The sequence below is a fragment of the Grampus griseus genome, assembly GCF_964374135.1.
Source record: "Grampus griseus genome assembly, chromosome: 6".
NCBI lineage: Eukaryota > Metazoa > Chordata > Mammalia > Artiodactyla > Delphinidae > Grampus > Grampus griseus.
Genome location: NC_139000.1, coordinates 19442980 through 19697609, shown reverse-complemented (window position 1 = coordinate 19697609; position 254630 = coordinate 19442980). Strand labels below are relative to the sequence as shown.

General features: G+C 53.1%; 3 protein-coding genes across 3 annotated transcripts; 2 read left to right on the top strand and 1 right to left on the bottom strand.

Moving 5' to 3' along the window:
• Nucleotides 1–33528: 33528 nt before the first annotated feature.
• COL27A1 (collagen type XXVII alpha 1 chain) lies at nt 33529–176437 on the top strand (the record flags this gene model as incomplete). The annotated part of the gene is made up of 61 exons (XM_082656534.1): nt 33529–33593; nt 39999–40069; nt 44248–45980; nt 53799–53852; nt 58119–58172; nt 68260–68313; nt 69819–69872; nt 79440–79484; nt 80105–80158; nt 80592–80636; nt 83591–83644; nt 84510–84554; nt 92497–92550; nt 94991–95035; nt 102775–102828; nt 103495–103539; nt 106786–106839; nt 108108–108161; nt 108798–108851; nt 111660–111713; nt 111864–111917; nt 113528–113572; nt 114758–114811; nt 116488–116532; nt 120954–121007; nt 122872–122925; nt 123148–123201; nt 126705–126758; nt 132041–132094; nt 132628–132672; nt 132758–132802; nt 133096–133149; nt 134264–134317; nt 135179–135232; nt 136408–136461; nt 138308–138361; nt 142395–142502; nt 146076–146129; nt 146241–146348; nt 147791–147844; nt 148835–148888; nt 152465–152521; nt 152711–152764; nt 153325–153378; nt 153661–153714; nt 154526–154579; nt 154662–154769; nt 155531–155638; nt 156468–156575; nt 160235–160288; nt 160778–160840; nt 161229–161282; nt 161425–161460; nt 161582–161599; nt 161832–161867; nt 162128–162154; nt 164877–164942; nt 165815–165983; nt 166997–167106; nt 173462–173680; nt 174500–176437. The coding sequence occupies 61 exons, from the start codon at nt 33529–33531 to the stop codon at nt 174644–174646; spliced, it is 5544 nt and encodes a 1847-aa protein (XP_082512660.1). The 3' UTR covers nt 174647–176437.
• A 13277-nt stretch (nt 176438–189714) lies between these two features.
• ORM1 (orosomucoid 1) lies at nt 189715–193371 on the top strand. The gene is made up of 6 exons (XM_082657507.1): nt 189715–189852; nt 190247–190389; nt 190644–190714; nt 191550–191657; nt 191802–191905; nt 193205–193371. Exons 1-6 carry the CDS (start codon nt 189736–189738, stop codon nt 193268–193270), a joined length of 609 nt encoding a protein of 202 aa, XP_082513633.1. The 5' UTR covers nt 189715–189735; the 3' UTR covers nt 193271–193371.
• A 3390-nt stretch (nt 193372–196761) lies between these two features.
• Nucleotides 196762–235060, bottom strand: AKNA (AT-hook transcription factor; the record flags this gene model as incomplete). Its single annotated transcript, XM_082657171.1, has 22 exons — nt 196762–197828; nt 201756–201948; nt 202217–202333; nt 203911–204006; nt 205454–205600; nt 206260–206375; nt 207037–207213; nt 210193–210355; nt 212196–212407; nt 213038–213144; nt 214002–214248; nt 215082–215258; nt 215359–215513; nt 216795–217002; nt 217476–217603; nt 219623–219682; nt 222600–222754; nt 223089–223157; nt 223429–223585; nt 229015–229089; nt 230807–231846; nt 234784–235060. The coding sequence occupies 22 exons, from the start codon at nt 235058–235060 to the stop codon at nt 197585–197587; spliced, it is 4320 nt and encodes a 1439-aa protein (XP_082513297.1). The 3' UTR covers nt 196762–197584.
• Between the last annotated feature and the right edge of the window lie 19570 nt (nt 235061–254630).

Genomic DNA, 254630 nt, shown 5'->3' with positions numbered 1-254630 from the left:
AGGGACTGAGGAGGGAGCGTCCGGCTCCCCCAGCCAGGGCTCTGGAATTCACGGTGCAGGCTGGACTCAGTGTGTCTTTGTGAGACGCGGCATACCTGGACTCACCCAGGCTGCCCGCCCCTGCCCATGAATAGTGGGCCTCTTTCCTTCCTGCACCAGGCTGGCGGGCGCACGCCCACAGACGCCCCCTCCCCTGCACACATACTCACACACACTCATACACCCTGGCCAGCCCGGCTGCCCTCCCTATTTGGGGAAAGTCAACAAGAGCATTTGAAAAGTCTTTCTGTGTGGAGAATCTGTTTGTATAGGGGGAGGAAATGGAGAGCTGGCCAATAGGTAGAAATATTAATGAAGCTTGTTATAAAGGGCCCATTCACGGCTCTCCGAGTAAATAGGGCTCTTGTCGGGCTGCCACGTTATCTGCCAAGTTCAAGAATGTGGTTTGAAAAAATAGAATTTAAAGGGGTGAGGTGGAGCCTTAAATGGCCAGCCTGCTGGAACTGGAGCCAACGACAGGAGGAGCCTCTGCTGAGGGGCTGGGGGCAGCGGGGCGATGTGTCTTGGGGTGAGGGGTGAGGGGCTGTCCAGGAGAAGGGCGGGGCAGGAGCCGCTGGTGTGCGGAGCTCAGAGAGCATCCCACCCACCGTCCACCACCCACCGTCCACTGGCGTGGAAGGCCTGGTGCCGTCCCTGCTTCCCGTTGGTATCTGGCCCGGGGCTTGCTGTTCTTCTGTTCGGCCCCCCACATGGTGATGCGGGTCAGGAATGGGGTGTTTTAATCCCAGCTACCTTAACTCCTCTGGGAATTTTGCCCCTTGGGGTGTTGGTAATGGGGTCTCTGAGTGGCAGGAAGAGAGCTTTTTAGTAACTTTCAGCCGTACTGCAGCACTGCTCCACAAAGCACAGCCATCTTCCCCGCCCCCTAAATTCTACCTTGCAAATTGGTACCCAAACAACATATGAGAAAGAGTATAAAAGACTCAGACCCTCAATCCACTCAGCTCACACAGGGCAAATGCTGGGCTCAGAGAAGGAGAGTGACCCACTCAAGGTCACGTGGCAAGTCTTTAGCAGAACTGGGGCTTTCTTCCACCAGTTCCCTGTTGCACCAGGTCCCCAGGACTGCGGTTGGTGCCTGGCCCAGAGGAGGTACCTTGTCATTTCAAGTGCACAATGTTTTATTTTTAGCCCCTGACTTAAAGCAACTTATAAACAAGGGTCCTGTCTTATGCCCAATTTGCCCCTGGCCAGCTGTGCGGCCTTGGGCAGATGACTTTGCCTCTCTGAGCCTCAGCTTCCCTTTCCATTGTAAAATGGGGTTATTGAGACCAACCCCTCCTGCTGAGAAGACACAAAGAGAGGATGTTGGTGCGTTGCCCGGTGCTGTGCCGGGCCCTCGGTGGGTGGCCCAGGACAGTGGCTGTGTTTCTTTTTCTGTCCCAGCCTGCGGTACACGAGTAGAGTCTCCAGGAAGACTGTTCCCTGGCCTCTAGGTTTCAGGGCATGGTTTCTTCTTGGGTCCTAGAAGGCTGCCCCGTGCTGAGGGTCATAGGAAGCTGGTAAATTGGGAGTCAGGGGCTTCTGCCACGGGCGATGTCAGGCAGCACAGCCACACTTGAGTGTGAACTATCGCGAGGGTCTGAGAAAAGGCCCTGCAGGAAGCCCTGGCAAGAGGCTGACCTTCCATCCCCTCTCCGAAATGGCTACCCAGAATCCACCTCTGTCAGACAAGGGTTAACCTATGTGTGGGAGAACATTTACATTGGCTTTTCTTTACAAATAAAAGGGGGGAAATTCCTATAAAGCAAAAAGGAAATAATCAATGCAAAAACTGAATGGAAACATTTTTTAAAAGACTCTGCCAGGAGCTTGCTCTGTGACCTTGAACAGTGGGGAACTTAAGGATATTTGGAACGCAGGGAGGCAGCAACATCCCTTTAAAGGGAGGTGGTGTGGGCGACCGTCACAAGCACAAGTTTTGGGGCTCACAGCCTCAGGTTCAAACCTGGACTCTGCTCCTCACCGGCCGTGTGACCTTACACAAATGACAGACCTCTCTGGGCTTCCATTTCTTTGATCTGTACAAGAAAAGAGAAGAGAGGGTTAAAGTGTGTGAAGCCCTGGCACATCGCGGATGCTCGTTAAATGTCAATTTCCTTTCCTTTCTGGGCCTCTTGGCAGACCAAGGGGAAGCGTCTGACAGGGCTCACCAGCCAGATCTGAGGGAGACCCAGCTCTGCAGGCCTCGGCGCCCGCACAGCAGCTCAACAGCCTGATGCTATGTCTTCACAGCCCTTTACAGTTTGCAAAGCACTTGTCTACTCACCATTAGAGCCTCGCAAGAATCCTGTGAGGTGAGTAGGGCAGTGTTCACTACCCACTGGGCTGGACTGAGAGAGGGTAAAGGACTGGAGCCCAGAGCTCTTGGGCATGGCCCCAATCTGTCTTCATCTCTTCAGCAAATATTGGTTGAGAATTATGTGCCAGGCACTGTGCTGAGCATGAGGGATACCGTAGTGAGTAAAAATCGATACAGATGGATGGATGACAGCTGGATGGGTGGATGATAGATTGATGGTGGATGGGTGATATTTGGATGATGGATGGGCGGTGGATGGGTGATGGATGGGTGATGGATGGATGAGTGAATGAAGAAAGAGTGGCAAGTTCCTTGAGGACAGGATCCTTGTCTCTTCTTTCCACCACTGTGTCCCCAATACTGAAGATGGTGCCTAGCACCGAGGAGGAGCTAAAACTTGTCACGTGATATCTTCTTTGGTGGTGTGGACTCAAGAAACAGGCTACACAGATTTCTAGCTGTGTGACCAAGGGGAAGTTACTTAACCTCAGTGTGCCTCAGCTTCTTTATCTGTAAAATGGGACTGACAATACTTTATAGGTTGTTGTGAGGATCAAATGAGTTAACACATGAAAAGTCCTTAGAACAGAACTGTCTGGTGCAGAGTCAGTACCATGTAAGCATTGGTCATTATTATTTTTCTGGTTTTACTCCTGAATTCCCTTCTGTCTCCTTAGGAAGATGATAAATTCTTTGAAGGCAGGGCTCTGGGTGCCCCACCTGGGAGGCCTCCTAGTAGAAGCGTCTGTTGATGCTGTGCTTCAAAGAGGGGAAGCTGTTGAGTCCAAATCAAGGTCAGAGAAGTCCAGGGTCCACACTCCACCGGGGCCAAGGGTAGAGCCGGCCCCTGGCTGAGGGGGGCAGGACGGCAGGATGGTCAGAGCTCTGGGCTGGGAGATAAAAGGTCACATGTCCATTCTGGCCTTGCCATGGCCCTCCCTCCTGGGGCCCAGCCTTCTTTGAGCCTGGGTTTCCTCTGTTAGACATCCAGGGAGATAATCTGCTGTGAACCAGCTGAGTCTCAGACTGAGGAAACACGAATCAAGCTATCTTCAGTTCCTCATCCTCAATTTTCCTTCCTTTGAACGGATTTTTCCGAATCGGAAGAATTGAGCCTTTGCTGGCCTTGGAACACACACGCACTCTCTCGCGCAGCCGAAATTCTGTGTCAGCATCAGCTAGTGGTTGACGATGGTACCAGATGGAGGGCTCGTTAATGCCACCGAGCAGGGCCCAGGGTCCCCCCGGGTCAGCTCCCCGGAGCACACAGGCTGAGTTTTCTCTCTGAGGGCCGCCGACAATCCCACCTTGTCCTAGCCCTGCGATTTACAGGAGCCAGTGGTTGACACAAGTTCCCGCCCGGCGTGGGCTCGTGGGACCGTGGGCTCCACCAGACGCCAAGAGCCACAGAGAGCGCTCCCGCCCGCCTGCCCCTCACTCTGTAAGTGAGTCACTGGGGTTTGGAGTGGGCCACCCTTGGGGTGGCTCCTTGTTGGAATAAGACAGTCACCTTTGAACAGAGCAGGCAAACATGACATGCCAAACCCTTAGCTTGGCAAAGCTTCTGCCCAGAGGGCACCGAGGTACCTCCTTCTAGCCAAGGAATGGCAGGCACTGGGCTGGCATGGCCCTCTGGGAGCCGTGATCCCAGCTCCTCCAGATTGAGAGGGGGAGACAGAGGCTCAGCCCGAGAGGGGAGTCAATGAGGCCATGACACATAGCTCTGTCAATGGCAGAGCTAGAACCCTGGAGACCAGGTTCACGGGCATCTCCTGCTCCCCTGTGGTTCTTCTGCTAAAGGAAAGGGAGCAGCTGAGGGCCTCCCTGGCTGCTAAAGTTGACTCCTGGCTGGTCTTCTGGGAGCCAGGAGGGTGCCTGGACCTCTGGTTTTAGGGACAGATTCCTGGGTCTCCCAAGTTTCTAGGGAAGCCAAATTGATGCCCCTTTTGTATGACAGGAAGAGAAAGGGATACGGCATGGAAGAAAGGCCTGGGCTTTGCAGCTGGGCACACCTGGGTCCTGATCTCGGCTCTGTCAGGTACTAGCAGGATAAGCACAGGCCACTTACTCACCTCCTCTGAGCCTCAGCTTCCTCATCTACACAACGTGGTAACTTGTCACCTACACGGTGGGTCATGATGTCAAGCGTCTGGCACATCGTAGGCACTTAATAAATGGTAGCTATGGCAATAGCTTAATAAATGGTAGCTATGGCAATAGCAATGAGTTCCACTCCAAGTGGCTCAGGCAGCCTCAGTGGAGGGCATAACTGGGACAGGACCTGGGCTTTTTAGGTGATGGGGCACTAAGGTGATGTGCAGGCACGGGAGGACTGGAGGACTGTCCTTTCAGCACAGGCAGGAGAGCCCTGGGGCTGAAAGCCTGGGGGCCTGCCTAGGTCACCAGCCTGCAGGAGAATGAGTGGCAAATCTCAGCGCTCTCTTGGACTCAGGCTCCCTATCTGTGCAGCGGTTGTTGGAACAGCAAACTGAGATCGCTGCTGAAAACTCCAGGTTGGCCCAGATGGCAGGGTGAGGACGACACCCACACTGGGCCCGCTTCCTGCCTCAATGGATGTTGTCTGAGGAGGTAGAGACTCAACCCAGGGCATCCAAGACAGGAGGCAGGTGAGCGGGCGGGTAGGAAGGGACCGGACTAGGCTGAGCCTGGCAGAGCAGGGCTACTGTGGGTAGCTGTGAGGGCCCCGTCTTCCTGGGCCAGGCCCAGGCACTGAGGACCAAGGGTTCTTGGCAGCAGTGTGGAGAGGGCCTCAGCCCCTCCCTCTGACGCTTAGCGTCCTGGGCTGCAGCCACCCTGGCTCAGGGCTTGGACCCACTCCCCTGTGTTAGGTCCAAGCAGCCTGCAGGGTCTCCAGGAAGCAGGGGACACTCTGGGAGACCCTAGGCCTAGTGGGCCAGGCTGCCAGAGGCCTCTCTGCTGCACAGTTAAGGCCACACTGCTGCAGTCACCTTCCTACAGTGCAGCTCCATGTCTGCCATCTCCTCAGCTCAAAAACCCTCAATGGCTCCCCAGTGCCTGGAACCAGCTTCATATTCTGGGGTCTCTGTGGCTCATGGAAGAACTTCAAAGTGTCCCAGAAGCCTTGACTTGGGTGCCAGACATCGGGCATATACATTTGTGAGGGGTGAGTTCTGGAGTTTCATCAGATTCACATAAAAAGCCACCGCCCCAAGGGCTGAAGCCCAGGCTCTTGGTCAGCATTCAAAGCTCTCTCCAAGCTGGCCTCAGGTCTCAACATCTGCCCCTTCTTGTCCCTCCACTCCACTCCCCGCCCTCCCTTCCTCGTCTCCCCTCCTGGAAGTTTTCCCGGCTACTGGCCCTTCTCCCAGGCCCCACAGCATCATCGAGGCCCCCTCCCTTACAGCGGTTCTCAGAACCGTCCTCTCCTCCACCCATGGCTTTCACGGGGCTTAGACTTGGCCCCTGCCTGCCCGGACCTTTGCAGTAGCCTCTTGTGTGCTTGCCCTGCCCTCCCCTCCTCCAGCCTACCTGCCAGCCCTGCTGTGTCACTCTCCTACCCAGATCCGTTCTCTGTCCCAGATGAGTTGGATGACAGGGCAGAGGGGAAATGGAGAAGGAGGAAGGGGAGGAGGGAGAGGAAGAGGAGGGAGAGGAGAAATGAGAGAGAAACAGGCAGGGAGAGAGAGAGGCCTTGCACAGGAGAGAGACATGCAGGAGAGGCAGAAACAGGGGGAGATACATGGGAAGAGACTGACAAGAGAAGAAAGGGAAGGAAACAGGATATAGAGACACAGGGAGCTATGTAGTGAGAAACAGAAAGAGACAGAGAGATGCAAAGCAAGGCCAGCAGAGACAGGGATAGAGAAATACAGAGACCGCAGCCAGAGAGGGCTGGAGCCAGGAGCCAGGCAGAGAGAAAAGGAGATTGAGCCCGGAGGTGCCCTCGGCCGGCGCTAGAGAAGTGGCTTTCCAGTGCCTTCCATCCCTGGAGTCCTGCTTCTCCTCCCCGGCTCAGAGCAACTGACCCTCACTGGGGAGCAAAGGAGCGGGGCCTGGTACCCGATCCTGCCGCCTGGTGGCTCCCCACCCTCCCCACACTGGAGGCTCTGGCCTGGCTCCTTAAGGCACATGTAAAGGACTCCCCCATCATCACCCTCCAACTCTCTGTCCCTTAAGAAGTGACCGTGGGCTGGGCTGGGGGTATCACAGCGTTTTAGAATTTAGGGACCTCCAGGTTCAGAAAGTCCAACTGGCTGCCAGATAAGCTGTGTGATACTGGCCCAGGACCTTAACCTCTCTGGGCCTCTGGGGGAGTCAAAGGGCAGATTCAGTGTTGTCTGTGAGGGACATTGAGAGGGCTTGTGTTACACCCTCTCAACCCACCTGCTCCCAACTCCCTCCCAACCCCAGTCCCACTTGAGGCTGATCTTGTTTCACCGTATCTATGACCACTGCTCTGGAAGGCGGGAGAAGAAAGAGTTGGGGTGAAAGCTCTGGCCGTTTCCCTGGGGAGCACGCGGCCCCGGGCTGATCTCACATTCCAGCTTCACCTCTGCGTTGGTCTCCGCCTCAGCATCTGAGATGGGAATTAAGTTACCTGTCGCCAGAAAGAGCCTGGTTAACTGTTCTTTGCCCAGGAGGATGGCCTGGTCCTTGCAAAGCCAGGGTCCTGTTGGGAAACTTGGCAGGAGTATGGAAGAACAACAAAAATAATTGTAACAATAGCTAGCATCCACTGAGCTCTCACCTGCTATTCTGATTAGCATTGTCCATCCTGGTCTCAGTCACAAGACCATGCGACATGGGTGCTCAGATTCTCCCTGCTGAGAGTTAGGGAGATTGAGGCTTGGGGCCAGTAAATGGTGGTGACATTCAACTCCAGACAGCCAGACTTCAGAGCACTCTTGTCCCTTTAAAGGGCATGAAAAGAGTGATGCCCAAGCAACACTGCTATGGGCCCAGCCCAGGGCTGGGGACCAGGAGGCAGTCCCACCTTTAAGTGCTCACCACCCAATGAGAGCACAGACAGTTACCCAATGGGCAGAGGACTTGCCCCTTAATGAGCACCTACTACATGCCAGCCTCTGTGGAACGCAGCTCAAGTAGAGGCTCGGCACATTGCCTGGGTTTGGATTCGTGATATACGACTTATCAGCTGTGTGACCTTTGGCAAGTTACCTAACCTCTCTGTGCCTCGGTTTCCTCATCTGTAAAATGTTTCCTTGAGTTGTTGTGAGGATGAAACATACTGATTCTTAGAGGGGTCTCAGAGCCGTACCTGGCATGTGCTGAGGGCTTAGGCCTGTTACCCACCATCTTCTTCATCACCATCATCATCTTCTCTATCAGCACTTTTTGGAGACCATCCTGTTTAATCATCCCAGTCATTCTGTAAGGTTGGCATGATTATCCCCATCTTATAGATGAGGAAACTGAGGCCCAGAAAGGTAAAGTGACTTGCAGTAAATTAGTAAAAGGCTGAACTAAGATTTGAACCCAAGACCGTAGAAACATGGCCTGTGTTTTTAACCATCTTGTGTATCAAAGAAAAAACGCTTCCTCTCTTTTTCTCTTTTCCTCCCTTCCGTCCTTCCTTCCTTCCTTCCTCCGTCCCTCCCTCCCTCCCTTTCTTTTCTCTCCCTCTCCCTCTCTCTCTTTCTTTCTTTCCTTTATTCAAGGAATATTTATTGAGCATCTTCTACATGCCAAGTCCTGTGCTGGGGCTGGAATTCCTGTGCTGACCCCGGAGACCAGAGAAATGTTTTCTGCTCCATTCTGACTGGCTGGACCTGGGCCTCCTCCCACCTCCCTGGCTGCAGCTGCAAAGGGAAGAAAGCTTTGATTGGGCCCTGAAAGGTGGGCGGGGGACAGGCATGGGAGGTATCGGTTGGGAGGCAGGCTCCCTGCCTGTGACACACAGCCTCCCTCTGTGTCCCACCGGCTGTGTTTACCTTCATGAGAAAGTGCACTTGTCCAGCCCTGGGTTAATGAGGTAAGACTTCATCTAGTGGATCCTGTGGAAGGATGTCTGGGAGGAAAGGGATGGGCAACAGGGGGCACGGAAAGAGAAGACTCAAGGCCCAGGAAGCAGACGCCTTTACCAAGGTCTGCTTGTGCCTGTGGGGGTCCCTGGGGGGCCGGAGTGAGAGGAGCCTGGACCAGTCCTCAGTCCTCTGCAAGGTGGGGTGGGAGCATGTAAGAGGGGTTGCCAAGTCCTCCAACGTGGGTTGTCTCAGCCCCAATCATCAGCCCTCTGCTCACATATCCCTTCCTTCTAGAACCTTCTCAGACTGGTTCCAGGGCCCTCAACTGGGTTCCCACAGCCCCTTGAGCCCCTACTGATCGCTTGTCACACGGACCAGAACTGCCCGGTTATTTCCCTGCCCCATTCTCACCTCTGGGCTTTAGTGCTTCTGTTTCCTCTCCTTGGAACTCCCTGTTTAGCTCCCTCACCTCATCCAGGCTCTCTTCAAATGTCACCTCCTCAGAAGGGCCTTCCCTGACCACCCTATCTAAACTAGGCTTGTGGTGATTTTAAAAACATGGCTGCAAATTTTCTGACCCTCTTCCTAGCAAGAGGTGGGGTCTCTGTCCCTTCTCTTTGATTCTGGGTGGGCTTGGGACTGCTTTGACCCATAGTGTACGGTGGAAGTGACACAATGGGACTTCAGAGACTAGGCTGTGACAGGCCATGGGGCTTCTGCCTTCTTGCTGGAACGCTTGTTCTTAGAGCCTTGAACCACCCTGGGAAGCACCACCACTCTGAGGCCGCCATGCTGTGAGGAAAGCCACGCCGCGTGGAGAGGCCATACGGGGGTGATCTGGTCAACTGTCCTGGCCGAGCCCACTTTCCAGTTACCTAAAGCCAAGACACCAGACATGTTATATTAGCTTCTAATTGCTACTGTGTTTTCAAATTACCTCCAACTCAGTGGCTGACGATAATGCAAATTTGTTCTCTTAACACTTCTGGAGGTCAGGTCTCAAATGGATCTCACTGGGCTAAAATCAACCTGCTGGCTGGGCTGCGTTCCTTCTGGAGGCTCTGGGGGAAATCCTTGCCTTTTTTCAGCTTCTAGAGGCCGCCTGCATTCCTTGACTCATGGCCCCTCTTCCACCTTCAAAGCTGACAGAGTAGCACCTTCTAACCTCTCTGACTATGGCCGGTGCTTCCCTTGTCACATTTCTTTCTCTGACTTTCTTGCCTCCCTCTTTCCCTTATAAAGACTCTTACTATTCCGTTGGCCCTGTCTGAGTAACCAAGGATACCCTCACCCCTTCAAAATCCTGAATTTAATCACATCTTCAGAGCCTTTTTACCACATAAGGTAGCATACTCACTGGCTCCAGGCATTAGGACATGCCACATCTTTGGTTGGGGGCAACGGGCACTCTTGTGCCTACCACACGCATGAGTGGAGATGCTTCCAGATGAGTCCAGCCCCCACCTGCTCACCCCCCCCCACGGCCATTTGAGTCTTCCCAGCCGAGGCCCCAGACCTCAAGGAGCTGAGACAAGCCCTCCCCGCTGTGCTCGGCCCAAATTCCTGACCCACAGAATCTGTGAGCATAAAAATGGTGGTTGTGTGAACCACCGAGCTTGCGATTGTCTTTTACACAGCAACGGGGAACTTTAACAATCCTCATTGTTCTCATCGTGTTCAAACCACTTAGCCTGCTTTGGTTGTTTTCATAGTACTTATAAAATTAGCTTACACGTTCATGGGTTTCCTGATCTATTTTCTGTCTCCCCTAACTGGAACATAAGAGCAGGGGAATTAATACTTGTTGCTATGTCCCCAACACCCAACCATGCCTACCAGATGCTTGTTCAACAAATTCACGTCACCCCCATCAGACTGTAAGATCCCTGAGGTTAAAAACCAGTCTGTCTTGACAAACACTGGTTTCCCAGAACCCCAGCTGGGTCCCAACACAGTGGAGGGGCTCAGTACACGTTGAACAAGTGACTCTCTTCTCCATCTAACTCCTTCCTCCTCGAGAATCGTGAAGTCAGAGGGAGTTTGGAAGGCACCTCTGAGTTCCTCTTCCTGGGACTCACAGAATCAATTGCCTACAGCGGCCAGGTGGGAACATATATAAACTGGGCCAGTTGAACTGTAAGGCAGTTGGGAGTGCTGAGGCCTGTGGCCGTCTGGAAATTGCCCTACCACCCAAGGCATTTTTCTAAGAGATGGACACATGAACAACCAATCAAAACATGTCTCATCTTGTTATTTCCTCCCCCTCTCTGGTCCTCCCTCCACTCCCTGCCCTGCCCTGCCCTGTGCCCCAGGAGGCTCACCTCTACATGCTGCACAGCCTCACCTTGGCTCCCTTGCCCCCTAACTTCTGAATGGGTTTGCTTTGTGGGGACACCGCTCTCAGAGGGCAGGAGGGGAGAGAGGCTGGGGTATCTGCAACCTCTCTGCCCTGAGCTACTGTAGCTTTGCGATGGCTGCGTTCCTAAGGCTGCACCTCCTGCCCGGCTCCCCTAACCCATTCCCTCCCGTTGCCCCTTCAGGCTGGGATGGCAAGAGCTTCTCACTGCCCCCCGGCTCTTCACCAGCCCCGCCGATTCCCGCAACCCTGCCCAGTCCTCTGTGGATGCCTTGTTTTGAGTATTTCCAAGGAGGAGTTCCATTCTATTTTTTTTTTTTTTATCACTGTCACTAGCAGTAGTATCACTAGTTATCAGCTAGTCTTTTTGCCTGGAGGGTTGAATGCTGTCTCAGTTGACCCCTTTAGCAGTGTGTGCTGCCTCCTGCCAGGATCCTGAGTGTGACAACATCTGTAGACCTCACTTGGCCCTGGATGCTGATCCAGTCTCCCAACCGGGCCAGAAGTTTCCCCTCAAGCCCCTGCCAAAGAGTCATTGATTTCTGCTTGCGCTGCCCCTCACCTCCGCCAGGCCTGGCTGATTACCGCCCCCCCCATTTTTATCCGTACGTAGTTTGAAACTCAAGTTCCTTTTCCATGTGGGGTGAAATCTCCCTCTGGAGCTTTTCCAAGGCCACCCAGACCACGTGGACTGTTGTACAGGACAGCCCTTCAAGGGGCTGTCCCCCCACTGAGATGACTCTGCTTCAGGTCAAACTCCCTGGTACTTCTCCTGGGCCTCAGAGGACCTCCCGTCTCTCCCCTGTCCCCATTCCCACCTATGCCCCAACCAAACATACAACATAGAAATCTGTTGATTTTGTTCCTGGATGTTGGAGGCCAATAAGAGGATGAAACATGTCCCCCGCCCCTTGGGCTGGATTGGAATTTTTGGTAACAGTAACTGAGTCACATTTCCATTAACAGAAGACAATTTTCTCATACACTTGGCTTTCATCGATGGTGGTCAGTAAAGTTCCCCATATCCTGATCTTCTTTACATATTCCCCCAAGGTCAAGGGCAAGGCTGCCAGGATTCTATCGTTGTTCATGTCGTTCTGTCATGGCCCAGCCAAAGTTGGGGGGAGTACAGCTCTGGACGCTGGTACCCTTTCTGGGTACCCAGAAGTCTCTATCCCTCTCTGGGCCTCTTTTTCTTCTTTTGAAATATCAGGCATTTAGATTGGGTGGTTTGAAAAGAAAACCAAAGTCTGGCATCCTCCGTATCTGGGCCTTCTTTCCCACAGCACTTTATCCCAGTGGCGAGGGCCCCTTCGCATGTGCAATGAGCTGACTAATGCCATCTCCCTAGTAGGCTGTGGGCTCCACCAGAGTAGATACCTTTGTGTATCGCCTGACAATAGTAGGTACTCAGTAAATGTTGGTTAAATGAATGACTGCCTGGTTAAATTTTAAAATACCATCTTCAGTTCAGCGTGTGGAGAGTGGAGCTCAGCTCCACAGATCACCTGGGAACTCCATGGTGGCCCCCAGCCCCAAAGGAAACACTGAAGAGCTTCCTTGAAAAATTTAAAAAAAAAAAAAAAAAGAAGTATTCCTTTTTCCTTGCGGCTCACCTGGCTGCCAGGCCCCCTGAAATGCCCCAGGAATATTCCCCCGAGGCTGCCCTGCTGGAAGAGCCCAGCACTCTGTGAGCAGCTGCGTCGGGTTGCCTTTTCTTCCTGCTGCCTCCTAATATTAACCTGGCGCTGGGTCTCCAGCCCCCACGCAGTGATGGGAGGCCCTGGATGGAGCCAGAAAACAGATCCATCTGGAAATAGAAAAATAATGCCAACACTAGCGGTTTTGTCTGGCCTCCCCAGTGGGGTGTGGAGCAGGCCCATGAAAGGGGCTTTGAGGGCCGGTGGGCGGGGGAGGGCCGTGGAAGGGAGCGCCTGTGTACCCAGCATCAGCTGGGTACCTGTGCCCAGGCCCCCAGGGCAAGGGACAAGTCCGCAGGGATCAGGGGCTGTGTCACAGCTGACTCTGGGACCAGCCAGGACTCCACAGTGTTCCGGCCCGACCTTGAGTCTGCGTGACCTTGAGTGAATTGCTCGGCCTTTCTAGGCCACATTGCCCCAGTGTTTCAAGTGGGGATAATAAGATCTATACCTAGGAATTGATCCCATGGCCAGAGCGCCCAGCCCAGTGCCTGGAGGAGAGAAAGGGCTGAATAAATAGCTCCAGCGGTGACTGTAATTTCTGACTTCAGACCTTGGGTGAGCCCACTGTGCCTCTGTCTTCCCATCTGGGCAGTGAGCCGTGGCCCAGGGTCCTGCGGCCCTGGAAGCCAGTGAGGCAAGGTGCAGCAGCCGTCTGCCCCACGACAGAAGGGGGCATCTCCCTCCTGCAGGGAGCCCACCTGTGTGCACAGCGCCTGCGCACACAACTCAGGAGTGGCCGGAAGCTCCCCACAGCCCGTCGCCAGCTTCCTGGGAGAGCCCGTGAGCATCCCTGGGCCTCTGCTTGCACTGCTTGCTCTTTCCATGATTCGGGAGACTGGACATTGGCAGCAAGGTGCTGCTCTCAGAGACTCAAAGGGCCTGGGATGGGGGCAGAGAGAGCCCCAGGCTGGTCCCCAGCAGCTCCTGCTGCTGGTTTAACCTGTAGGGGGCTGTGAGACCAGGAGCCCCAGGTCTGGGTTTATTTTCCCATGCTTGGTGTGTTCTTAGGCAAGTTATGTCTTTCCTTGTTGATGTTTCCCCTTCACTCACTCACTCACTCACTCACTCACTCACTCATTCATTCACTCAGCAAACATGTATGAAGCATCACCTCTATTCCAGGCTCTGTTCTTGTCATTAGAAAGATCAGTAAATGACAAAGTATCTGTCCTTCTTGGGGGCAGGAGGAGGGGAGGACAGCACTGGAGGGGAAGCAAGCTGGGGTATGAGGAGGAGGTGACAGTGTAGTTTTGGACAGACTGAGTTTGCAGTATCCATGGGACCTCCAGGGAGTTGGCTATATGGACATGAAGCTCACGGGAGCCAACTGTGCTAGAAACAGAGCACTGAAGAGAGGAAGGAGCTGCCTGGCCTCAGTCTCCCCACTTACCCACAGTCCTCTGTGCTGGTGATGATGATGGTGGTGATGACGAGCATTTATTAAGGGCTGACTCCGTGCCAGGCAGGCCGCATATCAAGTAATTTGTGTATTGCCTTTCATTTCATTATCAGAACAACTCTGAGGGGTGAATCTGATTATCTCTATTTTCAGAAAGAATTGAAGCTGAGAGGTGAGTGTCTTTGGCAAGGTTCCCTAGAAACAGAGCCTGAGACAGAGAGACCAGATGTGTGGTTTAGTGATAAAACCTGGAAGGCAGGGAGGGCAACCAGGGGGAGCGGGATGGGGAAGGGAAGGAGTGAGGATGTGGGTTCTGCAGTGCAGACAGCACGACGGGCACCGGCGGGCTTTTGTACCAGCATCTCGAGGAGGCCACTGACGCGCGTTACTTGGGCTGGGTGCATAGCAGGCAGAGGGAGCAGCCTGTAGTGACGTCATCTGAGCTCACCAGGCTGCAGCATCTGGGGGCTTCTGAGGGGCTTCTGGGGCTCACCAGGGGTCTGGCTGAGTGGGAAGGGCCCTCCTGGCTAGAGGCTGAGCCTGTGTCTTCCATCTCCTCTCCTGGCCTGTCCTTGGTGTGTGTGCTGTGTGTGACCATGTGTGTGCACGTGTGTGTTCTCTTGTCTCTCCTTGGCCCATTTCTCCTTCAGTTTCTCTGCCTGTATCTCAGAATCTCGGACCCCTCTCTTGCTCTCTTCCTGTGATGTTTCTTTCCTCCTTTTTTTTTTTTCGGCTGTGCCGTGCATCACGCGGGATCTTGGTTCCCTGACCAGTGATTGAACCCGTGTCCCCTGCATTGGGAGCTTGGAGTCTTAGTCACGGGGCCACCAGGGAAGTCTCTCTCCTCCATTTAAGACATATATTTCTCCCGGTGCCGTCTGTCCTGCTCTTTTTCTGTCCTCTCTCTTCTTGTACATGGCTCTGTCTTCTCTCTCCCCACTTCTCTTTATGTTTCCAGTTTCCTTTCTGTCTGCCTCTCTGCATTCTGTCTCTCTTTGTCTTTTCCTGCCTCCATCTCTGTCTCTCTGCCTCTTTCTCTCCTGTCCCTGCCCATGGCTGGGCCTGACACTGAGGGGCTGAGAACTAGGGACACCTGCATCACTTCTCCATCGGGTTTTCTCTTTTCTTTTCTTTGGTTTTTTCTCCTTTCTTCTGTTTCTTTTTCTCTTTTTTCTTCTTTCTTTCTCTTTTCTTTCTGTGAGTTTGGTTTTTAAGATCCCACATAAACGTGAGATCATACAGTATTTGTCTTTCTCTGTCTAACTTATTTCACTTACCATAATGCCCTCAAGGTTTATCCATGTTGTCGCCAATGGCAGGATTTCCTTCTTTTTTATGACTGAATAATATTCCACGGTACATATAGAGATGCAACCACTTCTGATTGGCTTGTGTTCCACCCCATCCCCAGCCGTCCTTGAGCTGTGATTCCGGACCAGAGCCCACACAGACAGCAGCCTTTGGCCAGCTCTGTTCAAGATGGTGGGAGGGGCTCCATGGAGAACAAAGACAAGGATGATGCTAGACCCCCAGTTGGAGATATGTGGTCATCAGGACCTGGCTCTATAGGAGGGGAAGCCATGCTTGTATTTTCAGATCGAGAACCAAGGCCTGGAGGAGGTGGGTGGAGGGCTTCGGGGGACTGGTGGACAGACTTGTTCAAGGTCTCATAGTGAATTTGGCAGGTTCAAGGCCAGAAAGGGCTCTGGGACTCCAAGCCCGGTGCTTTTTGCACAGCTGCCAGAGGCCTCCTCATAAGTGTGGCTGTTCTCTCTCCCTAGCAGCTCTCAAGACCCTTCCCAGGGCTGCAGGCAGGGCCAGGGAAGCATTGAGCCAATCAGGCCTCTCCCAAATACCCCACCCCTTTCCAAACCCCTCCCTCTCAACATAGCCACTCCAGCCAGCTTTAATTTCCAAGACCTCACCTCCTTGCCAACCCCACAAACCATACCCGTGCCGTGACCCATTCCTCTGGGGTTCTGCTCTTATCTTTGTTAGCAAGGAGCCAGCCAGCTGCTCCAATAAATCTTCTAAGGTCAAGTGCGAATAAGTGTGCATGGGACGATGAGCTTGTGAGGTACTAATTGGTGCTGTGATCTGTGTGCTTCTTCCTTCATCCCCGGTTCAAGCAGCCGGTCAGCCCTCAAGATGCTCTGGCGGCTGGAGTTTTGGGAGAGCCGAACGCTGGGGCTGCTTGATGTAAAGTCTTGTGTGAGCTCAGAGAGGAGATAAGGGTCCCAGAGGGGTAGGGAAGAGGCGAGGAGGAGGAGAAAGTTGGCATTGGTGGGTTCTCGGGTTGGTGGGAAACAGATAAAGCCTCAGAGGGGTTGCTCCACGGTGTCCCTAGGAAGACTGGATGCAACACATTGGTTTCTTAGCTTCCTATGTCCAGAACCCGCCACCAGGTCACTGGACGTAAAGGGACATCTGGCACAGACAGTGTGTGCCTCAGTGGCCACAGATGGGAGCAGAAGGACAGAGAGATCTCCCAAAATGTATTACTCTGCATAAGACCCCAGGACCTTTGCATGACCAGAACCAGGATAGGGGGATGTAAAGGAGCCCAGTAATGACCAACACTGAATTTCCTGCCAGCACGGTGATGCACGGACTCAAAGTTGGAATTTAGTTTATTCAAAGAAAATAAAGGAAGGCCATATTTCTTGTACCCTGTGTTGTGGATGAGATTTAGCCTTTGTGAAAGAAGAATGAAGGATCCCTCTCTCCCCTCCAGCTAACACAGTCTATCCAGAGACCTCTGTCTAAAGGAGCATCTCCTACAGATGGGGTTTCCAACAAGGGTAGGCCACGGAAGGGCGTATTTTGAGGCTGACAGAGTCTCTGAATCACCCAGATATGGATGAAGCAAGCTATGACTGGGTCCAGGGACAAGCCCACCTTCTCTGGTTTCTGAGTCATTGGGGAGCACACTGCCTGAGGAAACAGCTACTGCCTCTCTTTCTCTCTGTCCTGTGGGAATGGATGCTGATGGAGGAGACCAGGGCATTGGCTACCACAGCAGCTTCCTTGTCCACACCTGGTGATGTGGGCTGGGTGGGGCTGGGTGGGATTAAGTAGGGGCCAAGTGGGGAGTTGGCTAGGAGAAGGTCAGAAGGCAGGCCAGGCTCTGGAAGCCTCGGGGCCAGGAATGCTGCCCATCACAGAAAGAGGAGAGGTCAGGCAGCCACACAGGTTGCCTTTGCGCATAATCCGGGCTGGGACTGAATGCCCCCTTGTGTGAGGTCCTTTTCTACGCCGAAGTAGGTCACAGAGTTGAAGAATCACAGAAATCTTAGCCTCAGAAGCATGGAATCATAGAAGCCAAAAGGCAGTGCCAAGTAGGATTCCAGGAGTTTAGAGCCTCAGAGCCCTGGCATCGAAAGGCATGAGAAGTCTAACGCTTTGGGCATGAAATTTTATGGCTCAAGTGATCTAGGAACCACAGAACCTCGCACTTGGATGACCCTTGGAGGTTCTCATGTCTGATATACTCCCCGGTGCAGCGTTCCCTTCTAGAAAGTTCTAGAAGGTAGCAGTCTTCTTCAGATAGGCAAGGAGGTGACAGCAAGGCAGGACGGGACACAGGAGGTTTCCGTGTGGGATGGTTTTAGGAGTTCTGGGTTGGAATTCCTGACCCAGAATGTCTGTGGCAGTGGCCATCGCAGAGTCTGAAACTGCACCATTATCCATTCTTTCTCTGGATCTAGAAAGTCCTTTGGACTCCAAGGATCTGTTTTGCTGTAAACCACTTCTCGGATCAGAACTGCCTCTCAGGACCTCCTCTACATGGGTTCTGATGAGCGAGGCAACTCTAGATCCAGATGGGACCCTCCCCCCAACCCAGCACCACCTCTGGGTCCTCCTTTTCTTTACATTGACCACCCAGCTCCCAGCAGGAAGCCAGCTGGCTGGGAGAGGCGATTCCAGCAGTCCTGAGGCTGGCCACGGTGTACAGTGTGGTCCCGCCTCTAATCCCACCACCTCCTGGGGGCAGGCGACGTGGGCAGCAGCCTATAATTTGGGGGTGGGAGATGGGACGCCCAGGTCAGCTTCGACCAGGGGGTCCCCAGAGGAAGGGAGTGGTCCAGGGGTTTGGAGAATCAAAGCCTTCCTCTCAGCTCCCTTGGTGACCATGAAGATAAAAATATTTATGGACAATTTTCCCCTCTCTGGGGACGGCCGGGCACAGAACAAGGCTGTTTTTTTCCCTGGCTGTGGCTGACCTCTCAGGATGGAGGGAGCTCAGACAAACACAGGTTGTTTACGGGGTCTGCAGCAGCCCCAGAGACGCATGCTGCACACAGTTTCCCCTTTTCAGCTTCTGGCAAGTTGCACAGAGGAACAAGGGTGGGTTTCTGTCTTCTGTTAGCTTAGTTCTTGGTGGGGCTGGAGGGACTTTTTTTTTTTCCCCTGAGAGATGGGGTGAGTGCGTTATGGTGAATAACATGTTTCCCATAATTTGCCTTTTGAAAACACAAGGAAATTTGCATATGTGGCTGCAACTGCCTGGACAGAGAGCCTTCTGGTCCTTCCTTTCCCCACCGTGTCAGGCTGCTCAAACTCAATAAACACTTGTTGACTGAATGAATGAGTCATAGAAATGGCAAGCCAGAGCTGGAAGGAAGGCCCCCTGGAGATCCTCTGGGCCAAACTGCTCAGGTTTCAAGCAGGGAAACTGAGGCCCAAAGAGGGGGAAGGGATGGAGGCTGCGTACAGTGGTAGATTTCACAGCTTATGATGATGACAATAATAACAATAATAATTATTATTATTATAAATCTTTTCTGGGCGTTGGATGTTTTCCAATTTACCAAAAGCTTTTCCATTGGCCAGACTCCCAGCAAGACTGTGGAGGAGGCAAGAAAAAGATTAGAATTCTCTGTGTCATGGACCAGAGAAAAGAAGTTCAAAGCTATCAAGCAACTCACCCACTCATCCAGAAAGGGGTGAGGTGGAGTTCAGGAACAATTTCAGGCTTTTTTTTCCATTTGGGTGTGAAATCCACCCCAGACCCAGCCTGACATTAAATCCCAGCTCTGCCACACGTGAGCTGTTGAAACAGCTCACTGCACCCATCCAAGCCTCAGTTTCCCCATCTGTAATTTGGGGCTTGCACTCTCGAGAATGGCACCAGAGAATGGATACAAAGCCACCTTGGAAATTGTTAAGCAAACGGGAGGTCCCATTGCTAGAATTATGATGTGTCAGTGGCTCCTTCCATCCATCCAAGGGAGACAGCATTCTGATTCCAGCTCTTGAGATAAAAATAGCTTTAAGGGGAGGGGAGCAGCTCCCCAGGATATCTGGGCAGGATAAAAATAACCCTCAAGAACAGCTGGCTGCTTTTCTTCACTTTGGTATTCACCCACAGTCTTCTGATCTCTTATTCGGTTTCCCAAGTCGACCTACCATCCTAGGCAAACAATCCTCCTTGTTCTGGGGCCAGGCGGTGGCAAATAGAGTCCAGGCTCTGGGAGTAGAGGCTTTGGAAGCAAGAAATGTGGGTCCCATCCCACTTCTGTTTACAACTCTCTGTGTGGTTCCAAGCAAGTCGTTCTCAGAGTCCTATTCTTCCTCCATACAGTGCTGTCCAATAGAACTTAACTCCAAGGATGGAAATATTCTATGTCTGCACTGTCCAATACAGTAGCCACTAGCTGCATATGGCTTTTGAACCCTTGCATTACTGTCAATTTTCCCCTTTATGTCTGTTAGTATTTGTTTTATCTATTTAGGTGCTCTTATATAGGGTACGTACATGTTAATGAGTGTAATATTCTCTTCTTAAATTGATCCCATCATCATTATATAGTTTCCTTCTTTGTCTTTCTTTACAGACTTTGTTTAAAAGTCTATTTTGTCTGATGTGAGTATTGCTACCCCCACTTTCTTGTCATTTCCATTTGCATGAAATATCTCTTTCCATCCCCTCACTTTCAATCTATGTGTGTTTTTCGCCCTAAAGTGAGTCCCTTGTAGGCAGCATATTGTATAGATTCTTGTTTTTTTATCCAATCTGCCACTCTATGTCTTTTGATTGGAGCACTTGCCTGATGAACCCTTGAAATGTGGCTAGCATGACTAAGAAACTTAACTTTTATTTTATTCTTTAATTTTAAGGAATTTAAATTTAAATAGCCACATGTGGCTAGTGAGTACGATATTGGCCAACGCAGGCTTTTAAATGGAGATAGGATGAGCACCTGCCCCGAGTCCTGTGGTAAGGATTGATAGCCTGTACGTAGAGCCTGGCACGGAAGAGATGCTCACTGCTTGTTTACACCTCCCTCTCCCACACCCCCTTGAAATGTGGATTTTTACAAGTGTCTTGGAGCTGAAGAATCCCCCTTTGGGAACATGCAGCTCCTCTTTGAAGACTGGTGGAGAGGTGAATGGAATGGTGGGAGGAAAGGGGCTTCTGTGCTGGGTGGGCTGGGAGAGCAGGAAGCATGTCCAAAGCGGATGACAAGGCCAGGTCAGAGTTAAGGACAAAAATGACTGCACCTGCCCATTTCTACCTCCACTTTTTTACTTTCATGGGCACCAGTACTCAAAAGGGGTCTATCTTAGAAATTCCTTTTCTTTGCATAGACGTGATTCAGCTCATGGACTCTAGAATCAGATGGTTCCTAGGTTAGAATTTCAGCTCTATCAGTTACTAGCTGTGTGACCTTGGGCAAGTTGCCAGCCTCTCTGTTTCCCATCTGTAAAATGAGTAGAATAATTCCTACCTCTGAGGGTTTTGTGAGCAGTCAGTGAGCTAATGTGTGCAAAGCTCTGTGCAGTGGGTCCAGCACATAACAAGTGCTTAAGAAACAGAAGCCATGGCCAATTTTGTAGAACTAAAGCCCTTTAACTCCCACCCCAACTGGAGTCCAGTGAGATGCCTGAGAAGCCAATGATGGGGTATCTCCAGAAGACCTCTTTTTGGGTGGTCGTCATGGTGAAGAAGGGACCAGGCACAGGAACAAGTCCTTGTACCCTCAGATGGCAGGTAACCCATCACACGGAGCTGGAAGCCATCCTGAAGCATCTAGCATTTCTGTCGATCCTGCCAAATGGCAGTGTCCTGGGACCCAACCAGAGATGGGAACTCTGCTACCTCTCGAGGTAGGTGATACAAACTGATAGAAAGTCTTTCCTGGGATCCAAGGGACGCCTGTCTTTCTGTGATGTCCTGCCCTTGGTTTTCGTACAGTCACCACTTTCCAAATTCAACTTCCTTCCATTGCTGCCTCAGGTGGGAAGTGTCTGCTGATTGGTCCTAGTGAAAATACCCAGCGCAGGGGCTGGCTCACCCGGATCAAGGACAGGCTTAATCTTTGTTGAGCTGGAGGAGCTGAAACTCAAAAGCTCCAAACCTGCCCCCAGTTAAGAGCAGAGGATGTCTTTCATCAGCGTGTCTTATTTTGTGGACAAAGGAGCCGAGGGGCTGTTGTTTTATCCATCTGTTCATCCACTCCCTTGCTGAAAAATAATTATTGAGCACCTACTGTGTGCGAAGGAACACAGAAATAAATTCCTGTCCCCTAGGTTTATAAGCTGGAAGGGAGACAACTGTATCAACGGTGATTATAACGGTGTGGTATGGGCTATCATGTCAGGGATGGAACCAGGGTGAGGTGAGTAGAGCACTTATCTGAGGAACAAAATTTAATGCAATGCCAAAAACTCAGTCATCAAGATAAATAATATTTTACTGTAATATTTTATTTTATTATTATTATTTTTTTGGCCTTGCCGTGAGGCTCACGGGATCTTAGTTCCCCGACCAGGGATTGAACCCAGGCCACGGCAGTGAAAGGGCCGAGTCCTAACCACTGGACCACCAGTGAATTCCCTGTAATTTTTTTTTTTTTTTTTTGCGGTATGTGGGCCTCTCACTGTTGTGGCCTCTCCCGTTGCGGAGCACAGGCTCCGGACCTGCAGGCTCAGCGGCCGTGGCTCACGGGCCCAGCTGCCCCGCGGCTTATGGGATCTTCCCGGACTGGGGCACGAACCCGCGTCCCCTGCATCAGCAGGCGGACTCTCAACCACTGCGCCACCAGGGAAGCCCCCCTGTAATATTTTAAAAAATCAAAATGCATGCAAAAAGATCATGATGAACAAAAGATAAAACTTTTAAATGAAGGCAGGATCAAAATGACTGATTTTTCCTTTTGCCTCAGGCTGTAATATGGCTTGGCTCAGCACTGAATTATGGGGGATGTCGGAGGGCTGCTGTGGGACAGAAAAGGCAGGCCGGTGATCCATGCACTGGAATGAACTCATATCGGCTTCCCAACCCTGCACTCAGAATCTGGCAGATGCTGAGGATCCGGGTTTTCCCCTCCCTTTCTGGAGAGCCGATTGTTAACTGTCTGCCAGCAACCCACTATATCCAGCCTGCATTGGGGTGGGGGTGGGCCTTTAAGAAAATTTTCCCAGAAAAGGAGATACCTTCCAAATTTTGCAGGATAAGAATCTAGAAAGGGAGAGAAAGAACATCCCTCTAAAGAAGGAACTCCATATGTAAAGCACCAGAGGAGCGGGGGAGAATGTGTATTGTTTTTAGGAAACCGCAAGGAGCACAGTGTAGTTGGAAGAGGTGATGCTGCAGAAGAAGGAAATTTCAAGAAGGCAGAGAAGGTCACAGCACCAAGTGATGCCCCAGGATTGAGCAAGACCTGGGATTGTGCTGGGGGAGGAGACTGCAGATCAAGGGGAAGAGGAGGATGCTTCCTACTTCTGCAGTGTCCAGACTACCAGCCCAAGCAGGAGACCTCAGGGGTGAGCTAATAAATAACAAGATCTCTGGGGGAAAAAAGCCCTGATTTATTACATTGGCCAGTTTCAGAGGTATAAGTACTCCCACCCTGGCCAATTTCAAGCTGCCAGTGTATGTCACTGAATGTCCAGTTAAGCAGAGATGTTCCGTAGCACATCATTATGTAGTATGTCCACCCTCCGCTTACAACAGATGTCAGTAATTTCAAGAACACAGATAAGAGTAAAATGCACTAATGTAACTAGAAAGAGATGAGTTTTGAGTGTTAGTTACTTTGTTTTTAATATAATTTGCTTTTAAAATTTTAAGTTTATGCAATTTACTTCTTAATAAGAGCTTGACAGCAGCTCACAAACTTCCTGAAAATTTAACCAGCTGCTGTCCTGAGCCAGTCTGAGTAGGCATGAGCCGGCTCCAGCGCACCAGTGGGAGAAGAGATTTTGGTCCTTACTTGCGGCGTGTCCATGGCGGGGTGGTGCTTTCTGACTCCCTGGGCTTCATTTTCCCCACTTGAGAGATTGGATCGGCTGTATCATGAAGTGCTCCTTGCCCTGACCCTCTGTGCACAGCGACATGGATGCACGCCTCTGGGTGGCTTCCCGGGATGAAGCTGCAGTCCCTGGGACATCAGAGAGTCCAAAGCAATCAAGATTCTCAGATTTAAAAAAAAAAAAGATTCTCAGATTTTTCACCCAGGAAAAAGGACAGCCCGGGGCCAGTTTTGGCCCCAAGGTTTCATGTCTTCACCACTTCGAGAACTACTGTTTTATTCTGAAGGATTGGCACCTAAACCATCTGAGAATATCACAAAAATAATGATAGTAATAAATACAACCTATATTTGTTATACTTTTACCATGTGCCAGACACTGTTCTAAGTGCTTTATATATATTAACTCACTGAGTCCTCATTATGGGCACAAGGTTGGTAATGTTATTATACCAACTTAAGAGATGAGGATGCTCAATAAAAATAAATAGATAAATAAATAAGGACTTTGGGATTAGCAGATACTACTATATAAAAAATAGATAAACAACAAGGTTCTACTGTATAGCACAGGGAACTATATTCAGTATCTTGCAACAACCTATAATGGAAAAAAATCTGAAAACTAATATATATATATATTCTTTTTTTTTTCGCCAAGGAGCCAACACTTTATTTGGGACTGAAGCACTTTAATGTACACCTGAAACTAACACAACATTGTAAATCAACTATACTTCAATAAACTTTTTAAAAAGTTGAGGATGCTACTGCTATCACAATTCAAAAGATGGAGAAATGTACAAAAGAGGTTACCAAGAAGTTAAATGGCATGCCCAAGACCACACAGCTAGGGATTTGAACTGAGATATGATGTTAGCCATTACCGAAGTGTTCAACAAGGGCAGCCAGTGAGAAGAAGCATGCTTTTGCAACTCAACACAACAAGCAGAGACCCATTCCCTTGGGGGGAACATCCAGCCAAGGCCAGCTGTATTTGATCACAGGGACTGATGAAGTGGGAGAAAGGAAGAGTCACCACGGAGACGCACATTAATAACCCTAAGTTCACAGAAGAGGAAACAGGCTCAGGGAGGAAAAGAGGGTTGCCGAGGTCCCATAGTGCTAGTACAGAGTGGAGCTGTAACGTGGGCCCAGGGGTGTCAACTTGGCCACAGGCTGCAGCCGACCTCAGGTGCTGGGCAGGCATGGGGTTCATAAAAAATCACAACCATTCCCAGATATCCAGATAGGTGAGATTCCAGATAAGAACCTGGTTGAAAAACTGCAGGGACTTGCCTGGTGGCACAGTGGTTAAAAATCCGCCTGCCAATGCAGGGGACCTGGGTTCGAGCCCTGGTCCAGGAAGATCCCACATACAGTGGAGCAGCTAAGCCCTTGCACCACAACTACTGAGCCTGTGCTCTAGAGCCCACGAGCCACAACCACTGAGCCCGTGTGCCACAACTACTGAAGCCCGCGCGCCTAGAGCCCGTGCTCCGCAACAAGAGAAGCCACCGCAATGAGAAGCCCGCACACTGCAACGAAGAGTAGCCCCCGCTTGTCTCAACTAGAGAAAGCCTGCGTGCAGCAACAAAGACCCAACGTAGCCAAAAATAAATTAATTTAAAAAAAAAAAAGAAAAACTGCAGAAAATAAGGAGAAAATACCCCTCAGTGAATAAATTGCCCAGCCCCGGGAAAGAGGAGTGGTAATCACCCACCTCTGATTATCACCATTTTTTTTTTTTACCCTTGCAAATGCGTGTGTGCGGGTATTAGTACATAGGGTCCTACACTAATGACAGCAGTTAGACAGGGTTCAAGGGCTGACAAAGTCTCACAGGGCTCAAAACAACAATGCTCACATACCTGCAGTGCCTTGCAGGAGAACAGTGCAATCTAGCAACTGCACTAGGGTGAGAATATTCTTCACAGCCGAAGGCTGCCTCACAGCAAGGGCTCTGGAGAGGTCAGGTGTGAGCCCCAATTGTCCTCCCTTTGAAGGGCCAGACCAGGGTGCACTTTTTCTCTCAGATCAGTGACCACTAACTTGTACATGGAACGCCCCCAAACCAGGGAACCCCGAAATGTAGTGTCAGCTGGGGTTTCTTATCCCCAGCCGGTCGTGTAGGCATATTCTTGCTAGCAAACCAGCCCCAAGGGCAGAGGCTTCGGGGATCTCACCAAGACCGGGTACAATGCATTAGTCTCACTGTTATCAATCAACAACACTGAAACGTGAAATGCCTCCAACTCGTGGGGACAAAGTAACACTATTCATCAGTATGGTCATCAGTATGACCAGTGGTCAATGTCCTATAGTCACGGGTCCTTAAGCAAGGATGAGAGAAGCATATTTAACAAACAACAATTCAGATAAGCTGAAAGGATGGACCATGCTTAGAAAAGGCTCCACTTAGGAGGACAAAACTTTACTGCCCCAGAGGAGGCACATAAGAAAAACTTAGGGGTTCTCAATGGTCATCAGCTTAGTGTGAATGCTGTGGTGCGTTACCAAAAAAGCTAATAGGCACTCGGGTCACATTAATAGAAGCATAGAATATATATCGGGGGAGGTGATAGTCGTGCTCAACTCCATGCTCGTCAGATGCCACCTGGACTTTTGAGCTTTGCTGTGGTCACTTGGCAGTAGTTGGAGGAGATGATGCTGGAAGATATGACACTGGTGCCAGATGAATCGTGCCAGATGAGGCAACGAGAATGCTGGGCCTGGAGAAAGGATGCCTTAGGGGGTGGGGTTGTTACTTTCAGAGTGATTTCCTCCATGGAGTCAGGCTTTAGTTGACTTCGGAGCTGCTCTTCTCAACAGCCATTGTATAGGGGCTCTGGCTTGATGGCACGCGTCTGAAGAGCTCTTTGCAGAATTGGTTTCTCGGGTGGAAGGCAGAGTAGCGTGTGTGTGTCTCCTCTGTCTTCACTTTATGATGAGGAGAAGAATCCAGAGGCATTTGCGTCGGTCATCTTTTCCTGGAACTACCCACAAGCAGGAATGTATCACATCGCGTGGTCTGGACATGGGGTGAAGAGGTCGCCAAACTCTTGGAGTGCAGGTTTCAGCTGGTGCAGGGGATGACGACTCCCTAACACAGCTGTCTCTCCAGTGTGTTTGACAGCACATCTGCCACTTAGGAGTTTGCTGAGGACATTGTGGAACTGTGGACTGGACGCATTTTCAACTCTTTCAAATTCACTCAGTGGGCCCCTCCCCAGCAGGCTCTGATTGACTACTCCTTGGGCTGTGAAGAGACCCCCCCCCCACCCCGACCTCACCACACACACAGGTCCTGGTATATTGTAATGAGCACTTGGGACCACAGTTCTAGCCCCATTTCTGTCACCTCGCTGCGGGGTGAACTTGGGCAGGACCCTTCCCTTTTGGCGTTTGGTTCCTTGTCTCTAAACTGGAGATGCAGCTATCTGTGCTGTTTCATGGGGTTGTTGTGTGGAAACTTGAGATGCTGGCAATGAAGTTGTTCTGTGCTATTATTGTCGTTGTTGTCATTGTAATCCCCTGGCCTGTCTGGTACAGACCAAAGTTCCTGTTCCCCTGCTACATCAGCTAGGATGCTTTCAGCTGGCAGTGAGAGAAAACCCTACTAAAAGTGTTTTAGACATGAGGGACACCATTGTTTTGAGAAAGGGCAGTCCAGGCGTGTGTGCCTGATTCAGCATCTCAATAATGTCCCGAAGGACCTCGTTTCTTTCTGCCTATAACTCCTCTCACATCTCAGTGGCTGGTTTGTGGCTTATGTCTACACCCAAGCCACTCACTGGCTTAGTAGAAGCGGGAGTCAACCCTTACAGCCTGAGAGGGATGCAGTCTCCACTGAAGGATGAGGCAGCTTAGAAGTGGGCAGATGAAGATGGAATTCTCTTAGCGAATATGAACCAAACAGTGTCCGCCCCAGTCATGGGAATGTCCTAGCATGATGGTCAACCAGTCTCCAGCCCTGCTTCTGCTCCCTCCATTATTCCCTCCCTCCCTCCCTCCGTTACCTCTCCCTTCCTCCATTCCATCCTTGTGCATCCAGCATTTACTGAGAGCTGATTGTGGGCTGCCACTGAGTGAGCCCTGGGGATTCTAGGGAGATAAGGCGTAGCCATGGCCTTGAGGAGGTCCAGCTGAGTAGGCGCATGAGATAAATATACACCTGATGTGAGATGGCGGGATAGGGGCAGGGCAGGGCACGGCTGTGGGAATCCAGGGGGGGACCCCGTGAAGAAGCACATTCCAGCAGAATGGGTGACGGGTGAAGGCCTGAAGAGTCTCAGCGCTCATCAGCTGCTTGGTCTTCACTCCTGGCTGCAACGATGGCCCAGAACTCATCACAAACTCCCTGTTCGGTACAGCCAGTGGTTCCAGACAGATAGTCAGAGAGAGTCCAGAGACCTTAACTTGCCACAGCTCTCACACCTGGAAAGCGGGTCTAATTCTTCCAACGCTGACTGAATGGATGGAAGGATGAGGAGGTAGGTTTGACTGTCCACAGTTAGACATCAGTGTAGGAGGCCTGGCTTCTCACCCCAGCCCCCCCCCCCATTGATTCTGTGTGACCTTGAGAGCATCAGGCACCCTGTCTCTGAGCCTCAGCTTCCCCACCTGTAAAATGAGGAAATTAAGTTAGGTGGCACTAGGGGCTCTTCCAGGACTGAATTTCTTTGGGGATCCCATATTTGGGTCAATATCAACCCCCGCAAAATTATCTTTGGACATCTCCCAACCCTCTGCCACGTGGCCCAGTCCTGAGGAAATAAAGCCAGACTGGGGAGCAGGGCGAAGGCCCCGGGGAGATGGTCTGGGATGCCCAGACAATGGGATCACGTGCCCAGAGGATGTGCTGTCTCTTGGACAGTGGCCCAGGAGCTTCCCTGGCTTCAGCCCTCATTCCTCTTGGTGGAATGATTGTTTCTGGGGTCTTGGCAGCCGACAGGCCAGAGTGACGTGGCCCTAAATGCAGAACCCAAGCCCTGGGAGACAGGCGGGCAGTGGTGACAGCCAATACCAGCTCCGGTTCCTCCCCTGGGGAGGAGGACTAGACTGGCATTGCCTGGAGGGGACAAAGGGAGGGGACACTCTTGCAGGCTGCCTCTTTCTCCAGCTTGGAGTTCAGGTCAGTTTACTGAAATGCTTTATCCTGGGTGCCGGGAACACGGCAAGGAACAGGATGGAGTATGACTGGTGTATCTGCAGCCCCTGAAATTGGGCCTGCCGCATGGCACGTGACCAACGAATCACTGTTGATGAGGGAGGATCCTGATGTAGGAGAGAGAGCAGGTGGCTAATCTAGCAAATTTTACTCTCACGCATGTATCCCTCCCTCCCTCCCTCCCTCCTTTCCTTCCTTCCGTCACTCACTCAGCATTTATGGAGTACTTCCTATGTACCAGGCACCGTGTTTCGTGCCGGTGTCAGAAACTCAGCAGGGCAACTGCTCATAGCAGGGACCACAACTTGTATTTACCTGTTACCAGTGCCCAGCTCTGGGCCTGATGCACGCCAGCGTCTCCTGATTGGCTGAGCGACCAGGGAACGAATGACTCTGTTATTAGATGTGCACACGTCCTATGGGACATGCAAGCCCGATGTGAAAGGAAGGCCCATCCCGGCGTGCCCAGCCGTGTCAGGCATTGGAAAATTGGGGACTAATACGTGGCATCCAAGTTCTGCTCCCAGTTCTGCGGTACCAGTGAAACAAGAATGAGTTGAGGCAGGACTTCCTGACCTGCGTCATCTGCCTGTCTCCTTGCTCATCTCCTCCTGCAAACACTGGAGAACAGGAAGCACAGCCTGGCGCACAGTGGGTCCTCCGGAAAAGCTTGGTGGATGCATCAGTGAAGACTGATACCAGGGCAGTGTACAACCCTCTTTTTGCAGGCAGACTTCATCTAGTGATTTAGTCAAACATTTATTGAGCCCCTACTAAGTGTCCATCGCGGAGGCTATTGAGATCAACAGTTTCTCTCAAGGCAGATGCGCCCCGGAGAGCAATGGGTCCATGGCTGCTCCGCTTGGGCAGAAAGTAAACTATGTGCCTTGGAAAGTCCTCACCAGGCCGGGAATTCCTATCCTTCTGCCTCGTCCCCAAAACATCTCCATGGGCCTGCAGGCAGTGTCCACCCAGGTCCCAGGCTCATCGCCTTCTGCCCCTTTCTGGCTGTCTGGTGAGCACCCCATCCCTTTCACAGGGTGGGTAATTGCTCAGTCAGTGTCTTCTGGATCCAACTTTCATGAAGACTGTTTGTGCCCAGTCGCTGGTGCTGTGCCAGGAACCTACTTGGCAGGAAGACTGGGTGTGAAGAGGCAGTGGAGGCAGGAAACAAGGTCCTTTCCCTAGAGTTCTTAACAGTGTCCATATCTGCTCTTTTCAGCTGACCACGAACTCCTGGAAGGCCATGAGCCTCGTTTCTCTTCCAACCTAGGGAAACGCAGGTAACCCTCAATAATTAGTTACTGCATTGGATTGGATATTTACAGCAGTCTCCTACTCCCGAGCTCAAAGGGCCCATGCTGAGGAGCATGTTCAATGCACCTATTTTACAGATGAGGAGAGTGAGGCTCAAAGGGGACACCATCAATCTTTGTGGGCTTTGGGGGGTTTCCCATGGGTCTTTTGGGCTTCTCTCATTAAAGCAAGGCTCCCTGGGGCTCACCATTGCATACTCAGATTTGGGAGTGAGATTTGGAAAGAGCTTAGAATTCAGCCACTGACGTACTGCCGGATCTTTGAGGAAATGCATCCCCTTGCCTGGAAATGTCTTTCTGGCCGGTAAGTTGCACATCATCACCCACACGGTGCAGTGGGGAGAACTGGATGGTTTCTTCACTGGGCTCCCCTCACTCCTCCTCCAAAACCAGCCTGAAATCTGCTCCCACCATCTGGGCCCTTTTGTGACTCTTTCACTTGAGCTGTCTTCCCCAGTGGCTGCATGTTTATCCAACATACACTTCGGGACCCAAAGGCCACCTCCTCCTGGGAGCCTTCCTTGGTTTCTCTCCATCCGTTAGTCTGCTTGACAATTCAATTCATCTGTATCTCTCTGATAGCATCTATCACATTCTTCTTGTGTTATCTTTATGTGATTGCAGGGGATTCTCTGTGACATGGCAGTGTCTGATGTCTCCTATCCAGGCCCCCTTCCTTGACCCAAGTTGCTGACCACATTACAAATATGTGTGCCCAGAAAGCAGGACTATGTACAAATTTCTTTGTTTTCACTCCATAGTGGCAGACCCTCTTCCTCCAGCTTTGTACAGGGGTTTGCACACTGTAAGAGTTAAAGAAATTCATTTAAATTATTAATGGTTTGAGCATCTATTGTATCCCAGGCTCCATGCTGGGTGTGGGGACACAGTTAGATCTGACCATGACAATACCATGTGACGTGTGCTACAGTACGGGTGTGGAGCAGAGCTTTGAGCTGCACCTAAAAGGACAGAGAGTCTGTGAACAGGCAGAAAGGGGGTTTCGGGGAGAGAACAGCCTGGGAGGAGGCAGCATGGACAAGACCTTGAAATACGCCAGCTTGTCCAGAGCCTGGGTCCAGGCATCAGAGAGAGTGGAGCTCACTGCGAAGAACATGAAGTTGGAGAGGCTGGCAAGGATCTGCTCAGAACCCTCTAGCGGCTAAGATTTAAATCATCATGCTCAGCTGCAAAGACAGGAATCAGACTACCTGGGTTCGAATCCCACCTCCACTACCTAACAGCTTAGCGATCTCAGGCAAATTCCTTAACCTTTCAGAATCTCAGTTTTCTCATTTGTAAATGGAGATAACAGGCCTCCCATAGGCGGTGGCACTTAGAACAGTGCCACACCTGGCTCAGGGGAGGCACGTGAGCTGCAAAATACTGGGGGCTGCCAAAAACCCTTAGTAATGGAGCTTTACATTTAAGGGGGGGGCAAAAAACCTCTAAGTGATCAAGATACATAATATTTTAATGCAATACTTTAAAAATGTCAAAAACATATCCCCCAAAATCCACGATGAACAAAATACCAAAATTGTAAATAAACGCAGGATCTCCCTAGTGCAAGGGATGCAGCTCAAAGTACATCAACGATTATCGGACTGGGAGTTCGCAGCCTTCAAGAGCCGTGGCCTTCTGAAAACCTGAAGAGAACCGGTGGCCCCTCTCCCCCAGAAGAACGCACAAACAGGCACAATTTGTGCAGATTTTCGGGTGTTCCTGCACTTCTGGGGCTCGGCCAGGTGGAGGTTAAGAGCGCAGCTTCAACGTGGACGTGCCGGGGTGGTTCCATGCGCCGTCCAGCCGCCTGCGGGTTCCCCAGCACCGCGCTGGGCCTCCCTCCTGGCAGTCACCGGTGCTCTGCCCCCTGCAGGAAGCAGCGCGCGGCTACGCGGCTTCTTTTTCTGGCTTGCTTGGCTCGCGCGTCGGCCCTCCCACCCCCTTCGGCTTGGGACTTTTCCTAAAGTTGCTGAAACCAGACACCTTGCTCGACCGAGCCCGCGTGCAGCTACGGTTTAAAAGGCCGCCTTCAGCGCCCCCTCCCCGCCCCCAGCGAAGACTTCAAAAGGCCCGGCGGGCGCCGCGGCCCCTGCACCTATGAACCGCCCCCCGCGCCCGGAGCCCGTGCCAGAGTCCGAGGACGCAGAGCGGCTGAAGTTCGAGCGCAGGCGGACCGGGCGGGTGGCGCAGCCCGGCGCGCCCATGCCCCTCCCGGTGCCGCTGCGCTCCGAGCGCCCGCGCCCGGTTTAGGGAAGGGGACCCCGCCCCCCCGCCCCCGCTCCCGCGCCCGCGCCCGGGGCTGCGGGGACCCATGAATACAAATGCCGTTAGGCGCCCGAGGAAGGACCGACCGTCCAGCCTCGCATCTAGGGACCCAGTAAGTGGCCCGGGGCTCCTGGAGCGCTGGGGGTACGGGTGTGTGTATGCGTAAAGGTGCGCGCGTGTGGGGAGGGGGTGCACGTGCGAGGAGTGAGTGTGTTTGTGCCCGCGTGCGATGGGCACTAGCGGAAACCTGTGTGCAAGTGGGGGGTAGCGCGCGTGAGTGTGTGCGCTTGGGCTGTTACGTGTGCACGTGAAGATATGTATGAGAGGTGTGCACGCGGGTGTGTGCGTTGGGAGGATCTGGCTAGGCTAGGCTAGTATGCATTTGTGCGCGTGTAAGCACTCATGTGCATGCGTCTGCGTGTGTGGAGTCCGGGTGTGCGCCAGAGTCCAGACACCCCAGGGTGTGTTTGTGTGAGCCCAGGAGGAGTGCGTGGCTGTGCCTGCATGTGAGTGAGTGTGAGTGTGTGTCTGAGTTTGGAGCAAGTGTAGATATGTGTGGGAATGTGTGTATGCACCAGGGAACAAGTCGTGGAAGTGGAGGCGGAGGGGGATTCTGATGCCAGGGCTCGAACTGGGGTTGTGGGTGTGCGAATTTGCCAGGTGTTTGTGGCGGCATCAAGGTGTGCAGTTCTGCGCTCCCTAGTGGGATCTGAGGGAGCCTTTGGTCTACTCTGGGGTGAGGAGGTAGGTTAAGCTCCCATTTCTTACTGCGTGGAGAGGAGAGAGAGAGGTGACCAACATTGAACAGACGCACCCACTACGTGCCCAGGAAAGTCTGTCCTCCAGGGCGCCCTGAATCTGGGAGGAAAATAGGTGTGTGTATGTGTGTGGTAGAACACTGGTTGTTGTTTTCATGAGAGTCTGGACACTGAGTCCTAGTCCCAGATCTGTCCCTGGAACTCCGGGTTCCTTTCAGCAATAGTATCTGTCCCCTTTCCCCCTCTATCTTTGCCCCCAACTCGGGGACCCCCAGTCTCACGATCTAGAGGTCCCGAATCTCCGAACTGTGATCATCCCGCTGTACAGTCTTGGCCAACTCTTTCCTCTCTGTGAATCTCAGTTTCCCCGTCTTTACAGGGGGGCTGGGGGCGTGGAGTGTCTCAGCGGGACAGTCGTGGGCCCGCGGAGGCTGTGTCCCCGGCTGCAGCCGGCAGGGGGCAGCAGGGGGCAGCAGAGGGCGGCCCGGCGCGGGGAGGAGAGAAGGTGGAGAGCCACCGCGGGCCGAGACTTTAAATCGCCTTCATTTCCCCCAAATCCTTCCTTTTCCTCTCCTCCCCCAGGCCGGCGGGGAGGCAGCTTCCACTGCCCTCCGCGCGCCCTCGCCCGGCCTTGCTCTGCCTCCGGGGACCGCCAGCAGCCCGCCTCCAAAAGTTTGAATTTTGTTTTTTTTCCCCTGCTTCTTCTTCCTTTTCGGTGGAAGCAGAGAAGAGCGAGGCAGGGGCGAGCGCGGCGCCGGGACTCCTGGGACCATGGGCCTGGCGCGGGCGCCCGCGGAGCCCCGGCCGCGCTGCCTGCCTGCTCGGGCGCCCCTGGGAGCGGGGCTGCGCTGGGGGCGTGGGGGCCGAGCGCTCTGAGCCCGCCTGGCGCGGCGGGGCGGGGGGCTGGCGGCCCCATGGGGCGCGCCCACACTTGCCCCCCGGGCTCGGGAGCATGAAGTAGGGGCCCGCCATGGGAGCGGGATCGGCGCGGGGGGCCCGAGGCACAGCGGCGGCGGCGGCGGCGGCGCGCGGGAGGTGAGTACCGGCTCGGGGACGCCCCCTCCCCAGCTTCTTGCGGCTCCGGAGGCGGGGGTTCCCCGCCGCGCGGGACGCTTCCAGCGGAACGTCAGCTTCCTGCTCCTTCCTTCACCCCTGCGAGGCGGGCCGCCAAGAGTTAAAGCGGGCAGCGCCCCCGGCCCGGCGAGGGTTGGCGAGAGCGCTGCCCGCCCTTCCCTGCCTGGCGCGGCTGCCCGATCGCCTTGGGGTGGGGGCCGAGCTGGGGAGGGTCCCATGCAGAGCCAGCCCCGGGAATCGGGATTGGGGGGTAGGGGTGGCGCCTGGAGCGGCGGGCGGGCGCAGGGGGGGGGGCGGAAGGGGGCTTTTTGGATGCTTGGGGGAGGGGGGATCTCCATTTCTGACTGTCTCGGTGTGTTCCAGTGTCCGTGTCCACAGGTCCCGAGCCTGTAAGTCTCCGTTTCTGTCGGTTCTCGGGAAACTTGTCTGCAAATTTCTAGGACTGCGGGTCTCGGCTTCTGCTGCTGTCTCAGTGTCTGTGTGTCTTTGCACGTCCCCTGTTTCTGGAAATCTCCGCATGTGTGTCAGTCTGTTTGGGTCTGTGTGTCTCAGTGCTTCCCTGCTTGGGGAGGGGCGGGGGGTGGTCCTCAATGCCTGTCCTGCGTGTGAGAGAGGAAAAAGTGAGAGCCAGCATGTCAGGGCATAAAGGGCCCTGGGAGATGACTAATTCGAACCCCTCGTTGCACAGATGTGAGACTCAGGGCCAGAGAGGGGCAGGGAATCTCCAGGGAGGGGCTGGGACCCAGAGGCTCTGATTCCCAGCCTGTGGAGTAGGAGTTGTAAAAGAGTGAGCATGTGCCGGAGGGAGTCACCGCGTGTGGGTGTGGGTGGCAGTGGGCAGGATGGGAGCAGCCCCTCAGGGCCCTGTGGACTCGTGCTTACGGCCCAGAGAAGCGCAGAACTTGCTCCCTGTCCGTCCTGCCCCCAGGACCGGAGGACATTCCCAAGACGCTGGTCAGGGCTGTAGCTCCGCCCTTGGCCACCATGCCCTGCCCACTCTGCGCTGGAATCAGGGGGGTGATGCCTCCCCCTCTCTTTCCCATGTCTTGGAAAAAGTGGGCTGGCTGAGATTCCCCCGCCCCTCACCGCCACACACACACACACACACACACACACACACACACACACACACACAGCACCAGTAAGCACACTGCTGACTCATTTTCTCCAGAAGACCCTGTGCCAGGGCAGATGCCAGCGGTTGGGTAGAAAAGTGGTACCAGGCAAGCGCCCCACAGTGGGGCCCAAGCTTTAGGTAAGTGGGCAGTGACACTGCGGCCCAGCCCCTGCCTCCCCATCCACTGCAGTGCCCCAAACCCTGCGCCCTCTGGCCCGCTGCGTGCCTCCTAGCTTTGCTCCCAGCCCAGCTTCCATGACACCGTTAGGGAGCATCCCTGGCCTCTCTTTCCTTCCCCTTCCTCCCTGTACTCAGAACACCCCTCCTCCCTCGTGCTTCCATAAGCCTGCCATCCGCAAGGCTCAGCTCAACAGCCGTCAGCACCCCTGATGCCGCACTGGAGGGGACTTGCCTTCCAAATGTGACCCACGGTCTGTCCCTCCCCTGAGCACACTCCACCCATTACTTTATTGGCATAGGCTCTTCCTCCCTCTCTGTGTTCAGGGACCCTCTGGATACCCCACAACCTGCCTGGCACACGAAAATGCCATTTCAGTTGATGGCGGAAATGGAAGCAAAACATAAACTCACACCCACGGGCAGAGAGGGTACTTCAGTCAAGCCGTGCAAATCCTGCCTCTGCCCTGTGAGCTGGGGCAGGCACCTTGTCTTTCTGCTTCTCCTTTTTCTCATCCCCCCAAACGGGCATCCTCATTCCCAGCCAGAAGGGTGTTTGTGAGTATTAGTGGGCCTGTGCTTGTAAAAGGCTTTTAGGACGGGGCCTGGCATGTAGTAAGTGCTCAATAAATGGCAGCTGTTACTTATATATCATTATTCACTTCATCTTGAATGGATGTGTGAAACAACTGGAAAATTCTGGGCCGCATCCTATCCAGACAGATGCCCTGTCTGTGTTCCCATGGACGAGGTGTAAGGTGTGAAGAAAGCCTGGGCGTGGCTGTCTGGGCACGTGGGGCCTGGCCAATCCATGGAGGCAGGTGGGACAGGTTCGTCCCCCTTCTGTTTCCTGTGGTCCTCTGGCTGCATCCTTCCCAGCTTACTCCATGGGATAACAGCTAAGCCCAGAGACCACGGGGCTGCTTTCCTTGTGTTTCTGTGCCCTGGGTCTCAGCTCTGAGCTCACAGTGGATGTTCAAATTGTGTGGGTCTCTGAGCGCCTGTATGTTCTCAGGTAACAAGGAAAGAGGAAAAACCACGCACACCAGCTGCAGGCTCTGGCCGGCCTCGTGGTCCAGGAGTAACCACGCTAGGTGCATTGGCAGAGGGCTTTTTGCAGGAGAAAGGAACACCTGGGTTCCCTTCTTGGAGGGCCGTGTGACCAGGCTGTGTCTTCAAGGTCAGGCTCCCTAACTCGTGGCTCCCGTTTCGGCCGCCTTCTGCCGTCTCTGGCCGCTGAGCTCTGGTCTTCCCGACATTCTGGAGCCCTGGCTTCGCCCAGCCAAGGCCCACGAGTCAGCGGTGAAAACAGAAGTCTGGAAGAACAAAGCTCTGAGCCAGTGCAGGCACTAAACGTTATTAGCAGTAGCCTAAACAGGATTGGAACGGGAGCAAATGAATCGGCAGGGCCTCCCTCTGGGAGCCAACTTTCCAGGCCTGGAGCTTACTTAGATGGCTGTTGGCTCCCCAGGCTGCATCTCTGTTCCTGTTGGTGAAGGCTGGGACTCTGGTGTCTGGCAAGTAGGAAGTCCCTGTAAGTCTCCGATTTCTTCTCCACGGGAGACGAGTCAAGCGAAAAGGACTGTCTTCTAGGTGGTGGAGTCAGATGATGTGGGTCGCTGACATTGCTGTGTGGCTTTGGGCAAGTCACTTCCCCTCTCTGGGCCTCAGTGGCCCATCTCTATAAAGAGGGGCTGGGACTAGAGTCTGGCCTCTATACTCTCGTGCTATACTTCGGCAGTTTCTGGGTCAAGTGCACACAGAATCCAGGTCTGAGAGGGTCAGTTGCATTTGTTGAGGTGAATGAAAGGGAGACAAATATTTTTGTAACAGGCCTTTTCAGGGCCGAAATTCTCGAGTCAGAAACCACGGTGTTAGGAAGCTTAATTGAAGAGAAGATTCCGATCCCATCTCCCCTGTGAGTCTTCTTTCTCCTGACCTTTAGGGATGACAGATATTGCCCCCAATACGTCCTCTTATTCTCTAGAGGGTGGTCACCTTGGCATAACCCCAGCAGGAAAAACTGACCGAGAAGGATGTGCGTCGTTCTTGCACCTTCTCCTCTCCACCTGGCCTCTCTTTATCAGCTTGGGGAGCGTCCTAAGAAGGGTGGATGTGACGACACAGGGAGAGACTCAAGGAGTGAGAGCTGGTGCCTGGAAAGGGCTGGGAAGAGAGGAGACCGGAAGGAAATGGAACAGAGACTAGTAACGTTGCAGGAACACTGGAGAGCTAGGGGCGGTGTCTTCTGAGGAGGCGTTCTCAGGAAAAATGAGTTCCCTGGTCCTCAAGTTCAGGCACTGCTGACCGACGGAAAGTGCAGTGAATTTCCTTATCGCAGACTTCTCCGAGCCTTTGCTATGCAGCTGTGCTTTGGAACTACCAAGACTGGGATGTAGGAGATGGCTCTTCCCCACTACATCTGGCCCCAGTTTCCTGAGTAGCTACTTGGCGGGTGTGGGAAATAGTACTGAAGAGCTGTGTCCCCAGAGTCTTCCCATGGTGACCTTGAGGAAGCATCTACCGTCCCTAGGCCTCAGTTTTTGTCAAATCAAACAAAGCTGCCTATTACTGTTCATCACAGCTGATGTGTCTGCCAATTTGCTTCAAGCGGGCAGGTCATGCCAGAAGGGTCAGCCTCTACCCTTCTCCCGAGACAAGACCAGGGCCGCTAGGCACTGACCTTTAGTGATTGCTAGTGATGCGCTGGAGGTGAGGCCCATGGAGGCAGGGAGGACAGGCCTTGTGTAAAAGGCATTCTCACAGCAGTGGCAGCAGATTGGAGAGGATGAGGAGGGAGCAAGGATTATCTAGAAGCATCCCTGGAAAATGTCAGAGGTGGGGTGGGCCTGCTGGAGTTAAAGCTTTGGGAAGATACTTTGTGAAGTCCAGAGTCCTGTAATACCAGGTAACATTCATTCCTTCTGCAAAAATACTCTGAACACTTACTACATGCCTGCCAGGTGCTGGGAAAACAAGAGTGAACAAGACAGATGTGGTCCCTGCCCTGCAGGGACTTGGGCTAGAAAGGGAAACAGAGAAATAGACAATGACCATACATGGGATACCTGGTGACGTATGTGCGGCAGGCTCTGGGAAATGACACCAAGGCTAGAATCTAACACATGAGTGGAAACTGACCAGGCAAAAGAGTAGTGTCTAGAGCACTTCAGATTAGCATGTGCAAAGGCCCAGAAGCGGGAGAAGGCTTTCAAGGGACCGTCAGCGTCTGAGTGCTGTTTGAGCTAGTTCACCTTACGCTCTAACTCTCAATTGAACAATGCTTAAACAATGAGGGGAGTTATTACCTCCCATATCAAGAGGCCCAAAGGAAAAGCAGTAATAGGGTTGGCCAATTCAGCATCTCAAGTGTCATCAGACACCCACTGTTTTTCCATGCTGCCGTCCTCACATGCTTGTGCGCCTTGTTACCTCATGTGCACAAAATGGCTGCAGCAGCAGGTCCTCACTCAACAACATGCACAGGCCAGAGGAAAACCTTTTCCATGTCCCTTTGAAATTCTTTCTTAGAGGCCCTGACAGGCATCCCTCACACCTCATTGGCCACATTTGGGTCACATATGCACGCCTAAGCCAGTCATTAGCATGGCAGATTCCCAGAGTGGGCTTAGACGTATCCAGATTCATCCAGTATCCTCTGAAGTTCAGGTCTCCCTGACCTAGCAGAAAGGGGGGTGGCTGTGGGTAGGTAACCATCAGTGTCTTCCACAGTGTCCAGGTCAGGATTACCATCGATCCTAATTGCAATTAAATTGGAGTACTTGGTATTAAATCAGAGGGTGTTTTCCAAGGCTCCCAGGGAGCTGGGAAGAACCCGGGACTCCAGACATCCACCCTGGCAGATGGGTTTCCTGGATTACGTGATTCCCCAGAAGCACATCATCCTAGGCTTTCTCTTGAAAATGGATCCTGGGCCCACGTGTCCCAGCCTTTGCCCTCACCACCCGCCTGTCGGGGCTCTCTCTGCCTGCATCCTAGCTGGCCGACTCTGGCCACGTGCCGCCCTCCCCTTTGCCTGCCTCGGGATCAGATGCCCTGGTGGCTTCGGGTGTCGCCAGTGGCTGCTCCCACAGGAAGGTGAGATCGGATCACTGCCTCTGCCCATCTTGGCAGGATCCCCTGAGCAGAGCATTAACCCTTCCGGGCCCCAGAGTGCAGGGACAGCAGGGTTGGTCTAAGAATAAGAAGCACTTTGGTGGCTGGCAACAGGCCGAGCCCTTGACATGCATGAGCTCATTTAATCCTCACGCCTGACTTGCGAGATAGGGAGTGTCAGCCGAGTTGCAGAGGAGGAGACAGACTCAGGGAGGCGGAGGGACTCATCCAGGGTCATACAGCTGGTAAGCAATGGGGCCAGGTCTGCACCCGTGGGGGCCTGACTCCCCGTCGTCTCCCCTTCTCTCCTTCGCTCTCTCCCATTTCCTATCAGCATGAAGCCAGGAGGCAGATTCCTTAGCACACACTGGTCCTGGCTAAGGGGTCTTCTCCCGCCCTCCGCCGTGAGTCTGGAGATTGACTTCTCATCTTTCCTGCCCTTTGCAAAGTTTACCCGTCATCTAAGCAGAGCAGCCTGGTCTTCCCACTGACCTTTCAGCCCTGGCTCTGCTGCCCGCTGGGCCTCAAGATCTCAAGGCCACAGGACAGATGGAGAGACTGAGGCCCAGAGACGGGGAGCGGCAGGGGCTGTTCCCTCGTTGCCCAGTGAGTCGCGGCAGACTTTGAGCTGGACCCTGGGTCTCCTGACGGCCCAGGGCAGGGCTTCCTGCCTACTAGTTCCCGCCCGGTGACCTTGGTTTATTGATCTGTGAAAAGCGAGGTTGTATTTGTACTGTGTAAGCGGGTCCTACCCCAAGAGGCTGTGCCTGGACCCCCGGGAGCGTGGGCTGGTCCGACGGAGCCCTGGAGCCTGTGCCTCGCTTCCTGCCTCCCCTGGGCGGGACTGGGGTGGGACTGGGGCTGGGTGATCCACTCCCAACTCCCTGGCTGGACCTGGACCTGGACGTGAGAGGTGGAAGCTGATGTCACATCTGCTTGTGTCTCCTGGTCTCTAGGGGGTTTCTCTTCACCTGGATCTTAGTCTCCCTTGCCTGTCACCTGGCTTCCACCCAAGGAGCTCCTGAAGGTAAATCTCTCTTCTCTTTGTCCAGGGGGAGACAGAGGAGGACAGAAGGGATCTGAGAATGCAGGGGTAGGAGACATCAGTTCCCCTAATTGGAGCTCAGTGCCTCGACTTTCTCATCAGTAGAATGGAGCCAGTCATTGGCAAATTTCTCTCTGGGCTTGAGAGAATCATGTTTGATGTTTTGTGAAGGGTAGAAAGGGCTCAGTGCAGAAATGTGGAAAGGTGATGCTTTTGTTCCTCTCCAGGGCAGAATGTAAGTTACTTTGGGTCAGTAAGCTGCAGTTGTCCCTCTGTCCAATGGGTACCCCCAAGAAGTGCTAACAAGAGGCACAAAGGCCACCGCCATCACTGCCCACGCCTGTGACCCGCCCTCCCCTTCCTGTGAGATGCCGCTCTTTCCGGCTATCCCTGAGGAGCTGTCCAGAGGGCCCAGGCAGCGGGAGGCTGGCTACACCACTGCCCACGGAAACTGAAACGTCTCCCACATCTGTTTGTCAAGCGGCCACAATGCCACTTAAAATAGCAGCCCCTCCCCCTCCTCCACGCCCGCCCAGCACGGGCAGGCGGCCGGGCACTCCCAGAGCCCCTGTGGCCTGACCTGGCCACCGGGCAGGGATTGGGCTCCTGGAAGGGGAGGGCTGTGCCCGGAAGAGACTCCTGCTGCCCAGCAACATTTTGTGCAAATGTCATATTTTCCGAGCTTGCTCTTTCCGCCACAGAGTAGGTGAACAGCTGTCCAGAGTCCTGAGTCAGGCACTAGGGGGGTGGTGAGGAGAGGCTGGAGCAGTGTGGAGCCCGGTTTATGTAATAAAGGGATCTTGCTGTGGCCAGCTGGCCGGGTCCCTCCATCTTGGTTTTGGGCTGAATTCATTCCCCTGTCCCCCAACTCCTCTCCCCTGATGGGATTCTGGATGTGTCTCCACCCTGCCTTCCAACCAGTCTAGGGGCTCCAGCGCAGGATAGGATAGCATAGTGACGAAGGAAGGACAAAGACCCGGGGGCCAGCTGGGCCTTTTATTATAAGCTGTGTGACCTTGGGCAAGTTACTATCGCTCAGTTTTCTGACCCTCCTCTGTAAAATGGGGATAATAAACAGTACCCGCTGTATAAATGATTGAGAGAATAGAGAGAGATAACCCATGTAAAGCACATAGTAAGTGCTCAATAAATGTTAGTTCTTCTTCTTATTGTTAATTATATACTACCTGACAAGTTTGGGCAAGAGCGGCCCTTCTCTATCCCCGTGGAGCCCACAGTGGTCAGAGGCTCCCGGAAGCTTAGCAGTGACCACCTGTGTCAGTTCCAGGTAGCAGAGTTGGGGACTTGGCCCCTGAGCTGCAGGTAGTGTGCAGGGGAGGCCTGGAGACTGCCTGGTGTCAGCTTAAAAACCCACGTGGAGGGCTTCCCTGGTGGCGCAGTGGTTAAGAATCCTCCTGCCAATGCAGGGGACACGGGTTCGAGCCCTGGTCCGGGAAGATCCCACATGCCGCGGAGCGACTAAGCCCTTGCGCCACAGCTACTGAGCCTGCGCTCTAGAGCCCGTGAGCCACAACTACTGAGCCCATGCGCCACAGCTACTGAAGCCCGCGTGCCCTAGAGCCCATGCTCCGCAGCAAGAGAAGCCACCGCAATGAGAAGCCCGCGCACCACAACTAAGAGTAGCCCCCGCTCGCCACAACTAGAGAAAGCCCGTGTGCAGCAATGAAGACCCAATGCAGCAAAACAAAAACAAAAACAAAAACAAAACCCATCTGGAGAGGATGATAAGGGAAACCTCCTCGGTGCCACCTGGCCCGGCCGGTTGTCATCTTCCCTGAGGGAGTGCAAGCGGCTGTAAGTTGCAGGGTGCAGGGAGAGATGTGTGCAGGCCTGAGAGCCTCTCAGGGGCTGCCGAGGTGGGACAGGGAGCAGTGACTTTCTGTCATTACAAGTGGCTCCTACCTTTTAAGTTGTTTATAGTGAGAAGTATCTTACGATAGTAAGAGGCTTTCAGTGATTAAACGTATAAAGTATGCTACTACTCACAGTCCTTAAACAGTGTGGTTTATTTTACCTTAGGACTTGGGGACAGACAGGTGGGAGAAAGGAGAAATTTGAAGGGAAGTGAAGGCCCTCGGGTCCTAGGGAAGAATAAGAGTCTTCAATCCAAGCCAACGTGAAACAGCAGCCTACAGCTACAGAGTTCTTAGAACATTCTTAGCACTTTGTGGCCACCTCCAGGTCTGGTTTCCCTTGTCTTTCAGGCAGGGGAACTGAGGCCTGGGGGACAGGAATAGACTTGGCCAGAGGTACCTGATGCAGGGGTGGGTGAGGATAGATAATAAGGAAGACCTCCGTTTCATCTCCCAACACCTCGATGAGGTAGGCACTCTTTGCAGCCTCGTTTTACAGCAGAGAGAACTGAGGCTCAGGGTCTGGACTCACAGGTGGTCTTGTCTGGCTCTGAAGTCCAGCCTTCTGACTCCAGAGCCCGCTATGGAACCATTATGCTGCTATGTTACCAGCACTCAGGTTCTCAGCTTTTTCCAGCCCATTTATCTCTCTGTCCATCCACCTGTCCATCTCACAGTGGTTGACCTAGGGTCTACTAAGAGCTGGTTGCATTCAGCCCCGTGCACCCCCCTCTTGCTCCAGGCGATGAGGGAGAGAGCATTCCACACTCAGGGGTTAGGATGCTGAGCTCAGAGGAGGGGGCCTGAGGACCTTTCCCAGAACCCAGTTCCGGAGGCAGCCTCTCCTTTCCTGCTGAGATGGAGCTCCTGAGCAGGCTTCTGCAGACACTGGCAGCTCAGCCAACTGGGGGAGGTCGAATGACCCGACGAGAGGCAAGGTCAGGAAACCTTTCCATAAACACCCTGGAAGCCCTCCTTTTGCTCTGGCAAGCCCAGTCGGCATAATTACCAGGCGGATGTGACCTGGCCAGACCACGGTCCCATGTCCAGACGCTTCGCCAGAGGACAGAGGTTGCAGGGATGCCTCGATTACTTCCTCTGCTCTGTCCAAGGCCACACAGGGAGGAAGGGAGTCATTGGAAATGTCCTCTGCCTTCTGTGTAGACAGCAGCTCCCCCAGTCTGCTCCAGCCTGAGAGAGACTTCGGGGGTGGGAAGGAGACTGGGTGAAAACGATGGTGAAACTAGTCAGGTCCCCTGGACAGCCTTCCCAAGCTCTGGTGACATGAACATTCCTGTCGTTCCCTCACTTATGGGCCAGCTTCCTGGAGGATATGGCTTTCAAGGAAGAGAGAAGGGGAAACAAACCATGGTGGGCAGGCTCTTATACCCTTAGTTCTAGCATTTGGTGATTATCATGATGTTTAATATTAATAGCTCTCCTTCAAAAGTGCTTATTTTGTGCCAGGCATTTTTTTCCAAGTGCATTCTCATTTAATCTTCACAAGGTCCTTCTGAGTTTGGTATTACTATTACCCCATTTAAAAGATGGGAAAACCGAGGCACTGAAGTCACAAGGCTAGTAAGTCGTGGGATTTGAACTCAGGAAGTTTGGCTCCAGAGTCTGTGTTTTTAGCCGCTACAGATGGTCCCTAACTTACGATGTTTCGATTTTATGATTTTTTGAGTTGATGATGGTGCAAAAGTGAAACCGTACTTCGAGTTTTTGATTTTGATCCTTCCCCAGGCCAGCAATATGCAGTATGATACTCTCTCGTGATGCTGGGCAGCGGCAGCCACAGCTCGCAATCAGCCACGAGACCATGAGGGGAAACAACCAATACACTTAAACCATTCTGAACCAGTACAACCATTCTGTTTCTCACTTATAGTATTCAATAAATTACGTGAGATATTCAGCACTTTGTTATAAAGTAGGCTTTGTGTGAGATGATTTAGCCCAACCGTAGGCTAACGTAAGTGTTCCGAGCCTGTTTAAGGTAGGCTAGGCTAAGCCGTGATGTTCCGTAGGTTAGGTGTATTAAATGCATTTTTGACTTAGGATGTTTTCAACTTACCTTGGCTTTATCGGGATGTAACTGTATCATAAGTGGAGGACGGTCTGCATATGCAGGATCACGTAGCCAGACGAGGGATTGGTTCCATCTCTGTGCTATCAGCCACAGCCATGGGGCAGCAGGTAGCAGCGGGTGGACTGTCCTCACCGTCTGTGCAGCCGGAAGCAGGCCCTGACTGTGTCCTCTCCCCCTCTGCCCTCCCTCTCCAGATGTGGACGTCCTCCAAAAGCTGGGCCTCAGCTGGACGAAGGCAGCGGGCGGCCGGAGCCCCCCGCCCCCAGGGGTCATTCCGTTCCAGTCAGGATTCATCTTTACGCAGCGGGCCCGGCTCCAGGCCCCCACGGCTGCCGTCGTCCCTGCCGCCCTGGGCACAGAGTTGGCACTGGTGCTGAGCCTCTGCTCCCACCGGGTGAACCATGCCTTCCTCTTCGCCGTCCGCAACCGGAAGCACAAGCTGCAGCTGGGCCTGCAGTTCCTCCCCGGCAAGACAGTCGTCCACCTGGGGCCCCGGCGCTCTGTGGCCTTTGACCTCGACGTGCACGACGGGCACTGGCATCACCTGGCCCTGGAGCTCCGCGGCCGCACCGTCACCCTGGTGACGGCCTGCGGGCAGCACCGGGTGCCTGTCCCGCTGCCGTTCCACAGGGACCCAGCACTTGACCCTGAGGGCGTGTTCCTTTTTGGGAAGATGAGCCCACACGCAGTCCAGTTTGAAGGTGCCCTGTGTCAGTTCAGTATCTACCCCGTGACGCAGGTCGCTCACAATTACTGTACCCACCTGAGAAAGCAGTGTGGACAGGCTGACACGTACCGGCCCCAGCTGGGACCCTTCCTCCCCCGAGGCTCTGGCACACCCCTCACCTTCCAGACCGACCTTGCCCTGCTGGGCCTGGAGAACCTGACCACTGCCACGCCAGCCCGGGCGTCACGGCCAGCAGGCAGGGGGCCCAGGGTGACTGTGATGCCTGCCGTGCCCGCCAAGCCCCTAAGGACTAGCAGCACAGGCCCGCACCAGCCCTTCACGGGTGGAGGCCCAGCCCGGACCCTCCTGCCACCTGCCAGGCTGTCAGCCAGTGAAGGGCTGCCTCCCGTGCCCCCAGCCTCTCCCGCCAGCTCCACCAGGCCTGTCCAGCCACTGCAGAAGAGCACAGCCACCAAAATCCCCAAAAGTCACCCCACCAAGCCTTCGGGCCCTTCTCCTTCGATGGCCCCTGTCAAAAGTCCCCGCCCCACCCGGAAGGCAGCTCCGCCTTCCTTCACAAAGGCAGCCCCCCCAACCAAGAAGCCGGTGCTACCCACCTCCCACCCAGCTCCTGACAGAGTCTCCTGTCCCACAGTGAAGCCTATCCAGAGGAACCCTGTGACACCCAGACAGCCAGCACCCAGCACCCGGCCCCTACCTCCTGCTGCCAGCTCCTCTAAGAGGTCTTTTCCCCCAGTGGCCCAGGCGGAGGCCAAGACGAGCAGTCATGTCAGTGAGCTAGCCCCTGCCCGCACCAACACGCACACACCTCCCCGACCCGCCGGCCTGCCCCCCTCACCTGCCCCCAGTCCTAGAGCTTCCAGGACTGCTCGGCCCCAGGCCACAGCGATGCCTCCCACCCTCGCTCCTGGTTCAGCCCCCACTGGAAGCAAGAAACCCACTGGACCAGAAGCCGCAAAGAAAATCAGATCCAAGAGCAGCCCTTGGAAGGCCGTCCCTCTCAGACCTGGGAAGGCAGCCAGGGATGTCCCAGTTAACCATCCGACAACTGGGCCGAGCCCCAGGCAGCTGCGGCCCAGCCAGCAGACCACCCCGGCCTCGGTGCTGGCTCCGGCGCCATTCCTGTCCTCCAGCCCCCAGCCCATGAGCACTGGCTCTTCGTTCTTCCACCTGGTGGGACCCACACCTTTCCTGCTGCTGATGGGACCTCCGGGGCCCAAGGGAGACTGTGGTTTACCGGTAAGACTGGGTGGGGTGTGCCTGCTGCCTGGAGCTTGAGCGGGTGACTGGGGCAGGTAGGCAGTTGCTCCTGGTCGGGGCAGAGGAAGTGAAGCAGCTTAGAGCAGGGAGCTGCTTACAGGCAGGGCCTTGACTCCAACCCGGGTCCCCCATGCCTCCACCTCGGCTGTATTCATGACTGCACATCCTGCCCCAGATGTGTGATCCCCTGGGGTGGGCTTGGGTCGGGTGGCCCTCTCCAGGTAAGAGCAAACCCTGGGCTTTGGTTAACCCAGGCCCCAAGTCCCTCTTTGCTAGCCTCACTGTAAAGGTTGAGCGGCTTAAGGAAAACCACGAACTGACTGGCCCCAGGTTACGCAGTGCCCAAAGGCCTGAGCCCTGGAACAGGGTTCCTCCAGCTCACCAGCTTGTCTGCGAGTTTCAGGCGAAGGTCGCACACGGGTAGGGCTGAGTGTGTTTTCTTTTGCACGTGCAGCATTGTTTAAAAATGTTTAATAAGTTATTAATATTTTTTTAAATGTGAGAGATTTCTTCTAGAAGACTGGGTGACCTCTTTCTTGGAAGAGGGAGAGATGCAGTGGCCCGTGGGCTGCGGCTGTGTCAGGGCTGCTGCCTTAGACAGGACAGGCCCCCTCCTGTGTGTGCCTGTCCACACGTCTCCCGCTTGGCCTTCAAACCCAGTCCTTTCATCTTGTTTCTGTTACCTGCCTGGCTCCTGTAGACATTTGATGTGTGGCCCCTGGTAGAGGAGTTCGGGGTGAGGAGGGTCAAGGAAGAGAGAAAGAACCTTCCACGTGCAGGAAACGGTCTCAGGGTCGATGCCTCCGGCATGCCTGGGACGGTCTCCAGGGGCAGCGACCTTTCTGCAGCTGGAGGCCAATTCCTCCGGGTGGGGAATGATAAGATGGAGTTTCCAGAAAGCTCGGGCCTCTGCTCTGTTCTCCTTCCTTGGAGATGACCACCGTGTGGGTTCCTCCTTCCCGGCGCCGGATCGCCCACCAGGCTCCGTGCTTGGGGTTAGGCTCCCCACAATGTGGAGACAGTGGCAGATACTGGGAATTCCCAGGCCTTACAAACACACTTAATGAGTTTTAATAATCATTAGGAATAATATTTATTCAGCCTGTCTCCAAGGGGACCGAGAGCCCGTTTTTATTATAACCATATTGTAGAACTTACGGAAATTGTATGCATTGCTTTGCAATTATGTCAACATTCTGCTCAAGTCCCGTGCTCTGAACTTGGCAGGGTATGGAGTGGGGAGCTGAGCGAAGCAGGAGAAACCCTTTTCACCCCTCCAGGCTACCCAGTCGTACTCGGGCACCAGGTACCTTTGGCCTGTGATAGCTCAGCTTCCCAAGCTGTGGAGGGGTTGGCCTCACTGGCTGTGAGGTCAAAGGGGGTGAAAGGTCCCCCCGCCGAGTGGAGGAGGCCAATCCTGTCCCCCAAGGCTGTGTGTGACGTGGAATGAGGGAGGCCGTGTCCAAGCCAGCAGAACTGGAGCAGCAGCAGGCTTTCAGGGTGTAGACTCTGCCGCTGGGCCTTTCGGGTGCCTGAGCCTCCTGGGCTTTGGTGATGTGGGTCAGCAGGAGGTGAGGCCTCCCGCCAGATCTGGTCTTGAACTTCCCCCTTATCAAAGAAGGTGCTGGAGTTGACCTGTTCAGGGGATGGGTGCTCAGGGACCATTCAGTTCACCCTCATCATTGGGCGGGTAAGGAGCCTAGACACTGTGTCCAGAAAGGGCCAGGATTCGCTCAGAAGCCACACAGCACGTGGGAGGCAGAGCTGAAGTGTACGCCCCAGCTCCAGACTCCAAGATCAGCACATTCCAGTCCCCGCCGCCCCCCCCACCCCGAGTGTCTGCTCTGAGACCCTAGGACTCAGGGCTGAGAGGCTGAGGGCTTCAGCGCTGTGTCAGGCCCTGTCCTTGGTCTCAAGTGAAGAGTTCAATGTCTAAAAAATCTTCTGTTTCTGTACCTATCACGTTCATGAGTTACTTCCACACACGTGGCATCTCCCTTTAGGACCTTGTAGAAACTGATCCAGGCGGGTAGGATGTGTGCACTAACCCCTCCTCTACAGATGAGAGGACCAGGGTTGGGGAGACAAAAGACTTGGCCAAGGGCACGCAGCATGTTCTTGCAGGAGGAGCTGGGATGCAGCTTCAGTGAGGACCATGGCTCTTCCTCCTTCTCCAGCCCAGAACAGATGAGGGCAAGAGGGAAGACATCAGTGTGCCCGGGTGCCATGCTGCCTCATGTCCCGTGCTGTCCCCTAATCCCACCCTCCCCCCGGCTCGGAACCTAGTCTCACTCCAGTAGGAACCAAGAAGCTTCTAGAAGCTTTGTCCAGTCCGCTGTGGCAAACTGGTGGCGAACTGGTCATTTATATTTCACCAGATATCAGAAATTATTCATTGAGGTGGCATCTTTGAACAGCAGTGACAAGAACTCGTGTTTCTTCTGTTTTCTCTTATCCCCGCCCCAAACCCTCAGGTACATTCAGGATCTAACCCCAGCAGAGCAGAAGCTGTGCTGCCCGGGACATGGGGCTTAATTGTCCCCAGTCTGGGCACGCGCAGACCTGGGTTTAAATCCTGGCTCCACTCCTTACTAGCTCTGCAGTCCCGACCCACTCTAAGCTTTGGTTTCTGCAGACGGTAATAGCTCCCACCTCCTGTGAGGAAGCCGGTTGAGGAATCTCCAGGGCTGCCTTGGAGTTTTCGACTTGCTGGGTGATTTGGGGAACTTCTTTCCTCTCCCTGGGGCTGTCTCCCCGCTATGACCCAGTGTTGGGAGAGCTCCCTTCTTAGAAATGACTGCAGGACCTTTCAGAGCCTGAGAGGGTGTTCAAGGCTGTGTCTGGCCAGTTCTGCATGGTTCTCGAGGGGCACGGGACAGACTGGCAGAGGCTGAGCCAGAGCTGTGGGCCCAGGCCTGCCAGGAGTTGTAGCACTGCGGGAGGGAGCTCTGTGGGAGCCCCAGGAGCAGGGGGAACATGGAAAAGCTGAGCTTGGCCCCGGGTGACTAGGGGCGGGGAAGCTGTGGTTCACAGAGGCTGCACAGAAGCTGCACAGAAGCCCCACGCCCAGGAGGAGGCGAGTCAAGGCCTTATTTATTCACGATCAGGCTGCTGGCATTTGCACACCCTTGCACTTTTTCCAAGCGTTACCTCGGGGAGACCCGGCCGAGCGCCTGGCCCACAGCAGATGCTCCATGACTATCTGGGAGATGAATGAAGGAATTTGATCCTTACGGAAAACAGGTTGTCCTGACACGCAGGCCAGGCTCTTTGAGGTTACACAGATCTTTGCTGCCGGTGCAGTAAGGAGGCGCTTGTAGTGCAAGAGCACACAGACTTTGGATTTGGAATGACCTGGGTTTGAACCATTCCCTTATCCAGCCATCTTTTCATTCTTTCAACAAATGTTGAATGAGTGCCTTCTAGGTGCTAGGTGCTGTGTGACCTTTGGCAAGTCACTTAACCTCTCTGAACCTCAGTTTTTGGCCTCTGTAAAACAAGGGTATGGTACCACCTACCTTTCCAAAGTTATGTGGGTTGTCTGAGATGAGAGGCGTAAAGCACCCAGCTTTAGAATATGGGTTCCAGTGGATGTGTGTGGCTGATTGTTGATGTGTAAATGGTTGAGGTAGGGGCATTGTTGCCCTAAGAGAACCAAGAGGTTCTGGCACAGGAGGGCCTTCACGCCGTTGGCAGTTAGGAATCAGGGCTAGATCTTGAGCAATTCACCCCTTACACTGGTATCATCTAGAATCCAAGAGAACGGAGGGGCATTTTGCTTTGTCTTTGCATATGATTTTTGAGCTCCTGCTGCGTGCCAGGCTCTGTGCTAAGCAGTTTGTGTGACCCCAGGCAGAGAACAGGGTAATCGAGGAGAGTTTAAGGAAGGCATTATTTACAGAGGTGTTGGCATCATCAAAGGAATCAACAGGGGCTGGAGAAGCACATGGGGTCCAACGTGAATTACAAGGGGAGGGGAAGGTGTTGCTAGAAGCCAGTGAGAGTTAAAGCATGAACAGGGGTCTCGGACAGGAGCTGGGACCAAACTATAGCACAGCAAGGAGGGAGCAGGGAGAGAAATACCCCACCCGCCCTCTCCTTCTACTGGAAGGAGAAGCTTCTTGCTGGGGTCTCCCATTGACCAAACTCAGCCAGAAGCAGAGAGCGGGGAAGCCTGGCAGTGCAGCCTGTAGAGGTCAGCTTCCCAGGGCACAGAATGGATCTGGGGAGCAAATGGAGAATAACCAGCACGCGTATACATTATCTTGGGGAAAAAAAAGGGGGGGTATTGTAGTCCTATTTTACAGCTGGGAAAACTGAGACCCAGAGGCACAGGGAGATGAAGTGATCTGCTCAAGGCCTGTCCCAGTAGGCCCTTCCCTCGGACAGAGACTGAGGAAAGCTCGGTGCCCTTTGGGCTAACCTTGGGAATAATCGTGAGCTCAGATGGTTAGAGATGGGAGGGCCTTTTGAGATCTCCTGCCTTCCCTACCAGGCAGCAGGCACTGAGCAGAAACCCAGAGAATGAAAGGTCATTGCTCAGGGTCACCTGGCTGTTAGCAGCTCACTCAGGACTGGACTCAGGTCTCCCAGATCCCAGGCCTGCGAAACCTCTCCTTGCCTGCTGCCAGGGGCCATGCCAGCCAGGACTTACTTCCTTCTGCAAGGCTTGGCAGGCGGGCTATTGCAGCTGGACACAAGGGTGGACTTGTTCCGGGGGATGGGGTTCCCCTAGGCCTGACTGTTGGAGGCCAGGACCCTTGGGGGAAGCCCAGAGCGGCTGCCTGGTTGTTTCCATGGCTCTGTTTGCGTGAGCCCCGAGCCCAGGCCTCGTCCACCTCCCCCAGACAGGCCTGCAGCCCCCGCTCCCCTCCCCCTCAGCTCCAGGCCCTCTCAGAGGCCCCGTTGTTTGCAGCGTGGAGTGGAAAAATCCCACCCTGGCCTTGTGAATCATCCCGGAGTCACCCGCTCAGGCTTCGGGCCCTGGAAAGAAATGGCAGCGTTTTTCCACTGCACGGTGAGCAGGCAGGGTCTCGGATCAAGCGAGAAGGGCAGGGGGCACCCAGCCTCACTGCGTGTGGGAGGGTCAGGCCTGCCTGGGGCCGCAGCTGGGCTGCTGGGCTGCCATGTCAAGGAGTCCAGCTGTGAACTGACATCACCAGGCGGGGCCGTGGGTCCTGCCTGGCACTTAGAGTCTGTTTTGCAGATGTCAAGGATGAGGTCAGACTCCAGGCTGGATGCCAAGAGGGTGTGTCCAGGCCACTGCAGTGGTGGCTGTCCCAGGGCCCACCGGGGAGCTACACCCACGGAGACTGCCTCTCCCTGAAGCCCTGCACCATCTTTCACCCCTCCGGGCCTTGGCCACCTTCTCTGGGAGATGGACGTGATCTCACCGTTTCTCTCCCATTGGAAAACCTAGAGGAGGACATCACCACAGAAATTCAGGGAACGCCAGTGTTGGGAAGGTTCTGGGATAGTCATTTCACAGATGCCCACACAGGGGAAGGGACTTACCCGAGTTTACGCACCTAGTCACGACGCACCTGACCGAGATTGCCTGTGAGGAAGCTGCCCAGGATAAGAGAACAAGTCAAATGATCCTTGGTTGAATCCAGGCCCTACCTGTTAGCTGTGTGGCCTTGAGCAGATCACTTTGCCTCTCCGAGCCTCTCTGTGGTTTCTCATCCGTGAAGAGGGTTCAGTCATGATAAAGGTACTGCAGTAACGCTTGGCCTCAGCACCCCGCACTTCCCCTTGATTCTGGGTCACCTGGAAGAATAGGGCCGAGGAGGACCTTCTAGGAGGGGAAACCTTTGCTCTCCCCCAAACAGATGCTGGGGAAGGTGACTTAAAATTTTGAGTTGGGGAGTTTCCAGCAGCTTGCTTAACAGAAACAGCACTAACTTGCTGGGCGTTAACTGTGTACCAGGCACTAGGATTTGCACTTTTTACAGATTACCTGTCAGCTAGGTGCTGGTACAGCCTCATTTTACAGTTAAGGAATGAAGCCTTGGAGGCTGGAGGGAGCTGGCCCAAAGCCACACAGCTAGTAAGTGAGGGCGCCCAGTGTGGACCCAGGCCCCTGTCTTATACTGTATTCTACTACTTCCCAGGGAGGAGCAGAGAGTAGGCTGACCCTGAATCTGCAACCCCCAGAGGTAGATAAAAGACTAGAAACTGTCCACCCCGCCCCTGGGCTCTGGATGGAAGGAATGCTGCCTGCTGCCAGTTTGGCCAGAGGTACCTGGAGGCTCAGATGGCCAGGACTTGCACTAGGTCACGCAGAGCCTCCCTCCCTCCGGCCGGGGCTCTTTCCAGTGACCCTGGGGCCTTGGTACCCATGTCTGCCTGTCTGGATCTCTCTTCTGATTTTTATTTATGGACGAGCAAGCACGTGGTGTTCACAGACCAGAACTGTGAATCAAGGCTGCCCAGCGTGAGATCTGGATTAATTACCAGCCAAATCATACTGGGATTTCAACACCGATTTTAACTCTGGGCAGGAAACCTGGAATCTCGTTGATGGTTATTTGAAACAAATGAATTCCCCAGGCCTCACACATCCTTGAAAGCCTGGCTTCCTTTGAAGGCTGTGTTCAGTTCTTTACATCAGGCACTTAGTTAATCCTCATTCACTCCTTTGGGGTAGACAGGGCAGTAGCTGTGGTAAAGGAGAACTGTGGAGACTCAGGCTGAAGGCCTTGCACCAAGTCTCCAGCTATTAAGTGGCAAGACCAGGATTTGAACAAAGGTCAGACTGCGGTTTTGTAAGTCTGCTGGGCTGACTTGCTTCCTATGGGAAGGGAAGAGAGGTGAGGCCAGACAGGTGCTCCCTGAATGCCATGATGCGGGGTTAGGCCCGTCTTATGTGGGAAATGGGGAGCCATTGAATGTTGTTGAGCAGGGGGAATGCCTTGGGAAGGTGAACCAGGCTGTGTGGAGGAAGACTGGAGGGGGGAGAGGGGGGAGGCAGGGAGACAAGTGAGCGGGCTGTTGCACGTTCTCAGGGCGTGGTGATGAAGGTTGGACCCGGCTGTGACCGCTGGAATAGGTGCAACATTTGAGTGACGATTGCATACTAGGCATTGTGTTATATGTTTACCATCTCATTTTATCCTCGCGATAATCCAATGAGGAGGGCATTATTACTCCATTTTATTGGCACAGTCTGGTTAAGGAGCTTGCCCAAACCCAGCTGGTAGGTGGCAGCACTGGGATTTGAACCCAGGCCTGTCTGATGCAGCAGTCTTTGCTTACACCCTTGATGCTACACTGCCGCTCCGTGGTGCAGAGATGCTGGTGTGACCTTGGACAAGTCCCTTCTCTGCTGAGGCTCCGCAGATAACTTGGCTGAACTCTGAGATCTCTTGCTGAGCCTTGGGGTGAGAGAGATGACTCATATCCCACTAGTTCCTTTGAGGAGACCATGGTCTAGTGGGAGCAACGGGCTTCTAAGCAGATAATTCCCCAAATATAATACAGTGGCCTTTAAAGCAGAGGGAAAGAAAGGGCTTGGCCCAACTTAGGGGAGGGATCAGGGAAGGCTTCCTGGAGGAGGCGACACCCTAAGTTAGTTGAGTGATAAAAGATGAGCGCTTCAAAGACCAAGAAACAGCAGCTGCAATGGCCTGAAAACCCCAAAGAGCATGCATTCCTCAGGTAGGTACCTCAAGGGATCCCTCTTCTCAACCATAGGGTTTCCATGCCCAGAGCTCTGGATAGGTTTGTTGAATGACTACATGATTCCATTCTCTTCTGCCACTGGGCACTGATGCTGTCTTCTTGCTTTTTATTCAGGGTCCCCCTGGGCTGCCTGGGCTCCCTGGACCTCCTGGTGCACGGGGTCCTCGGGTAAGTGATCACGCGCTGTCCTTTTGCGTTCTGGTAGGCTCTGTGTCCTGTACCCCATCGCCCCTGAAGTCTCAGCTTTGCTGTGTGTCCTCATGCTGCCTGGCACCCATTTTCCACTTTGTCCATTGGAGTGGACGTAGGGCTCTTAGGGGGCACTGTGTGGCCAGACGTGGCATGGGACCGTGAGAACCTCTTGAAGAGTCTATGCTGTCTATTGTGGGTATCACCCTTGGCAGCCTGGAGTGGAGAAGGGGTTTCTGCCCATCCCCTCAGCTGATGGGCTTTAGTGTTTGTCCAGGAAAAAAGCTGACTTGGGAGAGGATGACACTTGCATCCATCTTCCTGTCTCTGCTGGGACAACCTGGGGTAGCGATGCTGACATAGGCAACCAGATGGGCCGTGCCAGGGATGGGGTGAGCTTCCCATGCTGAGAGGTTCAACCAGAGTCTGGAGAATGGCTTGGCAGGGCTTTGGTGGCTGGTAGGAGCTAGCCGGAACCTCGGAGTGAAAAACAGCTCTGGTCTGTTATGCCTGGCATGTCACTTAATGCTGTCTTATTTTGATCCTCTCTCCTTCCAGGACCCCCATGGGCCAGTGTGACCACTCTCATTTTAGGGATGAGAAAACCAAATTACTAGGAAATGGAAGAGCTAGGACTGGAACCCAGGCTCTTAATCATATAATACTGGGACTCTTAGGGGTCCTCTTGGAGAGAAATCTGTCGTTTTCCCAAGAGGGCTCAGACCCATGGCGCCTGGCATCTGTGCCCAGGCTGAATCAGCCTTTCCCACGCTGGGGGCCTGGCGAGGCCCTGGCAGAGATAGCTGCCTGGGGCATATTTTTAGCTCTGAGCCCAGAGGATGGTTCTGGTTATGCAATTACTCGAGCCCTAGTTCCCTCCAGACCTGGCCCTGTGCTCCCTGGGCCCAGGGCTCTGGAATCTGCTGTCTGAAGTGGCATTTCCTCCTGGCTTTGGAGTCTCCATGGGGCACTTGCCCAGAGCTGGGGACCACAGAGGTATCATGGACAATGCTGGCCAAGGGACCTTGTAGCCTGGGACCAGGATGAGGCCCCTGGACGTAGCAGTCTGCCTGGGCCTCCAAACTCCTCCTGAGCCCCTAGCCTCTGTGCCTTTGTTTGGACTGTCCTCTTGACCCGGCATGTCCTCCTTGGCAAATTCCTCCTCCATCCATAGCTCAGATCAAATGCCGCCTCCTTTTCTGATGATCACCTCCTTCCTGGCGCTCCTGCGGCACTTCACTGCCCCTCTGGCTGGCATGGGTCCCTTTGTCAAAGCTCACACTGACCGCTGAACTCTGTCACCTGGGTGGCGTATGCAGGATCTCATCCCGTCTTCCCAGGCTTCCCGATAAGTAAGTTCCAATACTATCCCCATTTTACAAGTGAGGAAACTGAGGCTCAGAAGTGTTCAGTTGCTTTCGATAAGTTCAAACACAGAGTAAATGCCAGAGCCAGGATGGAACCCGGACAGTCTGACTCCAGAGCAGCAGACAGTCTGACTCTTAAACTACCTGTTGCGCTAATTTTTCCATCAACTCAACTGAGCCTCTCTGGGCCAGAGACAGGCGCTGTTGACTTTTCTTTTTCACCCAATGCCTAGCAGAGTACCCTGTGTGCAGAAGGTGCTGAGCAAATGGTTGCCGATGGGTTCTAGTCTGGGAGTCAAGAGCATTTCCCCCAAGAAGCTGTGTGACCTTAGGCAAGTCCCTTCCCTATTCTGGGCCTCAGTTTCCACATCTATAAAACACTGGATCATGGTAAGGCATTTCCATCCAAAGTTCCTACCAGCTCTGAAATTCCACAAGTGAGGGAATGACTCTCCTGACATCCCTCTCAGGCTTTCGGAGTACTCCCCACTCCCTGCTGCCCATCACCCTGTTTCTAGACTGGAAATTCCATAGATCATAAAATGCCAAAGATAATAGAATGCGGGGATTAAACAATCCCAGTTCCTCTGTACAGATGGTGGTTCTGGGGCTCAGGGAGGGTCAGGGCTTTATCTGAGGTCATCCAAAGCTCTGTGGCTGGCCCCTTTCCACCTCTGCATACTCCCTCGACCCATCGAGGGATGCTGGGGAATCCCTAGGCCCTCCCTCCACTCGGCTTTCTGGGCTGCAGCATTTGTAGAGTCGGTCTGCTTGGCTCTCAGTCAACTATGTGATTCATTTCTCTGCAAGGCAGTGGCTGGAGAGGAGTGGAGGAGTGGGGATGGGAAAGCAGGAAGCCCTCACCTTCACAAGCTGCAGATGGGGTAGCCGAGCGCTCTATCCCTCCATCTTTAGGGCAGCTGGGGGCACAACTGGGGAGAGGTAGTCAATCTTGGACATTGCCTGGCACAGCCCATGCCTGGTTCTAGGATGCTAGATGTGAAGGTCCCCTCCTCAAACACCCCCGTCCAACCTTTTCCCAATTCAGGCTGAGCTCTAAAGTTAGAGCCCAGGAGCCCAGGCTGGGGTGAAGCTCTGAGGTCTTCCAGATTCCTTAGACACCATGAGTCCCTGTCATTCATGGAACTGATGGGGAGACTGAGGCTGGGGAGGGGGAAGGCTCAGAACTGGGACCATATTGCATCTAGGTGCCAGGAGACAGCGTTTGGTGAAATATTGGGAAGGGGCTGGAGGGCTGATTATTTTGGAGGTCACCCATGACACCGTTATAAATTCCCCAGACTGAGTGAGCCTCTCAACTCTGTTCCTCCTCCACATGGATGGAGGAGGGGAGGGTCCCAGCTCAGGCATGGAGGAAGAGGGAGGTGCCTTGGGCAGAATGTGACAGGCTGCAGCTGGGAAGTTGGCCTTGAAGAGAGAGGAAGGAAGCAAATTCATACACAGCCAGATGAGTCAAGAGGGGGCAGGGACAAGGGCAGTGTATCTAGAGGCTGTTGTAGTAGGGGGCACCCCTCGAGGTGCCTGTCTCCATCCCCAATGCCTCAGATTATTCCTGTTGGACAAAAGACCTCCAGAAAGTACTCAACTCTTAGGACTCTGTTTATATTACTGGGCTGCAGGACGCTAGCCCAGGGCCTTTGCAGAGAAAGTGGACATAAGGCCGCAGCTGTTGTAAGGGAGATTCAAATATGGCCTGGGAAAATCCAGTGCCACGAATAAGCCTTGGACTTGAAGCCAAAAAAACTGGGTCCCGGCCCTCTCTTGGACGCTACTCTGCTGTGTGACCTTGGCCAAGACTCTGACTCTCTGAGTTCAGTCTTCCCAGCTGCTTCGTGGTCCCTGGGGGGCCCTGTAAGCTCAGAGCATGTAGGAATCTAAGGGAGAGCTCTGACTACGTGTTGGGGCCACAGGAGGGATGCCCCTTTGTTCAGAGCGGCCAAGTGCTCCCTTGGCTGGGCTCGCAACTCCAGAGGCTCATACAGAGTCCAGTTGGAGTCTGAAGTCTGGAGAGGTTCCCTTTAGCAGGAAGAGTCCCAGAAGGTTCCTTGGAGGAGGTGGCATTAAAGCCAGGCCTTGAAGAATGGGTTGGGTTTCAGCTGGAGGGGATGGGTGGGAAAGGCATGCCAGATGATGGGACAGCATGACAAAATGATACACAGGGCTTCCCTGGTGGCGCAGTGGTTGAGAGTCCGCCTCCCGATGCAGGGGATGCGGGTTCGTGCCCCGGTCCGGGAAGATCCCACGTGCCGCAGAGCAGCTGGGCCCGTGAGCCATGGCCGCTGAGCCTGCGCGTCTGGAGCCTGTGCTCCGCAGCAGGAGAGGCCACAACAGTGAGAGGCCTGCATACCGCAAAAAAAAAAAAAAAAAAAAAAAGTGTTACAGAGAGGAAGTATCCATACCAGGCGTGGTCAGGGCAGCAAACAGCTAAGTGTGCTCTGAGCCTGAGGAAGCGAGTGTGGGAGGGGCTCATGGGGCCAGGTGGAGAGCGCACAGAAAGGTGGTCACATTCAGGGGTTAAGGGCTTGTGCTCTGAAGCCACGCATCTGAGGTTGAGATCTAGCTTTGCCCCTTAGCAGCTGGGTGACCTGAGAAAGTTATAAACCTCTCTGAGCAACAGCTTCCTCATCTTGAAAATAGGAATCGTGGTAGCACCTACCTTGTGGGTTAATAGGTTAAAGTGAGATAATGCGCGGAAAGTGCTTAGCACGGGGCCGGGCATCAGGGGAGCCTCTCTGCAAGCAGCTGCTATGGCCAGACTGCTGAGACTTGACTAGGGAAGACCCAGCAGATGGGTGGGCGGAAGTGCCAGGCCCTGACCCCTATTTTCCCCTCATCTCTTTTTTCTTTTCCCTTTCAGGGTCCTCCTGGGCCTTATGGAAATCCAGGCCTCCCCGGCCCTCCTGGAGCCAAAGTGAGTGTTTGCTGTGGGGTCTGGAGGGAGAGCCGTGGGACGGATGCTGAGGTTAGGGCTGCATTGGGGGAGCTTCTCTTCTTAGAGGCTCCTGGTGGTTGGGCCTCAGGGTCACTGTGGAGGCCTCAAGCACTCCCTGGAGCCTCCCAGGTGCCAGGCCCTGTACCAGGCTGGAGACACAGTGAGGAGTTAAGAGTTTAGCTTCTGGTGGGGAGGGGTTGAGGGGGAGAAGGGCAGCTGGAACCTAAGGTCCTCAGAGGGAGTGGAAAGAAAGGTCATTTGCTGCTAAATAGGGAGGGCTGTGAAGGTCCAGCTCGAATGTACGTGTTACTGGGTCATAAGACACACCCTGGGGAGGCATGTCAAGTTTTGAGCTCGGGAGGGACGTGGAAAGATCATGTTTGAGAAAGACCCCGGATGCCATGTGGAAGATGGACTGGGGGGTGTGGAACCAGAGCAGAGGCAGGGAGACCTGGGGTGATACAGGCCAGCGTAGGGGTGTGGGAGGAGGGGAGTGGGCACCTTGACAATGTGGAGGTGAGGTAGGGAGGACTCGGTGATGGGTGAGAGGAGAGAGATGGTGACTCCCTGGTGTTAGCCTAGGTGACCAAATTGAGGAGCCGGAAGAAGGAATGTTGCATCTGGGAATCTGTAGACCGGCCCGGTGGAGATGATTCGCAGACATTCTGAAACTCAGGAGACTCTGAGCTGCAGATAGAGCCCTGGGGGGTGGCCAGCACAGAGAGGCCACCTCTGGACTTTAGATGGGACCAGAAACCCACGTGACTGGCGCTCTGATGAGTGTCGGGGGCTCCAGCCCCGGGGTGCCTTGGTGCCTTCCAGGAGCACCGGCAGAGAACAGAGCTGTCCAGGGTGGCGCGTGGAGTGAGAAGCACGAGGAAAAGTACGGGGCCAGCATTATTTAGGTTACAGGGAGAAGGCTCGAGTGATGGCTGGAGAAATAGGAGGAGAGGAAGGAAGACACAGGCTCGGGGAAGCCAAGAGCACAGCAACCGTGCCGAGAGAGTGTGGGGCAGGCCAGGACAGGCAGAGGGTCTGCCCTGCTGTCAGCTGTGGGGTGGCCAGGTGAAGAGCACCCGTGGGCCCTGGTTGGCCTGGGCTCAGGGTCCTTCTTTGCTAACGCATTACAAAGGGCTAGTGGCTTGAGGAAGGCCATTAACCGACTGGCCCCAGCTCATGCAGCGATTGATGGTTGAACATCCTCCAAAGGCCAGGCTTGACTCCTAGGGCAGAGTTCCTCTGCCCACCTTGTCCAGAAGTTTGGGACAAATGTACACAAGTGGCCCTGGATGTATGACGCTGTGGCACCAGAGCGCCAGCGCACAGCCCTTGCACACGGCGGCGGGAGCCCCTGCCTCCCCCCTGTAGGTGTGTGACTTCGGCCAGGGCTGGACTGGGGTCCTAACTTGGAAGGCGAGCACAGAGGCCTCAGCTGCTTAGGGGCCAGCAGCTGCCTGGAGGTGCTCTGGGTTTTAACAAGGCAAACACTGATGGTAGTAAGCACCGTATATTGGACCCTTACTGTGGGCTAGGCACTCTGCATGCACTTCATGTAGCCTGTCTCATTTGATCCCCACAAAGACCTAATGACCTCATTATCATTGGGTGATAGGTGGAGATATTGCACCCATTGACAGATGGGGAAACTGAGGCTCAGGTGGATTAAGACACTGTGTAAGAAACGGCAGTGGCACCTGCCCCCATGGGTCAGGCAGAGAGGGGGGAGCTCCTTGGAAGACTTCTACTTTGCAGAGGCCTCCGGTCTCCAAGGCCGTGGCGTACATCGAGATGCTGAGGATTGGCCGCTGTTTTGATTGCCAGGTTTGCTCAGGAACACGCCTTTCTTGGCCTGCCCCGGGCCTGTCTGGTCCTCCCTCCCTGCCGCCCCCAAATGTGACCCCCTGCTTCTGTGGCAGATGCTCCGTCAGCTTCTCCCCGGTCCAGGCTGCCCCACACTGCAGCGCCTCAGCTCCAGTCTGGCCTGCAGCCCACCCCCATCCTGCCAGCAGATGTGCAGAGGCCGGAGGAGGACCCACCAGCTGCTGTTCTCGCCACCTTCAGAGCAGCTCTGGGTGTGGTGCGTGAGGTTCAGTAGTCCTGACACTCCTGCTGCCACATGGAGCTGGGACCTGTGGACTCAGGGCCTCACGGATAGGCTTCCAGCTTGCTTCTGTGTAAACGAGTAAGGGTGAGGGTTCCAGAAAACACACTGGAATGGGAGTCTTCTTCTCCCATTAGAACTTGCATAACATGCCAAGGGGAAAAGTCATGCCCTTTACCTGGACACTTGGTTGTGAGTCTAAGGAGTGAGCAGAGGTGGATCCAGGACAGATCAGTTGGATGGGAGGCCCAGTCTGCTGGGCTTTGGCCCTGGGCTGCTCTCAATCTGTGGCTTGACCAGGACAGGGTTAAAGAGAGGCTCTTCCCGGATGGAATTCCTGACTTATCCAAGATTGGAAGGGAATGTCGTGGATCTGCAGGAATAGATGTGATTCTGGGGAGAGGGTCCTCGCTGTTTACCAGATCCTTTCTGGGTCTGGGAGGAGACCCGGTGGGATTGTAGGGCTGGCCTCCTCCAGGCTCTGTGCTGGTTCCTCCTCTTCCGCACGGTGTTGGCTTTGGGAGCTGCCTCTGGGGCCCCCATCCATTCATCTTCCTTCAATCAACAAACATTTATCGAGCACCTACTATGTGCTTTTGTTGGAAAAATCAGCCAAACAGGCAGGGTCTGCGTGGTGGCAGGGAGCCTGCCCTTCGTCCGCTGGGTCGCTGTGTGGTCGTTCCTGTGCTGTATTTATTGAGCCCTTGGGAGCTTATGGCCTTGTGGGTTAAAGATCCCCCTGCCAGACTAAGGATGGCAGAGATTGGTGGATTGAGGAATCAAAAAGGGGAGACAGAGCACTTCATCCCTCTTGAGGTCACAGAGGAGCAAAGACCCAAAGGGCCAATGCCTTACTGGGGTCACTTGCAGTGACCAGCAGTGGCGGGGCTGTATTTCGGGTCCTTGGGTTTGCCAGTCGGAAGACACTTGTCAGGGCTGCACAGCTGGTACAGGCCAGAGCCAGGCTTCAACCCCACATGCCTGCTCCAGAGCCCAAGGCTTTCCCCATGTACCACATACCCATATGCCCCACGTTCAAATCAAGAAGAGGGTTTGTCAGGTCCCGCAGGGAGTCAAGATCAAGGACTTTGAGAATGAGGCAGAGAAGCCAGAACCCTGGGTGGATGGCATTAGCTGACCTTGGAGGCCCAGGGTTGAGTCGTGTGTCCAACCGACCCGTAGTTATTGCTGCAGGAAAGCACGGTGGTTAAGAGCACAGACTCTGGAGCCAGACGGTCGAAGTTCCCGTCCCAGCTCTGTCACCTTTTAGTTGTGTGACTGTGAGCAAATTATTTGAACTTCTCATGCCTCAGTTTCCTTATCTGGAAAATGGGGTAATAAGAGTAGCTGCCCCCTTGGGTTGTCATGAGGTATAACTGAGTTAAGAGCAGTGCTGGCCTGTGGTAAGTGGTCAGCTGTCAGCACGTTCAAGGTGCCCGGCCTACAATGGGGCACAGACAGGGACGGTCGCTGCCGTTGTGGAAATAAGCTGACCACTCCCTGAAAAGGGCTCCACGTGAGAGGCACTGGGTGCTCAGAGACCCCACAGAATGGCGATTAACCTGGTCTGGGAGGTGAAGCCTGCCTTCCCAGAGGGTGGGAAGGTTGAACCAAGGTCTGAAGAGCAGCAGGCGACCAGGCAAAGGGGCAGGAGGAGGCTGGGGAGGGCAGCAGGCCTGGTGGGTGTGCTAAGACTTTTGGACTTTATCCAAAGAGCAGCAGGAAGGCATGAGGTTTTTAGCAGACGTGACACGATCAGATGGGGTTTGTGAAGGCCACTCAGGCAGCTTGAGAATCTTGGTCGGTGGCCAGCAAGTTGAAGGGTGACCAATGGGGAGGCCTGGAGCTGCCCCGATGGTGATGCTGATGCTGAACCAGGTGAAGTCAGATGGGATGCAGGGCCCAGGTGGGGTAAGAAGCTCTGGACCAGAGTCGGGCAGGGCTCCAGCTGTGCCTGTGCTGGGCGACGAGGCACCTGGCCCCACTCTCCCTGGCAGCCGGCCTCCTCTGGCCTGCTCGGTTTGCAGTGAATTACCCAGGATTACTAGGGGCCCTTGGGCACCCAGGGAGAATAGGTGGGCAAGAGGGGCCATGCTCAGTAACCCAAGTGACTGTTAGCAGAGCTGCTAGAAGCTGAGGTGGAGCCAGCCCTTACAGGATTCTTGGGCCTCAGGCCCCAGCCTCCCTTTCCTCTTCCTCTGATGACTGAGGTAGGGCATACTCATTAAAGAAAATGTGGAAAAGTCTAGAAAGTATCAAGAGGGAAGCAGGCCTCTTGCAGTGGCCTTGCCCAGTGATAGGCACTGACTGCATTTTGAACAGCCTGTGGGCCAGGGACTGGCCAACAGCTTTACCTGCTTTGCAGGGTGGATGTTATTACCCCCATTTTACAGATGAGAAAACTAAGGTCCAAAGTGGCTAAGTAACTAGCCTGTTTCTGATAAGTGTCAGAGACAAGATTTGAACCCTCTACTGTCTGACTCCAAAGTCCATAGTTTCAGCTACAAGTCTATTCGCTCCATAGCTCTTTAGCACTGTTGGTTAAGCAATATCTATCTATCTATCTATCTATATATAGAGAGAGAGATATATCTATATATTTATCTATATATCAGTATATATACACACACATATATACACGCATACATATATATACGAATAATTTAAAATATGCCTTGCCCGTAAGTGCTATATAGTGTTTAGCTGTAATTTTATTAACAATTGCCTTCTAGAAAGATTGAACCAATCCATGCCACCGCTAGCATTAGAGGAGGTGGTTTGAAAAAGATAATTCATTATTGTTTTCAATTCACTTCACTGCATTGATCACCTTTGAGAAGAATGTTTTTCTTACATTTGTTTTTCATTTGCATTTCACCATTTATGGATTTGTTTATTTTTGGGGTTGGGATGTTATCTTTTTCCTAAAGATTAATTAATTAATTAAATTTATTTTTGGCCGTGTTGGGTCTTCGTTGCTGCCCACGGACCTTCTCTAGTTGCAGCGAGTGGGGCCTACTCTTTGTTGCGGTGCGTGGGCTTCTCATTGCAGTGGTTTCTCTTGTTGCGGAGCACAGGCTCTAGGCACGCGGGCTCCAGTAGTTGTGGTGCGCGGGCTCAGTAGTTGTGGCTCACGGGCTAAGTTGTTCCGTGGCATGTGGGATCTTCCCAGACCAGGGCTCGAACCCATGTCCCCTGCCTTGGCAGGCAGATTCTTAACCACTGCACCACCAGGGAAGTCCCAGGATGTTATCTTTTGTTATTGACTTGTAAAAATTATTTGTGTTTATATATGAAGGCTTATTAAGCCTTCATCTACCTTACAAGTATTTTCAAATTTATTGTTTGCCTGTTAAGACTATTCATGATGATTTTCACAAGTGAGAGTGTTACCTATTTTTTTTTTTTTGGACTAACAATAATAACTAACACTTATTAGGAACTTACAATATGTCAGGTAGTATGGAGAGAGCTCTACCATATGTAGAGTGTATGGTTCTTTACTTTAATACTTAGACATTTCTTTCCCATAGTAAGACCAGAGAGGTATTCACTTATATTCCTAGTCATTTTATAATATCATTTGTACTCTTAAAATCTTAAACCATCTGGAATTAATCTTCATGGGAGTGGGTATGAGGTATAACTTTATTTTTCCCCCAGTAGTTCATCATTTATTAAATAACTTATCCTGCACTAACTATTATATGATAGACCAGGGTCTCTTCCAGGCCATTCAGATATGTTTCATTAGTGCGTTTGTATATTGCTAGTAAAATACTGTTTTATGACATTTATTAGCTTTATGCTGTGCGTCTCCCTCGTCCACTTTGAAAAAATTGTTCTGGCTATTTAATATGTCAGATAAAATTTATGCCCATCTTAATAATCTCCTTAAAAAACTCCCTTGGGGTTTTTCTTGGAATTGTATTAAATGCGTTTATTAATTTGTGAAGAATTATCATTTTTAAAATATTAACTTTTCCTATCTAAAACCATGGCATATCTTCCCATTTGGCTGAGTTTTTAAAACATCTCATAATAAACTTCTATAGTTTTTATTGCATAAATCCTGCACCTTTCTTCCTAAGTTTGTTCTTAGAAATTTTATATTTTTCTTGCTGTTATGAATGGAATATTTCCCCCATTATATTTTCTAGCTGGCTCTCAGCTATTGAAAAGAACTATTGACTTTGTATATTTGGACTTTTGTGTTTATTTTATAACCATGCCCTTTACTGAATTATTTTATTAGTTCTAACAGTATTTCAGTTAGTTCTCCTGGGTTTTCTAGACAGGCACTCATATTACTTGCAAAAAAAGACATATTTTTGTCTCTTTTTCCTCAAATCTTAGTAATCTTATTTGTTTTTCTTGCCTTATTGCCATGGCCAGAACTTATAAACACATGAAATGGTAGTAGTGTTGGTGAAAGAAAGACCTAGTGAATCTTCAGAGGACCTTCCAGGGCTGGGGACAGATCTGACCCAATCCCAACCCTAGAGTTGTCTCTTGAGACTCCATTCATTCATTTTCTCACTTGAGAAATATTTTTATGATGCCTCCCCTGGGCTATGTACTTGGGATCTTGTGTCTTGCAAAAGACGACTTGCACAGAGGACTTCTGGCCCAGAATTTTCCAGTCCTTCATGATTTGTTCCTTCTTTGTCTCAGCCCCTCTCGAGGCCTCATCTACCCAAAGCCTTCTATTCTCTCCACCTTCTCAACCCTACCTGCAGGAAAGGAGCTCATAGTTTCTATCCCTGCTATATTTTGTAGCATTTACGGTTTAGGATATACCTTCCCCACCATCTTCTAGTTCCTCAAGTCTCTGTTAACTACTCCAGGCAGAGTCTACTCTTCTGTACACAGAGAGGGAAAGGGGCTTGTCCAAGATCACACAGGCTCGTTGGCTGGAGAGCTGGGTCTGGCACCCAGGTTCTCATCCTCACCAATGTGTAAACAATTAATTAGACCTTATTATTCCTTATATCTCTTACTGGAGAATTTGAAGGAGTCTGGCTGGGAAGATGGATAGTCTTCTCCATCCCAGAAGTCACATCTTCACTTGACCAAGGGTGCCTTGAGCATTTCTGGAGCCCAGACTTCATCTGGCTCCCTCCTTGTCTTCCTCCAGCCTTAGCGTGTCTGATTTACCCTCAGTCTGGGTCCAGTGCCCCCCTACTTCCTCCTGTACTCCACTTACCACTGGATCATAGTTGTTCATCTGCAGTGTATTGAAATGTAAAGCTCTTAGGCTCTGGAAGCTAAAGCTCTGAGTCTAAATCCCACTTACAAATTGTGTGACCTTGGACCAATCACTTACCCTCTCTGTGCCTTAGTTTCCTCATCTGTGAAATGGGGAGAGTGATCACTGCTACGTCATAGATTTATGTGTTGAAGGCTTAGAAGAGCACTCAGGAAATGCTAGTGCAGATTATCATTACTGGTCTCTGGTTTCTCCCTTGATTGGTCCCCACAGGCATGAGCTGTGTCTTGATCCCCACCGTGGTATTCCTTGTGTGCACTGAAGATGGGACTCATCGTAGATGTTCAGTAAATACCTGTGTTTGTTGATGTTGTACTCGGGCAGGGATTGTGTCCCAAGCACTGTGCTGGCTGCCGAGAATGCAGAGAGCAGTGCATAGTAACTAAAATGCCTGGATACGGACTCTGAGCAAGAGAGCCACTCTGGCATCCCTTTGGGTCTCAGTTTCCCCTTTTGTAAAATGACAGAACAGGATGTAGACCGAGGTGGGCAAGGTCGGGGTGGGGAGAAGCTGCTGTCCTTTTTTAGCCATTGGAATCCTGGGTAGCCCTGGGCCTGACCTTGCACATGGACATAAAAGACATCGGAACCGGGTTTGTGAACAGCCGAGGGTGGGAGAGTGTCAGCAAGGGGCAGCTGTAGCATGAGGCAGTAGATCACAGAGGCGAGTCCTGCAGAAGTGACCTGGAGGGACCCAGGTGGACAGAGTTGGGGTTCTAGCAAGGAGGGGCTGGCCTGCAGCCTGGGGCAGTGGGAGAGCGTATGGGAGAAGTATCTAGGCTCCCCATTTGTAAACGAGGACTCTGGAGTCAGATAGACCGGGAACCTAGTCAGACCTAGTGAGACCTTGCCTCTTATCTGCACGTCACCCCGGGCTTTGACTGAGCCTCCCTGAACCCCGGTCTTGGTCCTGCAGTTCAGTAAGTGGGTGTAAGAGGACTGGTGAGGTGCTGCATTGAGTGGGCCTGGCACAGTGTTGGGTGCATGTTAGGTGAGCAGTGGAAGGCCGCCCTCCCTTTTTAAGGCTCTGTCCAGTTTGGAACGCAGTGATTTCTCATGGAGAGTGACTGAGTCAGGATTTGGAAGGTGTGGGTCCTGACGCAGAAAAGAAACAAATGGGAACTAAAGTTGGCCAAAACAGCCTGCCTGCGTGTCACGTCCATGATCCCACTGGCTCCTTGCCAAGGAACCTGGATGCCAGCGGGTATGTGTGCTCGTGCCTGTGTGTGTGTGTGTGTGTGTGTGTGCATGCGTGTGCATGTGTGCATGTATGAACATGCAGCCGTGTGCATGCCTGTGTGTGTGTGAGGCACGTGTGTGTGTGTGAGCATGTACCCATGTGCATGTGTGTGCGTGCGTATGTGTGTGCGTGCTGTGCAGCCCACATTTTAATGGTGAGGAAACAGAGGCTCAGAGAAGTGAAGTCACTTGCCTGAGGTCCTACTGTGAGTCCGTGGCTTCACCCCAGGACTTCTGACTCAGGACCCAGACTGGGGAGGGAGCTTGGGAGTGAGGGTGAGGGGCAGGGATCAGGGGCTCGTGGAAGTTGACGGCAGGGGAGACTGACTTTCCAAGGGGCTGTCTCCTGAGTAATTTAATCAGATTGGTTCAAACGAGTGGGCCCACAGCCAGGAACCCTCTTCAGCCCTGTATGAGATGTGGTTGTTGGGCCCTTTCCTGAGCACGTGCTCTTAGGAGCCAGGATCCTTGTGATGGGGACGCCTCCCATAGGCTTGGCACAAAGAATGCTTATCTCTGACTGGGGACACCCTGCTTGTCGGTGTCTTCCCTACTCACTGCCTATTCTAACTTGTCAGGTCCCGGGACGTCCTGGAACGCAGAGCTGGGAGTCACAAATTCAGGGTCTTAGCTCTCGTCTTAGCTCTGCCAGTGCCTCAGCTTGGGGCCCTGGGCAGTCCCTTTCCTTCTCCCGGCCTCAGTTTCCCCGAATGTGTTCACGGGGTAATAACACTTCCGTTGCTCACTTCATCGGGCTCTTCCGGGAACCTGGTGAAGTGAGGGTTATTGCAAACTGTGAAGGCCTGTACACAGATTAAACGGCTGCTGATGCACTGGTCCTAGGTAATTAGAGATGGTGAGGTGAGCATCAGGGGACAGGAAAATCAGAAAGAATCAAGCTTGCCTCTGGGACACATCTCTCAGAAGGTCTCTGAGAGCCCCAGGGGAACACGTCACCTGTACGTTGGGCCCAGGGATCTACAGGTTGGTTGGGGGGGACGCAGTCAAGCTGTATCTTGAGAATGCTTATGGTTTGGCTAATGATGATTGAGAAGTGGTTTTCTAGTTGAGAGTGACTGCTTGAGCAAGGACCCGGCGGTAGGGATGTGCAAGGTCTGGTGAAGGAAGGACTGTGGTCTGGGGATGGGGCAGAGGGACCCCGTCTGTGGGTTGGGCTGGTGGAAGGAGAGCAAAGTCTGGACAGGATGGCTGGGACCAGATGACGGAAGACTTGGGACACCCAAGGAGGAGTTTGGACTTTGTCAGTAGGCATGGTGGGGAGCTATGGGAGGTGCTGGAGCAGGGAAGGGATGGGATTGGAGAGGACCCTGTGGAGGAATGTGAGTGGGGTAGGCGGGGAGGGCATGTAAGCAGGGGACAGGGAGTTGAGCAGAGTTGGTGGGGAGACACCCTCTTTAGACAACATGGCGGCCAAAGTAGAATTGTTTTTGTTTCAGGGACAGAAAGGGGACCCCGGGCTCTCACCAGGAAAGGCTCACGACGGGGCAAAGGTAGGTTTCCAGGGACCCCAGTGCTCAGGGAAGTGGGGGAGTGGACAGCAGGAAAATCACTGTGCTCTGGGGCGCACCCTCCCGACAGAGGTCACTGCGTGACAAACGCTGGAGGTGGGAAGTAGAAAAGGATGGGGTCTGTTTTTTCCTCAAAGCCCTTCAGCTCTCCCTACACCAAACCCAAAACCATTCCCTTCTGCCTTCTTCCGGTGTGCAACCAATAAAACCGACAAAAAATGTTGCCTGTGGACATACCTTTGGTGAATGTCCTTTTGCCTAACGCCCTGAGTGGGTTTTCTGTAGGGCCTGTTAGGTGACCCTCGACATCCAGAAGCTTCTTGGTAGCACATGCCCAGGAAGCTTCCAACAGACATTCGAAGGCCCCTCTGAGGTTGTTAGTACGAGCAGACAGGTCTTGAACTTCCGGGACGTGGGAAGGCAACGGACTGGAGACTCAGGGCTCCCTAACTCTGAAAGGCTGAGACCAGAAGGATCTCCCATGGAAGAGAGAACGCTTAGGCCAAAGGACTTCATCCATCCCTGAAGCGTCCACCCTGTAAATTAAACAAGGGGCCTGGAGGGAGTGCAGGACCGGCCGGAGCAGGGGAACCCGAAACTCCAAGTAAGCTCATCCAATGTCCCGGACATCCATACGCTGGAAGGAATCCTCGAGTCTGTCTGGCTTCCTTCTGGACGCAATCCAAGAGCCCTCCTGACAGCAGAACACTGCTTCTCAGCCCAGCCTCCAGTGCGTGGGTCCTTAGAGGTGGCAGCTCCGGCTGATTCCTCTGAGGCACAGGTGGCTCGTTCACTCACATCTTCATGGGAAGTTCTTTCACTCAGCAAAGTCTTACTGGGCGTAAACATCCACATGCACCCCCATCGGATCCTCACTGGAAGCTTCTAGGCCAGGCAGCTAGGCCTAGCTTGCCCAGGAGAAAGCAGAAGCTTCAGCTGCGGGCGGCTTGCTGGAGGCCACGCAGCTGTTCCGAGGCAGAGCAGGCTCTGCAGCCGGGCCTGACGACATGCAGGGCCCGGGCTTCTCTCTTGCTCCTACGCTGTCTGCTTCCGGGTCTCACAGTGGTGGCAGAAATGCCCCCTACTGGGTAGCCGCCATGCCCAGCAAGGGTGGGAAGGAGGGTGTCAGGAATGCAGAGACGGATTTCTCATTGGAACGGGTTGCATGTCCTTCAGGGCTGCATGTCCTTCAGGGCGATGGTTTTCAAACATGGTTTTAACAGCGGAACCCATTCCCCAAATGGTACCTTTTGCCAAAGTCCAACATATAAGACAGATTAAATGGAGTGACTGAGTTAAGTGGGGAGGGGCTGGGTACCCTGCCCGCCCAACTGCCCTCAGCCCGCTCAGAGGCCCTGAGTCTCCTCTGAGGCCTCTAAGCCTCCGTGAATGCTGTTTGCAAACAACTGGCCGTGGGAGCCACACTTTCAATTTAATGAGTGTCCGCTCCCGTTCCCCCACCTCACCCCCTTGTCTGTGTTTTTCAGGGCGACGAGGGCTTGCCTGGGCTCTCTGGGAATCCAGGACCTCTTGGACGAAAGGTATACCTTGGTGTCGATGCTTTGCCTTGCCTGGTGGGCTTCCTAGCAAGCGGGGTCTTCATGCAGGAGTGCTGTGTGCCGCCCGCCTGCCCACCTGCCTCTCCCCAGCTCCCTCAGCAGGGGGCCGGTGGCCGGAGGGGAGAGAGGTTTCCGAGGGTCCGTGCTTGCCAGAGGGTGGGAAGCACCTTGGCTTGGAGGAGGTCCCGCCACCATAGTTAAGGAGGTGTGACAAGAAGTGACCCTTCCTCTCAGGGCCCAGCTGCTCCAGGGAGGCCATCCTAGGGGTGCTCATGCTGGTGGAGGGAATATTGTCAGAGCCGGGAGCCCCCACTGGCCCAGCTCCTCCTCCCATGGGCGGAATGGCGGGGGCCCGACGCATCCCCTCTCTGAACCTGAGCCTCCTCCCATCTGGAATGACCATGAGCCCCCGGGGCTGTAAACCAGGAGCAAGGCCTGGAGCATGGACGTTCAGAGAGTGGGCTCTGGGGTCGGTTGAATCTGGAGTCTACCCGCGGCTCCACCATTTCCTCGCTGTGTGACCTGAGGCAAGCCTGACCTCTCTGGGTCTAATATCATCCCTCTGATATACCGCAGGCCAGTGTTCTATAGAGGCAGTGAGTTCTCTGTACGTTCTGAGCTGTTGTCATCTGCCCCCACCCCATCACTGCTTCAGTCAGGCAGGGGGAGTTACCTCTAGTTGCCTTTGGGGGAAGGTCTGCCATTTTCCTAGGTGGTGGGTCTCTGGCTTGTAGTGCCCCTAGATTCCTCTCTGGCTTCCCAGCCAGGGTGTTCCATCCTTCAGACTCAACTCTAGTTGTGTCCAGGAAGCCCTCTTGGAACCCTGACCTTCGGTCTAGGAGACCCTACTCTGCTCAAGGACCCATAGGCTATCTTAGCTGAGTTATTTCAGCCCCAAGACCAGCTTCACCAACAAGGATGTGTGAATCTGGTTCATCGCTCTCCCTACAGAGCCTAGCACAGGGCTTGCGCATAGTAGGTGTTCAGGAAACGGGGGAGGACAGTGCAGGGCCAGGGTCAATTGCTTTTTGCAGGAAATACCCCATTGCTGATGGGTTTTCCGTAGATACATTGGCCTAGGGCCACGTCTTAAGCTTCTACCCTGACTCCCAGCTGTGGCCACAGCTGCCGTCTTTCTTGGCCATCTGGTCCTCATCTGGGCAGCTGTGGCTTCTCCTGGCTCCATCCTGCTTGTGCTCTGAGGGTCCCTGTGGCACAAGGGGACTTGGAACATCACTCCCCCCCTCCCCTTCCGCTTCTCCTCCACCCTCCGTGGCCAGAGCAGGCCACACTGCAGACCTGAAGAAGCGGGACCCAGACAGGAGTCCGTGGCTGTCTGAGCTGGGGAAATGTGGTCTCTTCTGCCTCAGAGAACGCAGAGGGACTCCCTCTCCCCACTCACTTCCCCTCTGGGCTCCAGCATTTTCTGATGGATGAGGTGTGGAGGTGTGAGTGGAAAAGTCTCCTTCCAGTCATGGCTCATAAAGCAGCCAGTGGTGGTCTCGCTGTGTACGGGGGTAGCAGTCCAGCAGAGGAGGCGGGAGATGCAAAAACAGACTGGACCGGCTCCTGCCTGGGGTTCCAGGCCTTCCTGCTCTCAGCAAATGTCCAGGGAGGCCGAGATCCCCCAACTCAGGGGAACCAGCTCACCTGAACAGGGAGAGACATCTTTTCTAAATTAAGGAAGAGCTTCCACGTGATAGGAAAGCTATCTGGCAAAGCCATTTCCACCAAGGCCCTCTGGCCCCGGCCTAGGCAAACATGGAGGAGTTTGGTGTGCGGCAGGCCAGTGTCACCTGCTCACAGAGGATGGTGGGCAGAGCATGGGGTGCTCAGGTCCTAAGGCAGGGACCCCTGACTAGAGGTGGGGGTCAGGGAGGAGGACCAATGGGGCGGCAGCCGGGCCTGGAATTGTCACTGTTGTGTCTTTGGTGACAACAGTAGCCACTTTGCCCTGATCCTGTTGGGTGGTTTTTCTGCCTCATCTCATGTGGGGGGGCCTTGAGCGAGAAGGAACATTGGTGGGTGAGAGGCGAGGTCTGTGTCCCCTTTGCTCATCAGCACATTGAATTTTGGTGTCACCTCAGAGTGACACCAGTAACCCTAGTCATTCATTTATTCAACATAACGGATTGAGTGACTATTGTGTGTCAGGCACTGTGCAGACCTCTGAGCTGACACATAGACGAAAATCCCTGTTTCCTCAGAGCTTGCAGTCTTGTGTGGGGAGACAGACAATAAAAACAGTAAAAATACGAGGTGTGTTAGAAGATGAAAAGGGCCATGGAGAAAAGTAGGCAGAAGAAAGGGAGTTTGGGTTGGGAGTTTCCCATACTGACCAGCGTGATAGGAAGGTTTACTGTCCCTCATCACATTGTTTCCTAACAGTAACCTCTGGGAGTTAGGCAGTATTATGCCCATCTTACAGCTGAGAAAACTGAGGCCCAAATAGGTCTCATTCATTCATTCACTCTTCCAGTCATTTCACAAAGATATACCCAGGTACCTGGCCGTGTGCTGACACTGGTGTTAAACGCCAGTGAGATCACTGGGGGCTCACGGAGAGTGAAGTCTACAGCCCCAGTTCACAGCCCCGCTGTGCGTGAGAATCAGCGGGGGAGCTTGCCCACCTCCCCACAGGGGTTCTGGTTCAGTTGGTCTGAGTGGGACCCAGGCAGTAGATTCTCACATGCAGCCACGGCTGAGAGCCACTGGATTAACAGAAATAGCTGTCGGGGTCACTAAATGGCAGAGCTGGGATTTGAACTCAGGTCTCCTGACCCTTAGTCCCTTTCCCTTTCCCCAACACTGATTGAAACAGCTTCTTAAATAAAGTGGGCCCATCAAGTGGAAAAGAGCCTCCCCGCCTGAGAAGGCTTCTTTCTCTGCATCTGCCTGCGATGCTTGCTAAGGGACTTTGCTGAGCTGATTCCAGGTGGGGGAGCAGGTGCACAGACCGTGTCAGACACGCCTGGATGGAATCCCAGCTGTGTCCCTCTCCTGCTGTGTGAGCTTGGGCAAGTGGCCTCAGTTGCTTCATGCAGTGGTTGGGAGGGTTAAATAAGATGCTCTGTCCTCAGCACCCAGCACAGGGCTGGCACAGGTAGATGCATACGTATTTGTTGAATGAATGAATGAATGTGTGATCACGGTGAACATGAAGAAGCAGTGCTGCAGAAGGTCTTGCCCACCTGGTCCCATCACTCATCTTGCTTAGTTACCAGTTAACCACCCTCCACTAACCAGAAGGCTACCAGAACCCTATTTGTACCTTGTGAGGGCAGAATCCCATGCTGCCCCTAATCTAACCCTCCTGCCTTCTCTCCTATAGAGCAGCGCTTCTCAGCTGCCCCCCAGGGAACAGTTAACAATGTCTGGACACATTTTTGGTCATCACAAATGAGAGGGGGCGCTACTAGCTTCTAATGGGTAAAAGCTAGAGATGTTGTTAAAGACCTTACAATGCATGGGACAGATGCTCCACCCGGAGCAGAACCTTATCCAGCCCAAGGTGTCAGCGGTGCCGAGGCCAAGAAACTCTGCTGTATAGAAACCCTCACTCCATCCAATCCTGTGTGCCCTGGGCCTTCTGCCTCCCTGCATTTGCTTCCGCTGGGCCCTCTCCTGGCATGCTCAGACCAGTCATCTTCATGGATCTGTCCCTTGATTCCATTCTCGAAGGCCATCTTCTCCAAGAGCATCTCCCCAGCACCTCCAGGCAGAATTCATACCTCCCTCCTCACACCAGCCCATTTTCTCAGCCTCTTTAGGACTCTGCACTTTCTGGCCAGCAGGCAACTCACTGGTGTCCTTGGCACATTTGTCAGACGAGAGCAAGTGCACAGAGGAGGACCTCTTCTTTATTTCCTCATGCGGGGCTTAGCACAGTGCTGGCCACAGACATCTGCTCCGTCGTCCCTCACCTCCCTGCTTCCTCTGCCTCCTCAGACATCACTAATCGCTCTTTCTTGCCAAGCCTAATTCAGTCTCAGAATCTTTCTTAACACATTCTTAACACATAACACATTAGACATGACTAATGGAATGAAGTTGGTACTCAAGTTGAAACTTCCTCCTGGCTCCCTCCTGCAACCCTCACCCTGCCCACGAGCCCTCCACATGCCATCTGAGTTGGCCACTGTCTGTGAGATCTGTGCTAAAATGGGAGGGCAGAGGGGGTCATCTGAGAATTTTTGCAGGGAGTGTGATTGACGCTGCCTGAAATGATCTCCTGCCTTTCTGCAGAACTGCCAGTTCTACCTGGATGTAGCGCCCCTACTGAGAACCTTCTCTGGGCTCCTCTGCTGAGCTGCTCTGGGTTTCTGGGGTCCATACCCTCTCCATTTCTGAGCTCCTCTGCCCCTCTGCTCTCCAACGTGGCTTCTCCTTCAAGCCTCAGCTCACCGTGCCGCCTCCCCTGCTTGGCTGTCTGCTCTCTCCTAGCACTCAGTACTTCTTTGTTCCACTTCATATGTGTTTAATGCCCACATCCCGTTCTAGAAGGTAGGGAGTGAGTTTGCTTTGTTTATCAGTGTATTCTCAGTGCTCATATAGGGTCTGGCTCATTGGTGGGGGCTCAGCAAACCTTTGAATGCATGAATAACCAGATGAATGAATGAGCCCTACCGAAACTGTACCTTCCTGCCCTGACCTGCCTCAGGTACCCACTAAGTAGAGTTTGGCGTCAGATGCCTAGCTATACTGTGAAGGACCGTGCTTCTGGATAAGCCACACATCACATTTCAGAATCCTATAATTTTTGAGCCAACAGGATGCTTTGAGCGGCCAGCTGGGGAAACTGAGGTCCAGAGAGGAGCAGGGACTTGGCGAGTATGCTGTCGTGCCTCACTCTGTTTCTTGGCGTGTGTTTCTTCCTCCTGACCCTTTCTGTTGAATGGGGCTCTCGGTCCTGCTGACTGCCCAGTGTGGCTAGGGGCTGCCAGGGTGGTAGAGAAGTCCAGTGGGAAGCCTCACGGAGTGCTGAGCGAGTCTGGTGAGCTCCATTCTGCTGCGAGAGAAGCCGGGACCTCGTGCAGGCCGAGGTGGAGCCTGCAAGAGCAGCTTGCAGGGGGGATCAGCTGAGGTCTAGGTGTACGTTGATCCTCAGGACCCCCAGGCAAGGACGGACCCCCCTCCTCTCCCTGCCCAAGGCCCAAATAGCATCTCAGCCGATGGGGAGACTGTCTGCAGCAACAGTGAGGTGATGTCTGGTTTCGCCTTGTGCGTTGTAAGCAGTGATTAATCTGGCTCTCAAACCAAAATACAGCCCGAGTTCTATTATAAACATGGGTGCTGTGGGGACCCGCCTGCCCGGCAGCCAGAGGCCCCTTGCCGATTACGTGGTCCCTGGAGCTCCCCTGAAGCATCTGCTCTCCCCTAGTCCCAGTCAGGCACTTATCACCCACGGGGATATCACTGCCCGTGGGTCTGTCTACCTTGTGGTCAGTGTCCGCCCCGTAATTACCCAGGGCCCTGTAGAAGGTGATGGTTTAGATTCTTCCAAGTCCTGTCATTTGAAGCTATTTGGCTAGCCCCAGCTTGGTAAACACTGTTAAGGTGCCTCCAGGGAACATATGAACCTCCCTCCGCCGCCCCATGCCTTGGCTGTGCTCAGTCTCAGCGGCTCCCAGTCTGCTAAGAGGAACAGGGGTTCAAGGCAGTGTTCAAGGCCCTTCAGGGTTCATGGTTTGGGAAGGACCTAGGAATCGTGGCCTTCTAGACAAAGCACAGCCCAATGGGTCTGGAGTCGTGCGGGACGGTCTGGGCTTGGCCATAACTCGCTAAGTAGCCTTGGGTAAGTCCCTTCCCTTCTCTGAGCCGCAGTTTCTCATTCTATCCAATGAGAAAGGAGGTCGTCAAATTGACAGCTTAGGTTCCTTCCAAGTCAGGTAGTTACTCCGGAGTTCACGATGCTGCTGTCATCCATAAGCTGAGACCTGGTGGCGTGTGGTCTGTAAGGTGGTCCTCGCCTAGTGGCCCTGTGGCTCTTCTAGGGGGGCCTTGGGCCTCAGCAGTGTGTCTCATCCATGAGTTGGTGGTTGAGGACACGAGGATTCACAGCCGGCTTCCTCTGGGAAGCTGTGTGGCCTCAGGGGAGTCTCCACCTCTCTGAGCCTCAGTTTCCTCATCTGGCAAATGGGCATGGCAATTCCTACCTCTCGGGTGATTGCAAGTTGCTGACGAGTTGATGTATTTAAGGCTTTAGTGCCGGGCCAGGCATAGGGCAGGTCACTGTCCATGTCCCCGAAGGTCATTTGTTTCCTTTTAGCTATATCCTGAGTAAAAGATTTACTTGAAATCTCCTTCTGGATTTCACTGGCTAAAGCGCTGGTTTCTAGCAGGCTTCTTTGTGGCTGCACAGGAAGCCAAAGGAGCAGGTGATGCTCAAGGGCTCCCCGGACCCCTTTCACGCTTCTCTTGGGATCCTTGCTCCATTATTGCATTGGCTCCATTATGGCACTGAGGCAGGCAGAGGATGGCAGAGAGAGGCTCAGAGAGGGCAGTCACCTGGGCTGAGTCACACAGCCTAGAGCTCAAGGCTCCGCCCAGCTCTTCATGGGAAAAGGCTTTGCTTGTTCTTCCTCATCTGCAGGCTTCAAGTGGAGAAAGGATGGTGATGGCCATTATATGTGTCCTGTCCATGACACATCCCTGCTCAAAACCCTCCTGTGCTTTCCTATCATCTTACTGCCTGGCATGCTCTGGCTTCCTGCTTCTTCTCTGACCACACCGCCCCTCTGCCCCTTACCGCTCACTCGTTCTGCTCTCGTCACACGGGTCTCATTATTCCTTGAGAGCATTCTTGCCTCAGGGCTTCTGCACCTGCTGTTCCCTCTGCCTGGAATGCTTTTCCCCGGAGAGTCCGCCCTGTGTCCAGCTTCCTCACACAGAGTAGCCTCCCCTGCCTGACCGCCTGCAGTCACCACCCTCCCCAACACTGTCATCCTCTGTCCTCCAACTCTGCTCACTTTTCTTTGTAGAGCTAGTCGTTGCCACACATTATCTCTTTTTAAAATTTTATTTTCAGTGATGGTAAAAAAATACATCACATACAATGTACTATCTGAACCGTGTTCGTGTGTGCAGTTCATTAGTGTTAAGTATATTCACATTGTTGTGCAATCCATCTCCAGAACTTTTTCATCTTGCAAAACTGAAACTCTACACCCATGTAAGCAAACCTCTGAGACATTACCCTTTTATATTTATTTGTCTTTATATCTACTCAATTAGACTGTAAATTCTGTTAAGGCAAAGGATGTTGTCTTCTTGTTCATCCAATGCCCAGAATGGTGCTGGAGCATAAAATTGCAGTAAATGTTTGTTGAATGAATGAATGAAATATAAAGATCACGGTACTAACAGCAGCTAGCCTTTACGGGGCCTTGAATTCATTGCCAGATACGGTGCTAAGTGCTTCACACATTATACCATGTAATCTGTACACCGACCCTTAGAGCCCCATTTTACAAGAAGAAACCAAAGCTCAAAGAGGTGACATCAGTGGCCCCAGGTATCCAGCCAGCCAGTAGTGAAGCAGGATAGGGATCCAGATTAATTTGAAACAAGAGATCTTAACCACTCTGCATGCTGGCTGCTGGCTGTGGCCTGTGCCTCCATTTGCCCATTGGGGAAAAGAACACACGCCCCCGGGTAGGAGAATCTCAGCCAGCCGTAATGCGTCAATCTCATGGGCCCCAGGTTTGAGATGCAGTCATAATGCTGGGCTGTCTCGAGGCGTGAATAGGTGCAGAAAGAATGCTTGTAAATTCCCCAAACCTCTTGGATCAGACCAGCGCTGCTGTTTATGATTAAGAGCGCTGCTTTCTGGGGGTTTGCGGGGGTGCCGAGTGTGTGTGCCTGTGGGTATCTGTGGACATGCATGAACTGTACATGCCTGGGGGCGGGGAACTGCAAGGCTCTCCATGTGGCCTCAGGTGTCAGAAGGACCCAATGGTGGGCGTAAGCCTGCTGCTCCTTAGCAATGGGATTTGGAGCAAGTGGCTTCCATTCTCCGAGACTCAGTTTTCTCCTCTGTAAAATGGAGATGATAACCCTTAACCCCCTTTCCCCACACCTCATCTGGCTGTTGTAAGGGCTAGAGGACTTCATAAAGGTGTAATCCCATGTTATTTATTTATTTGTTTATTTATTTTTGGCTGCATTGGGTCTTCATTGCTGCGTGCGGGCTTTCTGTAGTTGGGGTGAGCGGGGGCTACTCTTCATTGTGATGCGCAGGCTTCTCATCGTGGTGGCTTCTCTTGTTGCGGAGCACCGGCTCTAGGCATGCAGGCTTCAGTAGTTGTGGCTCACGGGCTTAGCTGCTCTGCGGCATGTGGGATCTTCCCAGACCAGGGATCGAACCCGAGTCCCCTGTATTGGCAGGCGGATTCTTAACCGCTTAACCACCAGGGAAGTCCCTGGTGTAATCCCATGTAAACAGCAGTGCGTAGAGGGGGTCCACAGGCATCGTGTGTGTGTGTGTGTGTGTGTGTGTGTGTGTGTGTGTGTGTGTAGTCTAGAGTCTCATTTATCAACTCCTGGGGGAGCCCTAGAACTCTTGAGTTCCAGAACACCAGAGCTGAAGGGGACTTGGAGTTCTAACTCCCTCATCTGAGGTCCAGAGAAGGACAGTAACCCATCCAGAGTTGCACAGTAAGTCAGAGACCGTGTCTAGGTCAAGTGTAGGGCTCCCCTTGAGAGGGGGTCTAACGGAGATCACCCCGTCTCCTCCACCCTGTCTGAAATGGAAGCCCCTGCTCCATCTTATTTCATAACAGCCCTAAGCTGATGGAAGCTTGAAGTCCAGTGTTTCCCTTCAGAGAGCTCCTAACGCCTATGAAATGGCTCAGGTGGTCACCCCAGCACCACCTGAAGGCACACACTCGTTCTGACTCTCTTGATCTGGAGACCTGGCTTTGGGGACCATGGGAATTGGACCAGGGTGACAGAGGGTCACGGTCGGTACTGGAATGTTGCCAGAGTCTTTCTCAACCATTGAGTGGCCTCTTTGCCCCTGGAATACTTGCTGGGACCAGTGGGAAGAAGGAAGGCAGCTATTTTCGTTCATACATTTGGTCAATGTGTGGGAGATCATTTCCGTTAGGGGGTTAATGAGAAGGTCCCGACAGAAGGTCCCAGCATCGTGGTGGTTGAGCATAACCCAGACCTTAAGGTCCTGATCAGTCTACCCATCCACTAAGACATCCCTCCACCCCTGCTTCAGACGTTCCCACCTTCGCTCTGGATTTGGAAAGAATGGTTTGATACAGCATCACCCTCTCGCAGTTGCCGTATCCTAATTTAGCTCCCAAACCCTGCCCAAGGAGTGATCAACCCCCAACGTCTTCTGGTCTAAGAACCATTGGTGGCGGAGAGGGAACCACAGGAACCCCGATGTGCATATATCCGTTCTGGGAGTATTTATTGAACACGTCCCCGCCACGGTGCATGCAGTGCTGAAAAGGCAGGCGGGGAGGCTGGGCCTCTGCGATCCATGGGCCCAGATGTGTCTTCCCAGCCTGATTCAGTCTCTTCCCCCCACAACAGGGACACAAGGGCTATCCTGGACCGGCGGGGCACCCCGGAGAACAGGTGAGGGCTGCAGCCTCTGCCCCACCCTGCTTGCCCTCCCTCACTCCAGCCCCTGCCTGTCCCTGGCCTCCTCCCTGGGCCCAGCTCCATGAGTGAGCTCCAGAGCCAGGAGGTTCTGCCTCCCATCCTGCTGGGGCCCCCACTCTACCCCACCTCTCAGCCAGCCACATCTGCCGCCTGAAAGGGCTGGAGTCCATGCCGGCCCGGTGTTGGCATGAGCCACTCGACTCCAGTTAGAGCCATGAATAGCTGGCCTGTTCCGGGCGATGTTAGGGGATATTATACACGCCGCCACGGGGTTTGCAGGAATTTTGGCTGCCCCGGCCCAAGTCAAGCAGCAGCCGCTGCCAGCATGGGAGAGCCAGCCAGCCAGGCCTCCTCTGGGCCTTATTCCTGGGCTTCGAGCACAGAAGGTTTTGTCCCTCCAAGCTGGTCTGACCGGTTTCTCAGAGGGGTGGGCTTGGGGGCCCAGCAGGCCGATGGCCTCCCCTTCCTCCCATTTCATCTCACATTCCTGCCCTTCTCTTTGTCCATTGTAAGCCCTGGTCCCCCCCCCACCCCCCAGATCTGGAGCTGGGCAGGGTCTCTCCTTTCCTTACGTTTCTCTTGTTCCTTTGCAGGGGCAGCCGGGACCCGAGGGCAGCCCAGGGGCCAAAGGTTACCCTGGCAGGCAGGTGCAGTATATGGCTTCTGGAAGCTCTGTGGCCGTGGTGGTGTGGAGCTGGCCACGGGTGCCCCCAGGCAGAGGGAGGTGGCAGGCTGGGGGCCAAGCAGCTACACCTGCTGGGTGGGCCCTGAAGAAAGGGCTGTTCAAGGGGGCTGTACCGAGGAACCTTCTCTGAAGGCAACAGGGCAAGGATGCCAGGAAGAAACAGAAGAAAGAGGAGTTCCGGGGCTCTGGGGGTGGGGCTCCAGAGGCTCCCCCTGAGCCACCTCCCTGGGACCCCAGGGTAGCTGGGGGCTCAGTTTGAAGACCACGAATGTAACCCCACTCCCATTCTACAGAAGGGGCAGCTGAGGACCAAAGGAGACAGGACTTACCCTGGGTTGTTGGCAGCAGGTAGCACGTCTCCATATGTCCTTGCCCCTCTGTCTTTTGTGTTTCAGGGGTTACCTGGACCTGTAGGAAACCCTGGCCCCAAAGGCAGCCGGGTAAGTGGGACTTGGCAAGCGCTACCCGGCTGGAGCCTGGTGGGCATTAGCTGTCCCTCCAGTGGGCCTGGTGGGAGATCAGGGTTGCAAAGCCTCCACCCAGGGTCTGCTGGGGGCGTTGGGGTCGAGGCCTCCCACCTGAGCACTCCCTGGACCGCAGAGGGGCAGCAGGATGGCCATGTGGTAGGGAACCTTTAAGCCAGCTTGGTCCCCATGGCCAAGTAATTGGGCAGCAAAGGTCTGCTGGGGGCTCAGCCATGGTCTAGCTGCTATAATCAGGCATTTGCTTGCCGTGTCCCCCAGCACATCCCAAGCGCTAGGGAACTAAAGCCTGGGCCAGTTTGTCCGTCACTGGAATCCTCCCTCTCCTGCTCTCACCTGAGGACGGGGTGGACCACCCTTTTGGGAGGGCAGTGCTGCCCGATGGGTGAACGTTGCCTGGGCCTGGAGGCTGAAGGAACATCTGCTCTCCCCCTCCATCAAGGCCCCTGGAACAAACCCTGAGTAGCTAGCAGCCTCAGTTTGCCCATCTTTTCAATGGGAGTGATGTCCATTCCTACCTCTGGCATGGTTATGGGGATACCAGGAATTTGGAAGCAAATAGTGCTGAGGAGGGGCCACCCGATGGGGCCTCCTTGGTGGGCTGTGGGGCAGCAGAGAAGGTTTGGGCGAAATGAATGGGGGTAAATGGAGTTTGGAAGACTAAGAAATGATGTGCTGGAATTCTCTCTTCTATATACAAGGAAACTGGGTTCATGGTGGGGATCCGACAGCCCCAGTTCCCACAGCACGCCTAAGGTGGGGATGGGATGAGGACCCAGGTATTTTGAGGGCTGGGCTCTCTGCCTCTCAAAGAACGCTCAGCAAGTGGGTCACACAGTCCTGCGTCAGGCCAGGTCAAGTGTGACGCGTCCTCCGCGCCTGAGCCAAAGCTATTTATGGCTGCAGTCTCCGCCCGAATCCCTGGAACTGATGGGCGGCTGTTAGGAGACCGACTGGGAGGTGGGGAAGTTCCCCAGGACATCATGATGGTGACGTTGATGTTGATGATGTTGATGTTGATGATGATGATGATGATGATGATGGGGTGGGGTGGGGTAGGGGTGGTGAAAGGCAGCACCCGAGGAGGCTCCTGTCCTAGGATGCTGGGCCTGCCTCCTTTCCTTTATCCAGCTGTTCCCACAAGCTATGGCCCCAGAGGGGCCTCCTGAGCCCAGGGAGAAGGTCTTCCCAGTTCAGCCCCAGGTCTCTGATCTGCCAGGAGGACAGGAGGAGCGAGACAGGCTAATGACATCTGGGGCTTGCAATATGCCATGCTGTGGCATCCTGAGGCCACATGTGGGGAGATTGCTGGTCTGGCCCCAGCACACCCGTCTCCAGGGTCACAGGGTCCTGAGCAGCCTGGGTGAGCCGGGGCCACTCAGACTGCCCTCCCAACTCTGCCACCACCGGCCTCATGTTTATGAAGCAGGCAGAGCACAGACTTGGGGGCAGGGTGACTGCCTTTGAGACCTGCTCTGCCATTAACCCGTCATGGGAGCTTGGGCACATCACTGGACCTCTCCAAGTCTGTCACCTGCAAATCTGGGATATAAACCCTTCTTGGAAGGATCGGTAAATGTCACTTGTTAAGATGATGCTGAGAAGGAGGCCCTATGACCTCTTGAACTTCTAGAGAAGGAGAAATGGTTGTGAGCCTGCGATGGTTGCTTGTTTGCGGGAGATAATGTAGCAAAGTGGTTAGGAGCCGGACTGGGAGTCAGATCACTTGGATTCAAATACCACATTCTGCTACATTCCAGCTGTGTGACCCTGGGCACATCACTTCACCTCTCTGGGCCTAAATGGTCTCACCTCTACAGGAGGCTAATAGTTCCTACCTCCTGAGGGTGTGATGAGGGCGCAGTAAATGCACTAATGCTTGCAGAGCACTGAGAAGTGGGCCTGGCACATAGTTTGTGCTCACTCAATGTTAGCTTTTGTTATAGCTCTGAGTAAGTCATTTCACAAACATCTAGAGAGTACGGTTAGGGATAGGCACCCTGGGCTAGGCCCCTGCTCTTGAGAAGCTCCCAGGCTAATGAGGCCATGAAATGTGGACACCACTAATGAAGATACAGAACAGGAAGTGGTACATCTGTTAACTGAGGTGCGAATATGGCGCTGGGGTGGAGGGAGGAGGTGACTTCTGGTTTGGGGCGTCAGGGATGCTGGCCAGAGGAGAGAGCCTCAGAGCTGGGCTTGAAAGCGTTGGCTGTGCAGTCGTGGGGCTGAGAAGGGCCTGCCTGGCGGAGGGCACCGGGTGGATAAGGGCTGGAGGCGGAAAAGCTGGACTCCACCCCTCACTAGTTGTGCCGCTTTCTCTCCAAAGCCGTAGTTTCCCTTGCTTAGTGGGGGGAGGGTGGGCAGTCAGCAGGGTCCTCAGGAGGGTTGAATACAGTGGCACACATGCTTGCGGGATGCCAGCACGCCTGGGTGACAGCTGCTGTCACCACCGGACGCACTCAGGGGCCCAAGGGTGGATTCGAGCCCCGCGTCCATGGGGGGCCTTCGAGGCCTAGAAGGAGGCACTGCAGAAGCCGAGAGCGCCCGCCAGCGTCCCTGGGGGTGGGTAGGGCTTGGCGCCACCCTAGCATCTAACCCGGCAGAGAGCTTCCTTCCCGCAGGTCCCAGAGCCCCCGGCGCGGGGCGGGCCTCCCCCTGCGAGCGCCCGCGCCCTTCCCTGGCGTGAGGGTATGTGCCTTTGGACTACATCGTGGAAGCCAGCACCATGCAGTCCATGGGCATATACACTTGCCTCAAGGCCTATGTCATCGAGGAGCTGCCGGAGCCGCCAATGCCTCCAGCGAGGAAGAGGAGCCGGGTGCCAGAGGGCAGCGAGGGGGGCTGGGCCGGGCCGGGCCCGCCATATCCCGCCACTCGGCCCCTCTGACCTCCCCTCTGCTCTTTCCTAGGGCTACATTGGACTCCCAGGGCTCTTCGGCCTGCCAGGGTCCGATGGAGAGCGAGTGAGTATGCTTTCTTTGTTTACCTCCCACCCGGCCACCCCGTCTGCCAGGTGCCAGTCTGGAAAAGTCACAGAATGCCTCCTGGAGGAGGTGCCCCGGAGTTGGATAAAGGGACAAGTCAAGGCAAACGCCTTCCTGACACAGGGAACAGCATGTGCAAAGTCCAGGACATATGCTGACTTGGCGAGTTTAACAGCACAGTCAAAGCGCTGAGTGTGAGGCAGGAATGGGGCGAGACAGGCTGCGGGGGGCACCTGGGAGCAGTTATACGGCACTCAGGGGCCAAGGTCAGGAGAGGGACTCTGTTCTGAGACCGTGGGGAGCTACTGAAGGGCTTTCAGAAAGTGAGAAACGGGCTCATTTCCTATTTCCGATCAAGTGCCTACAAGCTACGGCCCGTGGGCCAGATCCCGCCAGGCACCAGTTTTGTAGAGCTTTCCGGAACACACCACGCTCATCTGTTTATGTGTGTCTGTGGCTGCCTTTGCTCCCACAGGCCTCTGGACCTTCCTCTCTGTTCCCTCCCCGCCTGAGCCCGTATTTGGGAACTCAATAATCTCATCAACAAGCTGGGTAAAGAGGATCTTAGGGAAACAGGAGCATTTATTGAGTGTCTGCTGAATACCAGGGCACTGGCTGCTTTCCTTAGGAATCTCCCCAGCTCACGTCCACGCGGGCCCCGACTCTATAGCCTCTGAGGACCGCCCATCTGGTGTGCAGATAGCTGGAGCCTGCTGTGTTTGTGGACCAGACGCCAGGCCCTCTGTGACGTCCTCTTGTGGGTGAAAGAGGGGCTGGTTTGGGGCAACACTGCTTGTCTCCTGCTGGAATCCTGTCTTGACTTCTTCCCTGTTTCCCCCTACAGGGTCTACCCGGCGTTCCTGGCAAGAGGGGCAAGATGGGTAGGCCGGTAAAGATTTTCCGTGTCTATTATGCAGATTCTATGGGTGAACCTGACCTCCCACTGGCCACGCGGCCCCGTCCACCCGCGGCCTGGGCATTCTTCGCTTCTCTCTGCTCTGCCCTTGCTCTGCTTTGAGTGTGTGGGTGTGCGTGGGGGGCTGTCTGGGCCTTGTGTCCTGCTGCCAGAACACTGACTGGGGCTGGGGCCTCCCGTGGACGCTGGGCCCCTCTGGGATGCAGCCTCTCTGTGCATCCAGCAATTGCCCTGCAATGTAGTTCTGTGTCTGGGGGCGGGGCTTGTCTGGGTCATGAGTGTCCTCGCTGGGGGGCCTGTTCTAGACTGGGTCTAGACTGGGTATCTGCGCTCCTGTGTCAGAGAACGCTCAGTCTCCGTGCTGTCCTGGTGTCACCTGTTTTACTCGTGTACACGCAAGGTCAGAGAGCAGTGGGGTGTTGGGTAGGCCCACAGGAGGCATGACCACAAGAGGGGCTGAGCAGGACCCCCGATCCACCAGGTCAGGCTGAAGGAGACCCAGGACTGTGACTGAGGCATCTTTCTTTCTGGCCCGGCCCATGCTGGTGGCTTAAGGCTCTCTGCTTCCGCCCTGCAGTTCAACTCCTAGGCTTAGAACCATCCTCAGCTCCGGGTCTAGGCGTCCCTTTGCTTGTGGTTGATGGAGAAGGGATGGCGGGGGAGGAGGTTAGACGGTGAGAGGCAGCTGGGAGGGAGCCAGGAGCACCCAGGGTGGCCCAGAGGGGGTTGTCTGTGATTCTAGGGTTGGCATGCGTGTTCATGGGCACCTTACCTGTTGTAGTCTAGGGATCTGGGTCCTCTGGGGGCCAAGTGGGGGATTCAAAGAAAAGCAAGATCCAGGTCCTGGCCTCAAGGAGCTGACAGAGGGGGTACCTAGGACAGTCCGTGGCTGACAGCCCCCCTGTGCCTGAGGGCTGATATCTGACACTTAGATGTAGACAAGGAGCAGTACCTGATGCTTCTGGCTTCAAGGCAAGGACTTGCCCAAGGTCACACAGCAAATTGTGAGGGCTGGCTTGGCCTCTGGATCTCTTCCTCAAGCCAGGAGACCTTTGGCAAGGAAACTCATTCATTCATTCACTGAAGTTGAGTGTGTGCCATGGACCAGGCACCGTGCTTGGCGCTGAGCAGTGAACAAGACGAAATTCCCCTTCTCAGGGGCAGACAGACAAACAGACAGTGACTGAATGGGGGAATGGAGGGTGAGTGGTTGAACGTCAGGTGGTGCTGTGTGTTAAGATGGAGTAGGGTAGGGGGACCGTGAGTACTTGGGGTATGGGATGTTGGATAAGTTGGCCCAGGAAGTCCTCCTCTCTTCTTGAGAAACCTGAAAAAGGTGAGAATGGGAGCCATGTGGCTCTCTGGGGAAGAGCATTCCAGGTTGAGGGAACAGTGGGTGCAAAGGCCCTGGGGTAGGAGCGTTGCTGGCTCTGAACTGCAGTTTTCCCATATGAAAAATGAGGATAATAGCTTCTAGCTCGTGGGGTCATTGTGCTTGGTAAGTAGTAAGAACTCAATATAATAGTGGCATTCACTGTTTCCATTCGTAGTTGTTTGGGTGGCCGAGGATCTCTCTGGTCTGTGTGACTTTGAGCCAGTGGCTTTACCTCTCTGGATCTGTTTTTCCAAAGTTTAAGTTGCAGAGTGGGAGCAGTTGACTTACTTAGAATATCTCAGTGGGGCCCTGTCCCATCACCCAGGCCTGCCTCCAATGCTACCCATGGGGGATTTGCTCAGACTCCATTCTGGCAGCCCCACAGAGAGCCTGGTATTGCCACTTTACAGATGAGGAGACTGAGGGTCAGGGGATGAATGACTTGGCCAAGGCCTTGTGCTTCTGAGAGTCAGAGCTGGGTTAGAATGTAGCAGCCCGAGCTTCTACCTCTTGTCCCAGGGTGTGGCACTAGGGACAGCACTACAGCCAAAACAGACCAGAAAAAAAAAAGGCAACACTTACTGAGGCCCTTTTACCTTCATGGTATTTGAACCACATGTGGTTCTCCCATTGATTCTTTGAGGTAAGATGGATTATACCTATTTTCCACACGAGGAAACCGAGGCTTCAAAGCCATTTGCCCAGAGACCCTCTGAGGACTTGCCAGACTTCAACCCCCCTAACTTACAGCTCATTTCTGCTTCTTTGCTCCGTGCCTTGTGTCTTTAACTTCCTAAGATTCCACCCTGCCCTCCATGATGGGTGTTCCCTGGCAATGGGGTGTCAGGCGTGAGCGCGAGAAACCGACCCCGTTCTGCCAAACAGCCCCATGGCCACGCAATACCCCTGAGGGCTGTGAAAGTCTCCTTGACTCTGGTCCAGCCGACATGGCCAGCAAATGGGCAAGGTCTGCGTCGGATGTGATTTAATTTGTATGGAATATACTTCATATCACTGAGTCCCTAGGGCTTCGTCTGTGCCTTTGCCTGGCCGCCTAGTCTGCTGTGCCCTTGGCCCACACGCTGCTTGAGCAGACTTTAGGGTCATCCCCCTGTTATGTGCTCCTGAGCCCTTGATCTGCCTGATGGGGTTGGGGGCTCCTTGTGAATGGGTTTTCCTGTTGTCAAAGCTTTGGGCCAGGCGATTTCTAGGCACTTACTAACAAGAGGAAATGACAGGAGAATGAGCTGAATTCCCTCATGCCAGATCCCAGCTGGCCTCATTTCTGGCAGGCCTGGTGATGATTTTGCTGGAGTCCATTTCTCTCCAGCAAGCAAAACCTTAGGCCCATGCACACGGCCTGCTGTGTCAGGCTGGGGAGGAAGGTGTGTGGGAGTCTTTTGCTGATGGGAGCTGAGAAAGACAGCAGAGGTCAGAGCACATCAGAGCTGCAGGAACATTCGTGATGATGTGGCCCAACTTCCTCATCAGACAGAGAAGCAGCCGTATCTTGGAGAGGCCAGTAACTTGCCCAAGGTCACACAGCACATGGGTGGCAGAATCAGGACTTGAGCCGAGGACCCTTGCTTGTTCGTGCAGGGCGCTCTCCCCATCACCCGTCTCCTCTCTGTGCTCACATCTTCAGCCTCTGAAGGAGAGCTTAGACCGCAGCTCTCATCTCACATCACCCGCTGGAAAGTGAAGTGTGTTGTGGTTTCCTGAGGAGGGGACCAGATACAAGATGTTACACAGTTGGCTGGAGTTGAAGGGGTTTCTCCCGGGCTATCCCAGCTCGTCTGGGGCACAGTGCGTGACACGCACAGCTGGGGACCGAGCCATGTCTTTCAGCCAAGGGTCTCTCATGGGGCCTAGGAAGACGCCGCAGCAAATCCTCTTGTCCGGCACCCTGTGGCTTCACTATCAAGCCCGCTGGAATGCCTGGCAAGACCAACCCCTGCTCACAGCTTCTCTCATGGCCTCTGGCCAGGCCTGCCAAGGCTGGTCTTGTGTAGTGAGTCAGGCGGGCAGACCCTAAAGCTTAGAGCTGGAAAGGTCCAGCCTTGGCTCCAGCTCCCTCGGTGTGTGGCTTCGGGATAACTGGGACTTGTCCGAGGCCACATGCCCATCCGGGTTGGGACAGGGCTTCTCACATGGTTCAGTTTTGACCTCAGGCTCTTTCCACTTCTCAGCCTATGGGGAACAGGGAGCAAAGTGGTTTTCAAATGGGGAAACTGAGGACAAAGCAGATGAAGGTTCTTCTTGGTGGTGATGCTGTGAGCTAGGGCTGTGATCCCCACGGTCCCAGACTTGAGCCGGAGCTGCCCCAGGTCTGCCGGCAACCCTGGAATCCTGCTCTCCCTGCCTCCGTCCTCCTTGCCCGCCGAGGTGACTATTTGTGGGTGGATTCCCAGGTGAATATCAGAAGGCAGGGTGAGAAGATGCTCAGCCTCATGAGAAGAGGGTGTTGGATCTCAAGGGGTCTTTCCCTGTTGGCACACTCCGAGAGCACGCATCTTCTAGAAAAGAATACAGGCTGTTGTCAAATGCAGTAGGAAGGATGCAGGTCAAACCTGTGCAGGAACCTCCTGACTTTGGAGAAGGTAAACCCTGTAAAGAGGCCTCCAAGGTCCTTCTGCAGACTCTTCCTAGAGGTTGTTACGGATTCCCACTGTTGGTACCGAACCAGCGTGTGATGACGCATTCGAGTTTACCAGAGGCTGGATTACAAATACCTCACCTCTTCCTCAGCCCAGGGGGAGCTGGGCAGGTGGGTTGTCAGGTGGGTGGGACAGGGCTGACCATCTTGCAGGCCGGGGGGCTGAGTCTTCAAGATGTAGCAGGACTTCTGATCCTGGAGGCTGCATGCATCCCTGCCCCTACATCCCACCTTCCGGAGCAGACCGTTGGGTAGACATTGGCTGCAGGCAGGGGTTAGATGAGAGGGCTCTCAGAGGCCCACTCAGCCTCTGGCATCCTGCTGCAGATGTGGTTATGAGGACCATTCCTTTTTTCCTCGTCTATTCCTCTGAATTGCTGTAGCCAAGAGAGAATGTGGAGTCTCGCCCTGGATCCTGGTTCTGTCTCCTCCTGGGCCTTGTTCTGCTCAAAGTACGAGGCATTCAGTTCCCCAGGGGGGCCCGACCTGGCAAAGTGGAGAAACCACGTGGCTGGGGCCCGGCAGGACGCCGAGCCCGTTCCTTGGGCCTCGGGCCAGCCTGCTGCAGCCAGGAGCTCAGGCCTGCACAGGAAGGTCCTGCTGCCGGCTGGGCCGGGAGTACACGCCATGCACAGGCGGGCACGGCCAGACAGAGAGAAGCAGGCCGGGTGGAAGTGGTGGTGCATGTTCATCTCGGCGGCTGCCTCTCTGGGATCCAGAGGAGCAAGCGTCAGGGCCGAGAGCAAGTGTCAGAACTGGGATGTGTTGCTCAGGGGTGGAAGGATGCAGCAAGCTAGCAGCCTGATGGGGCCTTGGGCAGGTTCTGCGCCTCCAGAAGGAGGTGCTGAATGTCAGGAACACCTAGGGTCTTTCCATCCTAGACCACCTATGATTATTCCAATCATAGATCTGTTCCAGCTCTTTTAAAGCCCTTTTTTCCAACTATTGTGTTCTTAATTACCCTAGAGGTCATCTGCTTGGCTTCTTCGAAGGAAGGGAGACAAGGTGGAGACGGGGATGAGGCCACTGAGCACGTACAAGCAGAACCAGTCCTGAGCCTCAGTAATGCCGTTCCCTCGAGAGACCACAAGCTTGCTCTAGTCTGGTTGTGTATTCATGGTCCATTCATAGCTAAGAGATTGGGCTCTGGAGTCAGACTGCCTGGGTTCAGATCCCAGTTCTGCTATTCCATAGCTGTGTGACTTCAGACAAGTTCCCTAACGTCTCTGGACCTCAGTTTCCTCATCTCTAAGATGGGACCAATAATAAGCCCTCTCTCATTGGGCTGTTAGAGTTTGCAGTTTCTGTCATTGCTGTCGCCCCCCACCCCCACCCCGTCGTCACCCACTGGCTATACTCAGGCTGCATTTTGTCCACATAAGTGCCTCTCTTGGGGGTTTTGACCATTCTGATGGTCTCTCCCTTGCTTATGCCTCAGAGATGTGCCCTCACCTTGCTGCTGCCTCCACGTGCTGCCAGGGACTTGCCCGGCATCCAGCATCTTGGTTCATTGTCTCAGTACCCCAGTTGTACAGCAGAGAAAACCGAGGCTTGGAGAGGCCTGTGGGTGGTAGAGCCAGGATTGTCACTGGGTTGCACTGGTTCTAAAGCCTCACAGGGGAAGCTGGGCCGGCAACTGAGTCTGAGAGGAGTCCTTGAGCCAACCTGGAGTGGCCCTGACTGCAGACCTGTGCGTTTGAACCTGCCTGGTGGCTGCTAGGTATGATTATATTGGGCATCGCAGCCAGGATTGGTGCCTGGGGGAATGCCGTCAGGATCTCTCTCTTCCTGGTGGCAGCGGGGCCGGGGGGCGGGCATTCCTGCACCTCAGGGAGCAGGCTCCTCCCTCCCAGGCCTTGTCCAGGGATTGGGCCAAGCTGAAGGATTCTTAGAGATCACACCCCCCCAGCCTGAGCAGGACAGAGGCCCAAGTGAGGGTCTGCCCGCAGTCACACAGTCAACCTGGAGGCGAGCCCGGGAGAGTCTCCAGACATTGAACTTGGAGAGCAGAGCATGGACTCCCCAAATTCTGCCCCTTGTAGGCCACGTGGAGTCAGCCAGGTGCCCGGCTAGAGAGCATCCCCCTTGTCCCCTGAGGGATTGTCCTCTCGTGCCAAGCCCCCAAAGGCAGAGGCAGTAGCTCAATGCCTTCAGAAGCCTTCCCTGCCCACTGCTCACCCAGCTGATGTCTCCTGCCCCAGGAGGTGAGAGGGCTCTCTACCTTACAGTATGCCTGAGAGGGGCTGGATTGGAATTTGCCAGGGGGACTCCAAGGATGTGGGAAGAGGCATCTTAGATACGGTCAGATGTGGCCCCACAAAAACTTGATCTGAAGGTGCATGCAATTGCACACGCACGCGCACACACACACACACACCCCTACCTCTGCCACTCTCTAAAACCAGTCAGGCACACACTGGAGCAGCTTCTGCATGCCAGGATTTGCCCATGCTCAGCTCTGCCACAGACTTGCTTTTTGTCCTTGGTCAAGTGACATTTCTCTCTGTGAGCCTCAATTTCCCCATCTGTGAAATGGGACCAATAAATAACCTTTCCCTCAAGGGTGAATGTCAAAGGCAAGTAAAGTTTTGCATACAAAGTCACTGGCTTGGCCCAAATCTCTTTAATATGTCCTCGTTTCCTCCTTTGGGTGTCTGAATGAAGCCACGCCTCCTATACGGTCCATATCAATGCCTGCCCTTCCGGTCCGTGAGGGCTTCCTGGCAGAGGTGGGCTTTGAGGGGAATAGTATTCTGGCCAGGGCAAGACAAAGGCCTAGATGCGCACACAGTTCAAGGTCTCTTTGCTCAGCCAATGTAGACTTTGTAATTGGTTTGGGTTTTGTTTTTAACTTTGGTCTTTTTAGTTTAATCTACTTACTGGATTCCCCCAGTAGCGGTAGCGTTAGAAACCAGAAACAAATTATGCTCCATGAAGAATCTTTTCTGTTTGAACAGCTCAGGCATCCACTTGGTCAGAAAAACATGTGCTTTGTTTTTCATTAAATTTCCCTGGGAGAACAGTGATTTGGATTCAAGGAGGGGAGAACAGATTTCCCTGGATTCCAAGCTCGAGGACTTGCTTTTCCTTTTGAAGTAGAATGGAGTTGTTCCCCCTCCTCGGCCACCAGAAGCTTCCCCACAGCTGATGTTTTTCCAGCTGCCTGTGTCCCCAGAGAGCGTGGAGTGGGGTCACGGAGGGGGCGAGAGGGCCAGATCTGTCCGGGCCAGGCCTCCGGGCTTCTCTCAGCTGCCGAACCTCACCTGTGGCCGCGGTGCTGATGTCCCCCATCCGTGTGACTCTGTATGACCTCGACACATACCCTTTCAGAGCCTCATCTTCTTTATCTGTAAAATGAGGATTGTGGGTCCACAGGGTAGCTTTTAAAGAGCACGTCACAAAAATGGCAGAAGGTCTGAGCTGGGAAATGCTGCAGAGGGCTTTCCTGCTTCGACCAATGGGGAAACTGAGGCCCACAGGGGAAGGAGTGACTCTTAAAACTCTCAGCAAGTCAGTGACTGGTCCAGGCCTAGACCCAGCTTCCTGACCCCAGACTCCATCAGGACGGGGTCTCAGCATGGGCGCTGGCATTTCCATGCCGGAGAGCTGGGTACTGTTTTCTTTTCTGAGACTCTGAGGCCATGGGAAGAGGGCTCCCTGGCCATGGGCTCCTCCACAGTAGCTGGTCCTTGGGATGTTCTTTATGGGGAAAGTTTGTTGAGGGCCCGAGGTGACTCGGGACTCCACAGCCTGCCCAGATCCTGGAACCAGGGAGTGAGGTGAGACTGCATGGATGTGTCCTGTGTCCCCTGGGAGTCTGGATCAAAGCCACCCGCTGGTATAAACACTAATCTGCAGATGTTTGCTCTCTCTCATGCCCTCAGGGGTTTCCTGGAGACTTTGGGGAAAGAGGCCCTCCGGGACTGGATGGAAACCCCGTAAGTATTTCATGTCTTTGGGTACAGGAGAGAGATTTGGAGCAAACACATAGCAGGTTTTAGGAACCTAAGCTTTTAGGTCAGCCAGCCGGGCCACCCATGAGCCCATGAGCTGGGCGCTCCTGGACAAACTGCGTGATTTCTCTGAACCCCAGGGTCCTGTCTGCCATGGATGCCCTGTGTACCCCCTGCCACCAGGAGAGCCTTCCAGCCCACTGAGCCCCGGGTCCCAAAGTCCTGGGCTATGTCCCATCCTCAGGGACTCAGGAAGGTTCATGGGTCACTCTCCACTGGGGAAGCCAGAGCTGCTGCCATCTTACAAAGCACCAGAAATGTTTATGGGATGGGGCCTGGGAAGCAGATGGTTTGCAGGCCCTGTATGCAGGGAAGAGCCTAGTTCTAAAGAAATCTCCAGCATAGGCATGTTTATAGCGTTTGTAAATAATCGAGGCCCATGAAGGAACCAGGTCAGCCTGCCCTGGGGAGCTGAGCCCGCCTCTCCCTTCCCGTCCCAGGCTCCAGCTCCTGCGGGGGGAAGATTGTTCTCTGCCTCGGGGTGCAGACCATGTCCAGAGCTCTTTGGAACACCTGCCATGTCCCCCCGATTCTCCTGGGGTTTCCAGCCTGCACAGCTGTGCCCGGAGGTGGCTGCTAGATCCATACACAGCACGTGATTATGTGCCCGTGTCAATTCCACACATGCTCCCTGAGCCCCACCCAGCTGGGGCTGACCTCTGGACTCCCTGCGGGGCTGAAGCCCTGGCCTCGGAGCCACATGGACCTGGGTTTGAATCCTGCTGCACCGCTTGCCAGGCGTGGAAGCTTGGACAAATCAGTTCACCCATCTGGATCTCGGTTTCCTTATCTGTAAATCACGGGGTCCGATGCCGGCCTCAGAGGACTGTTGCGAGAATGAAATGAGAGAGGGCAGGGAGGTGTTGGGCCTATGAAAAGCGTTCACTGGATGGAGGGGTTGTAAATATTAGGTAATAATGGGGCACGTCTCCTGCCCTGGAGGAGCTCATGGCCATCTCCCTAGTCCATTGCACGAGGTGAATTGAGATGGGTGGGATCAAAGAGGTCCCAGGTGCTAAGGAGGAGGGAGAGAGAAGCAGGGAAGACTCCTGGAGAAGATGGCGTTGGAATTGGGATGAGGAAAGAGGTGGGAGGACACTCCAGGTGGAGGAAAGAGCACTGGCAATGGTACCGGGGTGAGAAACCAGAGTCTTTCCCTCAGTGTATCAGTTACTGGATTAACCACTATAACATGTGACGTCATCCTGGAAGTGCCCTTGGGGAGGGGCAGGGATGTCTTTGTTCTCCTGGCCCAGGGGAGCAGAAAGAGGACCTGATGAGTGACCTTGAACAGGTCCCTTCCCTTTCCTGAGCCTCGGGTCCTTCATTTTAAAGCCAAGGCTGCTTCCCCTCCTCCTCTTCTCGTGGCTGTAGTAATGACCTCCCGTCTGGGATTGCACCAATGAAGGAAGACAAACGCTCTGGAGGATGTTGGTTATTACTAATCACCATTTCTAGAGACACCTTTGCATTTTGAGCTTGCTCTAGACCCCTCTACCTGTCTTTACTGGTGCAAGCCATTGAAGGTCCACTTTTTCTTTTTTTTTTGCGGTACGCGGGCCTCTCACTGTTGTGGCCTCTCCCATTGCGGAGTACAGGCTCCGGACGCGCAGGCTCAGCGGCCATGGCTCACGAGCCCAGCCGCTCCGCGGCATGTGGGATCTTCCCGGACCGGGGCACGAACCCGCGTCCCCTGCATCGGCAGGCGGACTGTCAACCACTGCGCCACCAGGGAAGCCCTGAATGTCCATTTTTAGAGATTTGAGAAACAGAAACTTGCACACTGCCACACACGGCCACATCTCCTGACTCCCAGGCAAGAGCTGTGCAGCCTCTCAGAGGCCCTGGGAGGTGGGAACCGGAGAGCCTCCTTCTGGTGGGAGGTTGGGGTGGGGAGGTTCTCTGAGGGCCCCCAGCACCTCCTGGCTGAGAGAGAGGGAGGCCAGCCTGGTGGCTCTCAGCTTGGTGCCCTCACCACTGTGTTACTTCCTTGAACTTGACCTTGGGAAATTGCTTAACCTTTGGCGCCTCAGTTTTGCCGTCTGTAAAGTGAGAGCGAAGTGAGATCTGGGTCAGGCATCCCGCGCGTCTTTATCGCCACGATCAGGATTCTGCCCATTCTCACACCTACGATTGGAAGGTATTGGATTTGGAAATCCAACCTCCCCATTTTACAGATGTGGAAAGCTGATGGCGGGGGTGGGGAGGGTCTCGTTCAAACTCCAGGCCAGGCTCAGTAGAGTCAGGAAAAAGGAGTGGTCAGCTCCAAAGGATTCCACCAGGTGCCCACGTGGAGGATGGTGTGGAGGGCGTGGCCTGGAGAGAGACAGAGCAAGTAACCACCTTTGTCTCTCTTTCTTTGCAGGGAGAACTGGGCTTACCAGGGCCCCTAGGAGTCCCTGGCCTCATCGTAAGTACACAGGTGCCTGGGGACGGGGAGGGCCAGGATGCCGGGTGTGGGGAACAAGCCACAAGTCCCCTCAGAGGAGCTGGGACAGACAAGTCTAGGAAGGGGGCTCAGGGAAGAAAGGCCTGCTGTGTGGCTTCAGATGGATCACCTGCCTTCTCCCAGCCCCTTTCTTCATTAGTTAAATGAGCATGGGCGCTTGGAGCATGGGACTGCCATGTACTTTCACACCTGCTGCCTGTCCATCGCTCCGCAGCAAGGTCTAGGCAGGTGGTAGTGTGCCCATTTGACAGGTGAGGTGCTTCAGGTCCAGACAAAGGAAGTGACTGGCAGAGGAGCTGAGGCTCTGGGCCATGCTGGACAGTCTTCTCCATCCATTTCAGAACACTGACTTTGGAGCCAGACCACCTGAGTTCGAGTCACAGTTCTGCCACATCCCGGCTGTGTGACCTGGACCAATTCACTTACCCTCTCTGAGCCTTAGTTCCTCATCTGTAAAATGGGTGTGGTGGTGGAATCCTCTTGGGGTGCCTGTGAGGATTAAATGAGGCATTGCTTGTACTTCTTCGGCACAAGGTCTAGCACTCAGTAAATATTCATTTATTATAATATTGTTAAATATTCTTTATTGTTACTGCCTCCTGGTGTGCCCGGGACCGAGAGGCCTGTACGCGGGGAGGTCAGAGGCAATCTGACCTCTAACTCCATCCGGTTGGGGTAGCCTTGTGGAGTGGTGCTATTAGCCAAAACAATGGCTCCCTGCTGGGCCTTCAGAGACTTAGTCTTGACCTTGGGCCCGGCCCCAAGAGCCAGTGACAGGCCCGAGCCTGGAAAATGAGTCTAGGAGCTTCCCTGAGGGTCTGATGCCCCCTCTCCTCTGTCCTTGGGGTCATACCTCATGGGGTGTGAGTCTGAGGGGCTTACACAAGTGGACCGTTCCCTAGTTTCACAAATGGGCTGCCAGCTTTGGCTACTCCAGCAACTGTGCCAAGAGATTCTATTGAGAAGGAGGCTGGAGAAGGCCCTGGAGAGTTGGGGGGCCCCATTGTTCAGGGGTGACCAGTCCTGGCAAGAGGGCCCAGAGGTTCCCATGGGCAATGTGCTCCTGCTCAGGTGGGTGGGAGCAGAACCAGGGCAGGGTCGGGGTGGAGGTCAGATCAATCCTGGCCTCTCCTCCTCTGGGCTCTGTGGTCTTCAGTTATGGCCTCACTTCCCTGAGCCTCAGGGATCCACTCTGTAAGATGGGATCTTCGCTCCTGCTCTTGTTAGGATCACAAACACACCCGGTCCAGTCCAGTCAAGTGGTTAAGAAGGTAGTCCCTAGACCCAGATCACCTGGGTTCAAATCCTAGCTCTATCGCTCATTTAATTGCAATTCTGAGCAATTACCCCTTCCCCCCCACTCCCGTGCCTCAATTTCTTCATCTTTAAAATGGGAATAATATTAGTACCTCACTTGGGAGAATGTTGTGAGGATTTAAGGAAACTAGTACATATATAGTGCCTAGTACATAGTAAGCACTCAAGGAGCACTAGTTATAATAATAATAATAATAAATTTAATAATAATCATAATATGAATGATTTTACTATTGTTAATAATAAAGGACTGTTAACATGTAGTGATTCAGTAGTGGTAGTACTAGTAGTAGTGTTTTACACACACACATAATGTATTTTATGCCTGGTAGCAGCCATCTGGAGTGCTGCATGGAGAAAGATTTCAAAGTCACATTGGAAATTCGTGGGAGAGGGTGCTGCAAATCGGTGATGTCTGCCTTGGCTTGGGGTGAGGAAGTGTCAACACACGAGTCCTACGTTTGTCATCCCTGATGTCCTTTGCTGAGCACCTTCTTTGGCACAAGGCACTGACCTGAATGCTTTGGAAAAAGAAATATCTGCGATGAGTGTTAGAGAACCTGACGTTAATGAGGATCTCAGAAGTCTACCGGTCCAACCTTCTCTAAGCTCAGCAGGACTCCCTTCTGGAGCATTTTGGTCATACGGTCATTAAACTCCAACTTGAACACCCTGGTGTTGGAAGCTCCCTCCTGTGAAAGCCCGTCCGCGTTCACAGAGCTCTCATTGTGCGGGGTTTTCCTGTGTTTTGAGCCCAGCTCATCTCCCTGCCCCTGGGAGACGCTGTTCAAGACGTAAAGCTGGTTGTTGTCTGTGCTTCCCAAGGCCCCTTCTTCAGGCTATATGATCCCCGTCCCCAAAGCGTTTCTGAAGGGATGTTTACGTACCTTGGCTGTCATCCTTGGCACGTATGCCTGTCTGTCATTGTTGGCGCCCACTAGGTTGGATGCTGAGAGGGGCAAGAATATTGCTTGGCCAAATGCACAGATGCTGGAGACTGTGCCGTCATAGCCCTTGGCCTTCCCGACTCTACAAAGCTCTTTCCCACCGATGCTCCCCTTTGCTCTCCACAGTTAGGGCTGCCAGATAAAATATAAGACGCCCAGTGAAATTTGAATTTCAGATACAATATTTAGAACACATTTATACTAAAATATCATTCATTTGTTTGATTGTTTATCTGACACTCAGATTTTAACTGGGCATCCTGTATTTTTATTCACTCAATCTGGCAACCCTGTGCTCAGTATCTCTTAGGAGAGTCCCATTGGGCAGATGGGCAGACTGAGGCCCTAGTTCGAGGTCACACACAGGGCAGGAGAAGATGGAGGCATGATCAGAGGCCATGTCCCCCAACTCCTAGTTCAGGGCACTTCTCTTCCTGCCCCCCTTCTGAGAGGCCTGAGCTAGGGGTGAGCCCTGGGTGTCCCTGCATTTCTCAGGCCCTGCACCCCCTCATGAGCCCCTTTCCAAAGAGCTGCTGTCCACCCCCCACACCTCCAGCCCGCCTTTGCCTTATGTCTTTCTCTGGCCACTTTCAGTCTCGCTTCCTGTTTTTAAATCCCCTTTGTTGCCAAGGTGACATTCCTTTCTCCTTGTGCCTGGGGGTGCCACAGGGCTAGACCTGCACCCACCAAATCACCACCACTCTCCTCCAAGCCAGTGCCCTCTCCCACCCAAGGCACCCACTCCTGACCTGGATTTTGGGGGACAGCAGCTTCTGTGCTTGGGGGAAAAATTGCTTCCCCAGAGAGTTGGAGAGGAAAGGAATTTTCTAAAGGGAAGAGGGATCGTGAGTCACCTACGGTTTTCCAGAGGATGTGGGTTTTTAGCTGAGCAAATGGGAATTCCACACAGTGACAGTCATGTTAGCGGGGATTCAGATTTATACAATGCCTTCTGTCTAGTCAGCTGAAGCGATTTGCATGCAGACTGAAGTCGAAACTTCCACGGTCCCCCGGGTCCTTGCAGGCGGGAGGAAGGGTGAGGGAGGACAGATTAACATGTATGGAGCTTCTGTCTGCTCTGTGTGTGCTTGACACGCCTTAGGCTGGGAGCCTCGAGCTGCTTGAGGCGGCGGCAGCAGCCTGGTCACCCTCGTGAGGAGGCTGAGTGGAGCCTGAGGTCGCCAGCGAGGGACGGTGTGACCCCAGTCTCATAAGCCGCTGGTGGCCCTCGGCAGAGACAGCCTGGAAACAGCCCCCTTTGAGTAACTGAAACCCTTTGGCCGGGCTTCAAGCAAAGTGTGCCTGTTTCCAGAATCTGCTCAACAGAGAAAATTTCTGTCTTTTTTTCTTCCGAGCGACACAAAGGGAATTTTGGCTTCTCCATTTAATGAGACCCAAAGAATATGTGATCTGGCCAAATGCCAGCATGTGTGATATTGTGGACAAGTCTACCATACTCTGTTACTAAATGATCTTCTGGCTTTATTTCTTTGTCTGGAAATCAAGGTCAGGAACCCCACTAGCTGGCATTTACCAACCCCTCGTGTGCTGGGTCCTGTGCTAGGTATTTAATTATCATAGCAGGCCTCTGAGTGGGAAGTGGGATTACAATCGTACAGTCAAGGAAACCGAGGCTCAGAGAGGCTTAAGCACCTGCCCGAGGTCACCCAGCTGTTAAGCTGGAGCTCGGTCTGTGTTCACAGCTCGTGAACTTCACCGCTGCGTCTAGTTCCACACAACTTCTGGGCTGAATGGAGAGAGTATGTTAGAGTGTGGACTGGGCATTGCCAGCGGCTGTTGTGTGTGAGAGATGGTGCTTATTAAGACCACACAGGAGCCGGGACTGGCCACAGCTCCCAGGTCCTGTCCTCAGGCTGCTGACCCCCTATCAGAGTTTCTGGAAAGAGGCCTCGTTGCTTTAAAAGGCAGTTCCAGGCAACGCTGTGGCCAGATTTTAACCTAGAGGGTTTGTAAATGAGAGTAGTGTGCAGGTTTCTTTTTCACCCACTGATTTAGCCACTTTTAGTGAGGGCTTCCTCTGGGGCACAGAACAGGCAGTGGCCACATAGGCACCCGCGTCAATGGTCATGGGTATGGAACAGGCCATGAGCGAAAGCCAGGTCAGGCTCAGACATGATGGCAGGGGCCTGACCTGGCCTGTGGGCTCAGGGAAGTGATGCTGGGGGTGAGGGCAGAGGACAATGTGAACTCAGGGCAGAGCGCTCAGTATAGGAAGCAGTGGCCAAGGATGGCCCGGCTGCAGAGGGACAGCAGGGCAGGAAGGTAAGGCATGTGCGAGAGAGGGAGGGAGGGAGCTCTGCCAGCACCCGTGAGGGTGGGTGATGGCAGCCCCCTAGGTTTTCTTTCAGGGGTCCTGGGCAAACGCCAGCCTGGATGCCTGCCGGCACATGGGACGCTGGAGTGGGACTCTTGCCTGTTTTTGAATCTCAAGCCTGTCCTCACACCCTGTCACTTATGAGTGAGCGCAATGAGGAAAGGCATCCTTGGGTCCTTTACTGGAGTAAACAGAGTCAATCCCAGGCTTGTGAGCATGGTCTGTGGGCCAAGACGGACAGACAGACCTGTTCTGGCCCTGCCTGTGTCCCCTGCTTGTTGCATGGTCTTGGGTTAGTTGCTTCACCTCACTCTGAGCCTCGGTTTTCTCATCTGTGAAATGGAATGGCACTAATGATGGTGCTGATCTCATGGTGTTACTGTGAGCAGTTGGTGAGTGTCTGAACAGAGCTGATGAGACTGGGAAGTGTCTGGCGTGGTGCCTGGCACACAGTAGGAACTCCTTCGGTGGTCACAGATGTGGTTGGTTGCTTGTGTTCTTGCTGGGAGTCAACGAGCTGAAGGGCAAAGTGTGTGGAGCAGGGTCTGGGAGTTTAGGCGAACGTGGGAACAGGTTCCAGATTACAGGCATTACTCGCTGTTCTTTCTCGTGGGACGTGATATTGTGTGTCACTTGGCCAAGCTGCCCAACGACAGTATCGAGCGCGGAGCAGACTGGTATCTGCAGGCTGAACTGGGGGGAATGTGGCCTGAGGTTTTCTCTGTTCTCCCCACATGCTTTTATAGTCCAACGTGGGGATCCTGCCCACATGAAGAAGACCTGCCCTGAGCAAGCGGCCACCTTCTCCCCGTGTGCCCTCCAGCCAGAGCCCCTTTTCCATGGGTTCTTGGGTGGGATGCCTCCACCACACACAGACCCCCTTGGAGAGGCTCGCAGGGGTGGCACGCACACGCCGGGCTGTGTGATACCTACGTGGGCATCAGTCGGGCCTGTACCGAATTCACCCTCCACACAACAAGCCGCCGTCAGGTCTGGAGCGGGGAAGAGAGAGCCTGTGTTCCCGGAGCTGCTGGCTGGTCTTCTCTGCTCGAGGCCCCGGCCCCCATTGGAGCCAACTGCGCTAGCAGGGCCTAGTCTGTTTATTTGTGCACCACGGGGAACGCTGGGTGGCCACCCCTTGCTCCCTTCCTCCAGGAAGAGAGAGGGCGCGGGGAGCCGCAGCCAAAGCCTCCCGCTGAAATGCTCTTCTCTAAGGGGCTGGCTTTCCTTCAGTCCAGCCTCTCCCAGGCCAGCGATCCTGGCTTCTCCTCTCCGAAGATTACTTCAGAATTGCTTAGAAGCTCTGGGGACAGACTGCCTGGTGTGAATCCCAGCTCTGCCCAGCCCTGTGATTTGCTGAAGCCCTCGCCTCTCAGAGCCTCAGTTTCCTCATCTGTAAAATGGGGAGAGTAGCAGACGGATCATGAAGGGCTGTCGTGAGGAGTAACGGAGTTGAGGCATGTGAAGTGCGTAACACAGTGCTTACCAGCCAGTGTCGTTTGTATCGCTATTATCACCTGTTAAACTGAGAGCCCGCTTTCTTAATAAGATTACTTGATGGGAACTGAAAGCAGAGTTCCTTGGCAAAGGCTCAGCTAGGTTTGGTTTGACCCAATCAGGTGGGTTCAGGGGGGCGGGGGGTGAGAATCCGCATTGCCTCAGCCAGGCCTTGCCGTTGCCGTCTGTGCACTCCACGTGTTTCCCTCTGTCTCTCTCCCGGGCACATTCCAGTGCACAGGCTACGCAGGAGTCAGCAGGAATGTGATGTTTCATTCTCTGCCGGCCTCCCTCTGAGCTGTCTCCAGGCAGCTCCCACAGGAACCGGTTCTTGAACCTGGGCACCTGGAGCAGCCTTTGTTCCTCAATGCTTCAGAGCATTTGTCAGGGGCCTCTGTGGAGCCTGATTCAGGGATGTGGGAAACTGAGGCCCAGAGAGGTGAAGCCCACTGACTGGGCTCACACAGCAGCCAGACACTCAGATCGGCCACAGAGGATGGACGAGGGAGAGAAGAGGTTATTTCAGGGGCTCCCTTTCTCTGGGGGAGGGCTGACTGTGATGGCTGTGGCCGAGGGCAGTGGTGATGGGGGAGGGCAGGAAGTGAGCACGAGGCTTCAGGGAAAGAGGGTGGGCTTGTTTAGAGAAAATCCATTCACCCCTTCCCTTTAGACCAGGGTTTCTCACCTCAACGCTATTGGCGTTTGAGCTAATTCTTTGCTGTGGGGCCTCGACGGAGATGCCAGCGGCACCTCTTCGGTTGTAACCACCAAAAATGCCTCCAGGCAGTGCCAGGTACTTTCTACATGTAAGTCAATTACTTCTCCAAACAACTCTAGGAAGCGCAGAGTATTAGTCCCTGTTTTAGATGAGGGAACTGAGGCACGGAGAGGTTAACCCTCGAAATCGCACAGTGAGTGAGCAGCAGAGGAGAGGTGGGACAGGTGGTCTGGCCTCGACATACCCTCACTGCCTCCCGGCCTTTCCCCAGCCCTCAGTGAAGGGCCCCCCATGAAGGGAACGTGACTCTCCAGGGTCTAGGAACTCCTCTGCTCCCGCCTTGAACAGTCTGATCTGATCCGACGCTGGGTCTCCAGCCTGTGGTCCAGGACCTACCCGCTGATCTTAGTGTCCTACGGGGTCCATCTGCACCTCGGGTGTCTGTGATTGACAGCCCCACTCCTTCCTTGCTGCTGTCCCAAGGAGATGCCCAGCTTCTGGAAGCAGAAAGTTCCTGCCCCTCACGAAGCTAGAGGAGTCGAAGCCTCTGTGTGTGCTCACAACAGCTTTCAGGGTGAGGGATCGTTATCCCCATTTTATAGATCAGGAGATCGGGGTCCACAGAAGCCCAGTGAAATGCCCTGAGTCCCTTAACTAGTATGGGATGTAAAGAATCTAATAGGAGGTGGAGAGGAGTGGTGAAAGGGGCAGCGATCAAGAAGTGAACTTGGGAGAGGTCCTCTGTGAAATTCACTCCAGTACTTCAGTGGAGATGAACGTGCCTAATTACAAGATCAACCCAGGGGGATTGCGTCCTCGAAATCCTTCCCAGGCCAGCCTCCTGTGAGCCACCTCTCATGGCGTCCTCTTCTCTTTCTCTTCCCAGGGCGACATGGGAGCATTGGGTCCAATTGGCTACCCAGGACCCAAGGGCATGAAGGTAAACAAGACCTGTCCCTTAATTCGAGTCTCATCACAGCTGGGCACCCCCTGACTCATTTCAGCCCAGAAGGAAGGCTACCCTGATACGGTGTTGGGGGCCACTCAGAGGGGCGCTGGGGTGGAACGTGGCAGATCAGGGGCTCCGTGCTTCTCAGTCCTGAGAGCCGGTCATCGTCCGCATGTCATTTATGCCAGACATCTTCGTTGGACAGCAGTCCTCCAGCTGAGCATGAGTCAGACTTGGTTCTGGACTTCAGGGCACTGAAAGTCCAGTGGGGGCCGTTACCAGGAGCACAGAAACTCTATATAATGGCAAGCCAGTGAGTTTAGGACATCCCTGAGTGGGATGGGCGTGCAGGAGAAAGGTGGGCTAAAATTGCCCAGACCACGTTCCAGGGATGATTCCATTTGGCCAGCAAGCGTGTGACACGGCTCATGAAGCCCATCTCTCCCCATTGGCACCCTTCTCCCCTGGATGTGTCCAGAGCACTGCGATTCGCCAGTCAACTGCCCCTTCTCGTGGTCCTTCAATCCGCACCACTGCCCTCTGGGCTGGGCCCTCCAGCACGGGGTCTCGCAGCAAGCCAGTGGGTTTATGCCAGGGCTCTTGACTTGTGGGGTTTTGAACGTCCCTCACAGCTGAACCCTGGCCTCTGTCTTGCAGGGACTGATGGGAAACGTGGGGGAACCCGGACTGAAAGGTGATAAGGTGATCTGAATACTCCCTTATTGCACTGTGTTTTGTCTGCATGCGAACCCCCTCAGCCTCGACGCTGCTGCTGATTTCTTGCCAGGTCCACTCCCCTGCGCTCCTACTGCCTCCCCTCTGGCCCCGCTAAATCTGCGCTCCCCAGCTTCTTCCTTGTTAAGTCTGGGTGGGACCCAGGCTGATGGCTCTGGAGGCACGCAGACCTTGGCAGACAGAGTGTGGGGGGCTCTCGAGATCCGGGTCGGGGGTAGGGTAAGGCAGGTCTCCGAATTTGGGGAGCAAAGCTGAGGCCAAAGCCACAGAACACGGGGTGGGCGGGGAGGAGCGGTGCTGAGATGATGGGCCCCAGGGCAGGGCTGGTGGGGGGTCCAGAGACCCCTCCCAGGCATAGGAGGAGACAGATACGCATCAGCCGCCCAGATGAGAAGAGGGAGCCCCATCCCAGGGTCTGAAAATGCAACGGGAAAACCAGGACAGGCCCCTGAGCTCCCACCTACTTTCCTGCCAGCTGCCACGTGCCCTCCGCAGCCCTGCTGCTGAACTGACCCCGGGCCAAACCAAAACTGGAGGTGGGTAGATGAGACCCCGGGGCCCAGCATGGGGCAGCACCTGGCCTGGGTCCTGCAGCATCTGAGCCAAGAGACATGGAGGGCAGGGAGTGGTGCCCCTGTGCTCTGCCCTGTGGCCATCTCCCTGCCCTCCCCTCTGCCTCAGGGAGTGTGGGAGAGTTTCTGGCAACATCCCAGGTTCCAGAAACCTGAGCCAATAAGAGCTGCTCAGCTGCTCCCAGGGCCAGGCTGCCTCTGCACCTGTCTTCAGGTGACTCTGCTCCTCCTAAGTCCGAGGAACAGGAACAGGTACCGGCGCTGGGCCCGCTCTGAGTGCTCTGCGGGGCTTAGCCCGGGCATCCTCCACCCCTCTGTGAGGTAGGAAGCTTGCCGAGCACAGACAGCTGGTAGGTAGTGTCAGGATTTGAACCCAGGCACTGCCGACAGAGACCTCCACCACGAAGCAAGACAGGTCGGAAGGGCAGAGCCAGTGAGGCCCTTAGAAGTCACCTCCTCCAGCGCCTACATTTCACAGCCAGGGAAGCAGACCCAAAGAGGAGAAGAGACGCAGCGAAGGAAACTCAGTGATCTATTGGAGCCAGCCCAGATCCTGGACTCAGAAAGTTAGAGCTGCTGGGCAGAAATGGGCACCCCAGATTGTCTCACCCACTCCCACCCCTAGGTACCTAGCCGTGCGGTGCTCAGTCTTCTCATCTGTTTCCCCCTTTCCCATCTCCTCCCGTCACGCCCAAGCCTCCACCTGCAGCTCCCTCAGCCTCGCGGACTCAGCTCTGCCCCCTGGCCGTGCCCTGCTGCCTTTGCTAAGCCCCCTCTTCCACGGCCCTCGCTCTGGAGGTGCAGGGTCTTTCTGCTGGAGGTGGGGCTTCCCCACAGCTACCTGTTTACCCTGCGGTGTGAGTCGTCAGCACTCTGGAAATGTTGAAGTCATGGAGGAGGGGAAGGAAGTGGGGGAAATAGGAGTGTAGGCAGGGAGCTTTTTATAGGCCCTTTGCAGAGCTGGCCTCCAGCTCACTGTTTCTTCAGGAACATGGCAATCAATGTGTTACGTAGAACTCGGCTGGCTTGCTGACCGCTGGTGCCTGGGACATCGAGAGAGGTGAAAGCACTGGAAAAAAAAAAAAAAAAGAGGAGAAAATTATTTTCCTGCTCGCAGATCTCAGGAAAATCAAATAAGTCTTAAGTGTTGAAAAAAAAGAAAAATAAGAAAAGCAAAAGAAATCTCTTTTCTGCCCCTGTGGCTGGGGCAGGGTCTTAATATTTCGGGGGGCAGGGTTCGGATCATCCCCTCTTCACTCCCACCCTACCCCCTGGCCCTCCCCTGGGGTGATAGAGACACCCTTTCATGTTCCATGGTCATCCTGCCCAGAATCCCAGATTGTCCGTGACCCAGCCTGGCCTCAGTCCCACTTACAACAACCTGGCTCCGTCTCCCCCCATGGCAGCACATTCTGGAACCCAGGCTTCTGCGCCAGGCCCAGCCTTCTCCAAACCCATTGTGTTGATTTCTTAGGTGCCTTTGAAACTTTTTTTTTAAAACCATCTTACTCCTCCTTTGGACATTTAAAAAAAATGTTCCTTGGTTCCTAAAATTCTGGGATATTGTACAAGATTTTCCAAACTGGAAAAACCAAAGTAAGTTAACATTTTTTTTTTATTTAAAAAAAAATTCTGGCTTTTGTTCTACCAAGGGAGTTCTGCTGGATCATGGCCTTAGCGGCACGACATGAGTTCTCTAAGATTCTCCATTCTTCCTGGGTTTTTCTCCCCATTCCTCCAACTGCTCCCGGGGCTGTGAATGTTTTCTGAGTCCTGGGGCCAATGTACCAACATGGGAAGCTGGAAATGATGAGGGCTGTGTGAGACACGTCCAGCTCCAAGGAGAAACGTCTCCCAATCTGGTTCTGCGACAGCTCATTTACCAGGACGTGGCTGAATACAGGCACGGACTAGAAGAGGCCTCCGACAGCCAGAATCAGTGTCACCAAGCCCACGCGGTGTGTCATCTTAGCAAAGAAACACCCAGACCTAACTCGAGGCCAGTTGACTCGTCGTTTACGCATAGTCTTAACTAGCCAGGTGCTCCGGTTTCTCATGCTATAGCTGATTAAAAGCAGCTAATTAGCAGTAGACCGAAGCAGATTGCTGGCATAGAAACTCCCACGGAAGGACGAAATGACAGTTCACAGCCTGGTGGTGAAAAATATCAAGCCACAGATGCAAGCGCTCAGAACCTTCAGCGGCGCAGGGCCGCAAGCGCTCAGAACCTTCAGCGGCACAGGGCCACTGTCCAGGCTGCGCGCTCCTCTGTGTGACACCAGCTGATGAGGAGGTTGAAAGATCGTGGCACAGCCCCTTTGACCCTCAAGTGTCTGTTCTCCTGACAAGGCCAGCTGACACTGGGCAGTTTAGTTTTCTGTTAGTGGAATGTTCAGCCACCTGAGCAACCCCAGGCAGACCTGCACGTAAGCTGGCTCTGTCCCCGCAGGGCCTAGCTTCCCTACCGGGGGCAGGGCAGGGCTGGGAGCTGCCCTTTGCTCTAACAAGGTTGCTGCTGGGCAGATCGACTTTGGGAACAGCCTCAGCAGAGCTGTACCCTCCCAGTGGGTCTGGACGTCGGGGAGACTTCCAGAACCCACCGTGGTCTCCATCGTAACCTTCTTTGCTGGTGTGTATTTAGGGTGAACAAGGGGTTCCGGGTGTGTCAGGAGATACCGGATTCCAAGGAGACAAGGTAATTGCAGCCGATTTGCCCCCTGCCCCCTGCCCTGCCCTTCTCTGCTCTGGCTTCCTTCCCAGGGCCCGTCAAGGGCCAGGACCCGCCTGTAGGATGGCTCCTTTCACACAATCCTGTCTTCTCCATCCTCCGTCTACCCTCTCACTGTCTTTTCCCTGGACTTCACAATGGCCTCCTGACTTAGTCCCAGGCCCCAGCCTCTTCCCTCCCAGGCTGCCTTCCTCACCACCACAAAACTGTCCTGAGGGCCCAGCTCTGCTCTGTGCTCGCAGCCCATCCATGGCCCCCTACTGCCCCCAGAGTGGTGTCCCGGCTTCTTGCCCCGGCACCCAGCCCCCCGGCGCACAGGACACTCTGACACTTTCCTGCCCCTCGCCCTTCTAGCCCTGTGCTCCAGCCCCACTGACCTGCCCGCTGCACCTCAAGTTTGCACACACTGCTGCCTAGCCGGGCACACCCTCCGTCCCGCCTGTGCACGGCCCAGCCCCGCCGCAGAACCCCGCGTGGGTGCCGTCTTCTCTACCTGCTCGGGAAGTGACCGTTCCCTTCTCTGCCATTCTCATTCCCTGCCCATCACCTGCGGTAGCACATTTCTCCCCTGGCTGATGGGGATTTGTGCTCAGCCCCCTGCCAGACAGCAGGTTCCCAAGGATAGGGCCCCCGGCTGGCCTGGAGGAGCTCAGCTGAGGGTCCTGCACAGACTGGTGAACATTTAAGACACGTCTGAGTGAGTAGCTGGCCTGACTGGCTGAGGAACCCAGGCAGCCTGCCGAGGCCGGCTCCTCTTTGCCTGTGTCCGGCACCATGTGGCCACATCTGGACCTCACCCAGCCAGTCAACGAGACCCAGATGTTGGCCAGCTCTGCCTCTTCCTCTCCCCTCCCTCCTGGCTGGCCTGTCCTGACCCAGCCTCAGTGTCTCCAGGTTGCGAGGCACGCAGGCCTGGCTGCCTCTCCAGCTGGGCCCCAGGCTCCAGACTTCCCCAGGCATCAACGGTTCTTCAGTGCTTGCTTGGAGGCCCAGGGTCCGGGGTTCCAGGATGACCTGGTGAGGACAGGAGCTGCTGTTTCACCTTTGCATCCCCAGGTCCCAGCCTATAGGGCTGCCAAGCTGGAACTTGCAAGCAGGGAAAAGGACTAGGGAGCTCATCCTCCCCCTAAATGTGGATGTTCTCCAAGCCTCAGGCCGGCAAGGATGACCAAGCAGCTGTTCATCTGGCCATTTCCGGTCCTAACTAACCACAGTTTGCTCTGCATCTCTTTCAGGGGAGCCAGGGATTACCAGGGTTCCCGGGCGCACGGGGGAAGCCAGGGCCTGTGGTAAGTACCTTCTGCTCTGAGATCTCCAACCTCACACTCTCCAAATGGTCATGGAATATGGCCAGAGATGCTTTCACATCCAGGATCTCCTTTCCTCTCGCAGCAGCTCTGGGAGGCGAATAGAGCAGAGCAGAAATGGAGATTCACCCATTTTACAGATGAGGACACTGAGGCCCAGAGGGGCAGGAGTACACCCAGCACCATAGATAGGCATCAGTCACTGGCAGACCTCTGGTGAGAATCAGGGCTCCCAATGTCTCATAACTAATAGTAACATTATTAATAATAGCAGTGGGTGTCGTTGATTTATTGAATGTTACTGTGCATCAGATCCTTCCTGTGCTATACCTCTCTGAAGTCTGCCAACAACCCCAGGAGTTAGAGACTTATTATTGCTCCCATTTTGCAGATGGGGAAAGTGAGGCTCCAAGGTGAAGTGACTTGCCCTGGATCCTGTGGCTAGCAAGTGTAGGAGATGGGGTTTGAACCGTAGCTCCTTGCAGGTACCTAGGCAGATTGCACTCCTATTCTCCTGAGTTTTCCAACCACCCCCAGCCAGCGGGCTAATACAGGAGATCCAGGGAAGGTAGACCCTCACTTAGCCCTGCCTCCTCCACAATCTCTTCTCTTCCATAGGGCAAAGTTGGAGACAAAGGATCCGTTGGGTTTCCTGGGCCCCCTGGACCCGAGGTATGCAATACCCTATTTCTCTGTGTCTGGCTGCTACTGGGACTGGGTGTTGTGCTTGGGAAACCAAGGCTCAGAGACAGGGAGAGACTTGCCTGGGGTCACACAGCAGATGAGAGATGGGGCTGAGAATAGAAATTCCTTTTCTGCCTCTGTGCCTCCCGGCTTCCGTAGAGGCTCTCAAAGGCAGTGGCACAGAAGCTGGCCTCAGACAGCCTCCCCGGCTTCGTAGCCACCTTTACAGTTTCCAGAACAAACGTCAGGAAAACCCTCTGAGCTCTACTGCCTCGACCCTTCACGGGAGCTCCCCACATTCTTTACACTGAGGTTTGAGGCATCCAACCCTTCTGAGCCCTGGAACTTTTCTAACTGCCAGCAGCCACCCTGGAGAAGTGCAGGGCTCACGGCTCATACGGGGGAGCAGGGGACAAGTGTAAAACTCTGGTGTTCAATGGAGAAGGAGAAATAGTGAAGGATGGATAAAGCAATTAACATAACAACTCTAGCTGAGTCAGTAGAACCTGAGAGTTTCTGATACATGTGATAACCAGCACAGGTACGTTAAACGTTCATCCCCTGGCATTTATGTACAAAGGAGCGAGGCAGCTAGTCGAGCCCCTTTTGCTCTCCCCCCACCCCACCCCAAACCCCAGTACAGGGACCAGCTCTGGAGAACAGGGTGGACAGTGCTAGGGCTACTGTCTGTCTCAGGGGGTCTAGCTCAGCCCTAGCCGCCACCCCACCTCTACACACCTCCCTGGCCTGGGGCCTTGCACATTCGTAAGGTCTCAGAGACAGAAGTCTAGTTCTGCCGGGTTCTCCAGATCCTTCCAGAGATCACTCCTGGTATCCCCCGGATGGAAGAGAGAGTGTTTCCTGAAAGCTACAAGTTCTACTTTCTCTGTTGACTTTGGCCATGACACAGTCCTATCTTTAGACGAGTGGACTTGGCCTCTCTTCCATGGACCTGCTTCCTTCCCCTGGTCACTGGAAAAAGACTTCTCTGAGAGTCCGGGTTTCCCAGCAGTCTGGCCAGGGCGGGTGGAAAGCCTGCTGCCTCACATTAGGCACCTCCTCATGCCAGGAGGCCGCGTAGTATCTTCCGGATGAGAACTGATCGAATGGTCACCACAACCAGGGAGGGAGATATTGCTACCACCGTTTACAGATGAGGGAACTGAGTCACAGAGCAGCGGAGTGACCTCCTCAGGGTCACTCTGCTACTTGTAGCAAAGAAGGTCTTTATTTGCTCTTTGGCTCCCTCCTGGGGCCCTGGACAGACGGGGGTGGGGTCTTCCTCCCCCATCTTTGCGTTCTGTTTGGATTGGCGGACTCAGTATCCAGAAGATGGCTCGGCGCAGCTGAAGACACAGAAGCTGACGAGCATGTCAGCGCCTTCCCGGGTCTTTGCCTCTTTTCAGCCACCGACCATGGGTGCAGCTCCAGCTCCCTAGCCCCCGTGTGAATTAGCTCTTGCACTCATCAGTGGGTCCCAGCTGTGTGAGTGCTAGGATTTGATCGGGATCCTGACCTTCAAGTTCTCCCTGGAGACAGGCCCACCCCAGGCAGACTTGTTTTGTTTTCCCAGGACACAGGACCCAAAACCCTTTGGAATGCAGATTTTTATTGAGTGCGTACCAGGTGCCAAATACTGAACTAAGCGCTGCACTCACCTTATTCTCTTTAAGCCTCGGAACAGCCCTGTTAGATGATTTTATGGTCGCCATTTTAGAGGTGAGGAAGCCGAGGCCCAGAGAGGCTTAGAAACCTGTCCGGGGTCACACAGTGAGTCGGGGCAGAATGGGACTTAGAGTCTTTCAATTTGAAGAAAAAGACATGGGGCTTTAGCTCCATGTGTGTTCGCTCCAAATTCAGGACCGTTCTTGCCTTTGCTAATGAGAAGCGTGAGAGAAGGCTTGAGCTGGAACTTAATGGGAGTTACCAAAAGCTCAAAAGAGGAAGGGGAAAAAGCCACTTACAAAGGCGGAGTGGGGGAGCGTTCTGATCTCAGGGATTCATATAAGAAGGCTTTGGTTTCTGGCTGGCAGAAACCAAAGGGAGTAGTGGGTCTGCCCTGAAAGCAAATGGGGTTCTAGGCTGAATTAACAGAGGTATTACAACCAGAACAAGGAAGGGGATGTTCTTATACTGGCCTGTGCTGGTCAGTTCACACCCAGAGAAGCATGGGTGTCCTAGGGATCAGCAACATTGGAAGCTGGGCAGTTGGAGGAAGCCAGACTGAGGGGCCCTGGGCCCCTGACTAGAAGGGACAGAGAAGGGCAGGCCTTTTCTGTTGGGGAAGGGAGGAGATTCTGCTCCGTGTCAGGAAGAAGCTTCCATTGTAAATGGATGTACTAGTCATCCACCTAGTAAATCTCAGTGGGAATTTCAGCTTCCGACATGAGCTGAGGTTTACTAGATCCGTCCTTTTCGAGCCTTTCAAAGTCACAACAAACCCAGAACACAGAGGATCTCTGCAGTAAAGGATGGCATTTCTCAGAGCAGAGGACGGCTGGCTCTGGGGCCCTGGCTGCCCCAGGCTTAGGACTTGGGAAAGTCTGGATTGGACGAACTTGTATGTGCTTGTTCCCGTGCTGAGACCTTCCTGCCTTGTCTTCCTTAATTTTCTCAGCACCTCTCTGAAGTGTAGGGACTGATTCTTTGTTTTAGAACTGTGATAACTGACGGCCCAGCGTCACATCCCCTGCAGGATGAGATGGAAATCCAGGTCGGTCCCCCTGTAAGACCTGTGGCCTTGGCATTTCCCTTCATAGTCCCCCTGGGTGACTTCTACCCTCTGCTTCCGTTCAGGGATTTCCCGGAGACATTGGCCCCCCTGGGGACAACGGCCAGGAAGGCATGAAGGTGAGTCCCTGCCCAGGGGAGCTCCGGCTGACGAGGATGACAGCTCTTTGGAAACCATGGGCCTGCTTGCAAGCCAGCAGGAGTCTTGCCAGCCTGTGATGGAGATGGAGGTGCTGCCTCTGAGACCCCTTTTTGTTCCCTTCTCACCAGGGTAAGCCTGGAGCTCGAGGCCTGCCGGGACCCCGTGGGCAGCTGGGGCCAGAGGTGAGACCGTCTGGCCCTGCCCCCTGCCCATCCCTCCCAGCTCCCAGCCTGCTCTCTCCTGGGTCCTGGAGGCCTTAGATGAGGGCCAGGGCCCCTCAGTCAGGAGACACAGGGCCCAGGGCCGCCTCAGGCTTGCCCTCCAGCTCACCCTTTACAGCCCTGCCCCGTGACCTTTCCAGGGTCCTTCTCTGCCCCGGCCTGACTGGCGGGTCACTCCCACCACGGCAACCCCATTGCCCTGGGGTTTTCTCTCTCGGAGCCACCGCCACTGCTTCTGCTCACAGCAGCACAGTTTATTGGGGTATTGATATGGGAGGGAAGGAATCGTCAGCTCACGTGAGGTCCTGAATCTCAGGGGAATAAAGACACTACGTCGGGTTCCATGGTTAGTGGCAGGCAGCATTAGGATTCCAACCCAGGTCTGCTGAACCCAAAGCCCATGGCATAGACCCTGTAACTTCTGGGCTCCTGGGGGCCGCCTCCAGCCTCCCCAGAGAATGACAAGACTTGTGCAGCTAGTAAGTGGCAGAGTGAAGATGTGCTGATTGACTCATTCATGATGAAGGGGATTGACAAGTTCTCTGGGCCTGTTGGAGCATCAGGTGAAGGGCTGTTGGATGCCTCAGGGGCTGGTCCCAGGTTTTTCCCGTTCACGAGGCCCTCCACTGCACACCTTGGCCTCAGGCCTCAGGCCTCAGGTCCCCCATGACACACAGCCCTGGGTGAGGGTGCAGGAGGCCCAGTCTCACCACGACCACAGGCAGGCATCTGGCTGACATGGGTGCCTTCTCAGGCTGGTTCTGGGTCTGGCATGCCATACGGGCCAGTCTGGAGGCTGCCTGAGCCTGTGGGAAGGCCTGAGGCATCTCCACAGGCGGGAAGCTGGAAGGAGGGTAGGAGGGAAAGACGGCACCAGCCCCGTGCTTCTGTCTACACTCACGTTACCACGTTACCACTCATATGCCTGCCACTTGCTCATGTCTTCATTGATTCACCTGTCCACTCATACATTCATTCGGTCCTCCATCTGTTCCCTCTCTTGTGCCCACCTCCCAGCCTTCATGCACCACACACCCACTAGACCCTGGGCACACTCATCCTGAGTGATGTCGGGGGCATGGCTTCAAAAAAGAATGAGACATCGTGGCTCTCCTCCAGGAACTCAACTTAGGCTACTCATCAGAGTTTAGTATGATCCTCTCTGCCCTGCACCCTTTTACAGGTGGGGAAACTGAGGCACAGTGAGGGTAAGTTCTTTCACCGAGTAAATGGCAGAGCTCAGAATAGAGCCCGTATCTTTGAGCTGCCGTCTGGGCTCTACTCCCACGGCATATGGTAGGGTTTGGCTCTCCTGCCCAGCACGACCACCAGCCCGAGCGAACCACATTCACGGGGCAGCTGGAGCCCCATTCACACAGAAGCCCCCATGTGGCCTGGCCTCTAGGCCTCTGCCCTGGGTGGGGCTAGGCAGGGGCCCAGGTGCACCATTTCTAGGTCCAGGAGAGCTCTCCTGTGCCCACCCCTTCCCCTCCTAACAGGTCAAGTTCTCCAAGGCAACCGCTGGGTTAACTTTCTCCTTTTTGTTCCTCTCTCGTGTCTCCCGACTCTAGGGAGATGAGGGACCTATGGGGCCACCGGGGGCCCCTGGCTTGGAGGTGAGTGTTGCTGGCTCGGGGGAGGTGGGATTTGTCAGTGCTGAGCCAGCTGTGTGCAGGTGGGCAACATCTGGGTGGTGCACTGGAGAGAAGTTGTCAGTGAGGGCCTTGCCCCCCCCCAGGGATGGAGCTAGGACAGACCCCAGAGGAGAGAGACAAGGGGCAGGAAACTGTTCTTGCGCACCTACTGTGTGCTGGTGCTTTGCGCATCCATTTCCGTTCATTTGATTCTCCTGTGAGAGAGACAGTGCCTTTCTTAGTTTCATTCAAGGCCCTCAAGGCTCAGAGAGCGAAGGGCTTAGCCCAGTATCTCATAGCCAGGAAGCGAGGAAGCCCTGCCTGGAAACTGACTCTGCATTCTATCCTCTGCTCCAAGTGGGCTTCCAGAAAGAAGGTGTATGTCCTGCCCCACCTTCAGTCGCGATTGCATGAATTGGCAGGTTGTGGATTTTTTTGGTCTCAGGACCTCTTTACATTCTTAAAAATGATTGAGGACCCAAAATGCTTTTCTTTGTGTAGGTTACATCGATATGAGTACTTAAAACTGAGAAACTTTGGATCAATTCATTCAAAACTAATAACAAACCCGTTTCATGTTAACAAAAATCATCGTTTTTTTAAAAAAATAGCTATATTTTCCAAAGCAAAATCATCTAATGAAAAGAGTGGCATTGTTTTACATATTTTGCAAATCTCTTTAACGTCTGGCTTAATAGGAGTCAGCTGGATTCTCCAGTCTGCCTCTGCGTTCCATCTGTGGTTGATACCACGTGTCGTGTAGCCTCTGGAAAACTCCACTTACATTCATGAAAATGAGTGACACGGGCAAATGACAGCTTAATATTCTTATGAAAATAGTTTTGACCTCCAGTGAAATCTCCAGGGAAAGGGTCTCAGGGACCCCCAGAGGGCCCCGGACCGCACCTTGAGGACCACTGGTGTGAACTCTCCATTCCCCCTGTGTCCTTTATCTTCTGTTCCAGTCCCTTCCTTTTCCTCACTCCTTGAAATCAGGTTTCATCATCCCCATTAGCAAACAGGACCAGCGGGGGAAGGGGGACTTCCCAAGGTCACACAGCTGTAGACCCTCCCTGCCTCCCCAAGGACAGTTGGCAGCCTAGAGACATAGGGGCTCTGCATCCCTGCCCCCTCCTGGCTTCTCTCACTCACCTCTCCCTGTTGCAGGGTCAACCCGGCAGAAAGGGGTTTCCTGGAAGACCTGGCCCGGATGGCTTGAAGGTGAGGGGACCTAGAAGTGACTGGGCAGGGAGGAGAGAACGCCTGGGGAAGAGAGGAGAGAGGGGGAGCCAACCTGTGAGGCCCCAGGATGACCCCTGAATGCCTGGCCTGTTGTGAAAAAGGGAGGAAATGGTCCCCGTTTATCACAAAGTATGTATGGCTAACGGAGAGGAAACAATGGACACAACCTCAGTGTCTCCCAGTGGGGCAGCGTTCAAGCAATGGGGTACAATGTAGCCACCAAAGATGGCGCGCTGGAAGATTTTACAAGACGGGAAAATGCCTGTGCATTGCGGGGGGCGATGGCGGGGGTGTAGGAAGCAGGTCACATAGCGGAAGAGTGCATTATGAGCCTGTGGCGGGGGCTGGTTACACTTGTTCCCGAAGGCTCAGAGCAAAGGCTGGAATGTGGACGGGGGTTATCTCTGGGTGGCGGGATTACAGGAGATCTCCATTTTCTTCTCTGGGCTTCTGTATTTTCCCCATCACGTACCATAAACATGCATTTCATTTATTAACAGTTCTTTTAAAGTTATCACAAAAGAACTGGCCCCAGTAGGAGAGTGTGACCCTCAACACATGGGCAGCTTAATGCCCTTCCAGGCACTCCCTTTGAAGAGGCTGGATTTCCCCAGCCGTCCTGGGCAGGGATCCCTGGGCCAAGTTTACAGCTGGGCCAAGCGCACAGAGTGTGAGGGCAGAGCTGGGGGACCCAGGCTGTCCGTGTCCCCTCCCCTCAGGGGAAATGGCCCCCGTGTCTGTGTCTGTCTGGCCCCTCTGCGGGTCCCAGGTGTGAGGTCTGGGGGAGGAGTTGGGGTGGAGGCTGAGGCTCGAGCCGGGATCACAGTGCACCACATCCAGCTGTAAACCAAACTCCTGGCTGGTCCAAGCTCACGTCCTGCCCTCGGAGGTCTCGGCCTTTCTCCCTCAGACCCCCGCTGTCTTTCTGTGGTGGGAGCAGTGACATAGCCTGGGTGGATTTATCCCGTGGGTCTGCTCACCAGTGTGGCTACGGCTGCAGAAGAAGCAGGAGCCGTCCCAGCAGACGGACGAGGCTGCGAATGGCCACCTGGTATGAGAGCTGGAAATAGCCTCGGAGACAAGAGTCTGATTTTCCTTATTTGTAGCTGGGGACGCCGAGCCCAGAGCAGAGACGAGACCCACCAGAGTCACTTGTGAGCTGGTGGCAGAGCTCTGGTGGGTTAGGTCCAGTACTCAGGCGCCCTGACTCCCCAGTTCCCTGCGCGTCCTGCGGTGGGGCAGCCTGGTGCAGTAGGAATGGGGATTTCCATCAGTCAGACCAAAGTTCCAATTCTAGCCCTGCTTCCAGCTCACTGTGTGACCTCCAGAAGGTCACTTCACCTCTCTGAGCTTCAGTTTCTATCTCCACAAAATGGGTTGATGAAGGGCCCAAATGAGATACAGATCTCGTGCCAAGTAATCTGCCCAGGGCCACTCTGAGGGAATGGTGACTGGGGTCATCCCTGGGGCCAGAGGTTCTGTCCCAGTATCCCTTGACCCTGCCACTTGTTTGGAGTCTCCAAGGCCGGACTCTGGAGTTGAGTTTCCTGGTCCATCCCCACCGGTGGGGACTAAGGCCACTCAACTGGGGTGTCCCCCAGGAGGCCTAGACTCCTGTCACCCATGCCAAGTGACCCTCCTCTGTGTCTCTGCAGGGAGAACCAGGCAATCCCGGACGGCCGGGGCCCGTGGGTGAGCAGGTGAGTCACCACTGTCTTGGAGCATATCGCATCCCTTTACTGAGCGCATACACTGTGGGAAGCACACACACGCACCTCATTCATTCCCCATCCCAGCTGGAGAGGTAGGTTCGCTCATCTTCCCCTTTCATTGACACGGACAGACTCTGGCTCTGAGGGAGGTGAGGTCACTGAATGAGAAAGCCATGAATCTCAGTCACAGCGGTCACGCCCCACGCCCTGATTCTGCAGATGCTCTGGGGGCATTCGCCCAAAGACATTACGTGACTTTGCTCCCAGAACGTGAAAAGTGGAAAAGCCCTTCACGGTCGCTGTTCGTGCTCAATTTAACGGGGAAGCTTGAAGACCAGAGAAGCAGAGCCACTTGCCAGGGACTCTTGGTCCAGGCATCCCTAAATTATAAAGAAGATGAAATTCAAACCAGTGGGTCTGGATAGTTGGGAAGTCGGGTCAGGGTCTGAAGAGCAGAGGAGGTGACAAGTGGTCATTGAGAAGGAGGTCCAGGGCCCTCGGTGCTGGAGGCTGCTGGGTGGATGGCTGGCCTCCGTCCCCCCTCTGCAGCCCCGTGCCTCCTGAAAGCATCACCTCTGGGCTTGTAGGCCGGGTTGGAAGGTAGCAGTCTCCTCCACTCCTTTAAAGGAGGACCCCACCTTCTGAACCCTGTGAGGAGCTGCCGCAGGCTGGAAGGAGCAATGAGGCTGGGGACCCAGAAGAATTTGTCTCCACCGAGAAACACCATCAATGGCGTGAGAGTCACACGCACGATGAGCTTCCTCACCAGGCCTGCAACATCTGTTGGGGGGAAGAAAGGAACTAAAGCAGGGGGAGGACTGGATTTTTGAAACCTTTCCAGTGTTATTCGAGTGTATTCTGTGGGAAGCCTGGGAGATTGGAAGGGCGGCCGTGGCCTGGATGTATTTCCTCATTGGAAAAAAACAGGCAATACGTTCAGCAAATTTAATTTCATAGTTATGCTCATGGTAGGGCCCTCGGGAAATAGATACTCGGAATCCTAAGATGGCAGGACACGAAGAGTCCTTAGAAATCACTCTATCCTGGGGTCCTAACCTTTTTTGTGCCTTGGACCCCTTTGGCAGGCTGGTGAAGGCCATGGACTCCTTCTCAGAATAGAGAACTTTTAAATGCATAAAATACAAAACAAAGGACTACAAAGGAAATCAATTATATTGAAATACAAATGTGACAGTACGTTAAAATGTGATCTCCTCAAAGATCTGTTTCTTTGTTCTTGCATTAAATAACGAGATCTAACGGCGGGGTCCAGTCATGACCTCAATTTTGAAGTGGTGACAAGCCTTGCCGATACATTTTGAACTCTCTGCAGCAGTGACGGTAACGTGACACGTAAATATCTGTGACCATTACAGGTGCTGTGGGTGTGTTGCCTACACTCATATTTGCTAAATTTCAACTAGGTTGGTGAAAATAAAAGTTGTAGTTTTTCCCATTCAAGTTTATGGACCACCTCCGCCCCCCGCCTCCTGAAATCCATCCGTGGAGCCTTACGGGAACCCTAGGTGAAGACCCCCTAGATCCTGGTCCACGTTGGCAGGCTGGGATTCATGGAGGAGGATGGGCTTGACTTAGATGACCAAGTAAGGTGGTGGCAAAGCTGGGGCAGGAGGAGTGGCAACCTGGCCCGGGCAGCCCCGGGCTCACTTGTTCAGTAGAGCCCTCAGCTAGCTGCCCGGCTGGCTGAGCAGGAAAGAGAGACCTGTCTGAGCCATGAGGCAGGAGCCCAGTGGCTGCCATTAGGCACACGGGGTACCATGCCTGCTGTTCCCTCGGCCCCCTCCCGAGGTGGGAAGGAGCAGGCATTTCCTGTTCATGGCAGAATCAGAGGATCCCCAGGAAAGAGTATAAGGACCTCCTTATAACCACAGTGTCTGCTGCATTTATCAGGTACCTGTTAGGTGCCAGGCTCTGTGCCAAACACTTTCCTTACCATCCCCGGCAGTTCCTCCAGCAACCCCATGACAGTCGGTAGTATTGGCCCCGTTTTGCAGATGAGGAAACCAAGGCCCTGAGAAGTTAAATAACTTGCCCGAGATCTCCCAGGCGGTAACATAACCGTCAGAGCCCAAGTTGACACTCAGGCCTGCTGGATTCCCATGACCTGCCCCGAAGAGTCTAGAAAACCCTTGACCTGAGCTCTTGCGGTTTTCCAACAGCTAGTTAGAGTGCAGCCAGCCTGCTGGGCCCTGTCCCAGGTGCTGGGTGCACAAAGATAATTACAAGGCATGAGCGTTGCCTTTAAGAAGCTCTGTCCAGGGGGAAACCAGCCCTCTCAACACCTAACCCTGAGATGTCTAGTCCAGCAGAGGACCCACGACTGTCTTGTTCCCAATTGCATCCCCGGCACCCAGCAGAGAGTCATATGAGAGCAGGGAGGGAGGGAGAAAACCCCCATAGTCGACAACAGGCCTTTATCTGTAGACTGCATAAGGACCGGGCCAGCCTCCCCCCCACACACCGGGGACTCAGATCCTGTCTGTGCCATGCCCACTGTAGGTGACGATGTTGCCTCCCCCCCGCATGCCCTCTTGCCAGCTGCGAGGAGCCAACTGTGCCCACAGCTGTCAGAGCTGCTTCTGCACCAGCCCTGCCAGGTGGAAGCCCTGGGCCTTGGGGGCGAGCTTCCCTGGACCAGCCTCAGCTCCACCCGCGGGACAGGGTGCCAGGATGTTCCGGGACAGTGCGCCAGTGGGGACAGGGTGTCCTGGGATGGGGGCGGGGAACGGGCTGTATGGCCCTTATCCATGAGGATCCCATTTGGTTTCTTCATTGAAGTTTATGACCTGCCTGCCTTCCAGGACCCAACAACTCATAAATTTAAAGTAGCTATGAAATTTCTGTTTCTCTGGGCCAGCTGGGCAGGGGCCTCTTAACAGAGCAGCTTTTATTCCCTTTACTCGGCATCCTCTAAATGTCTGACTGCTCCCTTGTTGGGAGCGCAGGCCTCTGTCTTAACCCCGTGCCCTTTTAAAATAAATTAGAATAGGATGGGAGGGATACTTGGTTATTTTCTGTGACCTATTAGCCATGATCTCATACCTTGAACCTCACCCCTCTCACCTCATACTTCAACCCCGAAGGGTCTGTGAACTCAGGGAACTAGGCCCCCGTGTATGGTGATAGTGTCGGAGTGCCAGGCAGATCTGTGCCCTGCTCATGGCCACACGTGTTGGAGTGACTGACAGGTGCATGGGCTTTGGAGCCACACAGACCAGAGTTGAATCCTAGGCTGCAGCTACGAGACACACACAGTCCCGGTCTGAGCTGCCACTTTAAAACTGTCTCTGAGCCCCGCAGAGCCGACCCTTTGGAACCGGATGCTTTTTCTTCACTCTGGTTGCCTGGGTGGGCCAGCTTCACTGCCTGAGTGTACAACTTCGGGCTTGTTTCTGATCAGGTTCAAGGTCTCATTTCTTTCTGGATACAGTTTGGGGACAGGGAGCACGTTTTATGGGGCAAAGCCACTCGTCCCTCAGTCTTCCCGAATTCTCCCAGAAACCCTTGGCTACAAACCTGGGCTCTTCCAAAGCCACTTTTGCAGCCCTGAACCACACTAGACCCCCGTCTGCTGGAATTCTCCTTAGCAGAGAAGAGAGTGGGGTCTGGGCTGGGAATCGCCTGCCTTCCGGGGTTACTCCTCTAACTAAGCCTGTCGCCCTCACTGAGGATGAGCCAGTCGCCTGCTCCTGGCGGCAGCGAGCCCTGCAGCCACCTAGGAGAATCCTGGAACACAGAGGCCAGTTATCACCCAGTGGAGTTAAACAGAGCAACAGGAACCACAGTGTGTGTGCGTGTGTGTGTGTGTGTGTGTGTGCTCGTTCACAAAGGAGAGGAAGCCTTTCACAAGACAGTAAAAAGGCCTTCACTTCCCAGATTTCAATCAGGTCTTTTTGGCAAGGGCTGTTAGGGTGTTTCTTCTATCCCCGCCAACAGGTTTGTTTCTCTCTTTGAAACAGCCCCAGAGCCCCGAAAGATGGGGACAGATTTCTCATAGGCAGGCCTCTTCCCAGCACCGCTGAAGGACCTTCCCCTGCCCCGCCCCGCTACTCCCCTATCCCACCCCCTCCCCAAAGGTGGCTGCCTCCCAGCTTCTGGCGCGGGAAGAATGTGTGGCTCTCCCAGGGATGCTGGCAGCAGCCCCACCGCTTGGCTCCAAAATCAGAACCATCTGGTGGAGCGAAGGAAGTCAGGACAGTGCCCAGAGAGAGGCAACTCTCTCCTCGGTGGCAGCCCCACGCCGGCTGGGTTACCCGGCACGGGGCAGGAGACACGGGGAGACAGCTCCGGTGGAAGAGAGATGTGGGCGAGTTGCCTTTGAAACTCAGCACATCTCTGGATTCACGTTGCTTCCTTCTTTCTCTTGCTTTTATACACATTTCTTATAGGGACTTCTGGGATTCATTGGTCTGGTCGGGGAGCCAGGAATCATGGGAGAAAAGGTAAGTCGTGTTGGTGGGCATATCTAAGCAAATAGAGCTTGTGTTTTGAAATTTTTAAAAGGTGAAGGGGCCGGTTGCCCTGGGGGTGTCAGACCTCCCTCCCTGGCCTCTCCTCGCTTCCCTGGCCTTCCAGACCCTCAAAGAGCCATTGTTCCATGTCCCAGCATCCCCTGGGGCTTCCGCCATGTCCTCCTGCCAGCATCCTCAAACACAGTTAGATGTCTGTGTGACAGCCATCTACGTGGTCTGGGCCGCTCACAGCTGCGCGCTGGCACTGCGTGGGGCTGGCAACAGAAGGAGGCAGAGTCATCTTTCAAAAAAGGAGCCCAGTTCTTTAGTTGGCCTTGTTAATGCCAGCAGCTTTGTTTTACAGACCAGATAACCAAGGCTCCAATAGGGGAGGTGACTTGCTCAAGGTGACCCAGATAGGAAGTGGCAGAGCTGGGATTTGAACCACATTCAGTTTCCATGGCCACACTTTGCCCCACGTTGGCTCCCAGCCCATAGCTTGTGGCTTCCCATTTCCCATGGGCCCTTGAGGGGAAGGTTTATCTGATTCCCCAGGGAGGCGACCTACGGGAGTTGATATTATTCCCATTGGATAGATGGAAAGACTGAGGTCCTAATCTGGCCCCACCTAGCTTCCCAGGCTCATCCCGTGCCCCCCTCTTATCATTCCCTGTGTCCCAGACCTTCTGGTCACCTTCTCCTCCTCCTTCTCTTTCTCCTCTTCTTCCTCTTATTTTTTTAAATTTAACATCTTTTTGAAGTAATTATATTCACAGGAAGTTGCAAAAAATAGCACAGAAAGGCCCTGTGTAACCTTCACCCTGTTGCCTCCATGGTAACATCTTTGATAACTTCAGTGCAATATCAAAGCCATCTCTGGCCTTCTTTTGTTGCTCGAATGTTCCATGTCCCTCCTCACCTGCAAACCGTTACCCATGCCGTTCCCCTGGCCAGGTACACCCTTCCCATCCCCCTATCTTTGCCTAGATGACTCTCAGTTATCCTTCAGCATTCTGAGGGAAGCCTTCCCCACCACACCCCTGCACTCGGGGGGTCAAATCCCCAGGTGAAACACCTTAGCACCAAGACCCACTCCCTCCCTTCACTTACCCCAGTTTGCATCTGTTTTGGTGATTTGTGTCAGTCTCCTCGTAACACTCTGTCTCACTCCGTGTGAGCAAGGTCTGTCTGTTTCTACCCACCATCGTGTCTTCAGGGTCTAGCATATCACGCCAGGCACATAGTAGATGCTCAAGAAACGTTTGCTGGCTGTGCGGATACAAGAAAGAGGGCTTCACACAAATAGAGCCAGGATCCAAACCCAGAGCCGCTGCCTTCCGGCCATAGCTCCGTCTGCTACACCTGCCATCCCTGCCCGATCTGTCTGGATTGGTCAAGAGAGACTAAGCTGCATCTCTGATTCTCCTGCATCTCATCTGGGTTGGAGCAGGGGGTGGGGAGAATAAAAGAAATGCCTTATATTGCCATCTCTGCCTTAGCAAGCCCAGCCCAGGGGATGCCAGGCCTAATGAGGACCACAGAACGTGGGCCAGGATCAAAGGGGATGACGTGTTCAGCACATCCTTGATCTGGACCAGCCCTGCCCAGGGGAAGACCCCCGTGTGTGTGGCACACCACAGTGGGTGCTGAGGCCTCCTAGGACTTGCTGGGGTTCTTGGCTTCTGCTGACTGAAATCTCAGGACTCCCCCCTCCCCCGTCACCACCCTGGGTGATGTGGCTATAGACCTTGGACAAGTCCCTGCACCTACCTAGTCTCTGGAGTGCCCTCTGCACCCTCCCCCCATAGAGCCACCCCACTGCCGTGACCTCCCTGAATTGCTGTCTCCATCACAGGGTGACCGGGGCATGATGGGACCCCCAGGCGCGCCCGGACCCAAGGGGTCGATGGTAAGGAGCAAGTCTGCATCCCCTTTCCCTCTCCTGTCACAGCCGCGGTGACAGCTCTGCTCTCCTCTGCCTGCGTCCGCGTACCCAAGGTGTTCACGACGACCGGCTCCTTTACCTTCCAGGAGGCCCTGGGATGGGACTGAGCCGCGGCCGAGGCAGTACTGCAGAAGGAAGAGGCACCTTCCAGAGCTGATTCCTTCTTTTTCATCTCTTTCTTGGTAGGGTCATCCTGGAACTCCAGGTGGTGTTGGGACCCCCGGAGAGCCTGGACCTATGGTAAGCAAAGCCCTCATGTTCCCTGAGCTCAAACCCACTGTCGAGTCATGGTGAGGAGTCCAGGTCTCAAAGTCAGACAGACCGGGAATCCCAGCTCCCCAACTCCCCGGCTGTATTGTCAGGGCAGATCATTGAACTCTGCACCTAAATTTTGCTCATATGAAAAATAGATGAAATGATCACGGTCATGATAGTGTGATTGCACGGGCGAAACGAAACCAGGCAGCTAATGTTCATTACACAGGGATGGTCATTGCAAGGGAGTGTCATGGTCATTGGCACCTCTGTTGCTTTGTTCATGCACTCAGGAAATACTGTGTCCCATGTGCCGCTCCAGGAGCTGCCGTCAGCAAGGCAGAACGCTGTCCCTGCCCTTTAGGAGCTCGTATTCTGGTGTGGCGGAGAGAGAAGGCAGTAAATAAGTGACAGCTTCTATGGAGAAAGCAGGGAAGAAAGTGGGAACTGAAGGGCCAAGGATACGGGGCTCCTGGGCTTCTCATGATGACAGGCACCAGGGATACTCCTGAGGATCCCAAGGCGGGGGGCTGGGGGGAGGGTGTGGCCAGGAGCACCCGGATCCAGGGGTCCCTCCTACTCCCCCGAGGGTGAGGTAGGTTTGGGGGCTGGGTGGCTCTCACCCTGAGCACATGGAGCTTCTGGTCCCTCCACCTCTGCTGGTGGAGGACGGAGGGAATTGGGGCAGGGCACTCACTTGGGCCAAGTCTGAGGCTCAAGGCTGGGAGCCCACTCTGGGGCGAGGGGATGTGGGGGGGGCTTCGGGCAGGTGGAAAGGGTATGGTGGGAGGGGGACCGGCACAGGCAGGATCCCGGGGCAAGCCTGGAGGGTGATGAGTTCAGGTGCCTTCACAGGCTAGACTGAGGGGCTCCCTGGGGTCTGAGGAAGGAAGAAACGGGAGCCTTCGATGGTTTGAATCCAAGGGAAGTGCGTCCACACCAATTCTCTGAGCCACTTAGGGAAGCAAGGCCAACTCAGTTCCCAAACTTTTCTGTGCACCTGCCGCGTGCTGTGCCCATGCTCAGTCCTGGAGTTGCAAAAATGCTACAAAATAGATCCTGCTCTTAAGATTCTCACTGTCTAGTCCTCTCACTCATTAACAGACTCTTACTGAGCACCTACTATGTGCCAGACAGTGCTAGGTGCCCAGGGTAGGGCCGAAGCCAGAGAACAAGGATGCTAGGGGTCTATCATCCAATTCTAGCTGTGCCCCCGGACCTCAGCCTCCCTGAGCCTCCCTCTAGGCTTTCTTCCTCCCGTGTCCAACCTCCTCCCCATTCCATTTCCTCAGTGCTTCCATCTGTTCAATGGTTTGGCTCCGACTTAGTGAAATCAAACAGTGAGCTGCCGTTTTCAGATCCCAAGGTTGCCATTGACCCTCCTCTGTTGCACTGTGGGGCTGGGCCCTTGGATCTCTTGGGGCTCCTTTCGGACAGCCAGCTGCCCCCAGTGCCACTGGGGAAGCAGGATAGCAGGGAGGTCCAGAAAGCTTCAGAATCAGACACATGTGAGTCAAATTCTGGCTCCCCCTTTACTAGCTGTGTGATTGTTGGCAACATTTATAGCATCTCTGAGTCTCAGTTTCCCCATCTGAGTCAGCATAATACCCCCTTCGTTATGAGCTTGTTGTGAGAAATGAATGATACCGTGCATGATGTAATGCTTAGCAAACTGCCTGCATATACTAAGTGCTTAATGAATGGTAACAATAATAATTACTATTACTATTTGTTAGATATGATAATTACCACTATTATTAGTAAGACTGTTACTATGAAAGTGACATTTCTGATGATACCGTTCACGTCTGATTGGCATTTTCCACTTTTCCAATCACTTTAACATCCATGTTCTCCTACAGTCCACTGAGGTCAGGCAAGGTTATCATCTCCATTATTTGGAGGGGAACAGTCAGGTCCTGGGACCACCAGTTTCTGACCTCCTCTCCCTTTGAGAGAGCTGACAGCAACCCTTTACTGAGGACCTTCCAGGTCATTTCATCTTCCTAGCAACTCCAGGAGTCAGGGACTCTTCTTATACCCATTTTATAGATGATGAAACTGAGGCCCAAAGAGTTTAAGTCACTTGCCAAAGGTCACAGAATTAGTAGGTGGCAGAGTCAGGGTTTGAACCTAGTTCTCTGGTGGAACAGTGTGCTCTTTTAAGCACTCTACGCTGCTGCCTCTGAGTTGAGACTTGGATCCTGAAATTTCCCAGTGACGCATTGCATGCCTTCTGCAGTCTGAGATCCCTCTATAAATGGTGCATTCTCACCCAGTCGTCATGTTCTCCCTCACCCGGGAGTCAGATCTGTCTTTTTAGGGGGCCGAGCCCGGGTCCACACCCTGCTTGCTCTGCTGACAAGGGGTCAGGTTGGGACCCAGCGCCTCACATCAGCCCTTTAGCATTTGAAAGGTCTGTGCCCCCTGAGGCCCTGGGAAGAGAGAAATGGGAGCAGAAAGAGGAGTTTTTCCTGAGGCCCCAAACTGAGCTGGGCCTCTCCCTGGTATTCGGAGGGGGGATGAGGCCGTCTTTTCTTGTAAAAGGAGCACGCCCAGTCTGAGAATCCCGCGGAGCTGGGAGGCTCCTGCAGCTGTTGGAGGGGTCCTTGGCCAGCCATGCGGCTAAGACGCAGCTTGACGTGTGTAGCTGGGGGCTGGAACCTGGGGAGAGAAACCAGGCAGCGAGGCGGCCTGCTTCCTCTCTTCACCTTCTTTCTCTCCCTTCCTATCCTCTGTCCTCTTCAGTCCTTCCCTTAATTCCTGTCATCGGCCCGCCCTGGGCCAGGTGCTGGGAATTCAAAGAACAAAACCAGCCCTGTTTTTTCTTTCCCTCCCTCCCTGTCTCTTCTTGTCATTCCTTCACCAAACTGAGATAACCCTGGCGGGGTTTCTTCCCCGGGCCAGGCCCTGCTCCCTTCTCTTTGCCTCCCCCACCGACTTCTCCACCCAACCTCTCCCCCTCCCCCCTCCACACGTGCTTCCTGCTCCCCCCACCCCACTTCAGGGCCCTGGTCTGGTTCTGCCCTCTCTTACCCTCCCTGGCTCTTCCTGCCCTGGGCAGACCCTTCTGGATGCTTGCAGGTAATATTCAAGGTCAGGGTGGGGGGACAGAACTTGGGACCCCATATTCTCCTTGCTGATGGAGAGAGAAAAGGGGAAGTGGGAGTTGGAGATTTTGGTCAGGAATGTCCTCATAGCCGCCAGTTGTTGATTTTGAGATAAAGAAGGAAGCGGCTTATCCGTCCAGGATGCCTTCTCCCTGCTGCCGGATCCCCAGGTGCTGACTCCTGCTCAAGGTGGCAGCACGTCCGCTGCTTCTCCTGGGGGACAGATCTTCCCACTAGGCCCAGTCCTTCCATCCGGAGCTGCTGGGCTCGGGAGTGGCCGCTCGTGAACAGCGCCTGTTTGAGGCTGCAGGCCTAGCCTTCGGTGTTGTGCCTGCTCCCTAAAAGGGGCCTTCTCCAGACTCTTTCTCCTCCCCACAGGGTCCTCCAGGATCTCGAGGCCCGCTGGGCATGAGGGGAGCAAAGGGACGCCGGGTAAGTGTGGCCCAGCCCCCGGGGGCGGACACCTGCTGGAGAGACCCCTCTTGGTCCTTGCCCTCCTCCCAGCCCTGAGATCTGTGACTTTCACAGATCTCCTCCTCCCAGACCTGGCTCTCCGTGTGGGACCCCCACCCATCTTTCCCAGCCCATTTCTGAGCACCACGCCTTGCCGTCCAGCAGGAACAGAGGGGCTCTGTGGTGCCGATGCTTTGACCATTCGTGTGTTTGCTCATGCATTCATTCACCTACAATTTAGCACCTGCTCTGGGCCGGCCACTGTTGGAGGCTCTGTAGATATCACAAGAACAGGACAGGCAGGACCCTTGCCCGGCTTCATGGCTCAATCGAGTAGGTCAAACAGACAGGGTCATTAGCACGTCGATGGTGGAACCACAGGCAGCTTGGGAGCTTGGAGGAGGCACCTCGCCTGACCAGGGTACCAGGGAAGGCTTCAAGGAGAGGGTGATGCTTGAGCTGATGCCCGGTTCCAGGCAGAGGGAAAGCCTTAAGGTGAGAAGGAACGGCATGTTTAGGGAGTCCCCACTGGTTCAACAGAGGGGCAGTAGAGAGGGATAAGACCAAGAATTAGCAGGTGTCAAGCCAAGCAGGGCCTCAAACACCACAGCTAAGCCTATGGGCTATGTTCCCAGGGTAGTGGGGAGCCGCAGAGGGTTTTATGCAGGGCTGGCCCTGAGCACGGTAGCTAGAGGTAATCACTAGTACTTACTCTGTGCCAAGCACTATCACGTACATTGACTCAGCTACTCTTCAGCACTACCCTATAATGTAGGTGCTATTCTTAATTCCCATCTTACAGATAAGGAAACTTAAGGCACAGAGAGGTTAAGTCACCTGCCTCAGGTTGCACAGCTAGAAAGTGGCAGAACTGTTATTTGAACCCAGGGGATCTGACCCTTTCGCATACTGAAGGCGGGGAGGGCAGATGGAGTGGTTTCCTGCCCCCAGTGGGTGTCCAGGTGCCAGGCCAGGCAGCCTTGTGAGAAGAAAACAAGGTGGCACAGTGGCCCAGGCAGCCCAGGCCTGATATTCAAGCTCATACCAGGGGATCCGAGATGATTATTCTCTTCTTGGCTGAATTTCAGGTAGTTTAAAAATTTCCCCTGAACGAGGTGCTCTGAGCAGTCTGCCTCGGAGAGGCGAGCCTTAGAGGCATTCCCCTGGCCTGGCAGGACCCCTCCCAGTGCCATGTCCTGGTCTCTGCGAGTAGCCGAGACCCTTTGGCAGCCGGGTTGCACCCTGACCCTCTGCACATTCCCTCCTGCCCGGGAAGCCAGGTTGGCTGGAGGCGGAGCTGTGCTGGCCCAGGCCCTGCCCCGCACAGCCTGCCAGATGCAGAGGCTCAGGCCTCCGTCAACTCACTGAGCCCCTCACAACCGTCGGACCACCCTTCCCGGTGGTGGCTTGAAGAATGTATCTCCTGCTTGAGGAAACCCAGGCTCCCAACCACATCAAAGTCTCCGGGGCTGGAAGGGGAGCTTCAGGAACATGAGCCCCGCCCCCTGCTGGGTTTGGCAGGAATGCAAAACCTGTGGGACCCACCCCCTGGGTCCCCTGCCTGACAGGCCACCTTTGGCCACTTCACAGATGGGGTCACTGAGCGGGGCGGTGGTGGGGGGACTAGAGAGGCACCCGCTGAGCCTGTGAAAGACCTCAGTTCTGGGCAGGCCCCCTGTGCAGCTCCTGGCTTGCCCTGGCACCATAGCAAGGCCTTGTTGATCTCCAGGCCTCAGTTTCCCCGAGTGTGCTGTGGGAAATGAGCTTGGAGGTCTGCAAGGCCCTACCTGCTTTTCTGCCCATGTGCAGGACGGGCCCTGCTGCCCAGCCCATTCCCCCCAGCCCCCTGCCCTGGGAAGAACGAGCACTAAGGGGTCGAGGCCAGGGCCAGGATGGGGCCCCACACCCTCAGCTCTTGGTAGAGCTGTTGACCAGGGTCTGGGTCCATGGGCCACGAAGAGCTGGGGCTATGGGGTCACACAGGCATAGCAGCAAGTCTCAGCCTTCCCAGTTACCAGCTCTGGGGCCTCAGGCCAGTTTCTTAACCTCTATAAGGCTTGGTGGATGACATTAGGAGCAAGTTGGAAGGAACCAGACTTTGAACCCAAGTCAGCTGAATGCCCAGTTTTTTCCACCACTACCTGTCATTGTTTATCAGTGTGGGAGTGAGCTCCCTGTCACAGGGGGTGTGCAGATTAGAGCCCGGGGCAGGGTGTTGGAGAAGACAATGGCTAAAAGCCCTCTTACCCGGGAGACTCCGCTATCTCCCTCCAAAACCCACTTTGAGGGAGTCGTGAGGATTCTGTGATCCAGGTGCCTGACACTGAACTCTGCTCCTGTGAGTGGGACTTAAGAGCTCGGCAGACCTGGCCTTGAATCCCAGCTCCTCCCCTGACCTCGGGCAGTCGATTCGCCCTCTCTGAGGCCCCAGTGTTTCCTCTATAAGACGGGTCGGCAACAGAACCGACCTCTTTGGATGGCTGTGGGGATAGAATCCCTTTGCCAGCACCTCGAGTGGTAAGCACCTGGAAGGGCAGCGGTGTGTAGCAAGGGCTGGGCACACGTTCACTCCCTTTCCATCCCTTTTTCACAAGAGCTGCAATTGGCCAGATTTTCTGTCCCCTGGGGCTCCTCCCAGCCAAGCCAGATGCCCAACCTGGCTGGGAGGCAGCCCCGCTGTAACTGCAAACATCTTCCCGGGGAGTGGCTACAAGAGAACAGATCTGTGGCTCTGACAGAAACCCAGACCTGCCTCCAGCAGGGTGGGCTGGCCCGTGTTCATTTGGGGAAGGAGGGGGCAGGACTGAGGCACCCACAGGACAGAGGACGAGCTGCAGAGTGGCCCAGAACAAGGGTTAGGCTGTGCACTGCCCTCGTGCCTCTCCCTGCACAGCGGAGCTGGGGAGGGAGAGTGGCTGGGGCCCCTTTGCCTCCTCCTCCTTCCAGGGAGGAAAGGTTAATCCTGTTTCCCCCCAGCCAGCCCCAGCTTCTACCTGAGCTCTCTGGTGGTCCGGGGGATAGCAGAGTCTCCCAGGTAAGAGGGATTTTAGATATTGTCTCCTCTAACACCATGTCCTGGCCCTGACCTGCATACCCGCTGTGACAGGGAGCTCACTCCCACACTGATAAATAGTGACAGGTAGTGGTGGAAAAAAAATGGGCCTCTGGCTGACTTGCATTCAAATTCTGGCTTCTCCACATACTAGCAGGGCAACCACAGGCTATTTCCTTATTTGTTAAATGAGGAAAATAGCTTTCACTATTACTGCTACTGCTGCTGTTGTCGATGTTATTACTATTATTATAGATCTCATAACCTTCCTCCCAGCGAGGCTTTGATTCCCAGGAGAAACAGGGTGCCGTGTGATTCAGGCCAAGCCCTTGACACCTCTGGGCCTCCGCTCCACTCCCAGAGCTGTCCCTTTCCAGGAAGGTTAATGCCTCAGGTAGAGACAGAGGTCAGGGGCCAGAAGCCATCTCTCAGGAGGGCCCGGATGCCCACCATCAGCTCAGCTTCTGTCCCGGCTCTCGTGACCTGGGATGCCCTACATCCTAACCTGTGTCTGTCTCCACAAGGTCCCTGTCCATGAGTCAGGGGCGGTAAGTCTAACACGTGGTCTGACAGGGTCCATCTGAGACTGAGGCCCAGAGAGAGGAAGGGGCTTTCCTGGGGTCACACAGCAAGTCGGTAGCAAAACCAGGACTTGCACCCACACCCTCTAATCAAACCTCATCTTGAACCCGTGAAAATTCTGAGCCTCGTATAAGCTGCCTATTATGAGGAAGGGAATGAATCCAGGTTTGCCAGGCCGTTGCTCTGCGCCCCTGCCCCTGGGGAGCCTGCAGCCCCCTCTGGAGGAACCAGATATTCTGAGCACTTACTACATGCCAGGTGTTGAGCTGCCCGTGTGCATTATCTCCTCCTGCCTTGAGGGGGCGGTTTCTCGTCCCCATTTCAGAGATGGGATAACTGAGGCTCAGCCAGGAGCAGCCACTTGTCCCTGAGACACAGCGTTTCCTGAGCAGCACTGTGCCTATGCTGGACCCCTAATAGATTCTGGGCCAGGGCCTGAGAAACTGGGCACAAAGACTCCCAGCCCGTGGTCTCCTGGCCCAGGGTGATTTCATCAATGTGGTGCTATTTAAGGCTGCAGCGTCGAGCTGAAGCAGCTGACAAGAAGAATTGTCACTTTTTCTGGTTCAACTATTAATTGAAAATTACCTTGTTCAATATTTAAATGATTTCTCCATGTTGCTTTTTCTCATCCCTCATATCCCCTATGCCCAGACGCTTCCCTGGCCCCCTTGTGTGCCTGGTCCCCTCGCTCCCAGGCTGGGGCAGGTCAGCCTCCTTCACAGGATCCTCTTTGTCTCCCCAACACGGCCTCTCTGGCCCCCTGCAGAACAAACACCACACTGTTCTCCATGGTGGACCCCAGGGGACCCCATCCCATCTGTGTCTCTCTGGGAGGCCCATGGAGGGGACACAGGGGGCAGTGGGTAGAACCCTGGAGGGAATACCAGCTGCTAATGTGCTAAGGGACCTTGGACAAATCACTTCCCTTGCAGGGCCTCAGTGTTCCCATCTGTGCAGTGTGGGGAAGAGGGGATTCTGCCTGCCCCAGGGGCCTCTGAGTTCTCAAAAGACCAAGAATCCTGTCTCAGAGGTCAGACCTGAACCCAGAACTCCAGGGAACAGCTGCCCTGTCCTTCCCCCCTCCTCATGTGAGCTGGGCCAGATTAGCTGCACATCTGGCTGGAGAGGGGGCTGTTCCACATATCTGGCCACGTGTAGACCCTCCCCAGGTCGTCTGTCCTCTGCCAGTTTCCCCTAAGGGCTGTGGTCCACAAACTGCTTCTGCCCCACGTGTGCTCTGGGAAGAGCAGGCGACAGCAGTCTGAAGACCTGGCTGTGGGGACTTGGCCTCGTGTCTCTTGGCTCTGCCCTCAGTTTCTGCATCCGTGGAATGGGTTGGCTGGCTGAGCCCCAAGGTTTCTTTAAACAGGGGTTAAATGCACCACCAGCCCCACTCCAGGATGGCAGGGCCCCTAGCCAAGTCCACCCACACTATGCCCTGCGCAGAGACATCTCAGCAGGCACACTGCACTGGGTGACCCACCTGAGGGTGGGGGTGCACAGGAAGTGCGAGGTGGAGGGAGCCCCCCGCTTGTGCAGGGCTCTGGGCAGCCCCGCCCTCCTGGTTCCCAGCCCGAGGGAGACCCCTACTGTCCACTGTGCTAGTCCCTTTTTCCTATTCCAGGGACCCCGAGGACCAGATGGACCAGCTGGGGAGCAGGGGTCCAAGGGTCTGAAGGTACCGACCCCCGTGGCTTTCCCTTCCTCTCACCTCCCGTGCTGGGTCAGGAACCCAGGAACCCCGGCTCACAGCCTCCTCAGGGACAGACCCCTTTGGGACAGCAGGGCATCCCAGAGAGGCTGCAGGGCACGTTCCTGAGTGCTCATCCGGCCACTCTTCCTGATGCTGGCAAGCCCCCGGCATGGGGGCAGGGAAGGGAGAATGAGCGATCAGACTGAGAGAGAAAAAGCACATGAATGAGACAGAGTGAGGAGGAATCACGCATGGCCTCTGACCCCCAAGCCCCTCCCGGGCCCCTGAGAGCCGAGACTGCTTCTGACCCCTTCAGGACCCTGGGGTCCTTGGTTCTCGGCCCAGAGCACCTGGTGACTGTGGCGAGCCCCTCCCCTGAGTTTTCCCGTCTGCACACTGGGGAGGGGGGGATGCCATGACCCCATGGGTTCCTTATATCTCCTGTGGGAGCGGTCGTCCTTCTCCGTGAAGGGTCCTCCCCAGCACCCTCTCCCAACCTCATGCTTTGCTTCCTGCAGGGCCCCGCAGGACTACAGGGCAGACCAGGCCAGCCTGGGCAGCAGGTATGTCAGGCCGAGGCTGCCAGCCCCTCTCCCCACTCCCTGCTTTGTCATACATGCTTCTTACAAACCCCAAATGTGCTTCCAGGGCGTGGCTGGCGAGCGAGGGCACCTGGGCACACGAGGCTTTCCTGTAAGTAGCACCGGTTCATGAGATTCTCTCCGTGGGACTTCGCGGGGAGAAAATAACCACTTTAGCCAAGTTCCCATCCTGCTGTGGAAATCCCGAAGGTTCTAGCTGCCCACTCCTGCCCTGAGGACTCTCCAGTATGTCTCCTCCCCTCTGGAACTCAGTCTCCCGTCTGTCACAGGGCAGAGGGTGGGGTCGGACCCTCATTTGCTACGACAGCTTGACTGAGACCCAGGGGACAGGCAGGGTAGAGAAGGCCATGGAGGGACTAAGGTCACCTTTGTTTGTCCCTGCAGGGCATCCCGGGTCCCTCCGGCCCCCCAGGTACCAAGGGCCTCCCAGGAGAACCGGTAAGTGCCCTTGCCCTCTCTCTTTGCATCTTTGCCCCTGGCAGGCTGGTCTCAGCTGGGTCACCCACCCGGGGGTGTGGGTCCTGCAGTCAGACAAGGAGAGGGGCTGGAGAGGGACAGTGCCGGGGCTCTACCGCCCCGGGGGCGGGTCAGGGAGAGAGCACTGGCCAGGGAGGTCAGGAGCTCTGCGTTGAGTCTAAGCTCCCTTGCCTTCCAGCCTCAGTTTTCATGCCAGTAAGATGGGAATAATTGTTCCTACCTTTACACCCTGTTGTGAGGATGAAATAAGAAGATGTGTGTAGAGTGCTTGGCACAGTGAGAAGCGGAGGGAACGGAGTCCTTCAGGTCTCCGAAGGAGGGAGGGCAACATGAGAATAAACTAACACGCTGAGTGGGCACTGCGGAGTCCAGCGTGCCCGGAGTGGAGAGAGCTGGACCTCAGGGAAGGCAGGAAGAGGTCGCAGGGGCCAGTCACCCGAAGCTGCGGACAGAGTTTGCTGTTTGTCCCAACGGCAATAGTGAGCTATTGAGAGGTTTCAAACAGAGGAGCCCTGCAGAAGATCTCGCGGGAAGGGTGGGTTTGGGAGGACATCCCGTGTGTTGGGGAGCCCTGTGAGGAGGCTGTGGAGGGTGCTTCTAGGGGTGGAGAGGAGAGCACAGTCTCGGGCCCCAGGAGGAGGAATCTGGGTGGGGCAGGGGGAGGACTGGAGGCCGCGCTGTAGCCCCACGTCTGGAAGCTCAGGTAGACGCCCTTTTGAACGATGGACTGACCACGACTGAGTGGGTGAAAGGTCATTCCAGGCAGAGGGGACAGAGTGAGCAAAGCTTGGGAGCCCGAAGGCTTCTGAGCAGGGGAGGCCGCCCTGGGTCTTAGGTAGGTGACTAGGAGAAGAGGCGGAGGGGTTGGTGCGAGTGCACTGGACAGGGGCTGCGGGGAGAGCTGCAGGCACCAGGACCCTCAGCGAGGGGTGGGTGAGGGCATGGGCTGCAGAGTCCCGGATTCTACGGGTTCTCTCCCTCACCCGCCTCTCCAGACTGCATTATTGAGCCTTAGACCCCAAAGAGGGCCCAGGCTGGCTTCTCCCAACTGTCTGTGTGTCTGTCTATCTTCCAGGGCCCTCAGGGACCCCAGGGGCCAATTGGCCCTCCAGGAGAGATGGGACCCAAGGTGAGTGCGGAGGACCCTTGTTCGTCCCGTGGTGCTGCTGGGGAGGTAATCAGCCCCCCCGGCCGTCCTCCTCCAGGGCCCCTGTCCTGTGTACTGCAGAGACTGATGGGGAGAGGCCCTGGCAGAGAGGGTAGGTCCACCATGATGCCGTAGGGTGAGGGGCTGGGCTCCCAATCCCGGGGGCAGCGGGTGGGATGCAGCTGTGCCAGGACCGGCATGGGGGTTGGCGGTGCCTCTTTTTCGGCACCATGGAGAGCAGCAATGCCCCCTGCCCCAACCCTGCTGGGATTTCACCCCGACACAGAGGTTTGACTGCAGAAGCAGTCCTCTTAAGGTCATGCAGCGAGGAGCTTGGAAGGGGCCTCAGACACCCGTGCCTCACCCAGAGGAGAAAACAGCCCCAGGGTTTATGCAGGGGCTGCAGCCATGCCAATGGTGGTAACTCAGGATCCCTCCCGCCCTTGTCATCATGGCCCAGCTGCAGAGAGAAGGGCAGGAATCCCTCGGCCCTGAATGCAGCATCCGTTGGCTTCCTCCTCTGTTGTTACGTGAATCATGAAATTTTCCTCCGCATGCTTGCCAATGGGCTCCTCCTGGGCAAACCACACTTGTGGGGAGGGAGGGGCTCCAGCAGTCTCTGGGCAGCCCCGGCGCTCAGCAGCCTGAGCCCAGTCACCCCCATCTGACTTGTCCCAACTCTAAGCTCCCAGAAGGCTGCAGCCTGCTCCCAGCTCTGTGTCTCTCACGCTGAGTGACCTCGGGCATGTCCCTTGCCGTCTCTGGGCCTGCCTCAGTTATCTCCTCCCTTACAACCAGGGCCCAGCCCTTGCTCTAGGAAGGACCAATGGCATTTTCTTGCAGGGGCTACCAGGTGCAGTGGGAGAACCAGGCCTTCCTGGGGAAGCTGGAATGAAGGTAAGGTGGGATGAAAGAAGAGAAAAATGGCTTGTTGAAACCAGCTCCCAGCTGGCGGCCCCATCGTCTCCGTGGAGGAGAAACAGGCCTTTCTTGTGCCCGGGATAATGGGTTCTCTGTGCTCCCGGCTGGGGAGCAGGGCCTGGCCATGGCCACAGCGGATGGCCCAGCCAGCCCGGAGCCCCCATCCCTGCCCCCTGTCTGGCAGTGTTTTCTCTGGCACCTGCCCCACGCTGGGACGGCCATACCTCCTGGCCTCCTGCGATACCATCTGCATTTCAGCACTGGTGCCCCTCATTACCTGCAGGGAAACAGGAGCCCATGGATCCCTGGGCTCTGGGGAGAGACCCCTCCCCGCGCTGCTGTTGGAAGAGGACCTGCTCCCTATGCAGGCCCCGGAGGCCTGGGACTGTCAGTCTTGACGTAGTTCCAGAATCCTTTGCTTGAATAATGCAGGAAACCAACCCATATATAAAACAGGTAGTAATGGGATGGTTCTGGCCGCGGCAGGGCTGGGGGCCCGGAGCTCTGCCTCCTCTCTGTGCCCTCAGACACCAGCAGCGAGAGAGTGTAGCTTGGAAATCCCCACATGAGAAGGACCCTTCTGGGGTCTTGTGGAGGAGCTGGGTGACATTGATTCTGGTTCATTTAGGGCCTCTTCCTTCTTTGGGTTTCTCTCCAAGGTTCTCAGGGAGGGAGAGAAAAGAAGGTGGTCAGCCTCAGAGTTGCCATCTCTGCATCCGATATTCCCTGGAGCCAAACTACCCAGGTTTGGATCCTGAATCTGTCACTTACTAGCCTCGTGAGCTCGGGCTGGTTACTTAAGCTGCGGTCCCTCTGTCTCTTCCTTTGTAAAAGGAGATATCTCTCCTGGCAGGGTTGTTGTGACCGTTAAATGTGTGAAATGAAAAGGCACTTAGAACAGCACTATGTAAGTGTGAGCTGAGCTGTGATGGTGGTGGTGATGCTGACGGTCGTGATCTTGACCTGTCCAGGGCTTCTTGGGAACAGAGGCTCTGGTTGGCATTTTACAATTTCTCTCTGGTCCTGGGGAGAAAGCGCTTCCTCAGCTCCACTCCCCACTCCTCCCACGTCAGAACCAGTGAGAACAAGAAGGTGAGGGCTGGGGCTGGTCCCATGCCCCCACCCATGGACTTGTGTTTGGCTTCTCCTAGGGTGACCTTGGGCCTCTGGGCACCCCTGGGGAGCTGGGCCTCATCGGGCAGCGGGTAAGTCGAAGCAAATTCATTCTCCCTGGAAAGTCCCACCCCTCCCTGGCTGTCTGGAGGGGGGAAGGGCTTTACTCAGCTTCCCTGAGCCTCAGTTTCCTCAGCTGCAGAAACAGACTGAATCTCTGCAGGCTTATCCGGTCTCCCTCGGCGGGCCAGCATCTCCACAATGCAGAGGCGCTCCTCAGAGAAAAGCATTCTGTGGTCAAAATGTTTGAGATTCTGTGTGCTCGGTGTTCCCCCTTACACGTTAGCAGTAGCGTTTTCAAGGCTCTGAGAAGGCCTGCAACCAAGAAATTGGCGTTTGGGGAGGGTTAATCCACAGTCTCCAAACTTATTTGACCTCCAAGTGCTTTTATTGAAAAACACCTCTTACCATCCCTAAAACTGTTCCATGGAAGGTTATCTGAAAGGTTATCTTCCCCTTTACCAAAAGAAACCCACGGAGTTTGGCTTCCTCTGAGAAGGTTTGAGATGCCTCTGTGTCCACCTGTCTATGCTCTGTGCCTGATTTATAAGATCCCTGTCTGAATGGAGACCCCAGGGTGCTGTGAGAGATACAGAGCAGGCATCCTCTAGCATCTTTCAGATGGGGAAGGTGCAGCCCAGGAGTGAGGGGGAGTTAGTGTGGGGGGGCTTGGCTCATGGAGACACCAGGCCCCCAGTCCAACTTCTCATTTTTCCCTTTTTCCAATGCCTCGTGTTACTCCCTGCCCGAAGTTAAGAGGCTCCTCAAATTGAGTTAAGACATCGAATGAGAGGAGAGGGCCACAGGGCAAGAGAGGATGAGCATGGAGCTTGAAGTCTTCCGATGGCAACCTTGTCTGTCAAGGAAGATTGAGCAGTACAGTTTCTTGGAGTGCCATGTTAAGAAGGATCCTGAGGCTCCTTCTGGGCTCACTAGGAAAGAGAATGACGTGCAGTCACGTGATGCCACTGTGTGCCAGGCACGTCACAGCAGTGAGTAACAGAAGGCCCTGTCCTCATGGAGCCACGTTCTAGTAGATAGATTAGTGATGCCTGCCATGGGCACAAGAGGGGTGGAATCTACACACCTGTCCTCCCATCTTTGCCATTCCTGCATCTGATGACTTCTGAGGCCCCTTCCAGCTCAGATGCTGAACAGCTGTGAAAAAGCAGAGAGAGACACAAACTTAACTTGACAGCTGTTTAGATAACTGAGGCATCCAAGGGCATCTTTGGAGCTAGAAAGGCAAGCAGGGAACCTGGCTTAAGGTCAGATGGGATTCAGGGTCTTGGTATCATTCCCACACCTGCTGGCAAGAAAGTCTGAGGGATGGCCTCACTTTCCTCGTCTGAGAACTGAGATTCCACCAAGGCACTCCATGAGGGCTCACTCCAGATTCCAGGAAGAATATATCTAATGGCTACTATCTGTGGGGTGCTTATACTGTGTCTCATAGGAACCCTTAAAAGAAGGGTTCTCATTTTCAGATGAGAAAACAGACACCCATAGGGGCTAAGGAGTTTGCTTGTGGCCAGACTACCAGTGAATGGGAAGCCCAGTGGAGGCATCGAGATCTGTCTGACGTCAAAACCTTTTCAACCAATAGGCTGCTCTACCTGCCCGTTCCAACCAGCCCACCTAGACACAGGACCAGCACCTTCTAACTCGTGCAGCCCCTACCTCACCCGACCCTGCACACAGAACAGGCTGTGGCTTGGGGGTCTGCTTCACTGTTTACTGGCCGTGCCACGCCTTCCAGGCCCCTCCTACCTGGAGATCAGGGGTTGGGGTCTTGTCCCAAGGAGGAGGAGGACGTAAAACACACTGGGACCCCCTCCCCAGTAATGTCTCCTCATCTTTCCCCACTACCCTTTCCAGGGAGAGCCAGGCCTCGAGGGTGACAGTGGCCCCGCAGGGCCTGACGGGCTGAAGGTAAGCGTCCTTCTGGTGCAGAGTCTGGGGGGGAGAGAATGTTCTGGAACTGCCTTCTCCCTCTGCCCCCACTGTCCTCCCATCCAAGTCCTAAGTTTTCCCCCAGAAGCACCATGTTCCCATAAGCTCTGAGGTCAGCCCTCCTACTCCCAGGGAGAGCAGGATGGATGGGGGTGAGCCCTGTCCAGCACCTGCCCTCTACCCTGCTCAGGCAAGACCAGGGGCCAGCCCCACCCTCCACTCCTCACTGCCACCCTTCTTGAAACTGCAGCTTCTCTTGGCTCAGAGTGGTACCTGAATCCCTGCTCTGTGCCAGGCCCAGAGCCAGCAGCTTTGATATCTGTTATCTTCCAAACATCCTAAAAGATCAGGAGAACAATAATCACCACCCATGACCTGTAGCCACTATTTACGGAGAACAAGGCACATGTGTATCAGGGACTGTGCTAAGCCCTTTGTATGTATCATCTCAATTAGTGCTATGGGGTAAAATCTGTCTTTGGATGAGGAAACTGAGACTCGGAGAGGTTAAACCGCTTGTCCAAGGACACACTGCTAGTAATTGGCACAGGCAAGACCCAAGCCTCGGCGACGCCTCTGCACCATGCGCCCATTCTAAAGGTGAAGAAACTGAGGCTCAGGCCGAGGTGTATCGGTCTAGCGCTACGAGTGGAAAATCCAAAATTCAAACCCAGGGCTCACTGGCACCAAAGCATGTGGGCCTGACTCAGCCCTGAGACATTCCATAGATTCATCTGTCAGCCACAGATGCTGGGGCCTTAAGGAGGCACCAGGGCTCCCCTGAACCCCTGGGCAGGTTCACTCTCTGACTTACCAGCCCTGGCCTAGTCCTGGACCATTAGGTGGGTTTTCCCCAGGGCTGACCTGTCAGCTGCCCAGCTCAGGATCCCAAGTGCCACATCCCAGCATTCCCTTTGTTAGCTATTGACTCTCCATGTGACCTCAGGTAAGCACCCCTCTTATCTGAGCCTCTCTTGCCCCATCCCCAGACCTCCACCCACGTAATTGCCCTGGGTCCGGGGCTTCCCCACCTCCCAGGATGCCTCTGTGACAAGCCCCTGTCTGGCTTCCCATCAACCTGTGTTTTGCTTGCAAGGTCGAGAGCGCCCCCTGTCTGCCATCTGTCTACCTTCTCTCACCTCCAGCCCTGCTGTATCCCAGGGTGTAACTGGGTCTGGCTCCGGAGACCCAGAGCACTTGATGGCTTCTCCACACCCTTTGCCAAATGTCTGCGTGAGTCGTGATGAATGCTGACGAACATTCTGGCTAAAATGCTTGGTGTACTCACCATCCTTGCATCACCTGCCTTAAGAGCTTTACATGAATTGACCCATTTCATCCTCCCAGTAATCCTCCGAGCTGGGTTCATTACCATCCCCACTCGACAGATGAGGAAACCGAGGCACAGTGCGGGGACCTCCTTCGCTTCTGGGCAGCCACCTTTCTTCTCCTTGGAATCTTTGCTGAGGTGGGATGGGAGGGGGTCTTCCAGACTTGGGTGTCTCACACAGTCTTTCCTGCTCACTTGTCATGGCTCCTTAGCCCTGGCTGCTTCTCTCACTCCCTCCAAAGCCAGTGCCACCCTAGACCTTGGGCCGGAGTAGTCCGGCAGATGTACGGCATCCTCCCAGGTCCTTGTGTGAATCCAGGAGAGAATCTGTTTCCTTTATGGTATGTGTCCAAGCATCACCTTCATGGTGAAAACAACCTCTTGGACATGCACAGCACTTTATAGTTTATGCTGATTATGTCTTTTGAGATAACCAGCTAATGGTGGCAACAGTGGTGGTGATTCCTAGTAATAAGTAATGTTTATCCAGCGCTCGTGCACTGGATGCTGTGCTAAGCTATCATTTACATGGAGTAACTCTTTCACTCCCCACAGTAACCCTTTGGTGCGTATTTTGCAAATGGGGAAACTTGCCCAAGTCACACAGCTATTGAGAGGTGGCAGTAAGATTTGAATCCACGAGTGAGGAAGGTATTGTCCCCTGAGCAGAGAACCTTGGAATTAGAAGGAACCAGAACCCAAGGTCTCACCCATGCTCTGCCATGGACTCACATGTGGTACTAGGAAGTCTGTACCTCTCTCTGGGCCTCAGTTTCCCCATCTGTAAGTAGGAGGGTTGAGCTAGGCAACTTGTAATGCTCCTCTGAGCACTGACAGATGTCCTGGGTTCTGGAATTCCCTAGCCCTCCACCCCCAGACCCCATTCTGCATGGGATCCACAGGGTCGCCCACCGCAGCTGTGTGGGGGCCCAGGCTCTGGGGGTCTGGGTAGTCTCTGGAGCCTGCGCCCCTGCAGGGCCCAGGCTAGGGCCCCTCACAGAAATCCAGCCCAGCCACCTGGAACGGGCTGCCTGCCTCTGAGAGCTAGGAGAGCAGGTGGCCAGGTTGACAGGCCAGAAGGAGAATCCTGGAGCCAAGGGAGTCTGCAAGTGGGCCATCAGGGCCGGCCCCATCTCCCTGCCAGGCTGAGTTTGGAATCTGAGAATCTCCGTGCGAAGGGACCTCAGACACCAACCTGTCCGACCCTTTCCTGGTGCCCAGATCTGCTCTGCACTGGCCCACACCTCAGCTTGGAGCTTCCCTCCCTCATCTGTGTCATCTCTGGACACCTCTCACTGGGACGTCCTCCTGGACCAGAGCTAGAAACTACCCCGGCCATCCTGCACCCCAGCTGTTCACGCCCAGAACCTGGGGCCCCAGCAGGACCAGCGTGTGGGCTGTGCTTTCCGCGGTCCGGTTCCCAGGCTCCAGCTGCTTGCCCTGTGCACCGTGCTCTTTCTCCTGGACGCACACCAGTTTATCAGCGTCCCTCATAAAGTGTGGCACCGGAAAACAAAAATAGCAAAGACGCTCTCTGCCTCTCTGAACCTCTCCTCTGCCCACCCCTTCCTCCTACCCTTTCCTGGGGGCCTCTCTGTACCGTCACAGCTCAGCCACCTGCAGACTGGCCACAAGCCCCAGTGGAGGTGGCCTTGTGATGGGCGCTGCCCCGCTCCTCCCCCACCACCACTGCCCCTGCTGCACCCCCTGCTCTGCTCATGGGGCCGAGGGCAACAGCCCATGCCCCATCCTGGCACAGCCTAGCCTTCCAGAACACGGCCTGGAATGGCAAGTGCTATGTAAGCGTTCGCTGCCACCCACTCAACAGGGGGAATGTACCGCAGCCAGCGAGAATGCGAAGGATGCAGGGCAGACAGCAAAGGGAGCGCGTACTCACGGTAAACAGAGTAAGACATTAAAAAAAAAATAGGTGGAAACATGCAGTGCAGTTGGATTATGCCTTTAAAGCTAAATTTACTAACTTCATTGCTGTGGAACAGTTGTTCCACTGCTCTGAGCCTGGTATGTAGCGATAGAGACGATTACCTTCTACTTATTATTGTAAACTGTTTGTGTAAGTGAGGGTTGAAAATACAACTCAGAGCATGGAAAGAGTTTGTTCCAAGAGGTAGAATCGGGTGAATTTTTTCCTTTATAAAAATTTCCTTCAGCTTCTTGGGACATCCCTGGCGGTCCAATGGTTAGGACTCCATGCTTCCACCGCAGGGGGCGCGGGTTTGCTCCCTGGTCGGAGAAATAAGATCCCACATGCTGCGCGTGGCGCAGCCAAAAAGAAAAAAGAGAAGGAAAAAAAAAGTTAAAAAAAATTTCCTTCGGCTTCTTAAGACTCTTATCCTCCCAGTGTGTCTACAGCATTGGGGAGAAATCGTCCTACTCTCCCAACCTGTTTCTTTCCTGTAAACTCCACGGAGTGGGCGTGGTCAAGGTCGTCTCTTCTCTCTGAGCAGTTCCCTCCGTGGCCCAGGCATGGACACTAGAAACTGTCACGTGCTGCGTGCTGTCTCTACCAGGCTGACCCTTTTGGCAGAACCATCGGGGGAACCCAGGGGCAGGTCTGCCGTGGACATCCAAATGGAGCCCTGAGGTTTGGCGCCTCTGATGGACTTGGTGACATTTATTCTCTCTTTCTCTCTCTCCCCTCCTCATGCCTTTTCAATCCAGGGGGACAGGGGTGACCCCGGGCCCGATGGTGAACGTGGCGAGAAGGGCCAGGAGGGACTGAAGGGCGAGGACGGGCCGCCTGGCCCCCCTGGCATCACTGGCGTCCGGGTGAGTGTGCACAGCTGTGTGCCAGCACTTGGGACTCCTGGGTGAGAATAACACTTGGGCCTGTTCAGGCAGTTGGGTGGGAGGTCTTTTGACAGCTGCTGCCAGAGGGTCTTGTGCTGTGATCCTTCCTTCACATGAGAGTTTCACGGAGAACCAACCTGACTGTGTCCCTCCCCGGCCTAACCTTCCCACGCCTCCCGAGTGCCCACAGGAATAACATCGGTCTCCTTAGCCTGGTTGCCGTGCCCTGCACAAACCTGGCCCCTGCTGACCTCGTCCTGCCCACCCCCACATTCAGCCACACTAAACTTAGCAGGAGAGGCACTGACCCAATTCTCCATCAGCAGCTTGCTGTGTGACCTTTCACTTGCCCTTGCCCTCTCTGGGCCGCACCCTTGGTATGATGAAGGATTTGGAAGAATGTGCACTGAGATCATTTTGAGGTCCAGTGTTGCAGGGGCTCTTTCTCAGTGAACTTTTGAGCATCATGACTGTGGAATGGGCAGCAACATGTGGCAGAAATAGCCCTGACCCAGAGTCCAAAGGCTGGGTTCTTGCTCGAGCACCCACTGTCAACGTGACTTTGAGCACATCACTGCCTCTCTCTGAGCCTTGTTTTTTTTTCATCTGAAGAGTTGATGAAACTTTGGATAAGAAAGCACTTTATAAAATGCACCAGAAATATAAAAAATTATCTTTATGAATTTGGAGGAGCAAGTGACTGGAAGCTGGTGGTGGCGGTGATGGTGATGGTGGCGATAGAAGTGATGATGGTGGTGTTAGTGTGGTAGTGACGGTGGTGGTATTATTGTTGGTGATGGTGATGGCAGTGGCAGTGCTGTGACAGTGGCTCTGGTGATGGGGATGGTGCTGGCGGTGGTGGTAGCAGTGTTTATGTCTGTATTTTGCTGTCACTGCCAGTCCTCATACACTGGAACTGGAAAGAGGTTCGCTGGGGCCAGACTGAGTGTGTGCCAGGTGACAGAGGTGATGAGAGGCCTGTATTTGAGCCTCTTTGGCATCAGGGCTGCAGAACAAGAATCTCCCACTCTGTGGCCTGGAAACAGTGAAGGATTTAAAAATAGAATTTTATGAGCCATCAAAGCCTTTCCAGAAATACATCTGTATGGATGGGGGCCCAGCAAAGGTCTTCATTCTGGCCGCACAGCCTCACCCAACTGGGTGCTCTAGCCCTTATTCAGGGTTTCCCTCACCATCGGGGATGCTCTCAGCTGGAGAGGAGCTGTCAGAACAAGCGGCCAGCCGGCTGCCCGGTCCTGGGGGAGACTTCTGTCTCCCTGACCCTGTAGTGAATTCTTGGTCACTGACTTGCTTCTCCTTCTGACAAGGGATCAGCCATTGCAATCACCTCATTCTGCTGGTAAATGCCACCAGCTCCTGTAATCATGATTCACAACTGCCCAAACAGGACCAGCCTAGGAAAAGGGGTGTCCCAGAAAGTAAGAATCCACATTTCATTCTACCTAGCTGGGTGACCCGTTGACAGGGTCTTCATCCCCCTGAGCCTGTTTCTTTAGCTCTAACATAAATAATCCCTTCCTCCCAGCCCTGTGGCCAGAATTGGATGAGATATGATACGGAGTTCGGACATCGTGTCTGGCTCATCGTTGGGGCCATGATGATTAGTTAGCATTTAATTACTGGAGGAGCAAAAGACCTTGAGATTGTCAAGTCCAATGCTGTCTGGTAGAAACAGAATAGGAGTTGCATGTGTAATTTAAAATCTTCTAATAGTTATATTTTTAAAAAGTAAGAAGAAATAGGTAAAATTCATTTTAATAATATATTTAGCACAATCTATCCAAAATACTAACATATCAACGTGTGATCAATGTAAAAAATCATTAATAAGCTATTTTGCGTACTTTTTTTTGGTAAGTCTTTGAAATCCGGTGTGTCGCTTACACTTAGAGCACATCTCAATTCAGATGCTATATTTTCACTGGGAACACTTGAGCTGTATTTAGATTTCATAAAACATACAATTGGAAATGTAGATTCATATCCCAAGTTGTTCCAAAAATGTTAGAAGTTTTCCAGTCATTGAATTACCAGTTTTAAAATTTAAAGTTAATTAAAATTTAATTGATTAAAAATCCAGTTCCTCAGTCACAATAGCCACATTTCAAGTGCCCAGCAGCCACGTGTGGCTAGGGGCTACCATATTGGACAGTGCAAGGTTAGTTCAAGACCTTCATATTAGAGGTGGGGAAACTGAGGCACAGAGAAAGGGAGGGACTTGTCCGGGGTCACGTGAAGACTCAAGCATCAGGATGCAGGGCACTCTGTGCTTGGTCCTTTCAGGGTCACTGTTCTTCCTACCCCTCCTCCATCACAATTAGTCAGTACTTCCTCTTAGAGTGCAATGCTTATTCCAAGGTGAGATTATCACCTCCCTCATCCTATAGCATGTGCCTCTGTTAATGAAGCCAAAGGGATTAAATCAAACCAGCTCTTTAGTGCTTACCAAGAACATAGATATTTTTCCCAGCTCCCTTTGAGGTTTAGGCTTTGAGGGGACTGTCCTCTGCAGGCAGTCTGGATGTCCCTTCAGGTCAGAAACACTGCCTGCCCTACCCACTACATCCCAGCCCAGTGGGGCCTGGGGTTAGGACTCTCTTCTCTCGCTCTTGCGCTCTCATCTCTCTTGCACTCCCTCGCGCACACTTACACTCACTCAGCCCCAGTGAACTGAGTTTCCCTGACAACTGTGGAGACAGTTGGGCCCCCTGGGGCAAGGCAGGGGAGAGCAGCACTTTGGGATGCCTTTGGGGGAGGGAGCAGAGTGGCCTCTCAGAGGGAGTGGCCTGGGTGCCCCAGTGGGAGAGTAGGGAAGGCTGGCTGACCTTCCTGTCACAAAGAGCCACTTTGAGGAACCCCTCCAGCCTCAACCCCTGAGGGAGGGGGCCCTGTCAGTGGGACATGGCCTCAGGGATTGTCAGAAGTGACACACAACATCTCAGAGATAAGGGCATACCTAGGAAACCTCTCCTGCCTGCCTGTCATCAGTGGGCACCCTGGACACAGAATCAGACAGATCTGCAGTTGAATCAGGGCTCTGCCTTGGACCAGCAGGACCCTGGGCAAGTCGATTCACCTTTAGGAACCTAGGCTGTCACCATATACAGGAGGGGCTCCGAATGGGGCCTGAGGCTCAGGGTGGCTAGAAGGGTGGGACAGTGCCTGGCACATGGAGAGGGCTCAGTGCAGAGAGCTGCTCCCATTGGGACAGCCTGGGCACCAGCAGGAACCATGACAACAGTGATTTATCGAGCACTTATTTACTATGGACCAGGCACCTTGCAAGCATGATACTGTATCACCAGGTTGAATCCTCAGCTCTGTGAGGCCAGTACAACCACTGCCCCCACTTTGCAAAGACATAGACCACAGGGGGTGTGGTCATGCTCAAGTTCACACGGGTATTGAGTGCAGAATCAGTCTGAACCCAGGCGGTCTGCTTCCAGAGCGAGCGCTCCGATACACTGTGGATCTGCCTCCGTATTCTCTCAGTTCTCATCTTTCTCTCTCTTTCCCTCCTTTTCCTTCCAGGGTCCTGAAGGAAAACCAGGGAAGCAAGGCGAGAAGGGCCGCATGGGAGCCAAGGTAGGATTCCCCCGCCTCCTGCTTGGGTCCACCATGTCCCTGCCCTGCAGCCCCCACCCTTCCCTCCCCTCTGCTGGGGCCTGCTGACAGCCTGTCTCTCCTCTACTGCAGGGTGCCAAGGGCTACCAAGGACAGCTGGGTGAGATGGGCGTCCCTGGAGACCCCGGACCCCCTGGCACCCCAGGCCCTAAAGGGTCCCGGGGCAGCCTGGGACCAACGGTGAGAACTCTCTGGGTGGATGGGGTAGGGGTCGGGCATGGAGCAGAGGGGGCCGAGGGCAGAGAGGAAAGCATCGCCCGCCTCAGCTCTCAGCCAGACGCCTGTGTCCACTGTCCCAGCCACTTCTTTGGAATCACGGATCCCTCTGGGACCTACAGAAGCTATAGCCCCTCTCCCTGGAAAAGTACACACAACACAGTATTTCTGGCGATTTGAAGGGGTCTTTGGGTCTTCTGAAGCCCTTTATAACCCCCTATTATCAAGCCCTGCTACTGGGGTGTAGAGAGGGGACCAGACCCTTGGGAGGATTTTTATTGAACAAGGAGTTTTCCCACTGGAAAGAGGTTCATGGGGGTCACGGTGAAGCTGCTGCAGATCCCTGGGTGGCTCTGAGGGGGGCCCGGCCCGTTGCCGGCCTGCCCTGAAGGGAGGGTCCCTGAGGGGTTTTACTGCTGCAGGGAGAGGAGGGCCCCATTAGGAAGCAAGGGAGGGGGCAGACGCGGCTGATGCAGTGTCTCTGAGCTGCCAGTGCGTACCAGTTAACAGCTGTGCTGGTCTGTGGCACTTGTAAGATTCCGTGGTGTAAATGTTCCTACGGTGGCTGATGTCAAGCTGCCAATGCGATGTTTTTTGTTTTTTGGGGTTTTTTTTGCAGTACGCGGGCCTCTCACTGCTGTGGCCTCTCCCGTTGCGGAGCACAGGCTCCGGACGCGCAGGCTCAGCGGCCATGGCTCTCGGGCCCAGCCGCTCCGCGGCACGTGGGATCTTCCCGGACCGCGGCACGAACCCGTGTCCCCTGCATTGGCAGGCGGACTCTCAACCACTGCGCCACCAGGGAAGCCCCAATGCGACGTTATTGAACGCAGACTTGGGAGGGGATGGGTAAGAGAGCTCCATGATCTGGTATAGTCGGCCCCCGAATCCGCGGGTTCCCATCGGCAGAGGGGCCTGGAACCGATCCGCTGCAGATTCTGGATACCCAGGGACGACTGTGTTTCCGCCACACAGATTCAACAAACAGAAATAACCTCATGAGCATAGATAACAGTAAAGTGTAGTAAAATAACTAGGAAGGGATGAGTTTTGAACATTTGTCGTCTATGTTTTTAATATAATTAATTGATTTATCTGTAAGTTCATGTAATTTAATTTTTCACCATGGTTTTGTTTAATAATTGGCTCACAAAATTGGGGAAAATTTAGCAATTGGCTCTCATGAACCACTGGAGCTGGAAGAAGGAAGGGCTGGTGGGGGAGGAATGCTCCGGAGAGGAGGGGACAGATGCCACTTGCTCTCCACCTGACTCTCCGGCCTGGGTTCTGGGCAGAGTGGATGTGCCAGGCTGCTGGACTGAACTGGGCTGGAGCCTGTGGGAGAGAGTGCCCGCGTTCCTGCCGTGAGAGCGGCGCTCTGTACCAACATGGGTCTTCTCCTCTCGTAGGGTGCTCCAGGACGGATGGGGGCCCAAGGAGAACCGGGACTGGCTGGTTACGATGTAAGGAAATGTCACCTCCCCCTCTCCGGAACTCTGCCCTGCAGGCCTGGACTCAGGCCACCTCGGCTGCCGCGCCCACCTCCTCCTAGCTGAGGGCTCCCCTCGGGCCACTGCAGGCAGATTCACGGTCCCCTTCGCCCCAGGGAACACCTGGGCCCACAGACCGGGGTGGGGTCGAGAACCACCTGTGGGCCAGGCAGGGGTGGGGTGGACAGAGGAGGACCTCCCCGCCAATCCCCGGCCTCGCCGAGTCCTTCCTTCCCGCGGTGGGTGCCGCGCACACCTCGTGTCTGAGCTTCACCGCTGCTCTCTGTGGAAGGGGTGGGTCTTAGCCCATTTTCACATCCAAGTTGGCAACTCCCCCCTTAGAGGCTGCTGAGCCAAAGCCATGTTACACGTCTGGGAGCCTAGGCCTCAGCGAGGCACGGGGCTTGCTCAGAGAAGGAAACAGGCTCGGGGAGGCTAAGGAATGTGTGTGCAAGGCCTGACCCCTTAAGTTTGAAGGTGAGATCCAGTGTCTGAAAGAGATACTGCAGGGAGGGGAGGAGAAGCAGAGGGCAAAGGAGAGGGAGACCGGAGAGTGGGTGCGGGAGCCCAAGGGAGAAGTCTGCATGGGCAGTTCTCGCCCCGGCCTAGGGAAGCCCTCTGAGGCAAGCATTTTGCCCCCTGCCTCTGCCGCATCCCAGAAGACACAGCTGGTTCTCGCGAGATCTGGTCCCAGGTCTGCCCCAAGATGGCGTGGGCAGAGCCTTCAGCCACTCAGGCGGACACCCCTTAGGGTGTGTCTGGGACCGACATGGCATGTCTGGGAGGCCAGGGCTCAGAGAGGCACACGGCCTGCTCAGATTCACACGGCGAGGTGGGACAGAGCCGGGACCTGATCGCACAGCCCAGGGTGTTTCCATCTTTGAGTTCTTGTCCTTCATCACCTCTCCCTCCCGACTCCTCCCTCCCCCATGCTCTCACCTCCTGCCGTCTTGTTTCCTGCAGGGACACAAAGGCATCATGGGACCCCTCGGACCTCCTGGACCAAAGGGCGAAAAGGTGGGTGTCTGGTCCTGGGCGGCAGCTGCTTCCTCATATCCGGGGTTGGCAGGGGCAAGCCCCTGGGTCACTGCGGCTGGGCTAGCGTGGGTTCACGGCAGGCTCATCCCTGCTCACGCCTTGGCCAGCTAGGAGGCCAGTGTCACCCCAGCTGTGGCCGGCAGGCAGGAGCCATTAGACCTACATTCAGCACAGGTATATTGGGTGCCTGGCACCAGAACAAACGTGGACGCAGTTCCTGCCTTCCTGGAGCTTCTGGTTGAGCCAGGGGAGATGGACGTCAGTCATGTAACAATGCATGCCATCATCTGTGTGAACATGGGCATTGAAGCCTCACTTGTGAACGAAATCACCCAGTGAGAGCCAGGAGGGGGCTTACGATGGAGAGTGAGAAGTACCTGCATTTCGAGGCCAGGAACCGCCCAGGCGGAGGGAAGACGTGTCCAGGTGCCATGCCTTGGCTCCAGATTCGGTAGAGGACAGGAACTGGTAGAAGGAACCTTGCTGATCACCGTGGCCCGCCTCACTATGCAGGTGGGAATGCGGGGGCCCAGAAGTTTGAGGGTCACATTGCAAGGCAGCACCAAGCTGGCCCAGGACCCAAGTCTCTGATTCCTACATTAGTGGCTCTGAGCCCCTCCTTCCTTCCCTCCCCCTTCCCCTGATGGGTCAGCTGGAACGGGCTCCTAGCAGGCGCCCCACTGCTGTCTCTTCGCCCCCCTGCTCACCAACCCGCCTTTCTTTTGCTGAGTCAGCTCCCCACTAACTACATCTCGCTGTTGGGTGAATCACCCTGGCCTGGTTTGCCGTCCAGCTGGCCCCTTCCTCCTGCTTGGAGAACAGATCTGCAATCAGAGTTGGCCACAGGCTCTGACACATCCCACAGGAAGCTGCAGAAAGTGTCTCTCAGAACCCCGAGTCCCTCCTCGGCCCTCACGGTCTGCCGGGGCTGGTGTAGGAGCCTGAAACAAGAGGGTGCCTGCACTCTGGGTCGTCTGCATCCCCAGAAGCAGTTCTTGTGGCTGCTGAGAACTGGACACTAACCCCAGATCTGCCCTGATTCTGGGCCTTGGGCAGGGCCCCAGCATTCCCCGAGCCTTGATTGCCTCATCTGTTAAGTGGATGGGTACCTCGGGAACACGAGGCTAAGGAGGACATCACATACATGTCAGCCAGATGCACTTTCTGACATAAGTATTATTATGAGTGAGAGCATCATTCATCTGCTAACCAACAGGTATTTATGGATTTATAATGATTTATTTAGTATGTCCTCGGCCCTGAGCTAGGGGCTGTGGAATGATGCCCTAAAGAACTCAAAAGTAAAAATACTCACAGGACTGAATAACCACAGCTGGATGGAGCTTGGCGGCAGGTGTGGGGGGTGGGGAGAGAGCAGGTTCCTGGGGAAGACCCCCGAAGCAAAGCTCTCCAGCCAGGATTTCTCCATAATCATTACCATGACCCTGGCACAGAAGTGTAAGGGTCCCGCTTGACAGGTGGGGAAACTGAGTCTCCACGATGCTTCAGGACTAGCTCAGGATCAGTGGGAGGTGTGGCAGGACCAGATCCAGACTCTGTCCGATGCCAGGCCTTGCTTTTCCAGCCAGAAACAGACACTTAGATGAGCCAATATATTGTTCAACTTGGAATTTCCCTGTGGGGCATGTGTCTGTCTCCAAAGGTGGCGGCCAGAGGGACTGGGGAAATGGGATAAGACTCTGAGAACAAGGAGAAAGATGGGGAATGGGGGGACCCCGCCAGCTTTCAGGTGCTAAAAAATGCATCCCCAAACTTCAGCCACATGTGGGGGAGGGGGGAGATCTGTAGAGCTGGCTTTTGGCCTAGACATCCCCTTGAGTCTTGTGTGGCCTTGGTTAAGACCCTTCCTTCCCTGGGCCTCATTTTCTCCATCTGTAAAATGGGACCAGTGGTCACAGCAGCATAGAGGTGCTATATGGAGTTCATGAAACCATGTATGAAACATACTTCATGAAGTACCTGGCACATGGAACACACTAGGTAAACACTGCCCCCTTCCCCGACACCCCCCAGCCCAGCTATCTCCCTCCACCGTGGGATGGAGCCCCGGGACAAAGAGCCATAGAGAGTGGTCAGGGAGGAAAGGGAATCCCCACTCCTTGGGCCACCCACCCCCCCTTCCCGGGTACGACTGGTTCTAGGCCTCAGGCCAAGTCCCTCATGCCTTCGATCTCTGCCCACAAGAGCCACAGAGGCCCTGGGCCAAGGCGTACAGCCACCGGCCCTCTGGACTGATTCGGGCCTGGGACAGGCTCCAGTCCCAGGGATGGCTCTCCTCTCCCCTGCCTCTCAGGCCTCCCCTTCAATCCCTGCCAACAGCGAGGGGGCTCGGAGGTGCCTTGGCTTGAGCCCCCTGCCCAGAATGCACCCCCATGGGAGGTGCCACTAATTGTCTGGGGCTGGAACGTTCTGAGCCCTGAGGTTCTGCCACTTGCTGTCCTGCTGACACCTTCCTTGTAGCTGACACATGGTGTCCAGCCACCTGTCCTGTGGGTAGCCCAGGGCCCGGCGTGGCCTGCCGCGGCCCAAGGACCTCGGCTCTAAACTCTGCTCCTCCGGCGGTCTTCCTGACCACCTCCATGCCACACAGCCTCCCTGCTGTTATTATTATCAACAACAGCAATTTCTACTGAGCCCCTACTCTGTGTGCAGCAGCACACCTTTGCTCACTGGGTCCTCGGAGCAGTGCTGCGAGGCATGACAATCCCGTTTTGCAGATAGGAAACTGTCACATGAACAAGACCTGCAAGTTAGCCGACTGCTGAGTGCCGTCCGGGGCAGCCCAGGGCCTTCTCTGGGGCTCCCATCAAGGGTTGGACGTTTGTCCTGAAGCTGGTTCTCGGCCCACTTTCTCCCAGCAAGGGTCAGAGAAAGGGAACTGTGTCACTGGGGGCTGAATGACTGAGCAGCTCACACCATCTCTTTGTGCCTCAGTGTCCTCATCTGTAAAATGGGGAGAATGATATCACTTACTTTGTAGCGTTGTTGGGAGGATTCAGTGAGTGCCTGTGTGCGGCCGTGGCAGTGCCATGCCTGCCAGCTGTTGGAATTATTGTCACTGCTGAGGACCATGCAGGGACTTCTGCGTCATTTCATGGAATTCCACTCCACTCCGCATGGGTATTGCCATTGTCCCCTTCGCCCCTCCTCACCCTGATTCCGCAGCTGAGAAAGCTCTGAGATGGGAACGGACCTGTTGAAGGTCTAGGCAGCTGGTCCCCTGCAAAGCTGGGTGTGACCAAGGTCTCTGCTTAGCTACCCCATCTGACAGGGGCATCGGCCTGGCGGTGTCCAGCAGCGGGGAGGGTAAAGAGCCCTGTTCTGTGTTCTGCATTCCTGGTTCCATGCCCAGGTCTGCCTTTCACCCCACATCTTCCCCTTCCCTCTCTGGCCTCAGTCTTTCTGTCTGTAACCCTAAGTCGGCTGGACCTCGTCTCTGATGAAGGCCCTTTTGGCCTCAGTGCAGAGTGTCTGGAATTCCCAGAATTCACCAGGAGCAGGAGGTTTGTCCTAAAGCTAGTTTTGTGTCCACAGGGGGAGCAGGGTGAGGATGGCACGGCCGAGGGGCACCCCGGGCCACCTGGAGATCGGGTAAGACCCCCATCCCCACTGTCCATCCCGTGGACCAATGCCAGGGTGGAGCCCCGACCTGGGAGGGGGCGGGGAAACTGAGCAGGGGTGAGGCTGCTGCGAGCTTCACGAGGTTGTGGCCTAGGAGGCCCAGGTGTGGCATCCCCTGCACCCAGTGGCCCATTTTTCATTGTTGTCCTTGTCGTTTAGGGCCCTGTGGGTGATCGAGGAGACCGCGGGGAGCCAGGGGACTCTGGATACCCGGTAAGTGTCGGAGCTCCTACCTGCTGGCAGCATCGGGAGTGTTATAAGAGGGCATTCCTTGGCCTCTGTTTCCTGCAACCTAGAATTAGAACAGCCTTTGCCAGGAAACAGGCCTGTCCTTCCACCATTAGTGCCCAAGCTTTGAGCACAACCCTCCCCCTCCCCGCAAGGGCTCAGGGCGTAGTTCATGCTGAGAGGGGAAGGGTCCGAGATCTTTCCTGAGGGAGGGAGAGGATGGGCGGGGGAGGGAGACCTCTCCCCTCCAAGAACCTCAGTGTCCCCACCTGTGGCCTAGAACAGCTCTCCCAACAGAAGCAGTGTGAACAAGCCACTGAATGAGCACCAGAGCCCCGCTCCAAGCTCCGCCCACCTGCCAGCCCCCAGGCTCTTCACCGCCCCACCCTCATCCTCCCTGGCGGGGTCATTATTTCACCCATTTTGCAGATGAGGGTGCTGAGACTCGGGGACAATGACACATGGCTAGGAAGAACAAGGGCTTTCTGGGGTCCTCCTCCCCCCCCCAGAATGAGCCCCCTCACCTGTCTCTCCTTGACTTCCAGGGACAGGAGGGTGTACAAGGCCTCCGTGGAAATCCAGGCCAGCAGGGCCAACCCGTGAGTGGTGCTTGCTGTCCCATCCCCCTCCTGCCCTGAGGGGGGCGGTAGAGGAGCAGCGGGGTGATTAAAGAACTGGGCCTTTTAAAGCTTAAAGGGACCCTCCCTGCAGGAGCGCCTGGGGCAGCCCATTCTGGTTTCTCCTGCCCTGACGCTGGGGGCACCCCCAGAGCCTGCACCCCCAAACCCCTCCCCACACCTCCCCCCTCCAGGCGGAGACTGGCCACCCTCCCCAGGAGAGAATCCTGGGGCTGCCTTGCGTCATCTCACCTTGGTTTGCAGGGGCATCCGGGACCCCGGGGACGGCCGGGCCCCAAAGGATCGAAAGGGGACGAGGTAAGAGGCCCTGCCGTCCACAGGGAAGGGAAAGAGACTGGCCCAGGCACACAGCACACGAGAGGGAGGGCTGGGGGTGCTGTGAGAAAGAGAGGGAACCACAGGGAGGGGCCCTGCAGGGTGTGGCCTGGCCAAGATCCCTTCAGACAGCCTGAGGGAGGGGGGATGACCAGCCCCATTTATAGGGCCTCCCGGAGGGAGACCACCTGTCAGGTCAGCCAGCGGTATTTGAACCCAGGGCTGTCAAGATCCAAAGCTGGCCTCTCTTTCCACCATGCCGCACTGTAGAAAGAGAAAACTGGGAGAAGTGAAGTGAGGGGGTGTGGAGGAAGACACGGGGCTGGTGATGCCCGTGGAAGAGTTCAGAGGCGGTGGAGAGGAGTTTCATGCCTTGCACCCAGGGCTCCTGCATCCGCCTCCACTGAGGCTGGGCCAAGGCTGCCTTAATGCCCTCAACTTCCCCCCAGGGGTGCACCCCTCCACCCGCAGAGCCACCCCCCACCCCTCAGGGAGAGCCAAACCCATGGGGATTAAATAGACCAGCCAGCCGTAGGCTTCGCTCCCACCAGGAAGTTGCCAGGGTCCGGAGCCTCTGCAGCAGGGTTGCCGGTGAGGGCCCAGGACCCAGGGTTAGTGACAGCCTCGACCTTGGGCTTCTGAGTCAGGCTGCTTGGGCCCATCTGCAGATTCAGATGCCAAGGCCCAAGAAGTGGAGGGGCAGGGCCCGGCCACAGAAGGGCCCCCTTCCAGAGCGCCTAGTGTTCTGCACCTCCTCCAGGAAGCCCTCATCATGTGCCGCTTGATTTTTCAGGGACCAAAGGGAAAGCAAGGCAAGGCTGGGGGACCAGGACGGAGGGGGATCCAGGTGAGTGACTCCCAGCTTCTCCTCTCCCACCCACCTCCCCGCCCTCCCCAGAAGCCCTCACCAGCTTCTTATTTACCGCCAGGGCCTGCAGGGGCTGCCGGGGCCTCGGGGCGTGGTGGGGAGACAGGGCCCCGAGGGTGTCGCTGGACCAGATGGGCTTCCTGGCCGGGACGGTCAAGCAGGACAGCAGGTGAGCAGGACTTGGGATTAAGGGACAGTGTCTCTATATGAGATGAGGTGTGTGCGTGGTGGGGTGCCGTAGGCCATGGGCCGGGAGGAGCGCGTTTGGAAACTTGGATGGGCAGAACCAGCATATCCAGAAGCCTCCTGCATGGGCAATGGCCTCATCCCTTGGGACCTGGGACCTGGGACTATGGCCCATCTCACTGTCTCTCCTCCATGCCAGTACCCAGAGGGTCATGCCCTGTCCAGCAAATAGAGCTTCCGGTTTTTAAGACCCTTCCCTTCCCCACCCATTTTTCCCGCTGGTCCAGCCATCCTCACACACAGGCAGTATGACCTCCATCCCTCAGTTTAACCTCCAGCTTCACCCAGGGTTCACCCAGGTTTTTGTTTTGTTTCGTTTTACTTTGTTTTTTCTTTGGCTGCGTTGGGTCTTCGTTGTTGCACGCGGGCTTTCTATAGTTGCGGAGAGCGGGGTCTTCTCTTGGTTGCAGTGTGCGGGCTTCTCATTGCGATGGCTTCTCTTGTTGTGGAGCACGGGCTCTAGGCGCACGGGCTCAGTAGTTGTGGCACATGGGCTTAGTTGCTCCGCGGCATGTGGGATCTTCCCGGACCAGGGCTCGAACCCATGTCCCCTGCACTGGCAGGCAGATTCTTAACCACTGTGCCACCAGGGAAGCCCTTCACCCAGGTTTTGAGTCATCCTGCCTCCTTGGCTGCCTATTTCCTGAAACATGAAAAATCCTCCTCTGCCCTCTTTCTTCACAGGGGGAGCAGGGAGACGATGGGGACCCTGGCCCCATGGGCCCTGCTGGGAAGAGAGGAAATCCAGGTGTGGCTGGCTTGCCTGGAGCACAGGGGCCCCCAGGATTCAAGGTCAGACACTTGTTAATCCCCTTACCCGCCCTCCACCCTTTCTGCTTTGGTACTAACTATAATGACACCAACTGCAGTGCTGATGTGAGCGCCCATGTCCCAGGGCCTGTGTGAAAATGGAGTCCTCTTTCTCAGGGGTCCCTCCCCAAGCTTAAACTTGACTTAAAGGATAGTTTATCCAGAGAGCTGTAATACTGCCCCCTACCAGGCCCTTGACACTGTCAACTATTTGTTGAGTTGTCCATGGGCGCCCTCTTGTGGGCCTTTGTGGAACAGTGCATGTTGCTGGCTCTGAGACCCTCCAAGGCATCTTTTTAGAAAGTTTCCTCGAGTGGTGGCGGAGGCAGCCAGGAGTCAGTCTGAGCCCAGGGCTAGACACTGAAGGGAAGATTGAAACGAATGAATCAAACGGGGCTCTCGCCCTCTCTGAGCTTGAGGTTTAGTTGGAGAGAGGTTGGAACCTTCCATAAAGACAGCTGGCAGAGGGAGAGATGGCCTTGGCCCGTGGAGGATTTAAATGAGCAAGGAGGGCCAGCGTGAATGGAAGTGTGGAGGTGGGGACTGCATGGTCTGTTGGGAAGAAACAATGAAGAGGAGAGGCGTGTGGGAGAGTGGATGGAAAGTGGCCCTTGAATGCCAGAGTAAGAAAAGAGACTTTCCCCTTAAGGAGGATGAAGTTTTGAGCACCCCTCCGCCACCCCCCAGGCCTATGCCTGTTGCCCCAGCACCCGGAGATGTTAACTGACCCTGTGGAATGGTTGTTCAGCGCCTCCCCTCTCCTCGAGCCATTTTCTCCCTTTGATTGGTCACCTTGGTGTATTTCTTTAAGGGTGAAAGTGGGTTACCCGGGCAGCTGGGTCCCCCTGGCAAACGAGGGACGGAAGGCGGAACGGGGCTTCCTGGGAACCAGGGGGAGCCTGGATCCAAAGGCCAGCCGGTGAGTGAGCCCCAGGGAACACACGTGTTCACACACACAGACCCAGAAGCCACCTTCCTGCTCTGTGACGAGGGCAGACCAATACCCTCTGTGGGCACAGATACCATTCTGCCTCCCCTGCGTGCGGGCTTGGGGGTGGAAAAAAGCTGAGAAATGAGATATGAGCGGTCCCTTCAGAATGAGGAGAGGTGATTCCAACCGGAACTCTAAATAGCCTTCAACAGCCTTGTATCTATTAGAGAAATTGCATCTATAGTTTAAAAACTTCCCACAAAGGCTCGGATGACTTCACTGGTAAATCCTAATAATTGTTTATGGAAGAAAAAAATACCAATTCTGCATAAACTCTTCCAGAAAATTGAAGAGGAGGAATATTTCCCAACACATTCTATGAGGTTAGCATTACCTTGATGTCAGTGCCAGATGAGGACATTACAAGAAAAGAAAACTACAGACCAATATACCTCATAACTATAGATACAAAAATTGTCAATACAATTTTAGAAAAATGAATCTAAGAATACATTAAAAGGATTGTACATCAAGATCAAGTGAGGTTTATCCCAGGAATGCAAGGATGGTATAACATTTGAAAGTAAATCAATGTAATTCAGCATATTAGCAAGTGAAAAAAGAAAACCCAGTTAATCATCTCAGTAGGTACGAGAAAAGTAATTGATAAAATCCAACTCCATTTCTGATAAAATTTCTCAACTTGGTAGACCAAGGAACTCTCTCAACTTGATAAAGGGCATCCATGAAAAATCTATATTTAACATCATACTTAATAGTGAATGACTGGGACTTCCCTGGTGGTGTAGTGGATAAGACTCCACACTCCCAACGCAGGGGGCCCGGATTTGATCCCTGGTCAGGGAACTAGATCCCACATGCATGCCACAGCTAAGAGTTCACATGCTACAACCAAGGAGCCAGCGTGCCTCAACTAAGGAGCTGGCAAGCTGCAACTAAGGATCCTGCCCGCCACAACTAAGACCCGACCCAACCGAAAAAAAAAAAAATAGTGAATGACTGAATTCTTTCTCCCAAAGGGCAGAAACAAGTCAAAGATATCTGTTCTCACTACTTCTATTCAACATTGTATTGGCAGTTCTAGCCAATGCAGTAAGGCAAGAAAAGTAAATAAAAACATTCATATCAAAAAGGAAGACATGAAACTTTTCATCTGTAGACAAAATGGTTGTCTACGTAGAAAACCCAATAGAATCTACAATAAAGCTACTAGAATAAGGGAGTTTTAGCAAGATAGCAGGACACCAGCTCAATATACTCGAATGACTTGTACGTGCTAGCAAGAAGCAATCAGAATTGGAAATCTAGAGAGCAATACTATTTACAATAGCATAAAAATATGAAATCCTTAGAGATACACATGACAATAGGTGTATAAGACATGTACACTGAAAAACTATAAAGCATTGTTGAGATAAGTTGAGGAAGATCTAAATAAATGGAGATATTTACTGTGTTTATTGGTCAAAAAACTCAATATTGTTAAGATGTCAATTTTCCTCATGTTGGTCTATAGATTCAACACAATCCCAATCAAAATCCCATCAAGTTTTTCTTGTAGAAAATAACAAGCTAATTCTAAAATTCATTTGGAAATGCAAAAGACCTAGAATAACCAAAACAACTTGGAAAAAGAAGAACAAAGTTGAAGGACTAACAGTAGTTGATTTCAAGACTTACAAAGCTACAGGAATCAAGAAGGTATGGTATTGCCATAAATATACTAACGGATCAAAGGAACAGAAAAAAGAGTCCAGAAATGTATTCATTCATATACAGACAACTGATCTTTGACATAGGTGCAAAAGTAATTCAGTGGATACGGAATAGTGTTTTCCAGCAATGGCTCCAGAACAATTGGATACTTCATACTGTGTACAAAAGTTAACTCAACGTGGATCATACACCTAAAAATAAAACCAAAAGGGCTAAAACTTCTACAAGAAAGTGTACAAGAAAATCTTTGAGACCTTGGGTTATAAAAAGATTTCTTAGAAATGACACCAAAAGCATGATGCATAAAAGAAAATCTGATAAATTGGACATAATGAAATTTAAAACTTTTGCTTCTCAAAAGGACACTGTTAAGAGAATGAAAAGATAAGACACATACTAGGAGAAAGTGCAAAGCATATGTCTCGTAAAGGATTTATAGCCAGAATATATGAAGAACACTCAAAACTCAATAGTAAGAAAATAAGCAGCCCAATTTTAAAAATTAGACAAAAGGTTTGAGTAGACACTTCAAAGAAGCTATACAGATGGCAAATAAGCACATGAAAAGATCAGTATCATTAATCATTAGGCAAATGCTCCTTATAACCACAATGAGATGCTACTGCACACCTTTGAATTTGAATGGAGAAAATTTTTAAAGACTGATCGTACTGATCCTTGGCAAGGATGTGGAGCAATGGGAAGTCTATACTCTGCTAATAGGAATGTAAAATTGTACAACCACTTCGGAAAACAGTTGAGCAGTTTCTTTAAAAGTTAAGCAACAGGGCTTCCCTGGTGGCGCAGTGGTTGAGAGTCCGCCTGCCGATGCCGGGGACATGGGTTCGTGCCCCGGTCTGGGAGGACCCCACATGCCGCAGAGCGGCTGGGCCCGTGAGCCATGGCCGCTGAGCCTGCACATCCGGAGCCTGTGCTCTGCAACAGGAGAGGCCACAACAGTGAGAGGCCCATGTACCGTGGGAAAAAAAAAAAGTTAAGCAACAGGGCTTCCCTGGTGGTGCAGTGGTTGAGAATCCGCCTGCCAATGCAGGGTACACGAGTTCGATCCCCTGGTCTGGGAAGATCCCACATGCCATGGAGCAACAAAACCCATGCGCCACAACTACTGAACCTGTGCTCTAGAGCCCGTGAGCCACAACTACTGAGCCCATGCTCCATGAAGCCACATGCCTAGAGCCCTTGCTCCACAACGAGGGAAGCCACTGCAGTGAGAAGCCCGCGCGCCGCAACGAAGAGTAGCCCCCGCTCGCTACAACTAGAGAAAGCCCGCACACAGCAACGAAGACCCAACACAGCCAAAAATAAATTAAAAAAAAAAAAAAAAGTTAAGCAACAACGAACCATATACGCAGGCCTCCGGAATTATAACCTTATCTGAATCTAGCACACTCCACAACATCTGTGTGACTTTGAGCAGGTGCCTGCCCTCTCTGAGTCTTTATTTCCTGGTCTGTGAATAGGCACATTGTGTCTCCCCAGGCTGATGTGGGAACACACATGCATGGTGGTGCATGCAGAGTGCCTGACACAGAGCAGGCCCTCGGTTTTTAGGGGTTACTTTGAGGGGCCCATTCCTCAGTAGAGCCTTTGGGATGGGTTGGGAAGTCTACAGGTCCTTCCACTGTCTTCCTTGAAGACCTGGGACAGGAGATCCTGAGTGCTCTAGAGCATCCCCTGTGGAAGGCCTGAGCTGGCCTCCACTTTCCCATTTGACAGAGGGCACAGGCTCCTGCCCCGCTGGAGTCCAGGCTGACCTGGCGTCTGCTCTGTGAGCCATTCACACTCATCTGATCGCTTCGAGGTGGAGTGGCTGATATCCCTGCAAGAAGGCAGGCCCAGGGGCCCTGCATGACTGCCCAGGCACCCTTCTCATCCTGTTCTCCCCACAGGGTGACTCTGGGGAGATGGGATTCCCAGGAATGGCTGGCCTCTTCGGACCCAAGGTACAGATTCCCATTCTACACTGTTCCTCTTGGGGCCCCATCCATCCACCTGCTTGTTCATTTATTCATTTATTCACTCAACAAATATTTCTTGAGCATTTGCAGGGTGGGCTGGAACACAGCCAGGGTCTAGCATGAACACCTGTGTCTCCCAGCACTCACATTCCAGCAGACCTGGGTTCTAAACCCAGCTCCACAATTCAACTGCTCTGTGCCTCAAGCAGGTTACTCGGTCTCTCCAAGCCTCAGTTTTCTCATCTATAAAATGGGTATAATAACAGCAGAGGGTTGTTACAATTAAGACCAGAGACCCACACCATTTAGCACCGAGCCAGCTCTCTGGCACATTTGTTACTCTTCCTGGAGCCTCTCGGGTGAGGCATCTCTTGACAAGGAGGGCAAAGGTTGGCCAGACCTCGGGTGGCAGAGCGCTGGAGCCCTCGCCCAGTGGCCGCCCAGACACAGCAGCCCTTCCTCTGCCTTCTGCAGGGCCCCCCAGGAGACATTGGCTTCAAAGGCATCCAGGGCCCTCGGGGGCCTCCTGGCTTGATGGTGAGTCGTCTCCCTGTCTATCCCAGCAGGGACAGTTATCCGAGGCCCAAGGCTCCCAGCCATCAGCCGGAGGGCCGCCACTCCTCCTGTTCCTTCGGCATCGAGCCCCTCTGCCCACAATCTTCACTCCTGTTTCCATACCTTTGCTCATGCCGTTCCTGCCAGCTGGGCTGCCATCCTTTCCCCTTTCACTGCTCCCCCCCGTCCACTGGTGGCCCCCCCCACAAGGCACATAGGACGGGCTCAGGAGACGCATGGCCTGGCCCCCTTGAGGACGTCTCCCTTCCATCCCCTTGGGACACTCAGGCTGCCCTCTACCCTCCTGTCCCTGTGACTGTATTCCCCAGGCTCTGGGACAAGGACACACAAGCCTTTCTCTCTCCTTTAGGGGAAGGAAGGCATCATTGGGCCCCTAGGATTCCTGGGACCTTCAGGACGCCAGGTATGTGCAGGGGGCTGGCCAGGAACACCGCTGGGGCGAGACTGTCTCTGTGACCCAGGGCCAGTCTGAGCCTCAGTTTCCCCATCTGGGACGTGAGGCTTCCCCTCTGAGCCCCCTCTCACTGGGCCATGGTTTATTGCAGGGTCCGAAGGGTGACAAAGGCAGGCGAGGGGACTTGGTGAGTGGATGGGCTGGGGACACTATGGCAGGGGGTATGGCAGGGTTGGGCTGGGGCAGGGGGCGGGCATGGCTCAGCCTGGTCCTCTGACTCTTTCTCCCTGCTTCTGTCCCCCCTCTAGGGATTGCAAGGTCCGAGGGTGAGTGGGCTGCGGTATGAGGGCTGGGGGGACAGGGGAGTGGGAGGGACGGGCCCTCTGGTTTCCCCTGCCCATGACCAGGCGTGTCCTTGGGCACGTTTTTCCCTGTGGGCCTCACTCTGCACCTGGGCCACCATCGTGCCCGGGTCTCAGGTCTGCTGGAGGAGGCCCGGGCTGGGTGGGGGGATGAGAGGCCTTTGACCAGGGCCTCATTGTTCTCCTCTTCCTCCAGGGTCCTCCCGGTCCCAGAGGGCAGCCCGGCCCACCGGTAGGTAGCTGTGTGCCCGGTACCCCTTGAACTGCAGGGCAGCAGGTGGGATTCCTTTGAGTGAAACCCAAGGCTGTGCTGGCAGCCTTCACAGGACTGGCCCTGACTTCACAGGCCAGGCCAGGCCTCCGGGACAGTGTGACACAGCCCTGGTAGGGCCAGGCAGAGACCAGCGTGGTGGGTTCTCTCACGCCCCGACAGCCCCCGGGACTGCAGCACCAGGTCCCCGTCAGATACAGACCCAGCCTCTTCTTTTGCAGGGTCCTCCAGGGAGCCCTGTTCACTTTGTAAGTTGGAGAACATTCTCTGTTGCCTGCGTGGGGTAAGGCCTGGGGGGTGGTGTCGGGGGCAGGTGGCGGCAGTGGACCCCTCTCTGGCCAAGGTGGCCCTAAACTGCCCACGTCCTTTTGCCGCTCCATACTGGATCCTGGACCCTGAAGCGGCAGAAAGAGCCCCGGGCTGAGAGGCAGGATACCCAGCTTTTAGTCAGAATGCACCCCTGACTATGAACCCAGGAAGACCTCCCACCGCTGGCTCCGGGGTCCCGTCGGTACACTGTACAGATCCGTTGACAACTCTTTAAGGTTCTGGTACCGATTCCAACCTGTGTGTGTGTGTTGGGAAGCGGGGTTCCCCGCACCAACAAGCAATGTTGGGGACACACCAGCTGGGTGTCCTACAATTCAACTCAATCCTGACACTACTTGGAGTTAGCATCAGATTCCACAGGTTGAGGGCTCAGTCCTACAAGATTGCTGCTGGCCCCCCCATCCCCCAATCCCCATGTCCCTCACCATCCCCCCCTCGCCGCCCCCCTTCAGATTTGCCAGTGGCAAATCCAGGTGTCACCTGTGCCTCTGGCCAACTGGCTGTAAACCAGAGGTTCCCACCATGCCCTCCTGGGGTTCCGTTAATTTGCTAGAGCGGCTCACAGAACTCATGGAAACACTTTACGTATTAGATTGTTGGTTTATTGTAAAAGGCTGTCACTGAGGAGCAGCCAGATGGAAGATGTGCATAGGGCAAGGCACGGGGAAGGGGCACGAGCTCCCCTGTTCTCCCCGAATCTCCGTGTGTTCACCAACCTGAAAGCCCACTGAACCCAGTCCTTTTGGGATTTTATGCAGGCTTCATTACACAGACATGATTGATTAAATCATTGGCCACTGGTGATTGACTCGACCTCCAGCCCCCTCTCCCCTCCCTGGAGACTGTGGGCCGTAACTGCAAGTTCCAACCCTCTGATCACACGGTTGGTTCCAGCAACCACAAGCCCCCATCCTTAGGTTACTTACTGAGCAGTCCAAAAGTCACCTCATTAATATAGCAAAAGAGACCCTATTCCAGGAGATTCCAGGGCTTTTAGGAGCTCTGTGCCAGGAACGGGATTGGAGACCAAATATATATTTCTTATTATAAATCATAATATCGCAGAGTCCTTCCAGCTCAGATTCTGAGTCCAAAGAGGGCCGGCGGGCAAGGTTGCAGGGGGGGCCCCTGTGTTCCTCCCTGGTGGGTACCCTGGCCTGTATGAAAGCATGGCCCCCTCCCAAGCCCTCTGACAATTCCGTCTCCATTTCACCACGGTGATGATTGACTGTTAGAAGCAAGCCCTGACAGCGTCCGGGAGCGGCCAAGGGGAAGGGCTGAATGGGGGGGGAGGAGCCCTCGGGCCGTGAGCTGCTCGGAGCCCCTGTTCTCCCCTCTCTGCTGCTCGCTGCCCATCCCTCTGCCTCGCCCATAAAAATGGAATGACAGCCCTGGCCTCTCCCTCTACACTTTTCCTTCTTCATTCAGTAAGGAAGCCAGCTAGGGGGAAGTGAAGAGATCTAAGAAAAACCTTCTCCCTCTGAAAAAATGGGAAATGAGAGGGTTTTGAGTTTTTTCGAATACTAACTAATATATTCAGTGCTTGTTACATGCCAGACAGCATTAGAAGTGCTTTTCACGTATTAACTCATTTATTCCTCTCAACAGTTCTGAGAGAGTTTTATTGTCATGCCCATTATCAGGATGAGACAACTGAGGCAAAGACAGGTTAAGCAACTTGCCCAGATTGTGCAGTTAGTAAGTAGCAAGGCTGGGATTTGAGCTGGAGAAGTCCCTCCAGAGTCCTCGCCCCAGACCCCAATCCTGCGCTTTACTCACTGTCAGATTCTCCCCCTCACTATTTTCATGGCAAGACCATGGCTATGTTTCTGGCAAGCCCAGTGCCAGGGATGGAGCTACAAGTGTACGTGAGACAATTACAGTGCAAGCCAAAGGGGAGACACGGGGACTGTAGAGGAAGGGGCCCACACCCAGCCTGGGGGCAGAAACGTCAGGAAAGAGTTCCCATGGCAGCTGGCGTCTATAGGATGAGCGTAGGGCAGGGTTTCTCAGCTGCAGCGCTGTTGACATTCGGAACCAGATGATTCTTTGCTGTGAGTGATTGTCCTGTGCGTGGTAGGATGTTCAGCAACATCCTCCACCCACTACACGCCAGTAGCATCCTCTCCTCCAGCTGTGACAGCCCCCGAAGTCTCGAGATATTGCCCAACGTCCACTGGGGGCAGCATCTCCCCTGGATGAGTACCACTGGGATAGTAAATGGAATGGTGGAGGGAGGGAAGAGGCAACGGGAGCAGCATGTGCAAAGGCCCAGTGGCTAGACAGAGCATGGTACTTAGGAACTTAGAAGTACAATAGTGTGTCTGGTGCACGGAGCACATGTGGGAGAGAGAAGAGAGGCGGGGCCAGAGACCACAGCACTCAGTCCAGGTCTTAGAGCCATGCTGAGGAGTTTGGACTTAATCCTGAGGGTGTTGGAGCACTATGGAAGTGCCTGGAGGAAGGGAGCGGAAGGGCCTGTTTGCAAGGGGAAGAAGGACAGAGTTGCACCAAAGGCATGCTGTTGGCCACGATCCCACCGGGGAAGCGGGGGTGGGAGGGCTCTCGCTCAGACCCTGGAGCACCCGCTTGGTGGGTGTGTGGAGACCAGGAGGTACACCCTGTCTTCTCCCCGCACAGCAACAAGATGACCTTGGGGCAGCTTTCCAGACGTGGATGGACGCTAGTGGAGCACTGAGAGCAGAGGTACCACCAGGGGCCCTGCCCACATGGGGTCCCTTCCTGGGGGAAACGGAAGTGATGGCCCATGTGTGGTCAGTGCCCTCCACGTGGCCTGCACTGAGTGATTCATGGCCAGAGCAGGGGCCAGAAACAGGCCTGAGCCCTTTCTCTTTCCTCCAGAGCCCTTTCCTCCTGAGTCAGGAAGAGATGCTCAGCTGGGTCCAGAGCCCACAGCAGCTTCCGTGGTTCAGTCCCACAGCCCGCCAGGAGCAGGAAGTTCGTTGTCAGTCCACAGGCTCTGCTAAGACCCTGGCCGGTGATCAAGTCAGCCCCAGGATATGAGGCTGAGCAGGGCCTCAGGTGTCCTCTAGTCAAGCCCTGTCAGGAGTGCCCTTTGCTTCTTTGCCTCCTTCCCGCGATGGGGAGCTCACTATCTCCCAGCTCAGACCTTCAGACATTTCCATTTGTGCCCTGAGCAGCATGCTGGGGAGAGGTGATGCCGAGGTGACTCTCTCAGGGCTCATGACCCAGGGGGAAGGACAGATGGAAAGGCCCGTTATCTTCCTTCCATTCTGGGGGTCAGTGGAAAGTCCTTCACCAACCCCTTCCCGAGGGATTTGACTTGACTCCTCGCTCACGGGGACCTTGCTGTTCTGCACAGGAACCAGGCTGACCCTCTACTCCTCTCAAGCCTCCAGGCCCTCCTGGCAGATCTGCCCCCACCTGTCCCTGGTCCCCAGTCTCTTTATTTGTTCAGTGGAGGGAGACCCAAGTGTGCCCCCTGCTGGGAACTCAGATGTCTCCTCAGTAGCAAGAACCTGGGGCTGTGGAGGCTCGGACCTCCGGCCAGACCAGGACCTCAAGAGGCCGATGGCCACCCTCTCTCCCCACGACAGGGTTACAGCCATCCGGACCGGCTGGTGCTGGACCAGGGAGGGGAGATCTTTAAAACCTTACACTACCTCAGCAGCCTCATCCAGAGCATTAAGACGCCCCTGGGCACCAAAGAGAACCCCGCCCGGGTCTGCCGGGACCTCATGGACTGTGAACAGAAGATGGTGGATGGTACGAGCGCCGGTGCGGTCTCAAGCGAGGGCTTCCTGCCCCAGGGGTGGGGCAGGGCGGGGCAGGGGGTTCCGGGAGGAGCCGGGGGGTTGGTGCATTAGAGCCCCACTCCACTGGGCCAAGTTTCTGTCCTTGGGGAGGCAGTCATTTATTCACTCAACAGACAGTCACGGAGCCCCACAATGTGCCAAGTGCTTGTGCTTCCTGGGGTGTGGGGATATAGTGGGAAACACAGAGGAGTGGTCCCACCCTTCCGGAGCCCACAGATCTGCAAGCTGTCCCATTTCCGTGCAATGGGACAAGAGCTGTGGCAGAAAAAGCCCCCAGGGCCAGGAGGGGACCCCATCATAGCTTCCCTGCAGAGCCAGGATTCCCCCTTTCTGTCCGCACCTCATCCAAGTCTCTTCTCTCTCTGTGAGCTGATGTGGTGCTGTGGAAGGACCACAGTTTTAGAGGCAGAGAGACCGGAGTTTGAAGGTCAGCCCTGCCTCTGACCAGCTCTGTGAGCTGGGCAAGCCACCCTTCTCTCTGCTGAGCAAGAAAGTGGCCGGCTGTCCTACTCTTTCAGCTCTGGGGTCTTTGGCTCCCTTGGAAACCCAAAGGGGAAACCAAGTGCCGGCAGAAGTGCCTGGTTGATGGGGTAGAAGCCCTGACTCCCACCAAGCTCTAGGAGGATCCCTAGCCTTGGCGGCGAAACCGTTCAATTAAACGATCCCTAAATCCCTTGGGCAAGTGACTCAGCCTCTCTCAGCCTCAGTTGTCCCCTCTGTAAAATGGACGCTACCCAAGAGCGACATAGGCAAGGGCTCCACCACGTGGCCCCTCCGGGGCCTCTGCCCAGAGGGTTTCCTTCCATCTCTGCGGCTCATAGAATCCCTTTTCTGCTCACCCTCCCCGACCTCATGTCCAGCTGGGGCTCAGCGGGTCCCAGGGTGTGGGGTCCACCTGCAGAAGCAAGCCCCGGGTTCCTCCCCACATATACATATGCCACCCCCGTCCCCTGCTGCCTGCAGGTACCTACTGGGTGGATCCAAACCTTGGCTGCTCGTCCGACACCATCGAAGTCTCCTGCAACTTCACACATGGTGGACAGACGTGTCTCAAGCCCATCACAGCCTCCAAGGTACCCATCTGCTCCCCAGTCCCCACTGGATGGCCCTCTCTACACCCCCCTGCCCCCTGCCCTGGACCACAGCCCACCCAGGTTTGGGACTGAGCCTTGACTATCTTGCTACATGGCCTTGAGAAAGTCATCTCCTCTTTCTGAATCCCAGTTCCTCATCTGTACACTGGGGATGAATTGTTCAAAATCCATGGTTTCCAAACCCTTCTGAGTTATGTGATGCCAATGGTTCTTTCTTCAAATAGAACTTTCTGCCTAATATCTAAAATGGCGGAGTTAGCCACGCTGGCCTGGCTTGGACAGCCGTGACCATCAGCACAAAATAAGTCAGTGCGATGCTCAGCTGGGATATGTGTTCCGGGGTTGTATACGCAAATACGTAACTCATGTTTGGTGCCCACTTAGCATGTGCCAGTCTCCGGGCTGAGAATTTTCTCTGTACCGTCACCCCCATTTCTATTAACGACAACCATAGAAAAACTAATTTGTGTGCAAATTAAGTCTAGTTTCAATAAATTTGATTATTTACATAAGTGCAGCAGGAAGAGTGATTGACAGCATAGGCTCCTTGCTGCTTTGCTGGAACCTTTCATAACGAGTCTCAGATTGAACTTTTAAAAGCCTCTCCAGGCCAGGAAGCCGAGGCAAGAACTTACCATCCTTTGCCTGGAATACTTATAGACTTGGGTGAATTCCTCTCTTATTAAAAGTCCTCACAATATCCTGAGATTCCCGTACCTGCCAGGAAGTGACCTTCCTTACTCACCTGGTAAGGCTGCTGGGAACCCTGTAATCAAGGTAACAGACTGATTTTTCTAAGGGGCTTTATTGGCTCCATAAAGTCAACCTTAGTTCCTTAAGTGATCTGGTCATATCTGAGTCTCTTTATGTCTCTCTCAAATATGACATTCCATTCATAGCCTTGGTGATAACCAGTATTTCCAATTGTGTCCTGTTACAAGGAGAATAGATTCTCACTGAACTTATGCAAATAATTATACTGCCATGAGAATACTCACCAAGAGCTTCTGAATTCTAGAAGGATCAGGTGGGAGAAACAGCAATTGTTTCATCTTTGTTCACAAAGGTGTACTTCACCAAATGGCTGTAATGCATTGCTAGCTTAAGAGAAAAGTTTTCCTTAAATGTGGAAACAGAGATTAAAAGAACTGCCAGTGTTTCCAAAAAAGCATAAAAAGTTATAATCATCCCCATCAGTTCGTTCAGTCCTATGTAATTGATCCTCGATCTTGATCTTTTGTTAGTTTCATGAATCCAGTTTTTCCTTAGAGTTCTATAAATTCTTACCCATTCAATGGTATGATTTAAAAGTTATCAGAAACCTGTACTTGTCAGAGTCTTTTCCATGAATCTCCTTGAAGATGAAGCACTTTTGCAAAGGAATAAAACAATAATTATAAATGATAAAAGAGTAAAACAATAATTATAAATGATAAAAGACTGACAAAAGAATGACATTTTAAAATGCCTATGGTTAAAGATCTGATGGGAGTTCATTATGATGCAGTTGACAAGGAAATTTGGTTATTTCTGTGACACACAACATTTTAAGATGATAGCTGGGGTTATAGATGGATAACATAACATATCAGACTTTTAGGAATTTCATATTATTTCTGGAACACCATATTAATAACATATACCCATTCAAGGATATCCATAAAGAGAAGGTGTATTTCTTATTTGACAATGTTTCCCATGTGATTTAATACATCAAATAAGCCTAATTAGTTTAATGTTTCTCTTTTTATAAGGAAAGAGATGGATCTTTTGAGATGTTCCAGCGATCCTCTGGAAAACCCCAGTGACTTCCAAGTCAAAAAGTCTTCATTTAGAACTTGATTTTGGGAAGTCTGTCAAAAATATCAAAGGTTTTGGACACTTGACTAAATAGAATCACAGATCATTATGAAACAGTGCTTAATTATCTACTTAGCCAAAGGGACAAAAGATTTTAAAAGCAAATACAGATGGTTACATCGCTGTGAGGAAACTTAGCTCTTTTGATATTGAGAAGACTGTGTCTTCTGGGTAACGAAAGACCTCATTAAGACAACATGAAGCACAGGAAACTATTTTGCTGAAACACAGACTCTTTGCTTTCTAGCCAGATTACTTAAAAGGTAAAGAAAAACTTCACATAATCTCTTAACAGGAGCAGACCAGTGCTCCAAGAACACTTTGTCCTTATAGCAGATGAAGAAAATTACATAAGCACATTATTGATATTAAAGCTTACGTAAAAACAAAAACTCTAATAGTAACAGTCCAATTTTAGCCAACTTGACCACACAAGGTAAAATTGCTTTTCTCTCTCCTGACAATATGCTTAAACTACCTCCAAAATCTTCATTAGACAGTAGACAAAGTCAGCCATCATCCCAAGCTAATTTTCTTTTGTAATAGAGATAACATGGATTTATTTGACTAGTAAACCCTGTAAAGTTATTTATCTGCAGTATATTTAATGCTGATAACTATAAAGACATACCTATTTTAATTAAAACAAACTTAGACTGGCTTTTATTTACCAAAGATTATCCCAGATCATGTGAACTTGAAAAACATTTGGATTAGTTTCTATATTTCTGAGTTTTAGGAATACCTAATTCATAAGTGCTTTTTTTTTTTTTTTTTTGGTACGCGGGCCTCGCACTGTTGTGGCCTCTCCCGTTGCGGAGCACAGGCTCCGGACACGCAGGCTCAGCGGCCATGGCTCACGGGCCCAGCCGCTCCATGGCATGTGGGATCTTCCCGGACCGGGGCACGAACCCGTGTCCCCTGCATCGGCAGGCAGACTCTCAACCACTGCGCCACCAGGGAAACCCATAAGTGCTTATTTTTAAGCCGGTTAAACGGAGCTCTTTTACAAATTAACTTTGGCAATACCATTCAGAGGTAGAGAGAAAGAAAAAGTCACAAATACATCCAGAGACTTACATAAACACACAGAGACACTGAGATGCTATAGCTTCCACTCCAAAATTTTAGCCATGAATCAGGTACAACAATATAAAACTTACTAGTCTGTAAATAACGTTTGACTCCAAATTGTGTCTGACAGGCAGAACAAAGTTACCTGCTCCAGTGGCTAATGCTTTTTACTAGTATTTGTGGAGATGACTTTTAAGATGTGTATTTGTTCTTGACAAGTAATATTAAGGAGGCTGTGGACTAGCTTTTGAGTAAGAGAGCTTTTATAGCAGTTTGTATTTTAAGAGGCCTCTTCCCTCTCATTTTTTTTCTTCAGCCTCAGGCAATTGTGGGTAGAGTTTTAGTTACCTCCTGGGGTGTTTCCATTTCAAAGATTTAATCTTCAAGGGACAGAGAAAAAAATGTAAATTTTCTTCCAGGAGTTTTAGTGCCTTTTGTATGGTTTTGGCAGTTCCAATAAAATGTTGTAGTACCACCCTATAATTAGGGGAGTGTGCTCTAAAAATAATTCTCTGCCCATCAACAGGACTAGCATCTTGGCAGTCATGGTAACAAAAAAATAATAATAATAATTCTTTGGGTCAAATGGGGCCTCTTCAGAGTTGAAAATGAAGAGGGGTCATTTAGATCGCCACGACCATGGAAATGGTAAACCCACTGGACCGTGCCAATTTTGCGCAGCAGGAGATGGGCCTCATCTTAATGTTTTCCATTCACTGTGAGCCTTAGCAGTGATCACTGTGATGGAAGGATGCAACCATGCCAGGAGTAAACATCCAAAAAGAGTAAGGGCCCTGGTAGGATACCAGTGGCTCTAGGGGCCTTTGCCTTCCCTGATCCCTCTTCCTCATCCTAGATGCCTGGATGACCCCGTCAACTTTTCCCTCGGCAGCAGGGACGCCTTATAAGGTGTGTTTCTTAGTTCTGCCGAGGCGAAAGCCGAGGGGGCTGAGGAAACAAGCATATAGCCCAGATGGATCTTTAAGAAAACTATGGATTTTAGGGTCTTTGGAGGTACTGGCCAGTCGTTGAATTTTGGCAGCCTTGAGTAACGATTGAGAGCCTGTAACACACAAACAAACAAAAATACCAAAATAGCCAATTAGTTCCCCTCTCTCCTTCCTGCTACATAAAATATTTAAGAAAAATTTGAATTTCAGTTCAAGTATAGTTTTTTATCTCAGTTTCTACTTCCCGATTTTCTCCTGTTATCTTAAACTGACGTGTTGTTACTGGACAATTTTGGATGGCATCACTGTGAACCGTCTTCATAGCTCGCTGCTTTCCTTCCCAGGGTGTTCCAAGAGACCTCTCTGGGACTGAGGTCTGCTTCCACGAGCATGATACGCACGGGGTCTTTGGGAAAAGCCCTTAGGCCTCTAGTGTCATACCAGAGCCTTGGCTTGTTGGTATATCCCCAGGATGCGTCCATGGGGTTTTGCGTTTATCAAGGAGCTGGTGCACCTCCTCAGGGTTCTTAGGAGGTGCTGGCATCCGATTTTTAGGCCATTTATGTTTGCCCAATAATTTTTTTTAACATCTTTTTTGGAGTATAATTGCTTTACAATGGTGTGTTAGTTTCTGCTGTATAGCAAAGCGAATCAGTTATACATATACATATATCCCCATATCTCCTCCCTCGTGTGTCACCCTACCACCCTCCCTATCCCACCCCTGTAGGTGGTCACTGCCCATTAATTTTTTTAGGAACATCACACCAGGGATGGGACCCATAATATCCCATTGGGTCAGGGATGAAGAATGACAGTAATGAGTGACGTTTTGACACAGAAACCATAGATCTCTTGTGCCTTCCTTCTGGAGGTCCACTGGTTTCCAGTTGCAAGGCTATTTCACTCTTCTGGATTACGACATGTGGTCCAGGCACAACCGCCAACTCAGTGGTCCTAGGTGGAGGTCTCCTGTCCTCACCTACAGGAATATTTCCCTCCTGCCTTCAGCCGAGAGCCTTTCCTTGGGCAGTGACTTAGCCTTGTGCTCCAGTCCACTTTCCTTAACTCTCCCCTTGCGTCATGGAGGACCCTTAATTAATCACATTAATAGTCAATTAAGGCCTTTATAATGAGTGGTCCCAGTGGCTAGTCAGAGCCTATGGCCTTGATCACACTGCTCTGGGGGGATCATTGGATTCTCATGGCAGCCATGACTTTTTGGATTGGATACCATAGCAATATGCAAAAGCACTTAGCAGTGAGACAGACCCCCAGCAAGCAGTGCTCCTTCTGCAGAAGGTGATACCCACCTGAGTTAGGTGGTTAGTAAGCAAGTTGCAGGTAAAGCGCATCCCATCCATTGATTGCAAGGGCGGTCGTGCAGTCCTGCCAACTACACCAATCGTTGTGTGCTGGTCTCAGCCTATAAATAACCAGTGCTGTGGCTGGACCAGCCCTCGCAGTTCTTATTACGATTGCAAGATGCCTTTCAGCAATAACCACCAGGAAACTTTGCAAAACTAAAGTTTTATTATTTACAGGACCTGCAAATTGCACAGCCCACCTGGGGCCACACTACGGGGTCATGGAGAGAGAGAGAGAGAGAGAGAGAGCGTGCGTGGGCCTGGGGTTCTGCTTTTATTGGGGTGGGGGGGTGTTAAGGTGTTGCAGGCTCATTCTTTAGTGGTGAATTTAAAATATAAGGGCCAGAATTTAAAGCATGGGGAGAGAAAAAACAAGTAGCCCAAACGGTCAGTTATTGAAATCAATCCAGAGCTTTAAAACAAAGGCGCCTCAGTGCCTGGAGGTGGCCTGACTCTTTATCTGGTCCTGTGGCTGGCAAGGTATTTATTTGAGATAGTCTGTCTTTGAAGTGGATGCCTCTTTGAATGGATGCCTCAGCAATCAAAGCTTAAGTCAGGCACTTGCACCAGAAAAAAAGAGAAAACCCAACTGTCAGGACTTACCGTACAGCCACTTAAGCCCGAAACCCTGTCCTGTTGTTTGTTGTCAGGTCTGCCCTTTCCAGCTGCCTCACCCTACCCCGCCTGCAGCTTGGGACTTAGAAACGTGGGGAAAGCACTTCTCATTTCCACTGCCCACTAAGAGCCTCTCACTCTTGGGCAAGATCCTCTTCCTCTGTGAGCCTCGGTATCCCAGCTCAGCTCCAGAGACCCCTCCCATACGGTGCATCAGGACCCTCGCATTTCTGGCTGGAATCAGGCAGACCTCAGTTCTTTCCCTTCCTTGTTACTCCTTGGCCGTGGGACTGGCTCACACAGACCTCAGTTTTTCTGTCTTGCGAGTGAGTACAGCTCTGGGAACATGGCTGGGAATTGCTTACCAGGAAAGGGCTTATCCCTGGACCTTCCAGAGGAAGGTAAGGAATTCTGAGAGCTGTGGGCAGCCCAGCCCGACCCTGCCTCACTGCCGCATCTCCTCCACAGGTGGAGTTTGCAATTAGCCGGGTCCAGATGAATTTCCTGCACCTGCTAAGCTCTGAGGTGACACAGCAAATCACCATCCACTGCCTTAACATGACCGTGTGGCAGGAGGGCACCAGGCAGACCCCAGCTAAGCAGGCTGTGCGCTTCCGGGCCTGGAACGGGCAGATCTTTGAAGCCGGGGGTCAGTTCAGGCCGGAAGTGTCAATGGATGGCTGCAAGGTAAGTCTTGGGGCCCCTTACAGGCCCCTCATGCATAGACAGGTAGGAAAACCTGTTCTTCTATAGTAACAATTTTATACTATAGTATATTAGTATGATACATATAATGTTTACCTTTGAGTTTTATAAAATTGCTTTTATTCACTTTTCTCCCTGGGAAACTTCTGAGGGAAGGTCTGGGCTGGTAAAAATTCTACCAGCCGGTAGATGCTGTGCTTACTTCCAAGGCTGCTTACAGAAGGATGCATCTGTACTCTTCCCTCTGCCCCTGCCCTGCCAGGCTAATTTCTTCTCTTAACATTCTGGTTGTCTTCAGAGGCCTAAAACAGGGTGGGTTGTAGGGGAAGAGGGAGACAGAAAGTCATCCAAAAAACCAGTTTCACAAAATTAGACAAAACCAGTAATGCACAGTGTTACTGAGGCTGAGGGGAAACCAACACTCTCACACAAAGCTATTTGGAAAAATTAAAACTAAATGGGTAGAGGCTTTCGGAACAGCAGCTACATGTATATTTCCAATGTATATCCAAAGCCTTACAAGTGTACCTATCCTTTGATCCCGCAAATCTTACTTCTAGAATTTGTTCTAGGGAAATAATTAAGAATGTGCACAAAAGTTTAGCTACAGTGATACTCGTGACCGCTTTTCTTTTAAGAATCAAAATGGCGGAAGCAATCTAAATGGACACATACAGGTCACTGAAACAGTGAAATGCCACGTGGACATTAAAAATTGTGAAGAAAGATGAGGGAGAAACGCACTTGATATATGATGAGAACTATGATGGTATACATGTCCCCGTTTCCCTCTACCCGCAGGTCCAGGATGGCCGCTGGCATCAGACACTCTTCACCTTCCGGACCCAGGACCCCCAGCAGCTGCCCATTGTCAGCGTGGACAACCTCCCTCCTGCCTCATCAGGGAAGCAGTACCGCCTCGAAGTTGGACCTGCGTGCTTCCTCTGACCTCTGACCTCCTGACTCCTCTCGGCCTCGAGGGGGAGGGAAGAGGAGGGTACCTAGGGGCAGGTGGGCCCCTAGGAGAGGCAGCTCACCTGCCCAAGGATCCTTGAGCAGACCCCAGCTGTTGTCTGCCCAGTAGAAGAGGCTGAGGGGTAGCAGGGCACGGGGTATCCTTGGGAACGACTCATCCCAGCTCAGCCCCAAAGAGCAACCAAAGAGCCAGACAGAGCAAGCCGGGTCCGCAACCCGCCTGAGCCCCGCGGCCTGTCTCCCAGCTCTGCGGCCACCCCCTTCCCTGCTCAGCTTCCTTCCCAAAGAGCCCCACGTTCCAGCCAGCTTGAGGGAAGGGGGCATCTCGTCAGCTGGCCCCTGCCAGGGAGCTTTGATGTGCAATATTAGAGAGGAGACATGAAAAAAGGAGAAAAGGAAAGAAAGAAGTATATATATTTTATTTAAACAAACGCAAAGAAGGTGCGTTACTATTTTTTTTTTCACCTGGGAAAGAGGTGAGAGGTGAGAGAGAGCAGCCAGGGGGTGGGAAGTGATGGATGCCGAGAGGGAGAGGTGAGATCCTCGGGGCTGGGGGTGCCCACGTTTGCTACCTCCCACTGTGAAATCGCTGGTGCTCACAATTTTCTCGTAGTGTATGTGATTTTTTTAAGGAAAAAAAAAAACCTATTTAAGATTCTGAAGGTGCTACCAGTTTTGCCACAGACTTTGAAGAAACATTTGGATGTGGGGTATCATCCACGTTTTTCTCTCTCCTCCAAATGACAAAGTTTGGGGAATTCTTAAAATTTTCCTAGCATCACCCTTGTGCTCATTGCATAATCTGTTAAGGAGGGCGGGGGGAAGAAGGTAAAAGGAAAAAAAAAACAAAAAGCAAAGCATAAAAACAAAAAGAAAAAACAACCAGAAACAGAAGTAGAAAAGATTTACCTTTTAACTTATGGACTTTGAAATGCTTGTCCTCTTAAGGCAGGGGGAGGCCTGAGGATGAAGGATTTTAGTTTGGCCTTCCTTGGTCCTGGAAGGAAGTTAGGCTTGTCTTGGAGGGTATGATCTAGACTGGAGAGTCCTGACCTTGCAGATTTGACCTTGAAGAAACCAATTAGGAGAACGGCACTGGGTCAGGGCTGGCCTTGGAGGTGGCATGTAAATATGGACCCATCTCATGATGAAGCCACAGACCATCCCCTAAGGTCCTCCCTTCCTGGAGCTTGTCCTTCCAAGATGCAGTCGTCACTCTTGCTTTTTCATCGTCGTTCAGTTCTGCAGAAACCCAGCGCCATTAGCTCCAAGTATAAATGTGGGCTGAGGAGAAAGGCTTATTACGGGAATCTCCGGGTTCAGCGTGGCAGGGCTCTTCAGGGCAATCTGAACTGTCCTGCCTCAGCGAACCAGTCAGCGTCCAGGCTGGATTTTGCAGTCATTTTAACTATGGAATTATTTTTGTAGAAGGGGAAATTTTATGTGAACGTCTATTTGTGTCTTTTTTTTTTTTCTAAAGTGTCTCTTTGGGAATTGGATTCGATTTTCATTATTTAATACCTCACTCTGGCCCACCCTCCCCTCCCCCCCACTTCCTGTCTCCCTCCCCCACCCCGCCCGCCTCCACGCTCCCTGGAAGTGTGTTTTTGTAGCAGCTCGGGCCTCATCTCAGTGCTCGGTCTCCCCAGCCGCCAGTCTCCACCTGGCCTCTGTCCTGGCGTCTGTCTTGTTCTTGGGTTTCTCTGCTGTCCTTGTTCATGTCTCTGTCCACGTGTCAATGTGTTAAAACCCAAGTGGGTTCCGTTTCTCCTTTTCCCTTCTGGATTTTAAATAAATATTTAAAACTGAGGCAATGGAATGACACATCTGTGGCCGTGTGCTTCTTTGAAAAGGCCGGAGGGAAGTTTCTGGCAGGGCTGAGGGGGTCAGGGGAAGAGGCTTAGAGGATGCCCTGTTTATGCTTCTCCCCCCGAAGGAGGGGGGAGGGAGAGATACAGCGCCTTGTGGGGGGGGGCCTAAAAGTGAGAGAGTGGGTCCTGTAGGGTCCCATTGGCCGCTTAAGACATCAGAAGGGCCTTCTCTTGCAGTTCCGGAGGCTGGAAGTGTGCTGTAGACCAGAAATCCAAATGTTGGCAGGGCCACGATCCCACCGAGGCCTCTAGGAGAGGTTCCTTACCCTGTCCTGAGGCGCCAGGCGGTCCCTGGCTAGCAGGGCAGCACCTCAGTCTCGGCCACTGTAGTCACATGACGCTCTCCCTGTGTGTCTCTAATCCCATCTATTTTTAAGGACACCAGTCCTATTGGATGAGGGCCCACCCTAATGACCTCATCTTAACTTGATTACATCTGCAGAGACCCTATTTCCAAATAAGGCTGCCTTCACAGGTAACGGGGAAGCATATCTTTTGGGGGGACACAATTCAACCAATAACACACAGGGAGGAGGTATACTGAGGTTAACAGGAGAGCCTATTTTTTTTTTTTTTAACTTGGTAAAATCCACATAACATAAAACTGACCGTTAACGACATTTAGTACCTTCGCGACGTTGGGCAACCATCACCACTGTCTACTTGCAGAACATTTTCATCATTTCAAAAGGAAACTCCATACCCGAGAAGCCATCACTCCCGGTTTCCGCCTGCTCTTACCCCTGGAAAACCACTAACCTGCTTCCTGTCAATGGCTCTGCCTACTAAGGATATTTCATATAAATGGAATCACAATATATGACCTTTAGTGAATGACTGCTTTCATTTAGCATAATGTTTTCAAGGTTCATCGTTATAGCATGGCTCAATACTGCATTCTTTTTTATGACTGAATAGTATTTCATTGTATGGGTAAACCAGATCTTGTTTATTCATTCTTCCATCGATGACATGTGGGTTGTTTCCATCTTTTGGTGATTAAGGATAGTGCTTCAACAGGAACAATTCTTACCCGTGAGATTCTTGAAAGAGGCCCCAACAATACCTGCTTTGGAAGAAGTGAGTGAGAATCTGGGAGACAGAGTTAACCAGAGTTAGTGAATAAATATACAAGATAACTTTGCATTTCGGATAAACAATAAATATGTTTTTAGCATAAGTATGTCCCGTTCAATATTTGGGACATACTTATACCTGCTGGACCTGAAACCCCTATTCCTGACTCTTGGTTCAGAGTACTTTCTTCCTTAGCTTGTTCCTCCTCCCCTGGGACACTGGAGAAATCAGAACTTTTCTGCCCTTCTCATCTAAGAGAAAGAAGAAATCACGAGCAGTTGCGCCACATTTTAAAAACGTGTTGTCGGGCCTCCCTGGTGGCGCAGTGGTTAAGAATCCACCTGCCAGTGCAGGGGACACGGGTTTGAGCCCTGATCTGGGAAGATCCCACATGCCGTGGAGCGACTAAGCCCGTGCGCCACAACTACTGAGCCTGTGCTCTAGAGCCCGCAAGCCACAACTACTGAAGCCCGCGCGCCTAGAGCCCGTGCTCCGCAGCAAGAGAAGCCACCGCAATGAGAAGCCCACACACCACAACGAAGAGTAGCCCCTGCTTGCCGCAACTAGAGAAAGCCCATGCGCAGCAACGAAGACCCAATGCGGCCAAAAAATTAATTAATTAATTAAAAAAAAAAGCTAGCTGTAAGTTTCTAGGTTATCAGTCCACAGGCAGCTGGGTCTTCTCTACCCTCCCCACCCTGACACCTACCCCAGACAGTGAGCCCTGGGAGCCGCTGCCCTGCGGTGTCTCCAAACTTCCACCCGTGGAGCCCAGTGTTCATGGTCTGGAAGAGCTTGGAGATTCCCATGCCTCCAAGTCCACCCTCCTGTTTGACAAAGGTAGCAACTGAAGTCCGCCGAAGTACCCGAGGTCACCTGGTGAGGCCAAGGCAAAGCTGGGATTCAGCCCCAAGACGGCTGACGGCAGTGTTATGTGCGTGAGGCCAGTGGTCCTCAGTGTGGCGCCCTGGGATTACCAGCACAAGCAGCACCAGGGGCTGGTGACCAGCACAAAATTTTCGATCCCTTCCCAAACCGACTGAATCACAAACCCCGAGGGGCCCTGCAATCTGCGTTTTAACAAGCCTCCCTGAAGACTCTAGTACAAGCTCAAGTACCAAGAATCATGACCCTGCACTATTTCCTTAATCTGGAAAATGACTTTCCGACACTGAAGAAAAAAAACAACAACAACTTGGAAATGAGATGAGAATGTTCTTTTCATTTCTTTGACTGACAGTTAATCAAAAATGAAATTGAGGCAGCATGGCCCATTTCCTGAATCATTTCCTGAGGTCTGCCGGATATCACCACAGCCAAAGAGTTTGCCCATCTGTCCCATCATGCTTCCCGTTTTGCAGAGGGGAAAAGATCAATCACTGTAATGTCTGTCTTCCCCATAGGAAGCTCTGTGAGGGAAGGAGATGTAGCTTGTTCTCTGCTGTAGCCACAGAGCACAGCACGTCGAAGGCACTCGATCTTGTGGAAGGACTCCCCGCAAGAACTACCGTTTTTATTTCCCTGACACGTGTTTATCAGCGGCGCCTTCCTTTGGTCAAGCCGTGTGTGGGCACTGGAGTTAGGATGGATCTGAGAACCTGTCTGAGGGGCTCTGAGTCCGGCAGAGCAGCTAGAGAGGCTGGACCCTGTGTGGTTAAGGGTTAGGAAACCAGGGAGCAGGAGACCAAGTGTGGGGTTAGGGAAGCACAAAGGGGGCACCACAGAGCCCAGTGTCAGCTTGGGGAGGATAGTCAGGAGGTGACACTATAATCAAGGTCCCAGAGAAACAGAACCAATGCGATGTGTGTGTATGTGAGCATGTGTGCGTGCACGCCTGTGTGTGTGTGTGTGTGTGTGTAAGAGATTTCTTATAAGGAGTTGGCTCACATGATTATGATGGCTGATGAGTTCCAAGATTTGCAGGGTGAGCTGGCCAACTCCAGACCCAGGAGAGCAGATGGTGTAGTGCCATTCCAAAGGCTGGCAGGCTCAGGACCCAGGAATGACCAAAGGCAGGAAAAGACAGATACCCATCTCAAGCAGTCAGGCCAGAGGAATTCTCAGTTACTTGGCCTTTTGATTCTATTCAGGCCCTCAGTAGATTAGATGCGGCTCGCCCACACGCGAGAGGGCTATCTGCTTTGCTCAGTCTACCCATTCAAATGTTAATCTCCTCCAAAACACCCTCACTGACACAGCCAGAACATTGAGCCAAATATCTGGGTACCCCGTGGCTCAACTAAGTCAACATAAAATTAACCATCAGGGGCTTCCCTGGTGGCGCAGTGGTTGAGAGTCCACCTGCCGATGCAGGGGACGCGGGTTCGTGCCCCGGTCCGGGAAGATCCCACATGCCGCGGAGCGGCTGCGCCCGTGAGCCATGGCCGCTGGGCCTGCGCGTCCGGAGCCTGTGCTCCGCAACGGGAGAGGCCACAACAGTGAGAGGCGCACCGTACCTCAGGGGAAGGGTCAGGGGAAGCCTGGAGTACTGGGCTGGGAATAGGACAAGCACAGGTTTGCACAGAAGAGCAGGGTTTGCACTGGCCAGGTTACGTTTGTGCTGTGATGGGGCACTGGAGTAGAGTTGTCCAGGGGCAGCTGGCTGAGCTGGGAGGACAGGAAAGAGGTCTGCGCACCATTCGGGGCTCTGGAGAGGCAGCAGCTTTGACGACATGGAAGGTGAGAGAGTCAGGAAGAAGGGCCAGAGGGGAAGGAGAAGAGGGGCTATGTTAGAACCATGCTGTTCAGCAGTCTCGGTCCGGTCTCCATCCCAGGAGGCCTCTGTGACCTGGCTGGGGAAGCCCCTGAAGCTGGGCCAGCTCATTCCCAGCAAGGGTAAGTAGGAATTCGTCAGGGACACAAGGCAGCTCTTCCCCAGCTGGCAGCCCCACGGTTCCCAATCTCCCGTTGCACAACCCAGTGTCCAGAAACAGCCACGGTGGACTTCCAGGGGGAACCCCAGGCCTGTGTTCGCTCTGTCCACGGTGAGGCAAGCCCCAGGGACAGTCACATCCCATGATGACCGGCAGCCTGGTGCTGGGAAAGTGAGAGCGGGACGGGCAAGAAGGGGAGAGGCTGGCAGGTGGATTCTGGTCTCAGCTTCCTGCCTGTGACATGGCCTTGAGTGGGTCATTCTCTCTCTCTGGGCCTCAGTTTTTCTCCCAGGAAAATGGGAGTGACATGTCCTTCCCTGCTTTCCAACCACAGACCAGGCCATTGTTCCATAATAGTTGGACGAACCGGGTGAAATTGAATGATACTCAACTGCTTTCTGACCTATAAAATCCACAGTTTCACAGACTCATAGACATGGAGGACAGACTTCTGGCTGCCAAGGGGTCGGAGGGAGGGAGAGGGATGGACTGGGAATTTGGGGTTGGTAGATGCAAACTATTACATTTAGAAGGGATAAACAACAAGGTCCTAATATACAGCACAGGGAACTATAGTCAATATCCTGTGATAAACCATAATGGAAAAGAATATATAAAAGGAATGTCTGTACGTGTATAACTGAGTCTCTTTGCTGCACAGCAGAGATGGGCACAACTTGTAAATCAACTTCAATGAAAATAAATAAATAAATAATTTAAAATCCACAGTTTCATATGGTCCAACCCTTAATAGCACCTTTCAAAATAATAGTGGCTGCAATGTCTTGCACGCTTTCCATGAACCAGGAGCCGTGTTGAGTGTAATACGTATTCATCTCACGCACAACCCTCAGGGGCAAGTTTTATCACCCTGGCTCTTCCGATGGGGGAACTAAAGTCCAAAGAGGTTACATAAGTTGCCCAAGATCACAAAACAGGATGTGAATTTGAACAAATATTTTTTGGTATTTCCTCAGCCCAGACACAAAGTTCCTAATTTGGACTGTTTGCTCTGCCCGTGTATTTTTGTGGTTGCTCACGTAGATAAGATCACGAATTAGTTGTCAGACACAGAGCTTAGCCCTGGCCTTGTATAAAATGGCCAGAAATCTGTATAAAGTGGTTTTCTCAGAAAGTGAATCATTTCAAAATGGTGCATTTCCCTAATTATAGAAACCTCATCTTTTCACCCTGTTACCTTACCCTCCTGGGCCACTGGTTTTCTCAAGTATCTAATGGGGAAAATATCCTATTTTCCTGAATCTAATATAGACATAATTTTGCATTTTGATGTCTTTAGAAGTAGGATGTAACCTGCAATCACTGAAGTATTTATATAATGCAGGAATCTGTCTTTCCTTCCTCACCACCCCAGCTTGTCATTAAACAGATGATGATGGTTATTATAATAGAAGGACCCTTAGAAGCAAATTTGTTTCATCTGATATTTAGTTCGTCTAAATGTGAACTGATTGACTATGCATAACAATCCAATGAAGTGGAGTTTATTATTATTATCCACATTTTACAAGTAGGGAAATTGAGGCACAGAGAAGTTAGGTAACTTGCCCAAGGTCACACAGTTAGCAAGTGGTAGAACCAGGACAACTCTTTACCAGCATCGTACACTGCCCTGATTGCTTTTCTGTCTCTTTCCTGCCAAACTTCTCTTGACATTGTGCCAGGGACAGATAGGCAGGCTGGGGAGGGCTGCCCAAGACTTCAATTCATGGAGGTACTAAAGCATCCTTAAAATGTAAGAAGGTAGAGGAAATTGTACTGTGTCAGGGTGAGTGCTGGGTGTGCTTGGAGAAGCTACTTGGCTAGCCTCTTGGGAGGAGAGTGAGAAGCCCCTCAAGGGGCAGCCTGAGGCTGAGGACGGTGAGGACCACTCACTGCTTCCCAGGAGAGGAACTCCGCTTACTCACTGTAAGGGAAAACTTTCATTTCTCTCTCCTCTGCTCACTAGACTTCTGGCCACCAAGCGTGTGGATTTTCTCCAACACCAAGTGGTTCTCTGACTCTCCAGACACCAGCTGAGTGTCCTAGGCCTCAGTTCAGTGCTGACACTGTTACTGAGCCACACTTGGGTCTACTTGCCCCACATGCAGCAAAGCCAATCTACTGACACCGGGCTGTGGTGAAGCAAAGTCCAGCGTTTATTGCAGGTGCCAAGCAAGGAGAATGGGCAGCTCATGCTCAAAAGACTGGAACTTCCCAATGGCTTTCAGGCAAGGGTTTTAAAAGAAAGTGTTAAGGGAGAGGATCTTAGGATGTATGATCAGCTCGTGGACCTTCTTCTGATTGGTTGATGGTGAGGTAACAGGGGGATGTTTCAGGAATCTCTATCATCAGCCTTCTGGTTCCAACTGGTTTGGGGTCTACATGCTTGTGGTCAGCATGTAGTCTCCATCCTCCACCTGGGTGCAGGCTTTAGTTTCTGCAGAACCACTCAAAGATATGTAGCCGATTGTTATCTACATCCCTTCAGGAGGACTGCTTGAGCCTCCTCTTTGGAACTCGGGGAAGGCTTAGGAAGGTCCTTCATTTCAGCAAGCAAGAAACAGGGGACAGGGCTTCCCTGATGGTGCAGTGGTTAAGAATCCGCCTGCCAATGCAGGGGACATGGGTTCGAGCCCTGGTCCGGGAAGATCCCACATGACGCGGAGCAACTAAGCCCATGTGCCACAACTACTGAGCCTGCGCTCTAGAGCCCGCAAGCCACAACTATTGAGCCCAAGTGCTGCAACTGCTGAAGCCTCGCCCCTAGAGCCCGTGTTCTGCAACAAGAGAAGCCACTGCAATGAGAAGCCTGTGCACCGCAGCGAAGAGTAGCCCCTGCTCGCCACAACTAGAGAAAGCCCACGCACAGCAACGAAGATCCAGTGCAGCCAAAAATAAACAAACAAACAAACAAACAAATAAATAAATATTAAAGGAAAAAAAGAAACAGGGGCCATGAAGAGGCTTTTGTACCGAGCAAGACCCTGCAGGGTCCTGCTCAGTTTCAGTCTCCCCTTTTCTTTGTTACTCCTCAATCCCAAGGGGAACAGGGGCTGCACAGAAAGGAAATAAAATTTTGGATAGAGAGATTAATCATAAACTCAGTAAAGAAACTCGGTTTTAGGGGCACACGGTTTCAGCGCTAACCAGAGTTGAGTTAGCATCAGATCCTGCAGATTAAGGGCTCAGTCCCACAAGACTGTCCCCATTTCAGATGCCAATCACAAATCCAGGTTGTCACCTGTGCTTCTGACTGACCAGCTGTAAATCAGAGGTTCCTACGACCCTCTCTCTTTGGGTTTGGCCGTTTACTAGAACAGCTCACAGAACTCAGGAGAATCGTTTACTTACTAGATTCCCAGTTTAGTATAAAAGGATACAACTCAGGAACAGTCAGATAGCAGAGACGCATAGGGCAAGGTATGTGGGAAAGGGTTTGGGGCTTCCAGGCCCTCTTTGGATTGCAGTAAAATAGAAATGAAGTTTTTCTTCTCCTGAGAACAAGGAAAGTAAAGGGAACAGAGAAGAAACATAAACGGGCCTGAAAGAGTTAATCACTCCTAGCTTTACTTGAACTGTTACTAATCTCTAGTATCTGTAACTAGATCTGTCCTTCACAAAGCTAGCCTTTATGGGAATTACATCCTTCACAAATCACTTCCTAACTCTCTGTGTGAATTATGTCCTGCATAAATCACTCCCTAACTCTCTCTGTGAATTCTAGTGTTTATTCTCCCTACACACTCTTGTAGCAAATCACCCCTTGTAGCTGTTTGCATTTCAGAAAGAAGGTCACAGGCTGATAACCCAGGGTTATCGGATTGCCTGACGCCAGCGGTGATTGTTTTGAAATAATGCAAGAAGAAGAATGCAAGACCTTCACCATTTTGATCCTTATCACTCACTTCGGACTGTGAACTCCACCTGTAAGAACCCCTGTAATTCCCCAGGAGGGGGGCACAGTTCTTGAGGCTGTGTTTTCCCCTTTTGCCTGGCAAAGGAATAAAGCCACCTCTCTTATCTTCCAAAATCTCTGTCTCCGTAATTCTGTTCGGCATCCGGCACAGAGAGTCGTGATTTTGGCAACAGGATTGGCCACCTACTCAGCACCTCCACATGTTCCCCAACCTGGAAGCTCTCCAAATCCCATCATTTAGCACTTTACTGAAAGCATCATTACGTGAGCATGGTTGATTAAATCACTGGTCATCATTAGTGACCAAGTCAATCTCCAGCACCAGTTCCTTTCCCAGAGGTGAGGGGGTGGGGCTGAAAGTTCCAACCCTCTAATCACAAAGTTGGTTCCCCTGATAACCAGCTCGCATCCTGAGTCTATCCAGGAGCCCCCACCCAAGAGACATCTTATTAGCATACAAAAAGACAAGTATCACTTTGAAGAGCCCAAGAGTTTTATGAGCTGTGTGCCAGGAAAGGGAGGTAGAGACCAAGTATGTATTTTGTATTACAGTAAGTCCCCTACATATAAATGAGTTCCGTTCCGAGAGCATGTTCGTTAAGTTCCATTTGTTCGTAAGTCCACAAAGTTAGCCTAGGTACCCAACTAACACAATCGGCTATATAGTACTGTACTGTAATCGGTTTATAATACTTTTCACACAAATAATACATAAAAAACAAACAAAAAATAAAGAAAACACTTTTCATCTTACAGTATGGTATCTTGAAAAGTACAGTAGTACAGTACAACAGCTGGCACCCAGGGGCTGACATCGAGTGAACAGGCAAGAAGAGTTACTGACTGGAGGAGGGAGAGGGGGTGGGAGATGGTAGAGCTGAAGGATCGTCAGCAACAGGAGACAGAGGGCAAGCTGCAATGTCACTCACGCCTGACATGGATGGAACGCACGTTCGCATCTTTGAAAATTCGCAACTTGAAGGTTCATATGTAGGGGACTTAGACTTACTGTATATCGCACTCACTGTCTGCGGTTTTGCTTCAAGAGGCATGCAGGTTAGGCCAGAGCTGAATTGCTCTGGGTAAAAGCAAGACGGAGTCCTGCTCCTTACCGACCCTCCCTGTTCACCCTTCCCCCACATAGGCAACCCTAGCATTTCTTCGCACGAACAAAGGAAGGCCCAAAGACCATTGGTCTAAATAACTAAACGTTATAAATCAAAAGTTTTAAAATAAAGCTGACTCTTTACAATTTAAGTTTTGGAAATTTAATCAATGGATTAAGTCTTGTTCAAAAATTTTATAAAGCTGTAAGTTATTCACAATGCTAGCATTCAACCTCTAGCTGCTGATTTCAAGAATCAGATTCACGCCTAATGTGTGTTCCATCTACCTACACATGAATTTAACAGGAATACGAATGATTTCATATTGCAAAGTACCTCTCAGCTACCATGTGCAACTCTTGCAAATACTGCCTATTTCTAAATCAGGAGGGTCTCCCCAAATACACGTTGCAAAAAACCAAAAAATGGATTCTCAATACTATTGGGAAGCAAGAGCTAATGTGGCAAGAACTTACTGCCTTTACGCTGAGAGGGAAGAATGAGAAAGTTTACTGTCTTTTGTCTTTCTGTTGTTGAACCCAAGTTCGTACGCCCCACGCACAGTGAGGCCAAAATGAAATGTCAGAGTCTGGAGCAGGGAAAGGTTTACGAATCGAGGAGGTGTCAACACAGAAGATGGGAGACCTAGACTTGTCTCAAATCCATCTCATTAGCTGGCTGGGGCACAAGGTTTTTAAAGGCAAGGAGGGTAAATGGGAGAGGGTTGTTTTTTTTTTTTCTTACATCTTTATTGGAGTATAATTGCTTTACAATGGTGTATTAGTTTCTGCTTTATAACAAAGTGAATCAGTTATCCATATACATATGTTCCCATATCTCTTCCCTCTTGCATCTCCCTCCCTCCCACCCTCCCTATCCCAGCCCTCCAAGCAGTCACAAAGCACCGAGCTGATCTCCCTGTGCTATGCGGCTGCTTCCCACTAGCTATCTACCTTACATTTGGTAATGTATATATGTCCATGCCTCTCTCTCGCTTTGTCACAGCTTACCCTTCCCCCTCCCCATATCCTCAAGTCCATTCTCTAGTAGGTCTGTATCTTTATTCCTGTCTTATTCCTGTGTCTTTACTCCTAGGCTCTTCATGACATTTTTTTTTCTTAAATTCCATGTATATGTGTTAGCGGTTGTCGGATGCGTGATCAGCTCATGGACCTTCTTCTGATTGGTTGGTAGTGAGGTAACAAGCGGATGTTTCAGAAATCTTTATCATCAACCTTCTGGTTCCAACTAGTTTGGGGTCTATGTGCTTGTGGTCAGGATGTAGTCACCATCCTCCACCTGGGTTGGAGTCTTAGTTTCTGCAAAACAGATCAAAGATATGCATGAGATTGTTACCAACATCCCTTCAGGAGGGACGAGGAGTCTTGTGTCTCTACAGCCCTAATGATTAACTGCTTGAGCCGGCTCTTTGGGACTCAGAGAAGGCCTAGGAGACTAAAGCCTCCCCTCCCTCATTTTGTTTTCTTTCTATAAAGAAGAGACTTGTTTTGTTTTTTTCCGTTTTTAACCCAGGAGGGCCCCCGCAGGGTCCTGCCCAGTTTCATTACCTCTAAGTCCACTCAAGTCCTCCCTGAATTCTGAAGTGGTGTCTGTCTACTTTATCAGCAGTAGCATCACCCGCAAAGCCTCAGGACCTTTGGATATAATGTCCAAATGCCTGATATTTCAAGGATAGAGTACAAGATGGGAAGCATTTTTCCCCTGGGGTCTGAACACGGTTGGTTGTGACGAGGGAAGTTTCGGGTTATGGGTCACCCTGTGCCAATACCAGGTACCAGACCCCAAGTGACAGAGGTGCTTGTGTGTTGCTGAACGAACTTTGCATGTGTGCGTCCTTGTATGTGTGTGTCCGTGTGTGTGTGGTATGTGAGGGCCGCTAAAGCTCTGGGTTGCAGGTAGGAGCCCCAGTGGCCCAGGTCTAAAGTGGCATCGTCCCCACATGGTGTTCAGCATCTCCATAAAACAGTGTCTTGAATCTGTGCCCAGTCTCATCATCTCACACCTGGACCATGCCACTGCCCAACTGCTCTGCCAAGTTCTCCTGCTCTTGCCCTCCCCATCCCCTGACTAGTCTGACTAGTCAACCCCCCTCCACCTCACTTAAAATTTTTCCGTTTCTCCCCAACACCCCCAGACTCCACTGCAAACTCCTCGGCCTGGCTTCCGCGCTCTGCAGCTCGGGTTCCCATCAACGTCCCCGAGCATCAGCCCCCATCGCTCCGACCCCATCACAGGCTCCAGCCACACAGAGCATATCCTGGTCCTTCACATACCACACTCTCCCTCACCCGCACTCTTCCCTCTTGAAGAGCTCCAGTCATTTTGCAAGACTCCAATTAGAGCAATGCAAAGTCAAAACACTAACTGAGCTGGCAAAAAAAAAAAAGAAGAAGAAAAGAAAAGAAAAAGAAGGGAAATTCCAATTCTGACAAGGACGTAGAGAAAGAATCATTTCTGCATTGCTAGACTGGTGCAGCATTAAAAATCGTTAGTATTCTTTGGTTTATCACGTTTTTGTTTTCTCTCTTTTGGGGGAGAGGTTTTTGAAAATCAACTTAATTGAGGTATAATTGGCTTACAGTAAAATGCACACATTTTTGGTTTCCAGTTCAAAGAGTTTCACAAATACACATACGTGTGTAAACATCACCACAATGAAAATACAGAACATGGTCATCTACTTCAGAAAGTTCTCTCATGCCCCTTGGCAGTCAGATGACAAGGCAACCACGGATCTGATGTCTACCATTATAATTCGTTTTGGCTGTTCTAGAACTTTGTATAAATGGAATCATACAGTCCGTGCACTATTGAGTCTGGCTTCTTTGGTTCAGCATAATGTTTTTGAGATGCATTCATGCTGTTACATGTAACCGTAGTTCATTCCTTTTTGTTGCTAAGTAATATTCCATTGTATGAAAATGCCACCGTTTGTTTTTCCATTTTCCTGTTGGCGGATATCTGAATTGTTTCTAGTTTGGGGGCTATTTTATTTATTTATGTGTGTATCTGGGGGGCAATTTTAAATATTGCTAAAGTCTTGCATTTTAAAGACATATGTTTTTCTTTCTCTTGAAAGAAATTTGGATGCTCTCTGACACATATCATCAGAGGAAAAATCACAATATAATATGCTATAGACAGCTATATTTCAATAAACCTGGAAAAAATAAAATAAAGTGCTATAAATATAAAGGGAGGACATGCTCAAGGAAGTTAGAATCCAAGAAGTGAATGAAAGGTTATGCATCCATTCAAATTACAACTGCTGACTATACTAGCACATGAAAAAGTATTCAAAATACATGAAATGAATAAGAATACAAAACTGTAAGCTTATCATAATAGTACTTTTGGAAAGTATTTATTTATTCGAATACAGATTTGACCCCGTCATGTAGAAATGCAAATGGACAATGGAATTATTTATGCCATGGTATATACTGAGCATCCACTACTTGCTGGGCACTGTCCCAGGGCTGGGAATATATGGGTGAAAAGAGAGGCGAGCTCATATAGCAGGGGGTGGGGATATCGCAGAGATAATTTCCTGTTTTAGATACTGAGAGGTGATTCAAGTAAAACATTTACTGGAAATAGACATTCAACTTAGACGCCCCTTTCTTCTGGAAAGGTCCCTGCCTCCAGGACTGGGTTGGGGGCCTCTGGACTTTTGCTCTTTCACAGGTGTCACCACACTCAGTTGGAATTGATCCCACGTTTGCCCTCACCTCCCACCCCTCAACACCTCCCCCGCTCATTCCCCCCTCCCCTAGCTCACCTGGGAACTCTCTAAGTTGCCTTCAGCCCATGATTTATGGCTGGGTCCTTCTCAAGTCTTGGCGCTTAGTAGGACAGGAATTGAATGAAAACAGGAGAGTTTGCCGACAGGCCCCTCTATCAATATCTAAACACATTAACTAATATCAGGCCGGCCCACATTCACCTTGCTTTTGAACAGCCAGACCTTTGGACCCTTGTAACTCCTCCAGGTCAGGGACCCAAATTAGACTTGCGGGCTTTACCTATAGCTGGCTTTGTGGGATGGAGGGAAGGTTTTGTGTAAGACCTTTTCCAAGAGCTCACCAGATTGTGTCATAGCTTGCCTCCAGGGCCCCGCCCACAGCTACTTTAAAGGTCACTGGCACCCTCCAGCCACCAGTCTTCCTGGCGGCAGGTGCCTTGTGGTTTCAGCATGGTGCTGCCCTGGGCCCTCGCCGTCCTGAGCCTCATTCCTCTGCTGGACGCCCAGAGTCCGGCGTGCGCCAACTTGACGGCGGTGGTGCCCATCACCAATGCCACCCTGGACAGGGTGAGTGCCCAAGTCCCTGAGTGCCATGGGCAGCTGCTTCCATCTCTGGGCTTCCCTTTGCCCTCCTGATGCCATCCTTTTCTATCCTGGGTCCTGGGGTGAAATTCTGACCAGCCTCTGGAGGCATTTCTTTGCCTCCAAACTCCGACGCCTCTTTGCAAGGTTCCTCAACAGGGAACAATTCTGCACTGGGCAAGGAGGGGCTGCCCAGGGGTGAGGGTGGGGTGAGGGGAGATGTCTGGTCCTCCAAGTGAGCTCTTGCACGTCCACTCCTCATCTGGGGTCCCAGTCTCCTTGTTTGTAAAATGAGGAGAGAGATCTGCTGAGTCTCATCCCAGCTGACTCTCAAGGATTCAGCTCCAGCCTCCATCACCAGTTCCTGGCTTCTCCCCAGCTCTCTGGCAAGTGGTTTTATATCGGCTCAGCCTTCCGAAACCCCGAGTACAACGAGTCGGCTAGATCGATCCAGGCAGCTTTCTTTTACTTTGAGCCCAAGCACGCGGAAGACAAGATAATTCTCAGAGAGTACCAGACCACGTGAGACCCCACACACCAATTCACCCTCAGCCTCAGCTTCCGGCTTCCACTCCCAGCTGCAGAAAAACCTTGAGCGAGTCCATCTTCCCTCCCGGCCTCAGCCTTCCCGTTGATGGACTAGGCGGGGGGGGGGGGGGGATGGGGGGAATTGACTCCAACTGCCACCTGACTCTTGGCCCTCAATGACTGAGATGGGTGACCGTCCACTTCTTGACCATCTTACTGCTTTTCTCCCCTCTCCTGTCTGACTGTAGTGGGAACAAGTGCGTCTACAACTCCAGCTCCGTGACGGTCTATCGCAAGAATGGGACCTTGTCTATATACGGTGAGTCCCAGCCCTCAGGTGGAGGGCTGCTGTGTGGAGTGGGGAGATGGTGGGTTGTCCAGCCTAAAGACGGGGGCCTGGACTGAGGCCCTGGGGGCTTTGAACACAGAGAACACGGGACAGGCCCACCTTTTATATCTCTGTGGCCCCAGTGCCTGCACACAGCAAATAATCAGTAATAACTGCCAACATTGTTGAGCTCTTACTATGTGCCAGGCACTGTTTGAAGTGCTTTATATGGATTAATCCCCTTAATACTCACAAACAACCCTAGGAGGACATTACAGTGACCAGATGAGGAAACAGAGACGTCAAGTAGTTTCCCCGAGGTCACACAGCTTATAATTAGAAATAGGATCTAAACCCCAGACTGGCTCCAGTCCTACCTCTCTGTCTACTACTCCTTATCTTCGGGGAAAACTCCTTATCTTCGGGGAGCTAAGGGTGGGAGCCTGCATTGGGCAGGCAGTGACTTCGCCCATTTCCCCACCATCACTGCAGAGAGGGCTCCTAGTAGGAGCACACAAATGCTGACGGAATTGAACGGACACCACTTTGCAGCCCCAAGGCTCCTGTCTGGGCTTGATTTCCTCATCTGTAAAATGGGGAGAAAGGCTCTAACAGCCATGGTCCATGTGAGGCTCCTATGATTCCACACATAGAGAGTGCTCAGTGCAGAGCCTGGCACACAGGAGGAGCGAGTGACCAGTGGCCTAAGACAACCCCTGGTCTTCACTGGTTGGCTGTGTGGCCCTGGGCACACCCAGGTTCCTCCCCCGTGAGACAGGAACTGTTGTGCCGCCCCCGTGGTCTCATCAGAGGCTCTCTCCTCCAGAGTCGGGTAAGGAACACTTTGCTGACCTGCTGCTCACCAAGCACCCCAAGACCTTCATTCTTTCTGCCTCCTGGAACGGCAAGAAGAACGTGGGCATGTCCTTCTATGGTAAACACCTCAAACTCCCACTCCACCCAAGCCTCACCCCAGGACCACCACTACTCGGGCGGGACCCCCAGCACCCCAGCCCTCCCTGGCCTCCCACTTAGGTCCCCCATCATCCTCACCCGGCCCCCTTGCTCCATCCTGTAGCCGACAAGCCAGAGGTGACCCAGGAGCAGAAGAAAGAGTTCCTTGATGGCATCAAGTGCATAGGCATTCACGAGTCAGAAATCACATACAGCGATGAGAAAAAGGTAAGTGCGAGGAGGACCGGGCAGTGGCCACCCTGAGGGTGGTCCCACCTTGGGCAGCCTCAGAGGCCCAGAGAGGGAAGCTGTCAGTCAAAGCTGCACAGCGAGGCAGGATATCCTGTTTAACCACCTGCCTCACTGCAGGGCCCCCGGGTGATGGACGCGTGCCCAGGAGGGAAGTCACTGGGAATCAGGGAGGACGCCTGGAGCAGGTGGGGAGGATTGTAAAGGCTAACAGGAGGGGAAGAGCATAGCCAAGGTGTGGTGAACTTGGGAAAGAGACACGCACACGGGGAATGATCACTTACAGCTGCCTGCCACACCCCCAGTGTTCTAATGTCTGTGTGATGGGGAATCAGTCTTGTGGTTTTAGGTGTCACCCAAACTGCAAGTCCAGGGCCACCGTCCCAATTTTTGAGCATTATCTGTATAATCTTCTTAATACTTTCCTTTAAACCTGTGTTGAATGCAAGGCTTTACATGGTCTTGTCCTGTGTAATAATATCTGAAATCACAGAGCTGATTTAAACTGGTCACGAAAACCAAAAACTGGTTACACGTTTGTGGATACATGTGAAATACTTTCATGATTATTAAAATAAAAACGTCTCCATCTAGACAGATTTGTGCCACCAGAGGTCATTTCCCGTGACCACCAGTGGCACAAATCATCCCCTGCTTTCGGGAACCCCGGGAAAAGGCGTATGAACACAGACACTGGAGTTGGTCCCGTGGCCAGCAGCCTGCTGCCCCCGTCCACTGGCCGGGGGACCTCGGACAGGCCGCAGGTCACCATGACCCTCACTCTCGTCATCTTCAAAATGGTGTGAGGGGGCTTCCCTGGTGGCACAGTGATTGAGAGTCCGCCTGCCGATGCAGGGGACACGGGTTCGTGCCCCGGTCCGGGAAGATCCCACATGCCGTGGAGCGACTGGGCCCGTGAGCCATGGCCACTGAGCCTGCGCGTCCGGAGCCTGTGCTCCGCAACAGGAGAAGCTGCAACAGTGAGAGGCCCGCATACCGCAAAAAAATAAAAGAAAAAAAAATGGTGTGAGGAATCCAGGAGATCAACAGAAGGGCATGGCAAGTCACAAGTGCTCAGACATGCCAGGTGTTAAGGGTTTGAGCCTCCATTTCAGAGGTGAGTAAGCTGAGACTCAGAGAGAGAGAATCACCCAGAGAGAGAGGGTCACCCAGCTGAAGCCCTGCTTGGGCTGGAGCTACAGTCCAGAGCTTACTTCCCTCTTCCCCCAGAAGACCCCCTGGCCCCCCCCCCGATCATGTGTTGTCTTCTCCCACCAGGATCTGTGCGGGCCACTGCATATGCAGCACGAGGAGGAAAGGAAGAAGGAAGAGGAAGGGTCCTAGCATTGGGTTAGGACCTTGGGGACTCTGCGGGCCCATCCTCAGCCTCCGGCTCACCCTTCGTATCTCAGCTCTTTCCCTCAGTTGCATCAATAAAGCGTCTGTTGTGGTACAGTCAGGTTGTCATTCGCTTGTTCGTTTGTTCATTCGTTCATTCATGTTGTGCCCGCCTCAGTTGAGCCGCGGCCGACCACTGCCCTGAGTTGATCCTTGGTTGGAAGGGCCTTTGCTATCATTCCCAGCACCTGTGCCAGGATGGATGACTATATGCACTGAGTGCTGTGGGAGCCCAGCACAGGGAAGCTTCCTTCTCCAGTGGGGAAGTCTGGGAAGGCTACCTGGAAGGGGCATCTGAACCACTCTAGAAAGATGAGGAACTTGATAACACCTGCTGTTCCCACTGCAAGCCAAAGATCTGTTTAAGGAACATCGAAGCGGAGGCCCCTGAAGAGGAGTTCAGGTAAATAGAGGGTGGTGAGGACCCAGGAGTGTGGTGCTGAACACAAGGGCCCTTATTTATTATTTATCTATTTATTTATTTTTAAAAGATGAATCAGTTTGGTTTTATTTTCGCTCAATTCATGAGATATCGTCAAAATTTCACCATTCATATCAAAATTTCTCCCAGGTGTCACCAAGAAACTGATGATCAATATTTTTTAAAAGAGTTTTCAAGAATCTTATCAGATCATATCGCGTTTCCTAAAGTAAATCCTTTCAGGAATGAAGGAAAGTTTCTCCTCTTAAGTACATGAAATAGAGTCCCTGTCACTTGATTATGAAGGTCACAGCGGTGCCCTGTTACCAAGTCAGGAAGCAGGCTGGCCCACGCACGGCAGCATCCCCAAGTAGCTGGGTCTGGAGGGAGAAGGAAAAGGAAACCAAACCTTCATCCTGAACCAATTAGGGTGCTTTCCACAGAGCACAAAATTCCACAGTTTTCTGCTTATCATCTTCATTTTGGTCTTGCTTACATACAAAACAACCACGCTCGCCTGCCTAGTCTTCATCTGTAAGTAGATCCTCATCCGTCCTTAAATCAGGCGAAGTGAATTGCGGACACGTCCGAGCGTATGGACTGTGCCAGGCTTGTGCTCACCCACAGAATTACCTACCTAGAGCCCAGGGCTCCATCAGAGAAGGGAGTCTGCCTCAGCGAACAGTGGATACAAAAAGACAGCAGTCTGAGCAGAAGGAAAACACTGAGCTTATTCTACCTCAAAACATCACTGGGGGGGCTTCCCTGGTGGCGCAGTGGTTGAGAGTCTGCCTGCCGATGCAGGGGACACGGGTTCGTGCCCCGGTCCGGGAAGATCCCACATGCCGCGAAGCGGCTGGGCCCGTGAGCCATGGCCGCTGAGCCTGCGCATCCGGAGCCTGTGCTCCACAACGGGAGGGGCCACAACAGTGAGAGGCCCGCATACCGCAAAAAAAAAAACAAAAACAAAAAACATCACCAGGAGTTAAAATAAAAGACGCGTTGTTAGTCAGAAGTCCATGCAGGTGAGACAGGAGGGAGACTCGTGTAAACACGAGCACGTTTGGACCACCGTTCATTTCTTTCAGACTCAGCTGTATGTTTTCAGTTTTTCACCCAGCAAGGCTTGCCCAGTTTGGACACTGTTGAGGAGGAAACTGGTTTTAACGTCAGCACGTCACAGACAACCTCCCTTCCTGACGCCCCCTACTCCCCACGTGTCCCCACGTGTCTTCTTCAGCTCTGATCTAAGCCTGGGCCCCTGGGAAGGGCATGGGGCTCGTTCACACTCGGGAACAAAATGGAAAGATCAGTCTTTCACTTTGCGAGGGAGCTGGGACGATCCTGACGAGAGTGGACATGGTGGGATAAAGGCATGGACAGGGCAGGAGTGAGGAGACCGCAGTTGGGGAGCAGCTACCCTGAGAGCACCTGGTGAGCCAGTGAATTGCAGCAGAGGCCGCAGGCCCTGTGGAGCGGCTCTGGAGGTCCTGGTATGAGATTGCAGGGGGACTCTCATCCGAGCTCCCTTTACTGTGTAGGGCCCTTATTTAGATGTCAGCCTGGCCATCTGGGGAGGCGAGTTAGGAGGGCCCAGACCGGAGGCAGGAAGACCTACACGGAGGCTGCTGTGAGCATCCTGGAAGAGGCGGGTGTCTGGGCCAGGGCAGGGGCAGGATGGGGGAGACTCGGAGGACTTGGGGCCAGGCCAGAGGGGCTGTGTCTCCATGAGGTGTCCCCAGAGTGCCCACCTGACACCCAGGAGGAAGGTAGGATACCTAGGGTAAGGTTGGTCCCTCGAATCCAGCCATCTTGCAAATGTGCTTGGAGCCCTCGCCATGGGGCCACGTCTGAGGCTGGCCCACTTAGAGGCATAAAGAGGACTGAGCGTCTGAAGCCAGGATTCCAACAAGGAAGGATGGTCTCCTTCCAGACACAAGGGCTTTGTGACGGTCACGTGAGGGAAGCAGCACCACACAGGTGGCAGAGAAACTGGGCTGAATGATTGGAGTAATTCTATGTGCAAGCGTCCTAAGCCATTTGGAGTGACAGGACCATAACCCTGGCTCCTGACACCCAGTCCTGTGGCTCACGGGCCAGTGTCCTCCAAAGAGCCACAGAGCCAAGACCTCAGCATCCTTTGTTCAAAGCTGCAGCCATGCTGTGCCCAGGGCACTGAGGCTGGAGACACTGCTCTGTACCCCCCCCCTCGGGCTCCCCCTTCCCATCCACCTTCCCATGAGGTTGTGGATCTGGAGGCTCAGAACCAACAAGAAATCTCCCATCTCGGCAAGATGCTGTTTTCAACTCTCCTGAGAAGGATCAGCTGGAAAATGAAATAGAAATGAGTCCTGGAGGGCCGGGAGAAGCAAGTGAGATGAGAGGTGGGGAAGACTGAAGAAAAGGCCAAGGGAAGGGGAAGCAGGAGCTGGGGAGGAAAAAGTCATGGAGGTTTAAGGAGGAAAGAACAGTGACAAAGTATATGGACTTTGGAGTCAGACCATCGTGAGTTCGTGCATTCGGAACCTCGGTCTCCTCATCAATAAAATGGGCGCACAGTGGGTCACTTAGCTCAAGGATTGGCATCTAGGAGGCGCTCAGTAAATGGCAGCTGTGGTTGCTGTTTTCTGCCAGAAGGAGCACTGGAAAGAGAGTCCGGGCTCGTGCTCTTGCAGACACCAATTTGCTGTGTGTCACATAAAAGAAGCTTGGTCAGACGGCCTCTCCTCGCAGGCCCCTCCAGTGGAAAGCTTTATGGTTCTGAGGGGGAAAGCTGGAGAGACAGAAGGCACTGAAGGGAGGTAGGCAGGCAGTCTGGAGATGTGCACCCAACCGGCCCCTCGGGGGAGGGCTCCACTTGGCACCAAATCTTTCACCCCACAAACTTGACTTTAGAAACCACAAGTGGATGACACACACCACAGATGTGGGCGGCTTTGGGAATGTTTTTGGTTTTGGCTTTCATTTCTTAAGATCAATATTCACTCTTCTTTATTTGCTCTCATAACGAAAATAGATTCTTTAATGTCCCAAATATACAAATATCACTGACGCACACACATACCAGAAAAGCTGAAGTCTGAGCTGCTACAAGGTCAGGGAGCAGGAGATGGCCTGGCCTCATGGCCACAGACAAGGACCTGGCAGGAAGCTGGCCGCTGGCTCAATTCCACGGGGGTCCCAGGGTAGAGCCGGGGGTCTCGGGATGAGGTACTGAGGGGGACCATGGTGGATGGCTTTCTGGGCCCTCCGGGGGGTGTCTCCATCCCAGCAGACCCACGGGAAAGGCCTCTCAACTATGGAGAAGCTGGGTGTGTGTCATCCTGAGATATCCCAATGGCCTCAAAGTGCCCCACTAACCACCAGTCACCAGGAGAAAGGTCCCCACCACGTCCTTCCCAGAGACACCTACTCTGGAGTGGCTGGTCACAGGTGGTGGACAAGTTTTCGCCAGAGACCCTGGCCCTGTCCCTTCTTATCTGGCCTCCTAAGAAGAATCCAAGACCAGGAAAATGCTTCAGTTTGAAAAACAGGAATCTGTCCATCCATATATAAAATACATATTGTTAGCCAGAGATGGACACATGCAGGACCAGGAGCCTCCCAGAGATGGCATCTGGACAGATGGTGGCCTCAGTCCCAGCACCTCCTTCAGGGCTGGTCCCTAGGAAGTGACTTCTCTGGAGGACCAGCTGACACCCTTTCCGTTCTGGAAACACGGAGGCTGAGCAGGCAGGGCCGGTGCGGAGGGAGCCCTCCTCACGAGGGTCTGCGGGGCTTCCAGGGCGACAGGGACTGCCCAGCCCTGCCCACCGTGCGTCTCTGAGCCTTGAGCGCAGTCAGAAGAGGCAGGAGCCCCGCAGGCCGCGGGCCTGGCGCAGGTCGGCCGACAGGGAGCGACTCATGAGCTTGGTGGTGGAGCGGACGCTCTCGGCAGCCTGGACCGCTCGGCTCAGGGCCTTGTTGAGCTCCTCCAGGTCCAGCTGGATGGAGTGGCGGGGTCTCCCGGCCGGCCGAGCGGAGACTGCGGGGGGCCACTCAGCAGCTGCTCGGGCTGAGGTAGGTGCTGCAGGCGCGTAGTACCTGGGGAGAGACGCGAGTGCGTTCACTGACCGCGGAGAGGGCTGGGGGCTTCTCAGCCCCAGCTCGGCCCCTACATTCTGAGTCTCAGTTTCCTCACCTCTAAAATGGGAAAAAGGAGCCCCGCTGAGGGATGTGTTAGAGGGGTGAAGCAAGGTAAACGGGAGTGCCTGAACTAGAACAGTCCCCAAAAAATGGTCTGTTTCATCTACCCGTTCATTGAACAAATGCTAATGGAACATATATGTGCCAGCCAGTGCACTAGGGCCTGAGGTCATCACGGTGAATGAACAACACGGACCCCGTCCGCTGCCTTCTTGGAGCTTCTAGTCTGAGAGCCTGGGAGAGCAGGCTCACCCCAGGCTCTGGAGCAAAGCCCCTTCATCAGAGAGGTCATGTATGGAGCCCTATTTGTCAGGTGTGGAGCGCTGGAGAAACGTGATAATAATAATTAGGATTCTGCAGGAGTGAGAGGGTCTGGCTCCACTCATCCCCCCCAGCCTGGTCCTGCAGGAATGTATGGTGTTGTTTAAAAGTTCTGGGGGGCTTCCCTGGTGGCGCAGTGGTTGAGAGTCCGCCTGCCGATGCAGGGGACGCGGGTTTGTGCCCTGGTCCGGGAAGATCCCACATGCTGCAGAGCGGCTGGGCCCGTGAGCCATGGCCGCTGAGCCTGCGCGTCCGGAGCCTGTGCTCCGCAACGGGAGAGGCCACAACAGTGAGAGGCCCGCGTACAGCAAAAAAAAAAAAAAAAAGTTCTGGGGAAAACCGGCTGAGGAGCCATGAGCTGAAGCACAGGTTTCTCCAAGAAATGACAACTGCATTCCTCCAAGGATGCCAAGTTTAGGGTTCAAAGAAACCAATGCTGGGCAGGAAGAGGGCGTGGCACCTGTGGAGTAAAGTGTGTAGGAGAGAGAGGGACAAAGAAGCATGTTCCCTAAATAGAGCAGGAATGGGTTTAGGAGAACTTGGCCGGAGACATTCACTGGTGTTTTGCTTGGCACACTGTAAACTCTGGTCTTATTCCTGACCCTTCACTTTCTAAATTGCATTATTGCACAGTGTGAAAAAAGGGCTTTGCTAGGATCTGAACAGATGTCTCTCCAAACAAGATGTACAAATGGCCAACAAGCACATGAAAAGATGCTCAACATCATGAGCCAGCAGGGAAGTGCAAATCAAAACCACATGAGATGCCACTTCACACACTCCCCACCCACTGGGTGTCCTCAGAGACACTCACTGCTAAAAGCAAAAAGATAGCCATGAGCGTCTGTGAGGATGTGGGGAGACAGGAACCCTCAAACCCTGCTGGTGGGAGTGTAAAATGGTGCCACTACTTTGGAAAGCGGTTTGGCGGTTCCTCAGTTAAACACGGCGCCTGGCCTGGGGCTGGCAGCCTCATCCTCAGGACCCGTTTGCCAGGCTCTGAGATAAGCCCTTTACCAGCGCTGTCTTGATTACTCGGTAGGTACTTTTATACCTATCTTACAGATGAGCAAAGTGAAGCTCGGAGAAGCTAAGTGACGCAGGAAGCTCCCCAAATCCTGGCCACCCGCACGACCATGAACAAGCTACATCATTCTCAAGGGGTCCGTTTCTCCATGGAAAACAGCCATATTTAGCTACCTCCCAGGGTAGATGCAATAGGAAAATTCAGGTTAAAAGCTCGGTATGCCCAGCGCGCTGTCAATGTCAGCTACTGAGGACTCCCCCAGAGTCAAAGAGCTGGAAGGAGCAGTACTGGATTTAAACCCAGAGCTACTTAGCTCCCAGGAGATGCTGGTACGTATCATCTGAACTGAATGAATGGGCTTCTTGAATCCAGTTCCCTCCTTAAGGGCAGACTAGCTGGTGTAAGTACTGGGTTCTCACACACCCCTGCCTTCTGATAATTCTGACAACCAGCTTGGCCTGAAAGTTACCCCAAACTCCCCCTAGGGCAGAAGCTACAAAACAGAACAAACAACAACCAAGAAACCCCCCAAAACCAAAAAACTGGCTAGAAAGCCTCTGGTGCAGAGGCTATAAGGTGGCTGGCCAGCAGGCGGCAGCACAGGCCCATTCAGCTTTCTAAGGGTTCCTGGCCTCAGCCACTGAGCACGCTCGGTCCTGCTGACCGGCAGCTGGAGAAACTTCAGGGTGGCATCAGCCCCAATTCCAGTAGCATTAGAAGCACTGTGGTTACTGGCCACCTTCTATGTACTATGGGCTTGCTATGCATCAGTTCATTTAATCCTCACCACAACCCATTTCACAGAGGGAAAAACTGAGGCACAGGAGCAAAGTGACCTGCTGGCCTGGTCTGTTGGGCACTAAAGCTCAGGGTCTTTCCCCTTCCCCACGGCCTGTCCAGGCCTGAGGACACCAACCTGGCTAGTTCTTCCCACAGGTCTGAGCCTGGAAGGATCTGGAATGACCTCAGAAGTAGAGACCCATGGCTACCGTGGACGCTCAGAGCTTTCTCCTGGGCCACCAAATTCCAGGCAAACCCTTTCCTGTCCAACGAATCAGAGGCCTGAGCATGCAGTATGGCCTCTCTTAACTGCTGGAGCAGAGGGTTCCTTAACGACCCACCCCGTCTCAGCTGAGAGGAAAGCAAGAAACCGCACTGTAGGCAGGACTCCTCATGGAGCTGGATGGAGCCTGGGCCTCTGCTCCTGCCAAGCGCCAGCCCTGATGGAAACTCTGGCCTCTTGCTGCTCACAGACACAGGCTTCTGACAACACACCACTGAAGAGGACCCCCGACCCAGTCATTTTACAGTGAGGGAAACTGAGGCATAGAACTAGCTGATGACAGTCAGGAGAAGGAGAAAGATCTCCTAATTCCAGGGTCCAGGCTTTTTTTTTCCTGCACAGTCCCATCATGTTGAAGCCACCTTTCCTCATTTTTTCCTCTTACTAATGACACTATTAACAGCAGCAGCATTTGCTGTGATGACAAAAGCTGCCGTTTATTCAGCAAAGAGCATTTGCTGGTACCGCACTACGAACCCCACAAACAGCTCGTGGGGCTCTCGCCACCTGCCTCATTCAATCCTCATACAACTGTACGTGACTGAGACTCTGACCCCATTTAACAGATGGGAAAAGCGAGGCTCAGAGAGGAAGTAGCTTTACCAAGGCCACACCACTAATAAGCGGCAGACCGGATGCCAGTACAGCTCTGACTCTAAAACCTGGACCATTTCCGCCTCAACTGCTGTGCTTTTTCTGTCTTGACTGATGGTACATCCAAATCCATGTGAAAAGTGATTGCTCCTCTGGCCGTGGACCTGACCCGTATGCCTATAAACTGTCAAGGCCATCGGGAACAAGGAACATCTGAGAAACTGTCTCAGCCAGGAGGAGCCTGAGAGATGTGACAACTAAATGCATGAGGTAACTTTTGGGGTGGGGGGGATCCTGGAACAGAAAAAGCACTTCGGGTAAAAACTAAGAAACCTGAACGAACTGTGGACTTTAGTTAATAACAATGTATTAATCATGGTTCACTAACTGCACTATACCATATCAAGGTGAGAAGTTTATAACAGAAGAAAATGTGTTTGGGGGGTGGTATAGGAGAACTCTCTGTGTTATCTGTCCATTTCTCTATAAATCTAAAACTGTTCTAAAAATAAAGCCTAGTTTTTGAAAAAGTATTACTTGCTCTCTGAGAAGTCCCATAAGGAGATGGAAGATGGTTAAGGTCCTAGGTCCCCCTGAGGCCCTCTGCCAGCCTCCTTCACTGCTGGGTCCCCAGGGCCAAGCACTCTCACTGGTGCCCAGGGAGCATTCGGGGTTTGTTGAGTGACTGCATGAGTGTTGGCGGGGGGAAACACAGGACTACTCAGTGCCCGAGTTCTCAGCTACCCAACTCAGGTCTGAATGCTAATTGTTAAGCGATTCAGACAGAAAGGCTAGGAGGGCTGGAACGGAAGGTTCTTACACAGTGGCTGATGGATAAGGCACGAGGGGAACCGAGGAGACGTAGGCAAAGGCAGGAGGGGCTGGCGCTGAGGGCGCGGCAGCCAGATACCACAGTGCAGGAGGCGGCGCGGGCGACGACCCTGTCCGCTTGCTCCTTTGTTTGGGGCTGGAGGTAGAAGATGCGTTTCTCCTGGTGGCGGCCATTTCCGGTGCTGTCAGGGAGGGACACCAGAGAGACACAGTCTCACCACTTGGGAAGATCCAACAGAGAACAGAGGGTCCTCCCAGCCCCACCAGCCCCATTAGAGCTGGACACGGGGCCGGCCATGCCGGGAGTGCCTCGCTTTGGGGAAGCCAACTCTCATCCAGTTTGCTCCATCCCAGACTGCGCAAGCTGCCACCCCGGCTAAGTGCCCCCTCCCAGGGGCCCACGCCAGAATCCAGGGGAGCTGGGGGAAGAGACGGAGCATCTGTCCCTACCAGAGCCGGCTGAGTCTGGGCCCTCCCCCTTGGAGGAGGACCCAACTCGACCACACAGCGGACATCGCTGGGTCTCAGTGTGAGATGGTCCCAGTGGGTCCTTGGTGCCAGCATCACCTGGAAGAGGAGGCAGAGATGTCAGGAGAGGCTCATGTCTAAGTCACTGGGCCCCCACAAGCCTCCCGCAGCACTGAGCTTCCCTCAGGGACCACTGCAGAGGAGACAAGCGGCCCCCACTGGGTGACAGCAATATTGATGGTAACCATGACACTGAGAGGCATCTCCTGAGCCAGGCCCTCTGCTCAGGGTCTTCATGCATTAGTTGAACAAATCCAACAAGCCACTGGTCTAGCTACCATCATCACTCCCCCATTTTACAGATGGGCAAACTGAGGCTGCAGAAGGTTGAATAATTTGCCAAGTCTCAGAGCTGGGAAGCAGTGGTCCTCTGTCTGATCTCAAGCCTGGTTCTCCCGACTGGAGCCCTTGTACCTACGGGTCATCCTCCACAGTGACACAGGCCCATTCTCCAGGTGGGACCAGCCCACAACGGCCCCTGGGCACCAGGGCGAGTCAGCGGAGGCCTGGTGAGCAGGAGAGTGGGCATCCTGGTTCTCTTCCTGTACAAATCCTCAGCGCCACAACTGGGAGAATTCCAGGGTCCATCTGCTTCTCCTTCAGGCCTCAGCTCAGCGTCACTCCCTCTGGGAAGTCCCACCACCCACCGGGCTGAGTTATGTGCTCCCCCACCCCAGTTCTGACCATTCAGTTTCGTCTGCTTAGCTGAAGAGTTTGTTAGGGACAAGGCCCAGGGCCCAGTATGGGAAGGTGCTGAATAATGAATGAGTGGCAGGCTTGCTGGGACTCTAGCAAAGGCACAGCCATCTAGTGGTGAAGAGCCAGGGCTTTAGAGTCACAAAGACCTGGGTTCAAATCCTGCCTCTACCACTCGTAAGTTGTGTGCCCTTGGGCAAGTTACTTAACTTCTCGGAGCCTCAGTTTCTTCACTCATATAATGGACATAGTCATAAAATGTGCAAAACCTACTTCATAGGGTTGTGAGGATTAATGTTAGTACAACCCTTAGCATGTTGCCCTGTATATAGTAACGGCTTGATAAACGACAGCTCCATCATGATCATCATTATTGCTTGAAAGGGCCTCAGAGACCATCTCCAAACCTTTCATTATGGATGTGGACCTGAGGCTCAGAGACGTTAAGGAACTGGCCTAATGTCACATAGCGTGTCGGTGGCAGAACGGGGACTAGAACCTGGTGTCCATATTCTCAGGCCACTTCTCTCCCCACTACTCTTCCCCTAAACTCTTGGGTTTGGGGGAAAGAGTGAGGAGTGGAGGGAGGACAGAGGGGAGATAAGACAATCAATGCTGCCAGCCCCCCCTGCTGCTTGCACCCCTCCCCGCATCAGGACCTTCTGGAATCATGTTCATGTCTTCTCTATGTCAAGGTGAAGGAGAGTGGCTTCAGGCAAAGCACCTGGAGGAATAGATGTGAGGGCAGGACTCCCTGGGAGGGCTAAGAAGACCAGAAAAAAAATCTCTTTCCCTTGTCTGGATCTTGACCCGCGCACAGCTCAGGGTGGCCCATGTCTGGCCCAGCTGCACCCCCAAGGCCAAGGGCAAGAAGCTGCAGCCTCGTAGCCTTGGCCGCTTCTTCAGGTACCATCCCCTACCTGGATCCTCTGTCCTAGCGGGTCGGCAGTGGGGACAGGAGACTGGGCCACTGCCTCTTGGGACAGTCTTGGGGGTCAGAACATGGTACTCCTGGCCTGGGGAAGAAACCATGACAGTCAGTGTCAGTTGGGCGTGGATGCAGAATGGCGGACGATTTAGAAGAAGGATCTCTCTCCTCTTCCTCCAAATGGTTTAACAGTCTCCCTCTCAATCTTTTTCTCATGCACACACACACACGTGCACACACATGTGATATATGTGCATAAATATGTAGCTATGTAATTGGGCATGTACATATACACATATACATAGAAACACTTTTATTTGTCTGTTTATTATAAGCTCTCATCTCAGATCCTATTTAGGGACCAGCCGCCTAGTTCTCGATATACAGAAGCAACCAACAAATGCAAGCTCAGTCAGGATTGGAGAGCAGGCCGGGAAGACAGGACAAGCAATGACACAGTGTGACGCTACTCCCGCATACCCCGGCTTGCTGGTTAGGATTAGAATGGCTTAGGCATGGAGTCAGTGGTGTTTTCTCTGTGCTCCAAGCAACTGGAAAATAGGGATAGTCATACTGTGGGTTTCATAGGCTTGTTGGGAGGACTGAATGGGGTCATATCCGTGAGGTATCCTGCCCCACGCCTGGCAGATGTCAAGTGCTCAAGGTTATCAGAAGGTTGGACAGGGTCTTGGGACTGCACCCAGCCCGGCCATCCCGTGCCTCGTCCATCCCTGAGTCTCAGATAGGACCTTCAGAATGTTTCCTGATTAATACTTTTTTCTCTCCCCTCTGCCGTGCAGGGTCCCCACTTTATACTCTGTGTGTGTTGCATTGGGGCCCCTGGACGCGCTGCTGCTTTCACTTCTAACCCTCGGCTTCTATCTGCTCAGCTGGGAGACGTTGTATCTCATTTCCTGCCTTCTCTGCATCGTATCTGAGGTTAACAGCCCTCCCTCCCAGTGAGGTATGGGTGAGAGCCACGTCTATAATTTACTTACTATAATTCACACATTTACTCTAATTGCTTATTTGTTACTGGTCTTCCCTGCTATGCAGTCGGATTCATGAAAGTAGGAGCCGTATCCGTATTTATTTTAATGTTAAGCACTCTGAAATCCTACTATGTGTCACCTCAAGCCTTACTATGTGCCGGGTACCCAGTCGGTGAGACACGGGGCCCCCTGGGGAATCAGAACCTTAAGGCAGTCCAGGAGTGATTCCGTTTTCACCCTGTCACCCAGGCCCTGCAAACGTCAAGCTCTCCTTAAACCACTTCATGAATGACCAGCTGAATGGGCTTCCCCAGAACCAAGCATGGGCCCCGTCAAAGGGGAGGCCTCAGAAACTGTTTGCTGAGTGAATGAATGAACAAACACACCCAGATTCAAAGAGACAATACTCCCCGATGTTTCTGTATCACACAACTCATAAAAAAATGATAGTATTTCAATGGCCCACTGGCTAAGTGGGAGAGCTTTCTCAGGACAGAGACCAACCTGGGGACCATGCCCACCCAACGCCCCCTCCTGGCCCACCTGTGTATTGGCCCCGGAAGGTGACCCTCTCTGGCCGACCGGTGCTACCCACTCCTCTCCTTCTATTCCGAGCTGCCTGTGGACTGTCCTCGGTGGTCTTGCCCCTCTCAGAGAACAGCCTGGGGGAGGCTGGCTCAGATTCGGAACCTGAGGTGGAAAGAGGGGCATCAGAGGAGGAGGGGGTGGGGGGGTCATATAGTTTAGGGAGTGGGTGGATCACGAGTTCAGGCTCTGGGGCAGGCTTAGATTTTAAACCCAGCTCTGCCCCTTAGTAATCACAGCTGACACATCTGGACCCCTGGCCTTGTGCTGAATGCTTGGCATGCTTCATGGCACGTACCCTCACAGCAACCCCAGGAGCAGACGCTATTATCACTGCACTGTTAGCTGTCCGTTTAACTGTGCAGGGCAGGTGAACAACCTGGCCAAGGCCACACAGCTAGAAAGGAGGGAGCTGGGGCCACTGATTCCAGAGCCATATTCCTTCAGGCGAGTCCCTTGTGCTTCCGGGCTTTGGTGTCCTGATCTGCAGAACGTGGATAATACGACCCATCTTGCAGTGACGATTAAGCAAGATGATACACATACACAAAGCCCTTACGGAAACCGCAGCTCACAGTACGTGCATAGCATACTGCTGCTGTCATTAGAAGTACGTGGTATTTCAGAGCCCTACAACTACCTAAAAAAGACACCCGAAACCTTCTGCAAGTTTCCTCTAGGGCTGTTGCTGTAGTCCCCGACCACTTAGCCAGCATGCCCAGACTGTGGCCTCCAAAAATCAGTCCAGGCGGGTGGTCACTTACTCAGGGACAATCGAGGCACCTCCCGAGGCACCAAGGAGGACCTGGCTTGCCTCCTTCCTGCGGGGACTGCTTGCTCTGCGCCCCCAGGCTCACCAGACAATCTCTCTGTGGATTTACTAGCAAAAGGGAGAGAGAGAGAGATGACGTCACTGGATGAGGTCTCATGCAGCCTTTAAAGATGATCAGTGAGAAGCCCAACCCAGAGAAACGCTTATAACATAAGGAAAGAGGAGAATACGAAAGTCAAAACCGAAGACTCTGGAGTCAGACTCATAGAAAATGGCTCTGAGCCTCTCTGCCCCTCAGTTTCCTCATCTGTCAAATGGGGATAATAGGAGCAATGACTTCAGAGGGTTGTTGGAAGGACTGATGAGACAATGTCCATTAAAAATGTTAACATAGTGCCCTCCAATAGAAATACTCAGAAGTTCGTTAGTTAAAGATGATTTTATAAGTCATCATAAGTGAATAGCTGCTGAGTGAGTGGGTGAGAGGGTGAGCGTCCTGAAAGTGTTCTAGCTCTTCACTTGGGTGATGAGTTCAGGGATGTTCACTGTATCATGCTTTATTATTAACACATATGTTTAATATATTCTTCTATGTATCAAATATCACATGGTAAAAAAAAAAACGTAAGAGTGAATGAATGAGTGAATAAGCGAGAGAGGGATGTGGCTGTGCCTGAGTCCACATGTCTGGGGAGAGCCAGAGGTTGGCCAGCTTGACCCTCTGCAGCTCCCACCAGGGCACAGGGGCGGGAGTTTGGGGTTCACCCACCTGCCATAATGGGACCCCCAAGTGGCTGAGGAATCAGCTGGCTGGTCCCGGGCCCGGGTGGGGTGGTCAAAGTTGGACGCTGGGCGCTTCGGGCTGCCCTGGAGGTGCTGGTGCAGGCTGTCCTCCAGCCGGAGCCGGAGCCGGGAGACCTCTTCTTGCAGCTCACGGATGGCCTGGCTGGGGTGGGGGGGGGGTGGAGACAGGAGAAAGAACAGATGCACAGTGAACATGGCTGCAGCCGCCGCCTGAGTGCTGCCCGGATGCCAGGTCTTCGTCCTTTTCCAGCAGGCACCGTCCAACTCTGCTGTCGGTGGACTCTCGAACTTCCCTGTGTGTCCGCTTTTCTTGCTACACATCGTGACACCCCTCTGAGTTCGTGTCCCTCCCTAAGCATTTGGTGAGCAAAGCAGAACCTTCTTTGAGGTTTACCCAACCTAGCATGCAGGGCCTCTGTGTAACTATTCTGAAACACCAGTGACAAATTCTCAAGATAGAGATGAGGATGCAGAGAAGAGAGGGCGTTGGCTCAAGGTACACGTTAAAATTTCAATTCGGACCTGCCTCGGCCCCCGGGCTGCCCTCCCCTTCCTCAACCTCTGTCTGTAGAAACCCTAACTATCTATGCAGGCCTGGTTCCTTCCCGCCTTTGCTCAGCCACCCCTCCTGGGTTCCCCCGAACATTTCCTACATTGTTCAAGCCCATCTCCCTGCTCCTGGCGGAAGATGCTTGTTTATCTGTCTCCTCCACCAGACAGTGAGCCCCTGGCAGGCAAGGAGTGGGCCTCCCCATCTCACAACCGCTGAGACCTCATAGATGCTCAGAGAGCATCTGGCCTCTGAGATGGCCTCCAGGCTCCCAGAGCAAGCAGAGTAAATGTGTGTGTGTGGAGAAGGGACAAAGACACACGGTGCTTCCCATCGCCCACTGAACGCGAGCAGGCTGGAAGCTGCAGGGGTGCCAGAGGCAAGGCTGCTGTCATGCTGGGGAAGCCCCCAAACACAGCCCAACCTGGGACTGGCGCGGTAGCTCACGAGCCACCAGCATCTTGGGAGTAAATCCTGTTTGCATTTCTCCCCGATCGGTCCCTGAATCTCTAGGGTCTCATTCTGAGGGTGTCGCTGGCACTGCAGCAGCCAATTCTACCCAGACACTGCTACACACAAACCCCCCTACACACGGGGCATCAGAGCCCGGGCTGGGCACGGCCGTCCTCCAGGCTGAGGCAAGCTCTACGTCTACTGTTCGGACCAGCTTCCGGGGTGAGGGCTCCCCTCAGGGTTAGTTCTTGCCTGGTGGCCCCTGGACTCTTGGGGGAGTGTCTCCTGGTGCTGGCTTCAGCAGACATCAGCCTTCAGATGGGTGCACAGAGGAGGCGGGAGACCTCCCTCTGGCCATGGCCTGGCGCTGTGTGCGTCTAAGGGCAGTTGGTTCCCCTGGCAATTCCCAGGGCAACGCTTGTTGGGGTTTCCAAGGCAAACCATGAGGGTGGCGGCTGCAGGAGAGTGAGAACTCCGGTCACCAGTTAACCCCTGAAAGGCAGGGCTGAGGCCCCGTGATGGGTGCAGGACTGGGGCGGCTCTGGCTCCCTGTCCAGGCCAAAGGCCGCTGAACGAGAGCCTGGGATTTGGAATACCCCCTTAGGCGTCACTTGTCCTCTCTGGCTTGTTTCTACCAGGATCTCGGTCTTCCTGACCTAATCCTTTAGTGACTGAGTGCCAGCTGGCACCTATAAGTCATCTTTCCCTGCAATTTTACTCCCCCTTCCTAGGTTCCCCATCTCCGCATCAGCATCCAACTGGTTGGCCAGCCAACAATCTGAGTCATTCTAAACCTTTCTCTTTCCCTGAACACCCCAAAAGTTAACCAACTCCCAAGTCCTGTGGGCCCAATGCCTAATTATCTCTTTTCAAATGCACCTCCCTTCCCTCCCCACTGGCCCCATAACCTCTCTCCTGGGTGCGGCAACCTTCTCAGCAATCCCCTGGCCTCTATTCTCACCCTCACAGTGGTCAGAGAATTCTTTCTAAAACGTAAACCCAACCACGCCTCTCCCTGGCTTAAAGCCTCCCTCATTGTCCTTAGGTGAGACTTTCTACATTCATGAATATTCAGTGAGCACCTTTCCTGAGCAGAGCCATCACCCAAACTTCTAACCATATGTGTCTGAGGCCCTCCAAGATCTCCCCCAGGTCTCCCTGTCTTCCTCTCTGCTTTTGTTGTTTCACACCCCACCTCATACTTGAGGATCCGGCTATAATAAACATTTGGTGCCTAAAAGGTGGCAGGCACTCTCTCACCTCTAGGCCTTTGCACATGCTGTTCCCTCTGCTGGGATATTCTTTCATCTCTCTTCCTTCCGGTCTCAGCTGAGATACCACTTCCTCCAGGAAGCCCTCCCTGAAGCCTCTGACTGGGCTAGATGCCCCTTCTCTGTGCTCCCACAGTCCTTCAGCCCTGTGCCATCATACTGGGGGTGCAACCACCTGTTTCTTGGTCCGTCCTACAAGATGGTGAGCCTTACAAGCTCAAGGACTGTCTTGCCCACTATTGTATTCCCAGGGGCTGGCAATACTGTAGGTAAATAAGCCTCTCATTCCCCTGTAGATATCAGAGGAGACTGCAGGAGTGAACTTACTCAACTCAGGCCTGGAAGCCAACACCCCACCCCAACAAAGGCCTGTGACTGATTATTGGCCAAAAGCTACTCAGAGGAGAAGTAAGAGGACTGACTAATCTCTTTTCCCATTTCTGTTTAATGAAGCAAGGAGAAAACTTTCTCAGTAGAAAAACTGCACTTGGATTAAAAATGAAAAATTGAAAAAACTGTCCCTTCTCAGTTCATACGATGAATGCGTAAACTGCAGAAAACACACCCCTGGGAAGTGCAGACCTGTCTTGGAAGGGAAATGTTGGGGGACAGGCAGAGGGGTCTTAGCACCAGCAAGGCGAACCTCTAGGTCATTTCCCACCAGCTGGAGAAGCGTCCTCAGAAGCTAGATCCATGACATCCCACAGGAGCAGCCCTGAGCTGGGAGGCAGGATGCCTGGGTCCGTCTGGCCTCAGCACAGCCACCACTGGATGGAGACCCTAGAAAGCCCGTGCTTCCCGGCTCTATGATGAGCTTGAATCCGCAGCGCCCAAGTATGCAACTTACTCTCGCCCCGTCCTGGTGAGGAGGAAGGTGGAGGTGGTCTCTGCGGGCCCATGGGGTGGAGCGGCGGCTGCAGGGGCCAGGGTCGGGGGTGGGCTGATTGTCGCGCCATGGGGGAGCTGCTCAGAAAGCTGCTTTCGGCCCTTGAACTCTGAGCCAGGGACCACTAGGGAGGCAGAAAGGGGTCAGAGTGAGTTCACACAGAGAGGACCCGTGAAGTGAGAACCTGTGTGGGTGGAAGGGTGCTGGGGGGGAAGAGATGGGACCCGGCTGAGGTCATGAATGAAGCTCCTATCGAGGTCGATGACCCTCAAAACAGGAAGAAGATGTGGGTTTTGCTGGGAGCAAAGCGGGCCTGCAGAGCTGTTTATAACTAGATTTCCCTCCCCCATCCACCATTTCGGCATCAGATCCAAGTCTCCAGGGCCTTCCCCCTACAAAGAGGCCCCCGCTCCTCCACGAGGGCCCCCAGACTCTGCATCACCAGGGCGCTCTGGGACTGGCTTCGGAGCCTCACCTCCCTCTGAAATTAGTCACACCTTTGCCTGTGTGCATGTTTCTTGGGGGAGCATTCAAAACTTTAACTAGCCTCTCAAAGGGATGGGTGACCAGAGGTTAGTTACAAATCACTCATCTGGCCCATGCATTAAAACAATGAGCCCTTGGAAGACTAATCAGCATCTATAAAGGAGCAAACTATCGATTCATGGAGCAATCTAGATTAGTCTCCAGGAAAGTACGCTGAGTGAAAAAGAAGCCAATCCCAAAAGGTTACATATTATACGATTCCATTTCTATAACGTTCTTGAAACGACAAAATTACAGAAATGGAGAACAGATTAGTGGTCACCAGGAGTTAAGGAGGTGGTGACTGTGTCTATAAAAGGGCAACATGAGGGACCCTGAGACGGTGGAAATGTTCTGTGTCTTGACTGAATCCATGTCAATATCTGGTTGTGACATTGCTCTATGGTTTTGCAAGATATTATTATTGGGAAAAACTGGGGGAAGGATCTCTGTGTATTATTTCCTACAACTGCATGTGACTCTTTAATTAATTAAACTTTTAACTAAAGTTAAATTTCAAATTTTTAAATGGTGAACCTTAAGAGGCAGAGCTAATCTGAGAACAGTGGTTACCTTCGGGAGGTGTGGGAGTGACTGGGAAGGGCTTGAGGGGGGTCTGGGCTTCTAATCGTGTTGAGTTTCTTGGTCTGTGGTCACTTCGAGAAAATTCATCAATTTATATTCTTTCCTGTATGTTTTATTTCAATAAAAAGTTCACAAGCATTTTTTAAAGGTAAAAAATGAAATCACAGATTTTATAGACACAGTGTTCATGACACGGTGTTTAGTGAAAAAAAGGAGGTTACTGGGACTTCCCTGGTGGTCCAGTGGTAAAGAATCCACCTTCCAGTGCAGGGACGTGTGTTCGATCCCTGGTCGGGGAACTAAGATCCCCACATGCCGGAGGGGGGGGGGCAACTAAGCCTGCGCGCCACAACTACTGAGTTCGTGCGCCTCAATGAGAGAGCCCACGTGCCGCAAACTACAGAGGTCACATGCTCTGGAACCCGTGCACCACAACTAGAGAGAGAAAACCCGCACGTCACAACTAGAGAGAAGCCCACGCTGCAACGAAGACGCTGTGTGCTGCAACTAAGATCCGATGCAGCCAAAAAAAAAAAAAAAAAGGAGGTTATTAAACATTCACGTATAATATCCCATTTCCGTTTTAAGTATTTGTAAATAAACACACACACACTGACAAAGAAAACAGCTCACAGGTTCTACACCAAAATGTCAGCAGTGACGGTTTTTAGCTTATTGTTTTTTCTTTTGTTCCCTTTTGTCCACCTTACCTGCAATTTCAAATTTTCCTACAGTGAACCTGTAAGATATTTTGCATCTAAAGGGTAATGCAAGTTTTCTTACGGATTTGATTTTTTTAACCCATGCAATCCAGCCACCCCCAGGTTCTGGCCAACCCAGATGCATCCACTCACCCATCTCAGCCGCCAGTGCCCGCTCCAGGCAGAAGCTGGGTGTCCTCTGCCCGAGAGGACTGTCCTGGCCAGGTGGGAGCCTCTGGGCTCGGCTCCTGGGTATGATGGGCTCAGAGGCTCTTCTGGGTACCGGAAGACCCCTGGTCTGGTGGTGGGAGGTTGCATCTCGGGGCACAGACGGAGTGAAAGACTGGGCTAATGTCCCTCGGGTGCTGGGAGACCATGGAGGGAGAGACACGCTGAGGTCACACAGACGGAGGCCACAGTCACCGAGACCCTCCACATGCTAAACCATGCACTCCTGACCTTTGCGACTTGGCACCCCTGGCAGTACAGTATTTCTGAGGATGCATCCCCATTATACATGCATTTTCTTTATAAACTGCAGAAGTGTACATCTGCCTACTCACACAAAATTATAAAGCTCAACTTAGTTTTTAGATAATATACAAAGAAATAAAATTTGTAACCCTTCCTTCCCAGGCAGCCCTGGGTAGCCCGAGGGGCCTGCATCCAGCTTTGGAGACTATCACTCTACCTGGTGGCTCTGTCACGCCACCCTCCCTACAGACCTTATTCATTCATCATTTCATCATTCATTTGCCCAACAAATATTTATTTCCCAGTCTGTCGATGATTGGCGGAGTGACACTGGGCAAGTCGCTTTCCCTTTCTGAACCTTAGTTCCCCTCTATCAATAAGACAGGGGAAATGAACCATCCTTGAGGGGATGAAGTGTGGGCTCTGAGAACGCCCAGGCCATCTGTCCCTGTTCTGAGCTCACAGGCACTCTGATTCTCAGGCTATCTCAGGTGTGTACACTGATGGGGTCCCCAGGATACCTGATCTGGGAGAACCGGTGCTCTGGGGTCTGAGTGAGGGGCGACACTCTGCTGGTTTCTGAGCCCACAAAGCCACTGTCTGTCTCGGGGGATGCCATCCAGGGCTCCTGAAAGAGACAGCGTCCCTTTAAATTGGAGAAATGTGCTTGAGGCACACTGGGAAACCCTTCCCAAGTCCTGGCCTGGGCCTTACATTCCAGAGGCTCACAGACAGGGAGGCTGGCCCAGATCCCAGCAGCCGGGCCCAGGGGGTGAGGGTCCTGCAGCACGAGCACCCAGCCAACCTCAGGGACTCCACGCCCCGAGAAGACCCTGAGTAAGTCCCGCTTCCCTGAGAAGTGGGAGCCAGGGCCCTTGGGAGAGATACTGAGATATCCTGAGTTGAGAACAGAAAGAGGAGCAGAAACGTCCCGTGGCGGGAATGGGATTCTCATGTCCACACGGCTTCCGGGCTGGGCCTGGAACACCTTGGTCCTACCTGACTGCAGAAATGCCCGGGCCTGATGAATTGGGAAAATAAACTTGATCAAATACGCACACCTCCAACACACTGCATCTAATGCAAGGTGCAAAGATGGCCAACAGAGAGACATGTGTGCCTGCCCTCAATGAGTTCATGGTCGAGTACAGACTCCTTACCATGGGCTCATTGGGACTACAGGTGTGTGTGTGTGTACACATGCATACGTATGTGTTTTTCTATGGGAGGATCCATCACATAAGTCACATTTCCACAGTGATTTGTGATTCCTGCAAATCGCAAGCTCTCAGAGGAGAAAGGGGAGCTCCTGGCGGAGGGACGGGGGTGTGGGGAGCTATGGCACAAGCCCTGAATGTCGGGCAGGACTGTGACTGGCAAGGGCAGGAGGAGCAGGCATTCTGAGCAAAGGCCTGGAGGCAGGAGGCTCCAGGAGATGCAGGGAATGGCCCTGAGGCTCAGCCCATGCCCCGTGCAGACGCATACCTCCAGGTGGGGCCCGCCAGCTTGGCACGGAGACTTCGGGGGAAGGCGCTCAGAGATGCCACTTCCCTCTAGGCTGGTCAGACTGCTCTGGTGGGACTCCGCAGACTTGGTGTCCTGAGGTGGGGGGGGCCTGCTTGGGCCTGAAGGAGCTGCCTCAGCTTTGTCCAGGCCCTGCAGGTGCCTGTCTCTGCCCACGGATGCGTGGAAGTCTGCTGGCTTCACAGACGCCATCTGCTCCACGGTTTCCCTGGCAGGGAAGGAGAGGCACACTGGCCCTGAGCCGTGGCATGGGCTGGGCAGCCCTGTCCCGGTAGCCACACAGTCTAGGGCACAAGCTCTGGAGTCAGGAACCCCTGCGTGCCCACGCTGGTTCCGCCACCCTCTCGCTGTGTGACCTTGGGCAAGGCACCTCCCCTCTCTGGACCTCATTTTTCTCAACTGTAAAATGGGGATGCCTACAAAACCCACCCTATACAGTGCAGCAGAGACTGTGGAAAGAGATGCGCTAAAGCATCCTTTCCCAGGCTTCTGGAATTGTCTTCCGTCTTCGCCCTTCCAGACATTTCCATCAACTTTTTCAATCTACTCAAAAAGACTTTATGTCGCTGTTATAAACAGAAGACCGGTATTTTGTGTTACAAATAGAAACTAACTTTGCAAATAAATACAAGGAACATGAAAACAATATTATCATAGTCTAGATACATCCTGTTGCTTAGTAAAGGCTCTGGGCCTGACGCCTGCTTGTTTTCTTTCTCTTTCTCTCTTTTTAAAGGAAGATCAAGAGAGGCACTGAAGACATAATAGCCCTAACTGAGATTCCTCCTTGATGGCCATGGAATGTCTGAGACTGACAAGGAGAGTAATGTTATTTAATGCTGCATCTGTCCTACCAGAAACCTCGTCCCACAACACCCAATCATTTCAAGTGCTATCAATGGTGCATGTTGCACGTTTTAGAGAGACACTGAGCTACAGGTCAGGAAGGCCGTTTCTGAACTGTCTAGCTCACTATGACAATTTCCACCCCTGCGGTTTCTGAGCTGGTGTGGGACAAGCGGGGAAGGCTCATTGACATACTCGACGGGGCCCCCGTGACTTCTCTCAGCCTGTGCTGGGGGCTGTCTGGTGGGGAGCCTGGTGGCCTCTGCTTTTCCTGGAGCTGAAGCTGGCCCCTCAACTTCCAGGGTGTGGCCCTGCCCCTCCCCCTCCTCCTCCAGCCTCAGGGCTTCTGGGAGAGACTTCACACTGAGGTACCTGCAGAAGAACACAGAGGGGCGTGACTTCTGCCCAGCAGGGCCAGCAAGGTCCCACCACTGGACCCACCACCCTGGCCTCACTTCTGGTGGGCACTCACCGCTCTAGGAGGCCGTGGAAATCGTGCTCCACCCGCAGCTCCTTGTGCCCGACCGGGGTCGGGAGGCCCAGCAGCCTGTCCTCTACTTCATTGCTGGTAGCGCTCAGATCCAAGTTCACGTGCAATGGGTGGAGGCCAGCGCTGATGGCGTCAAGCTGGGGCCAGAAAGGAGGAGGGGCAGAGATTCAGCAGACATCTGAGACCACCTTTTAAGGACCCACCTTATGCCAGGCTCATGCTGGGTGCCAAAGAGTAAGAAATAGGTTAAGTTCACTAACCTATCATCCTTTTACGTGTGCACAAGTAGGGACTGGGTCATGCGACCTTTGACACTGACTGCCGTTGATGGAGGCCCTGCTACGTGCCAGGCGCTGTACAGACATCACTTCACAACAATCCCACCAGTACCTAGGTTATTACAACCCATTTCACAGACAGGTAACTGAGGCTCAAATGATTTGCCTAAAGTCACACAGAAGTGAGGGGCAGAGCCTAGATTTGAACCCAGATTTCCATTCCAACATGGACACCCAGCCCCTCAAAACACCTTCACCATGGGAGCAGGGGAGCCCCTCAAGATGATGCACTCGAGATGACTGTGTCTCATGGGGTTGTGACGTGGGCTAGAGAGAATTCTACAAAGCCCCTTCCATGTACAGCCCTTCTCTAGTGTCGCCACCTCTGTGAATAGTCCCCATATTCACCCAGGACTAAAGGTTAGAAGCTTGGAGGTCATCGTTTGTTCCTTTCCTCTCATCACCAATCCAAGTCCAGTCAAATGTACCTTCTAAACCTCTCTCAAGTCCATGCACGTCTCTCCATCTGCCCCACCACCTCCCCGCTTCGGACCTACCTGCAAATCCTCTGGTATCTTCTCCTGCTGAAAAACTCAGCAGAGTTTAAGACCATCCCCTTGATGTGACCCACACATGTACATCCTGAGGCCCCTGCCTGCCTCCCCAGCCTCCTCCCCTCTCCTGCCTGTCTCCCCTGCCTCTTAGACCCCTCCGCAGGGTCCATACTCTAACCACAGGGCCTTTGCACAGGCTGTTTGTCCTGCTAGATGGCTTTTCTGCACCTAGTAATTCCTACTCACCCTCAGATCTCATTTAAACATTACTTCCTCAAGGAAAGTTTCTCTGACTCCCTAAACTCAGATATGTTACCCTGTTATCTACTCTCATAGAACCTCATAATTCTCCTTCAGAGCACTGATCAAAATTATAGTTAAGTAACTGGGTAACTAGTTCAACTAGACAGAAAACTCCATGAGGGTACAGGCCACCTATTATTTCAGTTGTTTTCTACTGAATTCCCACCACGTGTCATGAGTCTTGGCACATGGTACCAACTTCTCAGACATGTCATGAAGAAGTTAATGAATGGAGAAAACAGTGAATGAAGGAACAGTCCAATACGGTTGGGCAAAGAGGTACCTCAGGGCAGAGGGTCTGGATGGCGGGCGTGGGGGCTTGCTCCAAAGGAGGGGGCAGGCCCGTTGGCTGGAGGGGGGAGGGCACAGCTGGGGAGCTGTCCAGAGCCAAGTCTGACCCGGCTGGCTCAGGTTCCTGCTGGTTCTGGTCTATGTGGTCCTTCAGCTCATCCAGGCGAATTCCCAGCTGGAATATCTCTGCCTCCAGCTCCCTGGAACGAGGAAACATCAGGCAGGTCTGGGAGGCTGTGCTTCAGAGCAGAGGCCCCAGAGATGCCCGTGGAGAGTGCATCTGACATCATAATCTAGATTATGTGGAGAGCAAAATCAACAAGGTGAAAGTGGACGCCACTGGGAATAAGGAGGCCTCAGCCTGAGTCCCCTTCTGCCACCATCTGGCTGCAGGAGCTTGAGTAAATCCCTGCCCCCTCTGGCCTCAGTTTCCCCAATGTCCAATGAGGGGCTTTATAACTCTTATCTCCAAGGTCACTTCTCACTGAAGGGAGTTCCAAAAGGACACAAATCTCAGCCTTCAAGTATCCCCCATCTGGACATGTTGTTATTCGGGATAGGACTTCTCCCTGTTCCCCTAGTGTGTGAATTATGAGGACAAACTGTCCCCCTCCTGGTGGGAACCCAGGGCCTGACCCTTCTGTCCTTGGAGGCCTCTCTCCCCAGCATGTACCTGCCGGGATCAAATCTCCCGGGCGTCCCCGTGGAGCCGGCAAGCTGCTGGGCCAGGTGTTGCTCCCTGCAGGCCTTCAGATATTCCTCCTCCAAGGCCGCGTGGACAGCCTTTAGCTGCTGGAAGACCTGAAACCAGACAGGCCAGGAAGACTTGAGTGCCCAGCCCCCGTGGGCTCCATCCTTGCAGACACAGTGGACGAGACAGCTCTTTGGGGGAGGGGAGGGGCGTGGGACTCTGGGACTGCGGAGGCCTCCAGGCCCCGGAATATCTGGAAGGCTGGGGTTGGTACCCTCTGGAGGCTGCTCACTCTGGTCAATCTCCCTGCCATCAGACTGGTATGGCAGAGGCATGGCTTAGAGCACTGGCACCAGCCCCGGAGGGTACCAGTCCTTCCTGGGTAGACCTACAAGAACCCAATGTTCCCTGATGGTCATAGTGTCAAATATGCTGTCACTATACCCCCATAAGGACCTAGTACTTGAGACACCTCAGATCCTCATCCTCGATTCTCAGAACAGTGGATTTTGGAACATTAGTCGTTCTTTTCCCAAATCCTTATAGATTATCACAACAGGTGGTATTATCATCACCATCACACTGTTGATAATGATAACTAACATTTATGAGCACTGAGGCTCTGGCTAAAGCCCTTTGCATTATTCATTTAATCCTCAACATAACCCTAATGAGAGGGGTAATTTATCATCTCCATTTAAACGGGATGAAACTACAGCACAGAGAGATTAATTAAGTCAGTGAAGGTCACACAGTGGGTGAGAAAGTTGTAGAGTCGGGATATGAACCCAGGCCCTCTAGCTCCAGAGCTCATGGTCCCAACGATTATGCTAGGTCCCCACGGTAAACATGATCGTAGCTAACTCATGGGAGGTTAAAACTATGGGAGGTGGGCTCATTACCCCTGGCTTTTTATCATCCTCATCTCACTCACCCTATGCTGACAATAGACTGAGGCCAAGGACAACCTAGAGTCTAGCCCCCAGTCAAACTTTATCTTCCAACAGCTCTCAATCTCCCTGCATATGGGGGAATCAGGAGAGGGGGAAGAAAAAGAATGGTTTTGATTTTCAAGGTCCTTGATCATCCACTCAGTGAGATAATACAGTCCATATCACATTTTGTAACTGGAGAATGTGTGTAACGTCTATATAGTAACATAATGCTTAGTAACATAACATTAACAGTAAAAGCTATCAAACCAACTGCGTTGCATTTGCCCTACTCACCCTCCCTCAGCTCCTCTCCCCACCCGGCTCTGCGCCTGGGGCATCAGCTGGTTTCCGCTGGGGCCTGTCTAGGGGAGGCATCTATTAGAGGTCACAGGGTGGGAGGAAAGAGACCTGGGAGGGAACTGCTCCGGGCAGGCGCTAGTCCCTGGGCTTCCCTGTCCCTGGTCGGGCTCCCTGAGGCTGCTGCCCACACCCCAGCTAACAGTCCCTTCACTGATCCCTACACCCGCAGCTTTGAGAGCTCCATCTTCTTGGGACCCTGGCTGATGCATCAGAAATCTAAATTTTATATATGACCACAGTTACCTAGAAATACGAGAGCCCAGAAGGAAATAAGCCAATAATGGTTAGATTAGGGGTTTCTTTCCCTTTTCCCCCCAGTTTTCATTTTAGCAATTACTTTTATAATAAGGAAAATTATAAAAAGAAAAGGCCTTTTCCTGGTTGCCGACAGGCAATATAATCCGTGGGAAGCTGTGCAGGGCAACGATTAAGACCCTGGACTTGGGAATCAGACAGACCTGGGTCTGGGCTGTGCCGTCTACTGGCTGTGTGGCCTTCCAGCTGCCTCTCTGGGCTTCAGCTCATCCCAGTTAAATGGGGGTGATGACTGTGACTGCCTTGCCGGGTTTTTATGGTGATAAAATGAAATAATGTACATCAAGGGCTTACCACAGTGCCTGGCACACCAGCATCTTTGCTTAATAAATGGTGACTATTGTGATATAATGATCATTATCATGGAAAGCTAATCAGGGGCTGTTTGTTCTAAAAGGAGACACGATGTCTGGGATTCTCTGGTCTGTCTTACAGCAAACGAGGCTTCAGAGCCTGTGCCATGGGAGACAGAGCAGCTGTCTTGGCAGCTCCAAGGGCATCTCTTGAAGTGGGCAGTACCTTGAGTTGGTCCTGGGGTGTCAGCTGTCCTGCTTGCAGCAGTTCTACAAAGGACTCCACCTGGGAATTGGAAAGGGAAGGAAACACGCTCCATTAATTCAGACTCAGAAGGTAAGTCCTACAGACTCCCACACTTCGCCACAGTCACACTTTGGTGCGGAGAGCTGGGCCCTGCCTTGGGATGTGGGTTTTCTGACAAGCACGGAGAGGCGGGTGCCAGAAAAGCTCCACCACTGGCCTGAGCCATGGCAGCCTTGGGAAGAATCAAAGTGGAACCTCCAGGAATTTATTGACAGCAAAGCGCACTTACTCCTGTGCATGAAACCTACGGCAGCGTGGTGGGCATGGGGCAACAGGAAACAGTCTGAATGCCTATCTGTGGAACGGTATGCAGCCATCCAGAAGATGAGGGCACGTGTGTGTATTCTCATGTGTAAATGCCTCCAAGACCTACTTTTCAGCATCAAATCAAGGTACAGGACAGTGCTTATGGTAGGCTACCATCTGTATAAGATACGGAGAGAACAAAGAAGGAAAAATACAAACACAGTTGCTTATGTATTATAAACTATCTCTAGAAGGTATATTATAAACTGTCTCTAGAAGGATGCAAGAGACTAAAATATTAATTGCTTCTAGGGAGGAGAACTGGGTGGTGGGCAGGTACAAAGATGGGAGGAAGGTTTTCTACTATATGTATCCTCTGAACTTTGAACAAAGTGAATTTACTGCCTACCCAGAAATATTCAAATTTGGGACATTAAAAAAGTCAAGCTAGGGCTTCCCTGGTGGCGCAGTGGTTGAGAGTCCGCCTGCCGATGCAGGGGACGCGGGTTCGTGCCCCGGTCCGGGAGGATCCCACGTGCCACGGAGCGGCTGGGCCCGTGAGCCATGGCCGCTGAGCCTGCGCGTCCGGAGCCTGTGCTCCGCAACGGGAGAGGTCACAATAGTGAGAGGCCCGTGTACCACAAAAAAAAAAAATTTGCAAGCAAAGTTATTAAGTTTTTATATTCAATTACTGCAAAATTTGAGTCAGGACATTCTCCCTGACACCACATTTGAAAATAAATTTTAAAAACAAGTCAAGGTACATTATAGTGTACATACTCATGTGACCATTTCTATAAATGCATGTGTGTGCATTAAACATTTTGCATGAAGCAGAAGGGCAAGAGGGGAAGAAAAGATTTCCCTGAATATATTCTTTGTCCTGTGTGAGGGTCTTTACCATGGGTATCTATTACTGTTACAAAAATTTTTTTAATTAGAAAAAAATGGCAAAGACAATTTGGAGATTTTTAGCATTTCTAGGAAAGCTCTAGATCAGTGCCAAAATATAACATAGAAATTTACCTAATATAATTACATTATATAATTTATATAACATAAAATAGAAATGTAATGCAAGCTGCATATGTAATTTAAAACTTTCCAGGAGCCATACTAAAAATGTGAAAAGACACAAGTGAATTAATTTTAATAATATATTTTATAAACCTAAAATATTATTTTGACATGTAACCAATGTAAAAAAATATATTGAAAATTTTATAATCTTTTTGTTGCACAAAGTCTTTGAAAGGCAGTATGTGTTCTACACTTACAGAACGTCTCAATTTGGAGTGGCCACATGTCAAGTACTCACTAGCCACCTGACCAGTGGCTCCTGTATGGACAGGGCAGCCTGGATCATTAGGGGTCAGCTGATGCCCCAGCTGGTGCTCAATGGTGAGCTTGGCTTTGCTTTACTTTAGAGCACACAGGACAAGGAGGAGAAACATCTCTCCAGTTACAGGACCCAGAATGGCGGTGATTGGCGGTGATAAAAAGGAATAAAGTTCATGCTGCTACAACGTGGATGAGCCTTGAAAACATTATGCTAAGTGAAAGAAGCCAGACACAAAAGGACAAATGCTACATGAATCCATTTATAGGAAACGTCCAAAACAGGTAAACCCAAAGAGACAGAAAGTAGATGCACAGCTGCCGGGGCCTGGGGGAAGGGGATGGGGGGGTGACTGCTCAATGCATAAGCAGTTCCTTAGTGGCCGATGAAAATGTTCTAAACTTGATGGTGTTGATGGCTGCACAGCTGTGAATATACTAAAAGCCACTGAAGCATTAACTTTAAATGACTGAATTGTATGTTATGTGAATTATATCTCAATAAAGATGTTACAAACAAGAAAGAAGGAAAGGAAGGAAGGAAGGGAAGAAAGAATGGTGGTGTTTCTTTGAAAGAATTTGTTTTATGGACATGGTGATGTATGTATCGCATTTCCCTTTCTGCATTGACAGCTAGGAAGCTCAAAACCAAATGTGAATCTGATAAAGCATTCAGGGTCCAGCAGAGCATTTTGTTTCTTCACTTCTCCCTAAGTTCCTTTTATTTTTTTCCTATCTTTACTTCCCCTTTGCCCCAGTTTCCTCACTTCCATTTTCAGAATGTGGTTACAATGCATGTATTTTCTAAGCTGCTTTAAAGTACTTTTGGAATAAGGCCAAGTGTATAGTTATAAACAGACCTGCAAACAATTCATAGTTATTTGGATGAAAATATAAAGGCCCCTTGAGAAGTGACTGAGGATTGATTTCCATAACGAAAGGAACTAGGGAAGTGAGGTGATCGATCCTAAAGAGGAGAAGGCAGAGTGGAGGTTCCATAACCCTTCCAGAATCCTGAAGAAGCAGGGAGTCTCCCCCAGAAGTGAAACCGGAGGTAGTTTCAAGCACAATTGGAGAGATTTTGATGAGACACAACGCCAAAAAGGGAGTTAAACCTAGCACTGGGTGAGAAGAAGGAGGCTGGAGCTAGGAGGTCCCTAAAACCAGGGTCAGGGAGGCTCTGTTTCTAAGTTAGCTCCATTAGGGGAATAACGAGTAGGCCTCGTAGACAGCCCCTCATCCAAGCGGGCAGAGGCTCCGCTTTCTCCAGGTGAGTCCCATCTCTCGTGGGCAAAGCTGGGGTTCCACTCACCTTGGCCAGGAACCGACTGGCCTGAGAAGTCAGCTCCTGGGCCTGCTCCGCTGAGGGCTGGTCCTGGGCGATGCCCGGGTCGTCCGGAAGCCACCCTAGGGCGGGTGTGCTGGGGGGCGAGGAGGGGTTCAGGTCTCCTTCAGCTGATGGCCACCCTGGAATATACAACCACTAAATGCTGGGGCCAAGAACAGTCCTTCCTGGGGCTGAGGGACAGTTGCTGAACCTCGAATCCACCACCTCCATCCTCGAATGAAAACTCAGCCATCTCACAATCGTGCCGTCTTCACAGCGACCTGAGGGAGGGGCCTGGGCAGTGTTGTCCCCATTTATAGGAGAGAACAAGGTGTGGGTCAGCCCCGGATGACACAGCTAGAGCCAAGCCAGGCCTCTGGGTTTCCAGTCAATAGTGTGGGCTCCAACTCGGAAAGATGTGGGTTCAAATCTTGACCCTCCCCCATAGCAGTGTGACCTTTTACATGTCCTCACCTCTCTGAGCCTCGGTCTCCTTGACTGTCAGTGGGGTAACACCAGTGGGGACCTCACCGGGTGAGGGCTCTACAGTGACGATGCTCTTTGTCATACAACTCATCCGAGATCACACAGCTGCTAGGTGGCAGAGCTAGGGCTTCGCCCAGGTTGCTCTAGCTCAAAGCAGACACTTTCTACATCTCCATTTGACCTCTTCAAGTCACAGGGCCCAGAGAGGGGCCTCACCCCCCTCCCTCCCCTGGCCTGAAGCCAGTGCCACCCCAGGGTGAACCAAGTGTCCCTAGAGCAGGGTTATAACAGAGGAGCCCTTCAGCCACATCTCCTCTCCCAGACTCACCTGAAGCCTCAGAGGTCTGCAGGCCCTTGGCGGGGCCTGGCCACCGCTCTACAGAGTGGGGCTGTGGGATGGTGAAGGACAAGACCTTGGTCCCCTGGGGCATCGTCCCCGTGTGGATGCTGTGGCTGGGCTGGGGCGGGTCCAAGTACAGGTTCACCTTTAAGGGAGGAGAGGCACAGCAGAGCCAAGGGTTGGAGCCAACCCACCCAAAAGGCCTCACCTTCATTCATGCCATCATTCAGGTGCTCAACAAACATGCCTTTGTATAATAAATAATACCTTTTAGTGGAACCCTTGGGTGGGGGCCAAACACTGGGCCAAGGGCTTACATATCCTTTCATGCTCTCTTTATGGCAGTCCTGAGAGGGAGGGACCATATGCCTATCTTACAGAAGAGGGAACTGAGACTCAGAGAGGTTGAGTCACTTACTCAAAATCTCCAGCTGAAAAATCCTCGGGCTGGGATTATAACTCTGCTTTGACCCCAAAGTCTATGGTTTTCCATATTAATGATTTTATTAATAATATTTGTTATAATATACCATAATAATATTGTAATAAATCTAATATTTAACACAGAACAAGTATAATTATATTACAGTAATATAATTAATATTTGTTATTAATAAAAATATTTCCAATAATTATCATTACATTGATAATAACTGCAATTAATGACTGTTTGAGTGAATGAGTCAATCAACAAGTAAAGGAATTATCTCTCAGTTGTAGCACATCTCCAACATTTGAGGATGGATTTCATATGGTAAATAGTCTAGTGTTTGGGAGAGAAGTAGAGAGTCAGGGAGATGGCCGAGGAAGACCTTCTGAAGTTGAAGACCCAAGTGGTTTAAAGCAGGGGTTGGCAACTATGGTCTGTTTGAGTGAACAAGGTTTTAGTGAACACAGCCGTGCTCGCTTGCTTTTGTATCGTCTGTGGTTGCTTTCATCCTGTAACAGCCGAGATGAGTTGTTACCGTGGAGAATAGATGGCCCACAAAGCTGAAAATATTCACTATCTGGCCCTCTACAGAGAAAGTTTGCTGATCTCTGGCTTAGCGCGTGAGCTCTGCAGTGCCTGGGTTCACACTGAGGCTCTACCACCACCCTCCTCTGAGTGCTAGAGCAGCTGACTGAATTCACCTGTCTGCACGAAGTGAGGGCTCATTAAATAGCAGCCACCACCCCCACATTCATCATCATCCATATTATAACTATTACCATCACCATCATCATCACGACCACCATCACCATCATCACCACCATCACCATCATCATCACGACCACCATCATCACCACCATCACCATCACCACCACCATCACCATCACCATCACCATCACCATCATCACCACCATCACCATCACCATCACCATCATCACCACCATCACCATCATCACCACCTTCATCATCACCATCATCACCACCATCACCATCACCATCACCATCATCATCACCATCATCACCATCATCACCACCATCACCATCACCATCATCACCACCATCACCATCACCATCATCACCATCACCATCATCATCACCATCACCATCATCATCACTATTACCATCATCACCACCATCACCATCACCATCACCATCATCACCACCATCACCATCATCATCACCATCACCATCATCATCACCATCACCATCATCATCACTATTACCATCATCATCACCATCACCATCATCACCACCATCACCATCATCATCACCATTGTCATGTATGTGGCCATCATGCAGGCAGGTCCCTAAAAAAGCAACTCTCCTATGTTGCCTCAGTGTCCCCTGGTCCTCATGACGTCAGGCTGCTTATCTTACTGCCCTCTGCTACCCTAAGGTCAGGAGTGGGCAGCTCAGGGTGGGCTCCCAGGCCCACAGAAGGCAGCCTCTCCCTGCTTAAGCTGCTCTTCACGTCCTGGCTGTGGCAGAAAAATCTATTCCAAAGTGAGGGACAATGGCTCAGCCGTGGCTGGGCCCCTGCTGCCTCCCCGCCTCTTTCAGGCCCAGCCTCTGATGAGAACAAAGCTGGATTTTAATAATCTCCTTGGCCATCTGCTCAGGCCCGCCTGTGGGGACTTGCCCACCAGCACCCCTCTCCTCCCAAGGTGACCCAAATCTGGGGGAGGCCCGGTCCTCCTGCGTTCTCCCCCTGCCCCACCCATCGGCCAGCCCCAGCCTGGGTCCACCAAAGGCCCAACCTGGGGGAGCAACAGGAACAAACTGCTCTCAGCACCTCTGTTTACACAGAGGGACCAAAGGCCTGTGCAGAGGCCCGGGAAGCGGGGAGCTGGGGTGAGTGTGGGTTTGCCGAGCTGCTCAGGCTTGTCCCTCCTGGACCCGTCTCTGGTGGGCAGGACTCACCCCCAGGGCCCCCGTTTAAACCAGGGTGTCCCACGGTGCTCGCTGAGGCTGGATTGGCTCCCTCAGGGGCGTTAAGCAGGGAAGGGTAGATGAGTGCGGGAAACACTGGGTTAAATAACTGACTAATCTCAGCACAGATGGGTTCCTCACAGCCTTTAAAATGCTAATGGGCTTTATGAATGGGGCGGGGAGTGGAGAGACTAGGAAATGCTTCCCCAACTCCTCCAAACACACAAACCTCCCTGGCGCCTCTCCTCCCTCCCCCCCCCACCCCCCGCGCTTCTCCTCCCTCCCCCACATCCTTACCCTCCCCTCCCCCTCCCCCCTCCCACTCCCACCCTCACCTCCACCAGGCGGCCATCAGAACACACACTTTAGGAAAGGCAGTTTTATGTCATCCCCCCTGATTCTTTCTGGGGTAATTTCCGGTCTCAGCCCCTCCAGATCCCCCTACAGCTGAGGTGGGGGACAGCAGCTGGAGGGAGGTGGCAACACAGCTGCGAATGCAGGACACCCCCATAAACTCTGGCCCTAAGCTAGTCACCGAGCAGTGATCCTGACCAGCCCTGGCTCCCTGCCCACACCCCAGACGGGATCCAGTAGTGCCCCCCGGCCCGGCCCTGGAACTCCCTGGTCAGCTTCCCCAGTGGCAGAGCTCACAATCGTTTAGTCTGGATCTGTTAAACCTAAAAAAATAAATAAGCTGTTAAACCTAAAAAAAAAAAAAAAAAAGGGTGGGCTGTGGGCTACTGGGCTCAAACCCCAGCTCTGGTACCTACTTGTTGAGTGATCGCTCTGTGCCTCAGTTTCCCCCATGGTAAATGACTGAGGACAGTGGTCTGTACACATCATGTTTTACTATTGATATTATCACTGTAACATCATCATTCTGCCTTGTCATGCCTCTGCCACATACCATTGCCAGGGCCCGAGCTGGGCACACCCAGGCACAGGGAAAATAGTGCCCACTCTGGAACCAGGCAAACATAGTTTAATCCCTCACTTGTAATCCCTCACAAGCCGTGGCATGTTGAGCAAACCACTCCACCTGGCTGAGCCTCAGTTTCCTCTTGTGAAGAGGGTCAAATGAGATGACTCTGGCAGTGTGCTCAGCCTGGGCCTGGTATCTGTTTACTGCTCAGCAAATGCCAGTCTCCTTCCCCTGGTCCCCACCCACTGCTGCTGCCCTAGAGCCAGGCCCGGCCTGGGTGTTTAGGGCCACATCCCCAGCCTAGGGTCCAGCCCGCCCCCTGGGGGCTCTGAGCAGAATGCAGTGGACCCCGGAGAGGTCACATCAGCCAGCTCAGCCTGGGGGAGCAGTACCGCTTCCGTCTCTGTGGACTGGGCTCCCTGGCAAGGGCTCTGAGTAGGAAGCTGCTCTGGGGTTTCCCGAACCTTCGGGGGTAGAGTCTACAGAGCTCCGGACACAGTGAGAAGCCCGGCTGGAATCTTGGCCCCCCTGGGCTCCGTGGAGCCCGGCAAGGCCCCTCCCCACTCAGGCTGCACGTCCTCCTCAGCCCTGCCTGTACTGCTTCCCAGGGCGCGGAGAGGATCGTCCTGCTTCCGGAAGAGTCCAGCTTACCTGTGCTCACCCTTCTCTTGAGGAGAACCCTCAGGCCAAGGAGTCATTTTTCCAGAAAGCAAGACCAGGTGAGCTAGTGCTGAACCATTCCTGGCCTCTCCAACCTCTCCTCCTCTGCCCCCTCACACACGCAGGGGTCTGGGTCACCAGCCAGGCCGGCGTAGGTGCACGTGGTGAGTCCCCACTGGGACAGGGGAGTGTCCGGGAGACGCACACAGCTGTGCCCCCATGGTGTCCCCCTGCCTGGCACACATGGGCACCCAGTGAACACCTTCATATTAATACTATTAATCATAATAATATTCCCTAACTCTTAGGAGGTACCTGCCAGACGCCAGGTACATACGTTCCATACACGAACTCATTCCTTTAAATAAGTAAAGCGGGAAGGAAGGAAAGGAGGGAGGGAGGAGATATTCCCAGCCTCTGACCCTGACCTTGACCTTTGGCAACCTATGCCCCTCCTGGGGTCCTGATTCTCCGATCTGTGAGACAGGGGAGCTGAGGATTTGGACCCCATGACCAGTTCCTTTCTCCTCGGACCTTCTAGGAGCCTGCGGCCATGAAAATGTGGTTTCCCCAGAGAGGATGCCTCACCAAGCCCTCTACCACCCCCATCCCTTCGGCCCCTGAAACTGCCTCAGAAATGTGGAAGAAGCCGTAAGACCTGGCGGGGGGGGGGGGCGGGGAGGAAGGGGAGCCCGTTGGCTCCTAGGAGGCCCGATGAACCCCCTTTTACAGTTGTGCCCAAGGAGGCCAGGATGGAAAGGAGCTGCCTGGGTCAGGAGGTGCGTATGGGGACGCGGAAGTCCTGCTCCTAGAACAGGGCCCCTTCTTTCGTTTCCTCATCGTGGCTGCCTCGGCGACACTTCACAAAAGAAGCGTCGCTAGACGGTGGAGAGCAGCGGCCTGGCAGGAGCAGGGGTCTCGGAGTGTGATGGGGACAGCCCGGGTTGGGGGGGGGGTCGTGAGAGGGAGGGTCTGCGTCTCTGCACCCCACCTCCCACCCCTCCTCCGCTGCTGCCTGATGGGGCAAGAGGTGGGGAGAGGTAAGCAGGAAACCAGGAGGGGCTGTGAGAGCCCCACTTCCTGCCTCACCTCAGAAAAGGGGAAGGGCCCAAGTGCAGAATTCACAGCTTCCCCTAGACGGGGTGGAGCCTGGGCAGGATGGGGGTGGTGGATTTCCCCTCTCCCCCCTCCCCCGGCCCCACACTAGACATTCAGTGAGGAGAGAAGCTGTGGGTGAGAAGTTGGGGCAGGAGAAAAGGCAGAGGTGTGATCTGGCAAGTATCAGCCTCAGGGGTTGAGCAGAAATTCTGTGCTACTCCCTTGGGGCTCGAGAGCCCAAGTAACTTCCTTAAGGTCACACAGCTAGTCAGTAATGGAAGCAGGAGTTGTGCCCAGGTGGTCTCACTCCAGAGCTCATCTAGAAGCAGGGAGCTTCCGGTGAAAACTCCTGGGCACCCTGGATTCCAGCATTCAAGGACTCAAAGTTCATCAGCAGTAAAGGAGATTGAGCCTGGAGAGGGCAAGGTCACTGCCCCAGGTCACAGAGTGCCCTTGTGGTAGAACAAGGAAGGCCCGGGTTCCTCTATCCCCAGGGTCTCCCGAGCGGCCCCCTCCACCCCACCGGGCCCAGTACCTTGGCTCCGAGGCGCAGCTGGTCGATGGTGTTCTCAGCCTCAGCGTACTTGGTGAGGAGCCTGTGGTAGTCCTCCTGCGGAGATGGGGGTGTGCAGTGAGGTCACGCACCAGGCCCCTCACTGTGAGACCCCTCGCAGGGAACCCACTCCCCAAAGGGGGCCTCTGGGTGCCTCGGAGTGAAAGAACTCTGTAGTGGTAGCTCAGCAGACCCCTTCAGGCTCACGTGCAATACGGACCCCCACGGCCAAATTCCGGGGGGTCGGGGGTGGCAGGACAACTCCTCCACCATCCCTTCTTCTACATCCCTGACAGTGAGTCAGGGATGGGGGCCTTTGGGCTGGTCCGCCTCGATGCATAGCCGTAGCTACTTGCGTATTTGTCCGAATGCCCTGCCCTCATCTGTCTTCCCCACTGCTCTGTTCCCAGGAATTAAGTAGTATGTGCTTAATAAGTATTTTTTAATGGCTGATTGAATCATCTAAGCGTCTGGAAGTAGAAAAGTAGAAGACTTGAAAATCACGGTTGCCTTTACTCAGAGTCACGATTTGCCATACACAAAACTGAAGAGCTTCTTAAAACAAGTCATTACGGGGGGAAAAGCAAGAACAAGTGTCACTGGTCGCCTTTGAAGGAGGCCAGGGAACTGATGCGTTGTTCTGAACACTGGTAATTAGAAGGGCAGAATCAAGCATTTCTCCTGTCTTTCCCATGTGAACGAGGCCTTGGTAACCAAATAGTTGATGAGGGCAAGTTTCACTTCATAGAAGATTTCCCGCAAATAAATGCAGAAGGAATGCTAGCATTAGGATACTACCACTCTGTCCCCCCCAGTGAAAGCCTGGATCAAGGCAACGACCATCAGGGGTCCTTAACACCACAAACGAGACACCAGCAAGCAGTTTACACCCCCTGAAGGCACCACCTGTGATGGGCTCTTGCCAAAAAAATCCCTACCAGCACAGAGCTCCTGATCTGGGGAGAAATAAACAGACGACGACAACTCGAAAACGCCTCTGCCTCTAACTGGGCAAAACACAGGACACAGAGAAGACAACGCGACACGTGAAGAAACATCAGAGAGTGTATCAGCAAACCGCAAAGTGTGGGAGACTCTACAGGACAGAAACCCGTTTCCTTAACAAATAAATTACAAGGAAGAAGGAGATTTGACAAAGAATGCAAACAGAAAGGCAGGGTGGGGGGGTGGTGCGCAGAGACTTGAAAAGGCACATCGACCGCGTGCAATATCTGAGCCGTGTTTGGATCCTGATTCGAACCAACCAAAATAAACAAGCCATTTATGAGACAGAGTGGGAGACGCGAACACTGACTGGACGTTGGTTGATATTAAGGAATTGGTGTTAAGTTTCAGGTATGCTGAGAGTAGGTTATCTTTAAGAGCGATTCCTTATCTTTAGACACACACTGAAATATTTGGGGGTAAATGATTTGAAGCCTGAACATTGCTTCAGAATACTCCAGTAGGGTGAGAGGAGGAACAGGTGAGGCCATAGATGAAAAAGGTTGCCAGGCGCTGGGCGATGGGTCCATGGGGGTTCGTCATACTATTTTCTCTCTTGTATATGTCTTGAGTTTTTCATAGCACGAGTTAAAAGCAAACAAACACGGTCTACCCTCGCAGCATGAGTGCAATCACTGCTTTTTTGAGCCAAGGGCTTGGGACTGTCCTCATCGCGGGGGACCCCTGGCCGAGCCCCAAGGCCCCCCACCCCGACCAGCCTCCAACCCAGACCAACAGGTGCCTTGGTGTAGAAATGAGTCGGGCTTACCTGGAGCTGATGGACCAGCTTGGTGGCCTGTTCGGGTGTCTGAAATTCTTGGGGTAACCTGGTGGTGGGGTGAGTAGGAGGGGGGTCCTCTCCCGGGCAGACTTCTCCGCTGTTTAACAGCAACTCCCGCACAATCTCGGCAGGTGACTTGAAGATCAGTGGCCTGGCAGGGCCCTCAGGCAGCCTGCTGTGGCTCCTGGCTTTGGGGGGGCGGTAAGTCTCATCTTTGGGGAACTTCACCCGGGGTCCCACCTTGGAGAAATCAGGGAGAGGGTAGTTCAGCCGCCCCCGGCCGTACTTGGGGGTGTCAGAAGATGAGTGACCAGCCAGAGTGGCTCCCGGCCTGGGCGGCGGCCTGTCCTGTCGAGCTGGCCTAGGTGGAGGCTTCAGGGCGCTGATGGAGCCCGTGAATCGGGAAGGGAGCGGCTTAGGTGATATGCGTGTCCGCTTCCAGGATTGGTCCCCGGGTTGAGGGCAGGAGAGGCTGGTGGTTTCTCTCCTCCATCTATCTGCAGGACACTGGACGCTCTGGGCTGGAGGGGCTGAGGACTCCTGGAATTCCGTGGCCGTCGCCAGAGTAACGCTTCCTCCAGTTCTATCGTTTGGGTTTAGGAGGTGGTGGCTGGAGCTCTGGGGTGACGTTTCTGCCAGGGCAGCGGGCCGGGGGACATCAGTCTCTCCTTCCCAGGTAGAATCCAGACTGCCACTGGGCTTGAGGTTCACAGTTCCACTGCTCCAGGACCTGGCAGACTCAGAATGTTCTCGAAGTTTGTCTCCACTGGCTTGTTCGTCAGAAGCCACCCAGCCTGTGGGTTGACCCCAGCCCAGAGCCATGGGGCTGGTGTTCCCATTGCCCCCCGAGCTGAGATCAGTGTCATACCCCAACCTTGGGGAGCTCTCTCCAGCTTCCTGGACCTCAGGACCACCCAGGGCCTCATCTGGCTCCTCTTCAGTCATGTCCAGTTGAGGATACTGCTGCGGGGGCCAGTTGAGTGGCAAGTTGGAACTCTCTGGGCTGTCCACATCCTCTGCTTCAAGCTCTGGAAAGAAGGTCATTGCTTCGTATACGCCAGGTCTGGACTCACTGTGTCACACTACCTAGGCCATCTCACCCCTCTGGGCTTTCATTTCCTCATCACATGGCGACGGCAAGAAGCCCAGCGATCCCCCCATAGGGCCAAATACTTTTCGAACACCTCCTCTAGTTGTCTCAAAGGTCCTCCAAACTCAATCCTCAACCTGGTTGTCCCCCTAGCGTTTCCTGTCTCAGCAAATGGAAACATCATCCACCCAACTGCACAAACCAGAAACCTGGGAGGCATCTTTGCCATCTCCCTCCCCCATCCCCCCGCCATCCAACCTGTCACCTGGTCCTGTCCTGATTACCTCCTATGGTGCTCTCGAACTCACCTGCTGCTCTAGAGTCCAGAACCACCAGGTTTGCCCAAGTCTACCTCCTCTCTTGCCTGGACCACTGTAGCAGCCACCTAATCATCTCAATCCTCACTCTTATTCTCCATATGAAAACTCTTCACTGTCTTCCTGTTGTTCCCAGGAGAGAGCTGAACCTTTAATATGGTCCTAAGGTCCCTGTCTCCACCCCGCATTAGCTCCGTGGTTCCCCTCAGTCTCTCCCTGCTCTAGCCGTGCCACATCCTCTCCTACCACAGGGCCTTTGTACATGCTGATCCCTCTGCTAGGGTCCTCTCTCCCTCCCTTTGTCTAGTTAACTCCTATTTGTCCTTCATACATTAACTCAACCTTGACCGCATCAAGGAAGTCTTCTCTGATCTCTCTAACTTAGGTCAAAAGCTCTCTTTTATAGGGTTTCATATGACTGAATACCTCTACTTTGAAATATTTATTACAGCTGCAGTTTTCCATTTATTTATGTGATTCTTTCATTAATATTTTCCTCCCTCACTACACCGTAGGCTTCATGAGGGCAAGGATGCTCTCTGTTTTTATTTATTATTGTATTTGCAGAGGAGGTGCTCAATATTTGTTGACTGAAAAGAAGGAAAGAAGAAAGGAGGACAGTAAGGTATGCAAAGCTCCCAGAAAACGGATAGTTGTTATAATTATTAGACAGTAAGTGCTCAAGAAATATCCATTCATCCATCCCACTCACCCGTCCACCCACTCACCCATCCAACACCCACTCACCCATTGATCCAACCATCCAACCTTTCAGTTGTCCATCCATCCACCCACTCACCCATCCATCACCCACTCACCTACCTATCCATCCAGCTATCACTTATCCATCCATCTATCCACCCACCTATCTGCCTATCCACCTACCCATTCATTCATCCATCTGTGCATCACCCGTGCAGTCAGTGCTTATGGAGCACCTCCTCTGTCCTAGACCCTGTGTCAGCCTCTGGCGCAGATCCAAGGTTTCATGAGCTACAGTCTGGGTGCCACCAAGCACAGACTCTGCTCTGGCCAGATGCGCCTTTGTCATAACCCTCATGTCACTCTTTGCGTCCCCACGCCCTTTCCCCTACCCTTGGCACCTCTGCACCTTTCATCTCCTTAAAACCTCCTTCAGCGAGTCTCTCTCGTTTACAGCAGCGCACTTGAAGCCCAGGAAGGTTAAGTAACTTGCCAAAGATCACGCAGTGGTTCAGAGCAGTCCTGGGCTTAGAAGCAAGGTCCCAGCTACGCAGGCAAGTTAGTCTCTGCTGATGGGGGTCATGCAGTGGGATGAAGAGATCGGGCTTTGGAACCGGGCAGACCTGGCTTCAATCCTGGCCCTTCTGATCCCTCATAGGGCACCAGGAACAAGTAGCTGACCTCTGTGGCAATCTTTACTCTACCTGGAGGCTATTCTCTCCTACCTGGAAGAAGGTGGTGAGGAAAGGTGGAGATATGGCTTGCGCCCTGCCCAGCCCTTTGCCTGGCACACAGTAAGGGCACAGGACATGGCAGCAGCAGGGGGTTACCATGTGACCTCAGGAAGAGATGCCTCTGCCCCTTCATCCCAGCGCATCCCTGTCACCATTCCCTAAGGAGAGCTCGGAAATAGCTCCTGAGTGGGTAGCTGTGGGCAGACCCCACTTTAAACAGACCTGGCATGAGGAACTTGGGGTCACTGCACAATCTACTATCAGCCTGACGGCTTCTCTGACATCCACAGATTCTGATCCCAGAATCCTAAGACAGGGGCGTTTCATTCATATTCGAATGCAATAATCACTATGTAATCAAGTTCAAAGGTGTTATTACTCCCATTTCACAGATGGAGAAACCAAGATTCAGAGAGGAGAAGGGACTTGTTGAGCCAAGCTAGGAATTTAGTCTCAGTTGTTCTTAATGCAGAGAAAACAGTTATTTTAGAAAACAAGGGAAGCCATCATTCTCGTTGCTAATTGGGATTTTAAAACATCGTAGAAATGGGCAGAACCCTTGGACCAAGCAATTTAAAATATCAACGTTATTATCAAATTAAGTGTGCAAAGATATACTAATGACATATCTCTGCACTATTTATAATAGCAAAAACTGAGAAACTACCTAAATGCCCAGCAGTAAGAGGCCCAACAAATTACAGAATATTCACACCACGGAATTCCTAAGCAGACATTAGAAATGACTTGTGGAAGAATATTTGATAAGCTGGGAAAGCGTTCATGTCTATTAAGTTACAAAAAAGCAAGTTACAATAGAGTTTGTAGAATACTGTTGCATATTCATGCTACGTATACACACACACACACACACACACGGAAGACAGCAGCTATCTGGATAATAAGTAATTTTTAGTTTTTTCTCCTTTGGCTTATATTTTCTGATTTTTCTGCAAAGAACAGTACTGTTTATATAATTTAAATCTTAAAAACATTTTAAATTGTAGGCTTCGTAGATTTTAACTTAAAAATTTTTTGAAACTCTCTCTATTCCTGCCTCCCGCCAGAAGGGGGGAATGTTTGGGGGACACCACTGTGGGATTGCAGGGGAGTCGGTCTCACCCTCTTCTGCAGACTCTCCTGATTCAGGATCTGGGTGCCCATCAGGCTGTGAGTCCGGGCCCCTCCACTCCAGTGGCTGCAGGCACTGCTGGGCCAGGCGGAAGTCCTCCAGGAGCTCAGGGCTGGTGGCACTGGGAAAGGGCGCCTCTTCTACCAAGCTGCACGTGCCGCTCCCATCAGCATCCTTTCCCTTTTCAGCCCAGGCCCAGCGCCTCCGCCGGGGCCCCTTTCCCAGGCCTGACTCGGCCCAGTGGACCTCCGTCCCGGAGCTGGTCATTGGGCCTGGCCTGAGTTTCACCTGGGCCCCTTCATCTTCAGGAGATGGAGCTGCCCCTATGGGCACCAGGGTTCCCGCCGGCTCCTCTCAGCACAAGCCATCCTGCCTGTGGCCTGTCGGGGACACAATCAAATGGAGAGCATTAATCCTTGAATCCCCTCCTTTCTTCAGAAGCAGAAATTACCAGCAGGAACTCTGGAGTCAGAAGCCCTGCGTGACCTTGGCCAAATCACTCCACCTTGGATTTCTTCATCAGTAAAACTGGGGTCATAATTCCTCTCTCTCTCAAGAGTTTTATAAAATTACCTGAGATATGGGATAAGGAGGCCAGCGGCCAGCACACAGCAGGTGTCCCATGTGTGCTGGTGCCTGCCAGCCTCCACACGTGGGCGCCGGGGCACAGGCCCTGCTCACCTGAGAACTGAGGGCCCAGGAGGAAGCAGACAAACAACCTGGCACCTAGAGATCAACGTGAGAGCGATGGGAAAGCACGGGGAGGGGCCCTGGGGGTGCAGGGCAGGCCCAGGAAGTCAGGATAGGTCCCATTTAGGGGCCACGCGCTCTGGGAACCTTCCTGACCCGCTCGTGGGTAAGATTTCAGATCGTGAGTGGGGGACCGGTGAAAAGAGCATTCCATTATCCAAAATAATTGAAAACAGGTACTCAGACGAATACGTGTACACGCACTTTCCTAGCAGCACTATTTGCGATCGCCAAAAGGTGGCAACAACCCAGACGTCTATCAGTGGACGGATGGACAAACAAGTTGTGGTCTATCCGCACGGCGGAATACCGTCCAGCCACTAAAAGGAGTGAAGCACTGACACGTGCTACAAGGATGAATCTCAAAAACGTGACGCTAAGTGAGAGAAGCCAGACACAAAAGGTCACATACTGTATGATTCTAACTGTACGGAATATCCGTAACAGGTAAATCCCATTGCTGACTAGTGCTTTAGCTGGGGGAGTGGGGAGAGGGGAGTGACTGCTCGAATGGGCACAGGCGTCCTTTTGGGGTGATGAAAACATTTTGGAACTAGATAGAGGTGGTGCTTGCACAACTTTATAAGTATACTAAATGTCACTGAATTGTTCATTTTAAAATGGTTAAATTTTATGTTATGTGAATTTCACCTCAATTAAAAACATTTTTCAGGCAGGGGTTCCATCAAGCACCAAGGCCTGGAGGCAGGAGGGGGCGGCATGTAAGTGGTTTCCCGATGGCTGTGCTAGTGGGGCAGGAGCTGGGGCTCTGATTGCAGAGAGTGTGGGCATGCAGACCACGAGAGAGCACGTCGAGGTGCAGTTAGAAGTTTCTCTCTGGCTGCCTGGGGAGAATGAACCAGAGGGAGAGCCTGGTTGCACAGGGACCTCTGGCACGGGAAGGATGGCTGCAGAAGGGCTCCTCCCCGCCTGCCTTCTATCCTCTCCTCCTTTCCCTCTCTCCCTTCTCTCCCTCCCACCTCCTCTCCCCTCCCGCTACGGCCAACACCCCCAAGCGCTTCCTCTGAGCCCTGGAAACACAAGGCTGACAGAACAGCGGCATGGTCCCACCCAAGGAGCTCATGCAAAGCACCCACTCTACGGGCAGGAAAACTGAGGCCCAGAGAGCAGAGGGGCCTCGGCTGAAGCCACACATGGGTCGGGACAAGGCTGGCATGAGAGGTTACCTTGCAGCTCGTGTCCCGGCTCTTCCCTCCGTGCCGTGGAGACAATAACTCCAGGCCTCCCAGGACAGACACGCCCTGTGTTTGTCCCTGCAGCCTCGTGTGCGATTGGGTCTTGGTCAGAACCTTGGTTCATACCGTTGGGAAAAGTCAGCAGGCAACTATTTCTGGATAGAGAGTCCCCCAGGGATTGGCTGGCACCTTCTCAAAGGCTGGGGTAGGAACGGGGACTAACATTGTCCCCACTCTGGTCTCAGGGGCCTCACCCTCTTCCCCTGACACAATCTTCCTCCCTCCTCCCTGAATTCCCCCCAGATCACCCTGTAAGCCTCCACATGACCCCGCCACATATGCTGGGCCCTCGCTGTGCCCACCCAGGCTAGAAGCTTTACTGCCTGTTCTCGATCTGCCCTCACCCCAAACAGGTAAGTAGGTCATAGGAAAACTATTCTTCAAATGAGAAAACCAGAACTCAGCATGGAATAGTTACTTGACCAAGTTCACCCAGCTGGTTAGTGACAGCAAGATTTGGACCTGTCGATTTTGGCCCAGTGAGTGGTCTCCAGTGTTTTTGTTTTTTTTAATCACACAACTCATCATTAAAAATATATTTGCTCACACACCTAACATGTATTTCTTATAACATCATCTGCATGCATTCTCACACGAATATATTACGTGTTAGAAAAAATATATCTAAAATTGAATTTTTAAAAAGATCCAATAGAAAATAAATATTGTAAAAGGAAGTTCTAATCCTTGCTTTCCACACCCTCTCGGGGCGCCTGTACCCCTCTTGGAAATCCCTGCCAGCTTGAGTGCTTTTAAGAATCCTCTAAGAATGCAGATCCCTAAGGTCAACCCGAAGAGAGCGGGACTCCATGGCCCTGGGACGGGGGCCCAGGAGTCTGCATTTTAAACCAGCGCCCCGGGCAAGGCCCACCCTTCGACCTTGACTAGGCCTTTTGGGCCCTGCCACGATGGCAGGTGTGGAAGGTGCTAAAGGCCTTGCTTTTCTCTTTCTGAAACCTCTGCCAAGGAAGTGGCTGGGGGAGGCGTGTGGGGTTTTTTTGACTTCTAAAGGGCTTTTTTTCTAGCCATGCCACAGAGCAGCCCGTCCAATCACAGAGGCCTCGGGTGCACAAAGAGGAACATCCTGTCTCCTGGGATGACTCAGTCATTGCAGAAATCTCACTGTGACCAGGGAAAGCCTCTGGTTGGAGGCAGCTGCGGTCACTGGCTGGAGTTTTGCACATGTTCCCCAGGCCCCCAAACCTGTGAGCCTCTCATGAGCAAAAGCTCTGCATTTCGCGCACGCCACAGCCCTGGGTGCCATGGAGTCCAGGACAGGTCGGTCAGCCAGTCAGTCAACAAACACACACGAGTGCCAAGCACGTGCTGAGCTCACGCTGGGACAAGGACACCTGCTCACTGGGCTGCTGTGAAAGAGAAGCAGGCAGGGTGTCTGGAGACCAGCTTCTGGCCCCGGTGCTGCTCATCCACCGTGTACTGCTGGGCTTAGGTTTTCCTCACTGTAAGATGGAGAAAATGCCACCCGCTCTCGCAACCATGGGGAGTGGCGCCCCGTTAGGGTGGGCTGGGAGGTAGGGGCGGGGCTAAGTGAACTTTGAGGTTCCTGGTTGACTTGTTGGCTTCTGAGGACCACAGACTCCAAACAGTTAACCCCCTCCTCCTGCCTGAGGTCCCAATTCAGAGTAACAAAGATATATATTGAACACCCAGTGGGTGCAAATTAAGAAAACCTATGACCTCCTACTGTGTGCCAAGCACCACAAGACACGAGGAGTACAGACCTGAGTAAAAGTGTTCCAAAATTTCAGATGGGGGGTGGGTACAGGATTACTGTCGAAGGGAGCATTAAGCTGGGCCTGAGAGACAAAGAGGATTTGGGGGAGAAGAATGAGGAAGGGCATTCCAGGCAGAGGGAACAGCACAGGCAAAGGCACAGAGGTCTGAAAGTATGAACAGAACTAGACAGAGAGCTATGGCAGGGGTCCCTGAATGGCGGCCAAAGACAGGGTGGCTCTGGACAGCCTTCTCGAGGGCACAGGGCTGCTCCCGAGGGGCAGTGGGGTTGGGAGGCTGAGCCCAGGAGAGCCCCGTGAGCACTAAGTCCCTTCAAGGGCTGGGCTGTCCTTGTGGGACTGCTTTCTCCAGGGCTCAGGGGCCCTGACAGCCCCGGAGAAACCAGTCCCACAAGGAGGCACCACCCATTCCCCGTCCTTTTGTACGTCTCCTCCCTCCATCCACACCACCTCTGCCGCTGGCTCTCTCGAGGGTCTGCGAGACCCTTGTGGTCTCTTTGTCCCCTTCCCGAGTGGCTCAGCCACCGCCAGGGGGCTTCGCTGCCCCCAGGTCCACAAGTGGAGACCCTTCCCTTTATGGCTCAATCCCCAGGTTCTCCTCTGCCAACTTCAGCTGCGCAGCCCACTTCTGCTCCCTCATGCCCTCCCAGGCCCCTTACCATCCAGCAGAGCTCTCCGAGGCACCACCCGCCTTGCTCCCACCCAGTCCCTGACATCTCTCAGATGTGGAAACTGAGCCGCAGAGAGGTGGCCGCCTTTCACAAGACCTCGCAGTCCGGAAGCGTGGCTAGGGATTGAAATCCATGGCTTGTGACTCTGAAACCAAGTCCATCAGACTTGGTGGGGCGGCGAGAGGAAGGGGAAGGAAGACCCCCTTACCAAGTGGCTGGGCCCCTCCAGAAAGGCTGGGCTTCTGAGCTCAGAGCCCCATACTCGGCAGCCCTCCCCGAGCAGCTGGTAGGGCACAGACCTACTGTTCTCAAGGGGTTCCCGCCAGCCGTGTAGAAACCAGTTCCCGCCAGCCGTGCAGCACAGCCACTTCCCCCTCTGGACGTACCCTGCCCCCAGCTCTCTCCGGTGGAGGCAGCAGAGGCCGAGGAGAAAGAGGAAAGGTGCCCCTTGCTGCTGCGGACTCTTGCCCCGCCAGCCTGAAGGGCTTGGCCGGGTCTGCCGGCCCATCCCTGGCTCCTCTCCTTGTCCTTACTCGGCAGAAGGGGCCACTCTTTAGTGGGGACCCCCTGCTGCCTCCTGGCTGCTGCACACCCGTGCATCATGTCTGAAGCCCCTTAGCAGCCCCTGGGGCTAGCGCGCCATGTGCAGATGAGGACACCCCGGCAGAGAGAGGGACCAGCACTTGCCCGAGTTCACAGAGATCAGAATCAGAGCTCTGGCTGGGATCCAGCATCCTGAGGCTTGAGAAAATCCCCCCAAAATCCACCCTTGCCCTGGGGGCCGGGCTCCCCTAAGCCAGAGAGACGTAATACAGCTGCCACAGCTGCAACTTCCTGGCTGGGCTGGTCCAGCCGCCCGGACTGTCCCAGAGAGCCTGTGACTGGCCCTTCCAGGGGGAAGGCGGCTCCCCCAACCCCCGCCCTCCTCGGCTCCCTCACCTCTCTCGGGCTCCACCACCATCCTGCTGGCCCAGGCTCAGGGGACCTGCATGTGGAGTCTTTGTTCCAAACCTGGGGAGCCCCCTGCCTCCATGGCGCCCTGGCCCGCCTCCAGGCCGCTCTGCCAGCCCCAGTCGCTGCTCACAGACTAGCATCGCTCCCCACCTCTCCCCGCCCCTGCTGCGGCTGAGGCCGCCTCGCCTCGGCAGGAAGCGCCCAGCCTGATTTCCTACAAGTGTTTGTCAGAAGGAGGGGGTTCGTCTGCATGCAGAGTGAGGGGGAGCAGAAGAAGCTTAACCCCTTGCAGGCCCTCTGCAGGTCGGCACCGCTCAGGAAAGGACTCATAGAAACTTCCAGTGTCCAAACTTGGGACCATCTCAGCCAAAGTACAGAGCGGGGACAATAAAGTCCAGAGAAGGTCAGAGGCTTGGCCAAAGTCACACAGCGTGCTGAGCCTAGAAGGAGGTCTCCAGCAGCCTCAACCCTTTGAGGGTCTTCTCCGTAGCCCCTACCATCCAGGGCGTGAACTCGATCGAGGATCCCTCTCTCACTAGGGCAGTGCCCATCTGTACAATGGGAGCCCAGACTGGATGCTTGCTTGGCACCCTTCCAGCTCTGACTCTCTGTCCTGTCTGCCAATATGCGACTAAACACCTCAGGAAGGCTGCAATGATTCCTGCCATCCCACCCACTGTCCTCGCCCCAAACCGGGCCTGTAGTTAGAGTGGGATTTTCCAGGCGGCATGGAGGTGGGGGACTGGCTGACTGAACTGAATTTCAGTGGCAGGGCACAAGACAGGCCAAGCCCTGGCTCCACTCGAGTGGAGACACCGACAATAAACAAACAAACATGGAGAGAAACAGAGTGGGTGAGATGGGCTGCTTTCGGTAATACTGATGCCTAGGTTCACCCAGACTCATAGACTCAGTCTTTGGGCATCAGCGATTTTTTTTTTCTTTCGGCCCCGCCATACGGCATGAGGGATCTTAGTTCCCCGACCAGGGATCGAACCCGTGCCCCCTGCATTGGGAGCACAGAGTCTTAACCACCGGACCACAAGGGAAGTCCCCATCGGCGATTTTAAAGTGTCCCAGGTGACTGGGATGTGTGGCCCTGGTAGACAATCTGTGGGTCAGAGAGTACAATGGGTTGGGGCAAAGAGTTTGGGGATGGCCAGGAAGATCTCTGTGAGAAGGTGGCATTCAAACAAGGGACCAGACGGAAGAGATGGGCAGGAACAAGCCACAGGAAGGGCAAGTGCTAAGGGCAAGGTGGGAACCAGCGGGGCTTTCCCTGAGAACAGCAAGTGTGTGTGCCCCGAGCAGAGCGAGCAAGACGGAGAGGCAGGAGCAGGGCAGAGGGGTGGCCTGTGCCCCGTCCCTGCACACTGTGGCTCCCAACTCCGGCCCCGCCCAGGATCCGGGGATTCTGATTCAGGAAACAAAAAGAAAAAGGAGAAAATCTGGCCTCTGTATTGTCCAAAAAGCCCTCCAGGTAATTCTGGTGAGCAGCCGGGTTTGGGAACCACCCGTGTAGGAGAAAAAATTGCATTTTACAGTCAATGCAGACCTGGGTTCAAATCCCAGCCCCACCTCTTGCTAACTCTGCGACGTTTGAGGCTTCACCTCTCCAAGCCTCAGTTTCTTCATTTCTATAACAGGGATAAGAAGAGTAGCCACCCCACAGCACTGCTGCCAAGATCCAAAGAGGTAACACTTACAAAGTGCAGAGCCGGGGGTCTGGAATACAAACGAATGAATGAATGAATGAATGAATACTCCCAAGGTCAGTTTGTGAGTATCTGGCGAAGCTAGAACCGGCGGCCCTCATCCCAGTTATCACCCTATCCCCTTCCCTGCCTTTTACCCTCATCTGGGTGGTGGGACTCTACCCGCAGCCCAGCCAAACGTGCAACAGAGCCAGACCCTAATGAGGCCCCTCCCTGCCAGCTCTGGTGACCATGTGGGCCATTGTGTGAGGGGCGGGCTCCCCTGACACCCCGTCACTCACTCACCCTCCCTCCCTGGCCATTAACCCAGGCAGCACTGCCATCAATGTCATGTGGCTGCTGATGCCAGGCACGCCCCATGGCCCCTGGATAACCCCGAACCCAACTTAGGGGCAGCCGCCAAACCCCAAGGGAAACAGCCTTCTGTGCACTCTGTTCTACCTCCTTGACACCCACTTCTTACCAACCCTCCTCCTTGCCTTGGCGCGTGTGGTACCCCCTGACGGCACCCCATCTCCACCCATGGCCAAATTCTATCAACACTTAACCAAATTGAGCTTATTCGTTATATTGCTACCCTCAAACCCACCCTTCCCCACGAAGCTTGGCCCATCTTTCACTCAAGGGCACAGGCCAGAACCGACCGTCATCCTGGATACTCCCCTCTCCCTCACATCCCCAAACCAATCCATCATCAACTCCTATTGATTTTATTTCCGAAATCTCACCAGAATCCATCCCATCTCTGCATCCCCACGTGGCCTTCTGCAACGGCCTCTCCTGGAAAGCTCTGAGGTCCCTCCAATCCATTCCTCACACTGCACCAGGGTTCTTTCCAAAATGCAAGTGTCCAAACACGGTCCTTCTGTGCTTAAAACACTCTGCTAGTTGCCCACTGCTCTAAGAAAGAAGATGAAACTCCACACCCTGGCCGCCGCTCCGGTCTCTTGGCCCTCAGCGTGCTCGGGCAATACGGGGCTGCTTGGTGTCCCTGGGACAAACACCCGGTGCTCGCCCTCATCACCCAACCCCAATTCCTCTCCCTGCTAACTTGCAGGCAGCTTGCAGATCCCAGCCCCATGTGCCCTCCTCAGGGACTTGCCATTTGGAATTAGATGTCAGGTCTGTCTGCCTGACCACTGGGAGCTCTGTGAAGTGCACCATTACATCCCCGTGCCCAGCACAGGCCATGACACACAGGAGAAGCACAGTGAACACATGCTGGATGATCTACTGAATCTAGCCAGTCACCCCAGCCTGGGTTGTGGCCCTCACATCAATCCAGTGAGGGTGATGTGACATCCCCATTTTACAGGTAGGTAAACAGAGGCCCCGAGAGCTGCAGCAACTTGCCCCTAGTCACAAAGCTTGTGAGTGCTGCTGTACATTCAGACACAAAAAGACCCGAGTCTTTTAACGACCATGCATGGAGATTATTAATAAACTGGGCACCAGAAAATCAGGAGTGGAGTTTATTACCAACAAATTGCAATTCACTAAGCCAATGTTCTGACTTCATAAGGAGACTCTGGCTCCTCACAGAGCCTTTCAGTTTTCTAAAGTGCTTTCTCATCCTTCACAGCACTAGATGCTTGAGAATCACTTTGGGAAGCAGGCAGGACAGGGGTATGATTCCATTGTATGGGTCAGCAAACTGAGGCCCACAGATAGGGAAGAGATTAGTTCCTGGTCACCCGGGAGCAACAAAAGAGCAAACAAAACACCTTGGCCCCTACTGCCAGGGCTTGAGTACTTCCATCAGAAGCATGCCTGGAGCGCCGCGGCTGCACAAGCCAGCCAGTCCTCACCACAGGAGCCCAGTAAGCCCTCGGCCATTTGTTCCCCCAGCCCCTGGGTCATGATGCTCTAACACCGCGGTGGCCATTTCTCACCCACTTTCCCACTGCCCACCCTCCCTGCTCCCTCCCTCCACTGTCATTCTTAAGCCCCTCCTAAGTGGGGAAGGTGAATCTCTTTCTTAAAGTCTTCCCCGGGCCAGGACTGGGATGGGCATTGCTTGCTGATGTGATGAGCCCTGGACAGTCACTCCTTCACACGATGTCCTGAGGTCCAGGGGGTACAGTGGAGCCACCAGGCTTCTCAGCCATCCTGGGGGAAACCAGGGGCTGGCGACTTCAGGATTCATGGGGGCTGAAGGCTGTTATTTCACCCTCTGCCCCTCCTTGAGCTCCTGATATCTCCCTTCCCTGGGAAAGAAATGAAAACCCATCCCAAGGTCACCCACTCCTTCCTGCCCAGGTTGCTGAATTTACCCCCATAGTTAAAATCCACGGGGATGTGGGGGTGAGGAAGCAGGGGAGGATTTCAGGAGTGAACCCAGAAGAACCTGCGGAAGCCTGGCTTGGGAAGTGGAGACCCAAGTTCCAGCCTGAGTGATGCTGGACAAAAGCTTTTCCCTCTCGTAGCTTTGGAGCCTTGAGGCTTAATGAGATTCTCTCTGAGGTTATCAGAAGTGACCTTCTAGCATAAAATCTCCTGGGTTCTTGATTCCACTTGCCCACACAGGCAGAAACACTGTGCTGATGGGAGGCTGCGGGGAGCAGGTGTTCAGGGTACATGGGCTTTGTGAATAATCAGAGGCCTCCAGGTTCTCTCTTGAAAGCTGTGTGGCCTTAGGCAAGTCACTTAACCTCTCTGTACTCCAGATTCCTCATCTGTAAAATGGGGCTTTACAGGATCCTTGGTCAATGAGGCTATGTACCTAAAGCCCTGGCCAGTGCCCAACTGGCACAGAGCCCATGAATAAATGACTTTGGCCATGTTCATGAAACGCCCATATGGCCTGCTCCCTGAAGGACTGAGTTTAATTTTCCTGGCTCTCCTAATATCAACCACAGCTCAAGCTTTGAGTCCTTTACACAAAAGGGGATGGCCAGCCCTCCCAACCAAGTGGAGAGAAATGCTGCCATATCCCAGTGATTCTCCTCCCTGCGGCCCCCAAACCAGGTCTGGGGGTCACTGACCCAGATAGAAACTGTGTCTCCACCTTGAATCATTAAGGAGGGGAGGAAACAGGCCTTCCTCAGCCAACTGAAACATGGGTTATGAGGAGGGTGTGGTCATATTGAGGAAAACACACTCGTGCTCACACACTCGCACACATACGCACCCACACTCTCAAATTTATGTTCCATGGAAAGAACCAAAAACAACGTGCATGTGAAAGGAACGCGTTGCTAACAGCGAAACTTTATTGTGCGCCTATTCTGTAAAGGCCCTTCTATAGATGAGAAACTCATTGTTTAATCCTCATACCAATCCAAGGAGGTAGGAGTTATTATGCCCATTTCACAGGAGAGTAAGCTGGGTTTGAATCAGGCTGTCTGAAACCAGACACTACGATCTTAATCACTTTGCGACTGAATCTTACAGTAGGTGGAAAAGTTGGAAACAACCTCAATGTCCAATAACAGAGGATCATTAAAATAAATGATGATATTTCCTCTCAAAGGAATATTAATGCAGTGATTAACAGTCATACTGTAGAAGACAACAAAGTGATATAAAAAATTGTGATATGTTAAGTGAACAAGCCAGTTATAAAATAATGTGTATCTAGTGTGAGTCCGTTAAAGAAAAACAGTAAAATGTGGAGGAAGAGAAGGGAAAGCGGAAGGAAAAAAGAGAGAGAGTTCCTCCAAAATGTTTACAATAATTATTATGAGGTAGAAAACTAAGGCAAGTTTACTCTTTTTCCTTATGTGTGTTTTCTAAAAATAACAGTTGTTTTAAAAATAAGAGGAAAATGAACATTTACTATCTTGAAAGAACGAAGCAAGACGAACAAAAGCCACTGCTGCACGCCTGTGCAGGGCTTCATTCTGATGAGACCTAGGGCCTGGCCCTCCTCGGTTTCCCGCCTATGAAAGCTGGGAAGAGTGGCTGGGCTCTTTGAGGGCCTTGGCGGCTCTGACATTCTGTGACATTCCGTATCCCCATCCCACAACTTCTCTCTTCCTCTTTTTAGACTCTGACACCATGTGTTTTTTCACACGGCACATATAGCCATTATACAACATGTAGGATTATGTGAAGATCACAAGAAAGGAAAGGAAGCAATCCCTGCCTTAGCCACTCTTAACATCTTGGGACACGGCATGTGTTATCTGATTGGAGCCTCATAATCGGGCATTTAACAGATGAGAAAAGGCGCAGAGACATTACACAATTTGCCTAAAGTCACACAGCACATTAGGGGCAGAGCTGGATCTGCACCCACATGTAAAGCATTACCCTCGGAATGAATCCCTGATTGGGGGGTGGGGGGCTGAGTGCAGCCTCCTGAACCCTGAGGTCCCTCCCGGTCCTTGGTCCTTGGCTGTGGTCCCAAGACTGAGAAGACTCACAGCTGGGCATCCAACTCTGGCTTTGCTCACTGGCCCCTCCCCCACAATAGGCTCAGCTTGGAGTAGGGGGTGGGAGGAATGCTGGCAAGGATCCAGGGGGCTGGTACAAGACCACTGCTGAGAGCAGGGGGTCTCTCTCTGCAGCCGAGCTGGAGTTTGGCTGACACTAGGCAAGGAAGATCAGAGCCAATATGGGACTGTAGGCTGGAATGGAGGAGGGACTGAGAAAGCAAAAATGTGAGGGTTTGGGGGCAGAGAGGCCTGGGTCCAAATCTGGTGGTTCTGACCTTAGATATGTTTCCTAACATATGTTCTATATCCTCATCTACAGACTGAGGGTAACACTGTCCTCAGGGACACGCTTGTAAAGTAATGGGATAGTGTTTACCAGTCTTAGCACACAGGAGGTGCTCAGAAAATCAGGGGTGCTGTTAGTCTCCTCCTGGCTCCCCTGATCAACCGGGGCCTCTTCCCGGCCACCATGCCCCCAACTCATCCTCCAATCCCTTCAGGACATGCTGCTGGATAAACCTTAGAGCATCATTCTGACCAAGCCTTTCCCTGCTTAAAGACCATCAAATTGGGCTGTCGTCACTTTCACGTTAAAGGCTAGACATTTTGGCCTGGAATTCAACAACCTGTTCCCAAGTCAGAGAGCTGCTGCATTACACAACTCACACCACAGACTAGGAGCCTCATCTCATAAAATTTTCCTTCCAAAATCCCACACTTCAGGGGAGCTGTAGTGGGGTGCAGGCCTTTTGGCCTGGCTCCCTTTGGTCTTCCTGTACCACCAGGAACCCTCCAACTTCTGGCTGCCATGCAGAGCAAGGCTCGTCTTCCATCAGCCAACACCCTTCACATGCAGCTCTCTTATTAGAAAAAAGAAAGAGAGAAAGAGAGAGAGAGGGAGAGAAAGGAAGGAAGGAAGGTAGGAAGGGAGAAAGGAAGAAAAAGAAAAAGCTCTGAATGTGGCATTTACTAATTTCTATAATGTAAATACCCTTATTATGGTCAGTTTCAAGCTACCAATATCACTGAACACAGCCCTGGGAAGAGATGCACACAATCAGCTCTCACCAGATGACACACCCCTGCAAATCCCAAAGTAATAACTGACTAATCCCAGTGAAGAGCTGTGTGACCTCAGATGAGTGACTTAACCTCTCTGAATCTCAAGCTTCTCATTTGTAAAATGAAAACAACAATAGCACCCATCTTATGGCAATGATGTGAATACTAGGTGATCAACAACAATGTACTGACTACCTACTATGTGTAGGGCTCTGTACTAGGCACGGGGAGGGTGACTGGGGACAAGATGGACAAGAGCTCCTGCCCTCCCAGACCTCACTCGATGCAGTAAAACCCCTGGCATAGTGGCTGGAATATAGCATTCCATAACCATTAGCTATTATTATCAACGGTATTATTGTTGTTATGCCTTCCTTTCTGTGGGCCTCAGTTTCCTCATCTCCAAACTTAAAATGTAGTCTAGAAACTTTCTATGATGCCACCTCACTTGAGCCTTAAAGTGGCATTACCATTCCCATTTTACAGAGGGGAAAACTGAGGCACTCAGAACTGAAGCCAGGCTGAGGATTCAATCCAAGTTCTTCTAACTCTCAGCCTCCAGATCTGTCCCACCTCCTGGACCGAGGAAACATAAAAAGGACTCGAAATTCAGCTGGTGACTCAGCAGGATGCTTAAAAAATAGTCTTTCTTCTCCATTTCATGGGGGTAAATTGAAATGTCCTTCGTGTGCACCAGTTTCCAAAACACCCTCTCAGCATGACAGCCACAGTGCCGGGACCATTCCCAGTCTCTCTGGAAACCCTGGCACTTCTGGCGGACTCTGCAGGCTGATGAGAGCTGATGAAACCCCCTTGCAAGAAACAACCCAAATCACATGTTTCAAATGCAAACCACTGGACTTTGGGTCTTTGCCTAAAGTCCTCACATGGGCACCTTCTCCCTCTTTCTGAAGAACTGAGACCGCCCTTGGGAATAAACCCAAATAATCCTCCAAAGACCATGGGGTCCATCCCCTATTGGTAAGTAAGCCAGACTTAGGCCCCATCAAATGGATAGGTAGAAATTCTGTTTCTTGACAAGACAAAACCAACAGCCAAAAAATAAAACCCACCAACTCCAAAGGAGGTGCCTCAAAATTTCTCTGTGGAAGTCCCTATACGTATCTAACCTCGGTCCTTCATGCTTCAGTTTCAGTCATTTCCTCTCCTTCTGTTCTAGAGGGCAGAAACAATGTCTCTTTTCACTGCAGCCAATCTCAGCTTCTCTTCTCAGCTCCAAAACAGCCCAGGTTTGCTATCAGCAATTTTCCTTTCCAACTTTTACTGAGAAGCAGAAGCTTTCCAAACGTAGGTAATGATCCGCTCCAACCTGTCATTTCTTTCAACAAAAGCCAGGGAAAGGAACAGGGAAGAGTCTTGTCCAAAGTCACGCAGCAAGAAGGCTCTGGCTCTGCCTGGGCCAGACCCATCACACAGGGGAGAGGCCAGCTCGGCGGCCGCCCCGCTGCGCGCCCCTGGGCAAGTCTCAGACCCTCTTTGGGCCTTAGTCTCCCCATCTTCGTACCAAGAAAGGCTGGCCTTATTCCTGCAGTTCGTTCCAGTTCCTACCACTGTCGGAGCTGCCCACCCTCATGCTGGCCCTTACTCTACCTCCGTACCCCTGCCAAAAAGATGAAAAGAAACTTGCGTTAGGCGTCCGGGGAGGGCTCACGGCTCCGAGTTGTCAGGCTACGCAGGTTGTTGCCGGGTGAGCGAATATCACACAAATCCCACGACAGAGAAGTGCCACCTCCCCTGTAACCACAGCTACCCGGGCCACACCTCCAACCCAAACACAGCCCGAGGCCCAGCCAAGGACCACCTCCGGATTCCCTCGGGACCCCTCCCCTCCCGGTGACCAGCCCCAGCTGGAGAGAGAGAGAGAGAGAGAGAGAGACAGCCAACTCCCCCATTGCGCGGAGGTGGAAACTGAGGCCAGAGAGTAGAGACTGCGCAACCCATAGGCCGGCAGCGTTTGGACTCGGACCCTGATAGCCCGTCCAGGGCTCCCTCCTATTCCCGGGGCGGCAATCCGTCTCCTTCCCGTGCTCAGGGGTTTCCACGTGGGAGAGGCCGAAAGCTGCGCAGTCCCTGTGGATCGGAGCCCACCCATGCTGTCCACCCTCCCTCCCCATTCCGCCGACAGAGAAACTGAGACCCTGCGAGGGGTCAGGACCCGCCCCTGACCCACCGCAAACCCCTCCCCGCGTCTCACCTGCTGGCCGCCACGGCGCGCGGGTGGTTTCCCGGAGTTGAGCGGCAAACAAAGGCCTCCAATCCGGGCGCGGGGCGGGGCGGCGATATTTTGCATAATCCCGGAGGCCGGCCTGTGACGGCCAGGGCGAGGCCCTGGGAGGCGGGGCCTCTGGAAGCCCCACCAATCGCAGAAAGGCGACAGCCCACGTCCCGCCCCCAGGGGTTCGGACGTAGATCCAGGCTCCAGGACTGAAAATCTCAAATCTGGGAGATTGCGTGTCCTTCTGGAACGTGCCCAGTGGCAGACGGGAGGCCTGGAGTTACGACATTTGTGCAGGGTCGCACAGAGCCACAGTGAGGGAGAAACCATAAACTTTGATAGCCGAAACTACTACTTCATAACAGTAGTAATAAACTTTTCTGGAGCACTTACATGTCAGGCACTGTTGTAAACTCTTACTATGCTCTATCCTCTCATAAAAGGTAAGTGGGTATTATCACTACCCGCCAAGTGTATTCTACTCAAAACCATCATTAGACAAGTGGGCAAACGCAGGCCTGGAGAGAGATGAGAACTTGCCCTAGGTCCTGCAGTGAGAACAGCACAGAAATAAACCATTGTTCAGTGAAAGCGCACCGTGAAGGGTGGCAGTGTAAGGCGTCAGACTGGCCTAGGCTCTCGCCCTAGTTCTGCCAGTGGCTGCCACTGAACTTCAGGTAAATGGGATTCTTAACTCTGACCTCACAGGATTGCTGAGGGGAGTAAATAAATAGCACCAGGCCTATAAGAAATAAATCAATGACACTAATTTAAAGGGCTCCTGGACCAATCCTATTTCACAGAAGGGAGGGGGTGGAATAGGCCCAAAGACAGGAAGTGACTTGCCCAAGGTCTGGCATCCAGCTGTGTTGCAGCCCAGTTCTCTTTCCTCGTGGCAGAAAGCTCTTCCCAATTCCCCAGGTTGCCACTGGGTCCGTACACACCCACACACTCTCCAGCGTTTATTGTTTGTAGATTTTTAAAAATATATTTATTTATTTATTTGTTTTTATTTTTGGCTGTGTTGGGTCTTCGTCGCTGTGTGCAGGCTTTCTCTGCTGTGCAGGCTCACTGCTGTGTGCAGTGAGCGGGGGCTACTCTTCCTTGCGGTGCACAGGCTTCTCATTGTTGTGGCTTCTCTGCTTGTTGCAGAGCACGGGCTCTAGGTGCGCGGGCTTCAGTAGTTGTGGCACGTGGGCTCAGTAGCTCTGCGGCATGTGGGATCTTCCCTGGCCAGGGCTTGAACCCGTGTCCCTTGCATTGGTAGGCAGGTTCTTAACCACTGTGCCACCAGGGAAGCCCTGTCTGTAGATTTTTGATGATGGCCATTCTGACCAGTGTGAGGTGATACCTCGCTGTAGTTTTGTTTTGCATTTCTCTAATAATTAGTGATGCTGGGCATCTTTTCATGTGCCTCTTGGCCATCTGTATGTCCTCTTTGGTGAAATGTCTATTTAGGTCTTCCCCCCATTTTTTTTTTTTTTTTTTTTGCAGTACGCGGGCCTCTCACTGCTGTGGCCTCTCCCGTTGTGGAGCACAGGCTCCAGACGTGCAGGCTCAGCGGCCATGGCTCACGGGCCCAGCCGCTCCGCGGCATGTGGGATCTTCCCAGACCAGGGCACGAACCTGTGTCCCCTGCATCGGCAGGCGGACTCTCAACCACTGTGCCACCAGGGAAGCCCCCCATTTTTTTTAATGGGTTGTTTTTTTGATATTGAGCTCCATGAGCTGCTTGTATATGTTGGAGATTAATCCTTTGTCCGTTGCTTCATTTGCAAAAAGGAACGAAATTGGGTCATTTGTAGAGATGTGGATGGACCTAGAGTCTGTCATACAGAGTGAAGTAAACCAGAAAGAGAAAAATAAATATCGTATATTAACACATATATGTGGAATCTAGAAAAATGGTACAGATGAACCTATTTGTAGGGCAGGAATAGAGACATAGACATAGAGAACGGACATGTGGACTCGTGGGGGGGAAGGGGAGGGTGGGACGAACTGGGAGATTAGGTTTGACATAAACACTACCGTGTGTAAAACAGATAGCTAGTGGGAACTTGCTGTATAGCACAGGGAGCTCAGTTTGGTGCTCTGTGATGACCTAGATTGGGGGGAAGTGGGGGAAAGAGGTCCAAGAGGGAGGGGATATATGTACACATATAGCTGATTCACTTCATTGTACAGCAGAAACTAACACAACATTGTAAAGCAATTTTACTCCAATTACAAAAAATGATACAAATGAACTTATTTACAAAACAGAAATAGACATTTCATAGACATTGAAAACAAACTTATGGTTACCAAAGAGGAAAGGGGGGGCAGGGATAAATTAGGAGTTTGGGAGTAACAGATACACACCACTATCTATAAAATAAACAACAAGGACCTACTGTATAGCACAGGGAACTATATTCAATCTTGTAATAAAAAAGAATCTGAAAAAGAGTATATATATATGTTTACATAACTGAAGCACTTTGCTGTATACCTGAAACTAACCCAACATTGTAAATCAACTATACTTCAATTAAAAAAAATAAAAATAGATAAATACGGTGATAAAAAAAAAAAGATGAGAAATCTGAGGCTCAGAGAAGTTAAGTGACTTGCCCAAGATCACACAGCCAGGAAGTAGTGGATGTAGAATTTGAGTCCAAATGTCAGACTCTGAGGTATGGACTCTTTGAGGTGTGCCTTGTTCTCTGTCCTTACGATCCTCACAGTGGTCTACTCCATCCCTCACCCTGCTTTCTTCCAAGCAGAGAGGGTGCCAAGTGATTTGAAGGCCAACTCAGCACTTGCTTGGGCAGGCCCTATTGCAAACCAAAAACTTGCCCTCTTCCGTCTTCTCCATCTAGCCGCAGACCCTGAAACTGTCTAGTCATACCTTCTGCCTGCCCCCAGCTCAGGCATTATGAGTAAAGATGTTGTGGCCAGGTGGACCTCTGGCCCCTCCCTCTCCCAATAACCAAGCTGCCTTAGGGCATTGTTTTAGGTCCCTTCAAAGGCAACAGGACAGGACACATGCTTATCTTGGGGCTTCACGTTGTGAACCTCAGGTAGCTGTGGGTCCAAATTTGTCCACTATCACTCATAAGGTATGCAACTTGGGGCAAGTAACTTGGCCTTTCTAAGCCCACTTGCAAAGGAATTTTTTTAAGCTTAAAGTTCTACTGGGAGGGGAACCCTCATACCCAATGGCCTACAGCCCCGGAGTCAGACCCAGGAATTTCAGAACCAACAGTTCCAGAAACTCATTCTTGTCCTTTTTTCAGAGGACAAACTTGGAAGGGTGGGCAGCAGCTGCCGGGAGCTCCCCGACCCCTGGGGTTGGATGGAGTGGGGAGATGGCTGGTATAAGACACCGGAAGTCACGAGTTCATAGGGCAGGCCAGTAACTGGCCTGAAATTCACACAGCAAGTCAGTAATAGACGAAAACCTCTTGATTCAGAACAGATGCACAAGGACTTGGGCCTGGAAAAGCTGTGGTGTTTATGAGGTCAGATGGCTCCTTTGTTCACCAGCATCCCAACTGCAATGGTCTCCCTGGGGCTGACTCCAAGCCTGGAGTCTGGGCCCACACGCAGCATCCCAGCCTCCACCAGAAGCAAGTAGCAGTATCCCCATTGTATTTATTTCCTGTGGCTTCTGTAACAGATTGCCACCAGTTCATGGTTTAAAACAACACTAATTTGTTCTTACAAAGAGAGGGCTGAAGCCCCAAATCAGTTTCACCTTGCTCAAGTCGAGGTGTTGGCAGGGCAGGTTCCATCCGCAGGCTCGGGGAGAATCCATGTCCTTGCCTTTTTCAGCTTCTTTATAAATGGCCACCTGTATGCCTGGGCTCATGGTCCCTTCCTCCATCTTTGAACTGCATCCCTCCAACCTCTGCTTCCATCATCACAACACCTTTTCCTCTGCTGTGCCAAATCTCCCTCTGCCTTCCTCTGATAAGGACCCTTGTGATTACATCGGGCCCACCCAGATAATCCAGGATAACCTCCCCGTCTAAATGCCTTGATCACATCTCCCTTTGCCATCTAGGTAACACTCACACGCAACACGAATCTGGATATCTTTGGGAGCCATTACTCAGCCAACCACACCCATTTTCTACATTGGGAACTAGGGTTTAGAAAGGTGAAATCACCTGCCCGTGACCGCACAGGAGTTGGAATCTGATGCCAGGAGATCTGGGGCCTGACAAAGCCCTCTTGCAGCCGGATGAGGGTTATTCCCTGCAGGGGTACTAGGGCTGGAGAGGAGCATACAGAGTCCCACGGGAGGGGCTGGGGCTTTGGGGGAGACTGGCTGCTTCAGAGGTCCAGCGGAATCCAGGGCTCTGGCCTCAGGTGGTCTCCTTAAGCTGGGGAGGGGACAGGAGCAGCTAAGAGCCAGATGTGGTACAAGGCTGGGGAATCGACTGCCCCCAGCCCACTTCTGGCAGACCCCTGGACACAGGGCTGGACAAAGCAGGGCTTCTCAAAGTGTTCTTGCGCCACAGTAAGACTGGGGTGAAGGAAATGGGCACTGGGGCTGGCAGCGGGGCAGTGTAGCAGACCATTTTTTGGCCCCCTCCCCTCCCCGCTCCCTCCATGGGTTTTTGCTTCTAACACCCACTGCCCTTGGCTCCTGGACCAGCGTGGTCTGCACAGATAGAGGGTGAGAAGTGATTGGGAATTCACCGCCTCCCCCCTCTCCCCCCAGACCTTGTCCAAAGACTGACAACTTGAAAGCCCTGTCCCCTTGCCCTGAGTGGGGACAACTCTAGGCCAAGCTTACACTCCAGTGTCCCCCATGGGATCAGGCTGCCACTGTCCTCCCAGGACTTTGCCTGTAATCACATCCTGCTTGGCTTCCTTTCCTTCCCTTCTGAGTCCCCCATTGCTATACTGGACTCTCCACCACACTTCCTTAATGAATCACCTGCACACACATCACCATCTCAGTCAGTTTCTGGGACCCGCCCTGAGATAGGCCACCTCTCCGTGTTTTAAAACATTCATGCACATGGTGCATTCTGCCTCATAACATAAATGTGCGCTTAAGATAT

Bases quoted from the DNA above. Each gene is read 5' to 3' on its own strand.
- ORM1 (XM_082657507.1), top strand. From the start codon at position 189,736: ATGGTGCTGCCCTGGGCCCTCGCCGTCCTGAGCCTCATTCCTCTGCTG. The intron at 190,715-191,549 runs GTGAGTCCCAGC...TCTCTCCTCCAG, and splicing joins TGGGACCTTGTCTATATACG to AGTCGGGTAAGGAACACTTT. The intron at 191,658-191,801 runs GTAAACACCTCA...TCCATCCTGTAG, and splicing joins CGTGGGCATGTCCTTCTATG to CCGACAAGCCAGAGGTGACC.